Source organism: Buteo buteo, chromosome 1, assembly GCF_964188355.1.
Source record: "Buteo buteo chromosome 1, bButBut1.hap1.1, whole genome shotgun sequence".
Taxonomy (NCBI): Eukaryota; Metazoa; Chordata; class Aves; order Accipitriformes; family Accipitridae; genus Buteo; species Buteo buteo.
The window spans coordinates 9,807,405-10,095,762 of NC_134171.1; the positions used below are offsets into that span (position 1 = coordinate 9,807,405).

Here is a 288,358-nt window from a genome sequence, read left to right on the forward strand (position 1 = left end):
CAACTCTGAGAGCCAAGGTTAAGCTTCAAAGGGACATTAAAACATCAGAGTCTGGAGACTTCAGCATCTCTAAAGACCTTCAGTCTACTGAGAAGATTAAGGTCCAAGCACAGTAAAGAAAACTGCAGTTACCCTCTGTGATGAGGTACAAATGATTTATGAAAGGGATTATTCATGGTTAGTTGAGATAGCAGGGCAGGATGATCCAGTCTTGGGTTCCCAAGTCTTTTAATAAACTTTTCTGTAGGATGGAAATAACATACCTACAGCGGTGACATAGGCAGGACCTGCGTGATGGCACATTAACATGCTGGTACCATGGTTAGCAAGGAAAGATAAGGGACACTGCATTGTGCGGGGTTGAGGAATGAATTACTACACAATATCCTGTAGACCCCACTACAGCACAGTATTGCAATGCCTCTGCTGTGGGGACACCCAAATGAACGCTCACAACTGTCCCTTCAGCCTGAACGTCTTCGAAGGGAAGAGAAGTGCCCATGACCAGGGACAGGGGCTTGGCAGAAGCCGTGGGGGGCTAGTAGCCTGCTCCCTATACTGAGGCAGGGGAAAGGCACAGCTCCCCCCTCCAGTCCTTCAGGGCTGATGTGCTCTGCTGGGTGAGATTACAAATAAATCCCTTTGGTGTATGGTATTTACTTACGTCCTCTATTGTACCTCACTGTAGTGTCTGCGCAGGGTCAGCAACTGTGGTCCATGCCTGGTTCCTCAGGCAAACAAGCGTCCTCCCTGCTCTGTGGTTGGGAAACCAAGGCACAGGAAGGATTTTGGGGTCTGATGCAGTGCCCCTGGAAGTGGCTGCAAAAGCTCTGCCTGAATCCAAAATGCCAGAGCAGGGACACAACTCCCAGCTTCCCAAATACCAGCTCACTGCCTCAACCACCCAGGGCCCAGCTACAAAGGCTGGCTCAGCTGAGCAGCAGAGTCACATCCAGCAGTTGTCAAGGAAAACAAAGCAGAAGGATCATTGCTTCTCTAGCTGCAGGCTGGGTTTGGGAAAGCAGCGATTTTATGCGCCCAGCCCTGCTCGGTTCCCATGCATGGCATGCTGCTGGTACCCACAGCCCAGCTTGGTTGTTTGCAGGAATGATGCTTTCAGCCCGATGCCAGTATTGACGAGCGCTGTAGGAAATCGCAGCCAGCTCGCAAAGACAGGAGAACTGCTGTTGGCAAACTGCTACGCAGTTCCTTTAGCTGATTAAGAAGTGCACAGAACGGAGATGTTTGTGGTCATGGATTTTCCTTCCTCTCCTTTAGACACCAGGCTCCCAAACGGCAGCATGTTTTCCCTGCTTCCTTCTGTTGATCCTTTACCTCTCTTCCCCTGATCCTCACAATGGTCCAACGCCAGTGTGACTCCGGTGCAGGATTAACTCCAGGGTGAAATGGAAAGATGGGGAGTGCTGAGTGGCTTCGCCTGTGTGGCTGCATCCCTCCTACATGTCAGCCCACAGAGAAATCCCTCTTCTTGGTAATTGCTGAATTGATATATAAACTTGATGCCACCGCAGCCAGCACCTCCCCTGACCTCTGGTGCAGGGCAGCACCACTGAGCATTCATTTCTGCCTTAGTCCCAATACAGGTGGCCACACCGCTGTACCTGTAGGAAGCCCCTGATGTCACGTTAAAAATTCTAGCGACCATAAGCAGAGAGTTCACCACTCCTATTAGTTCACTCTTTCAACAGCTGATTTTCCACACAAGAATTAGCCACCGCTTTTTCACGTGGATTTGTTCAAGTTGGCTCAACTTTTGGCCATTGGTTCCCATTAGACAGCTGCCAGCGACGCAGAGGAGCCCTGCTTATCAGATTAGTGCACCCAGGGTAAGCATTTACAGGGTAGTTGATTGTGTGTGCAATTAGTCTTCTCTTTGATACATTCAAAAGATTGCAACCCCGAAGATTTCCAATCCCCTAGTCATTACTGTGGCTTTTCCCTCATAGCAGAACACACCAGAAACGTCGATTTTTAGCAGTACGCTAGCTCAACAACTTCCCCCATCCAGCTACATCTCCCTTTTTGCCAGGTGCTGAAGCCATTTTATAAACATCACAACTAAAAGCAACCCTGCAGAGGCTCACAGAGCCCTCAGTGCTGGACCTCAGCAGCACGCAGCACAGCAATGAAGATACAATTTGGCAAGAACCGATCTCCTCTGGCAGCTAATGCCGTGACAACATCTGAACCTTAGGAGTGCACTGGAAAGCTTCCAGGAGCCGCACACCAGGCAGAGGGTTTTATCACACCGCGCTGGTATTCTCAATAGCTTCTAAGCTGTTTGTACTCAGAGGAAGCTCTTCTGTAATTGCTTGATGTGGGGTTAATGATTTTTCTGTTTCAAATCAAACTGATATTATTTAATGATTGGTATTTATTTGCACTACGCAATTAGATCACATTATGAGAATTCTTTGTTGCCTGAATGGGATTTTGAGATTTTTGGGTTTTGTTTCTTTTTTTTTTCATTTCTTACTGCAGAAAGCAAGCAGAAAAAAGATTAAAAGTATAATCAGTAGCAAAAAAGACAACAGCCTCTCTCTGTCCCCCTCCACCTGCCAAGGACTAGTATTTCTGCTAACACTGAGTGGGAATATAGGAGTAGCACACCCAATGCACTTGAGTGGGTTTTTCTCCAAGCTGCTTGAAAATACCCTCAATGCAGTAGGTAAGACAACACCTCACCTTCCTCCAGGGATTTGATTTTAGCAAAACAATGGGAAAAATAATCCCCTCAGGCTGTGTCCCTTGGGCTGGCCGCTCCGGCTTCTCCCTTCAGCCTGGCCAGGTCCCAGGTCCCCAGCTCAAGGCTGCATCACCTGTGGGCTCATGCCTTTGGTGACCGAGGCTGGCTCTCCACTTGGGTATTTTTAGTAAGCACCATCAAGAGTCTCTTCCTAAGAAGCCCTTAAGCCTTCACGCTTTACACCAGGCTGATTTTGGTTTCTTTAATGCAGCAACTACTTCGCTCTTGTTCCACTGGAAGACAAAAGTTGCATGGAGGCACCATTTGGACACAAGATCGCATCCAAAACATCAGCTTTTCACAACGTAAGTTTTTGAGATGTACACTAGTCACAGAAAACCAGCCAAGTTTCAGATGCTGCCTATGGGAAAGAAATACAGAAGTATTCTCCCTGAGACTCAGTTTAGAGTTTAACTCCACTATTATTCCTTTAAAGAAAAAAAAGTAAGAGAAAAGGCAGAAAGCAGAATGTGAGGAGCAAACGTGACTGAGAAAACCTCCTTTCAAGAGTACAGCTGGGCAAGGTTTTCCTACTTTGTTCTCCAAGCAAGGCTGATGTCCTGTCCTGAAACAAACTCTCAAAACCCCCAGCAATTAGAGACTATAAAATTGGTCACTGCATGAATTTGTAGCAGTTTTATAGTCTGTCCCAACACACTTGGACCAAATTAGTTGAATTTTCTTATTTGAACGGAGCTTCTTTACATGGGGAGTATAGCAATTTCCTTCATTATTTTTTAAAATTAGGGAAGAGTTATTTCTCGACAAAGATGAGTTACAATCACTGGCTCAAACCTTTCATTTTTGTTCCCCACTAGGGAGACCATTTCCCCCCAGAGATCATCCATCCACATTACGCTTTCCACTAGCGACAAGGCGGCCTCCCACACAAAAGCAGACGGTTCAGAGACCAGCATTCAGGACTTTTGAACTACTTGGGGTTCACTTTTTTCTGTACCATCTCCCACTGTTTGAAAGTCAAGCGATCACAGGGTAGTTCCCTTTTAAATACATTTATGAACTTGCAGAAGTGATTATTTTTCTGTTTATATCTTCAATTATTAATTTCCAGCTTTCTACAGATAAGCCAGAGAAAGTGAAATTAATTTAAAAACACAAAACATGATAACCCCAAACCAACAGGCTTTACTGCCGCATAATAAACAGAAAAGCTACTAATGAGGCAACAATCACAAATGGCCTTGGCCAGAAAAAATAATTATCTATCAAGTGCTTCAAAATTTGATCTCACGAGGCTCCCCAAATGCAAAGGAAGATGGCATGGTACAAGTCCTTTGCTAATAAAGCCAGGACAGTCTCACTGCTCTTAACATTCCTGACATGCGACTTCTCACAACCAAGGATCTGGGTCTGGGACAGCCCAAGGTGAAGCCACCATCCCAGCCCCTGAAGGATGAGCGATGACTTTCTCCAAACTGTCCAAAAAGGCTGAGGCACTCGAGTGTCATTTTCAGACACATCTTTTAAGATGGATATTTTCAGTACGTTTTACAGGACATCAGAGAGATGTTACCAGCAAAAATGCTATTCAGGACTATTTCTTCTCAGTATCTTCCCCTGTACTGACAAGCGCACCAGTACCGCAGCCTAATTCCAGCTAAAAAACTGCAAGCTGGCCACTGCTGAAGTATTACCTAGAAAGCAGTCACCTCAAACACCCTCCCTGCTGCTGTTTTATGTCTTTTTTATTATTAACTCAGTGAATAAAAAAAGTCATGGCGGTAACAATAACGTTTTATTGCCCTGTGAAGAACTATGTAAAACTGCAAAAACACGCAAGTAAGACTTTCTGGAGTAAGACATTAGTTTAGTGCTTGCTTAAGTGGTATGAGTGCCTGGCACGGGGTTATTTGCAGAAAATAAAAATCTCTGTAATAGTCGAGGTAGTTACAGCTAAATGCTGGCTCTGCCATTCCCAGGCACAGCGGTCCCTCGCATCCCAGGCTGTGTCAGACATCTCACGCTCGTGAGATGGAGCAGATGGCAGCATGGACACGACCAAGAGCCCCCTTCACAATTGCCTCGTGCCCACGGGCACACGCAGCCACCTCTCTCTGCTGCTCAGGAGTGTCCGAAACAGGAGGCAGGAGGTCTGCAGACCCCCCTGTTGGCTGCATCGCTTTGGATGCAGAAGAATTTTCTCTTTTGCGGACAAGCTCAGTCAGAGCCCTAACAGGCTGGTGGTTGTTTGCAGAGAAAAACTGAGAAGACAAATCAACTTCATGCCTTTGAGTGAAACATGAGGGAAAAATCATACTTTACACTTCAGAGCCTTTCGTGTTTAGCGAAAACAAGAAATGAAATGAGTTCATGAAAGACTAATTGCCCAGCTTGTTTTATGCATGAGCCCCAGCATTCCTAGCACAAGCAGTTACAGCTTGTTTTCAAAGAGACCAATTATTTCATTAAAACACCATCTTCACACTTCCAGATTTGCTATAACAAGTCTTCTCCTCTTCATCCTTCTGGCCTAATATTTTGCCATTTTTTGGTTTAAGAGAAAAGAAAAAAGAGAGCCAAATGAAAAAATCAGTGTCTTTGCAATATCTATAATTTACTAACAGCTGTTAAAACCTAGGGTTTAGGATCCATCCTTTCTCCTCCACAAAGTAAAGGAATGCTGCAGGACATTAAACACCTTGGTGCAAAACCCATGGCAGCTCAGGCAGCCAGGAAGGACCTGTGTGGCAGGATGCTCTTGCAGGTATAAGGACACCAAATGAGGGTTTGAAACGAGCCTGCGCCCAGGAACTTGAAGGGCAAGATCAGGAAGCAATAGGGATGAAAGCTCCTTCGATTGTCTAATATTGCCTCTAATATTTCACTATCTGTAAGATACTCAAGGAAGCTACATAAGACATCTAGTTTATACACAGCAGAAATGGAAAGCTGGGTGATGGGGTGGGGTAAAGGGTGAAAGAGGGGAGGGAAAATAGCTAAAGAACCCTCAAAAGTAGTCAAAAGGATGCCCACAGAGATTTCTTCTAGACAAGCAACATAGATAAAGCATAAGTCAGTAAAACATTATCACCAGAAAATAGAGTTCACAGTAAGCATCTGACTCTGCAGCATAAATCTTCATTACAAATAAAGATGTTTGAGCAATCGCAATCCCTCTGACGAAGCAGAAAGCAGAAGCCTCCGTGCCTGCCTGTGCAGGAACAGAGTGCTGCAGTCTTGGCTCTCAGTGGAGAGATACTATCGGGGGTTGCCACAGAAACCAGAGGATGCAGACCCAGCAGCTTTGACTTTGCATAAACTGACAGCGAGTTCAGCTGGAGACAAGACACTGAGAAGGCTGGTGGTTTCCTCCAGCTCCCAGGCAGGATTGTGACAGGGCTGTAGCCGAAGCTTTTTTACAGTCAAGTCTCTGGCTTCCACAGCCCACCTTTTGTGTCCCGTCCCCCCCGGACCCGTGTACAGGCACAACCACACGTGCATGCACTCCATTTTCCTCCTCCTTCCTCCCAAGTTAGGCAACATGCACAGTCATTTTCCTCGCCCATCGCTTCCATCCAGGTTCTTCCTCACTGAGCTGCTGTGTGACAGCTTTTAAGTATTTTTGAGTTTTCTGGACAGGGGTATTCTCTGGAAGCAGAGGTGTTTTTTTATTGAAGTTCCTTTCATTGCAGAAGGAGCCCTGATAGCCCACCTCCCTTTACAAACCTGGAGAGAGCAGGAAATGCTGTATGATTTGTACAGATCTAGAAAGGATCATTTCAGAGTTTACTGTAATTTTTTTTTCTTTTTTTTTTTTTTTTCCCCTGAAAACAGCTTTGATTCAGAGGGAACCTGTCATACAGGACAGTCCAACACCAGGTGAATTACTGCCACCTTTGGCAATGTTGTTCTCACCTTATTATCCTGTATTGCTCCTGTTGTTGTATTCCCCACCAGGAAAACTGCTGCAGAACGTGTTGTGATTTGGAGAAAAGAGAATCCCCCTTTTTCCCCTCAAAACACTGAAGTGATGTAAATTTCATTTTAAAAGTCCCTTTAGGATAAATTTCTACTGTTCACACCTTAAGGCAGCATTACTTGCCCATAAATATTATGTGTGTTAATTCAACTGCAATCCTAAACTTGTGTGCAGGCTTCCCGTAAAATTTTCCTGTTGTTGCACCACTGAAGCCAAGATCCTCATGCACAGAGCTGTAACATTATTTTTCTTCTGTGAAATGGCATCCCAAAGCCACGCATTAAGTCCTCTGGGAAATAAAATTAATTCTCATAAAGCCTACAAGAGTTATATCTCATACAAGGAGCAGAACAAATTAGCACTAGGTATTTATGCTTCATAAGAATAACTGTGCAGGTAGATCCAAGGAGCACTATTTTCATTGCAGATTTATATCCCCCACAGAAAAGATTAGTCAGATGTGACACAGGCAGATCAAATATGCCTAATGTGTGAAGTGGCCACCAACAAGGTATTTCGGGAAGGTAGATTTTCAGCCAGTGGCAAGAGATAGCACAAGGCAATGTTAAGTTACAGGCTAGTACTCCAGCTTTGATTTACCACCCCTTCTCTGCACAGGCAACTTCCATTTTCAAATTTAAACTCCTTTCTTTCATGTTACTTGCAAAGTGAGAAAGACTTAAGGCCAGTTTGTTTGACAGGATGGCAGCTGTCACTCCATGTAAAGAGACCCCGAAATGAAAGAGCAATCCAGCACATGGAAGTAGAAAGTCCTGACAGTTTAATTATCTGAAGAGATTACAAGATGAAAGTCTTCCTTGAGGCAAATGTATATTAGTATTGATATAGTCATTGTGCTTTTCAGTAAGAGAAATAGGAGTCTGTATTTACATAAGAAACTATAGTGTCTGAGATCTTTAAATATCATATTTATGGAAATGATTCTGAATTACAGCATTTACAAAATAAAAACAAGCTTGAATAAATATTCAATCCATTAAATAAGATTCTTTTTTTTTCTCCACAGAAGCAACTTTTTGTGCATATCTATTTCACAATTGAAGTTTGCTGTATTTTTTATCCTATAAAAGAAGCATTAAATTTGTTGGTTTTTTTCTAAAAATAAAACTGCAATAATCATTGCAATGTGAAGCCTGAGATTTAAGCCTGAATAAGTATCATTGCTTGCACCACATTACCCACCACCCACCAATCGCCCAACCCCATGCCTTTCCAAACTCTGGTGAATGCTGACACTCCAACTCAATGATTCCATGGGAAGGATTTCAGGGAAATAATAATAATAAAAATATAAATAAGGTGAGGATAACACATCATAGCTGACATTGTCTACAAACAGCATCATAAGGCTTGTGCATTACACATAAACTAAGTGAAGCTGTTTCATCTGATTCAAAACGACAGTAGTGGCAAACTGTTATACCCTTATATGGCTCATTAACACTGAATATTAAACCACTTAACAAATGGAATGTCCCTCCAAAAATAAATTAAAACAAAACAAAACAACACTGGCCGGTTTTGCTTTATCATTTTGAATGATGACCTTTCTTGAGCATGATACCGCAAACAACTTCCTTGTCCTTTTTTGTATTTATCACTTTGAAACACAGTGTGTAACACTGCGAGTCAGGAAAGGGGATACAGCAAAGAGCTCTTGATCTCGTTTCCTCTGTAACCACAGCACACAGTGTCTTGCTTTTCATGTGGCTAACTCAAAGCACGTCCAAATGCCTTTGAAACCTCAGTGCTCAGGGAGCTCTTACTGCAAATAGTTTGTGCAAGATCATAGCATGAATCCATGTGAGTCTTATGTCTTTCCTCTCCAAGTGGAGATAAAAATTAATCCCTGGTGTTTCAAATAAATACAAACATCTTCTGAGTTGTTAGCATGAGTGAAGTAACAGTATGCAATATTTTACACAGTTACTCTGCCAAATGTGGACAACAAGTACCTTTCTCTGGTTGACCATTCTGTAGGAACTTTTGAATACATCATTACATATTTGCCTTTTAAAAACCATCTAAAAAAAAACCTTAGCATGGGAGAAATAATTTGTCACATTTACTGAATTTTGCTGCTAAACTCTTTCAAAAATATGTATTTTAATACTAATTCATTCATTTGGTAACCATTTCCTCTGAAGTTTGTTAAGTGTTAAATGCTGATATAGAAACCAAAGCTCTGTGTCAGACTTTTTTTAACAGGATTTAGCATAAATAATGTAGATTATAAATACTTCCAAAACTTCAAAATATTGAACTGGAAGTTGTAAAACTTAATCTTCAGAAGACAACTTGGAGTTATTGCTCTGCCCGGTAAATGAAAGGCAACAGAAGTATACTGCTTCAGGACCTTCAGTGCTTCCTATGTGATTTGAAATAGTTTTGCTTTAATTAATCCTAGCATAGGTAGCAAAAATCTAGTAATGGGAAAGTTAAACTGCAGCAGGAGGGAGAGCGCTGACATCCACAGCCATGCTGGTATTCTAGTGAGCACAGAAGTGTCCGAGCTTTGGGATTGATTTGCTGGGATGGACTAGTTAACCGGCTACTCTGTTCCTAGCATGTAAGATAAGCAGCAATGCTTGTTCAATTCTGAGCCCTATTTCCTTCCACACAGTGCATTTGTTCTGCATATGGCATCGTAACATTAATGTTATAAATTTATGGAAGACTGTACTGTAGCCTTAGAGCTACAGACGCTTCATACTTCCCTTTAGCAGCTTAGTAAAATGCAATAAAAACTGTCTGTACAAAATTTATAATAATGGATGTCAAAGCCTACATGCCCTCGTGAGGTCCCTCTTTCAAGTTAATTCTTGGCTTAGGTCAAATATATCAGTCCATGTAAGACTCCAGAAGACATACCACTAGTTTAATATGTCAGATACCAGCTTTGTCACTATAGAAAGGAGTGACATGGAACATATAACAGTGAGTGCAAACACGGACAGGCTTCATCTGACCATAACGAGGTAATGGAGCAGAGTGGGAGGAACAGCGGGAACAGAAGATCTGAAAAACAAGAGGGAGATTTCACTTTAGTTCCTTTGAAGAACTGGGTGGAACAAAATTGGTTTCAAGAGATGGGAGAGAAGATTGTACGTGCTGGGCTCCTGTGTATTGGCAACACCACCTTCCACAGCATAGCAAGTGAAAGTCCTCTGCAGGGAATTCATAGCCCAATGACCAATTAATCTGACTGTGCTCAGCCTCTCTGATGCGGGTGCCCAAGTACTGACATCTGCAGGTCACAGGGGAAGGCAGCTCCACCAGAGACAAAAAGCAGCATCTCCCTCCACTGGTTCTGAAGAAAGACTAGGGGAATATTTGTGAATAATACCAACATTCCTAATCCTGCAAGTCCACTATAAAGTTAACAACAACTGCTACTCTACCCTCTTTCTTTCTAACTTGTACAGCAGCAAGTGAAGTGGGACTGCAGATTTCTGGCTTTGAGGCACATGATTGCTTTTTTCTCCCTCGCTCCCTCTTCCTCCCCCACAAACTTGCAAAGCAGGAGCCCTACACACCTCAGTCCTCCTGCAAAGGTTTAGAAAGAAAGCAAAGGGACACACTGTCCCTGCAGCTGAGGTGTGCATCACCTCTCACAGTGCAGGCAGCTGCGGCTCATTAAAGCCTAGAGCAGTAGTCCAGAGAGACTGTGGATTTGGGGTGTTTGTTCCAGGACCTCAATAGGGAGTTCTGCTTTTTAGCTGACAAATGCTTATTTCTGTATAAAAGTCAAAACCCTCCCCCCCACTTTCTAAACATAAGCTGAGCAGTTGGTAGCCAAGATACACAAAAACACTTGTGACTTGAAAACCCTGGCCCAGTGCACACATTTTGCTGTGCAGCTGAGTTTGTGGTATGCATAAATTTGCTGTTCTCTTTGGCAGATAGTTTCTCACATGTTTGACTGAGTCATTACCTTGCCACAGCTCCGACAGTGGTGTTTCCTGCGAATGACTGTGAAAGGAGCCTTGCACGCAGTGCAGTAGCTGCAGACTTCATCTGGAACCCAGTCAGGAGGATCTGTCAGAAACACAGCAATGAAAGGGAACATAAATCAGAAGGGAATAAAAACAAACACGCGATTACCGGATCCTCAAGGGAGTAGGGAGAATAAAATACAACAGCAGCTGCTTTCATCTGAGTTTCTCAAGGTGCTTTGCGAACAGGCAGCTAGGTGAGCTCAGGGTGCCTGGGAGAGCTCAATGCCCCCCTTCTCTGCCAGGCACCCACCTCTAGGCAGAGCACAGCAGGCACTGAAACAGCGCACAGCAGCTTTGGACTCGAAATATATCCTATTCAAATGAAAATGGCAGGGAAAAGGAGATAAGCAAAATAAAGTATGACGACAAGAGACTTAAAACAGAGCTGGATCACAGGTGTGTTTGTCAATGCAACCAGCCACCAAAACAAGCTCGGAGCTGAGATCATTCCCAGCCTCTTCAGCCCTCCCTACAGAAAAGCTGACTGCTTTTCTGCAATTAGGCAAGCAACTCTACAGATAATAAACTCGAAGCTTGACTACTGTCTGCTAAACTACTAGGACTCACTGGAAGTCACCAGTAACTACAGCAAAACCACAAAATCAAGTGTACAAGACAGCAGAGAAAGAATTGGACCATTGTCCTGAACAGCATGTTTCCATTGTTTATTACTCCTGTGAGCTCTCTAACCTCTCATAAAAGCCAAGTAGGGAAATGATTTGGGTTTGGCAAAGCAGAAGGTATTAGGCTCACTTCTGTTGAGCTGCTTCTGCTAGCAACAGGCTGACATGACCTCAGAGAGTCTAAAATTACAATTGTAGAAATGATGCAGCCAATTGCTTAATTAAGTTGTTAAACATCTAATGAAGAGCAAAGCAAGTTCTATCCAGAGTCCATGGACACAGCGAACAGGAACCGCTGGAGGTATTTACCCAAGTTCCCTGTATGCAGCTTCTCTCGAGTATTATTTACAGCATGCAACCCATGCAATTGCTGATTTATAAACCTGACAAGCAAGATCCTTGCCTCAAGGAGCATATTATCAAACAACAAAATATATGGTGCAGTTAATACAGAGGTCAAGAGGGCTACAGCTAGAAGCAGAAAGAAGGTAATTAAATGAGAAATGCACTGTATTGTTCAAACATAACCATGACCAGTTTTCATGTGTTTGTCACATTGCAACATTTGTCAAATTAAAAGTAAAAACGAAATAGCATTCAATGCGGAAAATGTTCAAAAAGCAGATTAATAAAAAGAGAACTTTGAATCTTGACTCAGCTTCTATGCACTCCTCTAAACTATTTTGGAAGTTAAATTAGTTCTAAGGAAGCAATCTTTCACTTAGTGAACAAACCAGTCTGATAAAGGTCACAGCTATAGGGACAGCAACCAAAACCAACATCTGTGTGCAGAGAAATGACTGACGTGGTGAAAAAAAGGAGACTGCACAGAGGATCCTTCACCTCATCCCTGGGAACAGTTCACCAGAAAATGTTCTGTGGGGACACAAGGCTACAAATTCCTACTTCAGAGGCACGCAGTCCTTTAGCAGCAGGAAGATGCAGGACTGCCAGCTTAAGTCGAAGCATTAATACCAATGAAACCAAGAGATTTTCCTTTGCAGTTCTTCTCCTTCTCTGCAACCTCCCTAGCTCCTACATGCAACTTGCCCAGTGAAACTTACTCCTAGTATCAGTTTATGATGTTGATTTTGAAAACTTTGTATCACTTTCACAGGGATCTCTGATCTGAAACCATGGCAAGCCTGATAACCTTGGAGCATCTCCATGTTCTCGATCCAGGAGGTCCCTTGGGCTATCACATATATTCCAAACAAAATAACCGAGCCAATAATGATGTTCCTGTTTAAAACTTGCCATTAGACTACATAGCCTTGATTATGTTTTCAGGGATTTAACTGCCCTATTGATTCTTACTAATTTTAAAGATGGCAAAATTTAGGAAGTTATTTAAGCACTGTGCCACCAGGTCTCCCTTCTCAAATGAACACAGAGCTGGTGGAAGCAGGTTTGGTAAGATGCCTACTTTGCTATCAATGCTTTATCAGCTGCATAATAATGTGGGTTACCATGTTCAGCTAGTTACTAATTTTAATATTCACAGAAAAGCCAAAAACCACAGGCTGTTTTTGTACAAACTGCAGCATGCCAATACAAACTGCAACTTCCACAGTAGCTAGGACCATAATCACTCATTCCCTTAGATCATGATTAGTCCAGACACATTACAGGCTAATGCAACCCCACCACAAAGACTCTGGAGCTCATCAACAGAAAGCAGCTTTCTTATCAGGTGTTTAACATTTGGGTTTTTTTTTTTTTTTTTTCCTGTTGTCCTTGAAGTGCAATGTTGAAAAACTTATTTTTTAATTGACCTTCTTTGGATTTTTCTCTGGTGCTAAATAAAAAAAATTGCAAAAAAAATCCTCCATGAGAAACAGCATGTTTATTTTGATAAATAAAAACCTTATAAACTCATAATAATCATATAATCCATAGTTCATGGTTACAGAATTACTTGACTGCCAAATTCATCTGCAAACTTAGTTTTTATAATTGCATGAAAAAAAAAAAATCACGTCTTAGCAGTACTCAATGTATAGAACAGTATAACCCCCTACAGACTGTTCTCTCACATTAGAGGGACTCCCTCTACCTCCACATTGGTGTCACGTCAGCTGATTCAGTGAATTAACGCATCAGCAGAATGAGCTAAAGGGCACATTTTCCCCCAGACAGTGACTCAACAACAGTAAGGCCCTTTGACAGGGCTACGTGGCCAGCCCCGTGCCCCATTGCTTCAGGGTTTTAGTGCCCTCCTAACATCCCAATTGCTTGCACCAAGGTCTGCTGCACTGCAGCACACCCCCAAATAGTAACAGTTATGTAACAGCTTTTAACATTCAAAATGCTGTACAAACATTAATTGCTTTAATCCTCGTCACCCAGCTAAAGTCAGTAAGCATGTGGGGAGAAATCAGGAGAGAAACGTCTTGCCCAAAATCATACAGTGGTGCAGCCTTGAAGTAACATTTGAAGTAAGAAACTTTGGGTCTTTAGCCCTGTGCCTTTGCTTCCAGTTGTGACTGAACAAGTCCTGACGCTGAATACAAACACAGAGGCTTCATTTTGAGAGTATGCACTTAGAAATTAATGCAATCCTGGGTTGGAGCCGAAGCACTCACCCTGGCAGGAAAGATGAAGCCCTGAACGACTCGGTGTCCCCGAGCCCATGCAAGCCCCAGTGGCAACAGGATGACACCCCTAGGTCCCCCTCGGAAGCCTCAACCTTGGGAGCAGCCCTTCTGACTGACTTACATTAATGACTGAGTCATCAGGCTTTTTATAGAACAGGTTTTTGAAATATTCTCTGAAGAGCAGTCTCATGAGAGGATAAAGCTTCAATACGAGGAACAGAGTGAGTTACACAAATTGAACCCCTAGCAGGAGCCTGAAGACACGCTGGAAGCAGGGCAGCAGCACTGCACCCGTAGGCTTTTTATGTTACAGTCCTTCTCTGGGCTACGCTGCTCCATTAGCTCTGCATGCAGCAGCAAGTGGAAACATCCAGTCTCTAAAGCGCTATCTGCCTGTGCTTCGGGGATTTGTACAAGGAATGGAGGGAAAACCTTGTTCGTGGGCTAATTGGCCCGCTGCTTTATCATGCAACGAGAGTTAAGAGAAGTCTGTTGGGAAATGGATGAAGACCACAGCACAAACATCAAAGAGGAGGAGGAAGGGAGGGAAGGGATTAACAAGACAAAGACTACAGAAATTAATTTTAGAAGAAAACATTAAAAGCATGTACAGAAAAAAAGGCAGAGAAAGGAAGAGAAACAAGTATTTAAATGAATTAGAAACTAGTTTAGAGAAAGGAAAAGGCACAAGATAAAATTAAATAGCGTGAAGACTGAAAAAGACATTTAAAAAGGAGAAACAGTATTCCCAGCTCTTAACTATTCAAAAATCTTGCATTATGATCTCTCATAAATCATGAAATTTTATGGTCTTTTTATTCATTTTATGCTGTAGCTTTTAGAATTCACCTTTACATGTCTATGCAACCTCATTAGCTGGAAACATTTTCTGCTCAAAAAAAGTTAAAAATCTCACATAAATCCAAGATGCTTGAACTTTAAGAAAACCATAATCATGATTAAAAAAACATAGCTACTGTAATTAGTTTTGCTTAATTAAATATGTGCAATAGACCTACTGCAGCCTCATCTAATCTTAGAAAACCAAGGAGAACATCTCTGCATCCCAGAGCACAAGAGGAAGAGAGCCTTGACACTGATCCATCAACAGTGTTGACTGAAACAACATTAGACCAGAACACTTAAGTTCATTCAGTGGTGCTAAGATACAAGAGACTGGGGCAGGTCAGGAAGCAATTCCAAAAGTTGCTGGAGCTTGCAGAAGGCCTCATCTAACAAATTATACTCCGTTAAAAAAAAAAAGAAAAAAAATAAGAGAGAGAGAGAGAGAAAACATGCGCAACACTACGCCCTGCTGTAGAGTAGCTACTAAACCCTAAGCTTGTGGTGGTGTTTGCATTATGGCCAGACAATCCAGAGAAAAGACCCTTTCTGCATCTTTTATCAAATATTCCTAGTGCAGAAATCAAACTGAAAGTTCCTCCTGCATTGATGTGTATTAGATTTTTAGAGCACATCATGCATAACCCTGATGATATTTTATCAAACTAACCTTAAGAGGGCTGTTCCTACAGCAGCCTGTGGAACTTACACCACTGCAGCCGTCAAAGTGCATTACCCTTGCAGCTGCAAAAAAGGTCAGATGGGCTTACTGTAGCTTTTCTGATGAAAGCAAGAATCATAAATTCTCACAGTTTTAAGTATAGAAAGTAAAGAACTAGGATGACATGACTTTACCCCTCACTTCAACTGCCACAGTAAGATGAATCTTTTTGTCCCTTATCACATATAATTTTCCGCATGTCATTCTGGGCAATCTCTGACTTTCATATAAGATTTCTAGCAGGCAATTGTACTAAAGTAATCTTTACCCTTGCTCAGTAGATTCAGTGTTGATTACAGCTGGCTTGAAATTTTTCAATAAAAATAAATTTTCTGCTTCAACAATATTATTTGATGAAAATTTTGGGGATGAGGGAGAAAACAGAGGTACAGACTTCTTAGCTTCAAGTACAGCTCTTGTCAAACAGCTTGCTTACGATGGATTTTCTGTGCAAATCTAGAAAGCTTTCACCAAAGCATGGAGCTTTGCAGACTTGGGCTCAAGCCTCCACTCTGCCTGATTCAACATGACCTTGAACAACAACATTCTGTGTCCATTCTGTACAGGTACATGATCAGCAACTCATTCTTTGGGCAAAATAATTATTTACATAAAATGGAACAACTCTGATAGAAAACACTGACTTCTGCTGGGATATGGTTCAAATCTTTACTTTAGATCAGACGGATCAGAGACTTGGATCTTGCACTCCATTACTGGGAGTCTTTCTCTGTAAGAGCTATCAATCATAAACTAGAAGCAAGTTGATAATGTAGATCTGCATATTACATAGCAGAAGAACACTCAATACGTGTATGTTTAGGACAAAAAATTTCAAACCTAATCAAAATCCCAGTTATGTCATTGTGGAGCTGAATAAGCCTCTGCTTTACAGTACTTATGGGATGTTCTCTACTCCTGCAGTAAAATCTCAACAAGTTCCACACGGTGCTAACAGAGAGGGATAGTCTTTGAAAAAGTGAAAGTCTCTGAACAAGTTCTTAAAACCTAAGTCAGATCAAATTATTGCGATACAACCTAAAAACTGTATAAAATCCTCTAATTTTACATGCATGATTAAATATGTTCAGTTGATTATAAAACATTGCCTCAATACGGAAAACTTGATGCTAGATTCTTCTCTTGCACAGTGTAAGCGGAGCTGCTGAATAAGGAAAAAGTAAAAAGTTACATGGACAGAGTATGTTTGGCCACTGAACTGTGCAACAATTTAAATTCTTTCATTTAGAAAGCATTGCTGGTCATCATTATAAATAATAGAGTAGCCATAGGCATGTAGAGGACAAAAAAATTGAAGCATTCAGCTAGAGCTCATTCTAGGCTCACAGTTATTAGATTCTGCACATACAGTAGCATGGGTGGGTCTTCTTGACCTTGTGACTTCTTACTGCAACAAGAACGAGAGCTTGAGCCTTGGGACCATAAATCACTGAATTGTGCTTGTGCTGCTGGTTGGAGAGCAGGGAGGACTTGTGATTAGACAAAAGTGGGTGGGCTGGAATATTACAAGAGGAAAAGGGATCAAGGAGAAATAGCGTGCTGTTGTACAGCAAACAGATGCTAACACCATTTGGCACAAACAGATATTTGTACTGGCAGCCACAGCAAATCCATTGTGGCTGGAGTTATAACTAGGTGGTAGCAAGCAAGGTAGTTCTGTACGGATGCTAGAGGGATAAGGAGTGAAAATGAATGTATGATTGCAGAGAGAGCTGAGATGCTAAAGCAAGTATTTTCGTGGAGCACCAGCAGCTTTGTAATGCTGTTTTTCCTTGAGAAAATCTTCTGATTTCTAGATGTCTCATGCTTCTGCCTAGACAAGATGTGTAACTCACTTTCTTAGCCAGCCTGTAACTTCACGACATGGACAATTAAAAATATTCACCTTCCCTCAATCGCAACAGACAAATCTTCCAGAGTAATGAACTACCCCAAAATACACATATGGTCAAAACTCAGATTTGCCAAAGTTCACTACTAAAATCATCAAGCTCACAAGGATAAAAATAATGCTCCCAAATATGGTGAGCAGCGACTTATGCTTGATCACATTTACAGTTTGATAAAAAAATGAATACACAAAAATCCTTATCAAGACAAAAAAAAAGTTGTTACTCTGTGTGTGTGTATATCTATATCTGTGTATACATATATGGGAACCTGCTGACAAATACAAAGCAAGTTTTGTGTTGGGGCTAGAAACACAATCCCAGACACATAAATGGCAGAAAGACAAACTTCTACTTCCCTGATGCTTGTTTTTTTTAAAGCTGTAATATATTAAGAATGATGCAGGTCTGTCCCAGCAGGGATACATTTATACTAGGTTAACTAAGAGTAATTTTCTTATATTTTCAAATGTGGAGGTTTCCTTTAATTTGCATGTGACCCACGCTACCCACTCTCAGTCCCATGCAAACATCTTGGTCAGCTTATTATCCAAGTTGGAGCTCAGGAACTTTCCAATAACCATGCTGGCTCGTAGCTCACCAGGACACAGGGAGAAAGACAGTGCCACAAAAGGTCCTGAGACACAGGCCCCTTCTGCTGTTACTGCAATTCAGACCAAACACCACTGGTAGCAAAGAGCCCAACCTGCTTTTTTCTGAGCAGCTGCCACTACAATTTGCTTCGAGTTTATACACAGAATTTTGTCCCCCATGGGCCATCTTCTCATCATACAACCAGGACATGAAATTTTATTGTATTCAAAACTTATTCATGGAATATTGTATAAATTAATCTTGTATTCTTAGAAAATATAAATGTATTTGCTTTACATTCTCTCCCTATAACAATATAGTGCTTTTTATAGTCTGTGAAGTATAAATACATATGCTTCCTCAAAAGAAAGTCCTAGAAGCATTAGGACAGCAAAGATGAACATATATTCCATAGGCTCATCTGTACTTTTGAAAATGCTTTTGTTTTGGAATGCCAATTAATCTGTAGTTTATTGCATTTCAACCTTCAGAAGGTCACAGGATTTAACTCTTACGCCCTTGCCAATGTCAGTTGGCTCATAATAAACATTCATATTTGTTTTATGATCCAGACCAGCTAGTGGGTTTTATATACAGTAAGAATGAGAAATCTGACAAAAACAAGTGATTCATCTTTATAACCTGAGTAGAGGCCGGAACCTTCAGTAGAATCTTAAACCTATTCATTTATTTGTTCAGGTTGCTGGGCTTGCTTTCTCTTTTTTTTTTTTTTTTTTTTTAATTATCATTGATTGGATGCAATCTTAAACATTCAGTACTTTCTGTAAGAGGGATTTATTTGATAATTGGAAAAAGCTTTCCTGGCAGGTAGCTCGCTGGACTTTCTCAATCTAATACATGCTCATGTTCTGCCACGATAGCAGAAGGGAGGAGCTACTGATGTGCTCATTTGCTTTAAATTGTTTTCATTTTCAGCTGAAATCATTAAGAGTGACCTGAAGCATAGAAACAATGTACAAATAAGTAACTAATTTTGGTGCAATGCTGTCAACAGATTGGTGCAACACTCTCAGACTTTGCGTTGAATCCATTTACAGTGGTAACTGCAGTATACTCCTGTTGGTGGCCTGTGGTCCAGATTTGGCCTGGAGGACAAACCCATCAGGCTTGCTGCAAGAAATAGGGCACAAAGTTCATGTAGCAAAGGTTGTCTTAACCACCAGACATCTTCCACCTGCACCCAAACATCACCCAAAGTCAGGGGCTGTTGCTTCCACAGTGGCCAGCAAAAACGAGGTGGGTGGGGAGGTGTTATAGGAGGGAAAAGGCACATGGCTGCTGAGGTTAAAATACTGCTGTAAGTTTATGCCTCATGCTAGATGCCTTAGGGATAGCAAAACCATGTATCCCATTAGCTATCACTGCATACCTCAGTAGAAAAAAAAAGTCTGTAGAGCATTGCCAGCAATGATAACTTGTCACCTGAAGGGACAGGAGCCTGGAAGGTACTGGAAGTGAGGAGACAGAATGGGTGTTTCTACAGTTCCCACAAATTCAACAAATTGACCCACTTCAGATGTCCCTTTTTGTAGGGCTGTTGTGGTTTGTTCTGGTTTGGAAGGTGAAGCTCATCTCCATGCTCCCCAGCACCCTCTGTCTCTTTGTGATACAGAAAATTCCTGCCCATCAGTAAATTTGAAGACTAAGTAACAGCAGACTACACTAGTTAGTTTACACAGTCAGAGGAGCTGTATTGATTTGTACAAGTAGGTAGTTTCAGCATAAGCACTTAGACACAAGCCACGTTAAGACTCCCACAGAAAGTCTGCAAGGAGATTGATTCAGACATGCCCAAGCCTTCCCAGTCAAAAGCAGAGTACCTGCAGGAGCACTGGCTAACTGGCTCTGTTTAGAGGATGTGTTAGCATGGGAAAACATTGCACTAAGGCAGCCAAGCTCATTCTGGCATCCAAATCCACTTATTCAAAAGGGACTAGGTTATCCCACAAGGCTCTGCTTTCCATCACAGAGGCATATGTGAAACACCTGCTATTTAGGAACAAAGGTGCAGGCAGGGGGCTGTTTTTGCTGTAGTTATCTGCATATGCTATTAATAATACAGGCTGGGTTTTATCATTTGCTTAGAGCAGGGACATAACTGATTCACGCTACCTGGGTACTGCAAGGGCCCTCGTAACTCCAAAGATTACCCTTTACCGTACTCCTGTGTGGCCATAACATCACCTAAGCACCCAGACTGTTGTCCTCTATTTCAATAAGTAACATCCCAAGCCACAGGCTGCACTTCTCCAAACATAAAACCTTCCCTGTGTCAACAGAAGATGCCATGAAAAGCTGAAGAACCTTAAAAGCTGAGTAACATGCCAGGGAAGTGAAGTGACTTAGCCGTGGCAAAACGTACATCCACTGTGAGAAGGTTATTCAGCATCCTGCAGTTCAGAACAACTTGCTTTTGAGTTCTGCAAGTCAAATTCACTGACAGCATCAGGCATCGATTCAAAACAAAAGAATATGAACTGAAATGGTAGAGAATGAATAATCTCTTGCGTTCTTTTCCAATACAGCCTATACATGGTAAGGATTTTGCTTAAAGATTTGTTCTTTACTGCACCTTCTGTGACATTCTGAATTATGGCACAATAGAAAAATCAATTAAAATGACTGCTGAATAGTTCTTTATCTGCCACCCAATCATCTTTCTCCAAAAGAGGCATTTCTACAGTGCATTATACATGAATTAGCCCTGCTGTTCTATAATAGAGATCCTTTAGCCTGCAGCTTCAGAAAAAGGGTAAGCAAGCAAACCATAGGTTTTATATAGGCACAAAATAACGTATAAATATGTACCATTACTCTAAACCCTAATCTTTAATATGCCTTCCCCTCCCCCCCCATGATTTCTGATCTTTATTAAAAATGACATTTCGTTTCTGTTGGTCACCCCTCTCTGCATACAAGCAGAGATGTACACTGTTTATCACTCAGTTCTTAGTCATTCTGCATTCAAAAACCTCTCACTGGAAGAACAGTAGTGCATATGGACAAATAGACAACAATAGATCAAAGTTTTAAAGCACAGGGAAATTACTGCACACTTGAATTTCTGGGAAGCTCAGATACAGTTTCACAGTTGACAGCTGTCTTGTATTTCTCACTTGACCACAGAGATACCACTACTCCAATAATTGGGCTCCTGGTGCGCTGACACCACCACTTAGCCCTGAAAATCAAAGCTGATTGCTTTCTTGTTTGCTCCGTCTCATACATCTACTTTCTCTTTTCTTACTCTCTGACTGCAAGTACTCTGTTATTTTTTAATCCGTTTTTTATACAATGTTTACCATACTAGGGCTATAGTCCATAACTGATTCCTAAGCACTCCCACAGCATGTCAGATTAAAAAGAAAACCAAAAACTTCTGAGCTCTTGGAATGCTTGAATCCTGACCAAAACTTTGAGACTTATATATGCACTTCTCTTCACTTTTACCATGTATTCAGTGAGATTCGAGTAACCTCAGCAGACTTGCCTAAAACTAACTTTTTCTTTGAGTAATATGGTGAAGAATATGAAAATAATAACCAAAATATTTTGATCAAAGACAAAAGTGAAGAAAATCTGAAAGGTACTTCTGCCACGGGAAAAAGTAGCACCTCCACATATAGCAAACGATATAAAAGATCTCTTTAGATTTGGCTGAGAAGACCTTACTTAGGGCTTTGCATCTTACACAGTGCTCTGAAACTTGTCAGATGTTATGTCATACACTATATTAAAGCCTTTACTATACAGAACCTTTCTCCACTGATACAAAGGAATTCATACTGCATATGACAAATTGTAGGTCAGAGTTTCATGAGGCTGTTAGAAAAAAATCTGAAAGAAATATGCTCAGTTTATCATCTGACTTTGTCTCTAAACCATACTATAACCACTTTACAGTCACCTTCCAGAGCCAAATCTTAGAGTTTTCTTTTCATTTTAATGAGATTTTTTTTTTATACAACAGTATTGTCTCATTTTAATTCTCAGAAAAAAGAAAGTACCTTCAAAATCCCCATCTCTGGCTTTTGCTGCAAGTTCTGAGGATGATATAGTCTCTTGACATAAAGCACAGTCTTCCAATGCTGCACTCCTTAAACCCTGATTAACTGTAAAACAAACCAAAGAGTACTCAAATTAATATTTTTCCAATTTGCACTTAAAATATTCATGTTAGGACTTCTGGGATTAGATTACAGTAGCATCTGTATATACCTTCTTAGACTTCTTGCTTTTTCTTTACCCTGACACAAACAGTGATTTAAAAGTCTCCTCTATTCTTCTTTGGAATGACAACAGAAATGAAAGATGCTGTTATTACAGGACATACAGTCCTCTTACTTCTAGCAGTTTAGTTGTATCCTGTATTTTATTTCCCAGTTCTTAACTTGGATCCTTTACAAAGAAGTAGATTATGAGAACAACCAGAGATTCCCTAAGTGAATCACAGACATCAAATCACATATATCAAAGAGAAACTTCATCCCTGAAGTCCCCGACTTTTATGTGCTCATTTTGTGTATGCTTGCTTTTGTCAACACTTCTTTTTTTTTTTAATTTAATAGTTCATCCATTAGAAATTATTCCAGCCAAGTACTGGTGACTAACATATATTTCCTAGTGATAATTCTTTACAGCTCCAATTTCTTTATATTACTCTTATTTCAGTGTTCAGGAGCTCTTTGATCCTCCCTACCAATTCTGTCTAACCCCCCCTTTTTTTTTGCCTATGAAAAAAACAGTCTCTTTTCACATCGTGACATCCCACCACCATAAAAATGTGGAAGTTTCAACCACAAGTAGAGGACTGTAATGCATGTTGTGCATTATCCCACTGTAGAGTTCAGCTGGATTGGAGGTTTTTCTGATAACTTTAACCAACTTTTAACTTTGTGTTTCATATAAAAATCCTCCATGCTTTTAAATTAAACTGGGAGAAAGGGAAAGCAAAAGTTTTCAATCATGAGGAAAGGGAGAAAAAAAAAGAGCACTCTGATCACCTTCAGATGCTGATAGTTCTAATCATAACAAAGGACAAAAGCAATTGCAGTCTTGCTGGGATGACATGGTTATTTTTAGCCAAGTTAGCAGACTTGCCTCTTTGAAAAAGAAATAATCAAAATGGTCACAGAGAAAAAAAAGTTCTTGCGTTTGCTTATGATCTAGTTCTGGTTCTGTTATCCTAATTATCTAGAATTCAAAACTGGTTATTCTTCTATTTTGAAGCCAAATTCAGCGTTCTGCAATTTCTTCAAGACAGGCCAGATTTCAGCATCTTACTGAGCACTCTCATTTTATAGTCTGCTCTTTTTACACAGCTATTTAAACTTCAGAATCAAAGATACACATCTTGGTAAATCAAAATGTGTCCAGCATGAAACAATACCAAGGAGGGGGGGGCGGGGTGGGTGGAATCTATGAAGTCCAAACCCTGCATACTTTATGTTATGACTATATGGGCTACAAACACTGTTCTGTTATACATAGGAATACAGAAACTAGCAGACGTACTCTCAAGGCTCTAACTGTTTTAACATTTGTCTCAAGATGTACTGCTGTGTACCTATACCTCCAGTGACTTCGATCTGTTTGCAGTCTGTTTCCATGACTTTTTTAAACTTAGATCAAATCACTGGACAGTGAGTCCTGTCAAGAAGTTGACAAAATCTTAAGGAAATTCTTGTCAAATAGTTAATGGATCTCCATGGGGCTACCAGCAGAAATTCACTATAGAAAACAAACATTTAGATCTCTTTACCTTTCTTTTGCTTTTCTTTGTCTTCTGTTTCGGGTTTGGTTGCCATAACTTCAAACAAGGTCTTTAAGATACTCCTCAGATCACTAGCATAGTTTGTCTGCAGCTGGTCAGCAACACCTAGGAGTTTGAGAAAATGGGTAAACTGTTACTAGACTATTACACCACCCTTAAAAAAAGTATTTAAATTTGCCTGTTGCTACCAGTCATGGCCTTGTATTTATTTTTGAGGGGATCACTTGTTCATGTCAGGAATAAAAATTGAACATTTAATTAAACCAATTTTCCATAATGGTCAAGTTACATTCTGCCCTTTATGCTACCTGCAGTTTGATACACATCATCCTTGTCCTTTGGCAGGAAACACTCAGAGATCCTTTTGCATAAAAATACAACAAAGGCTACTCTCATACCTGAGATACAGACAAAAAGGCGATGAATAAGATCATTACTGCCATGAAATCTGGATCTGATCTTTTCTCGTGTGGCAATTTTAGCAGCCTGCAAAGCGAGCTGGATTTCTTCCTGATCAATGTCATCAGATGAACAAGAACTTGTCATTAAACTGCTGTCGGAGAAAAAAAAAAATAATGTAAATCTTCACTCAATTGCTCAAGATGTTCAGCAAATCCTAAAGGACTTATGATTCAGGCAAGACTCTATAGCAAACTGGAACTAATTGCTGTAAATTCTTGTTGAAGTTAATCAACATGCAACCAATCACCATCACATTTGATTTTCACTCTGTGGCATAGCTGCAAAAAAAACTTTTAAGCAGAAAATCATTTGTCTGTATTTTATTACATCTTTCTAACTATTACAAAGTGCTGTGCCATTTTTTCACATTAACTTTGTCTGAGAATTCAGTCCTGAGACCATATTACTTTGTCTGAGAATTCAGTCCTGAGACCATAACTCCACCAAAAATCCAAAAGGGGAATATCAACCTAAAAATGAGAAGGTCAGTTCTGAAGTCAACTTAGAAATTTAGTAATGTGGAAGTTAATTTGAAAAAAAGAATTTCTGAATTATTTTACCTCAAAATAGTGAGAACAGAATCTAAATATAACCTTACATAAAAAAAAAGGAAAGAAGAGTGATAAAATATAATTTACACAGTAGAGAGGTAGATTAGTTCCCTTATATGCCTAACTGTAGAAATTGCTGAAATGTCAAACTACTGTAAAAAAAAGGCTCATCAACTCCAGAGACATAAAAATGTGTCACCAAATATCTACTAGACATTTAAATTTTCTTTTAAAAAACAAATGCACAGTTGCCAGCCATTTCCACACCCTCGCCCCCTGCTCCCCATTTATGGACAAGAAGCTTGAAACAACCTGAGACTGCAGGGAAGCTTTGGTGGGAATCCAGCTTCTTCAAATATCAGGAATTACCTAAATATTTGTAAATCAAGATGTATTTTTAAAAAAGAAAGTACTTGGAAAAAAAGTAGCACTTCACCAATAGAAAAACCCTTAACTGGGAGTAGAGCGCAGGATGTAATCACATTGAAGTCCTAAGGATTCACTCTGTTGACCGAAGGAGACATGCCTTCTTACTCTACTACATTCAGAGACAGAGGAACACTAAATCATTTTCCCCACATATTGGAAAGAAATTAATCTCACCAATGACTACAAAAAACTAAAATATTTTATCTATAATCATAGTTCGGCTGTCCAGAACTCCAGCACGCTCTACTATGCAGACAACTACTATGTTAAAAAAGTTACTGACTGCATAAATAGCATGCATAATGAAGGAAGTAATTTCTAACACATTCTGAGTTCAATCTGCTTTTGTTAGGTGCTGAAACATTTACCACCTTACAGATCCCATCCCTGTGACAGTATGCATAAACAGTTACTGAAGGATAAGACACACAGGCAATGTTTATATTTATAGCAAAATTTTATGGGATATAGTTTTGAAATTCTACCTGTAGGCTATACAGGTAATCCTTTAAAATGTAAAAATGAATTTATTAGGCTATATCTTAAAAGCCCTAGTAAAAACAGAACTGAAAATAAATAAAATACTGGAGATTAGTTATTGATAGAAATATCAATGGGAAATGTGTAGCATGAGTACCTTAACTGGCTTCTCATTCTTTCAAAGCCAGAGCAAAAAACAGGCCTGGAGGTGACTAATTTTGTTCATGTTATCCATTGCTATTAACAAAAGCAAATTCTTGTAAAAAGATGTTAGTTCTATGTTTACAGTTCCCTCAGCACCACGACTGACTAGGTTTATTAAAGACACCAAGAATTGAGCAAGAATTCTCTCTCTCGATTTTTCCTTTGCTTTTCCATATGGGATATTATATATTTATATATAAAAATAATAATAAGCCTGTCACTGTGGAACGGTCTGTGTTCAAGACAATGAAAAGGTCATATAAGAACGTGGCTTAAAAAGGAGCAAGCTGAAAGGTAGTAAGAGCCAGGAAGCGATCCCCGATTCGCAATGGTATGCAGTTAGACAATTGCCTATTTGCACAAATGCTCACAGAGAGAGAGAGGAGTTTGCCTGCCTCGTAACAAAGCCAAATAAGGTCTACTTTTTTTCCTCATTTTTAAAAGAATTGATCTTACAGTGATATACACATTTACACTACAAATTGCTCTCCAAGGCAAGCATGGACCTCATGACAGAGACAAATGAAGTCTGCGTGTGTAATTATACAACCCCAATGCAATGGTCTCTTTGAGACTCCCAAGAAGCAAAAACCTTAGCGCAGGGGAAAGCAGGGTGGCTGATTCAAGGATGACTCTTCCCTCCAAATCACAGCTGAAAGAAATATTTCAAAGTAAGGTGTTAAGTGGGCAGAGAGCTATGAAGAGTGCTTTTCAAGAATATAAACTACTTAGTGCTTTCCTATTTTCCAGAAAGGAAGAAAGGCTCATTCCACAATTCTGACCAAGCTCTGCAATTTTAAGAGGAATGCAGTTTTACCTACTTCCTAATTCCTCCAAGCAATGTGGTTTGACCTAGTTCTGTTTCCGGCTATTCTATGTTAGATTTTGTGGTGTGTCATTAAGACTGGTCATGTCACACCACAAGACTGGCTGGAACTTTTTTGTCCTAAAAATCCCTAGCATGGAGGACATACAAATTGCTTCAGCACTGTGGGATGGAAGGTCAGTATGTATGCACACTCAACATTTATAACATACTTTCACATGCACAGTCACAAGTACAACATCCATACACAAGAGGTTCAGAAAAGAGGGCATTTTGTATTCAGGATTGCTTGTGCCACTGCAAAGAGAAAAGTGAATGCTCTAGAATAATTTAGAACTGGACCTAAGAATCACTACAGAGTTAGAAAAAATTACTCTGCATTTACCAACAGGACCAAGTCAGATTTAGACAAAGATGACTCTCAAAGAATGACTAATGACCATCTGTTCTTTATTTTAAAATATATCTTACTGTTAAAGAATGTAGTCATAAAATTATTATTGTAGAGGCAGTCAGAAATACTGTAAGAAGAGAAACATTGCAATTGTTTCAGATAAACAGCAAAAAAGATAGTTTTTCTTATAACAGGGTATCCCAAAAAGCAGTGATTGCATCTATGCAAATATTAAAGATTCTCGTGATTTTTTAAATTGAAACTATAGAAAATAAACCTGAATTTTGTTCTACGGAGTTCAGCTTACCTTTTGTCCAAATTATTCTTTCAAACAAGTTTTGTTAGTTCTGTAAGGGATACCCTTCCTTCTGGGCTTATCTAACATGCATAATTTGGCTCAAAATTCTCAGCTGATACCAGATGTGTAGGAAGCATTTCACTGATGCCAGACTACACTCAGATCTGGAATGTTTCACTGCCAATGATGCTGCAGAATCAAGTATCACCACAGAATACAAATAGCCATACCAAGTAGCTAGAGACAAATCCTCATTTTCTCAACTTCTTGGTGGAAGGGAAACCTGCATTACCCAAGGAATTAGGTTAAAAAGAGATAAGACCAAAATAAGCATAGAACTCCCCTTGTGAAATGTTTTTCATATAAACAATGCTTATCATGTATTTATCTTTCAGACTGTAGAAACATTGCAAAGTTAACACATCTGAAGGTGAATATCAAAAAATAAGATGTTATGCCAAAGGTCAATCCCAAACAGTAAATCTTTTAGATTATAAAGGAACTGATACCCTTTGGCAGATACAATGAATTAGCTTTTTACCTAACTTGGCTAGCGTTTATCTGGTAATTTTAAAATTACTCTCCATTTGTCATGTTAGAAGAGTAGCAAGACTCTTTCAACACTTTAAAGATGTATCTCTAGAACAGCTGCCTGGTCTCAAGGCTTGACTGTGCTATTTAGTCAAATATGTACAAGCAAACAAAAGCCAATAACGTAACTGTACATGATATCATCTTTCACCCGTGAAACCAATCTGCTTTACAGCTTTTAAGTGCCAAAGGATACTTGTGAGCCATGTTAAGTAGTAGTATCCACACATAATGGAAAACAGGACCGTGGAATAAGAATGTTACGACTGACATTTTCAGAAGTGGCCAGTGATTCTAGGTAACCATCTGTGATACCATAGGCTTTGTGCTGTATTTGTTGGTCATTGACACTCATCCAAAACCGGTAAAAGCAGCAAAGTCTAAAACCAAATAACCAAAGTCGATTAATTCAAAGTTGGTCCAAATTTAAATATTTTACATTTGTGCTCAAAAAATAGTTAATAGCAGTAGGAATCTGTGACCACTCATAGATGTTTCCTTCCAAATTTGTCTAGAAGTGTTTGGTTCATTAAACCTGAAATCTGCTCTGAACTGAATGCAGAATGTGTGAGATTCTCTGAAAGAATTTCTCATTACTCACAGACAAACCCTCAGAGTATCTTAAGTATGCATTAAGTATACAGCAGTGGCAGATAAAAAGAATTTAAAATCTCATTGTATCAAATATAATGAATACAAGGAAATCAACTGAATTATCACATTTTCAAAATAATCATAAAAAACTTTTTAAGAAGTGGTTTGGTTTTGTTTCTTTGTCTTTAGAAATCTTGGAGCAAAAGCAATAGGTGGCTACTACTCACAAAGGAGAAAACCCAACATACCTATTCTACTATACATGATGCAATTATGCCACCAAATTTAAAAGGAAAGTAAGACCACCCTTTAAGTCTCCGATACCAGGCAAGGTCTTTGACTGCAACTAATTTTCAGGTATAGATTTCAGAGGACTGCCTTTAAACCAAGAGGGCTCATGTTCCAGCATGACAAACTCATCCCAACTAAGTCTAAGAGCAAAACACTTAGAAGCTCTATGAACAATATTACAAATGTTTACTAGAGAAGTGTTAACACATAATTCAGTGACTATCCCTACCCCATTTATGTTATACAAATACCTGTGACATCAGTGATTCCTATTCACTTGCTCTGGAAATCTCCAGCAAACTACAGAAGCATAGGTAGGATGCAACTATTTGCAGCAAAACAGATAATACCTTCCTGCTGTAGAGTGTGAATTCAAAGCTTGTGAATCCACTTCATAGTGAATTCAAAATCCATGCATTAAATGGTACTATTCTGACGCAGAGGTTTACCCGTTTTGCAAAACCAGAGGGATGCATTTTTAGACAAAGTTGCTTTTTAGGAAAACTTCATACGTGCTGTACAGTAGCAGGTGAGACCCCTTCTACAGTAGGGAAATGTGAAAACTTCGCAAAAGGTTTTCTGTGATGTCACACACTCCTATTTACATAGAAGGACATTGCAATTATAAACCATGCTGAAAGTTTTTACAAAGGGACAGTAGTCCAATTCTTAAATATCAGAGTTCATTAAAAAATTCATGACAGACTGCCCACAAATTATAAAACAGTGCAGTTCCTTAGACTTAAGTGACATGAATTCATTTGCACTAGTTGGCCTTAACGAATCTCTCATGTCCATTACTTAAAAAGTCACACATTTTGAATAACTAAGATAAAGATATATAAGTGTATAGCTATATCATATACATGGATCTCCCTATATATAGATATGTATGTATGTTTTGAATATTCTAGTTCTTAAATCATTTCTCAAAAAACCATTATCATGAGCTCCCTAGCGTTCATTTTTGTTCATACAGAATTTAGCACAATGACCACTTTATGGTCTATTGTTATGGTTTAACCCCAGTCAGCAACTAAGCACCACGCAGCCGCTTACTCACTCCCCCCCCACCCAGTGGGATGGGGGAGAAAATCGGGAAAAAAAGTAAAACTCGTGGGTTGAGATAAGAACAGTTTAATAGAACAGAAAAGAAGAAACTAGTAATGATAACGATAACACTAATAAAATGACAACAGCAATAACAAAAGGATTGGAATGTACAATGTCCCCAGGCAGCGGTTCCCCGGCCCCACTTCCCAGTTCCTATACTAAATGGGACGTCCCATGGTATGGAATACCCCGTTGGCCACTTTGGGTCAGGTGCCCTGCCTGTGTCCTGTGCCAACTTCTTGCGCCCCTCCAGCTTTCTCGCTGGCTGGGCATGAGAAGCTGAAAAATCCTTGACTTTAGACTAAACACCACTTAGCAACAACTGAAAACATCGGTGTTATCAACATTCTTCTCACACTGAACCCAAAACATAGCACTATACCAGCTACTGGGAAGACAATTAACTCTATCCCAGCTGAAACCAGGACATCCATGACAATACCAATAACATACATTTTTTTTTTCCAATCTATGATATTTAAGTTTTTCTCTCCCATTTGATTTTTTTTCACACTTTAAGTAAATTTAAAAAAAGAAAAACAACACGCCAAAACTTCTGCAGGCAAATCTATGTTATTGTCTGCACAGTTTCTAAAACTACTTCAGTAACTGGTACATTCACCCCACTGATATTCATGTAGGCTGTAACTGTAAATCCCAACACTAACCTGTCAACCTGTCTTTCCCAAGCTACTATTCTTACTTTTATTACTCTTACTTTTATACTTCATAAGGCCATAGTCAACTCTGGGTTCCAATTTGCAAAAAAAGAACCAACTACTCCAAAGGCTATGCAAAGGATCAGACACAGTAGCTGGGGAAAGACAAAGGTTGCATGCGTGAGGAATGACACGGGGAAAATGATAGGGGTTTGGGTAAGAAAAGTGTAACTCCATGTCACTAAGAAAAAAAAAATTACTACTTCCCATCCTGTTTTCTGCAGTACCTCTGGTGTTTCTTTTTGGATACTCTCACAAGAAACACAATAAACAGCAGGTTAAAACCCTATGGTTTCTAACATGTACTAGTTTTGATATGGTTGGGAGGAAAACTATGAGATTATTAGCTTTTCACAATTATTTTAAGTGAAGGGGGTGGCTACACACTCAATCTTAGAGTCATTTAAACCAAATCCATAACATGTCTTATTATTCGGGTAATAGCATATATTTATTTAGTCAAGGACTATATTTTAAGGAATGACCCCAGCAGCTACATTTAAAGCAGACTAAAATAAAGCTTTAATTCAGAACTTTATTTCCTGACTTTTTAACCCTAATATTTTATTAAGTGAAGAGAGTTTTAAAATGCAATCCCTTAGGTATTTTCTCTCTATTTTAAGAAAAAAGGCTAAAGAGAGAAAAAAAACCCCAACACAATAGCCAACCAACCCTTAAAGTGTTCCCAAGGCTTCAGAACTTTGTCTTGAGAAACAAATAATACAACTGCATGCAAATCCCTCTACCAGGAACAATCTAGCTATGTACCATAGGAAGTGGACTTGACTAGACCACAGTATTATCACATGCATTAGCAGTGCCCAGCTCCATACATGGTACGACATGTGCTAGAAGCCCCATCTGCTGTCAACCTTTTGAATTCCTCAGTAGGGGGAATTATTTTTCATACACTGCAAGATTTGCAGAAGCCTCTCAGCTTCTTTTGCTCCAGTAGAGGTGGGCAATCTGAGGTTGGCTGATTAAAATAAGGAATTTGGCTAATAGGATTAGTTATGTGTCCTAAGTGGTATCTTCAATCAGAAAAAAATCCTGAGCATTTAAGACTACTGAATTTGAAATCAACAGCTTCTGCTCCACACCCTGGCAGCTTCTGTAGCTGCCCACTCCGTTGGAAGAACACCTTCTTGAATCCTTCCTCAGCAATTCAAACCGCAAACTGCAGAACATTCTCGTTGTACTTACCATGTTGGACTTTTGAGAAAACACAGCTGTTAAAGCAGCATCTTGCCAAACAGATCCACCGTAAGAAACTCTAGGTAGACAACCAGCTTATTCAAACCCATTACTGCTCTGGCCTGGGTTTTCAGAAGAATGCAAAAATACTGTATTTCAAGTGGGAATTAAAATAAACAACATTGCCAGTCCAGGATTTATCAGCTTTAACCGTGCTCTCTCCCAAATAGCTTTTTTGGTCATTATAGATAAAGCTTCTGTAAGAGTGCATATGAACAAATAACTTAAGAGCACCACTAATCAACAGGGCTGCTTTCTAAGCATCAAATTTAACGCCAGATACTTGCAAGGTACTACTTTTACTGTTTTTCTTAAAATTTAAACCAAAAAGGGATAAAACCTGCAAGACAAAGATATTGTAAAATTAAAAAAAAAATAGAACTGAAAATATAAGAAGTTAGAATATTGGTTAGGTTCACCTAAGATTTTCTCAATTCCACTATGATGATGTTTTTTCTAACACCTCCTTATAATCAAACATGCATTTAAAGCTCTCAAATGTTCACTCATGCTGCAAAAGGACAAATAATATGAGATTAGAGCACAGAATTATTTAAACTTCAAAAATAATCCTGAAGTGGAAAAACTGAAAGTGAAAAACAGAAATAGTATAGCATTTATGAAGAAATGGTATGTAGTATCAGCTCTGGTACCTGATACAGTGATAGAAATACATCAGTCCCAGCTTTCATGCCTTATCCAAAACTTGACACAGGACAGAGAGAACCTGGATACCTGATGCTGGATACAAATACTTCCAAGGGCAAGGAGAGTCATTTCACATAGCTCTTCAGCAATGTCCTCTGCGATACACAAGCAACTATTATGTATGGCATAGTAAAAACTGAATTAATTTAGCATTCAATTCCAGCAGATACTCTCGAGTTCAATTCCTGTGCGTGGCATAAAGCGATGGAGAAGCAGCACTGAAAAACGTTTTCCAGCAAGAGGAACTCTAAGGGAGAGGGAAACTTATTAGCACAATGTTTTCATATCACCTCCATCAGTTCCCTCAAAAAAGAATACAGAACAACCAGCTAAGGCATTAAAGCATCCTAGGGTCTAGGAGAATCCCGCAGGAATTTGGTATCCAGCCGTGGGAGTCAAAGCTGAGAAAAGCTAATTAAAGTATTAGGTGGAGCCTTAAAATTTTAATTAGAAAAGAAAGCTTTCTCTTCATTTTTCACCTTCAATGCAGCTCTAAGTATAAGGAAATCCTCTCTTTTTTCCACCAATATAATTATGATTTCACAATGTATCTTAGTTTTAGGCATTGCCAAAATCTCTGCAAAAAACCTGAGGTTACTATAGTGATTTTAGTTAATTACACATAATCTCAAAACTCCCAAATATGCTATTCCAAGGGTCTTTCTGGGGGAAAAAAAGAAATCTGTAAAATAAAATCTCATTTCTGAAAGCTAGTAATTTTTGTTCTATTAGTAACACAGGGAACACCAAGCGACATTCAACAACAGATTTTTACACATCATTAAAATGAACATAATTATAAATGTGCCCAAATTACTAAAAATGAAAATTACAAGTGAGCTATGTAGAAACAAGAACACAAACCCATTATTATCACTTTTGTCAGTCTCCAGCCAGATGATATGCCACCTGGAATACAGTCCCCAAATGGCAAATTTTGGGGCGTATAACAATTTTGGTTGAACAGACTTAATGCCTCTGCTACTGATGCTAGTCAGCTTAAATTATTGCTGTATTTCACTTCATTTACACAGAAAGGAACATATTTTATATTTATTTTACTTCAACCATATTGGCTATTTTAACATCGCTAAAATATGAAGTTTATAATTTTAACAGGGAAAGACCAAAAAACTTTGAAAAACTGAATTTTCACCTTCCCACTGTAACAAGCACTCGTTAACAAGTAGTTCACACAAGCTGCCTGGGTTATTCCTTGAGAAAATAAAATCTGCATCAGTTACTTGTTACTGAAGACAAAAATACGCATATAATATACCCAAAAATACCTTGTGGAATTTCCTGAAAGGGAACACTACAGCTTAGAAAATGCTGCACCATTTGGAGGTTCGATTTTTTTTGTCTTGCAGGGTGAAGAACAAGATAGGCATGAAACACGTCAAGAAGAATCCTGGCGGTGAAAAACTAGAGACATCTGCTTCAGTCACATATGTCTCACTGACTAAAATCATAAGCAAAAGCTGACAGACCTCATCAACGCTGACTTTTTTGTTTTGCTGGTGCTGCTCAGCTGGTTGTTGGGGCAAGGGATTTCGCAGCAAAGCAAAAAGATTGTACAGAGGAGCTTGTTTATGACTGTATTAATATGCGTATTAATTTTCCTCACACTACTTGAGTGACAGAGCTGTACAAAACAGCACCGATTCACAGTGCCTAAAATGTACACAGGCAGTTTGCAGTTCAAAATAATTAGGTAGGAATAGCATCTATACTGGAAGTCATTCTGATTTGCTCAAGGTATAAACCCCTTTCTCTTCCCACAGCTCTTCTACTTGAGCTCTATTTCCATGATTCCAGTACAGTACATGTGAAGCCATTACCACTAGCCTTCTTCTGGTTATGAGCACTCTTTCCATAAAGAAGAGCTCTCCAGAAAAAGAGGAAAGAAAATCTACAGTAATGCATTGATCAAAACAAAAATGACAGCACCAAACATTAATGTAGAATTAATCCGTTATTTTGCATTGTTTAAACACATATAACCTGACCAGGTTAACAATGGTAAAACTGCAAGAGAGGAGATCTGGAGATACAGCTGATCAGGTACACCGTGACACATCAGTTAAAAAACATTAACATATTTGTTGTCCCCCACACTATCATCTGCAAGATCCCCAGAGTAGCTGTGATCTCTTTATTATAACTTGTGGGGACGTATTTTGTGCTGTAGCTTTGATAGAATAGCTCTGGACCATAAGATGAAAGAACTGAATTCTCCTAGTATAATTCACAGTCCTGGTGAATGAGCAAGTTATTTTTCCTTCTTGCATCCTCTTCAAGGCACTGAGTTCTACTGATGAAAAAGCACAATATAAAACCTGCTTTTGTAAGAAACTGCTCACCGGCAAGAACGTCTCTTGGTCTGTGAGATAGGCAAGAAAATGGCTCACAGGCCACTCTAAGAGTGCTGATCAACAGCTTTTACTCAGGCTGGCAGCCTGTCACAAGTGGGTGTTGGGGTTTAACCTGAAACCAGGACACTGGGGTACCCCAGAGATTGACTGGGCTTCACACTGTTCAACACATATTGGGTTTGCATGGCAAGGTTTTGGTAGTGGGAGGCCTACAGGGGTGGCTTCTGTGAGAAGCCGCTGGAAGCTTCCCCTGTGTCCGACAGAGCCAACGCCAGCCGGCTCCAAGACGGACCCGCCGCTGGCCAAGGCCGAGCCCGTCAGCGATGGTGGTAATGACTCTGGGAGAACAGATTTAAGAAGGGGAAAAAGTTGCTGCACAACAGAAATGGCAGCCAGAGAGAGGAGTGAGGACATGTGAGAGGAACAGCCCTGCAGACCCCCAGGTCAGTGCAGAAGGAGGGGAGGAGATGCTCCAGGCGCCGGAGCAGAGATTCCCCTGCAGCCCGTGGTGAAGACCGTGGTGAGGCAGGCTGTCCCCCTGCAGCCCAGGGAGGTCCACGGGGGAGCAGATCTCCACCTGCAGCCTGGGGAGGACCCCACGCCGGAGCAGGGGGATGTGTCCGCAGGAGGCTGGACCCGGTGGGAAGCCCGCGCTGGAGCAGGCTCCTGGCAGGACCTGTGGCCCCATGGAGAGAAGAACCCACGATGGAGCAGGTTTTCTGGCAGGAATTGTGAGTCCACGGGGGACCCACGCTGGAGCAGTGTGCTCCTGAAGGGCTGTCTCCCATGGGAGGGACCCACGCTGGAGCAGTTCATGAAGAACTGCAGCCCGCGGGAAGAACCCATGTTGGAGAAGTTCGTGGAGAACTGTCTCCCGTGGGAGGGACCCCACGGTGGAGCAGGGGAAGAGTGAGGAGTCCTGCCCCTGAGGAGGAAGGAGCAGCAGAGATGTGTGATGAACTGACCACAACCTCCATTCCCTGTTCCCCTGTGTCACTGGAGGGGAGGAGGTAGAGAAAATCTGGAGTGGGGTTAAGCCTGGGAAGAAGGGAGGGCCATAGGGAAGGTGTTTTTAAGATTTGGGTTTATTTCTCGCTACCCTACTCTGATATGATTGGTAATAAAATTAAACTAATTTTTCCAAGTTCAGTCTGTTTTGCCCACAACGGTAACTGGTTGATTGATCTCTCCTTGTCCTTATCTCAACCCACAAGCCTTTTGTTATATTTTCTCTCCCCTGTCCAGCTAAGGAGGGGAGTGATAGAGCAGCTTTGGTGGGCACCTGGCCTCCAGCCAGGGTCAGCCCACCACAAACATCTTCCTAAATGATCTGGACAATGGGATTGAGAGCACCATCCCCAAGTTTGCTGATGACACCACACTGGGTGGTGAGGTGGATGCATCAGAAGGGAAAGCCACCTTACAGACAGACTAGGACGGGCTGGAAGAGTGAGCTAGCAAGAGCAGTATGGAGTTTAACAGAGACAAGGGCAAGGTCCTGCAGCTGGGACGACACAACCAAAGAGCCCGGTACAGGCTGGGATCCGTGTGGCTGGGGAGCAGCCTTGCTGAAAGGGACCCAAGGGTCCTGGCGGACAACAAGCTGAACAGGAGTCAGCAGTGCACCGCGGCAGCCATGAAGGCAAGTCGGATCCTGGGCTGCATCTGCAGGGACATTACTAGCACAGATAAGAGATGTGATCATGCCAATCTACCAAGCGCTTGTCAGGCCACACCTGGAGGACTCCTGTGTCCTGTTCTGGTCTCCACAATTCAAGACAGACGCAGACAGACTGGAGAGTGTCCAAAGGAGGGTCATGAAGGTGATGGAGAACCTGTCCTACAAGGAGAGACTGAAGGAGTTAGGTCTTTTCTCCCTGGAGAAGAGAAGGCTTGGGGGGACCTCATCACAGTATTCTAGTACATAAAGAGTAGTTACAAAGAGGATGGAGGCTCTCTCTTCACAAGGAGCCACATGGAGAGCACAAGTTGCACCAGAAGAGGTTTCACCTTGATGTAAGAAATAAATATTTTACACTAAGAACAATCAGTGTCTGTAACCTCCCCAGGGACATGGTAGAGCCCCCATTGCTGGAGATTTTCAAGGTGTGGCTGGATAGGATGCTAGAAAATCTCATGTAGGCTTTCTTTCTCACAGCAGGTTGGACCAGATGGTCTTTGGAGGTTCCATCCAACCTGGGCTATTCTATGAACTGACTAGCAAGGTAGCTTGAAACAGTCTCCTGCAAAACACTCTCTATTTCTGAAGCAGGTAATCAAAATTTCATGTCATTTATATACTAAGATAACCTTCCTTGCCTTGTTTCACACATGTGTTTATACTAACAGGGATAAACTCAAAATATGCAATAAAGTAAGCGATATCCTTCAACTATATCCAGCAAGCCAATGACCTTGGGTTCAGCCCACATGTACGCAAGTACAGATATTCTAACAGAAATAGCCAGATAAATATCCCACTCTAACTGCTGGCAGAGTCAAGCTGTTTTAACATAGACTCGAGTCACCATACATTGTAGATAACTCCTTTTAGAGACTGTAAGTACCAGGCTAAAACTTTACCACCAATTTTTATAAATGCCTAAAACTGTAGAATAATATACCACAAAACATCAATAGTTAAGCTATAATGACATATCTAAAAAAAAAAAAGCGACTGCTGACCAGGGAAGGCATGTATTGTATCATTAAGGTTAGTTTTAAAAGTTATTATTATTTATATTTAAAATTGTCATTTATTGGCTCATCATACCCTTGAAATGAAGAAGTAGGCTTTACTGTGTACTCTAGGCAGGCAGATGCTTGAATACAGATTCATCAGTATTTCTTCCTCCCTTGCACTCTTACACCAAAAACTCCCACGAGGCTTGAAATCAACTAATTGTTACTAACTTGGTTCTTCTGTTGTCTCACTTGTTTTTCTGTTCTCTCACTTGTTTTTTTTCTCATCGTTCTCAAAACAACAATTTTCTTGCCATTTCCTAGCTCCAGTCTTACAAAGAACTTAGGTTCATTCTTGGCTTTAAGCATATCGAGTCATCACATTCTGTTAGCACGCGAATAGCCTTCACTTACTTTTCCACTCAAATTAATGGCTATATCAGGACCTTGCCCAGTAATTCAAACATATGTTAAAAGCTGACGAATTCCTGCAGTTTATTCTGAAGAACTACAGACTTTACTACTTCTAACACTGAAATGAGTAAGATTCCAGCAGTGTATTTTATTAGTTGCCTATTTACAATTCAGTAAGTTATGGTTATATTAAAAATTGTTCTAAAAGTTACATTTATGAAAAGAAACCATTAAAAAGGAAAAACTGGATGGATTGTTTTGTGGAGCTAATAGAAACAATTGACTAATTGCCACTTCCCTGCTGTAGCTACAAACCTCTCATTTTCACTCAAGTCAGCAGTATTATTCCAGTCACATTCATGTAACAAAAAACTCCTGCATAAAACCATAGTTTCTCTGAAACCTTCTGAAATACATGGAATACATTTATTCTTTGCTGAGAAAGCTGATAACTGATATGGGCATCTCAAGTCTGGATACTACTTAATGAACATTTTGCAAAAAAGTATCTTCTGAACTGGGCTGAACATTCAACTTCTTGACCATCAGACCTCTGAGACTAGAAAGAGGGGCCTTCTAAACAGATCAGGCACCAATGAAATAATCAACCTTTCCTTAGCAAAACCATTTAAGAAAGCCCTCTGTACCTTTTTTTTCCCCCAATTTGTGCACTAGAAACCTCGAGCAAGGTTTTAAAATGTTTTTCAAATTACTGTGTGAGCACAGTCAGTAATCAAAGTATGCAACTATAGTTCTCATTTAAGACTGAATACTTTGGCCCAGATGCATTTCAATAAATCACATGCTTAACCGAGGTTTCCACTTTTCTCCATTGACTAAACAGGGAAGCTTCAGCCACAAACCTCCTAATTTAGGTATATCTGTTTGATGCCTAAAATTAGGTGGGATGAATATAGCTCAAAAAATTACACAACACTGGTTGATGATGGAAAAAGTTTAAGGCAGCAAATCACAGGCTGATTTGAAGCAGCCTCCTTTAACAGGTCCCAAATGGTTCCTACAATCATAACAGCTTTTTTCCTCCCAATTAAAAAAAAAAAAAAAAAAAGGCAAACAATGACCCACGGGTTGAATGGTGCTCTGGGGTCCAAGGAGCTGGTGTTTTTTCCCCTGGTTCTCCGTTTGGAAAACAATAAATGTATACATATACAGAATTCCATATCTATGATACTTCATTGCTTCAAATCCATTCAGTCTATGCTATTTAATGCACCAGTAGTTCATTCAACACTCTCTGCCACTCTGGTTAAGCTGGTTTTGCTACCAGAGCCAAACTGTTTGAAGGTGCTTGGGTATTTCCAAAATGTGCTGCAATCTGACAACACAACTGTCAGCCTCAGTATTGATTATTTAACAGCACAAAAGAATTGTTTATGATTCATAGGAGGTTGAAAGGCCAAACAAATGTGTTTCAAGAATTCCATGTTTAGCTAATTATTTTTCAGAGAAAATTGCAAATATTATGTTTTAATTTCTAAGTGAAAACAGCAAGAAATTAAGTACATTAAAATGGCATATTTCAGAGGAAGAAAGAAACAATGAAAAAACCAACTTAGTTGTTATGTTGGATATGCACATGACATCAGGGAGAACTTAGTTATTTCAGAAAAGAACATTTGTAGAGATTGTCTTTGCAAGGAACATGCTTGTTATAGTAAACAAATGATACAACTCTACAGAAGTTGTTTAATAGCCAAATAAAATTCTTTAGGTAATACAAGATAAAAGAACAGGGGAGCCCCTTAAAAATAACATTCTAAAATACAATACAAACAGATGTACTGAATATTACATTTCTATGCACACAGATCTAGGAACATACTACTGTGAAGAAGTCAGACTTATGAGGTTTTTTTTTTCCTTCTTTTATTAAATTAAGTTGTTAAAAGGAGTTTACACTTTTTTTAAACTATTTCAGAAAGGGAAATTCATATCAGTATAGTCAAGTGGGCACTTACCTATTTTTTTTATTGGACCATAAACTACAATAGCTAGGTAATATCAATCAGATACAGAAAAACAGGCAACTTAGATTTCTTGCATGACACCTAGGGATGATACAATGCTATAGTTCAGTGGACAAGTGCACGAATGCACATGTACAAGTACTGCCTTATAAATCAAACTTCAAGCAAAACAAAATTTGAAAAAAGGGAAAAGAGATCTAATTTACCTAAGCATCAATACAGGAACAACTACAATACTAACACAGTACAGTAAGGCCTTGGAAAGAGGTGATGCACCTAACAGACTTACACTTACTGCTCCAGTTATTCCTGAAAAATAACCGAGGTTACTTCTATTGTCCATTCAGACAGCCCTATGTGAAACAGTCTTTGATGTATACAGCATTTAGAAGAGGGCAACTGTTGCATGCAGGTAAATTGGGCTTTTTTTGAAGAACACTCAAAAGGAAATGTATTTCAAAATTAAAACCATGAAAAACGGTTTTAGTTGCATCTTTCTGCCCTTACTTTAAAAATACGAAACTCTAAAAAAATTGAGCCTGAAGATGGGCACAGCCTAAAAAAAAGAAAAAAAATATATGCACTATTTCCTCTATCACTATTAGAAAAGACATTTTACTCCCTCTTTCTGTTCCCCAAACTAGACAAAATTTGGAATTCCTAACGTTCAAATGAAATGTTGAGTAGAAGTAAACAGATGAAAAAGGGAGGACAAGAAGCAGCAGCAGATCTACCTCAACTGAAATAGTGGTATTTCAATCCGCCTGTACCAGAGTAAAAATGTTATTGCATACAAGGTATGCAATACATCACATATACGTATGTTATGCAAACACTGAAAAAAGCAAAAGAACTCCTATTTCTGCTTTAGTTACGTTTTTCTGCCCTGAACTTTATTGCTCAATTATTCCCATTAAGTGCTCTGAACAAAACTAACTAAAGTTAAAACTCTCATGCATTTTCAGGAGAAGAGAATATAAATTCGTATTCTTGCCAACTTTGGCCAACAACACTGTGGAAGTTAAATTATTGTTAACTGGAACACTCCCCTCATTTTACTATGCAAAACAAAATGGAAAAAATATGTTTTCTAGACAGCCAAGACCTAGCTAACACAAACATTTGTTACTTTTCAAGCTAAAACCTGAAGTCTTTCTTAAGAAATGCTATATGGACAAATAAAAGCGAGATCATGGACATATATAATTAATTGCTGGATGCATTAAAACTTTTCTATAAATAGTTGCCTGTCAATTGCCACAGCACTGAAGAAAACTGCTAGAAAAAAAGCACCTGCTGTTCAAAAGGAAGAATACTCAGAAGTGTTGCTGTCACTTGATTGTTAATTCAATGAAAAATTTTAACCAAGCATAACCCAATACCATTTGTCAAATCTGACTGCGAAGTGATGTTATTACCTCAGAGCGTATATGCTGGAGAGACTACATGTAGTGACAGAAACACTCTCATAGTCACTGCTGGAGATGGAGCTGAGGGGGGAATCACGTAAGCCATCCTGAGAACTGAAAAAACATATGGAAACAAAATGAACTGCTGAAGCAAACAAAGGTAAAAAACAGAGCACTGCGATAACTCATGGCTTATCATGGATTATACAGAAATAAGAATAAACCAGAAGTTTTATTTTTGCTCTTCAGAAAATGATACAAACCTATTCTGTCTTCTTCCCAAAAAGGACAGACAATTTGGCAAAGTCAGTAGGCACACATCTTATAAAAATCTTCAATTTAATTCATGCCATACAGTTACAACATTCAAGAAAGAACTGAGGATCTTACATTTCCATAGGGTATAGAGGGAATAGCGTGCCCATGCTGCTAAGTGTGGTTTGATCTTATAACAAAGATATAACAAAACCTAAAGTTCATAAAGCGTGTTTCAGGCCAAGGCACCCTAAACAATAAGCTTCAAGAACTGAAATATCATGACAAGTTTGATCTAGGTTTCCTTCCAATGGGAAGGAAAAAGTCTGTGAGAAAGCAGAAAGCTGACTCTTCAGTGAGGAAGATGAAGATAATACATTTACCCTGAATGTGCTCAGTCCCTATAACTGCCATATATGTACCTCAAATTTTGTCCTTTAAACCAACAGATGAGCAGGAAGGAGCAGTCCCATGGCAAACCACTGACACTTCATTAGAGGAAGTCCACTAGCTACTAAGTAAAAGGATATGAATAATTTAAATGAATGGTACATTATTTGTCTCTGGCATCCCTGGGCTAATGAAAAGCCTTTAAATAAACACATCATTTTAGATCTTGCATCATATTATTAACATAAACTAGGGTTAGAAGAGTAAAAATAGTTTCATAAGCACTACAGAACTATCCTGGAAAGATCAATTTTTTGTTTCAGTAACAATTTACGTCTCAGCTATTAGAAATTCTACAAGCTGAAAAAAATTAAATTATACTATATAACAAAATATGTGGTCTTGAGCAGAGGTATCACGGCTGTATTGGCTCTAGGCAGTGCAGAAGAATCATTCAAGCCTGCTGAACTCAAATGTTCAGTCAACAGAAACCTCTGGACAAAGCAGAGAGAAACCTAAGAAATATCTTTAGTTAAAAGAAATGTAATTATGTGGGTCAGGATTATTTTACCTTACTTCTCCACAAGTACTAGCAGATTTTTTTATGCTCTTTTGATTTGTAGGCGTATGTGGGGTACATATTCAAAGCAGCTACGTTCCAAATTCTTTTCTGCTACTAAATTTACTATTGTAGGTATTTTTGCAGCTAGAAGTCTGGAAGAATGCTTAAGGGGAATTCTTCAAAGCAGTGTATGGAAGGTATGTGCTCTAATCCCACTAAGAAATAATAGGATTTGTTTGCATACCTCCCACTAATCACTTGGAAAATGTACCCCTTCATGTTCTTAATTTCTGATTGCCAATTTGAAAATAAATCCCAAGCATACTATGCTTTAGTTGAAAGGAGAGCCGTCACAACTGGAAAATAATTTTAGACTTGAACAAAAATCTATTTAACTTCCATTCGTTTTATATAATTTCCCTTGCTAATTCTGTTCATTATGAAGAGATATATGCATTTAAACAAAGGCTTACTCTTTTATAGCTCATCACCTTTACCCATCCAATCTTACAATATGGTCATGCTACTAAAATGTACTTTTACTATCTGTTTTATGGCAGCTAAATGATATTAAAAAACCATTAGCATATGATTTCACAGCATGACTGAGCAGGAGAAGCTGTCTTGCAAAGATGAAATGTATTGTTCAGAATAAAGTATTCTTTGAACAGCAGAACCAGGAAACAAGAGCAACTAGCAAACTCAGCACCTTCTTTTATTCTCTCTCACCTCCCTGCCATTTTCAGATTTTTCCAGTGTAACAATGCTGTCAGTTGATTTGGGTAGTAAGACTTCTTCTGAAAGATGTCAGGTTTGCTGTCCTTCAGTGCTTTCTGTGAAGCTCTGCCTGATATATTTGAAATCCAGTCAAAATATCTCAGTCACCAATAGTACATGAAACAAAATTATGAAAATATTTTAAGAATTTAAAATCAATTTTCTGAGGTTCTTGGTTTTCTAGATATTTTGTTTGTTTTGTTTTAAAGAATTTGAGGTTTTCAGCTCTTATGCACAATCCAAAGGGCTAACGCTTTTCCTAAGAAATTAAAGTTCGTATACTTTTTGGGGGAGTTAAACACTAGACAAACATAAACCAACCAAACCACCACCCGAAGTACCATCTCTCTATTAAAAGCAGATCTTATTTATTGTCAACATTGTCCCAAGTCACGAAATCACTTTCTATCCCGAGCTGACTTTGTGGAGCAGACAGTCCAAGCCAGAAGACAAACTGATAAAGGTGGCACAAAGCGTTGGACCTTGATCTTTAAGAAAACGCAATGAGTAACCTCTGAACGTAACGGTACACAACCAGCTTACATTATCAACAACCTCAATGCTATCTTTATTTTCACCTTCACAGATGTTCTCTGACCAGTTTCTAAGCCTCACCTCATACCTCTTCTCCATACTTCTTTTCCCCTCATTTGAATCCTGACTCACCTCTAAATAGTTGCTATCAGCATAACTTCTCACCAGCTCCACTTTCTCATCTCTTTTTAAGCCTTGGCTTTATGCTGTTTGCCATTCTAAACTGTTTCACAAACTCCATCTTTTACTTGGTGCACAAACCTGGCCATGCTGAGCCATCCACTGATTTCAGGATTAGATATCCATCTGGTCAGTCATCATTTGGCAACATAAACTGCTTGGACACACTTGACACAAACCATGCTCACAGAGGTTAGTTTGTTGTAATAAAGGATGTGTAGTGTAGGCAATTACAACATGTAACATTTTTCTTACTCCTGTGTACCAATACAGATTGAATTTTTGTACCAGAAATAATATCTATTATTTACAGTGTTCATTTCTGGTTCATATTCAGGCCATAACTCTTCAGATAAGAAATTCTGTGTTTATTTAGTTCCAAGAAATGGGAATCCAATAATGATAACTCTGGTTTATACCTTCTCAGTGTTATACTAAATAGCGTTTTTTAAAAAAAGAAACAAAAAAAGACTCCTGACATACTCAGTGCATTCCTTCCGAGTACACATAGACTCAGGATACCTCTTTGTAGAATTTCCTTCTCATTAGCGTCTGCCTGAAGATTCACTCAGTTTTTCTAAGATGCTGGTAGATCCTAAGGTGAATTGACCTGCTTTTCCCAACTAACGATTCTTGTTATCAGCTGACAGTACCTCAGCACACATGTTCATTAGCACAATTATAGGAAGAGAAGGTATGTGCATATAGACACATTCTGTAGCTGATAGCAGCTAACCTTTTCTTCCCACACCAGCCCACAGGTAATTTGAACTTCACCACATCTAATGCTCATTTGAAACTAATACCGTGTTGAATTGGCATTCAAAGAACTGTTTAAACTGTAAGGTGGCAAAAGTTTGTTTCATTTGTGAGGTCTTAAACGCCCACAGTGCTATTTTAAAAATTACATTCTAGCACGGGATAAAACCACCATCCACACTCATCAAAACGGAATTCTTCAGCACTTCTGATAAAAATATAGAATAAAGATTTGAAGCAACAGAGCAAAGTGACATGGGGTGATGTGGCTGCCTCTTTTCATAGCCTTTTCTTTTCATACTAGCAGCCTGAACTAACCGACCACTTATTTAAAGCTATTGGCTATTTTCTGTAACTATTCTAAGTGAAAAACAAACTGAAAGCCACCTTTATCCTGGTTTGTGTGCTCTTTTCTACTGGAATGTATTTCCAGCTTCTTACATTTAATTAAACCTCTGGTTGTTTCAGGGGATGGTTTCCTCATGAATGTTATTACTCAAGTTACAATTACATCCCATGTTACATCAGTTAATTGGTACAGATCTACTCTTCTCCATCTATCTCGCTACATGAGAGCTAACTCTAAAGCCTCATGTGTCAGCTACACCAATCTACTCAAATAAGTGGCTTTTGAAACTGTTTTACCTACTATACTCATTTCAGGAATCTGTATGTTGAGAGTTAATACAGTTCACTGTTGCTGTATTTGATATATGTACCTAGTAAAAAGGAAGCTGGTATAAAACACTGATATCTTTTATTTGCATGCTAAGGCTTCATAACAGCAGTCATGTTATCGGATACCACACAAAATCAGTGTTCAACAGACAAGGTCAAACACTGCACTTTTGAGACTTGTATTGTTAAAAAGAAGGGGAGGAGGACTTGAAAAAAATTCATTTATACTGAATCTGAATTTGGCCAGTTGCACAAAGGAAAGAAACAGAATACGAGAAGGAGAACAGAGGAATTTCTATCAACAGCCAGCTAAAGGATTGCTTAAGGGAAGTTTCACAGTTGAAAGGCTGATATTTTGTTCCTAATCAACTATTTCATTCCTGCTGATGAGAAGTTTTCTTACTCCTAAATAGCTGGTTAAAAGACTAATCAATACAAGACACTCAGCAGACATGTTTTTGTTTATGTGAACATGCCCAGCTGTCCACTAATTTTTATGGAAAAGGAAACTTTGCCATGTAAAGACACAATTTTCTCAAGTTTTACTGTGATGGGAATATTATAGGGAAAGCATGACTTTAAGACATTTAATCAAGTTAATTTGCATTGCAATATCAATTAAGCTAGTTTTGATAAAGGAGCACTTATAGAATCAAACGCTATAAACTAAAAGACAAACTATAAAGGTAATGTGGGCTTGGTTTTGTTTTTTAAAATGTTAAGTGCTAGCCATCCCAAAAATACAAATGCTTTTTTCCCATGCATTTATAAAGGTGGAATGACTTATCTTAAAGTTGCAGTACTGAACATGTGCACACATCACATGTTGCTAAGGAGTGAACAAAAGAAAATACAGGCAGAAAAATCTGAATTAACAACCAAGTGTATAAAACAGGTGTTCATCTTTTTATAAACTCATTCTAATATGCTGAGGAAATAAAATTTTAAATCTATTATATATTACAATAGTCTGTATCGCAAGTATATTACAATATATACAATTTTAGACTACAGAATTGCATCACTAATAAATGGGACAACTTGAATACCAAGCTGGGGAAGAATAAATTATTCATCTTATTCTAGAATTGCAATACAGATCAGCAAACAGCAAAACATGCTTTCCAAGGATGCCTCATTCCTCCTCCTTACACTGCAAAAGCATATGGCAAAATATTCTATTTTTTAAGCCCCCACAAATAAATGCAAACAGTGCCAGCATCTAACAGCCGATGGACACAGCTAGAAGCTAGAGCTTGCAGAAAGCGTGAAGATTAAGAAGTTCTCCCCGCTACCAATTTCAGCTCCTTTTGCCAGTTCTCAGGTACAGTGTAGAAGGCTTCATCAAGAGTACACTCACCAAATAGATCAAGGAAAGTGGCAAAAAAAGTATAATTTAAGCTAGACATAATGGACCTGCAGTGGAAAGACGAGAAACTATGATAAAGAACCCTTTTTTTATATCAGAACTGGTTTAAGGTCAGTATGTAGAGAAATAAACACACAACACAACCAGGTATTTAAGACTAAAACATGAAAACACTAGCATTACATGACAATATGAAACAAGCTGCCAAACTTCATAAAACACATAGAAGAATTAGCAGTTTTACAAAGACTCTTCAACTCTGGAAAGAACAGAAAGCCAAGTATTTCCAAAACACCAAGGAAAAGCTGATCATCACTCTTTGTAATTTTCTTCCCCCTTGGAAAAAGCCAGCAGAATACTATGACAGAATAAACATTTTGAAAATCTGTATAGCTTGCTTCCAGTTGAAAAAGAAGGAAATACTAGATACAGATCTAAAGCTTTGTTTTGGTGTTACGTCCTTTTTTACCCCAACACACCAAACGCTGCTTTGTCAGTTTCATCATCCTCTGTACAACTCTTAATTTCCCCCCTCTAACAGTTTGTTTTGCTACATCACAGCCTTTACTTATCACATTGTCCCTTCAGCACATCAGATACTGACTACATCTTTGCTAGCACTTCTCTCATATTTGCATCTTGTTAATGCTGCTGCCCAAGACTCTCAGTGCCCTTGGTGTTTTATATCTTTGAGATACTTAAAAGCAAATAATGGAGAAAGACATAACACCAGCTATGACTTAAAAACCAAAGTAGTAACATTTGGGTACTGACATGTTTTTAAGTAGAAGAGTATTTAATCTGTATTCTGAACTCTACTGAATATTGAGGCTAGATGGAGAAGCCTGAAATACCAGGTATTTCAGGTTTAAAGATTAATTACAGTAAACTTGATTGGATCATTGAAATTATACCTATAATGTCATATTGCATAGTATAAGAATTGATTTACTAAAAGAAGCAGTTTATATCATAATGTACACATTTGACAGCCACTTGATTCAGACAAGGGAAATAAAATCTTCTTTCCCTGGTTGGTGACTTACAGTAACTAGAAAGTAAATACATTTATCAATTTGATGAATGAGCATATCCTGCAGCTATTTCATGTATATTAGATTGCTTATTGTTCTAGCTAATGGGTCCATCATTCTGAAAATAATCTACTGTCTCCAACATTTCCCCTATGGTTAAGTTGGCATTCACAAGCATGTAATAGGGAGCAGTCACAGAAGCTTAATATGATCTTCCCATTTAAAAATACCATTGAAAAGAAGTGATTCGTCACCACCCAGGCAGCATGAGTAAGAAAAGGTCCACAAAGTTCTGTTTTGTAACTGAATTATCTCTTCTAGTGATAACGTGACTCGTGATTCAGAGGCAAGAACCGAATCTATATATATGAGGAAACTAAGGATCTATACAGATAAGTTTTTAATCCAATCCTCAGTAGATCCCCAGCATCTGTGTGTCTCAGAATATACTGAAGGAGTTAATATTAGAATGTTTCCAAATAAAGGAGCAACAATCTAGTAACAAAATACCTCCATCTTATTTCTCCACTTCTGCAAAGATGGAGTATTTGCCAATTAATAACAGACATACTGTAGTCTCAATAACAAATAGAGAGAATTAGATGTAATCAACAAAGTAACTGTGGAAGAAGCTATGATGAAAACAGACAAAACCCACTAACTGGATCAAGAATTTTAGAACTCAAGAATGAATCAGATGAATTATTAATCTCTCATTTAAAACTTTCATGATGCCTGGAGTTTGAAGGTGGCAATCTTTAAAAATAAAAAGGACTCCAAGGGGATTCAAACAACTCTAGTTCTGTGAGCCTGATGTTCATACCAAGCTACTTAACAGAATATATCAAAAGCTAAAATAGGTAGACAATAATAAGAGGGTCTGCCTGGCAAGGAGTAACATGGCTTCTACAGGGGAAACCTCTTGGGAGCTCTCTGAAGGGGTCAAGAAGCTTGGAAAGAATGGTGACTTGGCTGGCAGCCTCTGGATTTCCAAATAGCTTCCGTCAAAGTACCTCACTAAGGCTTTTAAGAGAACTAAGGAGCTATAGCATAAAAGGAAGGGGCACAAAATGGATAAATAATTCTTAACCGTAAATAGGGAGGAGCTGTTAAATAACTACTTCTCAGAAGAGCAGGAAGTCACTGCTTAAGTTCTTTAGGACCCTGGGGGTTTTGTTTTCACACACGATCTGCAAAAGTGAGGAGAGCAGTGAGATCTGAAGGTTGCTACCAGTGCAAAATTATTCAGGGTAATAGTAACAAGAGCTGATTGAAGAATTGCACAGGATCTTAATGTCTGAATAACAGGTAATAAAACGGCAAGATGAGATTCAATTGGTAAACACAGACAGAACACTTCTAGCATCAGATATAAAATAACAGCCTCTGAGCTCACAAAGCAGGATCCTGGGGCTTTGGCAGACAACTTCAAAAAAAACCATCAGCTCGCCACTGTGCAAAAAATATGAAGGCATATATTGGGAGCCATTGGAAAATTAACCGAAAATAATTATGCCACTGTGTAAATCCATGGTTTGCTCGTATCTTGAGTAAGTGTAATTCTGATTCACTTACAGTTAAGAGGAAATAGTGTAACTGAAAAAGATTTAGAGCAAGACAAAAGGAATGATCAAAGCTATGGACAACTTCTGATCAAGTAGGCTGTGAATTTACAACTGAAAAAGTAACCACATAGGCAAAGAGCGACTGAGGTCTACAAAATCACCACCGATGCAGAGAGGCCAGGCAGGAACTAGGAGCCATTCAAAGCTGTTAAGAGCCAGGTCCAGAGCAAACAAAAGGACACAGAGGAACATGGGCCTACAGAACTCTCTGTAAAAGGACAATTCTCATACAAAGTTTTTACAGAATATTAACAGAGACTGGACAAGTATGTGGAGAAGACGTTATTACATCCACAAACCGTGGGAGGCTGAAAAAGAAGCTTACATATATTTATTATACTTTGTAGACTTGTTCTCACAAATTTCACTTAATATCCTACCCAAGGTAAAAATTAGTAGACAAATTATCTGAGTTTTGTAAATTATGTATGATTTATCAGGACACTAATTAAACACACAGTAATTACTTTTAAGGAATATTCCACTTGAAGCGTTGCAAAAGCATGAAATGTCAAAGGGATTTGTGAATTACTTCTTAAAATGAAGTCCATTCAGAAACCCTGTTATAAAGCCTTGAACATGATCATACTTACAAGCTTAAGATTGCAAATACTCAGAATGACGAAGATAAAAGTACCTTCTCAAAAGTCAAGTTTTGTGCACGCCAAGTTGTGTTTAACCTGTAAGAGGAATTAACTCCAGGGCAAAGAACTCTTGATTCTATTTCCACTACCAGTAAAATATTTCATAATTCAATTATTATGTTATTAAACAACTGTTTATATCTGTAGCCTTTATATTGTGGTAATGCTTCATGGTTCAAGCTGCCCACACTGTGTTATCCTGAATTCCATACACATATAACAAAAAGATGCTGCATCACACACACGACCTCCGCAGTACTGACACAGTAAGGCACAAAGGAAGAAAGCTGTCACAGGAATACAGAAAACAATAACCTGTATTTAATTTCTTCCCTCTGCTTTATTATATTAATACTTCAGGGAAACTGAGGACATCCCTTACTACAAAACAGGTTATCCCCTAAACAGTAAAACAAAATGAAGTCTGGTTTCCTACTGATGTGTGTAGGATCCCTAATGTCTAATCAAAATTGAGCTGAAGCATGGCATTTTCTTTAACATAACTATTATTATGGTCTCTCCCTGTTATCTAGTTCCTTATTATAATTAAATATGTAGAACCTTAATCCATGACCTCTATTTTTCTATCAGCTTTCGTTGAAATGGTCTAATAGGTTTAAAAGCTGCTTCTGCACTCTATTAGGCTCATTCAGCACACAGACATTCACAAATACACTCGAGGCCACAGGCAACACGATCAGATCAAGCCCATTCTCTCAAATGAAGCTAAGGTAAAATGTGTTTAGGTGCCAATTTAATCCCATGCACTTATGTAGAAGTTAACTTTTTAGTATCTGCCAGACACACTTTTCCTGTAAAACAGCAGAGAACAACAGAGGTAATGACGCAGGTAATGTCATAGCAGCAATGCACTCTTTGTTACATTAAACTGGTTAAGATTAGTGTACTTGATTTCAATGACAGAGATATACAATTAAAATTCAGGTGTTCTCCAGGTGTTTTCCAAAAAAGCTGAAGTCCAATAAAAAGCTACTTGCATTAAAAAATGTAGATGGAAAAATTCCTTAATCCTGAAACACACTATTTTCTTTAAAATCAACATTAATTATACACCACTCACTAAAGTACAAGGATATAGGAAATTATTTGCACACAAATTACTAACAAAACATCAAGTTGCTCTTACCTTGAACTAGATCTTGACTTTACATCTTCCTTTGCTGTTCTTTCACTACTAGCATCTTCACCGTTGTCCAATTTTTTCTCACTTAGTTTTCTCTTCTCCCACTTCTGCTGATTTGAGATGCTTTCTCCTTCTCCTTGTGAGTCATTTTCTGCCCCTACCTGTGAACCTGAGGAATGTGCCAGGCACTTAGAGGAGATTGGCAGTTTTTGCTCTTCTCTGCCAAAGTCTCTTTCTGCTAACAAAGCAGAAGTTTCAGGGTTTAATGTTTCCTGTGCAGGGACTGAATTGTCCAAGTTATCTACATGGTCCATTTCCTTAGACTTTACTAATGTGTATGAAGCATTTACAACACCTCCTGCAGAATGTTTAGTCTTTAAACCTTCAACACTGTCCTCCCTGCTGTCTTCACAGCTGCCACAACACACACAGGAATTAATCAGACAGTTTGTGGCAGCTATACTGAGTTTATGGGATTCATCCTCCTCCTCATTTGCTAATGGATTAGCAGATCCAGGAACACAACTAATAGCTGCTTCCGGAGTTGTTACTGGGGATTCTGAGCTAGAGGGAGATTTAGGATTGAATATTACAGTAGCAGATATTTTCATTCCCCCTGTCCTGTGAGCTATCACTTCTGCTGTTTCTGCATCATCAGCATACGCATCCCAACCATTGAGGTATAACTGTGAGTCCAGACCTTCTAGACAGCTGCGTGAATTCTGAACTGAAATGCCAGACATCTGTTTGCTATCTTCAATATTGTTATTATTGCTTAAGTCAGTTTCAGCATCTTTTAAAAGCAAAGTTTCCTCTGTCTGATGGCCATTCTCGTACAGCAAAGCATCTCTATATTGCAGGTTCTGTTTTGAATCGTGGCAGGGGTTATTCACCCAAGCAAAAGTGTCACTTACTGAATCCAACCCAGCAAGAGCTTCTCCTGCTCCATCTAGGTCATCCATAAAAAACACTCTGTCCTCTTCATCAGTTAAATTGTCAAGATGGTGTCTTGTTGGTGAAGCTTCTGTGCTAGAAATATTTCTTAGGCTAGGTCTGTGAGCTGGAGACTGACAGATGCTTGGAGGGGAAAGCAGAGAAGACATTTCATCTCCAACTCTGTGTACCATCCTATTCAGCTGTTCCAGCTCCTGCTCATCATACTGCATAGAACAAGCCAGCTCAGCCTCTGTGTTTTCAGCTTTTGCTGAAAGCTCCTTAGCAGGCAAAGTCGCAGTTATGCCCGGTGTAATGACAGAGGGTACTTCAGGATCTGCTCTGACAGGAAAATCCACATCTTGAGAGATGCAGAGGTTACGTTCCAGCGTGTGCAGTTCATCCTCAGTTAATGTCTGAAGTAGATCCCTGAAAATGAATACACACATCACCTTACACTTGCAATCATAGGAGGCACTAATGTTACAGATTTCAAAGAAAACTTTTACTGTTAGTACAAAAATCTAGAACTTGGGGGCACAGAGTACTTTCAGCTGTGTAACTCAAGGTGCATTTGGTATTTATATTCAGAACACATGTGATTGCTTATACTTGAATTTGAGACTACTCATGCAAATGCAGGGTACCAAATTATTTACATCCTTGCAATTAAGCCCCAACATAAATCAAAACACATGCAAAAAATGGATCTTTCCCCCTCTCTATCTATTTATAGTGAAAGTGATATCCACAATTAGATATATTTTGTTATTTTAATTTTTTAATTCACAGATTTGACTTTGATTAGCAAACCAATTTGCCATACTTTGTATTAGATTCTGAAAATTATTCTGCAAAAAAGACAGAAGTTCCACACCATTATATTATCAGATAAAAGGAATTCATTAAAAATAGTAAAAGCGCTTATGCACCACTGATGTCTTAGAAGCCTGTTCACTGAAACAGGGACTGGAAGTTGGCGCTCTCCTGCCTCAGACACGTAACTCAGTCATTAGGGAGTTAAGCTTCCGCATGATGTTAAGAATCAGGCAGGCCTAAAAGCAAACATTTAGGTATTTACTAAACTATGTCTTCTAGAGACATGCAGCATCTCCAATGTTATCAAGTGTCCTCAGTATTGCAGTTCAGGACTACAAGCACCTAAAACCAAAGCGTTATCTGAGGCCATTATGTTTAAGTACTTTGTAACTTTAAAACAAATCCATAGACACAGCAGCATTTGATTTTAGGCCTGAATTTAATTTACACTATACTTCTCAATTAGAAACCACATATGAAAATATCCTCTGTCGAGAACCACTGTCAACATTTTCAAAGGCCAGCAAGTATATTTCAGCATAATTGAAAGGATGAGAAAAGCAAGACCTTCTGCTTAAACAGAGGCTAGGAGTCCATTATTCCTCATGTGTTTAGAAATAATTGGCTAGTACACAGCCAGCATAGTAGTAATAATAATAATATGCACATATTAAAAGAATTCCCTTAAAAGAGTAACTTCAGTCTAACCAAGAGGACAAAAAAAAAACTCCAAAGAAACATTCAACATCTCACACCTTGATTTCCAGTCAATGGTTTGCATTCTTAACTTGTTAACTCAAAACCCAAATATTTTTCCAAGTACTATCACCAAAAGATCAAATTGCTCAAAATTAGATTATACAGGATTCTCTGCCAACATTAGGAACGTGGCATGTTTTAAAATGCCTATATAAATATTGAGAATAAAATTAATGTCAACCAGTATACAGAAAGAAATGTTAAATGTCACTACTGAAAAGTTTAAAACTAAACATCAGACATCATTATTAAACTGTAAGGTTTAAGTTGTAGCTACTTCCATGGTTCATTTCCTTTCTGCTGAAGCATCTGTAACTCGTCATTAGATCCAAGCAAGTGCTGTGCTCATATGGAAAAAAGAACTTCTCCCTCTGCTTTCATTATTCAGAAGCTGCAGGTAGAGAGCTTCTACAATCCACCCTAACAGCAGTAGTGCGCTTCCTTCTCACAGAGTCTTTAGAAAACACTGAATTTAAAAAAGGCACATGTTCAGGTTTGACCTGCTTTTACTCTTTTTGGCATAGTATCACAGGAAGGCAATCTAGCCCTGAAAATATGAGGAACATTTTTCTTCCAGTAGCTACAGCCACTGGCAAAAAAACCAAGGCAAGTTCTTAAGATGTACTCTGCTTGTTACAAGCAGTAGTAGAAATCTACTCTGCCTATTGCAAAACCAATAAACATATTTTACTCTACTGCCAATATCCAGGGTGCAGACATTACTTCTTCAAAGATCTGAGGCCAAATGTCCATTTAAAAACAAATTTGGCTAAATAGAGGACAGGGCCACAAAACCCCAAGCACACTGATCTCACACATTCTCCAAGCCTCCTTCATTAACTTTGCTCGTACTCTGACTAGAATTTTAAATTGTCTGTTTTCAGAGAACAGCATTGTTGTTACTGCTAGCCTGTGCTTCAGTTCATGCTCTGAACAGAGCATAAATAGCTGTCCTTATGGAGCTGCCACCGTAAGAGCATGATGCAAGTACAGGAATACAATTTGCATTCTCCTGCTTCTGCAGTGCTCGGCTGAGTTCAGCACACCAAAGTGCCCAGATCTGCCCTGATACATCAACACTGAGAAACCAACACTGATACGTAACAAATATCACTGGTACTCTTCTACTGCAAAAGTTTTAAATCAACTCAAAGTTTTAAAACACAGCCACCTTGGAAAAACACTAACCAGTTTTCCCCCAATCACTGTGCACACTTAAAAGCATATGAGTTTCACCCCCCCCACACATTCTTTAACACACTGACAACAGATATACAGCATTTGATTTCTAGTCAATGATACAGAAACGTTTCAGTGTACTCAAAATAGTATGATCCTCTGATTCTGCACCACTTGATCTGCAATCTGCTTGATTCTGCACCACCAAAATCCATTGGGACCCTGCCGTCAATTGTAATGGTCCAGAAACAAGCACCAGGCAAGCAGAGGGCTCTGAAAAAGGGCAAAATTATGGAGTACTGCAAAATCCCCAGTTTGCTCACCTCTGAAAATCTCTGTATAGCAGCCTCAAATGTATATCTAGTATAGGTAATATTTTATCACTTGAATGTTCAGTGTCACAGGCATCTAAATTAAATATCTATGCATATACTAGATGATATGCTTTGTATACTTTACTAGGCAGATTACAGTAGTTTGGCAGAAATGGTTCAAATGTCTTAGTTTAGAAGGAACAGGGATAAACAGTACTATGTAATTACGCATTGGTAGATGTATAAAATACCAATGCTGACATTTTACATCTAAAATAAAAATCAACACAAGCACCTGGCTTAGGTATTAATTAAAACATTCAAAGTCATCATTTGCTGCTCAACCTTACCAAAACAAGAACCCTTACTGCTTTTGCTCAGAGAGCTTCCACAATCTGTATTGTTTTCAAAGTTGCCAGCCACCAACAGGATACCAAAAATTTTCCTAGCCAATAGATATTTTCCTCTGCTAGTTCCAATTTAATTATGTGGGTGCACATACAGTACTTATCATTGCCTTTGACAGTAGGGATGTTTTAGGGTAATATAGCTTAAAAATTACCTGTAATCCTACCAAATAATCAGCTGTATATTTGGTGTTACTCCATGAGTTAAAATACTCAGTTGGCTTAAAAGTTATAGAACTTTACAGAGAAATTCACTGGGATGTGATCATATTCTGCAGTAAGATGTTGTTCTATATTCTTACAACAGGCACATAATTGCAATACAAGATGCAACTATTTCAAGAGAAGACTACTTCAATCTATTTTCATGCCCTAACTATTGGTGACAGAGACTGGAGAAAGACTCCTGGAAAAAATGCTCCCTTCTTGATGAGGAGCAGAAATATCAATACAAAATATCTCATTCCATCTTCCCTTATAGGTTTTTGTGAACATTCTCACTGAGTAGGAATTGCAGCCTGATAAATTAAAAAAAATATCTGTGATTAAAAAAAAATCTAGACAGCTTAGGTACTTTTTAAGAAGTAATTTAAATTACCCTACATGAACTGCACATTTATTTGTATCTCATTGTTATTTTCATTCAACATATTTTTCATTCAAGTATATTACTAAAGGATCTTTTTGAGCCCAGTTCTTTCAAGTATTCAAGTACCTCGATATTCCTCCAATTCAGAGACTGCCAGAGATAAAATTTCACATTACATCTTGCATAAATTTTTGCTGATAGGTGCTGTCTCAGTAAGAACACTTTGCAAATTTTGTCTGCTAGACAACTGAAATCACATTTCTTAATGCTCAGTTGAGTTGACAGAATAAACGTTAAGTCTTAAAGTGTATCAGAACTTTTTCCAAAAATGAATCTGAAAGTCTTTTTATTTTTTTGAAATTTGTATTGAAAATTATAGTTACTGAACAAACAAGCATGTTACTAATGTATTTTCAACCCAAGCATTAAGTTCAGTGTAACTGAAAATAAAATGGACTAAACAATAAACTGACTTCATTGATTTTCATTTTCCATGTTGTGAAATGTAAGGAGTAAGCAGGAAGAACAGATTATGAGAAGTATATTAGCTTTTAAATATTCTTTGGCTTTAACCAGCCAGTGGAATGCTGGTGAAAATTTCTGTGATAGCCATATATTGGAAATAAGGTATTTTAATGAAAACTTTGTAGAGTTTTGAGCTTCAGTACCATGAAAGTTTATTGCCTCCCTCTAACTTAAGCTTTGCTCCTCAATTTATGTTTTTCTTTAGACAGTTTTATAAAACCATAATCGCTCAAAAAACCCAATCACCAAACATGTTAATTTGTCAATTTTGAGATTTCAATATAAATATCATTAATGTACCTAAATATAAAACTGTATCACTTCTAGAAAGAAATAGTAGGAAGTCCTGAAGGGACACAAAAGGATGTGGTCTGGATATTCATGAAAGCTAACTTCAGAAATAGGCTCCTCTCTGAATCATCCCTGACAGAGCTTGCATTCTCCCTCAGGAGGTGCCTCACCTCTAACGGGTGAGAGGAGATTAATCTGGATAAACTTATCTACGTGAAAACTATTCTTACATCAAACTGTCATCATGACATACAGGGAATGTATAAACAGGTGAAAATTGGACACAGGAAAGAAAAACTTCTGCCAAATTATCTCTATAGAGATTTCTAGGAAAAAAAATTTGCAGTTGGTATATAAATTTGATTTCTACAAAAATAATAGGACTTATGGATTTAGAAAACAGGGGTTTTTTTTAACACCCAGATAAAATACCTTAAAGGTGAATATAAAAACCCTGAATATAAAGAGCCTTTAAAGATACAGCTTGATTTCTCCAAAGTAACAGATCGGTCTTCTAAAGACCTCAATTAAGAAAAAAATATTTTAATGCTCTTTATACTTGAGCTGAAGCCCACATCTCCAATGGTTACCAAGACGGAAGCACTGTGAAAAGAGGCACACAGAAAATGATTCATCCTGTAAAAACAGATCCGCAATACGAAAAATTGATAGTCATTTCTATTAGATTAAGAAAGATCTGAGTATTGCATCATAACATAATGAGAAAATGTAATAAGCCTACTTAAACAGAAACACTGATGCTAATTAGAAACAGGACCTCCTAAAAATAAACTGCAACTTCAGTATTTCAGGCATCATCCAACCATAAGGAAAATTTGAAATATAATAAAATGATATTCAGAAAAAAAAGAAACTATCACAGAGTTGAAAAGTTCAGAAAGCTCCCATGAAATGAAAAACTACATTTAGTTATTTCATGGGTATATCAGGCAGATGAGAGAAAAAAGCAGTTTATGGTTAACATAGCAAACAGATAACTTTCTAGGCATTTATGAGTTCTTTTTTAGGCCTCTGATTTTCACTTCAGAAGAGAAGCAGTTACAACCATCATTTATTACTTGCCTTATTTTTCTTAGCAAAGTGTGAAAAGGTCTGAAGAGTTCAGACATATCTTCTGGTTTATGGTCCAAGTTTAATGGTCCCTCGGAGTACACAACAAGGCCACTGTAATTCAAACACATGCACGAACACACACAAAAATGAAAATTTCATTACACAGAGCAACTACTGAATACGGAGTCAGAAAAACACCTGTACATAAACATTAGAACTACACTCAAGTTACATATTGTCTTATTTTTGTCTTATTCACCCACAGTTAGAATTAAATGCTATTTAAAGCAACAGGAAAAAGATCCCCTCCCCTCTGTCCACTTCCCCTTAAACATGGGAGGAAAAGCAATGGAAACATAAGGGGAAGAACATTTATATCATTGCTGCAGCTGACCCATTCAAAAAAAAACAAAACCCAAGAAACTGATTATCAAGTAAGTTGGGGAAGTCCACTGACTTGAAAGAGATTGTAAAAGGCTTTTTCTTTCCAGTCTAAATAATTTCTATGTAAGACAATTAACTCTTCAGCTCCTATTTTTCTACCTCTAAGATAAATACAACCTGGTATTAACATGTGGTAAAAAATAAAACACATTTGCTAAATCACATAAACCACATTTTAGTAATGCCATGCTTCTAAATCAACTCAGCACTTGTAGAAATTTCCCTGGAAAGAGGTTAGTTCATGATCCTGAAAGCCTCCATGTACTTTGCTGTAGATAACTCAATAACTCTTCCTGATCGAATCACTACTGCCCAAACCTGTTTGTGTATCCGCAATTAAACAAAAATCACTTTCTTCACTGTATCTGCTGCATCATACCGCACTGAGTCCAAGAGAGTGGATTCCACCCACACCAGGCACCACTCTGCTTAAAACTGTTTAATCCTCTACTCACTGCAAAAACAACTTATGCTTCTCAAAGGCAAATGGATCGCATGTTCTCACACTCGAGACTACGCAGGTTTTATTTTTCCCAGGCCCTTTTCCCCTTCCTGCCCTTACAGTCAGTGCTCATCAAAGCTGATGTTGCAAGTTATATGAATGCCACCAAAGTATTAAAACCAGGACCACTTACACTCTATTTACCATCTGGGAATTACTGCTCTTTTTCTTCTGTTAATAAACCCAGAGTCTAGCTTATGCCCTGGTACCAGGATAGTACCATGGTCTCCCATCAGGCTTGAATATGGCCATCAGAAAGTTCAGAATTTCAAGGTAACAGAGGACTGAAGAAATTCAACTACTAAACTTGATCAACATTGCTTTGGGGACTAGGGTTTTGAGGGCAGGAGCAGGGAAAGGGGACGAGAGAGAGAGAGAGAGAAGTTGCTTCTTTTGCAAGTCACCCATTTTTTTGGTGGCTTAAGACAAACTATCCTGTTACCAAGGATACATACTTTTATTTTTCTAAGCTTTCTGAGCTTCAACAAGCAGGCTGCCACAAAGCAAAGTAGTTATTGCTGATTCATGTCCTATGCTCTGCCTAAACAAATGTTACTACTTTTGAGTGGAGGCTTGAGGCTGCTCTCACTGAACTTCTAACTGATGTATAATCACCATTCCTCTGGCTTTCAGGTATAGTTTGCTTTCCATAGAGCTTAACTCTCAGAAGACATTTTCAAAAATAGAAGTGGGCTAGCGCACTACAAAAAGAACAATTATGAAATGGCCTCTGTACAGGTTTGACCTTTGAAAGTTCTGAATCAAACCCTGAATATAGTTATAACATGGAAAGAAGTAAAAATTGGAAAAAAGTGTGTCTTAATATTTCCTACTAGGTTCAAAGTTCACTGACGCCTGTTAACATACTAGGCAACATACACTACCGAACACATATCGTAAACTGATGTCTGAGAAGAAACCTTACACAAAAATTAAGTATTCCTTAAAGCTTTGCTATTAGAGGACCAATGGGATCCAGCACTTTTCCTTGCCCCAGACCCGTCCTTCTCATTAAGACACAGAGCAACAGCATGACAACTTTGCATTGCATCTGTCTTGCATTTAAAAGCGTCTCCTTTCACAGTACAAATAAAAGGCTTGCATTTCTTCCAGACAACACTATTATCTTGATGGTGTAGTTTTTCTGTGGAACTTCACATGGCAGGGATTTATTTAAAAATCACTGGATACTTAGGAGCAGTTTAACTTTTTTCTCTTCCTCCCCATCCTTCTTTGTAATTTGGGAATGACATGGTGTATTGTCCAGAGCGCCCTTGGTTTTCCAGTTAGTCATGATGTATTCTTCTTCATTGTGTGTTCCAGCAGCTTCAAACTGAGTTCTCACATTCACGTTGTCTTTTGATAATCAGATTACTACTGTTATTACTTTTAGAATGACAGTTACAGACAATATCCTATTTAAGAGGAACAATAGGCCACAAGGATTTCCTGAGGAGAAGCGTATTACACTCAGGATTTGAGGTTTCTTATTTCCTTCAATTATACTACTTATATTAGCTAACTATAAAACATTCACAATGGTAAAATATTAAAAATATGCTGGCTTTACTCCAGAGAAACTGCTGTCTGTTAAATTATAAAAGACTCATTAAGAAAAATGCATCTGATTTGTTCAATATTGCAAAAACTGCATGAAGCAAAACCACTGTTTTAATTTAGCTGTCTTGAGTGGTCAATACAGGGCACAAACCTACACATAAGTTATATGCGTTAATACTTTCCTTGAAAAGATTTAAGCCTAACTCAGTGGTCACAATGCAGTTTGCCATGACAATTCCTTTTGAACCTAGAGTCATTAAGAAAAATACATAATTCCTATTGAAAATTTTTGGTTTTCAAGACTTGTATCCATAGGTCATATAATTTTTGAGTGACACAAAATACATGTTTTCAAAAAATATTTCTGACAATGTGACATTCCATAGACCGATGTTCTTCATTTTTTAATTTCTTTCTGGAGGATGACTGATCAATTGTTCCAGGTTCCTGTCTTCTACATTTAGAGTTCTACCTTCTCTTTTCTTTTTTTCTCTTGATATTCTACATTAAAGTGGTAATGATTTAAAAAAAAAAACAAAAACAAACCAAACCAACAAACAAAACCCTCCACATAATCCTCTTTTTGATTCTTTTTTAGAAGAAAGTACAAGCAAACTCAGGTGAAATAAAATAAGCCAAAATACTAAACAAGGTGTTTGAAATATTCAATAAATCTTTAAATGAGGCAGAGTGGAGAGTAGTTAAAAAAATTACTTACCATACAATGGCTAATCTTGGAATTGTAAACATTAAAGCTGGTTCATAGTCATCTATCATATCTTGAGTGAGGTATCCAAGCCTTAAGGCTCTAAGCAGAAGAATAAAATTAGTAAGAGATCAAACTCTCAAAGAATATATTTCAATAGGAAAAAAATTGAAAAAATTGTTATAAGCCAATCCAAATTGATAGTATGTAACTCATGAACTATTTTTGTAGAATCTAAACCACTATGTGTGGAACTGACCGTAGTCTCTGCTTTAAAAAAGTATTAATATAAGAACAAAAATCTTTAAACACTTAAAGCTTTTACAGCCATCCAAAATCAAAATAATTTTTATGCCATTTTCCTTTTTACTATTTCATGCCAAGCTTCAGCTTGTTACTGAAAACCACCAGCGCTTAGAGTTTTTGAAGTAAATGTTTTTAAAGTAATAGGGGAAAGTTTTTGGTTTCATTTTCAAATAGAACTTGCTATAATCATCTCGGTCAATCCCCCTAAACTAACAAAACAAACTAAAACAACCCAACAGTTCTATACAGCAACTATTACTGAAGTTTAAGGATTTAATATTTGGCGGACACTTCATTGTCCTCCAATAACTTTTCAAATATCTTAAGCCCCTTTCAGACTAAAATCCAATTTGTTTAGGCTTTTCACTTGGCTATGTTTCCCAGGTTTCTTCACAATTTCTTAATTTCCTCATAAGTTTCATAACGTCCTCAAACTTCTTCGATTTGTCCATATCAGTGTGTAAGACAACACTCAAAACTGCACACTAGTCCCGCTGAGATCTGACTGGTCCCCAAAAGGATGGAAACAACAACTTTCTCTTATTCCTTATCAGTACTTGTCTTGCCAATACCACTATTGGTGGACAGCAAAATGACCACAAAGCAAGCACTGCTTTGTACTAATGGTAGATGGACTCATCAGTGCATGGCCCACTCTCACTCCCTGTTCCGTCCTATAGCCCACTGCCAGATTATCCAAAGCTGCAAATGAGAAACCATCTTTTTCCTCTTACTGGGCAAATATGCAGTAGCTCTCTGACTGATGGAAGGTTATTCCTCCTACTTGTGACCATTTTGAGTTGTAATCTTGTCTTTTAAAATGCCTGAAACACTTCTGATCTTGGTGTCATCTACAGATTGTGGCAGTGTGCTCTGTAGTCCTTCATTCCTTAATGAAAGTATCAATCATACCAGATCCAGGGTCCTACCTCACAAGTTCTCCTAATATGACAATAAACCCAACACTTACTCCAAGTGCATTTTACAGTCAAGTGGTCTCTAATAATTCCACCCAGGCTATGGTTCACTAGTCTCCTTTTGAGAGCAGTGTTGTACTGCTCAAAACCTCACTAAAGCTAGGTATTTCACATGCTGTTCCCCTCTACTGCCCACCTGCTAGGCTAGTTACTCTGTCACAGGGGAAAAAAAAAAAGTTGTCCAATACAGCACATTCCAAACAAACTCACATTCTTCCTATCACCTTATACTCCTAAAAGAACTTGCTAGACTGTTTGGTTTTGGTTTTTTTAACATCATCTCTTCATACATATAGAGTCAAGCTTCAATCCTCTAAGATTTTAAAGAGCCTTTACAAGTTCTTTATGATAATCACTAGAAGTTCACAGATGATTTGAATCATCTCCCCATGTATTCTTGCATGAAATATCATTAAGTCTTGATGCCTTAAACATATTTAGCTTATTTAAAAGCTTAGTCTTCATTTATACATCTATAACTATGCATACCAACAAAATTGTTATTGTTGGGCTTCTTAAATTTGGGTTGGTTTTTTTTGTCTACAAAACAAAAAAGCATAGGCTTGGACCTGGCAAGCATGCTTAATGCTTTTTAACTTTGTACTTGTATACTTACTGGAAAAGCAAAATACCTGGTGTTTATGATGCTTCTTAAAGACTACAGTTAAAGTATTTCTACAAAAGCTCATAAAGAAAGTAAATACAGAAAGTAAAATCTAGTACTTAACTAAAATGCTTACCTCTCCACAGTTTCACAGAAAAGTACGATTACCTCTTGCTGTACATAATATTCTTTTGGAGACTTCACAGGTACCATGGCTGACACATAACTATGAATATTATAAAATAGAGCATGTAAAATAGTAGTATGTTAACAAATCAGATTATAAATCAAAACAAACTTAGGATGAATCATCTTAGAAACCTAACCTTTCCTGTACCATTTTGTATTTATTTTGACAGCACTCACTATGAAAATTGTACAGGGTAAGAATCTGTAAGAAATGCAGCCGATTTACTTATTGCAGATTGAGGCAGTGGAACTCAGCAGTAACTTAGAAATATAATTACATACATTTAGCAATCAGAATTCCATACTGTCTAGCACAGAGAGCTAGGTCCTAGAAGGATTTTCATGGCCACATCTTGAAGATAGAATAGTTTACTCTGCATTTGCTTAAGAAAAACACCTGACTAAAAAGCATATTTTGTCTAGAAAGGTTTTGCCTGAAATAATATTAGTGACATTCAGTTACCCAGCAAGAGACAATTTAGGAGGCTTAGAAGTTGGCCTCATTTCTGTGTGAAAGGACATGCAAAAGCACTAATTCACAAGGTAAGAAACATTGGTAAAAGTTCTCTGTCACCATATTACTTAATCAGTCATTTGTAGATGATACGTAACACAGGAAGGGAAAAAGTTGTTTACAAAACAATGGCAAAGTAAAATTCTGTATGTAGAGAATTGGTATGGATAGGCCAGAAACTGCACAGGCACTGTCAAAAACCAGTTACTGATTGTCATCGGCATCTGCACTCAAAGCAACACTTAAAAGCATGGTTTTAGCCAACTTTTTCAATTAAAATGTTTTTCAATGTAACAGTATAATGATGAGGTTTTGAATCAGAAAAAATTGATTACCTGAATAAAATAATACAAGAGAATATGAATACTGATGAAGGGCAAACAGAATGGGAGACAAGACAGTCTATGGATTATTCCCAAGAAAAATTTAAAATGCTATCCAAGTCTGAGAAACCTGTTCTGCTTAGGGTAGGAATGGCTGTATTATATTAGATCCATAGATATGTCCAGTATCCTGTCTTTAACTATGCCCAGCACCACAAACATCTAACAGATGCAGGAAGCTGGCTTAAATTCTGAAGCACAATGCAAGACTTGGTCAATGTGACCTTTGATGCAATACGCAGTTACTTTTCTCACCCCAAAAGCAGTTAGTTTTATTTTTGCTATAAACCCCCAAGTCATTTTTCAATCACAAGTTTTTAAATCAGTGAGTTCCTGCGGTTAATTATGGGTTGTGTAAAAGCTCTTCCTTCATCAGATTTCAATATGCCTTCTTAAATTCACTGGGTGCATCTTGTTTGTATCTCTAAGCACAAGAGAAAAAACCCCTCATAATCTCTAGACTATTTGTTATCATACTTTTTTTAAAAAAAGTCTCTTGTTTGTCACCTTTCCTCCAATAAAGAAAACATTAAGGGAAGAGATTTATGGCTTCTTTTTGCATCTTGGAAAACCTCCCTCAAATGCCATATGCCAGTATGCAAATGGAAGATTATAGTGTAGTTGAATAGAGCAAATGTTGATTGCTAAAAAGCTATTTAATTTTCATTATTGCTACACTGGAAGGAAAAACCTAACAATACAACAAATTACTGAAGGATTCAAATACCACAATAAAAAAATTACATATTTTTTCCATAAAAAGAAAACAGAACAAAACAGCCAACTTCCAAAAACCAACAAGCCACACAACAGCTGTAGGAGCCAAGCCAACGCTCACAACACATGTACTTCAGATCTTTTACCTTAATTCAAATTCAGCAAAAAGGACGTCAAAATGCTTGAGTGAATCTTTCATTTTTTCTGTGTAGAGGTTCAAATCCCTTAAGGCCTGGTCACGAATGATATTTCTAACTTCCTCTAGGCTTCGGGTCAGATCCTTGGCTAATGGCCTCATAGCCATACTCTCTATTTCACGATTCATAATAATTGAACCAGCAGCCAAACACTATGAAATACAGTAAGAGAGAAAATATTAATATTTTAATAGTTACTTTTATGTTTAAAATAAAAAGCACGAGATGCGATATTTAATACTTTGAACAAGGGCAGCAGTACTTAGCCCCAATTTGTTGCAAATTATTAAACAAGTGAAAGATTTAAGACTGATATGCCGAAGTCATAAGCCTTTCCATAAAAGCTTAGGGAGTAGCTCAAGTCAGGGAGACATGAGAACAGGGGGAGGTTCAAGTGCAAGAACCACAGAGCTGACAGAGAACTTAAAAAAGCTCTTCTCCCACGAGTTAGGCAGCAAGTATTGGTAGGATATATACTCTATCTGCGCAACAATTGCTTGCATAAGAGGGATGTGAATCCAGCTAAAGTACGATCAATGGACTGTTTTGAGTCAGGCTAGACTGCTTGGTTTTGTAAAATAAATGTATTCCTTACAAAAAGAATAGAAATTCTGCAACTGTGATGCCTTTTGCTGCAAAACTGGTCACACTGGCTATCAGACGAGGGATTCAGCTAGATCAGTACCCTGCCTCCCACAGAAACTGTAAATATATTTTATACAAAAGAACATAAAAAACAGATCACAGTGATTACTCCCTTTCAGTTTCTTGAAAGCTACTATTTAAGAGACTCCTTGGCCCAAGAGTTATACATGGACTCCTTCTGATCAGCGCACAAAGATACTAAAAGCAGATTTTTACTGTAACACTTTAACAAAACATTTTAACATCTTGCTGTTAAAAACAAGCTATTTAATAATTTCTGCTGCTGGCTATATTCCTTTATGGATACACATGAAAGACAACAAGTACTGATATAAATCATACTTGCTGTATTAATGGAAATATTTTTATTAACTGAAAATATACAAAGTTCTAGTCTCAAAGTTGTTGGTCCCCCCCCTTTTTTTAATCTCTAATTGCAGGTCTGTGTCCCTCCCTTCTTCCCTGCACTCCCCTGGATGGGAGGCATTTCTGCAGCTCCGTATGGGGGATATGCAACCCCAGCCCTTGCTCAGCAGCCTGATGCATTGATTCATGTTTTAAGGGCACTCGGAGAAGACCATGTCCTTACCCCTTATCAACGAAAGCAGTATTTGAAACTATGGATAAGGCAAGTCTTACCTGTTGACAGGTACTGTTTGATAACTCGGAGCGATTGCACTGACAAGGACACATAAGCGTATATTCGTAACAGCTCATACAGTCTTCCTTACTACATGAATTTACAGGAGGACAGTGTCTACAGTAGTATGAGTTAGCATTACTTCATTACTGCACATTATTTTCTCTGAAACCAATAGGTCTCTCCAGCCTGTTGGTTTGATTTGAAGACGGTGAAAGTTTGATTTTGAAAGTTTGATTTGGAAAGAGTAAAAGCATTGGCTTATGTAACACAAACAGTGACTAAAGGGAGACTTTTTTTTTTTCTCCTAGGAGATACTGGTTCTCTCAGTGATTCCCTCAAGCATCTTTAACAATGCAACGAGAAGTTACTACATTGGCAGGCATTTCTACTGTTTGTTCATTGCTGTGATCCTGGTTTCTTAGTCCCTTAGAGTAAGAAAAGATAATGGGATTCACAGGGATTCATTACGATGGCTGCAGAAGGAACTACCCCATCTTCTCCTACCAACTTCCAAGGAAGCACTATTGAGCCAACGTGTCAGACTCACAGCGTTTTAATACAGAGTATGGTGTCACCTGGATGACAGCAGTGAAGGTCACATGATAATGTGAAGAAAAACTGCTTCTGTTTTTGCTGAGGACAGGATTATAAGGTATTGTCATATCAAATTCATTTTGTAAATTCTACCTGGGACTTCCCTGACTCAGAGGTGCCTACAATTAACAACTGTCAAAGAAAGTTTCAGAAACAGAACATACGGAGACATATTTTCACAAGGGCATGTAGTGATAGGACATGGGGTAATGGCTTTAAACTGAAAGAGGGTAGGTTTAGATTAGATGAAAGGAAAAAGTTTTTCCACTATGAGGGTGGTGAGCCACTGGCACAGGTTGCCCAGAGAAGCTGTGGATGCCCCCTCCCTGGCAGTGTTCAAGGCCAGGTTGGATGGGGCTTTGAGCGACCTGGTCTAGTGGAAGGTGTCCCTGCCCATGGCAGGGGGGTGGAACTAGATGATCTTTAAGGTCCCTTCCAACCCAAACCATTCTACGGTTCTATGATGATTCTATGATATTGGACTGAACAGTATAGGAACTATTGATGCATAGCGTGCACTGTATAAAGAAAGGAGAAACTGGTAGAAAGAAGAACGTATAATAACAAGAGCCAAAGGATTGCTTCAAATACAGGAGAGGCAAAGCTGAAAACAACAACACAATGTGCCGTTGTGGAGTGGGATGTCTAGAGTACGTCCCTCTCAACAAATCCAGTGCTTAGAGTCACCCTCAGGCCAGCAGACCTAAAGAAACTAAGTTTATCATTGAAGATGCCACAATGGCTTTTTTTTTTAAGCCAACAGGCATCAGGACTAATGAATAAGTATCTTACATATCACATGCTTTTTTCTGACACTTCAGGATTCCCTTAGTTAAAATAATTAAAGCTTATTCACTACAAAAATCCCTTGTTCCTACAGGTTGCTGTAGAAGCAGGTCTTTGAGAGAAACCAGGTAAGAGAAGAGAAGTGGACTTCAGTGTTTCGCACAGAAATCATTATATTTTTAGCATATACATGAAACAACTTACATGCAACAAATGTCAGCTCAAAGTTATGTATGTTTAATATGAGTTATAGCATAATAATAGCCATTAAAATAAAGTGACAGCATGCACTTATATTTGTTGGAGATAAACTTTTATCCTGATAAAATTCCCATATATATACATATATATCTTTATTTGTTTCTAAGGTTTTTCAAAGCATGAGATGCGAGATGGCCCATCAGGATGAAAAAAAAAAGAATAAATCAAGAATGTTAATCAGATGCTAACTCACAAAAGAACAGTTTTTAAAGGATGGTCATAATAACAACAGACAATTAGCAAAATAAACGGCTATGCTGTTAGCCCAATGAACACCAGAACCATAGTTAAAGAATCCCCTTCCACTGAGCATCCAGAGCAATTTCTCACAGATGTTTACTTTACTCTGTAATTATATGTACTATTTTCAGAGAAGTCTCAAGAGGTATTTTAAACTTCTGGCTTTATGCCACAAAAAACTGTCCATTAACCCCAAGTAACAGAAATACGAGAGACTTACTTCTGCTCCAAACCAAAGCTGTCCTGCAAGGTTGTCATGGCGTATTTCCTCTGGAAACTTAACACAAAAGTCTCGGTTGGCCCGTTCATGTGGAATGCATTCATCCATGATTTGATTTATGATGTTTAAAACGTTATCCTGAAGCAAAATATAGGATAGGATATATACTATTCCCACAGAAATCCCACAAAAATTTTTCTAACTTTTAACAGAATTTATTAGTGAGGCACCAACTAATTAAATAAGATAGAAAATGCAGTATTTAACTCTTACAGTCATCCCACACACAGATAACAAAGAGGAGAATATTGCATAGAAAGAAGAGTGGCAAACTTCACTTCTAGTTTTCAAAGAGACTGTTTCTCAGATCCACTGCACTTAACTTTGACTACCTTAGTGGGACTTCTCATGAGGAGCCATGATTTAAAGAGCTTGTTACCTCCTGCTATCTGTAAAATATCAGTAAATAAACTAGAAGTACAAGTAAATTGGATTTCTCTCATTTCCTCTTACCAGCCCCAATGATATGCTCTTCATTCTTCCCCAGAAGAATGCCTGACACGAGTACCCTGGAGACATTAGAAATTGAGTTATATAGGGACCATTGGGGTTGAATAGACTTAAACTCATCCTGGGAATCTAAAGCAAGTAGTTTTCCCTATTTGAGTGCCCAGTGGGCAACGGCCGGCACACCTGCCTGCCACCTCACCCCTCGGCCATCCAGGAGGGTAAGGGGACACTGCACAAGTTAGAGAGTCTTAACTGCTCTGACCTACGTTTGCACCAGGACAAAGATCAATGACCTATAACCAGCTTCTTGATACACAGTAAATAATCTGTATTCATTAATTGGAAAAGATAATTTCCACATACGTCTGCTGGGAACTGCATGGAATTTGATTAACATAATAAAGGTAGATTCAGAGCATGAAAAAGGCTAAGTGCTTTCACTAAAGATGTTTTGTCTGTCTCATGCTTTTTCCACTACTTAAAGAATTCATGTTCTATTTAAAATATTTTTCAAACAAATAAAAACAAATCTGTCTGTATAGAACTGTTTAACAGACAGAATTGCTTTAAGTCTACACTTCTCAATTTTAATTTCCTCTGCATTTAAAAAATAATAGGAAAGAGGAATTTTGAAGAAACCTGCCCCTTTAGTATGTTCCCCACTGAGAAAGACAAAACCTACTTAAGGTACAAAAAAAATTACACATTTTCTGTCATTTCAGTGCAGACTGCTGTAACTGCTGTTGCCACAAAATAGTCTTAACATTAATGCCATAATCACAATTGGTTTTATCCAAAATAAATAAACCACTGGCAATATTTATTACACATTGGTATAAGGTACTTTGTGTTAACAATTAAAACATTTCTTCATAAATGTATTTTTGCAAGTCTGTCATGAGGTAACACATTTCATTTCAATAAATTGTTAAACAAACAACACCCTGTACATTTAAAACGCATTGGCACACATAATATTCAACCATCTTCTCTAGAAACAAATCTGAAAACCAAACGCTCTGTCGCTCCTCCGTGGCATCACAACACAGACCGTGGCCAGCAGGTATGAGAAGAGCCAAGAAAACAAAGCTAGATTCACCAACATATAAAATACTTAATTTTACAGACACACCCCTCACTCTGCTGGGTATAACATACTGCCAGGATTAGTGGGGCACTTGGATCCCTAGGAATCCAAAGGGATGCCCATCGTAGAAATTGAGGGAAAACCCAACCTCACAACATTCCCTAGTGTAACTGCAAGGGGAACTTAAGTTCAAATCCTGGAAGAAGACAGAACAAAGATGCCCGTAGCCTGTTTTGGCACTGCCACTCTGAACCACTGGCTGAAGAACAAGCTAGACTGCCATCACCTCCCCTCTCCAGGATAAAATGGGAGATAGACAAGGAATCATGGGCAAATTAGTATGACACTTTAGAGTGAGAAAAAGCAGACTAATAGCAAATTTCCTGTTTTCCTTCCTTCCATTTCTTAATTCCTGGTATTGAGTATACTCCTCTCATCATTATTGAGCTAGATCTGACTGGGGAACCGGAATATTTTGAAAGTACATCCCAAGGAAATCAACTTCTAAACCACTTAGTTCCTACCCAAAGTTACAGATCAAAGAATGAAACTGAAGATTAAAGCATTTAAATTGTAGAAGAGCACAAGTCACACATGATGTTTTTTAAATCAGTAATTACTCATCTATTTTGAGACCAGGTGTTTTGCCTGTAGCTCCCACTTTATCACCAAAGCAATAGAGGTTGGCACATTAGGATGAAAAAGCCAGATTCCTGTTTTCAGGGAATTAATAAAAGTTTGGAAAGATCTTTTAGCACCAGAGAGATACAGCGCTAAAAAGTAATCCTACCAGTTAAATATTACAAAAGCTGCAGGAAATACAAAGAGATATTAAGGCAGGGAACTCTGAGAAGAATTATATTTGAATCTGACTGTATCAGATTTTAAATAATCCAATTCCATTTTATTTTAAGACATGATATTCCAATTTCTTTTACTTGCCACCAAACTTGAATATGGGGAAATGCAATTTTCAGTCTCTTCCTTTTTTTTTTTTCTAAAAAGCTACACAGAATAGGATGAAACACATATTGAAGAGCTTCCCTCCCTAATTATTTTTTTACTTTAATACATTATTTTTCAAATACAATCTTATTTTACAGCATCTACAAAACAGATCCAATTCCCCTTTTATAATCACCTACATACATACTCAAAATTCCCAATATACTGAAGAAAGTTTTATGAAAATAGAGTAAAGCGATAGGACTCATACCTGGCCAAGCAAGTGATCTGTATTTTTGTTCTGTTTTTCTAATCATCATACCTGTAAAAAAGTACTAAGATTCTGTCTAAATCATCTCAGGAGATAATTATTAAAAGTATCATGAAATTTTGTACCTTAATGCACCTAAATCAAATATTGCAACCGAAGGCAATAGGACATAAAGATAAACTTTTTACAAAGCAAGTACAATAGTAATTTTTCAGTATATCATTTGTTTACCACCTAAATGACATTTACTATTCTTCCTCATTTCCTCAATATTCCTATAATCTCTAGATGCTTCTACTCCCGAGCACCCAAGATCTACCAACACATCTCCACGTATGCTGAACTTCCTGAGGCAGTTAAAAAAAAAAGTTATTTGTTACTTGTGCAGTACTAGTAAGTTAAACCATAAGTAATCAGAATTTTAATATAAACTTCTCAACAGAGATAAATCACAATAGCTCAATCTCTGGACTAGTTTTTGAAGAGCTACCTGGCTTCACATAGGAAGCTGGTCATTCTGTCAAAAAGCTAAGTGAAAAAAAAAAAAAAAAAAACCAATTAAAAAGATGAGCATCTTTTCCTGCATACTCTAGTAGCGATACTGCAAAAATAAGGAAAGAATAGTTGATGGAACTTTGCCATTTAGCGTACAAATACTGAAAGATTTCTACAGGGTAAATTGTTTTTGCTGTTTCAAGATGTGCAATTTCCCAAATTCTCTGATTTTCTACAGGGTTTATTTTATCCTACTACAGAAAAAATTCCAATTCTCCATCACTTTCCTTCCCTTTTCCATTCCTTCTTCTTATGACACCCTGAGCAGAGTAACCTAAATAGGAAATCTGGAATACTTGCTCCAATAATGATTTCAAATCTCAGCTGCTTTGAAGCTGGAAGGATGCCAGCCAATTTAGACAGACTATCCAATGCATTGTAAGCAAATTAGTCTTTTCTTTAAAAGAGCTTCAAGAAACATTCAATTTAGTTAATTACAGTATTCTGCTTTGTAAGCTAAGAACGAATGGGTTCAGATACATGGTAGCATTGAGGTTTTGCTCCAATTTAAGCAACAAAAATCAATTAGTTGGAATTGAAATAGTAAATCTTTCGGTTGATCCATCTTTCTCCATAAAAGCCTCTGGACTTTAATGTATCCTTTGGTGGCTTTATCTGTTATCTTTTGGTTCATTTGCATACCAGGATGAGCACAGTTTTGTTTCAGCTGCTCTGTTTAGGCTCTCCAGCAGCACAACAGGCAGCCACTGCAAAGATGCTGCTTTGGGATTTACTCCAAGTTCCTCATTTCCTGGAAAACAGAGCTCAGTGTTTCACGTAACAAAGAGCACTTATATTTTATTTTGATAGGAAAGATAATGAGTGGTAGTGAGACAATGTATGTAGTTAGCCACAGTAGAGGACAAACAGTTGGTTTATTTTTGGCCCAGCAGTAATTGGCCATATACTCAATAATCAGAGCATAAAAAAAGCTAACAGCAACTGCTGCATTAGCTTTCAGAATAGGTACAAAAAGAAAAGCCAGTAACTTCATCTTACTTATGCTCTAAAACATATATTTAGATCAACAAAAGGTAGACTTATCTACCCTTTCGTACATATCCTTGATAAAATCTATGCTGCTCTTCCAAGCTATTAAATTTAACATGACCTTCCTGAGGTCTTTTGCAAGATTTCTTCAGAGAAAGTAACTTCGCATACTGTTCAGTACCTCTTTAATACCTATTTTTTGAATTATCAGTAACATCTAGCCAAAGTAACAGTCTGTGATAATACCACCATGAGCTTAATAGACATTATTTCAGCCTCTCTGTTTAAATATATCCTTCACATTTTTCATTTCTTTTTCTGTCTTGATGTTAAGTTGCAGACCACCTTCGCATCACATTTATGACAAACAGAAGCAACTGATGAACACAAATTAAGGCCCAACATAAAGGAAGATTTTGTTGTAATTAAAGCAATCAGCTAATAGTCAGGTTTTTATGGGTTACTTTCATTAACAGAAGAAACGAATAATAAGATGACATAATCTTTGAGGTAACAGGATTTCAAAGGACACCCAAAAGTCCTGACTTCAGAACCCAGCCAGATCTCTACAGATGGCTGTTTCACCCATCAGATATCCAAAGTCTCTCCCTAAACAGCAACAAGTTCCACTGCTTTCACTCCAGCCTACCTTGCACAGATCCCAAAGGCTGTGCTTTTCAGTGTCTCTTTTTCACCTGATCAGCTATTTGACTACTTCCCACTGCCAACTTCTAGATGCTCCACTTTCTAAAAGCAACTTAGGATTTTTCTATGTTTGAACTTTGGGCAGTAGCTTCTAGTTTAACCTATCCCACTGTAGAGCAGTACCAAAATTCATCATGAATTAAAGGCAACTTGGATCTCTAGCAATTTAAATGCTCTACCGCCCCAGCCCAGCAACGATTGTTGCAGTTTGTGTTGAACTGCAATGTCAAAGCTTCTCTTCCTGAACTGTCTTGCTAGTGTACCCCCACGGAGGCATTAAACATTCCAAACATCACAGGTTTATTAATGGAAATTCTGATCTTACCTCCTGCATGTATTCAAAATTTATTATGCATACACTAAATAACTACATCTCCCCGAGTGGAGCGATTATTACATATGAAGTGGTGAATACTGGCACACCAATTTTCAAACAAAAGAGGTCACAGATACTTGAACACAGCTTCCAATAAAAATGGTTCTTTAACAAAGATGTAGTATTTATTTATTGGCTAAAATGACTTTTTTCACTAAGCCAGTGTGCACTCTTTTGACAAATTAAATTTAAATTTAACTTACATCTGTTCTGAGCATCTGTCTCTAACACAAAGACCTAATCAAGGAATTCATTTCCCTCTTCTTACTACCCACCCAAATACAGCTCTCAGTAAATAAAAGAGAATCCCCATTTACAGAAGGGCTGTTTATAACTAAGACCAACTTGAGAGACTACATTAAGTACAGCATCATTACAGGGCATCATCCTCTCTGCAGAAAAGAACATTTTCAGACCTCAAAAATCTAAGTACTCCTGATGCTACCATAAGAAAACAAAACAAAACATATGTTTTACTCCTCCACACCAAAAAGCCAGTAACTAATACTGGACATGACTGTCTCTACTGAAATGAAGCATACCCAAACTTGTACTGACAGACTGTTCTCAGTACAGAGCTTTTCAGCCAAGCCTCCCTTTATCAGTAAGAGATAACTTAAGAACTTTGACCACAGTGAATCAAAATATACTAGATAAATATCATGGATACAGACATGGTCTTCTAGCAGTGTATACATACTTAAGCCTTTTCTATAAAGGCTCTAAAAATGTTTGTCTTGTGTTAAAAGACATTTGAAAATAATCCAGTAAGTAACCTGATATACTAACATCCCCTTTTACAGAGTTTCATAGCAACAGAAGAATAAGAGACATTCACTTTGAACATGGGTATCTGCTGCAATAAACATAAAATGGGCTTTCTCCTCCACCAGTACCAGGCAACTGCCTTCCTACCATGGTACAGTGATCCCAAAACTGCCCTAAAATGTAATTCAGGATTTCCCAAGCACAAAAAATTTTAGCCTGGCACAGAGCTGGCACCACCTTCTTCGTATCACTCCCAAGCTGCTCCACAGCTGAGGCCATGAGCAGAACGGAGGCAACTGTAACGAAGACTTACTGCCACCTTTGCTTTGCTTTCCCCTACTGCAGAGTGAAAGCATCCTGCATCCCCAACACATTCAGTGCTGAGCTGGCGTGAAGCCAGTTTTCCTCCCAACGGTTCTTCGCTGCAAATTAATTCCCTGACCTGCAGTGCACAGCATTTTCAATCCACTCTGCCCACAGTCTTAGATAACAGGCAGTTTCTCCAAATGACCTATTTGATCCATATAAGCAAGTGGAAACACAAGAAAAAGCTTGTTAACACGGGAAACTACAATTTAAAACTACAGTAGTACGCACTATTACAATCCTTTTTTCAAAGAAAAAATATCTTACAGTATTAATCACTCCCTACATAAGATCAAATATGAATCCAAAACGCAGAAAGGAAATAAAATTCTTGTTAGTTGATAGAGTTGTACTGATGGTCCAACTTATGGTCAAGCATTTTATATTTTCTAGCCATCATTCTAATAATTCCATAGTGAAAAATAATGCAAGTGACTAAAAGTTTCCCAACAACGATGAATAAAAGCTGTTAAACAGACAAGATTTTAAAATACACAATTATTTTATTTACTAATTAGAACATTTATTGCTGCACATTTGTCTTCTACCTAGCTATATCATTCCACTGATCACGTAACATTTCTTTAAAATCTGCACTCGTAGCCTGAGTCCAGCAGAAGAAAAATCAACTCTTCTGATACTTAGAGGCTATTTAGCATATTTAGCACAATTGTACTCAAGTTTATGTTCTACATGCACAGTGCTTTGAAGTACAATAAAAACGTATGAAAGGGTTGACAAGCCCACATGCTTTCAAAAGAAATGTTAAAAGCTTTCATACAGTTGCATACCCAAAGAGCAAACAGGTACCTGACAGTACCTGTTTGAAGTCAGGCAGCACAGAAAAGATGACATCTGTTGGAGCAACACAACTCACACAAGTAATCACTGCTAGGAGTAACGAAATTACAAGTGTTGTAATCAATTATAAAACTACTGAACTGGAGATGAAACTGTATAGGAAAAAAATTACATGCTCTATTATCACAGATAAATAATACTGCAGAAATGTGCATTGTCTGGAATTTAATCTCGACATCATCACTTAAAAAATGCTTTTCAGTTTCACTTTCTTTTCTAAATTGGCACTGTCCCCACTTAAATTAAATTGGAAGAGATAGTATAAAAGAGACAATAATTTTCTTTGAACAAGGCTTGGCTCGCTCTCCCATCAGCCAACTCCTCAGTCCTTCTGGCACAAATTTCTGGCTTTCCTACATCTGCATCCAGACTCTTAAATATAAACCTCTTAAATATAAACCTTATGAGAATTTCTCTAGAGCCCACCAGCGCTGATATATTTTAGAAAAAGCCTCACAAACAGGTATAATTCAGAAAACTAGCATGATTCGCTTCTCCCTACAGATCAATGAGTAATGCCCAAGCGTTCCGATATAACTGAATGGGCTGGAGAGGATCTGCTTTTAGTTCCTACTTCTTTCCTCCACTGTTAAAAAATATTTTTGTCTACTACAGTATCTAAACTTCAGGAACATGAAGGCTTCTTTCAGTCAACTTCTTCCCTCAACCTCAGTAATTAGCCTGCTGTCTCCTTCATTGACCATCACTAACATAACTAATATAATTTCTAGAGGGTTGTAAATTAAGCAGGCTAGAGAGACTTGGCCATTACTTCAGCTAAAAGTACTCCTGGCTCAATCCCCACTGTTTAACCTTTATATCAATTAACAAAATAACATCAGGAATAGATTCTTGCAAACTTCTAACCAATCATTAGGTTTCAGAATCCAGACGGGAGTTTCTTACAGCTTTAGCCTAACTTGTGTCCTTTAATGAGATCTATTTCTGTCTAATTCTACATGAAAATGTTCTTCGATGGACAGATGCAATCAAACATGAAAACGCCACACCTCTGAACTGCCTCATTGTTCACAGTGATTATGGTACATACTCCCAGTTTGCTCCTGTCAAGAATGTTAATGAATACAATTAGTATTTCTTAGATAACTCACTGCCAATCCACTATGACACCAGCATTGTCCTATGAGTTATTTAACAGCTCTTTACAGATACCTTCTTCGTCAAGGGATGCTCATTAATGCTGACTTTCTTTTTAAAAATTGCTTTCACATCAGCATGGATACAATTCAGATAAAGCACAGAACAAAAGGGTGCATTTTTTTTCCTAGCAATTCCTTATTCTCATACCACTTAAACTTATCAGGTAATAGGAGACACCTTCAGATAAGTTTCTTTTCTACCTGAAATAGAAAGCCACTTTTTGTCAAAGACAGGCAAACATTGTAAGGCCATTTTGCAGTGTAAGTGTTAGGCAGCAAGGCCAGCTTGAGAAGTCAGCCCCTTATCTCACCTACTTTGCAGCTTTTGTTCCCATCTCCAGGCTGTCTCACCAGCACTCTCTGCTTACTTTTACAGAGGGCATATATGGATAGTTTCAGTGCACTGATCCACAGTAAGCCAGGTCATTTCGCTGTTAAAAGTTCACAGAATGACTCTGCAAATATGTGCACTGGTACAGCTGAAGATGTGGTTTCCTAGAGGTCTAAAGCTGACCACAGCTTATTTAAACTGGCTATGGATAAGGATCTACACACCCACCGTTCTGTCTCTACTTGTGTCTGCAGACACTCCTCCAGTTGCATGTCAACACTTTCGTGCCATTGTGCATCCACACACACAGTGGATCAACATGACTATTTGGCTGAGAGTGTGACCCCACCAAAGCCTCCTCTAGAACCAGGGTTCCAGGTGATCCCAGCCCCTCCATGGCTGTTCACTCACTGCTGGAACATATGACAGGTTCCTGGAGCACACTGACTGGTGCAGGAAGAAAGGAAGGACAGAGAAGGCTACCTCTTCTGATGGCAGCACAGTCTCTAATCAGTTTAAGCTAATGGGAAGATGTGCTTTGAGGTGGTGCCATGCTGAAGTGCAGGGATAGGAACAAAAAAAGTGTAAATTTGAAATAGAAAACCTTTACATTGGCACTGCCAATGAACCATGGAATTATGCCTAAGTATATGTGTGATAACACAGAAATACATGTTTGTGCAGATTTTTTTATAAAATCAAAGTTTATTTATCCTGTTTGCCCATACTCAACCACATATCCAAGCAATAAAGCTAAGAGATTTACTGAAACTAAAATGTTTATAACATTTCTACCAAGTGCCCAAGGGCTTGCTTGAATCAAAGACTGGACATACCACATGCACAGCTGCTAAAGTTATCATAGGACTCCGACCAAACCCACTCAAATTTACATTAATATTTTTTTCTGAAATCACTCTGTGCATTTCTATTAATACAGTTATAAAACGTAGCAGTGTTAAGCCATGGCACTGGTAGATTTAAAAGCCTTTACCTGCTAGGAAAGAAAGAACACACTTTGCATTAAAAAACAATGGCAAATCTGATTTCACAGAATACAGAGTTATCAAGACAGTTACATTAAAGTTCTGCAGCTGTAGACAAAAGACAAAGAAAGGCCAATGTGGTAGTATACCACCAATAAAAAGTTATATCCAACAATAGTTCAACTCAAAACTGCAGAGCCCAAATCTCTGGAGACCTCTATTCTAACACAGAGAGTTCAGGCCTAGGATCCTTTCTACTACCTGTATATTTTAAATGAGTGATTTAAGGATGTCCTAAAAATTTACATAAAGATAACACTGCTTACCTTGTTGAGGAATGCCCTCAAAATTTTCTTTTCTCAATTATAAATTGAGGTACTTTTAGACTGTTATTTGCATTGCAGAATAAGCCAGACAACCACAAACATGTTAATTAGACATACAGAGAGAACTTTTCACATTCCAGCTACAGGGTTAAATTATTTTCCAGTCAAATTTGCAAAATCCCTATGGAGGGCAATAGTACAAACAATAAATAGGGCTGACACTGAGGCCAGAGGTTTGTAGGAATGTGTGAAAATGGAAAATATTTCTTAATCCCAGTTATCACACAAGTCAAAAGTAGACATGACTGCAAGTCGGCTAGAATTCACCCTTGTTTGAGACTACATCAGACCTAACCAAAAAAAAAAGGCAAAAAAAGAAAAAATGTGAAAAATGAAAAAAAACACCCCTTCTTACAGTATCAGAACAATTCTAAAGCAAAAATTACAAGAGCTTACGTCAATAAAACGGTTTATCTCAGTGCCTCAGTTGCTCAGATCAATTCAACAAGCTTTCCAGCCTGAAGATGATCACTTATGCTTCTACATGAACTACTACGCTGTTTTATTATGAGTAGTATAAGTGGAACAACAACAAATTTAGCAGTAGTTGCAGCTACCCTGGGGCAACTGAGAAAGCGAAGTATACAAATATCTGTTGCTTGATATGTGCTTAAGTAATCTTCATGCACAGAAACCTTGAGAACTGAAAATGTATTTTCAGGGCAAAACCAAGAATTTATATTGTGTACATCATATGGTAGTATAAAGAGGACTACATTTTTTAAATTAAATTCTAGGCTTTTTTCTGAACTATGGAACAAGGAGCAGTATCAGCATATAAAAGAAGTTAGCTTTATTTGCTCTGCAGTGGGAAGAACCACGTACTTGCGGTAATACTGCTGTTGTTCATCTCAACGCTACTTTTAAGAGTGTTGAAAAAATAGCACTACTCTGTAAAAACTGGAAATCCAGCAGGAAAGAGTAGATGGTATGAGCAAAAAGGTAAGCAATCTTAAACAACACAGTATACTTTTTGCATAATTCATTTCACACAAGTATTTATTTCCCAAAGCTTTTAAAATAGAAAGTTTTTGTGTGTGCAAGTAGTGCAAAGGCATGTAGTAGCAAAGCCTACCATATGATGCCTGCTCTCCAACATCAAACTTTTCCTTATCACAAGCTGGTTTCCTATCAACCATTTCAAACTTTTCTGAAGCAATACTAACTTGCTAATACATGTAACTCTTCCAAAAATTAGTAACTTTTTAAATTTCTGTCTAAAAGTCTGTATTTTTTAATAAGTTGGAGTTATGAGTGAACTATATAAGCTGCTCCTTCTCTCTGCCTAATTATAAAGTTACAATGACTGAACAAGCTACCCTAATGGGTAACAGTTTATTTTCTTCCCATCACCTTGAACTCCAGCCATTCAATTAGTAGTTTATTGTTAAATTATACACTAACAGTAACAATAGGGCAGTCTGAAATTCATCTATTCTCCCAAACTCCAAAATATTTTGTAATCCCTCCTTTGAATCTGTAGAAGTCCTTGTTGCACCCAATTCATAATATACATAGATGTAGATATATATGTAGATAAACATCTAAAGGCTTCCTTTTGTTTAATGAAAACTTACTTATGACAGCCTCACACATGAAAAACAAGGTTGCACAATATTCCACAAAATATTCTTCATAATAATCCATTATTCCTATTTGAAATGTATATATACACAGTGTTACAGTATTGGTGTTATATATCTTGAAAATAGATGAAATAGTTAACAATTTATGAATTATTTCATATAGAAAAAGCCAGCCTTTATTTTAACTTTTAAGTACGTTAAGGTCACAAGAGAAATTAAATTCCACTGCTAAGAACTGTATTTAAAGAAACAATGTGCCTTCTTGTCTGTCTTATCATGCTTCCCCAGCATTAAAGGAATATTAAATGAAAGAAAAGGGTTTTTTTCTTATATCATTAAGCAAAAAAGCTTCTAACAGAGGAAACCAGACTTAATCCCCAAGTACAGAAATATCACCAAATAAATAATTTGCATGTATTGTTCATCTTGCTAACATGGTGCTACCACATGCATATGGAGGAAAGAAGGCAAACTGCAGCATATTTAAGTCATGAGACTACATAAACAATTGAGTGGCTGATACTAGAATTTATTCTTCTTTGCAACAGTAAAAAAAAAATAAAAAGGAGAAATATAGCAGAGCTGACAGCAATCCTCTGATGGCACTGATGAAGAATGTGGAAGAACTATAAAGCCCCTGATAGTCAGACATGTCACATTACATTAATTCCTACAGAACTGGATCTGGTATAGTCTCATACCTCGCAAATGCTGAGAAAAGTCAGTTTTAAAATGACCTGGCTCCACTGTCCTCATTTAGCCTTCAAATGCTCTGGGAATTACACCAGCATGTCTCAGGTCCACTATGTCAATATTCAATCAAGATGCCAATATGTCAATTTTTCTTAATATAAAAAGTATGATCTAGGGCAGATAATTATGCACTAAGAAATGAAACATCATCTTATCTTTTTAAATAGAATGTTAGAAAACTTCATAAGCTCAGAAATTGAGAACCTTCTATTCTATAGGCAGGTTCTCTTTCACAAAGAAGGAAATACCACATTTTTTTAATTTGAACAAAACTTGTGACATCTGGACCAAAAAAAATACTATTCTAATTGAAATACAGATAAAATATTAATATTCCTCTCCTGTTATCACCTCATGTTTTAAATGGATGACTACCTCATCTTCCACCAAAGAGTGTTTTTCCATAGGAGTTTGCACGCAATGAATGTGGTCATTGTGAGCAGACGGTGCAGTATAACCTCACATCACAGTCCCTTCAATAACAGCCTATGGCTTCCCCAGCACACACTATTTAATATAATATAATCACACCCCTTTTTTCACTGATAAAAAATTAATTTTATTTTGTACACAAAGATAAGTTCGCTTTTCATTATTTAGCAACTTGTCAATCTAGCTTCACCCTTGTGCACTACTGATTGCCACCTGTGTTGTCATTCCATGCTACTCCAACTTTTATTTATTTTTTTATATATATATACACATATATATATTTTTAAAAAATCAAAGTCACACTTTGAAGATCCTTTCCATTTCCCACTACAGAGAACTCCATGCATGCTCTATGACAGAGTTCACTGCAGCTCAGTCATGATTCTCCTCCACTTGGGAAATTTTACTAGGCATTTTGCAAACCCTGCAACAACTTCAGCATTGTGTGTAGTGGTGGTGTTGGTGTGGTTGTGGGGTTTTGTTTGTTTGTTTTTTAATTAAAGAAAAAAGCAAGGTAGAAATCTGCCCATGTATATGGTGCAAGCTGAGATAAAAGGCAACTGGACTGGTTTCCCTGTATCAGGCTGAAATTGGTAACCACCTCCTAAAGTGACCCATTATCAAATATCATTACTTCTTCAGCAAGACACTAAAGGGTATAAGATGAAGAGCTTCCCCCACTTTTAGACTTGTCTTATCCATTCATCTCCAGCTTCAGAAAGCAAATAATGTTTTCAAGCTTTTAAAATATGCCAAAAGCATATTTCAAAGATGAAGATTATTTTTTCTTTTTTAATTAAAATTTTGATTTTGATTCAACAAGGCCGTGCAAGGTCCTGCACATGGGTCAGGGAAATCCCCAGCATCAGTACAGGCTGGGTGATGAATGGATTGAGAGCAGCCCTGAGGAGAAGGACTTGGGTGTATTGGTGGATGAAAAACTGAATACGAGTTGGCAATGTGCACTCACAGCCCAGAAAGCTAATCGCATCCTGGGCTGCATCAAAAGAAGCATGGCCAGCAGGTTGAGGGAGGTAATTCTTCCCTTCTACTCCATTCTCATGAGACCCCACCTGGAGTACTGCGTTCAGCTCTGGAGCCCCCAAAGTAAGAAAGACCTGGAGCTGCTCGAGCGGATCCAGGAGGGCCATGAAGATGATCGGGGGCTGGAGCACCTCTCCTATGAGGAAAGGCTGAGAGAGTTGGGGTTGTTCAGCCTGGAGAAGAGAAGGTTCCAGGGAGACCTTCCAGTACCTAAAGGGGGTCTACAGGAAAGATGGGGAAGGACTCTCTTTAACAGGGAGTGTAGTGGTAAGACGAGGAGTAATGGCTTTAAACTGAAAGAGGGTAGATTTAGGTTAGATATAAGGAAGGTAATCTTTACTGGCAGGGTGGTGAGCCACTGGCACAGGTTGCGGATGCCCCCTCCCTGGAAGTGTTCAAGGCTTGGAGCAACCTGGTCTAGTGGAAGGTGTCCCTGCCCATGGCGGGGGGGGGGGGGTTGGAACTAGATGATCTTTAAGGTCCCTTCCAACCCAAACCATTCTAGGATTCTATGATTTTAGCATGCCACTCTGTGACAAAGGAGATTCCCCAGATGGGCTCCCGGCAGCATTTTACCCTTTACTCGTCGTTTCTCACAGCCCATTTTTACCCTCTTTCCACACTCTACAGTAAGCTCTTTCAGCCTGTAGGTTCAAACCACTCTAACACGTATGCCTTTACAATAAGGGCAAAGCTTTGTTTTCATTGACACTTGAATCTCAATGCATTTCATAGTGATGCTTTCAGCTGTTAAATTGAGCTAGAAGAAATATGGAGATAAATCTGGTTGAAACACAGCATTTTTTATAACATTCAGCACGTATTTTATATTGCTAGCAAAACTGAGACAGACAAGTGATAACACCACAACACTGAAATATACTTCAGCTTTGTCTAAGGGCTCCGATTCCTCAGCAACATTAACTTATACTGTCATAGATAATGAGGTTCAGATTCTCACCCACTATACAGAGGAGTGACCTATGCATGAAGGAGCCCACTAAAGGCTACATTTTAAAGCCTAACGTTACAGCAAACTGAACTGCTGATAGCCGTCTTGAAAAAGCTCGACTGCCAATTGCAGTAATTTAAGTGGTGCTTCCCAAGCAGGCAAGTAGCAGGAAAAGAGTGAAGAGTCAGTATAACATGCTACCAGTCAACACAGCATCAATCACTCCTACAAGTGAGCCAGAAATAGTCGTGTTTCACAAATATTATAAATTACTCATTTTACTATTCTGTAGTACAGTGCAAGGGGTAACACAGCTGGGCAAGTCTACGGTTTGCTTCAGGTCAGTGCCCTGACGGGGCGAATTCTTCCTGGTGTACTTTAGCAGATCAAATTACACATTGCTGAGACACAATCTGCAGTTCAAGGAATAATTCTGATAAAACCATGCTGAGGAACTGACTCATACACTTTTCTGAGACCTCGCTACTGTACACAGAGAAATAATTCTCAGCATACTGAAAGAGCAAGCAAGTACTATGATCCTGAAAACATTTTCACAATGTAAAGTAATTATACATAGGCTCAGCGTTTACCTATCAAGTACTAACAAAATCTCTGGGTTAGAAACAAATGTTTTGGGGTTTTTTTTTACCTTCTACTCTTAAACAACACCAGTGAAGTTCTGTAATAGGTAACAATAAACCTTATTCCATTTAAATAGGTGAGAAATTGTTTTAAACCAGTTTATCAGCTCAAGTAACAACATACTAATCAATATGAAAATAGCAAATATCAAGGTAAATTAACTAAAGAATGTTTGCAAATGCACAAGTGATTAACTGAGAAGTGTACACAAAGTACCATTACTTCTTATGAAATTCAATACCATGTGATGTTGGGAGCAGCATAGAAAAGGACACCTTACTATATACCACTAATATAAAAATACTTCAATGAATTATTTGTGTTGCAGGGGAAAAAGAAAAAACTCAAATGAACCAGCACTGCATATTACTCAAGATTCACTGATGCAAACATGTTTTTCTTAAGGAAAAAAAAAAAGTACTTTCCTTCTACTACTGTCAATCAATTTCAACAAACCAAAGAATGACATCCTACCTACCCCATTTAAGAAAAACCTACATAGCATTTCATCATGCATCTCTGCATGCTTAACTTATTGTTAATTTTAACAGAAACCAGTAGTGAAGTGTTTTATTCTGTTGGATAGGTATTACCCACACAATAAATGTAATGTACTGCATGAATAGATATGTTATGTTCTCATAATATTCTACCACTGACATGGAAACACCAAGCAAAATGAGGGATGTCATTTTTATAATAGGCTACCATAACTGGAAAAAACTGTTATATCACATTAATGTGAAAATGAAAAGTGAAGCTTTGAAAACCATTACGTTGATTTTTACTCATAGATATATGCTACTCAGCATTATGCTATACAGTTAACTCACAGGATTTGAAATTCAAGTTTCAAGATCTTCAGAAGTTTTGAAAAGTTAATTTATTGTAAAAAGTGTGATTTTTATCATCAAATACTACTAAGGCAAAACAGTATAAGACAACATTCAGAGTTGCAGTTCTTTACTAAGGAAGCGTCAACAGTCTTGAAGACTGAAGTTCTCTGCACATCCATGGGAACACCAAAATGCACCATATCCTCAACTTGCCTCGACTAATACTGCCAGTGTTGTTAAGATAGAAAAATTTAAGTATGTCCACTATAAAGCATTACATCCTTTAGTTAGAGTCCTTACGTTTTGTCTGAATCTGTTCACACACTATAGTAAACTGGAGCTCTTTAACAATAGTACCAAAAGTTGAAAACATAGACAAAAATATAAAACTTAACTCTTCAGATATGGTTAAGATCCAACAGAATATAACCTCTCTCTAAAAAGAATCACAGTTTGTAAGACTTTTTGGTCTTTCAGAAGAATCACACTAATTTAAAGACATTTCTCTAGTCAATAAAACAAAATAAAATTTCAAAACTTCATCTGTTAATCAAGTGGACAGTAACAGTAAATCATCTGAAAATAAATAGCCCAGGAACAATGAATTAATTTCAAAACCAGATAAAAAAGCAGAAGGACAAGGGATTTTAGAAATCTTTGTCCCTACAAAACACTAAAACCCAGTAGAAAGACTATGCCTCTCTAAACTTCATGGAGGTAAAAAATGGGAAGAATCTGGAAAAAGTAATACATGGAAAAACAAGGACAAAAAAAGGGAAAAAAATCATGCAAAGACTGTGAGTCTGGTTAACTATGTTCTGTGGTCACAAGTCCCTTTACAAAAGCACTGCTTGAAGAGTCAGAATGAGCACATATCTGAAAGAAAGGTCTCAGAATTGTGTGATTGTTGTTGCAGATATCACAGAGATATTGCACAATGTAGCTGCTATCCTACTTTCACATGCACAACCTTCCATTTAAACCATTTTGACTCCAGGGCTGGCTGTTGGATCTTCACCCTCCTCAAACTCCACCATACCTTAGGCTAAAACCTATTTTTCTGCTTACCATGCATTATTTGATTAGCAAATACCTACATTCTGAATCCCTACTAAAACACTGCTCCTTCCCTTGTTTGGCATTTACACGACAAATTCTTAGAAGGAAAAAACAAAACCATTGCTTTTACACAAAGTACTACAAAATAATATAAGTCCTAATTAACAAAGCCATTTTTGACATGACATTTGATGATTATCTGACCTATTCTGCAGAACTTTGAAAATTAGAAATTACAAAAATAGCTACATGAAAAAATAAAACCATCTCCATCTTTTCTTTCAGCTCTAGCAACAGATTGTTTCATTAACAGCAATCTGTTTGACAAATGAAAAGAAGAAATTACCAGGCATCAGAAGGTGTTAAGAGTCACAAGGTGGTGAGTCACTATATAACAAGCCAAGCTAACTGACCAAGGAGCTATCGGAGTCTGCATTTCTTGCACTCCTACAGGTGAAACATTCAGCGAAGCTACTTTTTTTAACAGAACAGCTCCTTGGGTCTACCTATACTACAAGAAACAGATTGGAAAGCCTGTGTACCTGCAGAGAAACAGGGAATAAATTGTCATCTCCAGGGATAAAACAACAAACAAGGAGATTATCTTGCACCATGATATAGTTCATCCACCCTTATTATCAGAAAACCTTGCTTAAAACAAAAAGTCTGGAATGAATTGCCTAGAAAAGTTTGTGGAATGTCCATTGTCCATTACGGGAGTTTTATAAGAACAAGTCAGATAAATATTTGTGAAGAGTGATTTAGGTACACCTAGGATCCATCACACAGAAGACTAAAGTCAGTGACCTTTCAAGATAACTCTCACCCCTATTTTTTCCCCCCCTCCAAGTGACTGAATTTTGACTGTTACTAAACTTAGTTTCCAGTTTGGTAAACCCTTAAACTCCACATTTTTCTTTAGGGACAGTACAGTACTAAACTGAAGATACTCCAAGTAGACAGAAGTATTAACATTGTTTCTGACATAACAATACATTTACTCTTTCTCTGTAAGCACTCTTCAAAAAAACTGCACTGTTAAAATTTCATTTTCTTGCAAGCAAGCACATAGTACCTGACTTCTTTTCAACAGACTCAGTGAACTTACTGTGAACATTTGCTACAATGATCAGGGCACTGCTCTTCAAACTCATCTTAACTTGATTAGTGATGAAATCTTTCCACATAATGAAGTTCAGTAGATTTTATTAGTAGTAACAGTAAGAAATTCTAGCAAGGGATGAATCAAAACACATCCTTTCCACTTAACTGCCATTTTTTACTTGGTGGAGATGTAAATGAATCTTTATTACTATGGTCTTTCCACTTACAATTCTCCTGAGTTGAGAGCAAGAGCTTACTTTTCATACAGAAATCCTCCTACCACCTCTGGCATGGTGTATTCTGGACTTGAACCTACTTTTCTTGGGTGTGACTGGGAGAAGAAAGATCAAAGCATTCATGCAAGTACAAAGTGCACCACAGAAGTAGTTTCTACCTCTAAAAATTTGAATTTTCTTACTGAAAAACTTGGTGTAGAATGGCATACAGCATGACAGGGAAAGTTTTATTTTCTCAATTGTTTTTCAATATCTGAACTGTTTTTCTTCATAAATCAAATCACAAAACCATCTAAGTTAGAGACCTAAACTTAGCTGAACTGGTCTTTGCAGTCTCTGGTTCTTTTCCCTTCAAGTCTCACTCAAAGTACAGCCACAGTTTCAGCAAATACTCTCAGGAATCTTTTTTTAGGTGAACTATATTATACAACAGGAACTTTAAGACAGATACATACTTTTGAAATAATTTACAGATAAAAACCCTCTTCTGCTTGGTTCCTCAGTAGTTCCTCTCATCTTCAAGATGAAGCAGATAACATTCTTTCCAAAAAATCAGCACAGCTACCAGCTGTCTTCACATAGTTCATTTGCTAATGAAAAGCTATCAGATTCATGAGGTATGTAAGCTGAGCAGCTACAAAAGACAGGGCTACTTTATACTGCCTGAAATTTTGAAATATTTCTCATGTTCTAGTAAGTTCTGTATGCTTATTTTACACAAAGGAAAAAGTTTTTAATGTATGTTCTTATTTAAGGAAAACCATCAACACTCTTAAATGAGATGTAGTAGATTTAATTTTCGGATAGTGTTTTCAAAAATATACCCTTTAAACTAAGGAAAGGCATATATCTACCAAGGATTCATTATAAAGGGATTTGACAATAAAAACTAATACAATAAATAATAACGTAATACATTTAATGTACACAAAAATGTCAATGAAATCAGGAAGGTGACATTTTGATTACCTGACAAGAGCGAAACTGGTTGACTAGCAGCGTACATCTCTGTGGGTCTTTTCTTCCATCCAAACTGTCCAATTCAGCCGCTACTTGATTTAGTTCCTCATCAGCATAGTAGAACTGAGCAAGGAGCTGTGGGTCTGTTCTCTGTATTGAAGACGGAGACATACACAACATTACATTATTTTTGGAAATAAAAACTCACTTCAGCTAATTATATTTAATGCGATTTTTTTTACATATAAGCCAGATAAGTAGTGTGGCAGCATGGAAAAGAATGATCTTGAGATATTTAAGCACACTTACAATTTTTTTTCTACCTGGAAGAAAAAAATCTCTCACTTAAACTTGGGGCATTACTCAACTACTGTCATCTCCAAAACCATCCTGGCATTCTCACTACTTGTGGCATAATTAACTGGTGAAGCAAACAACTGAATCACAAGTTTTGTTTATTAAACAAAAGTACACTTCAGTTCTAGTCAAAACAAGACAAAGTTGCTTTCCAAGTTAAAACAACACACCCCCCACACCCTCCCAATTTATCAAGCAATGTGATAATACACCAAGCACCACGGTAACCCCTGCAACATGATGCACAGTGCTATCTGGTCAGAATCCTCACTTTGAGGATCACAAGAATCAAGTCACTTAAGGGAAAGGTACTGCATCTACCAGGTACATTACCAGGGCCAAATGGATGTAAAGACTTCAAAAGCAAATAATATGACTAAATGAGGCATTACAGGGAGAAAACTACGCCACAAGTCTTCCAAGTGGCAAAGAACAGAATTATCACAATGGATTTTTGGCCACATTAAAACAAAACAGCAATTATAATGGAAAGAATATAAGAATAAAGGAATGCATCATCAAAAATATTGAAAAATATTAATAATAAAAGTTTACCCCATAAAAGGGATTTTTTTTTTAAATATTAACAACTGAAAATTCTGATTCCTATGCAAGGTTTCATCAAAATATTGGAAAACTAACAGAGATCGGTATGTGTGGAGGGAGGAGATAAGAATTTTGACTCTTAAAAGACAGTGGAGATACAAGTGGGAGGAGGGAGGGAATAGCTTTTTGTAGGTGCCAGCAACTTGGTGAAAGATTCATAGGCTCAGATAAGCCCAACCTCATATTATTCTAAAGTAGTCATCAGTAAAACATACACAAGATTTGCGGGAGATGTATAGAAAACCTAAAATAGCTGTTAATCACAGTGTAAGAAACATTAAAACTATACTAACTGTAGACTGAGAATTAGAATTAGTTGTCACTAGATGAAAGAAAAAAAGCCTGATACTACAGAAAACAAAAAGCTGCAAAGTATCTGAAATTGATTCTTAATGCACTGAAGAATGAAACAACACAAAAATACTTTTAGAAGGACCAGGTTATGTATAGAACCAGTAAAAATAAAGACCAAGTTGCATGGAAGCAATTCACAGACTCAAACACGGAAAAAAAAAAAATTAACATAGGGAAGAACTTCCAGGTAAAGAAAACCATTGGCTAAAAAGAAAACATTGCTTTTTATAAACTAAAAAAATAGCAAAAGCATAGAAATTATCAAGAAGCAACACATTTTAAATGACAACTAATGAAGATGTACAAGTATGTCAGAGCAAACCGTACCAACAGAAAAAAAAGTGTAATACAGTGAAGAAATTAGTCAACAGCAAAACAGAAGATAAGATCACTTTAAAAGACAATATCACCAAATGCAACAAATGGCAAAGGACAAAAACACTGAGGGTATAATGAGGAAGTATATGTTGTGAACCATAACATTTTCTATCTGAAACACAAAACATTTCCACTATTGTAAACAAGTAAAATACCAAAGTTCTTAAGGGATGGGCATATGGATGCAGTAGAATCAGAGATGCTGCCATTAGCAAACCACAGGTTTAAAGCACTAATCGAGGTGATAAAGGTGTATTGAAGAGCTCAGGCTCGTGCTTCACATACACCCAGTCCTGCAGCACCAGTCCAGAAGACACTAACTGTCTGCAATCACAGAGAAAGATTAGTAGCAAACCTCGGCCAACAACAACACAGGTTCAGAAGTGGTAAGAGCACAATAAATGCTGTCAGGAGTACTTGGGGGGGGGAGGGAACCAACAAAAAACCCAGTTATTTTTGCTTCATACTTAAAAAAAATTTCAACAGAAGGTACCACAACATTAAAACCTGCACAGCTGTTTAGTCCCTGAAAAGGAACAACAGAGTATTAACACCTTTTGAAGAGAACAGTATACATCCTCCACACTTGACAGGATCAAGGAGTTAACAACTGCAAGTATTTTATTGCCATAAGACTTAAGGAAAAAGATTTAGTCTTATAAGTGATGCCAGATATGCCCTCAGTGTTACATGCTGAATTGGTTCTCAGTCAGCAATTTAATGAGACAACAATCCTCCCTGAAAATAGTGGCATCAACTCCTGTTCAGACATGCCTTATTTGTGCATGAATATAGTGACTTTAAGGCTACCTTTAACACTGCTGTGAGCTGTCACACTGCCCAGCAGCTTCCTACATCACTACTTCACACCCACCACCCCAATTCTGAGGCAAGTCAGAAATGAAACAACTTTTCAGGCAGTTGAAATGTAGTAATCAAAGCATTGGCAGTTTTTTTCTTCTTTAAGCAGCCACTTTCTACAAAAGACAGGGCCTTTCCAATCACGAGTTTCCTCCTCTTAATCTTTTAAATGTTGTCTTTTATTAAGCAGTTTCAGTACCCTAAGTGTAAGCTGTCAAAAATTTACAGTCTTGAGTAATGTCTTCACTATAGCCTTGATATAAAGGTGCCCAGGGAGAAGGATAAAGCTTGCAATATATGGTCAGGGAAACAAACAAAATTCAAAATGAATGATAATAAGAGGGAGGCCCTGTAATTGAACTACTAAATTTAATTTTGTTTAGTTCTAAACTCCTGTATTTATAAAGTAAAGCTTAGTAAAGCACTTCTTTCAGCATTTCCCCTACCCAATTATTTTTATTATTTCCAATTTTTACATTTTCCTTCAGCATTTATCTATATCCATTAAAACTTTCTAGACAAAGCTGTGAAACAAAGATGCGGGAGTTTACGTGTGTAATTGTGGCAAAGCATGACTGCTGATTTATAAGCATCTAAATTGCACTGCAGAAGCAAAACAAGGCAATTTATTAAGACTGGTCTCAAGCAAAACAAGCAAGGCCGAGATACTTAGCTCCCACGTGGCTGATCTTTTAAATTGGAGGGACAAAAGTTTTAATTGAGTTCTCTCTACTGTGTTATGTTTCATGTGGATTAGTAGCATGATCTTTGATTAATGGTGTCAATCATATGTGGTCCCTGGCATGCCAAAGCTGCATGAAACTTTAAATCTCTTAGCAGGGGGCCATTTAAAGGAAATAACCACGACTTTCTAAATTCAATTTGTTCCAACTGGTAGCAGAAAATCAGAGATAGCGCCATGCTCAGTGCCAATTTTTACTTTGAGTTTACACAAAATATGTTTCAAATAATTCCATCCAAATTACTTATTATTCTTCAGCAGAATTAGTAATTCCCACCCTCAGGTGCTCAAATTAATAGAAAGACTTTATTTGAAAGCACCTGACAGGGAACCTACCCCTTAAACTGGTAGTTTGTTTCAGGAATTAATCTCATTTACCATCAAATCAATGCATCCCATCTCTTGTTCTGATTTGCTAGACTTCAACTTCTAGATACTGATTATTTTGCCTTTTTCCAGTACAGCATCAAGTACTTGTGTTAATTGTATTTGCCTACTTCTGTATCCACAGACTGCAAGTAGCCCCTTTAATCATATCACAACTGTAGATTGCACACACGGGTTTAGGATTTTGGGGGGAATTTTTGTTTGGTTGATTTTTTTGGGTGGGTGTGGGACTGTGTGGAAGTTTTCTGTGTGTGGTGTTATTGTTGTTGTTTTAAATCTGTTATCCCAACACCCTCCTGAGTGTAAGGTATGCAGGTAGGAGTCTCATTCTATAAGTACACCCTGCATTCCTCCTGTCTAACATTTCTTTATATTCCACATCTAACATTCAAAAGGATTCAGCCCACCAAACAGTCCAGCTATATTGACAGCACATAATTTACCATACCACTGGAGTACATTCTCCACAGATTTGAAATCACCACTTCATATGTGGGTCATAACTTATTATCCCAATTTGTATGATATACTCCAGTCAGTAAAGACAGGAGTCAGCACACAATCAGTTACTTTTTTTTTTTTTAACATTTAGCCATGTCATGTAATACTGCATCATTAATCTTTTTTTATGAAAGATCACTCACTGAACACTGAATATTTATTTTAGTGATTTTTACTTTTTATTAGGTACCACTCTCATTAGGTCAGAGATCAAAACCAAAAGACGACTGTCTGCCATCCACAAGGATGGCAGTGTAAAACAGTGCATATCAAAAAGCTGTATTAACTATTGAACTGGTTACACTTGGGTTTTTGCCCATGAAGTCCTACCAATGAACAGTGACTAGAATTAACTTAGTTCAGTTTGTTGCATAATGAATTCTGATTTGATTTTTCAAACAGGATTTATATGGACTATAACAAAGTTAAAAGGAAAACATCTTAAATTAAAGACACCTGTTAGCTACAGGTTATTAGATAACTAACAGGTCTATAAGATTACCTATTACATGTTATCAGATGAAAAGACGCTATTCTCACATCTTGTAAACAAGCTGGTCTATCAAAACCAGAAGCTGTCACTAAAAAAAGCATCAACTAACTGGGAAAGGAAAACAGGCTTCTCAACACAGGACAGAAGTAAACAGCTAGCCTGAAAACTGATACTACAATGAGAAGCCATGGTGCTGACAGATCAATCTCAAACCATACAATAATTCTGGAATTTAAAAATTGTCTTAAAAATCAAATTGCCAGAAATAAGGGTTTTTCTTGGGGAGGATTTCCTCCTTTTGAAACAAAATTGCAAGTATCTTTTGCATGATTTTTAACAACAGCTTTCAAGTATCAATACTGCTTCTTTTCTGAATAACACAAAATACGCAACACCTTATAAACATAACTGACAGCAGCCCATAATTTGAACACTAAAGGTAATGTTTCCCCCAGGTTTCCATGGTCCTTTGTAGGGAAGTAAAGATATTGCTCAGGCCTTTTCTTCTACTGACATCACAACAGGAACGGAGCCCTCCCCACCACCGCAAAGAGACAGAAGATGTCATCATCCCAAATGAGCCAAAGAATAGACTGAAGCAAGGGAACCATGCAGATGAGCAAGATCCCAGCTAGTGATATAAGTATATTCTGATGCCTGTCAGTCATCCTCTGGAAAATAATCATTTTTTAATTGCTGATCTAAAGACTACAGAACAACAGCTAAACCCCAGCCCTGCTTAAAATAAAATCCATGGACCTGAGATAGAAGGCTCCAGGTCTCCCTTGCCTACTGGCACTTTTCCAGCACTAAGCATTTATGTCTCTCCCACACACTCAGAAACCCTGACTTGATCCCTATGGGAAGAAACTATACAGAAAAGCATTAATTATATGCATTTTGCTGATGGTAAATCCAGATTGCTTTTTGACAAGGGAACAATGTAAACCTACATCCATCAGGGTAACTTTTCAAGTAGTATTTGGTAATGGTAAAAGGTGCATTTTACACAAGTACTTGTATTTTATTACACATTGCAGCAACTGCATTCACAATCATGGGACGATATTGGGCGACAGTCCATGTGCAATATTTTCAGCTGCTGTAGGTGCCACAGGACACTACCCTTCCTTAGCCAGCATCAACTGCCTGCTCAACAATTTCTATTCTGCTCCAACTCTAACAGCGGAAGTGAAAAGTTTTCAAGAAAGGCCATGGCAATCACATCAGTGGAACTGTCTTTCATCTATGTAGCTTCCTTATTCCCCCTTTGATAAGGGAGAGGGTAGTATAAATGTCTCTATTACTGAGGGCCCAGTTGTTATCAGTCTCAATCTGTTGTCTACTATATTTTCAGGAAAAGGAAAGAAGCACATTGTCACATGCCCAGATAAAGAGGATCAACCTCAAACTTTCCATTCCCTGAAATAAATGCTGCCATTATCAGACAATGTCAAATACGAACAATTACTGCACAGCATAGAAGTCAGAAAAGGGACTTCACAAGTGAAAGCACATTCCCTTTGAGATGGGAATTTGGAAAGGCTATAGGTTAAGCACTTGATCCTACTCTGCAGTGTAGAGAAAACGCCGTTTAACATTTTGGAAAACAACTCATTGTATGAGTTGACAATATGTTCTGTGCACAGGGCAGAATTGGGTCCTAAGCATTTTAAATATAGCCAGTGATGAAGCAACGTAGTATTTTTAAAGCTTATAACTGATGTTGTATATAACTAGTTTTAAGCTAATTAAACTTAACTAAAACTTGAGTAACATTATCAGAAGGAAAAAGTGTTTTGTTCAGAAGTAATAGGATTTGGGCACAAAGTCCCAAGTTTATTCATTGCCAGTGTGAAAAATAATGGACTTACAGTGACAGAAACTTATCCAATTGAAAACTGACTACACCACTCACATTTGCACTAGTAGGCTTAACTGGCAGATGAAAAATTCCAAAGGTTTAAGGGATTTCTTCAGAAAAGGATACCAGCAGGATAACTTGTTACATCACCTCACATGTAAGCAAATGTCCTCACATCCTTCCTTTAAAGAGGTCCTCTGAATTTTTTGTTGATTTCCAAACACTAATAAATGACAATAAGAAACAACCATTTGATTACAGGCAGGTGAGCCAAAATTTCTGATAAATTCAAATGTCATAATTTTTAGTGGCAAAAATATTTCTTCATATTAAATGAAAGAGGAACTCTGCTACTCCCAAGTACACAGTTGTTTTGGGAGCCTTTTTGTTTGGTTTTGGTTTTTTTGTTTAGTTTTTTTTTTTTCCTTTTAATCTACTGAGTACCTGAAGTGCTATCCATTAATGAAAAAAAGGGTAAAAACTCCCTCAACATTCATATTTTGTAGAATGTAATGAATTCTTAAACTGGTGTTGCACATGCCTAAAAAGGACTCCAAGATGAATACAACGACTAGCAATTGGTCATGAAGATATGTAAAAAAACAAGCACTGTGAGAAATGCTACAGCCTGGTTAAAGCTTTGCCAGCTGCTCTGTGTTTATCTACAGAATATCATTACACAAGCAAGAAAGACAGGTGAACAGCTTGTTAACACAATAATATGCTAGCAGCACCTTAAAAAAAAATCAGTGAGATAATGATTTATTGGACAACAAAAATCAGGCAGAGGAGTTTTTGCAATACTAGCACACTCTCCCCAAACACATTTAAGTGTTTCGTCTTCCCTACAGAATGGTATAATACCAGCCCCCCCAAAAGGAAAATCTGACAGTGGTTACAGTGAACTAGAGTAGCAAATATTTGAGACTGTCATGCAGTTGGTTTTCACTCATGATGGATTAAGTCACCATACAGAGTTTCTATTTTTGAGTGTTCATAATACTAATCTAGAAAAGCATGTGCTCAAATCCATATTTTCTGGGGGAATTACATAAGCATATGCTGAACACATATTACTTAATCTTTCGGACATGTACTCTACTGAGTAGGAGTGCCCTGCAGCTGAACCGCAGCTTCAATTTCTAGGAAAGAAGATAGATTTCAGGAAGTGAAAGGGGTTTTGCTGTGGGGAAGTCAACATGCTAAGCAGGTGTGAGAAGTGATGGAGCTGCCACTTCTTCCACATGATGAGTGCATAACCCGCAATGCTACCTCCACACCCAGCCTATAGCAGGCTATATTTAATTAGCAAGAAATTAGTCTTCCCCAAATTGAGTCTGCTTTGCCCATGATGGTAACTGATAAGTGATCTCCCTATCTTTATCTTCAGCCCTGGACTTGTTCATCCTTTTTTCTCTCCCTGACCTGTTGAGAAGGGGAGTGAGAGAGCAGCTGGGTGGGCACCTGGCAGCCAGCCAAGGTCAACCCACCCCACTGAACTTGTAAAACACTTACTGAAAGCCTCCTCCTGCAGCTAGTATCTCTGAGTTTAACCTTAAGATAATCGCATTTCATTCTCAGCTGCTGCAAGAACATCAAGTTTAAAGAACAAATATTTACTTAGAAACAGCAAATTCAGCTTCTCAGGATATATATCAAAATGGACAAATCACTCGTTAAATGTTTTTATGCAGTTTGCCTCAGATTTGTCTAGATTTCTGTATTTAAATTCAAACATTACACTAAGTATCTATTCAAACAAAACAGATTCTGCAGTTTTTAGTGACTGTTACCTATCAAGAGGAAAATGGCCAATTTAGCTACCTGGACTTGTTGATCAATTACATTCAATTACAGATCTACAGCCCCCACCTTACACAGAGAAATGGTGTGGCATTTGGAAGTGGCACCCAACTATTTTTCCTCCAATAACGCAAGCCCTCCATCTTGCTACAACACGTCATCACAACTTCCTGCCTCAGAGAACTTTTTAACCCGCTATAGTAATGTTATAACATGTTTTATGGATGTGTCTAAATATTTATAACAATTCCTAAACATTGAGGCAAACAATGACCTCTTCTTGGACATGTCCTCAATGTTAATGTCTTTCTAATTATTCATTTGCTATGCCCTTTTTTCCTTTCAGAATCAAGACTTCTATGCTAAAAAAAAAAAAATAAAACAAAAACCAAAAAACCACACCACAAAAACCCAAACAAAAAAACAAACCAACACCTAAAGCAAAGCAACAACATAACAAAAAACAAACAAAAACCTCAAAAAAAAACCATTTTGTGCAGCTGAAGGGTTGCTTTGCAGTCTCTTTTCAGCTCCATCTTGTTTTAGCATGCACATATCCTAATAGGAATTTTTTTTTCCTCCCAGGACTGTAGTTCCAGTATTTTGCTCATGCTTAGTAGACCTGGTAGAATGCCAATTTTGCCTTGCTGTTCAGTACCGACCTGTTTTGAACAATCTGCCACATACAGCATTTTATTTCTGGATCATGAAATAAATGTCTTCATTAATCAGGGCATAGACAAAACTCTAACAAGAGGGAAACCTGACCCAGCAACGAGTTTGAGCCTGCTGACTGTAAAAGAGTTACTCCATAGTCTTTCTCAGGTAGTAACAGGCATAGCACATTCCTTAGGTTTCTTCATATTGAAAGTGCATCTTTATTTTTCTTTGCCTCAGCAAACTTGCTTATAATGAGACAAAGGTGTTCCATATCGTATTTTAATAAAAGCACAGTCATCTGTGTGAAGTTGCTCATACATAACCTCATTTGCCTTGTAGGAAGCTTTCTATAAGCTCAGGTTGAACACCTTGCCAGATGTTCAGGATTTAACTACCTTGGCAGCATATCACTAGCACAATCAATCATTGCAACAAAAAGATTTCATCAGAACTTTGTTCCGAAACGCATCTGTTCAAGCCCAGTGATGAAAGGAACTGCTCCTACGGCCCTCAGCACAGGAACTTTTCCCAGCTTCTGCCTTCTGACAATAACTTCAAATGAACGTCTGCGTAAGTAAATCTTTTGATCTTATTTCCACTATTTCAGCTAACTCATATAAACAAGTAGCTTTGAGTGCCATTATCAGTCAAACTGGGTTTCTTATTCTATCTTCCAGATATTAGCAAGCTTCAGTTGATGTTTGTCCTGTGCTCACTACAGTATTTATCTGTAGAGATTCATCCATGTCTAATAACAAATGCGCTCAAGACACAGTCCTTCGGTCAGAGCATTTAGCATATCTGTTTGCAGAGAGTCCCCACCTCCTTTTAGGTAGGGACCTACCTAAAGTTTTAGGGAACTTTTAGGAACTTCATTGCTTTTAAGGACTTGACACCAAGATTACTATCCTTTTTCCAAGCATGCTTGAACATGAATAGTGGCTTTCAAAATTACCAGAAGATGGGCAAGAACAGAGAGGAGAAAGGCACCAGACAAACCACCTGAAGGACCACAGAAGACTTTAAACCGTACTAAAAACTTTTGAAACAGTCCATCAACAAAACCAAAATATTTTCAAATACACAAGCAGCATATATTTCCTGGAAGACAGTAAACTAAGTGGATGACAGTGCATGGGAGAAGGCTCCCCTGCATCCCTGCTTGCACCCCCTGCTGAATTGAATCTTTTTGCTCAATTAGGCATTCCTGGGTCTCTTCAGACAATATCCTCAAGGTCTGCCCTTGGTCTCCTGGTCACGCAGAAAATCTCTCCTGGGAAACAAATGGGTTTGTATAGCTATTCCTGTTTTCTGTGCTAGCTCAGCACACAGTTTTAGTTTGACCATTTCTCCTCAGCACCACGTATGCTGGATAAGCTGTATCAGTCTTCAACTATTCTGTCCCCCACCCCCAGCCCAAACCAGTACATTTTAAATCAAGACACAGAATGCACAAAAACTAAGCAGAAATTAAACACAAACATGAATGCTCTTCTGTTATATATTCTCCTAAGATGGATAGTTCTATATTAATTGAGAGGCGGGGAAAAAAAACCCCAGACCGACAAAGAAAACAACCAAACCCTCTAGTCACTACATATTAGTGATTCATACAAGGATTTAAAAATCACATATCGTCTCCTCTGGCAAGATCAAGTTTCTCAGAACTGTTTGCTGCCTGTTTATGTAAATATAAAAAAACCAACACAATTATGGTACTACCTATTTCATGAAGAGACACTTTTCCCACATCCCAAAACCAGCTTGCAGAAAAGCCTACTGCCTATTACTCTATTGATCAGCAATATCACTTTCACATTATAAGTGTACATGTTCAGGTTCTCCCCAAATGCATTCTGCAAACTTCTGGTTGCTAAGTATTTTCTCTAGTATGCTAAATGACAAAACAGGCAAAGGCATTAATTGCAGAACTGCTGTTAAAAGCAAGGAAATGCATTACCAGTAATACTTACTGTAATACTTAAAATGGTTTGGCAAGAATACAGTTCAACCTAGTTTTCCTTTGTTGTATTTGATAATAGCATCAAAAACCAACACTACATTGGAGACACCAAAAAAAGAAAGGGACATCTGATCTTTGAAAAATGTAGCATGCTTAAGTAGTGCAAAAATGTTAACTCATACATGTACATTTCACTTCAATTTCAACAGGGACACTTACTGCAGGTTTTTATCAGCAAACAATAGTAACCTTTATCTTCCACCACAGCTGAACTTCACTGTCTACCACCACTGCTCTACATCCCAGTCAGACTCCAGAAATGAACACTAACTAGGGACCGTACCAAAATCAGAGGCAGACTCATGACTTCTCTCACATGTTATGGGGCAAAGAATTCCAGTGCTTCCAAAGCCTTACAGAAGAACACCTGCTGGAGCACCTGTAGCTCACATTTCAGTGGCATAACAGGTTAAGAAGTTCAATTGGTTTTACTATGAATAATGCATCTGACAGAAGGTTCAGCATAAGTGCAGTCTTGGATCAAAGCTATTCATTGCTTCGCCATTGAGAAACATTGAATATTTTTCTCTGAAGAAAATAATCAACATAAAATCAAAGTGTCAAAAACGTTCCCTGACATTTGTGAAATCAAAGTTCTTTATTCCGAGCAATTTCAAGACTAGTCTGAAAATCGATGGTAATAGCTGCATCCAGCCTGATTTACACAGCTGTCCAACCTACAGTCACATGATCACATTACTTGCCTAAAACATGGGAATTTGCTCCAAAACAGGCAAAAATAACAGTTGTCATCTCCCATCCCTGTTTCTTCCTGCTCAAGCCTTTCTGTTTTGTTTAACAAATGCAAAGTGGAGGTCGGAACTTGAAAGTACTTCCCCAATGCAGTCTTTGCTTGAACCAGACAAGTCTCCCTTCAGCCCAATCAATACTTTGTTGACCCATTCAAAGGTTCAAAGATGAGAGCTGAAGAAAGACCCCTCTAAATTTGCGACAAGCATGGCAATACAATTTCTTTCTGCAGGTGAGACACATCTGTTCAAACCTACTGAACTAAAAATCTCTTTTTTGCCCTTACTTCCTACCTTAGAGACAAGCTGCCTTGCATCCAAGTTGAGCTCCAGTACCTGTAGCCTTTTCAATTTTGCTCCCTCCAGCAGCGATTACTGTTGCACCAGACCTGAATCACAGCTCTGCTTTAATTTTCAAAATCCAGTACATATGACATGGGCAAGGCTGCAGACTGCAAACACCTGCAGAACTTCAGGGACTACCCATGATGATCTAAAAAGTCTCAAGGCATTATTAAACAAAAACCCCACTTTTAACATATATGACATCAGCAACTGCAGAGAAATACTTAAAGGAGACCTGTATTTTGCACTTTTGTGGCAATCTGCAAACACACTCAAAGCAATTAATTGAAAAATCTTACAGTAAAATGCTTTAGGTTATTCCTCCAAGCAGCTGGCTTATTTAGTCAAGTAAGAGTTTCCTCATGTACTGAATATTTTACGACTTCTAAAGATACATTGTTTTTATCAAAATATAGGTGAAATACAGCATTCCCTTTGTGTATTGACATACATGTCGATATAATGTAACTCAGATTTTTTTGTACCTTCTATTTGTTTTCCTTGATATAATTTTTATACTATTTGTAATTATCAATGATATACATAGAAAAATCATTACAAGTTAGGTTAAAACAGAATATATCCAATTAAAGGCTCTGTTCAGGAAGACACAATAACTTCAGAAGATGATGTTATCACATCCTAAAATTGTGCTGTGAACACAAACACTATTCAAAATCATGACTAACATCTATAACTTATAGTATGTGTTGAGAAACAATTCTTATTAGTTTACTTTTTTGTTTATTTGAGAGAAAAAGGAAGTTCAGAATTTATCAAGTGGAGATGACAGGCTGAAGAATATAGCCTGGAACTGATTAAGTTTGGGGATATGCATATATTTTGGAGGAGTATCAAAGATTATTTATATTCAGCAAAACACAATTATCTTTTTGAAATGGACAGAAAACATAGCAACGTAAATGAAGCTGGCATTATACTTCTGCTCTCCAAGCAGCTACTGCTTGATTGTTCATGTTACTACCGACAACACTCTAAGGACTCGTCAGGTCCCAATACAACCTAAGACAAAGGAAAGGGCATTAACTATAGGGTGGGTGTGTGTAATTACAATAAGACAGTAAAAGTGCCAACTGATTACAACATGACAACTCATTTTGAGGATATGCATTTATATATTTATTCCATATATAGCAAAATAATCTGTCAAAAACTATGGCAAAATTAATTTTCAGGAGGTACATGAATGCAGATCATTTCACAAAAACCAGTTTGAGACAGGCAGTTTCTGCGTTTAAATTACACAAACTTCACATGTGAAATATAGTAGTCATTGTTTAACACATCACTGAATGCTTAAGTACTGCAACAAGGAAGGCAATAAAAATCTGAAGTACAGGGTACAAAAAAGCACAAACAAAAGCACCCAAGCTAAGACAGAAGCTAAACCCAGTACTACTGCTGAGAACAGGACACATATAGAAAAGAAAGATAAAATTGAAAAGATACATTTAAGCCCAATGCAAACCTCACCTCTTTGAAAAGCATCTTCAAGTTCCACTATAAACCCAGCCCTTCTCCTCACTGGTAACTTCTGAGCATCAAGTCCCAAAGCTAACTTCTAAAGCTATGACAAATGCAGGCCCCCTAACAGGATAAATTCTAGAGTAAATGCGGCAACTTGAATTATGAAAATTACATTAACAGCTTGTGTGTGTGTGTGTATATATATATATATGTAATTGTCTTTGTAAAAGACAATTTCAAGAAAGCTATGCAAGTTACTTTAGTCCATAAAAAAAACCAACTACATTACCTGTGAAGTGAAACTTGCTAAATTACCAGAAGAGCCATTACAAACATCTTCATTTCCCATAAAATAATTTCATTAGACAAAACATGAAAAACCAGGAGACTGCTAGACTTCCTAATGATTACATATGTTTTTCACTACAAAGCTGTTAGCACTTGTGAAGAGCAGATGTGTACATAAAGAGTCTGTCCCATATAGCCCAAATTTCTACAATGGAGCCTAATGAGGCTGTGGTCTCCCACCCCTCCATTATCAGGGTAGCATTCATTCTTCTCATATAGTACATGTGTGGCCCCATGTTACTGCCTCAGCTGCACTCAGCTCAGTTTGTCAAGTGGCCCAACAAAGCCTTGTTACTCCCAACAGAGAACAAATGGGAGAGCTTTCCCTCATACAGTTAATTTCTCTTGGGACATATTGTTACATAAAAACTTGTTGTACAGTGCTTAGAGCAAGATACACTGCATGAAAAAATTTCAAAAAGAAAAATCAGAATTTAAAAAGAAAAATTCCTTTTTTCTTCATACTGCCCAAGCCGACACTGATTCAACATTCCTCCCCACGTATCATCCTCTGCAACAGATGGGAAAATTCTCCAGCAGAGCACCATTACACACTTCAGCAATGAATTGTAGAAGACAACATGGCTCTCATACATTTCATTTCACATGCTGAGGAATTTATTCTGACTTGCAATGTATGATGCTACAATAAAGCCTTGCCTTAGTGTACCTCACCACAAGCATCACTCAATACAGGAGACTGTAATTTGGAAGAGGACATTGCCCTTACCAAACCCACTCAATCATGTCTGCTTCCAAAAAACCATTGGAGCCAGAATATTGTTACCATAAAAACTTACTGCTTAACAGTAACACTATAGCAAAACAGTTGAAACAATACAAACCAAGCTGGAACACCCCAAAGTCTCTCTCAGGCTGCTAAAAGCCAGATGCAACTAGACTCCATGCAGCTGCAGCACATACGAATTTGTTTTGGCAGACTGGTCTTCCTCACTCACTGAACCATCTCTCTCTGCGTGCATGAAGCGCACCTGCCTGCACTGTACCAAGTCTTTCACTCTTCCATTTTCCAACTTTCTTCACCCTGCCAAAACAAAGCATATTGCTCCTCACCGAAGAACCAAGGCATTCATGCTGTAAAGGACTTGACAAAGTAAAATACGGAGGAATACTCCAGTGAGTATATTTAGCTGGAGGGAAGTTACTTAAAATCACTTCCTGAAAAATAGTACTTATGTGGAGACCAACAGTTCATGAAAAGCAACATGCCAGTTGAGGATGGGACCCAGAACATCAGATTTCTTTCAGAGGGAATAAGATAACCCAGACACTTATGGCACTTTACACCAGAATTAATTTTAAACATTTATTTTCTCTGTGTCTGTTTTTAAAACCAGGACAAAACCCAGAACTATACTCAAGGCTAATGTTCTGTATTCACAGTATTCTAGCCAAGTTTAGGATTGTATTGGGTTTGTGTGGCAGGTTTTGGTAGCAGGGGAGGGGCTGCAGGGGTGGCTCCTGTGAAAAGCTGCTGGAAACTTCCCAGGCTCCAAGTTGGACCCACCGCTGGCCAAGGCTGAACCCATCAGCAACGGTAGTAGCACCTCTGGGATAACATGCTCAAGAAGAGAAACATACAGCAGAGAGAGGAGTGGAATGTGAAAGAAACCCCTATGCAGACAGCAAGGTCAGTGAAGACCTGGGGAGGAGATGCTCCAGGCGCCGGAGCAGAGATTCCCCTGCAGCCCGTGGGGAAGACCATGGTGAGGCAGGCTGTCCACCTGCAGCCTGGGGAGGTCCACGGGGGAGCAGATCTCCACCTGCAGCCCAGGGAGGACCCCACGCCGGAGCAGGTAGGTGCCCGAAGGAGGCTGTGACTCTATGGGAAAGCCTTCTGTGCTGGTTTTGGCTGGCGTAAGTGTTAATTTTCTTCACAGTAGCTAGTATGGGGCTATGTTTTGGATTTGTGCTGAAAACAGTGTTGAATTGATAACAGAGATGTTTTCGTTACTGCTGAGCAGTGCTTACCCAGAGTCAAGGCCTTTTCTGCTTCTCACCCCACCCCACCAGCGAGCAGGCTGGGGGGGCACAAGGAGTTGGGAAGGGACACAGCTGGGACAGCTGACCCCAGCTGATCACAGGGATATTCCAGAACACAGGACATCACGCTCAGCATAGAAAGCTGGGGGAAGAAGGAGGAAAGGGGGACATTTGGAGTGATGACGTGTGTTTTCCCAAGTCACTGTTATGCGTGATGGAGCCCTGCTTTCCTGGAGATGGCTGAACACCTGCCTGCCATGGGCAGTGGTGAATGAATGCCTTGTTTTGCTTTGATTGTGTGCACGGCTTTTGCTTTACTTATTAAACTGTCTTTATCTCAGCCCATGAGTTTTCTCACTTTTACCCTTCTGATTCTCTCCCCCATCCCACTGTGAGGGGGGTGAGTGAACAGCTGCTTGAGGCTTAGTTGCTGGCTGGGGTTAAACCATGACACCCACGCTGGAGCAGCCTGTGCCTGAAGGACTGCACCCAGTGGAAGGGACCCGCACTGGAGCAGTTCGTGAAGAACTGCAGCCCGTGGGAAGGACCCACGTTGGAGAAGTTCATGGAGGACTGTCTCCTGTGGGAGGGACCCCACACTGGAGCAGGGGAAGAGTGAGGAGTCCTGCCCCTCAGGAGGAAGGAGCAGCAGAGACAACGTGTGATGAACTGACCGTAAACCCCATTCCCCATCCACCTGCGCCACTGGAGGGGAGGAGGTAGAGAGAAGCAGGAGTGGAGGTGAGCCAGGAAGGAGGCAGGGGTGAGAGGAAGGTGGTTTAAGATTTGGTTTTATTTCTCATTATCCTGTTTTGATTTGATTGGTAATAAATTAAATGGATTTTCTTTCTTCCCCAAGTCGAGTCTGTGTTTTGCCCGTGACCATAACTGGTAAGTGATCCCTCCCCATCCTTGTCTCAACCCACAAGCTTTTCATTATATTTTCTCCTCTTCATCCCACCAGGGAGGGTGGAGGAGCGAGTGAGCAGCCTCGTGGTGGTTTGTGGCTGGCTGGGCTTATACCATGACAAGGATATTCACCCCAAAACCTATTATCCCCAAGGCTGTTTTGTTGCTAGCATGTCTAACCTAGAGAGAAATGTTAGATTTATCTGAAGGAAAAGTTAAGGAATAAAACATGGTATGTATTCACTGTATCTGATTATGAGAAATGTTTTTGTGCATAAGGTATTTATATATTAAGGATAAACCCCTCCTTGCCAGACCACAGCTGGGAGCTGGGAATCCTACAGCAAACACACACACAAAGTTCAAATCTCTTATCATAATAGGATGCCCTTCAGTAAAGACATACAAGTCTGGTATCATGGTTAGACCTCAGCTGCAAGAGGTTGTCTAGGGCCCTGGCAGCATTTTAGCTGGATGCAACACAATAATTTGCTATTTTAAAAACCCCAAAGCAAACAAAAATCAGTAAAGTATAGTTCTCTTCATTTTCCATCACATGTCACTACATACAATTTTATCGAGCTTTGTACTATTCTCTGCAGTTACCTCAAAATTACTGGAAAGGCTCAAAACAAACAAGTGGAAGAAATATGAATTGATTCTCAAGGGAGAGACAACCCTAACCAGAGACAGCAGCTTGCACAATCCCACAAAATAAAATATAATCAAAAAGTTACATACTCAAAAAGTGGCCTTCCACTAAATACATGTCTTGTACAGGAACTGATAAGATGTTCACTGGGAGAGACACATCCTAAGTGAGCATCACTGACATACACAGAATAGTGAGCAGTGTACTGTTAAAATTTTAGTATCTACACTTTGGTTGTTTAAAGAACATGATGTGCCCCTTTCCCTTAAGCCAAAAGAAAGTCTGGATTCAGTGCCCTATAAAGCTCTTAGTTCTCAATCACAGATTATCACAAATTTACCATCCCAGTCACTAATATTCTTTTACATACTTTGAAGAGATATGAATATACATGCTTGGTAGTGAGAAATTAAATCTGTCTGGGTCTCCTGATTAAGCTGGTAGTTCATTGCTTCACATTCCCACCTGACTTACTGAGTCCATGCAAAGGTTTCTAGACCCTTATCCAGCCTAGCCAGAAACGCCACCTAGACTGGGTTAACACGCTCTGAGGATTTCTTCCCCATTCATAAAATCAGCACAGTTCCTAGCTGGGAAGAGTGTCAAAAGTAGCAGTTTTTTCAGACTATTTCTTAGGTTTGTCTGTCAGCTTGTGCCAAGAAAAATCTCACTTAGGCATAAACAGCCACAGCACCCCAGGAAGAGAGAGGAAAAAGCCTAACACCAAGCAGTCCAAAGGAAAAACAAAGTTTAGTACAGTTAAATCACACCACATTCCCCTGAAAACTGAGCATTAAGGATCTGGTCCAGTTTTCAAGTGTCATATCCAAAGACACTACACCTCTGCAAGAAGAATGCTACCCAGCCCCATGCAAGACCATGAATGCAAAGTAAAAAGACAAATTCTTGAAGGGCAAAGTACAGCCAGGAACAAACATATGCAGTCATTGCCTTCAAAACTTTTCAGTTCCGTGCAGCAGATGGCTTAGCTATGCCAAAATACTTCTAAAGTACAAGATGCGTTCACTCATGGAAGCTCTTCCTACTTGATTCCCCCAATTTGTCCTCTAGGACCAGGCTGCTGAGGCAGCCCTCTGCCGACATGTCATTTCTCCTCAGAAAAAAAATTAGACTGAAGTAAAAAAGCTGACATCATACCTGATGGCTCCAAACTACACATGGATTAGCAGCCTTGGCTTATACCCCAAAAAGCTTACACGGGAAAACAGGTAAGACGTAAAGAACCAAGGTTAATTTCAAGAAAAATTAGTAGTCACTTCCTAGGGAGATAGATGTGCTGCTTTTCTTGGCCAATGCCATAACCTTGCCCTAATAGCTTTGCACCAAATAAGATACTTATGAATTGTGATCAAATGAATCAAGATTAAAACACTGGCAGGACAGTGATACAGAGAGAAAATGGCATAACGAGAGAGAGAGAATGATCTCCCAGAAACTGCATCTACTACTAGGGTACAGTAAGAAATCTTTCAATTTTTTTTCCTATGGCTGATGGAAAAACCTCGGATTAAAAATCCATTCTGCCTGTAATACAGCTCCATTAAATATACTAAACGCATTCCAAAAAACCTAATCCTTACTTGTATGTTGGCAATACCTCATTCAAGACAATACCGATGTTCTTGAATCAAGCCAAAAAAAACCCCAAAACCAACAGGTCGTGATTATTACTATGGATTCATCAAGAAACTAGGAATTACAACATATGTTGCTTTGATTATCAGAAAGTCAGAAGAGAAAAGTGAAAAGGACACTTTCCGTCCAGGAGAGAAGAATAATCTACCCAGTGGACTTTAATTACTTGTACTAAGCGCAAGTAGTTTTAGTGGTAACACACTACAGGATGCATTCGTTTGAGTGTATGCATCGATGGATTTATTTTTCCTAATGCCTTGAGATCACCAAGTCTCCTAGACATGATGGCAAAAGTTATGGTGCAGCAAAGTTGGACGACTGAGAAGAAAGGAGAAATGCATGAGCTCTGTTTAACAGGGAAGAAAGTTTTCACACATGCTCAGGTTTATTCTTTTGGTGGTCCAAAATTTTTTTCCTTAAAACCAAAATCCTAGTACATTCTCATCAAAATGTACATGGCCATAAAAAGCAGAAATATTTTAACATATGTCTAATATGATAGCTGCAAAATAATTTTAGAGAACCAGATTACCCTCTAATCCTACACAGTTCACATCTGCACTAGCAAAAGTTCAAATACCAGTGTTAGGGCATCTAGACATTTCCAAGAATCTTGACATCTGGTTTCTATACTCACAAAGAGCTGTTATGGTTATTTTGGTTGAGTTTAAAAACAAGCTACGGAACCACTGCAGCACTCTGGAAAAAAAAAATATTTCAAGTTGGTTTATGTGTAAAAACATATTATAATGTAGAATTATACATAAGGTTCCCCAGTGACTGTTTGCTTTACACAGGAAAGGTTAAACTGCTTAGAGAAAGATGCTAGAAAACGAAGCACATCCCGTTTTTTATTGGCAGCCATTGCCATTCAAACATCATACTACCCTACTAAGGTAAAAATGAACTTGCTTGCATATACCCAGGTGAAATTCTACACTGTGTAATAAGAAACTACAAAGAAATTTCCAAAAATTGCTAATTAGATTCCACATCCAGCATTCCAGAGCACAGCAAAATACTTCTGTCTAAGAAATAGCTACATTCCTGTTCTTTCAGTGTTCTGCAGCATATGGATGAACAGCCAGGCTGAAGGCAGACTTAGACAGATTTAGAGATTTATATACAAGGAGGAAAAAAAAAAATCTTTGCTGGTTGCCATTGGAAAAGTTCACATAAAGCACCAAACTGACAGATTGAACTGGTTGCCGATAATGAACTGATAAAACAGAACGCCTCTTCTTAAGAAGCTGAAAGAAAACTTTAACTCTTTGCTTATCCTATTTATCTCACATACAAAAACCAATTGTTTTGCAACATCTACTTTTTCAGTGGCATCTTGAGAGAGTGACAAAGAGTCACTGGCAATAAAACCAATTCTCTCAACACATTTAATGTGGACACGCCAACAAATTCTTAATAGCAAAAAAGTAGGCATTCATGGGTGTTATATCACTCCCCATACTTCCTATCTTCCATCTTCTGATTATTAGCAAAAAACCTAGTTTCTTTCTAGCTTAGCAATGACCTAAGTAATTACAGTTTTCAAAAAACGGCTGTGTCCCTTTCTACAGTTTAATAACCAGCCTTAATACAATATTTATATTACCATAGTTCTAAACAGGCTATGGTCTAAACTGGTTATGCTGCAGTGCTCCCAAATCATCCTGAGAAACCATCTCTAGCCTCAAGACTTCAACTTCACAGCAAGCTTTGAAGAAAAAAACAGAAGGAAGAACCCCAATAAACAGAAGGCAAGAAACAGACTGGCTTGGTAGACCTGTATGAGGTATTAGCTCTGCACTGCTTTCCCTCCCTTGCCATTCTGTAATACTGGTTGAAGTCATTGTCCACTTGCTCAGCTGTTCAGCTTTGCTCTTACCTCCTTTTCAGAAATACATTTTTTTCTGTATGACATAAATATAAGGTGTAAGAGCATATTTTGAGACCTAATAAGAGGGTTTGTTTTCAGAAGATGGCTTCTACTTGTATGTGTAGTCTTCACGACAATTTGTTGCAGAGCAACAATTATTTGGATTTGACTTATGTCAAGGGGCTACAGTCATTCTTTGAACATTCAACAGCAAAGCAGAACAAGCCAAAAAAGATCACCTCTATTTTTATTCAAACCTCTCCAGAAAACAAACAAACCATGCAAAAAAACCCCCATAGCCAAGTAACACTGCATTCCTGTTGCATTTAGCACATGCTTGATGTCAGGTTCATAGGTTCAATGACAATAAGCAAGTTACAGAACACAAGACAGCATTAAGTTGCTCCCCATTTTCTTTTAATCAGAAAATGTCTAGCATTTTGCAAATTTAAGAAGTAGTGCTATCACTATAGCACTACCATAACAAACTTAAAGGTTATTCTTTAAATCCAAAGAAATTGGTATTTAGATATAACTGTGCCAGTAAACCATCCATACTTTTTCAGAGGCACTCTAACACAGCATCCAAGCATACCCACTAACCACGCAATTCAGCTCGCAAAGCAAGGGGAGAAAACATTCACTGCTAACAGGCTCTGTCTACACTATTGCTATCTACCCATGACATGTAGCATCAATTGCAACTAACAGCTGAGAATTATTACAGTAAGAACTCTGTTAACAAATACAGCATCTTCTTACAGGTTCACTCAAACCTGTAAGTTGACAGATTTTTTTTTTAAAGCATTGTAAATGATAACTCCAGTGTATTCCCATTCCAAATGCAATGGACAAGCCTTAATCCCATAACGGACAGTGACACAAGAACAGAACAAGTGCCCATCTAGCCCAGGGTCCCATTTTCAGCTGTGGATCACAGGTATCCAAAGACTACATGGATAGCTGGAATCTGGCAAGCATTACCTGTAGCTCAGCAACCTTCTGAACTAGAGTGATGTCCAGGACTTCACTTACTCCATTCGCCTAGTTGCTTCCTGAAAATACTGTAAACACTGGGCATCTGCAGCATCCTAGGGCAAGGTGCTCCACAGGTCAGTCATGTGCTGAGGAAAACCAGTGAATCTTTTGTCTGTTCTGACCCTGCTTCATACAAGGCCCCTTAGTTTTTGTACTCTGAGAAGAAACATGAATCTCTTCCCTGCTCACCACAGTATTCTCACATAAGCATCTATCATATCACTGGTTTCTGTGTTTTGTCTCAAATCTAGAGCTAGTAATGAGCTAAACAGATGAGCCTCATCAAGGTGTTTGCATCGAGTTTGCCTATTAACATACAGAAGGGACACGTCAAACTGAAGCAGAGACAACAAACACCAGAGAGGATGGAAGGTGTAGGAAGCAATGCTTGCTGAGGAAGACACATCTTCCAGTGACTAATGAGAGCCAAGAAGGCTCTCTGGCATGCTCAGGATATTAATGAGCATCCTTGAGCCTCAAGGTTTCCTCCAGAAGTTTGTCACAAGTATCCTGTAAACATGTACATACTGAAATACTTGGTGGGGGGTGAGGGGGAGACATGGCAGTGGTTGGCTCTCTCCAGCAAATAATGAAGAAAATTACGAAAAGTGAGAGTGTCTGTTTTAGCAACTAATCTTTACCCATGTCTTCTACTAAGAGAACACTGAAAGGATGCTGTTGCATTTTGTTCATCAGAGGCAGGTGTAAATAGAAATATCTTTAAATACACACTGACACTTAGGTTTTTACTTGCAGACTAAAAACTGGAAAAAAACCAAGAAATCAAGACAATGGACTGTAGCATACAAAGCTTAGAACCCATTAAGGTTTTTTTAGTGACATATAAGAAAAATTTCATGACCCAAAGGACCACCACATACATCAACTCTGAGCTAAGTCAAAGGCACACAGTGCACAAACCTTGTTTAAGCAGGGACAAGCCTAATGAGTGCCTCAGCAGAGCAATGATGCCCATTCAGCCTAACTTCACTGGAGCCTTCAGGGTAGTCACAGCTGGACTGTTACCCCAGAGAAAGACCTGGGGCAAGGCCTGCATGAACCAGCAGAAAACACCACCGTGAAACTAACACCCTGGTTATTTTACCCCTGGAGCTAAGTAGCACATACACACTTTATTAGCAATCATACGGAGTGTTTTGCAGTAGCATTTGTTACATGCTTCAAAGCACAAAATAAAAACCATGACTCAGGAAAATGAGGTAAGAAGTGGACTTTCACAGTTAATGTGTGCTAATTTAATGCACAATAATCTTGGTTCATGATCACATATTTGAATTGAAATGAACCTTCAAGACAACTAATATTCTAAGAAATTTGCATTTTTAGCACAGAAACCGATGGAACTGAGAATTGCCACCAAGCTGCAGAATTAGCAAATCCCATTTTCCTCACTGTAGGCAAAAACAGAAAAAAAACTTGGACTTGTTCTGAGGAATGTGACTATAAAGAAGGAATTAAGAAAAAGAAAATACTTTGAGCAAAAAGGGTAAGAAAAGTCTGCATGCACACTTGGAAAATAAGGTTTCAAGGCAGAAGATGAGCCCTAGACCTGGAAAATGAAGTTATAATCCAAACTGGGTTTTGCTAATTTTTTTTATTACATTGTTTTTTTGACATGTTATTTTCAGATTTATCTAGAGGTGTCACTATCCAGCCAAAGTGGAAGCATGGAACCAAACACACAATTCATCTTTACCACACGCTACATACAAGTTTCCTCAATTATTTACTCATAAAAGTAAAAAAAAAAAGGTATGCCAACTATATAGGTAATCTGGATAAACTCAAGTTTCAGAAGCAACTTTTTCCACTTTGTAAAGGAAAACCAATCCAGGCTACCTACGACCACACAGAACCTCCATCAGACTTCAGAGAAAGATTTTTGATGTTTGGCATGTCTTTCTCCTTTCTTGAATTCTTCACTAGAGTCAACTTTACAGATCTTCACAGATATAGAATTGTTGATGCAGCGTGAACACTAGAGAAAACACCACTAACACAACAAATAAGACATCCAAACAGAAAACTTCATATTCATATTGCTTTTCCCTATTTGTATAGAAGTGTTCATGTGCATCTAACGAAAAGCAAAACCTTTCAATCAAGGATATTTGATAAGCTTTCTTATTCTTTACCTCTTATAAATTGCTTATAAGGTTGCTTATGCATTACTGCATTTCACAGTTTTCAGCTTTACTACATGACCTCCCCTTTGCTGAAACCATGTCACCAAGAAACTTACTCTAATGATTTATTTAAATAAAACTGGTTTTCCACCAAGGCTTGCCCAGTTGGGGGGGGGGAGCATTTACTAGTAAATGTTTCCATATCAAGTTCTCTGCTTTTTACAAATCCATTATTAAATGGCCATGTTGGGGAGGTATGAGCAAAACCAAGTAACTCCAGCTACAGTTTTCAGCTGCTGATGTGATACAGATTGTAACCTGAAGCATTGCTAGGCTGGTGACATTTTGGTAAGGAACCATGATCTGAAGAAGCACTAAGCTGAAAACTGTATTGATTAAAGAAGACAAGGAAAAATAAAAAAAAGAAAATAGAAATAGAAACGAGGAGGCCCCCAAGGTAACAGCAGAACTTGCATCCTCTTAACTCTTGCAGCTGACATTTGTAGCCTCATTCAATTAGTGTGTTTTCTCTTACTGTGTTTCTTTCAGTTTTCTAATTTCTATTCAAGTGATTAAACACTGTAGCTCTTAAAAAGCCAATTTACAAACCTTTTCATTACTCAAACTGTGCAAAACAGTATTAAAAAATCAAAATAACATGTAAAAAGCAGAATGAGCCAACAAATGGATTAAATAAGGAATGGACCTCACTGATCTTAATTCTATTTTAACTTTCATGTGTTGTGAATTGTGAGAAAACTACCAGCTTTGGGCCTGGCAGTGCTGCTGACTGCTGTATGAGTATGTTACCAACATTAGCACCGAATCCCTCTGTGACCATGGAATAGTTCTAAACCTTTAACAATATGGTTATGGACTTTAATTTCAGCCTGCAACTGTATGATTAAGTTTAATAAAACTGTGGTCTACCCTGTGACTCACATGAGAAGTCATCATGAACATTTGTTGCACTAGACCCATAACATGCCCATCTTGCATGTGGAAAATTAAGGTAACATTTCACTCTCACAGCACTCCCTTAGTGCAAAGCATTCCAATACGGAAAAACATTGTGAGAATGAAGTCATAAGTGTTTATAAAGCACTTAGAGATTCTTGGATAAAAGATATTATAATTAAAAATTAAATTATTCTAAACTAGTGGGAGGCATTTTACATCCTTCCCTACCAGAGCTCATACCCCCACGCACAGCACCACTGCTACAACACTCCCCACTTTCATGGAGCCCGCAGGGACAGAATCCAAGTTAATTCCAAAGTTCAACCCTACCTGAAGTTGCAAATCTGAAACTATTGCAGCTGAGGAAATTCAGCTTTTTTTATTTAACTAAGGCCAAGACATACTAAATATGAAACTTTCAGCCTCACTTAGGCTAGGAATCAATACAGTAACCCTTCAGTGAGCTTAAAAAGTATTGCTACCATAACTTTTTACAATTTAAAAAAAAAATCAATACTTGCAGAAAAAAATATCATGACTAAGCAGTAAGAAAGGTTACTGAGACATTAAAATAAAAAAAAATTGTGAACACTTGTTCACAAGATTTTTATTACAATCTTGCTTTTTTATTACTTGTGAGCCAAGTTTAAAAAGCCCAACAAGCTTTGCTGAAACAATTTTTCATGTATACAGCAAATTATTTCATATAACAGAAGAGCTATATTTCACATTTTAAAGCCTACTACACCTGAAATTCTACAAACACATTGTAATGGTCTCCATAATGAAAGAAAAATGGCTATAAGAAGGCAGTGACATCAAGAATTTATTGTGCAGCTATCTATAGGTATATTAACTTTTGTCTTAAAAAGACTACAACTCTGTTTAAAATGAGACTCTTGGTATTATTGAATATGGGGAGGACAGCGATAACCATAAAAATAACAGTTACATACATCAGCTATTGCATAATTTGGTAGCATCAAAAGTTATCCCTAACTTGCCTTTATCATCAAAAGAGGTGTCTGAAAAATAGCAGCTTCAGCAATCAGTTTGGTGAAGATATTACAGGCAACTGTGGAAATGAATGGGAAAGTTAAGTTGATCTTCCACACTTTAACTAGAAGCTTGAAGCCAGAGCAACAAGTTGGCAAAATTATGATGCCTAGGAAGCGATGGCTACATATGCCACACCACATTTAGTTAATTGCATTGGATACCTGGTTATGAAGCATTCCTTCAACAGTGGCTGCATGGTTCAAGCAGTAAGTGTTCATAAAAGAACGTTTGACACAGGCAAGCTAGATGCTAAATATCAGAAAATCCACCCAAGACAGAAGATACTGATTTGTATCAGTCAGCTGGTAAGACTTGACCACATAAAACTGTGGCAATTCTAACCAGCCTTACACTGTAACTTCCCTCCCAGCTCCAACTGAACATCCACGACTTGCAGAGCAACTTCAGCTTTTACACAACAAGTTCTGGGCAGTCGGTCTCCCTCCTCACTTTTTTGGTTACCCAAAACAAGAGAACTGCCTGTCTTTATAATCTCTATTGACAAGAGAAACCTATTCTGACAAAAGCTAAAGCATCCCTTCCCAACAGCCTTCTAAATGTTGCATACAACCGGGAAAGTAAGTTGGCATGCTGAATACAGAACTACCAAAAAAAACAAACCCCAAAACCCAAACAAACCAAAACAATACATAAAGCTATTACAATTACGTAACATTACATTCAGAGTCTAAAAAAAGAAAAATCACTTCAGGTAAAAACCTGGTAGATCTTACAAATAATGTCTTCCTCCTTTTGCCATCTAAATAGGAAAGGCAAATAGCAAAGGTATAGCAATTGTTTTAAAATAGGTAAAAGCTCAAACATATTAACATTTCACAGAATCACATAACAGGTTGGGATGGAAGGGACCTTTAAAGGACATCTTGTCTACCTCCCAGTCCGTGGGCAGGGGCATCTTTCACTAGATCAGGTTGCTCAATAGATTTCCCTATTTAAAGTATTAAATTCTGTCCTAGCCTTGATAGGGCCTCTCATGTTTTTACAGAGCATGTTATTGCTGCCAGTGGTTGCATAAGAGAATTACTGAGATTTTCAGAAACACCACCAGAAGTAAAAAACATAACCCTAGGAACAAAATGGAAATTCAATTATCTGCAACTTTTCCCAGATACATTGTTTTTCACAAGCAATAACCTGGAATTATGTTTAATTTTAAGATGCTCTCTCTAAAGCAAAAAAATCGATTTTAAAAAATTATTATGAAATTGTACAATTTCAATTATCTGCAAACATACAACTCACTCTCTACAATGTCTGCAGATAAACAGACAAGTCATTTAAGGAGCCTGGTGCAACTGGAAAGTTTCTTCCCTCTTCAGCTAAAAAAAAAAATCAGTTAGGCTCCAAATACAGAGTTCTGCTGTGAGTCTAATGCAGGCCCTCTAGCAGCAAGATTATGTGATTATTTCTGGATGCCGCAGTCATGTGGTTGCACAGCAAAGCTTTTGTCAGAAACATGACACAATCCCATTGCACTCAAACTGCCGGCAGCAACTTGCAGTTTTGCATTTTCCTAAAGCACACCCACAGTGACAGTAAAGAAATACCAGCTTTTCAGTGCTATGGTCTCAACTAGTCAACTATATTCCTTGTTGCAGTAAATCTAAGGGCTCATTTCTGTCGTTTTTTACTGTGCGTCACTTCAGGTGCACATTCACTGGGTCCCACTAAATCACAGAGCATTAATATCCACCTCCCCCAAACCACCCCTGCTTAAGGAAGCCTGACTAAAGACTGCAGAATAAGGAATTTTAAAAGTTTTGGTTAGTATTTACTCTTACAATATCTTTCCCTCAGGTACAAACAGAATTTACAATAGCCAAACTACATAATACTATAGCAAAGTATGCACAGTACAAGATTATCTACCCCATAAGACATCTATTTGGATATTGTATATATTCAATGTTACCCCTTCAGTCAGACAGATAGTTTTTTTTCAAACATTATCATATAAGCTCTCACTGTACTTTTCAGAAAAACACTAGATTTGCTAAAATATTTCACTGTATTACATCTTAATAATCAAGTCCTTGTTTAGCTTTACCTACTTCTGCCTCTCAAACTACCTTAAACTCAGAATATTTAAACATTCAAGCCCTACATGTACTTAGAAACAAGGAACTAGTTAAAGCATGTACAGAATACTAACCACTAGGTATACAATTGACAACTTCTATAAAAACTGAGTACGAAATTAAGTATCTTAGATGCTAAAGAACAAAAGATATTTATAATAGAACAGGCTATGGAAATACACATACTTGGTTCTTAGCACGTGACTCATCACTTGTTTTCTGTTACCTATAAATACTACATATTCACTGCCACAAACATGGAGTACTAAAAAATACTTGATCTAATTACCGGATTTCAGGATAATTGGCATTTGGCCATAAAAATCAAATCTTGTAATTCACTACTCACATGGTGTATTTTTGCAGCACTTAGTTTTCTTTCTGAAAGCTTGTAGAAGAAATGCACAGAAAATAAACCTAATTCCCATCTAACAAAGTTTAGCAAAATGCTATTAAATACAAAACCTCCTGTTAAAAGTCATGGAAACCTACAGCCACCACAGTACTCCAGAACGCCTAGGAAAGGATTCTGTAATGAAGAAACTCCTATTCCCAGATCCAAATGAACTCATTTAACAACCTCAGGAGTGGGCTTTCCTGTGTCTATGAACACACCTTGCTCATTTGCTGGGAGACTTAAAGCAATCAATGCATAGTTCAAACACTAGTCACTGCAGCCCTCCTAGAAGAAAGCTCCTAAATTGTGGCTGTAAGCAACACCCACCAGCAGGGCTATTGGCTGGAAGCGGAGTCAGAAGTGATTTACAAACAGTAATTTTAACAGAGTATATACTCCAACCTTTGCTAATTCCTGTAATAAAAGTGCGAGTTATACTGGCAAGACATGTTCTTTGCCCTGTTTCTGTTAGCCTGACTGAAGGCTGTATACTGTAGCAGCACAACTATTCCCCTGAAATCCTCCCCAAACTCTTGAGTAGTTTTTTCTGATTTTTTTTTTTTTTTAACAGCAAGGTGTGCAATTTCATCCCATCACAGCCAATGTCCCCAGGACATCAAGGCTTTGCTGGTATACCTGGCTGAACTCTGCATATGTCTGCATGCAGAAGCTCAGAACAGCATACAGGGGGTGAGGCAGAGTTTAATGTACACTCAACTACAGCTGAATGCATGAGCAGCAATTTGCTTTTTTTCCTTGGGAACACACTAAATGAGCCAAGCTGTAATGAGCTCTGTTGTAATTGGTTAATGACTTTAAAGTTCTAAAAAAACAACTCGTAAAATAAAGAGCATCTGCATAATGAAAGCTTGAAAAATAATATTTTGCACTTTTGCTATCTACAGGTCTCAGTTGAAAGAAAAAGTGGAGCTATCAAATTCAGACAATAACAGCACACAATCATTAAGCATCCTGCTCATGGTCAAACAGCACAATTACTAGCTACAACAGGGAATGCTGAGAGCTCACAAGTTATCTGAAGCTTCTGGGAGTTCTGTTAAACATAGGTGGTTATAAGATAAAATGCAGCTCCAACTCTCAAACTGGACAGCCAAGACCAGTGCTTTCTTGCTATCTGCTTGTAGCTTCGTACAGCATCTATAAAACCATTCTATAATTAAATTAGAAACCATTACACAGTTAGAAATTCAGCCATATGGCACAAACACCACCTTTTAAAACCTTTAAAGTTACAAATATGCCACAAAAAGCATCTTATTAATTTGACCTGTTTACAGTAAACCACAAAAACTAATAAAAATATTTTAAAGACGAAGGCATCAAGTCTAGAGAAATACTGTTTTCCCAATAAGTTGAAGCAATAGTTCTGAGAGGAGAAGAAACAGGTAGGAGAGAAAGCAAAGACTGCTGCATTTCAAGAAAAGTGACCATGTGTATCGATGCATCATTAAACGTAGAGGTTCCCTTACCATTTTTAGGATGGTTTAGGATGGTTTTCTTAAGCCTAAAAAGTTTCAGATGCTTTGCAATTGATTCGCACATTATTTTAATTCTTACATCTTCTAAGATTTTTCTCCCACTATAATTATATGAGCAAACTAAAGCCTCTTTGTATCAGTTCCTGACTGTTGCTGTTAGTACCTTCTTAAGGTGTCAAACAGAGTTTAGGTATTTACTGTGCATTTCAAAGGCTTTCAACCTGTAAAACATCCAAAACCCAGTGACATGACATTTCTCAAAACTAGTTCTGAACACAAATATAAATCTGAAGATACAGTTTCTCAAGCAGGTCACTCACCATGCAGTCTCAACCAGAACCCTTCAAGAGAGGGAGAACTAATGCTGACTGATGGCATAAACACTATTTTGAAAGAGAAGGACCAAGAGCAGGTGGGACAATCTTCCTAATTCACAGTAAACATTTAAATTGCGTGCTATTAGGATGGCCAGTACAGTCCAAACCTGAGTAAGAGCATCACAAGACTCATTTGGGACTATGTTAAAGTATTACCTGTGACTGCAGCACCTAATAAGAACTTTTTCTTGGCTTCATGAGTTAACTGTCACTAGAAATTCCAGTTCATCGTTCATGTCCATAAAACGAAGTATTTTGAACATTGAATCTGATAGCGGCTATCTTGTCAGGGCTGGCTATTAACATCCTAACCAGCATCCTAAGATGCTCTCATGACACACACATTTAAAAAAAAATAATAATTACAGCACTAATAAACCTGCCAGACATTACAGATTGCAAAGTGACTTTTTTCATCAATATATAAAAGTTATTGACAGTAAATAGCAGAAACACTAGAAAAATGTTTATGGTATTGTTTAGCTATTATGGACTCATTTGATGAGCAAATTTGTTCACTATAACTCTCAGCCCTTCCTATGGCTAATCAGAGCCCTTGAAAGTGCCTTGTTTGCCAACCAGTAACGGTGTATAGAACTAAAGCAATAAAGAAAACGTACTTCAGATTTCCTTTTCGCACTTTCAATCATTTCTCTTGACTATTCTTCTGCCAGATTGAGCTATTTAATTCCTGGACTTCATGACTATAGAACGGCATTTACATCTTGTAAATAGGCAATTCTAACTTCACCACGTGTACATCTCTAATTATGCTGATATGTAGCAATATGGTACCAGAACTCCCTCAAGTAAAAACTGATGAAGCCACATCTGGTTCATTGTAAAGGGAACTTGAACAGAGCACTAAAATGCATCAAGTATCCTATTTATCTCAGGAGGTGTTAAGATACTGAGTGGTGAAGATGATCTGCATTCTGCAGTAAACATTTACCTGATGGTCTGGTAATTTTATTTGATGTTGAACCTGCTCACTAACTTTAACTTTTAATTTTTCCTGTGTTAAAGTAGAAGTCCTGATACAACTCTGTTTATAGTTTAATGCATCTGCTTACCCATGCAGAAAAACAGTTCCACAGTCAGACTGTATCAATTTGCTCTCAAGAGATAGTCTGTAATTAATAATATCCTCCACTGACAAAATAATACAGAATTCTTCCATTCTGTAACACTCACTCTGTAAATGCAGGTTATACAGACACAATATTCCAAAGACACAACTTTCCAAATCCTTAAACAGTCTCCCCAATAGTTTATCCACTCAGCTGAGCACAGGAACAGTCTGACAGTCAGAGTGGCAATAGCTTGCTACACAAGCCCTTTCTAAAAAGCAACAGCAGATACCACTAGCATCAGCAGTCCATTTTCACAGTTGCTCTAAAAAACCCCACAGCTTCACTTTGGTTTTTTCCAGAGAGGTCCTGAACTTAGTTTAATAGTCTGTCTTGCACCTTCAACACCACCAGCCTGATCAGGACTAGGGCTGGAGAGCATACAACAAGCTATCACACATACTGGTTTATCATGTGCATCCTAACCAGCTACACCAACCCCTTAAAGATGCTTAAGCATCCTTTACCTTGCAACACTCTTGGTAAGTCCCTCCCTTTGAGCAGCAGACTAGGTCCTCCTACTTCATAACACAAGTCTAGCCTCACATTCATCCTCCATCTGCAATGGCTTTTTGAGCCTATCCAGTATCAGCTGTCCAGTGAAAGAGTTACCGGTGGGTTGACCCCAGCCAGCAGCCAAACACCCAGCCAAACACCCTAGGGAATGGGGTGAAAAACAGAAGGAAGGCAAAAAGATTCATGGATCGAGATAACGACAGTTTAATAAGAAAAGCAAAAAGGAATTAATTCACTGCTCCCCATGAGCAGGCAGATGACCAGCTGCTTCCTGGGCCTCAGCATGGGTAACACTTGCTCGTGAAGACAGATGCAATAACCACAACCACCACACACACACACACACACTCCCCATCCCACCCCCCAAGCTCCTCCTTTCCCTGAGCTTTCACTGCTGACCACAGTGTCATAGGGCATGGAATAGCCCTTTGGTCAGCTGGGTTTAGTTATCCCAGCTGTGTCCACTCCCAACCTCTTGCCAACCCCCAGACTACTCACCTTTTTCTGCTGTGTTACCAGCCCTGTTTTAGCCACCAATGCAAAGCACACCACCATGCGGGCTGCTATGCAGAAAGTTAACTTCATAACTCCATCCCAGACAGACCCAGTACAGAGTTACTACAAGATGTCTCTGAGGTTCCAAGTATCAGTCTAAGACTTGTTTCTTCAGTCCCAGGATCCTGACTACAAAATTACTTTCCATCACCATCCTGAAAAATAGGCGGGGGGGGATGAGGACCTTTAGAAGGGTCTCCCCATCTTTAAACAGGCATTTTCAGAAATTTTAACATGTTAGTTGTATGTAACTTCCTTTGCTAAAAGTCAGTGACCGTTTCTTGAAATCACTTCACATCCTGCCTACCACAGACCAGAGGACCATGAATGGGAGAGGCAGGCTTGAGAGAAAAAGCAGGCTCACAGGCATTACGTTACTTGTAATGTGTGCATTTTGTTTTGTTGGGAGTTGTTGTTCCATTAGTTAAAAAAAAAACAAAAAACCCCAAAAAAACTATAAAGCAAATTCATTACAAGATACTTGGGCATGACTAGGCAGAAAGCAAAAGAGGAATGCAAGACACTCCTTCGTAAAGTTTTCAGTATTCATTCCTTCCAGTCCTACCACTTTTGTGCCAGTCAGTTCAGACAACTTTAGGGTTATATTTTTGGTTTTATACTATTGTCCCCTTGCTTTCTAAAGTTGTGAAGCTGGAGACACTTCTTTTTTCTTTTTTTTTTAATGTTAATGCTCCCTCTGGAGAGCAAGGGTAGCCCAGGTGTGTATTAATCTGGTTGCCAATTTAGGTGCTCATTGGTGCTGCACTCAAAATGCTGAAAAAAGTTCATACAGGCATTTCTTGGCTGGAGGAACTATATATTTGAGAGAGTCTGATGTACACATTCAGTCTTATTTGGTTAAGCACAGGTTGTTCTCAAAACATTTTGTTACTCAGATTCAATTACCCCACATGCACTTACTGTCTCGAAGGACTTGTTCAGTGGAAGATATTTTAAACTTGTATTCAATACTAAAGCTTATTAATGCTTCCTTCACAATAGGAGGAACACAGAGACTCAACCATCTGTAACATTCAGATTCAGAGTTCTGCATATACTTTTAGAGTCACCTTATTGTGACTATTTTCGTAAGTTAATACAAAAAATTAAAAGCAAAACTTGGAAGACTTTATGTACCATCTGAGATCAAAATTAATGAACATTTTACTATGAATCTGGGACAGATTCAAATTTAAAGTGAACCACACTATTGCCAACATTCAAGTTAAACCACAACAATTACACTAACAATTTTGCAATCAGTTGGGGCATAGTTAATTTCCAGGGTTTTTAATTGAAGTAGATTTGGAAGGGATTCTTTAATCAAAACTATGAATTATGTGCTAAACAAACTAACCAATTTTAGGCAGGTTTCATTATAACAGACATTAAAGATGAAGTACAAGAGGGGGCTTTTACTTTTTTTTAAATGCATCTCTGTACCTTTTGTTTTCTTCCACAGAACTGTGAAACCCTAAGGATGACAAACTATAAGATGACGGGACATCTTTCTAAATAAACTTTGTCAGGATGCTTTTTCATTGTTAAATTCTGCTTAGCTAATGACAACCTATTCTCCACAATTTCTTCCTTGAGCCATTACCATAGTAAAACTTGGTGACATTTAGAACCAAGGAAAACCATCTAACACATGGACAGCTAGTATCTTTGACAGCCTAATTTTCATCAAGGACAGGAGAAATGATGTCTTGCTAACACCACATATATCACAAATGAGATCAGCCTGTGCTTTTCATTATTCTACATGGATTACATTTGGAAAGGAAAACGTACTGCTGCATTAATACATCTCATTGTGCATCAACATCATTTGTAATTGTAAAAGTTTGAAGGCAGAAAGAAGTACATAAGGGAAAGGGATTTCTTAGGGGAAAATCAGAAAATAAGTGGAGGATGACTCGAACTGATGAACTCAGATTTGTAACTTTTTTCTTATGTATAAATTAAAAGAGACAATTCAAATATAATTCATGTGTTTCAAAATTTGGAGGAGATGAAGACACACATTTTAGTCCGTAACAACAGGTCCCCATCCTAGCACTGTCTACTTATAAACTCCGAACTTATAAACTCTACTTATAAACTATCTATAAAGGTTATAGGTTGTATAGAAAAGACAAATCTTCGCATAACCCAGAGCATAGCCCCAGACCTGAGTTTGTATATTGAAAGCTTGTATACTGAAAAGCTCTGTAAATTCCATAAAGTACTATGGAGAAAACAAAGAAACATATTAAAAAGTGAAACAGGGTAGACTTGTTGAATGTTCTGTTATACCACCATAAGAGGCTGAGTCCCCGCATTCTGTTTCATCCAGCTCTGGGTTAGGAGCAGTGCCAAACTCCCCTTCACACACCCTGAGTATTCTGTGACTCACAAAAGCACATCACATGCATTTAAAACCAACCAAACAAAAAGATTATAAATTTCATGTCTCCCTCCTCAGCTCCATGTATAGATCCATGTGCATATCTACAAGGACACAGGCATATCTACAAGGAACATGTTAACTGAATTAATTTATTCTATGTTATCATAGAAATTAGAAAATAATAGTTATGAGATAGGAAACAGGATTTTCTTCCACCTCATGCAACAGCAATGTACCAGATTTCAATTACAAAAGTATCTGCATCTCACTTCTAAGCCATCAAGTATTCAGTATTTGAGAATACTGACCTAAGTCTTAAATATAATGCAACAAACATAAACAAAATAAACCATGGTCATGTAGAAAGATGCTAATTCACTGCAAATATGTGATTAACATCTTGTTTGCAGGCTACTAAATGTTGTGGCCTCTGTGTAAGTTGTTGCTGAACTTCTGGATCATCCCTTAGTAAACACACTAAGCTTAACCTTGCAATTCAATGTGCTTGCTACAAGGCAAGGAAAAATATTGTGCTGCTTTACAAATCAGTTCTTCATGGGCAATGGTAGCAATAAAAGCCCACTAACAAAACTGCTGTAAGAATAAATGCATTTTAAAAAGCTCAAACAACTTTAAATCCCCCTCTAACAGACCACAGACAACACAAATTCATACTACTCAGTTTAATTCAACTTGAGGATCATCATTCATGCCCATTCACACACAAAGAGCTAAATAAAGGATGGTTAGGATCAATTCTATCTTCTTTTCCTGCGGCCTGCAGTGGACACTAAAGAACACACAGCACATTTACACAAAATCCCTATATCTCCTATCATGGAAAAAAAAAGAAAACGTATGAGGAAGGGAGAACTATAGAAAATAAGATGTATTCAGGTAGCATACTAAGAGAAGAAAAACAAAACCAAGCTGTAACTTCTAATGAAAGTATTTTCTGTTCTCTTGGAGCCTCTGCACTTACATTAGCTTAAATGGTCTGGTCCTTTCAACCCACAGTTTGACAAGAGCCTTGCTTTAGTGGCTGACATGCAGCTACAAACCACTCCCAGAATAAAACAAACACATCAGGATGGTAAATGCCATTAAAGAAAGATACAAGGATGACAGAGATGGAACAGGAAAAATATTTCTAAACACTTAGTACCAAAATTGCCTCAGTGAAATTTTCCACTCTTTAAGCCACTGTTTTGAATTTCTCCTTATACATCTTATCCCTTCTCTCACACAGCAGTTTCTCTAGATAAGCAGAATACAAAAGGTTAAGAAAAAATTGAAAGTCAAGCACACCTGTGTTCAACTTACTGTCTTGACAAGGTTTTTCATATAAAACAAAAAAAACCCAACCCAAACATTTGGTCCTATTTGGAATTTCTTTTAGCCCAGTAATAACCAGAGTTCTTACTACTTGTTAGAAATTATCCTTATGCCAGTATGGTATAGAACAGCAGACTTGAGCCATTTTTAAACAAATATACTCTAGGCTTGCATTTCCAAAGCTATAATTACATGAAATACTGACAGCTTTTATGACTGACATGGCAGTCAGACTCAATTTATATTCCAAATTTCTCCTAGTAGTTATGGACTGCAAATCATTTTACTTTTTCAATTATATACATGAATCTGGAATTATGTGAACTAGGCACAGTGAATCTGTGACAATCACTTGCACGTTCAAAATGTGAATATTCAGAGTCATATCTTAAAGATACATTGCAAAGTAGAGCAACATGCTCCTCTCAGAGTGATATATTCTCCCGTTTCATAATCTTACATAATTACCAGAGTTTATTAGAATTTGTATTTTTTTTCTAAGTATATTTTTAAATTAGCAAAGGCTGACACTGATTTTTGTGTGTGTGTGTGTTCTCAATGAACAGCATGTCAAATATGCCATTTGAGATTTTAAATTTTTAGCCTTACAGTTTAAATTATTAGCCTTCAAAACCCTGCATGTGGATTTATAAGTGCTGTCTGAAGAATTCACTTGAGCAGCTTTAAAATACTCAGGAGATAGCACAACATCTGTCCATGACAAGCTGCTGAAAACCAGGCAGCAAGCCAAGCACTCCCCAAAGTTCCAGCCCAGCAAAATCAGACAATCTTGAACAGCTGTAAACAGTAAAGTAAGAACTGCTTTTAACATTAAATCAAATAAATATAAAAGCTTGCAATAAACATATAGCAGTTGCTCCTTGAAGTTTACCAAAGAAATGAGAGGCACAACTTATCTAGCCCATACCAACATATTACAGCTTATTACTATTTTACCGATGAAGATATTTGTGTCTTTTAAAATTACATTAGATTTAAAATATGGGGAGGGCTTCATTGCTTTGCAAAACTAAATTGATCCTCCTCTGACAAGTTCACAATGCAAATTCATAGGAGAAAAACTAGGTAGAGCAAACCTGTAGAAGAAAAAATGACAATACAAGTTAGACTTTAGGATGCTTTTGTCCATTAGGTTCATATCCTGAGCCTTCCCAGAGATTTCAACTGTCTTTTGGAGGTTTCTTTCACTCTTAGAAAGAGTAAATATTATATTACAACAATGAAAACTACAGAATAGAGTAAAAACTACAGAATAGACAGAGTGAAAAAGGCTTATAAGGTCAGAGATAAGCAGAGGTGCAGGGACATGAAAAAAAGAGGTATAGGAAATTCTGAAAGTGGAATTCTAAAAGGTAAACTCTAGAAGATGTTTAACTCCTTGTGAAAGCAGAAGGAAAAAAAATGAACAAACAACAAAAATAGCCTGGTTTTATTACTTAAAAGAAAACCAGAGTGTTTCAAGAAGAGAATGAAAGTATAACCTCTTTCAGTATTAAGAAGAAAACTCAAAAGGCTTTTTCTAGCAATAACAAGTAAAATGTTTTTGAACATGTTGCATTGAAAATTAAAATCTCAAAACATGAATTCTTGAGCTACAAAATAAACCTTGAGCAAAATTTTACCTAAACACATACAGTCCCATGTTTTCAGTACCTCAATACAGTGTTCATCTATTTGACTTTTCTTGTGTATATAATAGATTTAACTACATTTTTCTTTTTCTGCCAGAACACTGCCAAATCATACAAGACCTAAGCTGGGGGTGGGGGGTGGGGGTGGGGGGGGTGGGGGGGGTGGAAATCACACAATGTTCAATTGCATTCTCTTTTAATATGTGATATTATATGTTAGGCTGCATGACATTCAAGGGATGACACATGGGAAAGATTCAGAGTAAGCCTTTGGGCTTACTTGGAGGGGTGCCACAGTGCAATTGACTCTTCCCTGCACTGTAGCCCTGCACATTGGATGCATTGGTGGCATCACAGAATATTCGAGAGGAACAGATATCACAGCCCAGCCAAATGGCAGTGCAACACAGAAGCCATCTGTGTGAATCTGATATTCAAAGCATGTGACACAAAGTCTGCAAAGTATACAAAGCTGACTCTGTGGAAGAAGCTCAGTGCCATGAGATCTGGGAACAGCTGATGATGGATGGCACCAAAGGAAACCCCTGCAAGGCTGGGCTGTTGACAAGTGCAGCTGAACAGGTCTGGCAACATTAATTACAAGAACCATGTAATAAGGTACTTCTCACATACACATCCTGACTTCCTATTTATTTCCTGGTGCTTTCAAAGCACTGACAGAGCCCTATACCATTCCTGCAGGAGGCTGCTACTGGTCTTGCACCATGCTGCAGTAACAGGGTAAGTGAGGTGTTCGAACTGGAGCTTCCAAAATACAAATGCCTAGTGACAGGCAACATGCTCAGGAGAAACCTGCACACCGTAATTACCTTCTCTGTCAGTCTAAAACAAGTCAAGCATAATCTTTCAAAAATTGTACAAACCCACCAACTTTATTTGTTCTTTTTTGTTACTGTTACCTTTTATTTTTTAAGATTGGGTGGTATTTAAGAGGCTGCTCCATTGTTGTTCTAAATATCCTTCCTTGGTTTTATTTTGGTCATGAAAGGGACAGTTATTGAAAACTTCACGCATACTCTTGTCTTGGTATTTGACTAAATGGTATAAATAAAATTTAACTACTTCTCATTTAAAATATAGAAGGAAGGGCTTATCCAAGCTGACTGACAGCTTGGAGGAAAGCAGAACTGCTAGTTAATCAGAGGGAAACAGGAGTGGTGGGAAGGAAGTAAAATGGTGATTTCACATTAAAAATAAGGATCATCTAATTTAACTTGTAGTTGCCACGCATTGAAGAACTGGAGAATACTCTTCTGAATGTCACTCACCTTCAAAACAAGTTATTTTAGTTGGAGTGCCATGGGAAACAATACAGCCTTGAAGTGCCACAGTAAAAATAAAAACAGCATCCATAGCTTCCCCCCTAATATAACGGATATTGACAAACTAATTTTTTTCCATTAATCTTCACAGGTTTGCACTGAATCTATTTTGTATCATCTATTGAGAAGAAGCAGGCCTACACCAATGCTGAGAAACATCATTTAAGTCACAACAGGCAGTGTTCAATCCTGTTCAGAGAAAACACAAGTCATCATCATTTTAAAGACTTAATGAAAAGAAACCAGAATTCATACCACAAGCTTCTTTGGCAAATTAAGATATAAAGGGCACGTTTTCCCCTAATGGCAGCTACATGCAATGTGATACTTCAATTGTATCTATGATGTACAAGTTAGTTTCCTTTCTTTTACATCTAACTAAAATTACATTAAATATATTTTTATAACTTGCCTTAGAGGATTAAAATTATTTAAATAACATCTCAAAGCAACATGAAATAACTGAAATATTAAACTCCACAAAACCAGTAATTATCACAAACAACAATTCATCCCAGATTACAAAAGGGGACTCATTTCCTAACAAACCATTGTGCTCCTGGTTTTAGAAATTATGCATTAGTTTACAGGGACTGCTGTCAGGAGTGGCTGAGGGAGCAAACAGAAACCAGCAAAAAATATTTGGAAGACAAATTTCTGAAAAACATACAGGCGTGCCACACAATAATTAGGGATAAGGATACCTTTCTATGTTTAGACATTATGATCAAAATGCTGATGGGAACTTATGACTTGTGTATTTATCCATTACAAGACCTAAATTCTTGTCTTTAAGTAAAACATGATGAACAACTACCACCATCTCCCAGCCTCCAAAACTTGGTACAAATCAATATATATTGGTAATACTGCAAAGCAGTTTGTTTTTTTTAAATGGCCTTAAATAAAATTACTTGGACAATGTGTGTGGCTTCTAGGAACTACCATAACAGTAATATCTTAACACCAGTATTACTAGTATGATACAAGATCCTACAGAATCTTACTGTTTCAAAGAAAAAAAAAAAAACAACAAGACACAAAACTTCCTAAATATTTGTAGCTAGACTAGGGGAGATGAGAAGGGCTAAGATGAACCTCCTAGTCAGTCAGACACCCGACTTTGACAAGGGGTTTGTGTTTATTTGTTTAAGGAAAAGGAAATACACAAAACACACAATGTCTCATCTTTTACTCAAAAGATCAGCCAGCAACTGCAGCATCCCCTTTGCCCTGGACATCGCTCAGGTGATGCTTCATAGGTCAGGTTATGAAAACATGGAATAAATTCCCTCTCCCAGCTAACAGTACTTGTTCTCATCTCAGTGCTTGTGCTCACCTCTCACCTCTCCAGGATGTCCTTTTCTCTCCCAACCTACCATCCACCTCAGGGCTGTTGCACATTGCTCTGAAATTCCCGATTTGGAGAGTGAAAGAGCTTTAGGATTTTCACTCATAAACAGGGGAATAAGATATGCCTAGCATGCTAATTAATCCCACAAGCAGGTTAGCTACAGCCAGGTTTCAAGTTTTTTATGATTATATAGCAGGAGAAAAAAAATAACCAGGAGTCCCCATCAGGGAGCAGCAGGGAGGAAAGCAAACAACACAAGCTGGGTATTACTGTCCAACTGCAGAGAGCTGACCTTTCAATATTAAACAAAACCTCCTACATACACTGGAGTTAGGTGGGGTATGTGGCTCAGGCAGGAAAACAAAGAAAATGAAGGAAATAGCTTATGTGTCTGTTACAATAGGGAAGAGGGAGGCAGTGGAAAACAGTGCCAAATAAGTATACATGATCACAGTAACCAATTAGGGTATTACTTTTAGTGACCATATGAATCTAAATGCAAAGGGAAAAAAATTATTTGGTACAGTCAATGAAAGTACTGAATTAAGAGAAAAATATGACAGCAGTCTGCTCAAACTGTTTTATATCCGTGGATGTACAGGAAGGCTGTATGCTACTGATGCTATGCCAAAAGAATTTGCAAAAAAAAAGAGACACAGATTAGAGGCGAAGTCTACTCAGAGTCTGAAATGATACAGCAGAGAGAATCAAGGGAAATATAAGGATGGTGGGACTATGCAAAGAAAGATCAAGAAACATGATAAGCAAAAGCTAATGCAGAAAAACACTGCAAGGTACTGGACACGTGCTGAACTTGAACCAAAATGCTCAAGAAACTTTTTTCAATACAGTGAGTTTGTTCAATCATGCTCTTCCCAGGACAGAAAAATCTACAAGCAACAGACAACTAGAGTAAGGACATCCTCTTCCTTTCTAGGTCATCTGCAGCATTCACATTCAGCATGGTATCACCTTGTTGCAGCTACACAACACTTCTAGACTTAACTCCTAAATCTGAGCTGTAGATCTTTCTGAAAGTAGCACAGCTGCCTACATCACTTCTTCATTAATTGCTCACATCTGCAGAATAACTACCAGCAGACAGCAGGGGTGGATCTTGCATCAACCTCCCTGGGCCAGCCCAAGCCCTGGATGGGAAAGGGCCAGCTGCCTCCCCTGCCACCTCTCCCAGCAGCTCAGAGCTTGGGGCAGGCATGTCAGCACCATGTTCTCCTGCAGAACAGGCTCTCCCCAGCAATTCGCCTACAATCAAGTATCAAGCAATTTAACTGCATCTTTTCAGTGAACTGAGCTGTTAAACAAATATAAGAGTAAAAAGAAAAAAAAGCTGTAAGACAAGAGGTTGGTTTTTTTAATACAGTGAAATTTTCTCCTTATAGCTGGGTGTAGTGTGCCAAGTTTATTTTTAAAATGCCTTCGGGGCTAAACCTCAGAAAATAGAGCTTTGCAGATGAGAATACCACTAGTTCCTTTAAAGGTGCATACAAGAAGCTGTATAGTATCGGGAGCCACAAACGAAGAATCGCAGAAGATAAAACTATTTTATATTGGTAGAGAAATGGGACTGTTCAAAAAGACTAACACTACCTTACACTACAGAGTACCTACCACACCATCTGCTAGTGTTAAGGGAATTTCAGGAATTTTTCCATTATAATACTGATGTTTTCAATTTATCACAACTCCCCAGAGCAAGCTTGCAAATCAGTATTTCTCAGACAGCATCTCTCATGGTAAGCAATCTTCCCCACCCCCCAAAAATAAAAGGTTTAAACAGAAGGAGTTCAGTTATGTTAAAGCAAATGTGGAAGAAAAAAATAACCTTTTCTCACAAAGAAAAATAATTCTTGAAATGTAAAACAATTCTAAGCAGTTCTAGCAGTAGTAATTCTGAACTCAGAGATGAAGTCTGGCACATTAATATCCACCTGTGGTGTGCTGGTTTTGGCTGGGATAGTTAATTTTCTTGACAGTAGCTAGTATGGGCTACATTTTGGATTTGTGCTGAAAACAGCGTTGATAATACAGGGATGTTTTCGTTACTGCTAAGCAGTGCTTACACACAGTCAAGGCCTTTTCTGCTTCTCACACCAGCCAGGACAGCTGACCCCAACTGACCAAAAGGATATTCCAGACCATATGACATCATGCTCAGCATATAAAGCTGGGGGAAGAAGGAAGGGGGGACCTTTGGAGTAATGGTGTTTGTCTTCCCAAGTCACCATTAGACATGATGAAGCCCTGCTTTCCTGGAGATGGCTGAACACCATCTGACATGTGACAGGCTGAACACCTGCCGATGGGATGTCGTGAATGAATTCCTTGTTTTGCTTTGCTTGCATGCATGACTTTTCCTTGACCTATTAAACTGTCTTTATCTCAACTCATGAGTTTTCTCACTTTTACCTCTCTGATTCTCTTCCCCATCGCACTGGGGAGGAGTGAGCGAGTGGCTGCGTGGGGCTTAGTTGCCAGCTTGGGTTAAACCATGACATCCGGGAAAGCCAAGAGATGAGCAAATTGCTCCACAAACTTCTCTAGCTTATTGCCAGCTATGATGATTTTACAACAACTGATTGTAACTATATGCTTTTAAAAAGCACAGAACAGAAGTTACTGTGAAGCTGAGCTTTATGTTACAGTAATATTTACAGTACTTTGCAACTTGCATAGTCACATTGCACCTGCAAGGGAAAACCTGCCTGGCATTTGGACTTCACCAAAACCAGCACATTTCAAGGTTCACTTTTAGGGTAGTGTTTCTGTTAAACATTCCAGTTTCCTTACAGATATATTTCTATGAAATTCAAACCCTTTAAACAGTAACTAGCACAAGTTATTTTGTCTCAATACAAAAATCAACATATATCGGAACGAGAATGAACTCCTGAATACTCTAGAGAACTACCTTTAATTGATAAAGGAATAAAGTGGAAGCCTCACCATATTGAGTGAAGGTTTTCAGAAGAGGTGACTTGGGAAACCTCTATTTTTGGATGGCCAGCTTTTGACATCTTTAAAAGCACTTTGTTTCAAATCAAGATGAACACTTATATCTAGAGAATAAGATCTTTAAGAGGAAGTCAGACATGTAATATATTAATACACCTGAATTTTCACAATCCTTTGTAATCTCCTTGCATATTCACTGGACCAAGTGTTTCCTTTCCAAACCCTCTCACAGCTACTTTTAAACAAAAACATAAAAGCAAGCATTCAGAAATCTTCTCATTTCCCGATAAAAGTGACCACTGCCAGTTTTCAGAAAGACAAGGAGAAGGGAGAGAAAAGACTTTCAAGCTGTTCAGTATTATTTTCTTAGAATGATTCTAAATACTATTTTATTAAATACTTGCAATGGAACCATAATTCTATCTTTATTCCTAAGGTCATAGTAATGTCAGGGACTTTAAAAAGTACTTCAAGTCTGCCAACTTTTACCAGCCTGCTTCCTAAAATAAGGGTCAATTTTTTGTACTTGCCTCTTATTCAATATGCAAAATACTACACACATTAAAAAGTAACCATAAAAATAGTCTCAGATGTAATGAAAAAGATCATATGGTGCAACATTATTGTAAAGAGATTGCCGTAACTAATTTCAATGTGTATGTTCCACAAAAAACTTTATGTTGTTCATAAAATTCATCATGAGATATGAACAAGAAATTCCAAGGCAAAGAGCTTTTCTTATTGAAGAGCTTTTTCTTATCAAGCAACACACAGGATTTTAGCCAGAGAAAGTTCTTCCATCAGTCAGCCCACAGAGGAGGAGGTTAGATTGCTAGTCAATTTAGAGGAGTAACTACTGAGTAAGACTCGGTTAAGAGAAGCAGGTTACAGTCTCAGCTCAGCTTTTAGCAAGTCCTTTATCCTCCATTTCAATTTTCCACTAGAGATTGGGTTTATCTTCAACTGTAGATACGAAAGCTCTTGAGAGGAGACATACTGCATAGGTTTTAATCAATAAGATGCAATTTAAAACTTAATTCCTCCAAAGTACATTAAGAAAGCACAAGAAAGGGGATTCAGTTCTTCAAATCTAATTGCACACATTTGTACTCTAAACTCAAGTCTCAATACACAGAATAGAATTTTATAAAAAGATTGCTGACTTCTCTCCTACCTAACAAACAGAGCCTGCTAAATCAGACCACTAACTAAGGGAAGAGAAGAATAAAGAACTAATTCATCCTTACTTGAGGCATGCACAAAAACAATTAAGCCAGCAAGCTAGCATCAATCCTGAAAAAGACCATTCAACTTCAGATATTTTGTATACCTGCTGATTTCTACTGTAGACTCATCTTTAAAAATGAGGGAGTTTACATATTCATTTTTCTTGAAAAAGAGAAATTTTCCTTTAAAAAAAAATTAAGATTATGAGCAGTTTATATCAATAACAATTTTTTTATCCTCTGCATCCTTAACACAATTGCAGTACACTGCCTCAGTGGTCACATGGAAGCCCAAACCAGAAAAAGGCACAGAGGAAGGCATAACTGGCACTGAACCACACCTGACTTTCCCAAGACCTAAAATGCAAAGAAAATTGCAAGATAATACCTTGCATGATGTTCTCCTAAGCATTAGAGTTTAAATGCTCCTAAGAATAACGGTGGAACATCAGAAAAATACTCAAACAAGCCACGGGAAATACAAAGTATGTGATTTCTGATCAATTAGATCAAAGTTTAAATACTTTTACAGCTATAAATGCAATCTATTTCTATTTTAGAAGTTGTTCCTGGGAGTTCTTATTAACAATTACATTAACTGCAGATGAATGAAAGACAGGAAAAATACAGGTATAAATGTTACACCACAGCATGTGGATTCCCTTTCAGGCCATGTAACTCCTGCACTACCCTCCTACATCTGCTTGAGACTGGACAAGAGTTTCTTCATGAACTTGCTGAATGCATCCAACAGACAGCTTCAGGATTCTGAAAATGTTATTTTTATTCAATCTGCAGTGTTGTACTTTTTTTTGCAGCATTGAAGTATTAGCTTACTTATTTTTTTTCACGGGTGGTTTGCTGCAGTTTGTTGTTGTTGTTGTTTTGTTGGGTTGTTTGGGGTTTTTTTGGGGGGGTGTTTGGGGTTGTTTGTTGGTTTTTTTTGTCACAGCTATGTTGTTTCTTAATATTAAAAAAACAAAGTATATGAAGAGCTAAAGTAAGAATGAGAGAAAAAATCCCTTCTGATGATGCAGTATATTGATGATAGCCAAATGTGCAGTATACTAGGGACTATGTCAGAGTTTCAGTGGAGGCAACTCCACAATTAAAACATTTGTCTTCTGTGTCTCAGTCTTACAGAGCATGTTTTTCCCCAAACAGCTCCAGCTGATGAAGTTTTATGTTTTTTATGCTATACAAAAAACTAAGGAAAAGGTGGTCACTGTAACAGTCATGATAAATCCAGTACAGAATCTGACATAACAAATAAACTCATAGACCATCATTTTGTACTTAAACCATTCCAAAATTATAATAATCATGAAAGTACAAATTGCTTACAACAGTCAAAGCTGGAATAAATACATGAGAACCTCATTCCTCTTGCTGCAAAGCTGCTTACTGAAGTTACTTGTAATGTGCATCATTCAGACTTCCAACCTGGTGCTTCTTCCAAGCATTACATTCACTGTTTCTAAATGTAGTCTGCTTGTCTGAAATTTTTAACCAAGATACAAAAATCAATGTTATATAAAGTACTCTTTCCTGATACTGATGATGCATAATATGAGTCACCACTTCAAAGCCTCCAACACACCACACAAGCCACATTCTTTTAAGTCACGAATAAACCCTAAAGTGGTTTCTCCTGTCTTACTTCTAACAAACCATCTTCAGTTCCCAACAGCGAATTGTAACTTTGTCACTCAGGAGAAAATAAGCTCTACAAGCAGAAGTGAAAGCTTCTAAACAATACATACATCTCCTTCAACTCAAAATGCAAGTATTTCCCAGATCTGTTATTTTTTAAGCTTTAAAAAAAAAAGGCTAGAAAAAAACAAGTCACCAGTGAAATGTTAATATTGTATCTTTGTTAATTTCTTTTTCAGGATTTTTACAGTGAATTTGTGGTGTGGTTCCACAATCTGTAAAAGAAGGGAAGTGGGGGGAAGAGAGGGTCAGAACATCTGAAAGTTTAGGCACGCAAACAAGTTACTGCCTGTCGTCTGGCTTCTGGTGACTGCTGTGCATGCTCTTCACCAGCGGCAAATACCAGGCAATCAGAGGTAAGGATTCGCTTAATACAAGACAGTTAAGCTAACTAAAATAACTTCACTGTCACCAGAATTACTAGGCATCTAATGATCTGCAACAACCTGTTGGTATTACTTGGCCCTGAGAAATCTGAAGAGGAGAAACCCTCTTGAGCAGAAAAAAAAAAAAGGTTATTTTTTCTCAGGAAAGAATCATTCCTTCTTGGCTGGTGACAACTTCATCAATGGGAAACTCTTTCCCATTGAGTTTCAAACACACACCCTATCTGCTTGAGCTGTACACATACCCGCACATGATGGGTATTAGGGTCTAGCAAGACAGCTCTTGTAGCACTTGTTGTGTGGGCTGAAGATGTGGGCCATGAAGAGCCCAGCACTAAGAGGTCACTGTTGCAATAATCCAGTTAGGTGCCCACCCAGATTCAAAGGATTTCTTGACTTGTAAACAATGACAAGAACTCCTCCCTTTAAATAAAAAATGGTTTCCTGGAAGTCATACTGCCCACCTTTCAAAAAAATCACCACTGAACAGTTAATATACTGAGGCTTTTAATTTTCTCATTAACTTACCTGTTTAAGCTTCCCCAAAAATACAGACTCTGAAAACATACACTGGGAAGAGTACAAGTACTGTAGCATGATGATGTCTGATGGTAGTGTAACTGCTCTAGTTCAGAAGAAATCAAAAGATCAACAATTACATTACGTGTACAGCTGTAAATTAAATAGTTTATTAGCTAACAGCAAGTAAGGCTTGGAAAATCTCCCAAGTAGATAGTCCACCTCAAGAATAGGTCACAATTTCAAAGTACTACTTTGTTATTACAAAACTGTAACAATGTAGTCAATATATGGGTATAGATAAACCTGCACACCTACTTAGACATACATTTAAGTATATAAACAAGTACATCCAAGGAAGTCACAAGCTAAAGGCAACATTTGGGATGGTATTTCGAAACAACCAGAAAGTGAAAGGATTCCCAGACCAACTAAAACAGCTCTGCCAGTGGAAAAGCAGACAGATGCCATGGATCTTCCCAAACCCACAGAACTGAGTGATACAGCACAAACCAGAGATGATGCTTCACTAGATGAAGTAAATATCAACACAAAACAATGGAATTTCCTTTCCTAGGGAACTGTTTCTGTCATCTTTTGCCAGGAGAGGGACCAATGTGCAGAGAGCGCATCTATCTCTACATGTAAGGACCAAAAACAGAAGCAGCACTAGTGAGGTGCTTACAACTGTCTGAATTTATTCTCCCCCAGGGATCATTTTAGAAGAAAAATTATATAGTAACAGTACAAACATTAAATCAAAAAGATGTTCTAACATATTTTCATCTTTTTCCTTCTTTAAGAGGAATACTTCCAATTAGAGCAAGGTCACTATTCCTCTTTTGATGTCCAGTATCACAATCTATAAAGGTGTTGCCTTTTATCACTGAAGCAAAAGCTAAAAATGTTATCTATGTATATTAGATCATCTCTGATAAATACTGACGGTGCTATATGCTGTAGAAATAGCTCTATTCTTGTTTCTACTTAGTCTATTTTGAAAACTTAGCAATTCCATTTCTCAGCTGTGTTCACATGATTTCTGGTAAGGCCATCCTGAAAGCCATATGAAATTCTAGGCTATCAAAAAAATTGTCTCTTCAATGAAGTACTGGTTATGATGAAATACAATGTTGTTAACTGGTGTTAATAATTTCATTTGTAATTTACAAGTATAAAATTCAAGAGTGGCTTTTTGGTCAAATAGTATAATTTTTCACATCCAAGCTTCTATTGCAATTGAGCCAAAAACAGTGAAAAAAACAGCAAGAGCTGGTATGTGTCAGAACTGAGCTCTGACAACAATATTGGCACCTTGTGAATAAAGCATGCCATCAGTTATGCAAAAGTAACCCTACCAAAAATAACAAGTTATAAATATACATAAAATTGCTGTGAATGGTAGTAATGGAAGTACTCAAGTACTTATCTTCAGCATGTTGACTGCACCAAATTTTACAAGGAGATCCCCATATTTCTAGCCATAAAAAGGGGGGGGGGGTTGTTGTTGTTTAGTTTTGGGGGGTTTATTGTGGGGTTTTTGGTTTGTATGTTTGTTTGTTTAACTAAGACTTAAGCAGACATTATAATCTTTTATTGTAACCAGAGCACAGGTGGAAAGCTAGCCAAAATTACTAACATGCCTCTTTGCATTCTAAAGTGAATTTACAATTTCAAAATTAGTAACAGGTTAAGGAACATTCCTGCTCACTATTTTCTTACTTGGTTTCTTCCACAACCCCCACCCCCTTGTTTTCGCTCTGCAACTTCAGTTCCATCATAGTTTAACTGCAACACCACTAGAGAGACATGAGGTGCAGGGAAGATAAAAATACAAGGAAGTTAAATAGTCGTGATTAACATGAGACCCTGATACTGCCTTTGGAACAGAAATTCTGAATATGTCTGAAGATATACTAATATCTGAACAAATAAAATAAAATTAAAAAAAACACCAAAACCCCAGAATTTGTTTACTCGCCAACACTTTTCCACATAGCAGAAGGACCAACTCATTCCTCCATTGTGAACAACCACGTGAGCATTAGCCAATATAACATCCTAAATTTGAACTTGCTGATACAAGAGTTCAGCTTCCTTCCACTAGGAAGCAGTGTTAAATCAACGAACACATGGTTGGGATGAAGTGACCTAGCTCTAGATTACATTCAGTGAAATGGGCAGTACTCATTTCAGTACAGCAATCCAGCAAAAGTAATGTCACTTGCCATCTAAAAAGATGAGTGTCATACAAAGCACTGAACTCAAGTTCCTTGGTATACAAGAAGAAATCTGAGAGCTTGCTAACAGACCTGTATTAATATTTGCTAAAGAATGGGATGCAAGCTCTAGAAGGGGCAGACCTCACTCTATAGTCCATCAGCATGTAGAATTTGGTACTTCAGATGAAACTGAGAAAGTCATATGTAGATTTAAACAAACTACATACAGCTAGCATATTATGGATTCAAAATTCCAAATTACAGAATTTACCATTATCACACTTTTTAAAAAGTTACATCATATCAGAAAACCTACTCCAGGTTTACTTTAGGTAAAACAAAAAGGACAATACAATCAACTCGTATGAAAATTACCTACTGGTTTTATTATCTTAGCTCCTGGATGGATTACTTTCTAGAATAAGTGAGTAGCTTAGCATCAGCACTAACTTAATCCTGAATTATTACTGCTCCTAAAACTAGAATAAACCATGACAAAAACTGACCATGCAGAACAATTCAGTACCACCTTGGTAAAATAAGCAAAAAGTTCAGTACATGTTAAAATGATACTGCATTAGCCTCAAGGAATATCTGCAAGTAGAATTAAAATTTACATACGCACTACAACTAACCTTCTTCACGTTCAGTCCTTTATCTCTCTCAAAAAAAGATGATTTCCCCACACAACTATTCTCCCTTGTCTTCCCTATTAATCCCGTATTTATTCACAGTGATAAGATGGCAAGGAGAAAACAAACAACATATGACTGATTGCAGCATACCACTCAATAGCTGTCTCAATCCTGCTTTGTCTTTAAATATTAAGTGCTCTATTTTGCCTTTTGATAAAGTATGAAAAACAGGGGGTTTATTAACACGTTAATAAATAACAACTTCTCTGAAAGCTATCACATTTTTTAAATCAACAGACTATAATACTGCATGTGTCACATTATAACCTAAGACTAAAAGACAGTAGTAACACAGGAGTACAATGGCACACCACACATACCACATTTTTCCGCTCTCTACTATTGGTATCAGGAGCTGACAGGATCACATTCTCTAAAGTTTCTGTTTCAAACTTGTATCCATGGAGGGAAGAGACCACAAAGTTCAGCAGCTCTCAACTTCTCAAACCATGCAGATCAACACTGTTTTGGTATGACTTGGCTAAACATCCTCTCCAGCAGAGATGGCAGCATGAGGAACATGGCTGTGACTGCGACTTTACTAATATAGCTGCAGCCAGGAAGGCAGTCCAAGTGCACAATGTGGTGCTCAAGGTTCATTACAAACTATTGCTTACCTTTTTTTTTCCCCCATAGGTCTATAGTTTGCACGTATTTCTGTTTATCAGTTTCCCTTTTTCTTTTAAAAATTTAAGAAAACAATGCAAAAAGAGCAAACTGTTTTCAGATTAAGCAGTTTATAAGCACAGATATTCTGCCATTTCTAATCCTGTTTAACACAAGAAATCTGGTCAGCTGGACTCAGGGCTTGAAGTCAAGGTATCCACATGCTTTTCCTAGCGCTGTTACCCACTGAACAAGCTTCAGCAATTACCTTCACAGCTCTGAATGAAACTGTCTTTCCCTTCCTCCCCCCCCAGCAATGATTAACATGTTGTAAACAGCTAAACTCAAAAGATTGACAATATTTGGCTAAGCACATCAGCAAATTCTTCCATAAAACATATCCCATCCAAGCTTTCTCGCTCTAGAATGGACCTCTGGTAAGAGTTACAGAGACAAAGTGTGCTACAGAGTCAGAGCACACCAGCAATCAGAGGTTTCAACTAGCTGGTAAGACGTGATACCTCCTCCAACAATAGAGCAGACCGAAGTCACATCTCAAGCACCCCTGTCAGCACACACAGAGTTTCTCAAAGGCAGCGTCCCTCCCTGGAAAGCATGGCCTTCACAAGCAGGAACCCTGCAGAGGAACCCACAGCCCAATTGCAACCAAGGAAAAAGGCTCAGGGGAGAAGTCACACACCTTGGGCTCATGGTGCTTCGCAGAACATAGCTACCACTTGGAACCACACAGTCACAGCCACAAAGAGCTTCCCATATCAAATGACAGCCATGGCTGTAGATTGCTGGCTTGGGGAAAAGATTTTCCACTGCATGACTTCTTGGCATGAAGAACAACTTGTACAAATGTAAGAAAAAAAGATCAGAAATCACATTTTAGTATAAGTGACCAACATAAGGAAGTATTGCATCTTTCTGCACACTCCCTTCGCATTGAACAAAGCTGGAAGTGAGTAGAACAGTGTAGAAACCCTAAGCATAAATGAAAAAAAGGTACAAAATGTTTGTCTCAAAAATAGCACAAAATGAAATACAAGAAATATCTGATAACCAAGCAGTCATTTTCCTGAGTTTGGCCTTGAGAGAACATGTCTAATGGATCACCTAAACAAGGAGAGTCAAGACAAGGAAGACAAGTTAGCCAAAGGCATTACATCAGTACACAAATTAAAGCACATCAAACTCTTGTAAGGACATTCCCTCCAGGAAGATCAACCTGAAAAATCAAATGAAGGCCATCTTCTCTGCAAATGGGCACAACGCAGTTTAAGTTAAAGGCATTAATTTCTCATCTTTAGTTAATTATATCAACTCTCCCGAATGCAACTGGATAGGCAATCCCTACTGATTGCCATACTGAATGGCATAAAAGAGAATAGCGATTACTAACATCTCAAAAAAAAACCCCAATAATTGGCAAAACTGTAGAAGATGTAAAAAATACAAGATTTGAGAGAATAGAAGCTTCAGTACTTTTTTCTTCCAGGAAGAACAGCATTAAAAGCCTCTGTAAGAGACAACATGGCATCCTCCTCAAACACCTGTAAGCAACACACTGCCTACTGGCTCTTTCTCCACATTATTCAAGTGCTAGAACTTTCCTTCCTCCTAGAAGCCCCCACTCCACACCCTTTGCAGCAGTGCAAAAATGCACATGAACAACTGATACAAGACAAGTCTTCAGTGCACCATAAGGTGCATACTTCTAACAAAAACAGATTTAAAAACAGCTTAACCATGGCATCTTGGAGTATTCAGAGATTTAAGTTTCATAAAAAACTTACCTGGACTTATCTATTTCTCTTTGGGCAGCAGAATTATGACGATATATTTTTCTTTAACCAGTACAGAAGGCTTACCATCTTCTAGACTACTTGATTCAGTATTAACACATCAAAACTACAGCTCGCCTACGGATAACATTGTTTCCTTGGCGCTCTCACCTTAATAAGCCAACTTGCATTGGTTTCAAAATCAGTTTGTCCCTGAGAGTTCTACACCATCTTGAAGTAAGGTAATTTCAGTGAGATGTCATGCCCTTCCCTTCATACATTTGAAACATACCACACATTTTTAAGAAGTTAAATTCTAATACAGCGGACAGAAAACAATCAAATGAAGGCCGCACTGAGGTGCCTATTATCTTGATGTTTGAAGTACAGTGCTGAATAAACTAAAATGCTAAAAACTTCAAATAATAGATTCCATTAAGTTGCAGGTAGCACTACAGTTATTTTTTTTTATGCTTGGGTGTACTTCAGAAATCACACAGAACTTTAACATAATCTCAGCTGGTGCATTATCCATATGCTTTAATAAACAAGAATAAAGTTTACCAAAGTTAATTCAGTGATGGCATTTTTAAGGATAAAAACTAGAAATAAAGTATTTATTACTTACCTAGTCTATCTGTAAAGAAAAAAAATACCAAATCTCATGCTATTCCTTGCTCCATGATACGATCTCCACATACAAAACTCAGAATGGCAGTATTCTTTCAGGCTACCTTTGCAAACTCTTGTTATATGTTACCTTTCGACATGCACGTAACAGGTCTATTTCTGTTCTGCTGATTCCAATTCTCTTGCAGAGCAAGTCTGTCAAATTTGTGAAACACTGAAAGCATAGAACATGCAGTAGCAAAAAAATTTGGAAGGTTCAAAACCTTTGCAAGAAAGCATTTAACATAGCATCAGGACTTATTTCAGAACTAAAAATTATTTAAAGGCTTTAAGCTACTGCTGAACAAAGAAAAAGATTCTCTTCACAAAGTGAAAATGGTAAGTAATAGTTATTGAATGACTATCTTCCTGCAAGGCTTGGGTTTAATTGTTCAGTCGCATTATGTGCTGGTTTGCAGTGTGTCACTGATGACAACAGAAAGTTAGAACTAACATTGTCCATAAAGAATACAGGTTCTCTATAGTTATTTCAAGTAATCTTTTATAATAGTATTCCTTTGAAGAACCATTCGCCAATTCAGTTTTGTAAACTGATTCACCCCAAGCACAGACAACCCTCCATGAGAGGGCTCTGCAGAGCCAGTGCACCTCACCATGTGAATGGTGCTTCTGCTGCTCACAGAGCTTGATGAAGTTTAATTTCCTGACTTAGTTTCAGGATACAATTCCCTAGTGTCAAATGAGACACAAACTCCACACTGGAGCTTTCTTTGCAACTACGAACAGACTTTAAATAGTTACCAACTATATTCTGCCACAGCCAGCAAGACAAAAGCTCTAACTCCTCACAGTAGTCACACCAATGTATTTTTTTTTAATCATTGCTACACTATAAATACAAGAGACTATGCATAAGCACCATTAAAAGAGCAAGATAATATTAAAATGATTAACACAAAAGTAACTGTATTAGTTATAATGACAATTTTCCAATTTAGTCCATTTTAAAAGCTTCATCTAAAACAGAATTTACAAAAACACACCTTTGAGCCACAACCAAGCGTGAGAGCAGCCATGTTTATATTTGAACATTGATTTTTTTTTTTAAATAACCAAGACAACTATTTCAGTCACTTTAAATCTTATGCTTTCCAGTTTTGAAACACTGCCCAGTTTCTGTTCTTTCATAAACGGCCTAAAAGGCATATTTAAGATGTAACGAAAAAAACAGACCCTGTTACAGATCAGTATCCCCTTATATCACATAAGGCTTATCACACAGAAAAGGGCAAGACAGGCAAGAAAAGGTAAGTTCAAATTTTCATACTGAATTCCTATCTACAGCTTCAGACACTGTATTAAACAGTGTTATTTCAAATAGTAGGATTCAAACTTAATTTTCTTGTCAGTGAATTATCACACTTAACATTTACAAAAAATTTCATCCCTCCTGAAAAACTAAATATGGTTATCCAAAGTCAAATTATACACTGTAGATAACCAAAACCATTTGCCTATTTCTAGACAGAAAGACACGCTAATACACTGAAACAGATGTCATGCAAGACATTACAAATTCTTTAGTGAAGTTATGTTAGAGTCCATTTTTAGTGTAATATTTGAAATTATTCATGGAAGTTTAAGATCCAAAATAGCCCATAGCTTATTTTGTAAAGCACTTTGTGCTCTGGTCCCTTGTATCTTTTTACCATTTAGTCAATGATTTAACCACACTAGTCTCATCACAGAGTTACCAACTAGAAAACTAAAAAACAAATTGCATCAAAAAATCTCTGGCATTTTCCTTTAATTAAAAAAATTGTCAATGTTCTAAAAAAATAATATAATAGGAGACATAACTAGTCAAAATAATCCTCAAACCAGCCATATTAACCATAGGTTTCTTAGCAGCCAAATTACCACAATAAATCCCTCATGAAGCTCTATTTTGTTCATGTATTCCTCAAATTACCAAATGCAAAAAAAACCCCAAAACAACCAAAACCAAAAAACACCTTCAGGATTTAAGAAGGAAATAGTTCAGAACACTGGAAAAAAAACAATAAATACCTCATAGCCACTTGCCTCCACTTCCCAGGTAGCCATAGTAAATTGCTTTATTTCCCTACTCCCTCACTCCTCCCCACATTTTGATTGGGATAATCCCTCCTTCAAAAGCATACAATAACTCAGTAAATATACATAAATTTGAACTTTCACATTTCTCATTCTTTTGCCAGTATCATTTCTAAATCTATCATTTTCTCATCATCTTTCCTATGTAAAGTAAAAATCAAATTTCCAGATTAAAATCAAAGTTAAGGAAGAAAATGCACATTTTAAGTAAAATAGTAACTTGGACATTTCCCAAATAAAGATCTGTTAAGTCTTAAAAACATCTGAAACTATTCTAGAGGTTTGTCAATCACACATGAAGCAGTTCTGCTAAGCACAGGCTCAAACAGGAGCTCCATCAGGTGCTTTGAAATAAAAATTCCCACAAGCTGTTTCATGTGGCACACACAGCTCCTGTATACTGTGCCAAAAATACAGCCCATTACTAAATTGCAACTAATTATCACCTTTTCAATGTGCTCCACAAAGCACATAAAGATAATCTGACCTTAAATCCAGAAGAGAATGGAACAATGAGTGAGAATATTGTAATAATTTTCTTTGCTATTGGAAGTAAAAAAGACATGCCTTTAAATAAATTGCATGTGGGCTTGACCCCCCCAAATGCGTGCATTAAAATTGAACCAATTCGAAGAATAATGGATTTGATAATGCTGTGAAAGTTTTCAGTCATTCAAATTTAATAATATTAAGGGGGTTTTTTTGTGCAACACCAACCATCAACAGGTAGAAGCTTTAATTACTAATTAAGCAAGGGCAGAGAATACAAAAAAGAACAAATTGACCAAGCATAAAGAAAAACATACCTCAACAGAACTGGGGTTTTTTTCCCTACTGAAACCTATTCTATAAAATATTTTCATATAAAATTTACTCAAAGGTAGGATTCCTCCCCCATTCACTAGTATGTATTTTGGAAAGGCAGATCTTACTTATGTTATGTTACTCAACAGAGACTTTTAGAACATGATAAGCAGAAAAGTCTCATCTGGTTTGGGTTTTCAGTAAACTATCTTCCCAAAAGTGCTTGATCATCATCCCTATACACAAGTTAGTGATTTTGTATGACTCGCCTGCAAGTAGTGAAATCTGTTATATGACCCAACACCAGTGTTCAAGAATGCCTGGTTTCTAGGCCCATGTGCAAATTCAGTAACATTTTAAAACCTGCCACAGCACTAGCTTTAGCTCTTTGCTAGAGAAAACAAAAGAGCATAAGAGATGTTGAAGAATGCACTCTACCTTTAAAAAGAAGCTACAAATTCTTTGAATTCCTAAATCCATTCCTTCAAGCTATGTGGCAACTCTAACAGTTAATTGTTACACAGAAAAGCTCTTGATGTCATTCTTTCTTATAGCATTTCCAGCTAGGTTTCAGAACAACTGCCCACCTGTAGGTGCCAAAAGCAACAAAACCCCGTTCAGACATTAGCACAAAACAGTCTGTATTTCAACAGTAGCTACTAACCATATAAACAAGACAAGACAAGTTGTTCTTCCACCAAAGAAAAAAATCATTGGCAGTCAGTGGACAAGATGAAGTATTAGCAGCTTTTGCTTATTACCTGTACTTCACTTGATACGCCTACCTCACTGTGACCAAGTCACTTTCTATGTGGCAAGATTGGTGCATCCATCATCTATCATCATATTTGCTACAGGTTACAGAGTGTCCATGTGCTTGAAAATTCCAGGCATACTGTGGTCCCTCAAACATCAGAATACAAGGTGTAATTTTAGTCATTTCTGATCTTGCACAGCTATCTGTAGTGGTAGCAGTTTTGGGGGTTTTGGGGCCCAGTCAGGCCTATAATGAAGCTTTGTAGAGCTTGGTTGGAAGACTGAGGAGCTATCAACAAACTTCAACAGCAAGAGAGAAAAAATATTGCAATTGAAGGACGGGGGGGGGGGGCAGATGTTGACATTTTGGTTTCTTTAATTTCACTTCAAAAAACATCTTGGAGGATGAGAAAAAATGCATTCTACATAGACTGACCTTGTCAACAGCTGGCCTTTAACACTGCACACTTTGATCCTAACCAGCGATAAAAATACATGCTGCTTATTTAAACAGGAAAAAAACCCAAGAAAAGACACAATTTATCTTTACAAGTACTCTTTATCTCCATCTGCTGCTCAGCTAAACATTTCAGAGAAAGAATTCCAGGAGGAATTAGTAGAAATCAGTTTCATCATAAGTTTAAATATTTATGAATCTTAGTTTACCTAATTCTTTTGTGAACTGTTTAAGCAACACAGTATGCAGATTATCATTTGCTAGGTTATGCTGCTTATTCAATTATCACTCAGACACTTCTATGCCTGGGAATGAATAGTATTAAAACAAATAACAAGAGATATGCCAAACCTGGTAAAGCCTGAAAGGCAAAAGGGAAGAAAAAAATCTGTATCTACTTCCCTGCAGTCTTTGCTACCTGTACTAATAACCACACAAAAACAACCTCAAACAGAGATTCACTTATCAAAAGTCGCTGGAAACATTTCAAATAAAAAAAAACAAAAACAAAAAAACACACCAAAAAAACCACACAACAAAACCAATGAAAAAACAACCCCCCAAACACGTTTGACTGATTTTCAGTGAGGTTACTGTTTTAGAACTCTTTGTTGTTTATAGTGCCTAGTAAGAAGACTTCTGCTAAGCCACTAAGCAACACTCAAGTTTCTACCTGCTGTATTACATTTGTATTAAAACACATTCCTAAAGCCTGCTAAAATCTCCACTTAAGCTGCTAAATCTTAAGATTGGAAAAAGTATTTTAAGATAACATTTTCAGCTGTTTCCAAAAGTGACCTGGTTCCTTTGCACTAAAGGGTTATATAATTTTGGATGTATATTGTTCCTTTCATTAATTCTGATAAGCAAAAATTCACGTTAAAATTGACATGTTGCAACTAGAAAGCATTTTTGCTATTTATATGGTAAGAAATAGAACATGTAAGTTATTTAATTAAACTGTTCTTAGACATTCAAATGTTCTAGCTTTACAAGTTAGGGAATCTTTGTAGAGAAATTTGTTCAGACAACTGGTGATGAGCAACAGTGCTTTTCAGCTAGCAACTACATACTACAGGTAATGAGGAAACAATCAGAATATTTGATTAAAAGTGTTGTTACTTGCTGAACTATTTCAGAAGTATTTACTGTCCAGTTGTCAACACACAGAGTAACCTCCACTTAAGATGTGCAATCAGTTTATGTACTAAGTGATTTCATAAATTAATTACTATACTGGAAGCTAATTACCTAAGGAGATTTACATGGTCAATTATTAGAAAACACCTTTGAGAATAACTGAAGGTGTTCAATCTCACTGCCACAGTTTGAAGAATCTGTTCCTGCACATTGCAGCAACACTAGCTGATGCTATGAAATTGCTAAATTGCAAGATAATTCAATTGGCTGCACCAAATCCCCTATGACCTGTGTGAGGGAAGTCACATAAGGGACAGAAAGGCTACTGAAAGCTCAGTCACAGGGCAGGTAGGTCACACAAATTTAGTTTTTATTATTTTTCTTTTTTTTAAATGAAGAAAGAAAACACTAGTTAGACATGCTTATGCCCAAATACAGGAGAAGATAAGTTATTACCACCATGACTACATTTCCAAACACTGTTACTCATCTTTTCCTAGTCACATAGGAAAAGGTTTAGGCACGACCACCCCACCCCACCCCCCCCCCGAAAAAAAAAAACCACCTATGTTGAAAGTCTTAGCCTAGGTAATACCTTCCAAAAGCTGGGTATGAAGTTTTACCTCCAGTGAAGTGAATGACAGAATTCCCTTTGGCTTGGAAGAGGACCAGGATATCACTCTGAAGAAATACATATTTTTCAACTGTTTAGCACAATTTAGTGCTAATCTAAACTAGGGCAAATCTAGTCTTGTTGGAATACAAGAATAGGTTATGATTCCTAAAGAAATTGAATTTATTAAGAAGGGCTGGTCTGACCATTTTAAAGCAGTTCAGGAGAAAATTAACTCATGAACAACGTAGATAAAAGACATCCCTAAAGCAAAAAACAGAACTACATTTTACTCTAAATTTCTTGAAGGGAAAAGCATAAGTGAATAAACACCTATAGGTATTCAAATTTGGGATTAGTACTCTACAATCAGATTATTTCAGATCTAAGAAGCAAACTTCTGCATTTTTCATATGACAAATTGAGGGCTCTGTCTTACCATACTGTTAATTCAAGCTGTAACCCAAGCTTTGTGACACATTCTTGTAAGATTTTTTGCTTGAGTTCACCAATTCTTTAGAAAAAGCTGCTAGAAATATCAGTTAAAACTCAAACCTTGCTGATGTTCAGAAGAGCAAGACAGTGGGGATACAACAGGGGCTAAAACAGCCACTTTGCATAATTTCAGTTATTCCCCATGGTGGTTACTTTACTTCAAGGTATACAAGTTAAATACATGAATGCAAAGTGCTGTAAAGTACTGAAATCAATACAACTTCAGGTCACTTTGTTTTTAGGAAAAGGCCTAAATTGTGCAGTCTTGAGCTGGCCATGTCTAAATGTGCCTTTTATGGGACATTCATCTACACAGACAATGGTCAACAGAGTATATGTAATATATTGGTAGACCCTTGCTAGCTTTAGCCAAATCAACACAGACAATGGAAATTAAGATACTGAGGGTTACAAACACCAGAAGCCGCCCAGCAAAATCCTGGTAACTACTTTAACCCACTTTCAGCATTCATGCTATAATGTAAACCATACTAAAATAATCCCTTTCTTCTGCTGAGAGCTGTGAGAAATGACAACCAAGAGCACGCTGAATGGGGCCTGACCAACCCTAATGATCTTTCTCAAAGAAGTTAATTTTGGCTAGTTCCTGGTATTAAGAAGAATCTGTCACAAACCTTTTTAATTTAGTGATGGAGCAGCTAGTCCTGGAAACCATTTCCAGGACTATGAACACCAAGGAGTAGTCAGCATGGATTCACCAAGGGGAAGTCATGCTTGACCAACCTGTTAAAACTCCTACAATAAAGTGACTGGCCTTCCCGACAAGGGGAAAGTAATGGATATTGTCTACCTGGACTTCAGTAAGGCCTTTGACACTATCTCCCATAAGATCCTCATAAACAAACTGCTTCTGTACAGCCTGGATGAGCAGACAGTGAGGTGGACTAAAAACTGGCTAAGTGGCCAGGCCCAGAGGGTGATGATCAGTGGCACAGTCTAGTTGGAGGCCAGTAACTAGTGGTGTACCCCAGGAGTCAATACTGGGACCAGTCCTGTTTAAAATCTTCATTAATGATCTGGATGATGGGGCAGAGTGTACCCTCAGCAAGTTTGCTGATGACACAAAACTGAGGAGTGGCTGATATGCCAGAAGGTCATGCTGCCATCCAGTGGGATCTCAACGGGCTGGAGGTGGGCTGAAAGGAACCTCATGAAGTTCAATAAGAAGTGCAAAGTCCTGCACCAGGGGAAGGAACAATCCCATGCATGAATATATGCTGGGGCCACCCAGCCAGAAAGCAGCTTGGCAGAAAGGACCTGGGAGTCCTAGTGGACAAGTTGAACATAAGTCAGCAACGTGTCCTTGTGGCAAAGAAGGCTAATGGTAGCCTGGACTGCATTAGACAAAACACTGCCAGCAGGTCTGCACTGGTGAGGCCATGCCTGGAGTGCTGCATCCAGTTCTGGGCTCCCCAGTACAAGAGAGAGTTGTACAGACTGGAGAATGTTCAGAGAATGGCCATGAAGATGAAGGGACTGCAGCATCTCTCCTATGAGGAAAGGCTGAGCGAGCTGCGACTGTTCAGTCTGGAGAAGACAAGGCTCGGGGTAGGGGGGGATCTTATCAATGTTTACAAATACCTGATGAGAGGGTGCAAAGATGACAGAAACAGGCTCTTCCCAGTGGTGCCCAGTGACAGGCCCAGAGGCAGTGGGCACAGATTGATACACAGGAGGTTCTCTCTGAACATAGGGAAACACTTTTTTACTGTGAGGGTGACCGAGCACTGGCACAGGTTGCCAAGAGAGGTTGTGGAGTCTCCATCCTTGGAGATATACAAACACCGTCTGGACACGGACCTGGGCAACTGGCTCTGGATGGCTCTGTTTGAGCAGGGGGATTGGACCAGATGACCTCCAGAGGTTCCTTTCAACCTCAGTCATTCTGTGATTCTGTAGTTCAGGTGAGAAACAGTGTATAGAGACAGAAAACAAAAATAATGATCCTTTCTCCAACCTTCTCAGGAGACACGATAAAATTACCAACAAAATTATACCTACTAAGACCTGCAAAATTAAATGCCAAAATATATTGTATTATGTTTAAAATACAGTATTCCAATCCTGGAAAGTTATTTTCTTCCAACCATCCAACTAAACCAACAAGTTACCTTAAAATAGATGCAATATCTTCCAGTCCTCAAACAAAAAATAAGCCATAAGAAGTGTGAACTTTGAGACAGTAATTGGATTTCGCCTCGAGGCAGTTGCTACCACTAGCAGCATTCTGGCACCAACAAAAATTCCATTTACAAAAGCTATATGAAAGCACTCAAACATAAACCAAGTTGTGGCAAATCTTACTAAAAAAGCTCTTCTAACATGTCTTTTCTTTCCACTCTTGGAAGGCATAATACCTTTAAAACAAAGATTCAGGGTAGGTGATGCTGTTATGAGATAAAATGATCAAGTCAGAAGAGAAAAACAGACTACGGATAACATGATGAGTGTTGTGAATGTGCTCTAGTGTCTTTCAGGCTTATTTAATTTTTTTCTTAAAGAACGTGACTTTAGAAAAAGTCAGAAACTGAAGGAATTCTATGTAACATATACAAACTCTTAACTGATTGCTATGATGCATTTCTATTCTCCAACATCTCTAAAATTTCAAATAAAATCATTATTTTATGTGCAAACCCCAAAAGTACTTCTCATGGAGAAGATAATACTACTTTAAATGCTAAGAACAGATTCCTCAGTTCACTTCAGGAATTCCAAGAGGAGTATTCACAGAAGCTAGACCTGCAGGAACATGACTTGCCCTGCTTAGGACTCAGCAAGAGAACAGGAGAGATGGGCTCTTCTAGGTGGCAAGTCACACTAAAAACTAACTACAGATGCTACAGACTCTCTCCTGCAGAAGTGCCTTTCACTTCCTTGATGTGGGAAGCAGACTAGCTTCACTAGGCTAAAGTTAGCCTTTGAATAGCTTTGCAATCCCTCTTCCCTTAGGAAGAGGGGGCAATATTCCTTCCTTCCTACCTGCAACTCTTGTAAAGCCTACATAATTGCAAATACTCTCAGACTGTTTGCAAATGGAAAAGACAGAAAAAGTCAATATAGTTTTGTTCTAAAGCTTTATAGTTTTAGAAAATAAGGCTGTTCAAGGTGTGCTCTATGGCAGCAGCACACAGACATTAAACACAAGCCTGGCAGAGACAGCAGCAACCCTGTCCTAGGATCTCCTTGCATGCAAACATCTCTAAACTTAAAGAGGCTGAATTCTTGTATTCCTTCTTCATCACCTTATGGGTACCTTCTGAAAACCTCTACTGCAATAACTCATAAGAATAAATAGCTCCACTCTGGACTTCAGCTAGTTTCATTACAGAAAGCAAGCCATAACTTTCTTTTCAGGGAGAACTTTCTCTTTAGAAACTTTTCTAAAAAATAGCCTAAAGTCTATGAAAAGGCCCTTCAGGATGCTGTAAATAGATATTTTAGAAGCCAAAGCAAACCACAAACTAAATCAGCAAATGCAGCTATATTCAAAGCATCCACAGTCAAAGCTTCCTAGTACAAAAGTTATTTTCCCAGAAGAATTTTTCCCACCAAAACTGACAATTCCTCATGTTCATCATAAAAAAAAAAAAAAAAAACACCCCCCCAAACCAAAAAACAAACCCACACATACACCTGGCAAGAAGAGTTAGAATGAAACAGAATCAACACTTTTGCAAGGTGGATAGTCCGATAATCAAGTATCACTCACTGAATAGGAAAAATTATCTGTCAAAACCTGTCCTTCTTCAACAAAGGATCTGAAAAAGACAATTGGCCTTCTTGTTTTCTGACATTTTTGAAAAGAAAAAGAAAAATATTATTTTTACTGCCTCATTCAATAGCTTTGGTTACTTCAGGTGTATTTTGAGTATCTCTCAGATCTTCATTTGTCTTCTGCAATCTCATTCAATATGGAAGAAGGCAAAGGTTTTAATTGTGCTTTTTAAGAAGTTCATAAATCCATAGGTTTGGAGTTCATTTCTCTGATATTACAATGTAAGAGTACTAAGAAGTTACCTCTAAGGAGAAACTTAAAGTCCTGGAAAAGGTGTGTTTCTGGTACTGAAATAAACACACATCTATCAAATAAAATGTTAAAAACTAGGTATTACTCATATCAGTAGTTACCAATAAAATTTCCCTTAGAATACCTAAAAAATGAGCCAAAGACCACCTCATGGAAGAGTAGAAAACACAAGGAAGACCAAGAACAGAAGTCAAAAAAACCTGTTTTACTGAGAGGACAAAGCAAGAAAGATTCAGAGAAGCTTAGAAAGATACAGGGGGAGGCACATATAAAGCATAAATTTGTAAGCTTGGAAAGAACACTAAGATAATAAACTACTGATATTATTTTCTTCCAGTAAGGACAGAAGTCAGTTCAACTCCCTTCTACAAGACTGTTCTAGTGAAGACAGAAGAATGTCTTCACCTCACTAAACTCTTCACACTGACCCATATGACATTCTTATTAACAAACTAAAGGAACACAGTCTAGATAAAGTTGCCCTGAGATAAAGACTGTTTAACTTCTTGTGTAACTTTAAAGTATACACTATTTGCTGTTAAGATCTGAGCACGGGCAGTTCTATAGAACTTTAAAAAAAGAAAAATGAAGTGTGGATACAGTCCACTTATACGTGAATTGCACTAAGGCCTGAAAAATGCTTTGGAAAGCAGGAAAAGAATTTACATTTGAGTAAACTGACTCAATTTCACTGATTAACTTTAATGACTTGCTGTTGCCAAAAGAGTAATCCCATTTCTCTGAATCTTCCTCCCCCATTTCTGCATACCTGGCTGGCTACTATTCAGTTCTTGCAGAAGGCTACAGCTCATCTAGCCTTTCATTCTCAAACTGATTCAACTAGCAAATCTGGAGGGGAAAAAAAAAAAAAAACAACAAAAACCCAAAAAGCTTTCCAAGGGGCAGGAAGGAGTATAGAAAAGAGGTCAGTTCAGGTCTCCTTACACGTCCCTGAACTGTTTTCTTCTAGTCTGAGTCAGCTCAGGAAGGGCTCCAACAAGTGCGAAAGCTGGGGAAGCAGTGGGACCAAGGCAGAGGGTAAGAAATGGTCACAGCACGCTGTAAAATTGGGTCAACTGCATCACCACATCAAGTTCACGATCTCAACAGACACGATCCAAAAAACAATAGGATGATACTCTACAAAATCGCAAAGTGGAAAGTACTCGTGAAGATGTGGTAGGTTGACCCTGGCTGGGCACCAGGTGCCCACCAAAGCCACTCTATCACGCCCCCTCCTCAGCTGGACAGGGAAGAGAAAATATAAGAAAAGGCTCGTGGGTCAAGATAAGGACAGTTTTAATGAAGTGAAAGCAAAGGTTGCGCACCAAAGCAAAGGAAAACAAATGATGTTATTCTCTACTTCCCATCACCAGGCAATGTCCGGCCACTTCCCGGGAAGCAGGGCTTCAGTACATGTAGTGGTTGCTCCAGAAGACAAAAATGCATCCCCTTCCATCTCCCTTCACTTAGCTCTTATAGCTGAGCTGACATCATAGGGTGTGGAATAGCTGTTTGGTTAGTTTAGGTCAGCTGTCCTGGCTATATCCCCTCCCAAGATCTTGCCCAGCCCCAGCCTGCTGTTGTGGGGGGTGAAAATATTGGAGACACAGCCTTGATGTTGTGCCAGCACTGCTCAGCAGCAGCCAAAACACTGGTGTGTTATCAACACCTTTCTAGCCACCAATGGAGAGCACAGCACTAGGAGGGCTGCTATGGGGAGAATTAACTCCATCTCAGCCAGACCCAATATAGAAGACGAGGTTCTAATTAATGAGGAATGCAAAGAAGGATCAGCTAATTACAACATATCAACCGAATGTGACTCAATGTCCTAACACCAATAAAAACAAGATCACATGTAAGCTACCACAGATGTGCATTCTAGTCCATACCACACTCTTGCTATCTTAGTTGAAGCCCTGCCTATCAAGCTTTATAGAAGATCTACATCTCAAACTAGAAAAGGAGCAGAAAAGAAACAAGAATCGGAGGTTTCAAAAAACATAGCCTATAAAAGTATATTAAAAAAAAGCAAAAAACAAAACTCATTTAGGGCAGTGAGGTGGAAAAAAAAAACCCAAAGCACACAAAACAAAAAGACACAACCACCGTTCCAGTATGGAAGAAGTTAGGAAATAATTTCTTTTTCATATCTCTTTGGGATTAAGAGAGGAAGAAACTACATTAATTTGCAGGAAAAAAAGTAGTTGGCATTGAGAGCTAGAAGGGAACTAATTATGAAGGAAGAACAATAGATTGTCCAGAGATGGTGAAAACCATTTTTGCCAAATTTGAAGAACAGACCAGCAATAAGCCCTTATACCAAAGAATGGCAACAGCATCCTGGACTGCACTAGATAAAGAATTGCCAGTGGGTCGAGGAAGGTGATCCTTCCTTTCTAGTCAGCACTGGTGAGACCTCTAGATCTCACCAGAGACCTCTGGGTCCAGTTCTGGACTTCCCAGTACAACACAGGCATGAACATACTGGAGAGAGTCTGGCAAAGGGCCACAAAGATTCATGCCTTGAACATTTGTCATACTAGGACAGAGCTGTGACCATTCAGCCTGGAGAAGAAAAGCCTCAGAGTGCAACTTACCAATCTGTATAAATATCTGATGGGAGGGTGGAAAGAAGACTGAGACAGACTTATCTTGGTGATATCCAGCAAGAGCAAAAGAGGTAGCAGATACAAACCGAAATACAGGAAATTCCACCTGAACATCAGGAAACACTTTTTCACTGTAAGGGTGATTGAGCACTGGCCCAGGTTGCCCAGCAAGGTTGTGGGGTCTCCATCCTTGGACGCATTCAAAGAAACCTGACTAGACATGGTCCTGGGAAAGTGGGATGGACTAGACAGTCTCCATAGGTCCCTTACAACGTCATCCTTTCTACAATCTATGATTTTTTTGCACAGCTCCAAATTCATCTATGAAAGCTACAATAGCATCACCCAAAGCCAGGCAATTCTACACAGACACAGCAGAGAAAATTCCTATATGCTTCATTAGTTGTCATTAGTTATCATTACAATATTCTGAATGAATCATTTAAAGATATTGAAGAAGCACAAAGAAGGCTTGACATGATGCTGGTATATATATACACAGTGTCATTGATTTAATAAGTCATTATAGAAAAAAATGTAAATTACTGTTTTATGTTAAGAACTGCATTCACCTATGAAAACAAATCACAAGACGTTCATGGCTCAGTTGTGCAGTCTTGAGTGCCTTACAACACATTATTCTGCATCCTAGTGTGGCTCATAAATTAAGGAAGGTCAGGCTGTTCAACAGCAGATTAGAAGAAACACAGATGTCTGCAAAAAGCCCACAGCATTGTAAATACACTTGGCCACATGCTTCCTCAACCTGACCCCAACCAATGTCCCAGCATGACACCAGCGATTAGTCTGTTGCTGAATGTGGAGCTCTCAAATGACTCATAGGTTAGCAAATCTTGGAAACTTGTGATCTCATGATCACTGGCAGTTCAAAAGGGGCGTACTTCTTAAGCTTTTTTCCTTACTTTATTAAATAGCATTATCATTTGCCTATCATACAGAACTAATTCTCACGCAATTCCCATTGGACATGCTATTCCTTTACTTTTCAGCCTGAACTGCAGTGAAGCTACAGCAACTGTTAAAGAGTTTTCTTTCCAGGAGAGGTACAGTAAGATAATAGACACAGAAGGTCTACAATGTGCTAATTAATTATTATCTCTAAGGACCTACCATTGTACTTTGATGGCCCTGTAAAGCAGTATAAAGCACCTAGATACTTCATATTCTTTTTTGGATATTCATACCCACTAATCTATCACCAGAAATGTACAAAGCTCATTTAAATATTACTATGAGGCTGCAGAGGGTGCTCCAACACTGATTATAGACAGTGTCTGCTTAAATACCCACATTTCTCAGCAAATCACTCATTCATTTTTCAGAAGTAATCAGAATTTGGAAAAAATTCTGAAGGCAAGTTAAGATTAGACTTCCCTTAACACCTTGTTTTATCCAGAGAGAAAGGTGATATGAATAAAAAAAAAGTCTTTTTCCCCCACCAACAGAAGGTGTTCTGAGTAGGGCTAACATCTAGGAAGGGAGCACTTATCCATGAGGTTGCCTTTTTCCTACACCTAAGATATGAATTATCTAATTGCTCCACATGGATCTAATGGGTTATAGAGTGGGGAAGCAGACACATAGATATGGAAACACATACTGTAATATCATCAACCATATTGCTCCTAAGTTGCTTAAGCAAATCGCCTCCCTAGAAGAAACTTCTGCTGCTTTAAGAGTAGCTCCTCAAAAACAGCAAAGCTTTTAGCTCTTTTTGTGACCACTCAACACCACTATAAAGCACACTCAGTGCAGAATGCAGTGGCTTGTGCAGATAGTGCTCTACTCTTGGGGCGGGGGGGGGGGGGGGGGGCGGGCAGGCAGGAATCCAGAAAATAAAAGAACACCTGTACTTGCGTATCCCAGGTCTTACTTTTGTATTTAGCACCGCAGAAGTTTCATTTGCTAGCTTTCGAGTAAGCAAAGTGCAGATAAAAAAAACTTCTTTTGGCTAAGATTAAATTTAAGAAGAATTTGTACTTCTGTCCTTTCTTCGTTTTTTTAGTCTCATTCCAGTAAGAACACAGTGAAAAATGTTACATTAGCTGACAATACTGCCATTAAAATATATTAATTCCGAGCCAGCTGATGAAAATTAAAGAGAGGAAAGGCTTTTAAAGGCTTTGAAATTAATTTTCTTTAAAATGTTGAAATAGTGTACTTAGCTGATCCTTCACTTTACTGGCTCCAAGCCCCAAATTAGCAAGTTCTAGGTTTGACAATTCATATATTGAACTTGAAAGAGAACAGATATGCCAAACACACAATAGAGCATTAACCAAATACTTTAGTACCTTCACAATTCTCTTTTGAAAGAACAGCTAGCTCAAAGCATCAAGTAGTTCAAGAATGTGAAAACCCTGCCCTTTCATAGCTCACTGCCTTGCCTCACTACTTCTGCAATGTTCTGCTTCCAGCAAATGCTATCTGTGCCTTTGTCACTGCAAGATTACTTGCATTAAGGTGCAGACCTTGTGTAAAATGTTTATGTCACCTAAAAATAACTTTGGGTGCGTCTGTTTTACAGTAAAGAACTTAATCAGAAGTCCAACTCTTAGTCCCATGTGACTTCACCTGGGTTTCAGACTGCTCTCTGCATTACAAGAATTAACATCTTTCACACAAAAGAAAGAGCAATACAATAGGTGTAATTTAGATTAGGGTTTCATTTTACCAGTATTTATATTATGAATACAATATAAGACACAAGCACTAAAGACACTGAAGATGCCACCCCATAGTTGGTAAAAGGTAGTATTAAGACCACGCTGCTACCAAAAGAGGAATTTGTGCTGCCCCTCTCCCTGATTAAGCTGACAACTGAGACTGCAAAATTATATAAACAAAGCAAGTAAGTTTCCACCTGTATTAGAAAGCTGATCCAATGCAAAACACAGTCACACAATTTCCAATACTAACAGCAGGGAGTTAAGACAGGAGTACATGGCCATAAGCTGAAGCACCAGCAGTGCACTAGCATCATTTCTGCACCTTCTGCACTGTCTTGGTTGACTTAAAATTCACCAAGGGAGTGCACAAAGATTCTTGATAGGAGTCATGTATTGTGAACATGGGAGAAAAGTGAATACATCTCCCTTTACTCTGAAGGGATCACTACTGCACTAATACATTTGACCATACCTTACAGAACTTTACAGAAAATGTAGGTCATTGTAATAGAAAAGCTGCATAATAAGCAGTAAAAGGAGGGAGTCATAAACAGTATATGGTAACAGAGTTAAGTAACCAGAGCTGTGATATGGAGTAACTATCAAACAGAAAGTTTGCAGCGAACAGGTTCAAAGGTTAAGTTTAGTCATTACTGATAAAACTTTTATCCAACACTGTAAAACCTATATACATCACAGACGCCGGCATTTAAGAGACACTTCTAATTCCTATTTTATCATGCGGCATTTATCACCTCATCAACTTTGTTTTACACAAACCAAACAAAGCATCTGTAAGCAAAATACCTCACCGCAATGAAATGGATTTTCTATACTTTGCACTTAGGACTCATGGACAGCTACTGACTTGGAAGACATGCCCCACCGTCCAAATTACAGAAGCATTTCAGTAGAAGGAAACAGTTTTCCCCTCAGCAGCTTTGCATGTCAACATACACCAGTGATTTTACCACAAGGGGGAGATGAGACAGACAGACAGAACTAACTGGAGGCACGATTAGTGAGGCATTGGTTTAAACATGACTAACAGTTGAAAATCACCATTACCGATCTCCCATACGTTCTCATTTGTAAGCAAGAGTGGGACAGTGAATCTTAACATATGGCAACAGTAAGTTGCACTCCAATCTTTGAATAGCAAAGTACACACAATCTGGTCCGCTGCTTCAGCTGCAAAATGTTATTGCAGGGTAACCTAAAAGGAAAAATAAACTCATATAAAGTAGTGGACAGGGAGAAGTGGCAAATGAGGAATAAAATGGTTAAGAAACCCCCAAATTAAGCTTTTCTGGCTAGTTCGGCTATCGGCTTACGTTTAAGGGCACTGAATAACCTCATCTCACCTTCATGCCTCAGTCCCCCATTTGAAAGCTAGGAAGAACGACTATTTGTATTTGAAAGATGCACAGATGATACACAAGTTTTGGACCACGCACAACACGCAGGCACACACAGATATATATAGACAGAAAGAGAGAGAAATAACTATAAAGAGAGCTGGAACCAACCTCACAGCATTTCATTGCTTGACCTGACTGATAACAAATTACTCTGGGCTTAAGCAAAAATTGTGCTTAGCTTTCTTACATTAAAACTAATGTTACCAGGAGAAAGGTTGTCACCTATTAACTCTTCAGCAGCACTCATGAAGTATTATTTATGACAGTCTTACACAGTTTATCTTTTTTCAAAAAGCATGAATTACTAATACACATTTTTTTCTAAACTAATCAAAAAGCTTATTAAGCACCAATCAAGTCAGCTGAATTTAAACAATGCACTACCCCTTTGTTTCATGCAGGAAACAAAAGCAGCTAGGCACCTTCAATTCACCTACATTTTTTTTGTTAACATCAGAATAGTAGACTGTATATATGTGTGTATATATATGTATATATAGATTGATATACGCATATTACATCAAGAAACTAACAGACCATTTCTAATGTAGAGTAAAAAATTATTTTAATTTTTTTACACTGAAAAGCATGTCATGGGTTTTAAAAGATGCATTCGTTTTTGAAAAAGTTGCATTCTAGTCCCATATCTAAAAATACTTTAAAATTCAGAGGTATGAGTTATTTTAACATTAACATACTGGTTTCTTTTTATCAACTCTACACAGCGCTGTCTACTATGAAAATGCCAAATAGTAACTCTCAAAGTTCAATAGGAAAAAAAAGACATCAACTGAAAATAGATAAAACCTAAGGCTAAAGGCTTTCTTAAAGAAACTAATTGTCAAAGGAAATACTCTGATTGAGAAAATATACCTTTAAAAATAAGTGGACAAAAAAATTGAAGTGTCAAGGGAATACATGCTCTGAAATAAAGGTAAAAGCCCAATAACAAGCCTTGCTTCCTTGCCTCTTCTAGTGAGAGAAGTGGAGAAAAAAGCCTACTGCCTTTCTACTTCAGTATCTGCCTTCCTCCTGTCACCACTATTATCAGGTATAGCATTTGTCAAGTATCCTGACTGAAATCAAGAGGGCAAAGAAATTTGTAGCAAGTCTGCAATTATGTACAAAACTACCCCAAAAAATTCTAGGGGGAAGACTTTCTCTTTGTTAGGGAAACAGATGCCATTGCAAACAGCAAACAAAACTTTCAGACACAGAGAGGTATGATATAGCCTAAGCAAAAAAATTTTTAAAACCCCAACAACAACAACAAGAAAACAATCAAAAAAACCCACCCCCAAAATTAAAAAAAAAGTCATACTAAAAACTAAGGACATTTCCTCTGGATATAATTTATCTTCCTCAAACATACTCAATGAATTGCTTAGACGAAACAATTAACAAAAAAATTGTCAAAATACAGTAAAACTACAATGTCCTTCCATAAAATACCTCCAAAACACCCCCATGATATCTGAAACCAGATTCTTCAACATGAACACAACAGTTCTGAAGAAAATGCTCAATAATCACTTCAATATAAAGAAAATATTAGCCAAATTAACAATTATACCAGTGAACACCTGTCAGTAAACCATATGCACTTTTTAACATAAGGCACATCAAATAACCTGTCCTCTTCTAATTATTTGCTGCTGATCATGACGTAATATTCTTATGCTAAATTTGATACAAAAATTCTAAGATAGCTATGAGGTACACAGGAAGATCATTTCTTAAAGAACCCACTGCTACCTATAGTCTTCAAAACAGACCTCCAGATCTGGCCGAACTCCCTACGAGAAGCATACATATCAAACAGAAACAGACTTACAGAAAAATCAATGCAAAACTTTCTAATACCTCTTTACAACCACCCAATGGAGCCTGTGTGTACACTTGCAAGAACACAATACATTTCACCCATGGCACCACATCCTTACAGGATCTACACTCACGTAACCATGCAGCCACCGTGTTCAAGGATGAACATGCACCATACATCACCAAGGGACACAGAAAAACCTAGTTGCCATTTCCACTTCATCTCTTGCATCTCAGTGAGGACCTGCAAGATTCCTTAAAATACAAAGCAAAATAAATCATGGGTTCAAGATGAGATTTGTTTGACAGCCCTTTACATTTTTTCCTACTCCTTACATCATATTAACTCTTCCTTATTCTACAAGAGCTTCCATCCATCTTGCACCATGAAATGACATCATTTCAATTGCATTAAGATATTTTTGTAAGGCTGTCTACTAGATCAGGTATACTGGTCCAGCTTTATAAAAAAATACTTTAAAAAAAACATTAAATAATATGTTCAGCAGTGCAGGCACTCCATATATGAGAATCTTGAAAATAAAGTAAAAGCAGACAGTGCTTTGAGAGGATTTGGAAGGTTTTATAGGAAGCATGCTGATATGTTCTTATCTGTGTGGTAAAAGCACACAAACTCCAGCAGCTGGACTAACACAGCAAAGTGACATTTCAGCCAGGAGACTGGTGCTTACAGAAGGAGAACTAGAGGAAGAGGCACTGATATGAGAGCCCATACCATTCCCAAAACAAGATTCCTAGATGACAAGCATCCAAAAGCCACTTACAGACAAACATGCAAGACCCTTTTCATGCTAAGCTCCTTTCATGGCAGGAAACAATAACCTGCATAAACTGGGGTTTTGAACATCTGATGAAGTTCAGAATGTCAGGAAACATCTCCTACATTAAAAGGTTTACAAAGGAAGGTGAAAATTAGAAGAATGCAAAGCAGAAATGCAGAACACCCTGAGCATCCGGTTAGTTTAGCTTCAACCACCTATAATTCTCAGAGATCAAAGTGCCAGTCAATGGCAGGAATTAACACATTCTAGCATAAACATCACTCCAATTTAAATTAACCTGTGTCCCACTTGAAAATAAAGAGCAGGCATTTTGAAAGAGTAGCACAGTAATCCTCCCTTTTTCCTCCCTCAAACTATTTTTCTTACATTTCTATACCAAGGATTTTCTTCCACCCTATCTTCTTCACCTGTCTCCCCTTCAGTATCCTTTTCCCCATTTGCTTTCCTTTCATTCATTCACCCAGCATGGTATACATGGAACTGACATGATGCTCACCATTACATTATTCATTCTGAACGGCTATCAAGTACAAATAAAGGCCTGCAAGAGCAAAGAAAAACAAGCTTATGGCCCACAAAGACAGAATAAAGTAGAGGCAGTGCCTACATGACACTCTCAGAGGTCAACTGTCCTTGCTGTAGATTGTTACACACTTCCACAGCCTCACTGCAGAATTCTGTTTCCTTTCATAACTCAGTTCCTGTTGATCAGCTTTTCAGGGCATCTTATTCCTAAACAGGATCAAAAGCGATAATACTACAGGGAGGAGAGAGTGGTGAATGTAGAGGAATCCAAAGATCAAGAAGAATTGCCAGGCTAGAGGCCTGAGGAAGTAATGCAAAAAAGTCTCTAACTACTGGGGAGACAAGAAGGAAAATCCTACAGCCTGCAGGGTAGAACAGAAATACACAGACAGGAGGTAGTAAGTCCGACCCACATCATCAAAATAAGAGCCAGACCTTCCAGTTATAGCAGCAAGGTATACTGTGACAGGAAGGCCGTATCATAGAATGGTTTGGGTTGGAAGGGACCTTAAATATCATCTAGCCCAACCCCCCCTGCTATGGGCAGGGACACCTTCCACTAGACCAGGTTGCTCAAAGCCCCATCCAACCTGGCCTTGAACACTGCCAGGGAGGCGGCATCCACAGCCTCTCTGGGCAACCTCTGCCAGTGCCTCACCACCCTCCCAGTAAAGATTACCTTCCTTATATCTAATCTAAATCTACCCTCTTTCAGTTTATAGCCATTACCCCTTGTTCTATCACTACAGTCCCTGATAAACCATCCCCCTCCAGCTTTCCTGTAGGCCCCCTTTAGGTACCAGAAGGCTGCTATAAGGTCTCCCCGGAGCCTTCTCTTCTCCAGGCTGAACAACCCCAACTCTCTCAGCCTGTCTTGACAGGAGAGGTGCTCCAGCCCCCTGATCATCTTCGTGGCCCTCCTCTGGACTCGCTCCAACAGGTCCATGTCCTTTAAGTTGTCCAAATGTTCCACCTCCCCAAAAAACTGACCCTTTCCTATATCCTAAATCTAGACCTCTATAAAAAGCATTACAACTTTTGTCACTCACCTATTTTCAAACAGCTGGCAGCTGATGCTGCCTCAAAGGAAAACCATATTCTATTACACTGAGCTATCCATCAGACATAGGCTAAGTGCTTTGCTTTAGCTGACTTAGGGATAGCTTGAGTTTACAGGATTCAACAACTTTAGCTAGCATGGAATGCAGCAGATCACTTCCTGAATGCAAGCAGGGGGCATATGGCCATTATACCAAAAACACCCAGCTTTTAATTTTAGATATAATAAAGAGTTGGAATATTTTGTACTTCCAAGATAAAAACAAATACTTGGCTAAGATAAGACAGATTTCTATTTAGCTGCATCCTCTAGTGAAATGACCAAGCTGGAGAAACTTGCTCTTTCACATGCACTATGAAGGTTGGTCAGTCTTCAATCATGAGGCAAACAAACATCCTCGGCCTTCAATTAATTTATTCTTAACATCATTATTTAAAAACAGTTTTATGGAATTAATTTAAATGAATGTTGCTAGCACAACTGCCAAGAAAGTAGATAATCATAACTATTAAAGCAGTTAAATGAAGCATGTCAAAAGTATTTGCATTGTTTATTTTTCAGTTAGTTCAGTAAGAAAATATTCTTCTGTGGTCCAATGCAGAGGGTATTTTTGGTGGTTTTTTTTTTTTGTTCTGTCATTCTCCTAAAATAACCTAGGAAGAATGCATTGTGATCTTTAAAAAGTAACTTTTCCTAAATTCTGCTAAGTACCACCATGTGGGGGTAGGAGATCAACAGAATCTAAATATCCAAATCTAGTTTCCAAGAGAAAGAGCAGAAGATAGTCTGCAGGACAAGGGGCAGCACATTAGATCACACCAATGGCTGCTTGCAAAAGTTTTTAAAGAAAATGCTTACCTCACTACAATGAAACTCAGCTTTAAGCACTGAGAAGCCAGTAGTCATTACTGACCAGAAGTATAAATGAATCGAGAAATGATTAGACATTTTAAGGCAAAATGTACATGAGCTACTGAACTATAAGGGTACAATCTGCATCTCAGCAAACTCCCATGCTGCAGACTACCATAAGTTTAAAAAAAAGCCCAAGGGAAATATCAGGTTTTATTCGTCTCATCTTTTTTCCCTAGGCATCTGTTACAGGAGACAGAGATAACCACCAGACATCACACCAGGCTAGATGGACCTTTCATCTGATACACTATGACTCTGTTCACAGTAATCCACATCAAAAATAATTTCGCAAGGCGTATGTATTTCTCTCGCATCAGTAATTAAGAACAGCCAAGCAATTCTCTTAATAGACAACTGCAATAGTTACCTACTTCCCTTTTGCAGCTACAGGTAAAATAAAGGCTAAGAAACAATATGACTGCAGGTAATTGTCTTCAGTCAGCTGCAGAGCTAGAATAAAACAGCAAAGAATTATTAGTTTCCACACTTGTGTTCAAACCACTAGATGGTGCTTCTAAAATGAAGCAATTCAGTATGCAAAACTCTAAAACCAAATAATGTATGATAATGCATAAGTTGCCTTCCTCAGGGTTGTTATCAATAACACTAATTAATGTGGTTCAATAGCTGCAGCCTCTGATCAGACAGGAGCAACAAGAATAATTAAGCAGATAATTGAGATCGAAGAGCTGATCATGAAAACAGTGAAGACCTACAAAACCCCAGTAACTGCTGTTTCCCCAAGTAAGAAAAACTCCTCATTCTTCTGTCTTTGAAAGTCATTAGAAGTTAATATAAATATTACATTAAATAACAAGTTTTGTTCACAAACTGCTGTGCCCAAAGGCTTTGATTACTATATGGCACCAGTAAAAAGAAGCTTTATGCTACAAATAGCATTCACCTCTTCTTTCACTCTTCATTCAAGTAGGTTCCTCCAAGACATTTTTGCCAAGACTGAACTCACTCTATTTCTCTTCTGTGAAGAATAAACACTTGACTTGTAAAATCTGGAAATCGTAGCTAAAATAAGATGCTAACTGCTTTCTACCTATCACGCTGTAAAATCGTCCTTTGTTTTTCATTCGCTCCCCCCAAACTAGTCTGAACAGTTGTTTGGCTACTCTAGTAGCTTTCTTCTTTTTCATTTTTTACCATTTCCATCCATCAAAACACCACTTAAAATAACTCTCCCTATTCGTGCATCTCATTCTACCGAACCAACTTTAAAAATGCTCTTTGCAGTATGTTAAGCACATAGTTGACTATATAATTTATTATCTTCCATTCTTCTAAAGTTCAAGCTTCTATTAATCTTTAAAGACCCCCTTCCTCTTTTTCTACTTACAAGTAATTTTTTCCTACAAAAATTCCTACAAACATGTTTCTTCTCTTCCTTAAAAAAAAATATTTGGTTTTAACTATTTCCTATTTTATTGCCCATCTTTTACTTCTTTGAATCAGCTCTGCCACTAAGCAACCCTGACAACACTGCTGAGAAAGATTACCTTATGTGCAGCTTTTAATGTTCAACACTCACCTAGCACTTTTTTTTTTTTGACTTTTTTTTTTTAAACACTTTTCCTTCCGCAAAGTAATGCGGAAGCTCCTAGGGGTCATTTGAATAATTTTTTTCTGCCATTGGTTCTCACTTCTCTACTTTAGGGGATTGCTCTTGATCCCCTAGGAATGCTTGCTCTTCCTCTTACTTGCATGAGATCTTCCAAGATACCCATTTACTATCTCATGTTTTAGGCCTTTTTTTAAATTAGCATACCTATCCTTTGTTCAAAGTCCTTCAACAGCTATTATTACCAACAATTATGACTAGCTATGGCTTACTTTAGTAAAACGTAGCTTAGTAAGAAGATCCTTAAGAAAGTTAGAGAAAGACACTATGCACAAACACAGAAACAAGCCTTCTCCAAGTACCTGCCATTCCACTTATCCCTAAATGTTACTTCCAATCAGAGAGCACCACTGCAGAAACATGTTAACAGGCAGCAAGAACCTCTTGTCTTGAAGATGCATCTGCTAACCCAGCTGCAGAAAGTAATGATCAGATTTTAAAAAGAAACCAATAAAAAGCATTTCAAAACAAATATCCAGGAAGATAGCAACTACAATTGTAAGCATCTCCAAACACTCCAGAGGGAGAAGATGCATGACCACTGAAGCATGTGAAAGAGGTCTGCTGAGTATCTACTTGTCAGTAAGTGCTCACTCCTAGCTACAAGTTGGGGCCATTTCCGTAAATCCATCTTTGCATCTTCACAGGAGTTACACAGCCTTTTATTTAAAACAGACACTAACAGCTCAGCTGTACCTTGGTCAATCTTAGAGGAGAGGGGTGTTAAAAAAAAATCATACAAAATCTCCAGGCTTACGCAAGCCTTGTGAGCATCATTTAGCTGGGACAAAGCATTCACAAAGCAGTATCTTTACTACCAATGACCATGAATTTTGTGTGGATTATAGAAACATAAGAAATTCTTCAACATCTACCACAAGAAGTTTGCATTCTTTTACTATGTATAAGAAACTAGGAGCAAAAAATTAGGTTAGTGAATGCACAACTGAAAGAAATATCAAAAAAAAGAAGGTAAGGTCTCATGAAAAAACATATTCCTTGGCTTTTGTTCTCCAGGTAAAAATTTATTCAGATTCATAGATGTAAACATAAAATAAGCAATATTTTTTAAAAATAAAAATATGAAAAATAAATATACACTGAAGATATTTCACTCTGTTATGCTAAACAGATTAAAAACATCTTGAAGTTGTGGTTAGAGGCAGACTTTTTTCTCCCCTGTCAAACACTAAACAGTTCTTTCAAAATATCAATAAACTTGAGTTCAATTCAAAAGAGCTACTCCAGTGAGCTAGTTACCCAATGCTTTTTTCAAGCTTGTCTCTAGATTTAAGCAGCAGCATTCAGGAAATTATTCTGAATACTTTGGATATCAAATGCATTTCAAAACTCTGGACAACCAGTCCAGTTCCCTATTTCTGCTGGATGTTCAGATCTGCCTGGGAGCAGGTTCTGACCTGACACCTGTGGAATGCTCCAGCAGCAGAAGGTACAAGATAAGAAATTCCCTGAAGTGACAAGAAATATTTCTATTTCATCTGTGCATACAGACAAATATTTTGATTTAGAAGGGATGATCCTTTGTCTCAGAAAGTTGGCAGTGCCTGGGAAACCTGCAGTGTCCTGAAGAGGTCAAAGAGAGTAACTCTTTTTCCACCAGTGTGCTGCAATTCAAGAAGACTATTGCTTCAAATCACTCCTCTCCATTTCCTCCTGGTTCAAAAGCAAACACCAACCCCCCTTCAAAAACTTAAGGCATTGAGTCTGTGGTCCCCCGAAGGAAAACACATCTTACAGACAACATTTAAAAAAATTAAACAACTGATGTGGCACAGGCAACTGGAAACAAAATCTCATCTCTGCTCCCTCTCTAATACACCAGTTAAAAGTCTGCCTCCTACCAACTACACAGATCATGTCACTGCTATTTATTTCATTCTCTGGTTACCTCTACCATCGGCATTTGATCCAGGTTATTAAAGTCTGGTATATCAGCATACCTGAAGAATAGGGCTGGACAGGAAGAGCACTGACTGCACAAGGATCTAGGAAAGTCGTGCTGTTCTCGTGACATGCTCATGACATTAATCAAAACTTTCCACTTCCTACACCCACATTTTCTCTCCCATCCTTGCTACGTTCAGACAGAGATGCAGCAGTTACCAAGTAAATATCTGTCTAGATGCAGGTCCCTGCATCTTACAGTAACTTGCTGATTATCCTGATAGCTTTGTAATTCCATCTTGTTAAGCAGTATCTGTTCTACTCCATTTCCTCTTCTCCCCCATTTACAAAGATTAAGCTGAATTAATTTACATATTTTGGGGTTGGGTTTTTTTAGGAAGAATTATAAAATAGTTCCCCTGGGATTAAGCTAAACGATATATTCAGGTTTCTGAACAGGCTGTACTGTGAATTTGCTGCACTCCTTTGTCACCCCCACCCCACCCCGCGCTCCCCCCCCACCTTCAAAGTATCTCTGAGTGGCAATCAAAGCCATAGGTCAAATGCCCAGTACCATCAAAATCTGCTGCCATGCAGAAGTCCTATTATGTTAATAGTAGGATCTGGAATACTTCAAAAGTGTGCCCCATTATTGGTAGTAGCAAAATTTAACTGATAAAACATACCTGGCATCCACAGTACCTAAACAGAGGATTATAACTAAGCAACCTAAGTCACTAGTGGTGATGGCCCCCACCAGAATGAATAATAAAAAAAGTCATCTTCAAAATACATTATATTCAAAATAAGACTGTGGAACCCACCAACCTTAAGGGAAGGAATCCTAAAGATTGCTTGACGAAATAGGAAAGCAAGTAGTATAACCAGGAAAGTTATAGTCTCTGAATGTGAGCTCCTCCATCTTACTTTCTACCAAAGGAGTGCTATTCAAACTTCTGCATATTTAATTATATTGTCCGTACTAATTCTTCTGTGTATTTAATTATATTATCCATACTAATTCAATAGGCACATCAGAAAAAATGCTTGTTTCTGAAGGAACACATGCTATTACAATTTGCCAGTAGCCCATTCTGAACACAAGTACAAAAATGATGTAGCAAGTACTGAAACTAACCAAAACTATTCACAAAGAAAGTATAAATATACAACAAAAAGGACATGGTGCTGGCTTTAAACTAACAGCAAGGGGTGTTACTGATTTATGAGGCACAGTGTCATGCAACAGGCTTGGAAAGCTGCTTTACCACAGAGAAGCCCCACAGAAATATAAGCATACACTGTTTGACACAGACCTTGGATGCTGAACATAAAGCATACAACAAAGGAACAGTATATTAATAAGTAAGTTTTATATAAAAAGATGAAGTCTCCATTAAAAAGAAAACTAATGTGAAATCTAATTAGTTTTGATTAAAAATAGTGACAAAAGCTATAGTTGCAATGATTTCTTCTTCATTTAAGATTACCAATATTTCTTTTTATTCATTAACTGTTTCTCTTAGTTGTTGCTTGGTATTAAACAAAACAAGTAACAAAGTTTATTGAAAGCCACCTGTAATTCGTTACTGTATTTTCAGTTACTTAATTTCTAAATTATATTCCTTTCAGTTATTAGCAGCAATATCACACAAGCATGTGTTCTTCAACAGTACTCACCAGGGTTATGACTACATAAAAAAAAGCCAGCGCAATCTAAACTTTTATTTTGCAGTATTACCTCAACTGTTTTTTTAAAAAAAAAACAGCATACTGGCTGTAATTTGGGCAAAAGGACTATGTGCGTGGAAGGTTTACAAAAATGAGGCTTAACACTATTACTTAAATTAAAACATAAGAAAAAGTGGGTGGTAGTGACAGACAGGGACAAAAATTAAATCAAATACTTCATAAAGTGGATAACTATACTGACTGCTATAATGCCTGGACAAAAAAGGATGCTGTAGATGTTCAAAACCAGTAATGCCCTTCATATACGATCTGAACATCACAAGCGAGACAAGATCACTCTCCAGACAGTTGTTATTTAACACGTGCCAGAAGATAATTTCATTACAAAGCAAGCTATGATTCTTGGATTCCTTCCAAGCACTTCAAAGCGAGAAGGGCAGAAAATATACACCTACAGAGCACCATTCAACAAATTTTTTTAACTTAAAAAGTTCCCAGGTGCACGCGGATAGCATTAATAGCAGAACAGGAGCACCTGAACCGCCTCTTCCCCCCCCACTCCCCCGCCCCGGGTTCAGGCTACACGCAAACCACAGAGGACAGCGGCCAAGAGTTCAGCCGAGAAGGACTAACCCTGACAGAGGTTCGGCACAGCCGCCTCCGCGCTGCGCTGCCCACCGCGGGGCGCGCCGGCGGCTCCGCACCCCCCCCCCCACGCCCCCCGCTGCCGCCGTCTCCCCGGGATGGGCCACCGGAGCTGGGGAGAGGCCCCCTGCACCCCCCCCCCCTCCCGGCCGTGCTCTCGTCAGGTCCAACCAGCACCACGGCACACGCTCTGCTTTGTCATCTCTCCCCCCGCAGCGGGCGAGCCGCTCGGCGCACGCCGCTACGAGCTGTTCGCCCGCTCCGGTGCCTCGCACACCCTAGCCCCTCTCGCCTTCCCCCCCCCCCCCCGCGGAACCGCCACAGACCGTGTCCGGCGGCACCCGTCCGACAGCAAGCGAACCGAGCCCCGCTCCGCGCCCACCTCACGCCACCACCGCGGCGGCGGCTCCCGGCTGAGGCACCAGCGCGAAACGACCCGCGCCCGGCTCCGCGCATCGCCGCCCCCCACCGCGCCTCAACTTCCCGGCCGCGGGGTGAGGGTGACCCCGGGGAGGGAAGCGAGCTGAGGTGCCGCCGGGCGGCCAACCGGCGCCCCCGAGCCCCCCCGTCTCCTCACAACTTACCTTGGGTTTGTAGAGCCACTTTCTGAACCTGTTCATCATCACCGCGGCCGCTGCTACCCCGCCGCCGCCGCCGCCGCCTGCCGCTGCCACAGGGGCTGCCGGCTCCCCGCACCGCGCCGCTCGGGGGACCGGGGCGAGCCCTGCCCCTCGCCGGGAGGCTCCGCCGGGTCGCCGCCGCCGGCGCAGCCTCCTCCTCCTCCTCCTCCGCTGCTGCCGCCGCCGCCGCCGCCGCTCCTCCTCCTCAGGGCAGAGGCCGCCAGCCGCTGCGGAGCGCGGGCGCCGCGCGCGCTCCCCTCAGCGCAGACACCGGCCGCCGGCACGGAGGGCTGCGCGCCGCGCTGACAGCCCCCAAAACATTGCGCGGCCGGCAGCAGCGCGCACCGCCGGCGCATGCGCAGAGGCGGGCCCCCCCCCAACGCTCTCCCTCCCCGCTGGCTCCCGCCACCAATCGGATGGCGGAGGGGGACGGCCCCCCGGCGGCCTGACCCCGCCCACTCGGCCGTTCATTTGCGTAACACGCGGAGGGGGGCGGGAACACTACGTGCCCCAGCATGCCGCGCCCCGCAGCCGGAGGCACGGTGCAAAGCGCCGTGGCCCGGTGGATGCCGGGACTTGTAGTCTTCTCCGCGGGCTGCGCTGAGCGTGTCCGCTTCGGGATGGCAAGGCTCTGCTCGTGACAGCCAGCCCTACCCGAGTGCGCGAAGATCGGCTGGTTGATTTCCAGCTTCCCGCGAGCGCAAAAATCGAGGAGGAGCGGAACGAGTTGCTTGGCAACGGCGGCAAACAATCGCCACCATCTTTTTTCCCGGCCCGGTAGTTCTTTGCCCCCCATCGGGCCGTTCCGCAGCACGAAGGCGGGCGCGCGGGAGAACTACAGCTCCCAGCAGCCCCTGCGTCCCTCAGCAACGGGGCCGGACCGGGCCGTGTCGAGCCGCCGGCGGCCGCAGCGGGGTCTCTGCGGCTGGAGGGTCCGCGCCGCCGCTCCCGCCGCGCTGAGAGAGGGGCTCCCAGCTCCGGCGGGGACGCAGGCGGCCGCCCGGGCTGGCGGGGGCAGCCAGGTACGAGAGCGGGCAGCTCCGGGCTTGAGGGGCCGCCCGTAGGGGCAGGGGCCGCTGCGCGCTCGCGCATTTACCTCAGGAGGCGGCGGCGGCCGCGGCCGCCCTGGGGCCCCGGGTGTTGCACCCCTGCGGCCTCCTCAGGGGCGTCGGTTGGCAGCAAGGTAGCTGTAGCCGTATATGACACCTCCGAAAATAAAAATGGGTAAAATGCTCGTGGTGTGAAAGCGGCAGGTGCCCTCGGCAGGCTTGTAACTACTTCACTCGTTTATTATGTGCTTATAAAAACAAGATAAAAGATCAACGGGGCCTATTTTATACTGTAGACAGGATTGTTGGGCTTTGCTCCCAGAGTTTTCATTAACTGTTGTGATTTCGGGCAAGTAGCCAGCCTTGGTGTCCTCCAGCTTACCTATCTCATAAATATAGTACAACTTATTTGCAGAAGGCTTTGTACAATAAATATTTAATTGGAAAGTTCCACAAGATATTAGATAAAAAAATACTGTGTCGTGTCAAGTAAAATACATGTAGTAGGTAGGCAAAACATCGAAATATATGCAAATTAAAAATAAACATAAGATCCAGGCTATAGTTGCTCAGGGTGAATGTTTTCCATCTGATGCTTTGCTGCCTTAAGGGAGGAATCTGCTGAAAAGAGGACCTCTGCCCAGAACTGCTCTCTGCTACGCTCAGGTGACAGTCAGTGATGCAGAAAAGTCCAGAGTAAATGCGAATGGCAGGATGTAACCATTGGGATGATTGTACCCTGTATTCAGTGGCTCTTTTTCTAGCACACAGCAGAGAGAAACACCTATTTCATTTTGAGCATTAGCTACTTGATCTGACTGAATTTTGCACAGGCTTGGTTCAACCCTCTTTTTAAGGACAGCTTTCATCAGAGGAAAGGCAATCACAGTCCTTCTAGGCTGGGAACATAGGAGCAAAGGTAAAACCTGAAGGAATGTTTCAGATCATTGAAACCAGTCCCTACAATTGTGGCCAGTCTTATCCTATGTAATTGCTTTCAAAGTATCTCCAAGCTCCATTGTAAAATAAGGCTAAGTCAGGTTCTTACCTCCTTTAACTGAAATTCTGCATCTGATAATGGAAGAAAATTTCTACCATTTTGTACGTAGTATAAATTTATATCATTTTTACACACAGCAATTAGAATATTCTCCTAAATGGCTCCGTGGAAATCAGGGTGCATGTCATAACACAAAGCAATTTATTCCTGATGTGTATGTTTTAAAACATTTATCATAATAATAGCAGTTTGTTTAAATACAATCACACATGAAGTTCTTTCTGTTAAGAACCCCTGTATGTCCAAAGTTCTCAAGGTGTTAGTATATGTCTTGGTTTTCATATTCCAGTTTTTTGGTTTTAATGATTGTCATTTGGAGCAGAGGGGTGAGTATCAGCATGTACAGAGCAAGAGAGCTCAAACTTATTTCTGCTATGCCAGAAGAAAAAATATTTGTCACTGGTAGAGGTATTGGAGCCTGAATTATGATTCAGACTGAATGAGTACAGAGGTATTTCTCTCTCTCCTATCCAAAATCTCTTGTGAGTGTCAGAACCTTGGCAGGTGCAGAGAAACAGATCATGATTCTCAGAGGAGTGGAGAAATGGTGATTCCCTCTGTGACAGAAGCACAGTAGCACCTCTGTTTTTCACTTGCCATCCCTTGTCATGATCCAGCCCTGTTTTGCTGGACTTTTTTTTTTTAATTGGACATTTTGTCTTGATCATACCAGGTAACTAAATGCCTATATTGAACATAATCACAGACAAACTCTTTTTTTCAGCGCTTTGAGATTAGTAATTAAAAGTGCTGGTTAGGCAATTATTATTGAGGATGATAGTGCTGAAAGGCAGAGTACAAAAAGGCTGTATCTGGAAATGTTATACTGTTTTAAAACAAAAAATGAATTATCTTTACCACAGTGGGAATGAATCATCTTGATCAAGCATTCTTTTCTAATGTCAAAATTCAATGATATATAAAATACAAGAATGATTTTCAAAAATATATTTTTATTTTCACCATGGAAAATTACTTCTGTGCTCATTTTTTCCCATTGCTAAACCAGATTAATGACTTTCAGCCCTGATTATTACTATCATTGGTCTTTCATACGCAGCAACATTTGCATGCATATAAACAAATGCATTACAGTTCTTGTCACATGAACATTAAAATTGAGCTAGCCAGTTCTGCAAACTCTCACACATACGAGTAAGACATCATTTGAGATAGATGTAATCCAGTCATTTCACAAACAAAGCATCAAACGTAAGAAGTACCCAACTGCTGTGCCTTCACAAACCTTGACTGTGGCCTAGACTACTGATGTGTTGTGATCACTGCCCAGCTTGCTGACCAACACTGTCTCATTGGTTCCTTATAATTCCCCTCTGTTCCTATTCTTTTATTGTTTTGGAAAAATAGGCTGTTAATAGCAACATGTGATAAGATTTAAGACTAAAATTTTGCTTTCAGTTGCACCTCACTGGGAAGAGCAATGTATTAAATAGGACCTGCATAGCACACATGCAAAAATTCACATCATGCTTTTCTCTAGTATCAACTTTAATTATATTTTGTCAAATAACCTGATACCAAAACCATTTTAGGTATCATCCTAAGGATCTTTTGAGACACTTGCAGAATAAGAAATATGTAATTATGTCTTCTATTTTATTGATGTTTGTACTGTATTCTCATTTCTCCTGTTAGCTGTTCTGAGTAACTGTGATTTTGAAACCTTGACCTAAATGTTCTCTATTACATTACTGCAGTATACCTTCTCTGTGAGCCTATCAACATATATTATGCTACAACTGAAGGAGGCATGAAAAATTAATGATTTACTATATTTATAGGATTCTCCATGGTGAAGATGGTCAGCCATGGAAAACATATTGCAATAATAGTCCAACAGCTTAACAAATTTAACCCTGAAAATCAGAGCATGGAGGATTTCTTGAATGAATCAGCTAAGATGTTGCAGGTATATTAAGTTTCAGTTCATCTTACACAGCTTACTTTGTTTTACTATGTGATTTTAAATATAAAGATATCTGTTTTCTAGCATGTTGTTGGAACTTTCACAGATTTTTCTTACAGTGACGTATTTCATTCATGAGTAAAGTCCAAATTTCTTATGGTTACCACCAGAAAACAAGGAAGTAAAGATCAGAGGGGTTGAAAAACTGCTTGGGTAGCAACAAAAAATGGGAAAGCAACAACCTTCTAAAATGGATCTGACAGTGGTAGAGAAAGCTTCTCTCCCACTTCTGACTAAGCTGTTTTGTAGTTTCCTACCTCCTTTCCTCCTTCCAAATAGAAGTTTCTGTCAGTACCACCCATTTGTATATACGAATACAGTTCAGAAGCTGACTCACAGGATCAGGTGTTCTTGCTTTGAGGACATAGGTGACCATCAGAACAGTGGGAGAGAAGGCAAATGACGGTAAATCAACTACGTGATTTTAATCTAATACTGCAAGTAACCCGACCAAGATTTGCCTATATGTAGCTATACTGGCTGAAGCAGTTCCCATCCTTTCCTGACCATAGCCTGTCACCTCTTCCCATCTCTTTGTCCTCAGTGCCACCCTGACTTGTGCTGATGCAGCTACTGCATTGAATCAGCTTTAGAAAATCATTAAGGGAAGACAGTAATATTGTTTAGACTGCTATTGTCTATGCGTGCCATGTATTATCAAACTACGTTGTTGGAGCCCTGATTCCACACTGCCATGTAGCTCCAGTGTTCATTTCCAGTTCTGACAATAAGGTCTAAAACAGTGGTATTCCAATTAGATGGTCTTTTACATGGATTTTGCATAAACACAAATGACTACAAGAATATAAAACTTTGGAGGTGTGATATGAAAATCAGAGGCTAAGGCAGTGGATCCATGAACATTTCCTGGGTGCTTGCTTTCTTAAACAGTTTCCACTCAGGCCCCTCGTTTCTGCCACTGCCTTCCTGCCTTGTAGTACCAGCATAACTCTTTGTGCATTCATATGCTGAATTACATCAGGGAAGTGATCCAGTTTCAAAGTAATCCTTTTTCACTGGATAGAGAGCAGGTAAACTCAGCTACCACTGCTGCCAGAATATTCAGATCATTGTTCTTCTCAGACCAGGAAAGGTGATACAAACACAAAAGAAGCAGTAACTCCATTAGAGAAACATGAATCTTAAGTTTTGCAATAAACACTTTCAAAAGGGGAAGAACAGGGAGGATAGCTGATGCCAAAGGTAAGGCAGAAATCTTCCTCTGGGATAGTTTCAGCTCACTTACTACATAATATTTTAGCTATGAATTTATCTAAGAAAGTAAAAAGTAAGATCTATGTTTATATAAAATTCAACGTTGTTTCAGTACCAAATGGGTGATTATAATTCATCATGGAATATTCACTTCACTTCTTTCTTTTCTGTTTCATAATAGGCATAAGGTACTAAAAAATATTGTTGCATTTTTGTACACATGATTCCCAGGCTTGGCCACTTACCAATTAATTAGCCGATATTAACTGACCCATGAAGAAACTTCCTCCAGTTTGTACCCTGATTAATGGTATCACTTTAAATCACAGACTAGATTCAAGCCTGTATGTCTCATGCTAGCAGCATGACAACTAGCAAACCTAGTGTTGCGTACTACTGACCAGACAAAAATGAGGAGGGTCAGATTCCAGGAGCACACATCTAAATAGTTGCAAGAGACAAGTCTCTTTACATTTATTTACTTACTTAGATATGCAGTATATCAGACTTGACTTTTCTACAAGTTACTATCTTCTATGCTATTAGACTTTTCAAATTGGTTAGTTAGTTTTCCATTCCCTAAAAGTACAATCAGATTCCAGTCATTATCAACACTATATGTTTCATTCATATTATGTATCTTTATTGTATTTGGATGTTTTATAGTCTTTATGTCCTTCTAATTTGATATCTGAGGTATCTTGGTTAGTTCTTTGATAACCTCTTGATGACCTACATAAAATATGCTTGTTAGCCTATTGTCCAGCTGTTTGTGGTTGTTCCTGGTGAAACCAACAATTTTGGGCTAGACTGTTTCTCTCAAAATAAAAAGACAGCACACACAGGTCATTCCAGAATATGTTCAAGGGAGTTCAGCACCCCAGTAGTGTCTCTGCCAGGCTGCAGGAGACACTACAGATGCCAGTATTGTCAAGTGCCAGATACTGGAGATAAGTACCTCTGGCAGCCACACATTCTCACCTGAACTGCAAGGAGCAGATAGCAACAGACATTTTGCAGACCAAAACTTCTGTCAGAATGAAGTAGGTTTCAAAGAGTAATATGATTGTTTGTAGGAACTGACTGAAAGTAAATAAAAAGACTTGTTTGGAAATCTAATAAATGAAATGAGAAGATGGGCATCCTTGGCTGATCAGAAACGTGGGATGACATCAGTAAAGAATAAGAGATAATAGGTAGAATAGAACTGAGTTATGAAGCATCTTGATAGCAAAGACAAGCAGCTTTTGTTTATGTGCTAGAATCAACTGTGAGATGCTAGGTGGAGTAAGTGGGTGAAAACAATGGACTAGCAGAATGGTCTTAAGGATAGCATTCCAGAGAGTTGATTTGCTAGAGAAAGATTGGATTAGTTAAACCCAGGAAAGAGATGTTTATTACAATTAAATAGAAAATTTTGAGACATTACCTTAGATTTTTAGCTGTGAAGTGATACGAAAATACTGCTTGAAACCTACTGTCCAAAAGAGTGAAGAAGATGTGCACATAAACTGGTTATGATATCCTGGAGAGTAGTCTACATGAAAAATGACCTCTGAATTTATGGGTCTGACTGACAGGCAGGGTGGCAATAGTACCAATAATTGAGGAAAGAAACAGCATGAGAACACTGAAGTTTTGTTTTAGCATTGTTGAAATTAAGCTGACAACAAAAACAAGGAAATGTCACAGAGAGAGGCCAGCATTTTAGACTGTAGCTTACAGTTCTTATTTGTGTACATGATAAATGTGGATATGTTATGAAAGGAAGTTAGATTTAGCCCTAAGAGAGTGAGTCTGGAAGGCACAATCTGTCTTGATCCAAATATCCCTGTCAACCGCCTACCAGGGGCATAAGACCATTCTTGTGGGAATCCTTGCAAATTAAAGCAGTAAAAATGGCTGGCAAAGTGAGGCACAGGAAAAGAAGTGAAAGTGGACAAGCAAATATATGTTACAATTAAGGACATTACAATATAAATATATAAAAAAAGAAAGAGGCATAAAATCCAGGGGGTCGAAGCTGTAGGATGAAAATATGCTTGCTTTGCAAATGATAGCAAGAATTAGCTTGTAGATTTCCATATTGGATCTTTTACTAAGTATAGAATCAGTCTTTGTTGAATATTCTGCTGGAAATCCAACACAACATTTCCATTGGTTTCCCTGTGCTGCTGCAAAGGTGACACAATCCAGAGGTTTGTGTAGTAACTCTTCAGGAAGATTTTCTTCTTAAATTTCTAGGTGCTCTAATTTTACTTACATGTAAATTTAGATAAATAATTAAAACAAACCCCCAAATACATCATTGTGTGAAATAATAATAGTATATTTTGCTCTTTCATGAAGACTGTGTAGAAAATTTTATGGTTTGGCAGTTCAGGATGGTTTGGAAATGGCTGTACTGTAGAGGTTTTGAACAATCTGCTAGCCAAACATTGGGTAGATGGAAGAGAAAGATAAACTGGGTTCATTTCTAAGCTCCATCACCTTTCTGTCCCTGTCCTTTCTCTTAATTACCCTCAAACTTACTTGCCCAGGTCTCTTCATTTAACCTGTCCCAGTTCCATCTCTTCAAGTTGTTGATTCCAATGTGCTATTGTCACTCTCCAGCAAGTCCTGTTCACCTCTTTGGTTTTGTTTTGTTCACCTCAAAGTTCTTGCACTTTCAGTTCCAATGTCTACTGTACCTAAATTGAATCAGAAATATCTCTCTCTTCAGACTGAAGCCCACAAGAGGCAGACGTCAGAGAAGATAGGCGAGACAGGCTTTCTTCTATCAGTTTGAGTTCCCAGACTGACCCAGTATGGCTTGTCCCAGTTTCATCTTGTACTGTAGTGAAAGCTCTGCTTGCCCTGGGCTGGGCGTGGTAAGGGCACACAGAATCTTGAGGGGAGCTTACTGTTACAGTATAAATTTGCACAAAACATATGCATTGATATTTTTCACTTCGCAAAATGCATATGGATTTTCATAAGAAAACCAAAAGGCCAAATTTGTAAGGCACTGCTTGGCGCCTGTGTGCCACTTTGAAAATACATCCCTAGCTATTTCCCTGCATTTGATTTGCAATTACTTACTATTTCCAAATAGCTAATTAAAAAACTGAAAATTTGACAACTTTCTATCAAATGCCAGTTCCTTGTATCAGACCATGTGAGCTGCTCTCATCTTGTTCCTCTTGAATAGCGTAGGATGATATCCATTAACTTCAACAGAAGCAGAAGCAACCTCTTGATTATTATTATTTTTATTTCTGAATGCATCTTTATGATTTTATTTAAATATCAGTGTTCCCATCTGAACATATTCTTTCATTGTAGGAAATCTTGTCTCAAGCTTTGAGATAGAAATCTGTTTGGAAAACATTTGGGTGTACAGCCTGCTTCCAAGTATATTCCAGAGTGACTGCCCAAAGTCAGAAGCATTACTCTGTACATATATTGGTGTAAATGAGATAAGTAGTTGGCCATCTTTATTTACAGAGAAATGATGGCATTAGATACTGCTATCAAGAGTTATGTTTTTCTAGCTGTGTGTGGGATTTAGCTTTACACACTCCATTTACAGTAACAGCGGCCACACATCTAATCCCTGCGTACTGCTTTGAAAAAGCGCCCATCTTTCCCTGCATTTTTGTAAGTGAGGTAGATCAAGCAGATAACATATCCAATAACCATTGGGATACTTTTTTTTTTTTCACTTACTGTACTCTGCAGCCACTCAATATTTCAAACTACAAATAGGGAATCAGAAAATTAGTACCAAAGGAACAGAAAGTGAATTTAAAAGACCAGAGGTAAGCCATTACTTTGACAGTAGTGCAGGTCTGTCTGAACCACTCTATGTATAAAGATAGAATCATCTTTTGGTGTGATGGAAATGTATAAATAAATTGCTGGAGTGCCAGGTATTTAGTAATGTTTAAAACCAAGGTATCAAGAGAGAACATAATCTCTACAAGGCCGCTCAGGAAGCAAGAGAGAAAGACACGTTCCAGTCTCAGTTCCCATCTTCCAACTCCTAGTTCACACTTCCACATAAAAGTGAAGTTAGGGAAACTCACTGATCCAGCCTCCTGTTTTTAGAGAAATGCAAATGATGTATGGTATGTATTTTAAACTTTTGAGTAGTGTGAGATAAATAACATGGTTTCCTCTAATTAGAATGTTATGATCAAAATTAGTCTAGAGGTGATTCTGTGTTAAACTCCATACATTTTATTTCTGCAACATGTGAATTTTACATCATAAAAAGAATTTCTGTTTGTTCTTCTCAGTGAATGATCAGACTTGATATTCTTCCAGGAAGAAAACTACGCTTTGACTTGTAATTCAGTTATTTACAATCTTCATGTTTATTGTATTGTAAGTTATGATGTTTATAACATAATATTGGACTTGTTTTTCACTGCAAATGTTTTCAGTAAGAACATAGGTTCATTAGTAATATGATGGGTGATTCCTAGTTGCAACAAACAAGCCTTCACCTTCATTTCATAAAGAATCATATTATGTCCCTCAAAGCTCCTAAAATCAAATAAGTGCAAATAAATGCTTTTGCTTTGACATTGTGACCTTGTTACCATTAAAACAGAAGTCAATTTGAATTATCCTGAATAACACTTTAACTTAAAATAATTCTTTAAGTCTATCTCGGTTCTTTAAATTATTAGTATTCACATTCAAATTTACATCTCTATTTCTATTGTTCTTCATTTGAATGCCCAGACTACTTCTTGTTTATCTTTCTAAATGCTTTTTAATACTCTTTTCATCAGACTGATGCCCTCCAGATGATATCATCGTTCTTGTGTACTAAACCCCTTTCTTTTTATTAAGTATTCTTCAATTAAACCTATCAAAAATGATCCATATCCAGAGTGATCCTTCATCCAGTGTATATTGTACATAAGGGTATCGTTTCATCAGGCCATTTACAGAAATGGACTGCATCTGTTCATTTTGAAAAAAGATTAAGTTTTGTACCTAACCAAAGCATCCCAGGCATTTTTTTCTTCCTTGTGACTGTTAGAATCAAGCTTTTGCTATGATAACAAGAGACAGATTTTAACACAGAAGTTACCATGCAATGTTTGTGCCTTTCTCTATGCAAATAACTCACTTTATTTTTAGTGGAATATTTTCAGACCCATCATACTGACCTTTATACATCCCATCTACTGAAAAGCTTACTTCTGTAAAATCAGAACTGCCACCCCAAATTTACTGTTTTACTCCTTTATCCCTCCCATGTTGATAGCAAGATGAACATGTTTATGAGCTTTCCATTTCACAAGAACATGGAGTAATTTGGCATAACTCTTCATAATTCTCATTTGTGTTGGTTCAGCTGTGTGTCTCACACGTGCCCACTCAACTGTGAGTAAAATCCCTAAATGTCAAAAGTCATAGATTTAGTTTTAAATATGAAAATAATGTAATGCAAGATTATTTTGATACATGTGGTGAAAAAAATCCTACTACATTATACAAGTCTAATTTGTATTATTAGTTACCGACGTAAATGCAGATTAGGATCTTTTTAAGAAAGGATGGAAACTGATTTTTCTGCGATGTTCTGCTCATGTGATTTAGTATTAAGTACAAGGGAAAACAACGTTAACTGTACCTCTTCAAGACGGTCAGCATTATCACATGAAGATTAAAATACTAGCTTGTGACTGCAACATAGACTGTAAATAGTAGAGGCAGGACATTCTCCTACTTACATCCTCAGATCTCAAGTTTTTGCCCTCCATTGAAATTACTGGCAGCATTTTCAGTGACTTCAGAGGGAAAAGAGGACTGGGTTCTGGTGACTGATTCAAAACCCAGTGAAGTCAATAGGAATATTTTCTTTCATTTCCACAGCAATTTGATCAGACCTTTGGAGAGGACTAGCACTGATATCTGAAGCACTATAAATTAATCAGAGTGCATCTGCAAAAGGTGCATATTCTGCCTAGAAGTAGACAAGTTCAGTACATACTATTACTCAGTTCTCTCAGGAGGTGAAAGCTATTTTATCTTTTCATCAAATATTATCTTCTTTCTAAAATGTTTGTTTCACCTTAAACTAAATCCTTATCCTGAGAAGTCTCAAGCAGAGCATGGCTGATGTTCTCTTCCTTCCTTTCCAGAAGCAAGAGCTTTTCTTTTTCTCCTTACCCATCCTTTTCTGATCTCTCTGGACCTTAAACAGGTCCCATTGTAACCATCCTTATTACCATACACCCACGGTGCCAAAGCTTGCTCTTTGCAGATAGTTCTCCATTTAATTCATGCTATTTCTTCTACTAACACATGTTGAAAGTTGTTTGTGTACAAAATCCTATGCTTAAGCTTTCTTACACAGTCTCTAATCTCCTTGAAGAAACTTGACTGGTTCCCAGCTACAGCTAAGTGTCAGGGAGCAAGGAAAATATGTCCATGGAAGCAGGCTAAGGGCATTGGGGATTTCTCAAAAGGGGGAGATAACGCCAATCAGCAGATATTCAGACAAGAGTCACATTGGTTTTTTCACGGGATCATTCAGGATAATTTCAGACAAGATCATTCTTTTACAACTTAAACACTTGGGAATCAGAAAAAGCCAAAATTCAATGCCGTAGAGAGAACACTTTCAGACAGTTGTATGGGAATGACATTGTGAACACATATAACTGTATTTTACTTATATCCAGAGCATCAATTGGTCAACACAGTAATATATAGGCTTTCAAATATTAGGAATATAGGACCATCCAGTATTCATCTACCATAAACTTCCTATGCTTTACACAGCAAAACAACAAATAATAAGCTGTAACATTAGAGATAGAGAGGTTGTTTCCTGAGCATAGAATAGGCATATTGTTCAAGACCTATTTTTCTTCTGATAAATTTAAATATTTGGTGTAGCAGAAGATGATAGCTGCATTTGTTACTTTCACCTGTAAATTATCTGGTCTTCCTCATGCTGAAGGACACACACAATAGACTTGCAAACATAGCTAACTGCTAGTTGTTTCAGAGAAATACACAAGGTAAAGTATACTTGAAAAGGTAAGAAGATGGCCTGATGGACAGAACAAAGGCTCACAAATTATCATTTATTAATTCTTGTTGCCACCAATGATACCAGTGACACCAGTGTGTCGTGTGGGGCAAATCTCCTAGCTGCCCCATACCATAGTTCCTGCATTTGCAAAATAATACTAGCCAAAAGGAATTTCATTAAATGCAATTAATGTTAATGAAGTGTTTGAGAACCTCATACAAAAGGTGCTATAAATGTACAATCTGTCATCATATTGTACTGTTTCAGGATCATTTGACCCACTTCTGAAATACATCCCACTGACACAAAATGCAACATAATTAGTGCTAGAAATTACATACACCCAACATATTACTTTCCCAAAGTGATTATGATTTCAGATATACAGATAAACTGTAACTATCCTTGATGAAATTTGTTGAGGACAAAATTCACTTTCTGTGCAGACTGTATCTTAACTGTTTTAAAGATTGGCTCACTTTTTGATTCACTAGATTATCAGCAGGGCTCAACCAACAACTGGCTCACCTTTGAGATTTCTTATCCAAGTATTCATCTTGCCTAGTCTTGTTTAGTTTATTATGAGTTCTGATGAGATCACTTCCTTAGATGACACAGCTGCAGGCTGCTTAACTATTCTCAATTTTTATATATAGAAATGGAACATTTAGTACCATTTGTAGTCGAAAGCAGATTCAACTGATAATATGTCATGACAAGACTTTTTGGCCTGTGGTCCACCGAATTACCAATTGGTACTGATGTTCTGGGGCACAGTTGTCCTCAGGCTGCACCTGCTGTCACCTTGTTGCTTAGCTCAAGGCCATGTAGTGGTTATGTACCTTCTTGCTCAGGGAGTATGCAAGAGTAAGTGCTTCTTTCTGTGTTTGTCCTAACAAGTAACTTCTGACTGACTTGTTAACTCAGAACAGTAAAACAGAGTAAATGTAAATACACAATTGCATTTTTATGCTGTAGCCTCTACTGTATAGGAGATACGATTTCGGCACTGGTGTCATCTTGTTGTTATCTGTCTACTTTTAGTCATCTTTCTGAAGTACATTTGAAAAGCACTGGTTTGTTGTAGCACTTTATACATGTACGATATATCAAAGTACTCAGAAGGTGAATGCAAAGATTCTAATCAAATAAAGAACTTGGAAACAATTTATATTCTAGCTTTCTAGCAGAGACAGTTGTGAGAGTTTTTGTTGGGCTTCTTTCCAATCTGCTTGTCCAGTTTTACTATAGACTTTCTGTTTATTGTCAGAGTTACTGTTGTCTGCAGATAGATCTGTTTATGAAGAACAGCATTTGTTCAAGGGAACCAGTTGTTTTAGATTCAAAATGTCACAATCATACTTCTACTGGAACTATGTCATCCTGTCTCACTTTGCCATTCAGGTATTTAGGTTTCCTTTTGCCTTTTGTGGTGAATTCTCAGATATCTCATATCAAATATGGGATATATACTTGAGTATTTAGTGGAGGGTTAGATTTCTGGATTTTCTGTGTCAGTTTTATGAAAGAACTTCATAAATCTTCATCCAAAAAAGGTATGTTTGGAATGGACTGTGTGCCTCGCAAGAATTCTCAGTGCTTAGCAAGATGGAGTCCATGCTTCCCATGAAATTAATTTTTTTGCATATTTTCACATGTGTTCAGTCTCTTTCCTCTGCCCTTCCATTTGTGTCCATCCTCCATCTATGCCATTCTGTATCTCCTGTTTTCCCCTACCTTACTTTTCACTCCTTTCCTTCTTCGCCACCTCACTCTAGTTGGCTGCACTTTCCCAAATGCATCCCCCTTTATCTTTCTGCCATCTCAACTGCAACCTGTTGGTTCTTCTTTCTCTAGAGCCCTGATTAAGAATGTAGGTGATACCCTGCTTATTCGCACTCAGTCTGTAGTGCTGCGCAGCAGACTTTGTGAAGCTCCCATGTCTCCATGTAATGATTAGTTTGGTTACACTCTGTTTTCTCTTACCCAACATATCTGGATCACAGAATATATTCAGAGTCATATCTGATTACTTTAGATATAGAAATAAAGCTTTTATATCATTTTAACTATTATTAGCCTTTAATTAGTAATATTGTCTATTACAGTTCTGCTAGAGAGGTAGTCAGATGTATTAGTGTAATCCCAATGGCAGTAAAGAAATTACAAGCAGATATGTAGGTGTAATTTTGCCTGCACATGTGTCTGTACATATGCATACATAAATATATATGGATATGGAGACAATTATATGGAGGCATTATTTTTTCCTAGTGATGATGCACAGATTGGAAGTAATGAAACCTGTCTTTTGAGCAGGAGTAGTGAAAAAGTATTATGCTTACTCTGAATGACAACCTGAGAAAACACACCTGGAATGCTTCTGCATCATTTTTTAAATTTAAAAATTAGAACTGTAATTTTAAAGTTTTATCTTTTATTTGCTCAGTCTCAAAGCCTTATATAGCATCATACATCAGAAAACTCACATAGTTCCTTCCAGCAGCCTCTGATAATACCTTTAAACTAGAAATGAATCACATTAGGGAAATAAAGCAATCAAGATGCTAGCAGATAGCCTAGTAGGCAAGGTGAACCTCTCATCTGATATATTATTGCAGTTCAATTGTTCCCACATCTCAGAGCTGTGGGAGAGATCATATATCAAATGTGGACTACATGTTTTCAGAAGGTGCACTTAGCTTTTTTCTTGGCTTCTTGGCTAACCTCCTTAAGCCAAAGAATCGTTATTGTTTGTCATTTTGTCATAGTGTGGCTGTCCTTTTTCAATTCATGTAATAACAAATTGTTCTGGGTCTCAGACTTTCTTGCTATGTTTAAAGGTGGTTCATACTAGAAGTTTATCTCATGTAGTAACAGATATTCCACAGGTTATTTATTATGAGTGAAACTCTCTGTAAAGTCAGGAGCATTCAAACTTTTTGAAGGGATTATGAGGTAGGATCCAAATGGCATGCAGTGAGCATCTGACCCTCCTTTTTCTGTTCTCTTGTGGTATTGCATGAACATTACAAGTGACTGAGAGCACAGCTGTATAAGAAACAAACAGTCTGCATGAACAAGAATCCTGGCACTGACAGGTTTAGTTTAAATTAGTCATATTCTCCAATATTAGGTTACAGTAGCAGTTAGGAGTCTTCTCCATAATCCCTGTCCAGTTTCTCCCCTCAATTTAGTCTCCCAATGTAGCACAGGCTTCACCTACAAAGAAGAGGTTTCCTGCTGGAAAAGCAAACTCTTACTGAAACTTTCGACTAAGTTAATCATTGCTCATAGCTCAGAGACTTAAAATTTTCTTTGCATTAACTGTTGACATTAACACATCAAGGCCTTTAACTAAATCCATATGTCAGCAGATAGACTGAAAGTTTAACATTGGGGAAGGTCACATTTTACTTTGTTAGGACTGCCCATATTTGATAGTATTAGAAGTGTGTCAGCCCTGCCAAAGGCGCTGCTGTTCATTATTCATGTTTTCCAATTACTTCAAAATGATTGCACTTCTTTTTGTACACAACTAACATTTTCTTTCCAGGATACATTAATCATTATTAATTCTGTATCTTTATAGACTCTTAATGTGACAGAAGAAAAATTTGTGTTGGATACACTAGCTGGATGCATAGAATATAAATCCTTATTTGATGTGGTAGTCAATGCCTTTTTTGTTCGGGATGGGAGATACTGCCTGATTTCTGAGCGTAATCTCTATATAGGTAAGTTTTCTTTAAAACACCAAATGTGTTTACCACAAAACTTGAAAGAAATATTATTTTACTAGTGTAGGTCTTAATATTATATTACATTTGAAGCATTGTCATTGTGCCCAATGCAGTACGAAGTACAGGACCTTTTCCAATGCCCTTATGATGTAAAGCCTAAATCCTGAAATTGTTATTTAGTCTGCACTCTCACAGGTATTAACTAGAATTTTACCTAAGAAAATTATGCAGAATATGCCTGCAGATTAGGTAACTTGCAGATGGAATACAGATGGATCGATCGGTGGCTGGAAGAAGTATCTTGGAAGTTTAACGATCACTTAAAAAATATTCTTCATTGATTTCCCTTTATTGTCTTCTATGCAACCTAGTATCTCTGCCATTCAGATATGAAATTGTATAACAAAGCTCTGTTTGCTGAGGAACACAGCATGTCTCACAGTATGAAGATACAACTGTCTCTAGCCATACATGGGTTTCTTTGTTACTGACCATCACAATGACATAAATAGACTTCTGTCTGTCTCCATGAGTGAGGTCAATTATTTCCCTTTTATTAGTTACTTGGTTAGAATCAGTTACAATACAACTATATCTGATAGTATGAGCTAGTTAATCAGAGTAGTTACTACTCCAAAAGCTATTTCAGGCATTGAGAAGTACATTAACAAGTAACTTAAAAATATTTTTATACTATGCATTTAATATGCCTATACTGAGGTTGATTTATTAATTCCTTAAATAAGTTGGAATCACAAATTGCACTGGCATTGGTTCTCTAAGTCAGATATGTTCTGAAGCTTTGTGGATACTTTAAAAATTCTGCGCGATTTGATTCAAAGTGGTTAAAAAAAAAGTATCTAATATAAGTATATCTACATTTTCTGTTTTAAAAGCTACTAAATTTCTATGGCAATTTTGGTTGCTTCTGTCATAATCTGGAAAGGTATAGAAATCTAAATCAAATAACAAATGAAAGGGAACCTAAATTGTCAAGGATTAAATTAATGGTATATTGAGTTTATTCTAAATGGTAATGCTTCATTGTCTCCATTTCTCCAAAGCCATGTTTGTCAGTGTCTGGGGCACATAAATTATACCTTTAAGCTGAGTGTTGCTATAATTGGATTGTCAGGACTGGTCCACTCAAAAGCCGCCATTAATCATAGGCAGAGGGCAGGCTCCAGAAAATTTTCCTGTATCAACAGGTTGAGAGTCTAAGGTCATTGGCTTACATTTTTTTAAGCTGCTTGTGATTCCCTTTGCCAAGCTGCATTGACACTTAAATGATCAAAGCTGCTTATAAAGGCTGTTGCTATGTGTGAGCAGATTTGAATTTAATAAAGCTTGTAGGAGATAAATGTATATTCCCTAAGACTGCTTAAATATGTTGCTATGCTAAAGCACAATTTTGAAGCCTAACAATACACTGAGTTGGCTGCAGCATGTTGGTCAGAATTTACTGATTTTATCATTACTGTTTGGTGGCAGCTAAAATACTGCAGTGCAAGTGAAGCCTGATTGATCAAAGTGAATATGGTCAATGAAAGCTGATACAGGAGCTCATGAACTTTACAGGTCTGCAAAATCTCACAGCACTGACTATGCCTCTTCCTGTATCAAACTGCATACTTGCCAGAGGGGAGTGCAAGAATCAGGGTTGGATTTCCCAGAGAATTTCACAATTTAAAAACTTGGTTTTATTCTAATTCAGATTAAAAACAAAGATTACAACACTTTCTGCAAAATAGTCACTTGCAAAAAAAAAAAGGGGGGAAATAAATACTGGAATTATGATATTTTATGTTTAAAATTTTTGTTATGTATAATAAACTATGATTTTGGAACAGTAGAATAAGAGCTATCCTCTCTGAAAACATTAAAAACAGGATATGTTGAAAATTCACTATCAAAACTTCCTTTTATGTCTCCTGTTCACATTAAATTTTCTCAGAATAAGCTTGCTTACACTAAAAGTGAGCTGTTTCCAACAACATAATGCTGTCAGAAACTTTTCAGTCATGTCTCTCAGGAGCCACGTGACTCCTATTCCCCCTGCGTTGTTGCCAGACTAACACAGAATTTCACAGATGGAATATGCAGATATTTGTTGTATTAGCTGGTACTACTACCCAAAGAAACAAGCCAGCCTTTTTCTCATTACCGGCCATGTATTCTCACCCCTATGTCATATCTTCTCTTGAGTTAGAACTTGTGTTTAGCTGTCATCCAGTGAACTGATTAAGAAAGCACTTCAGGTTAAAATTCACAGTCTGTTTCAACTTGGCTGTGTGGGTGACTGTACTTGCCCAAGAGAAGAAACACCATGAAGTAAAAGGAGGGGATGAGAACAAGCAGTTAGGGGTTGACAGAGCTGCTTATTTTAGTGGTGATATTGGCATAATGAAATGACTGTGAAATCATGGCAAGATCTTACCTTTGGCATTATAGGATTCCAAACGCTGCTGTGGTAAATCTCCCAGTTCTGCAAACAGATATTTGCAGGCATCGAAAGGACCTCTATGAATGACTTCAGATAACTACAATTGTTTTACATTTTTTGTGTAAGTGCCTAGATCCTCAGCTGTTAGAATTCCATAAAATTGTGCAGATTTGCACTAGCTTGGATCTGACTCATGAAAGAGATAACTAATTTATATGAACCATAGCATAGAGTCATGATGCTAATAATGAACACAGGGTTAACATTATATTATAACTTCATATTACAAGCATTATATTACCTAGTTGGATAAACAATATTGAAGACTATTTAAAATTAAGTAACAGTCTAAATCCCAAAGTATGCTGAGTATGGGGTGTAGGTTTATTAGAATTTCCCTCCTGCATTTTAATTCTATGTATCTTTTGATAGTTATTTGTTATCTGGCTACTTTTCAACTAGAAGAGCTCGGTCTTCAGCACTTCAGCAGAATTGTGAAATCTCTGGACACTGCAAAAATGCAAAAGGTAATGAAAGTACAAAACATTTTAAAAAATAATTAATGATCTCTTCATGGTGTTTGATTAATCAGATGACTTTTCTCAACTTTCAGGATAATTTAAATTGAGAAATTAGCATTATTTTCTGTTTAAATACAGAACCTTCAGTTTCTATACTTACATAGTGACTGTTTCATATTCAGTCAAAGATCAATTTACATTGTATATTATATAATCTGAGAAGGTAGAATAATCACATGATTTACAGTTGTCCCTCTAACTTGCATACTCACTCTTGGGTCTGCTTGCATTCTGTCTTTGACTTTAGGCAGGAGAAGAAGTTCTTCCTATATGCAATGAATCTATGGAAGCTTGCAGTTCCTGCTGATTAGTGCTCTTTTTTCCCTGAACAAGCCACTACCACTTTGATTATCAAGCCTATTGTCCCTCCATCACTTTTTCTCCTTCCCAAAAACCAATTGCTCATTTGGAGCTATGCATGTGCCAAGTACACCATTACAACATATGTGCAATTGACCAAACCAATGCCGCCAAATAGAAAGCATGACAACAAAGTTCTGCCTGCCTTTTTGCTGTCTGGAGTCACAAATTTGGGGTTTGCTCTGCTACTTGTTTGGTAATTTTGATGAAATTTGTGGAAATATATATATACCTTCTGCTTCTCTTTCAAAATGGTTCAAAGTGCTGATTATCTTAAAAGCTATGTTGTAAAGAGGGGCACAGGGATAAACCGAGTGGCAATGCTGTCTCATAAGCCCTGTTTTCTTAGGAAAAATGGCTAAAAATGAAATTACTGGTGACACAGTGTATGTAAACTTCGATCATCCAGATGTTTCAAAGCATAGTCCAAGCACGGTGTTCGAATAATAAATATGGAATTCAAGAGACAGGCAAATTTTAGTAATTAATACTCAAAGGGCTAAGGTTTATCCTTATACTGATTACTTTGAATGTTCATGTGGATGCCAGTGTCTCTTTAATGAGTAGAGTTGCTTTATAATATGTAGGGAGAGAGTAGGTTAGATGGTCTGCACAATGTTTTTAGAAACACTCTATTCACTTTGTTTTGATGGGTTTACTATGGAATGGTTTTTTTAATTCCATTCAGAGACAAAAATTATACATTTCATTAACTATTAGAAAGAACAGAGAAGTGGCTGGAAGAATTATCATAATCTGGTAGACAGACAAATCACTCTGTCTAAAATGCTCTCCCAGCCCCTTCTTTGGTAAACATCTTAGACACAAGCCACTGGATTGGATGCATCTTGAGCTCATTCAGCTAGCAACACAATTTTCCTACTTCCTGACAGTTATCTCTTGTTGATTCCATTCACCTAGCTTTAGATGGCTTAAGCGTCAGTGCCCTGATGTTCTAGTTCAGATAATTTCTCCTTCCGTGTCTGGAATAACTCTCTTCTGATAGGGAAGTGCTGCATTATGCAATGGTATGCAGCTGCTACTTTTTTTCCTGTAGATGTAACTTTGCTTAAGTACCATATCAGATCCTCATCAGCATAGTACCTAGCTTTTCTTCGCTTGCATTAGAAGAGGTTCTTTGTCTCCAAAGTGATGCTAGATTGTATTAATGCACCTGCAGCAAAGGATTTAGAAGCAGCATTTTGTCCCCCCAGCAACAGAGACAAAAACAGCAGAAGGCAGATCTGCAGCCTTAGCAACACAAGTTGTCAGAAATTTGGGATTCTTCTTCAGGATGCTGACCTGTAGATTTTGCCCTGATGACTATTGTGTCTGAGTTGAGTTGAGATGCAGAAAAATTATTCACATATATTTACTTAAAATAGATTAATTAAAAAATAAACTTTTCTGCACAACACAGGCTGAATGGAATTTTCTTAATCATGCAGATAAACCTTACTCAAATGAGTAGTCTTCAGTTGAATGAGATCAACTCGTGTGAGTAGACCTTTCTCTTAAAGGAGTGCATGACAGAATCCATTCAAATCAAAGTCACAGTGTTTCGCTATGATTGATGCAGGTTCAAATATTTTCATTTAGGCAGAATATCCAGGCAGAATAATAATGCTACCTTACTAACACATGTTCATCTGCTTGAACAGAAAATCATAAGCTCTCATTCTATAATGTTAAGAATACATGCAAAAGTTCTTTATGGTTGTATAATTACAGAACCATAGGATAATACCCAATTTTGTAACTATAGTGTGATTGTTCTCCTAAGAACATGCATTGCTAGCTCAAGCCTATTTTTTTGTTCTATTATTCATATATGTTATTCTTTTATATTTGTTGTAAAATTTAAGGGTTTGTATGTTAGAGAAAATACACTGTTGAAATAAAAAGTTGAAGTAAACAGCTTTATAATTTCCTAATTGCCTTGTAAAAAATTCAAAATAACTAGTGTTTTCTTTCTAGTATTCAAGAACCTGTTTTGTTCTGTTTCATGTTCTGATTGCTTCTAACAGCAGTAAAGTCATTTATAAAGAATTTCTGAGATCTGCAAAGGAAAATCACTACATAAGAACTGGGTATTGTAATTTCTGTTATGATGAGGTAGGAACAGTAGAACAAGATCAGTAAGAAGTAGGACAAAATCAGCTTCATGGTGGACATTGGGGTAAAAAAAGTCCAAGCTGGGTCATACAACGGCAGAAGGACCTGAGACCAAGCTAGGACACTTTTCTCTACACCTTTACCTCAGGATCCTCAAAGTAGAGTTGCCCATTACAATTTCTTCATAGGAAAGCTTTCTTAGCTTCTTGCCTTCCTCTTCATTTCTCTGTTGCAGTTGAAAGGTACAGTCCTACAGGTGGTTCAGCTGGCATAGCTGAAGAACTAAACTACAATAAGAGGGAAAGAATCAGCAGGTGAGGAGAGGAGTGGACAGGAACCTCCTTGATTGCTTTTGCTACTACAGCAAATAGCTGTGGGTGTGTATAGCTAAAATAATAGCATTCTCAGGTAGTGGCTGATCTGTATGGAGAAACAGAACCTGCTGTTTCTTGCAGTTACTTCCTTAACTCGAGTCAAGAGCTTATGCTGTGAATATAAGGATTTCAGCTCTGCGAATGACTGCATGGATGTAAAGATAAAACCAGATGAGGAAACTTCCCAGTTTTTATTTGTTATTTGGAAATCTATGAAATCCCACTGTGTAAAAATACGTTAAGAATATTAGCAGGGAGTGTTCAAATTCTCAAAAGCAAGGTATTCAGCCCAGTTGTAAAACTGCATTACAAAACAGTCTTTAATTACACACACTTGTCTTACTACAGCCAGAGTACATTAAAATAGTAAAAATGGGTACAATTCATTTCTGGTGTAATTCCACCACTTCTAGAAGGGAAATTAATCTTGGTTATCATGCTCTGTGAGTAGTGAAACTCTTGAAACATACAGGACAGAGATGTATGCAGAATAATGCTGTTACCAAAATGACTGTCCAGTGACTTCTCTAAGGAGAAAGATGCTGGTAGCATCCAAACAGAAGTCTGTGAAAACATCAAACCGCATTTTGCTGCTGTAAAGGCAACGACTGCTGATATTGGGGTTGTCACCTGTGTCACATGTGGCCAAAGACAAAACAGAAATATAAGGGATTTTTCCTAGCAATTCAGTTCACAAAACACAAAAGTGTCTATTGTTAAGAAATGAAATGTGCTATGGCTTCATGGGTCTTATTCTGCCAACATTTGCCATCCATGATATGGATTATCAAAACCAAGACTGTTGACTTTGGCTCTAGCAGACTCTGGTCAGAAATGATGTCTGGTAATGCTGCATTGCCATTTGCAATCCCTGCATTGCCTGCATAACTGTTCCAGGGCTGCATTCAAAGCCTTCTCTAGTATGATGCATATTGGGGCATATCCTTATCGTAGCATTTCTCTGGGGACTGTGACTAAAACAGTACTAAAATATATATCACAGTATTGATATCTGTTTACACAGTTAACTGTTCTCTGTACCTTATAGGAGGACATCATAGCATTTATCAATTGTAATTACCCATTTGTCTTAATACAGTGTGAAGTGTTAATAACCAGTACATAACTGGTGTTGCAGCAGGAGGCCTCAACAGGTAATAGCTAGCTGTTAAATACAACAGCTAGAAATCACTGTGTGCCTTTATTATAGTTTCATCTGCCTTGAAGAGGTAGTTGAGTTGCAAGTGCTTTGTAAAAGATAGTTACAGCAAATATTTAGAACACCTAGATGGAGATCAGTCAGGGAGAGCTGAAACAGCAGTTCAGAGGCTTAGTTTCACATGGCAATGCAGTAGAAAACTGACTGAAGCCTCTGAAGATGGACTAGGCTATAAAAGAGGAATACTGAGGACACAGAGGGGGTGGAGTTGAGATTAATGAAAGCTAGTGAAAGAAAACTGGAGGATTTACAAATCACCACCTGCAGTATTTCTACATCAGCTTCTTCTGTGAGCTCTCTGAATACCTAGAAATTTGAAACTATCTTCACCCCTCTGTGTCTGCCTCATTTTAAGTATATCAGCTCGTGTTCAATCCATCCCTGTATGCACACTTGCTTACATGGGTTTAAAACCACATTTTTTATAAACTTTGTGTATAGTCAGGACCTTCTCTAAAGTAAGAGTACTTTGGCAGGGGACACGTTCACTGGATCTATAATCATATATACAGTTGGGATACCTGGATGTAAAATTTTGTTAAAATAACTGGTAGAAGTAGTGTATATATAATGCATCAATTCTGTTGGAGAGTATGAACTCTGTCTAGACTTCTAGCAATTTATTTATACATTGCTTAAGTACAAATTACTATGTTAGGTGAAAAATGTAATCCAACATGCATGGACTACAGAAAAAGATCCTCCATAAGGAGAACAAATGAGTTTCTAGACCAATGGAATGAAATGCATCCCTTACCATATACTTAGCAAACTCCACTGAATCTAGAAGCACCAAAAAACCAACTTCTTCACAATTCAACACTTAGTTTATAGTCATGTTTTTAGGGATGAAATATCTTCTTTTGGATGGTGTGTTGATATGCCAGCATCTGCAATTTTGGAGAAGAGCAGTAGTTTCTAGACAAGAATGGGAATCAAAGGGAGTAATATTCATTTAGTCCGTCAATTGTTGCTCAGTCTTTTGACTCTGCCAAAAGCACAATAGATGAAAATAAGACTAAATTTACAGGTTAATTCTATGGAAATGGTCACATCAAGACTACAGATTTCAAGTAGCAGGTTTTCTACATCTGTTGAACATCTGCAGCAAACACCTTGAGTCAAATCTGAATTGTTTATAGCTGAATTATTCACAAAGCTCTGACCCATCTTGGACCTGGCACCACATGTGAATTAAGCTCCTTGGTAGTCCTCCAGAACTAAAAACTCAATACAAAGACTTATATGGCTCTGTGGAAACCAACCCAAGATAGGGCTGATGCCAAGTCTGAACTAATAAGCTCTGCAGTCTCCATTTGAAGCTTCTCAAATAACTGCACACTGCTTTCCAGTGTGTCTCATGATGTCAGTATTATTTACTGTGCTCTTTTCTATTACTGGGATTATTTCAGCATGATACTTGCTTGTACTTTCATTTCCAAGAATTTTAGTGAAAAAGTTCAGGTTCGAGTTTGGAATTTATATTGCTGTAAATGATACAGGCTGAATCTGAGTGCCATTTTTGAAGAGTCTGTTTCAAAAGGCCATTTGAACAGTTCAAGTTTTAAAGAAAGGCTCTTGACCTTCTGGTGAACTCCAGTGGGAAACCAAAGTTCTAATGTTAGTTGCTATTTCTTCAGCACATAGAGCCCTACAATGTGTAAGTGTGCCAAATTTCAGTCTTCTAGTTTGATGGGAATATGCCAATTAATTATATTTCAATAAAAGAAGAAGCCATATTGTATAGCAGTTACTATAGTTCTCAGCAGCTCTCTGTGCCCAGTTCCTAGGAAGCTGAAAGGAACTTAAGTAATTCAGGTGCAGTGCCAGGCCTGACAAGTTTCTGGGCACCATGGATCATCTAGCTATAGATAATCAGGAGTTGATTGTGGGTATATTAGACTCTGTAACTCTATTGTATAATTATACTAAAATCAGTGTATTGCAGTAGTAATTAATTTTGAATAAAACGTTTTGTTTCACAATGTCTGAAGCAAATAAAAATGCATCAAGACATTGCCATGTTGGAGCCCCTAGATTTTTTTTTATGCCACTGAAAATTTTTTATTATCCATTAGTGTTTCACCAAATAGGGCTGAAAGACATGGGTCTGTCCTAACAGAATGAAGAAGAACCTACAAATACCTAGCACCCAGGATTATAATTACAGGGTAAAATACAGGCAAGTTCTTCAGCAGTGTTTGTAGTAAAAGCAACTATCTTTTTGTAGTCGTATATACACTATGCCTTCAGTATTCATATTTAAAAGAAACCACTTATTATTAGTTTCTTAGATTCTTCTTCAATGCCTTGTATTTGAACACATGGATAAAAGATGAATGGAGTCAGTTCTACGATTCACTGTATGTAAAAGAGAACTGGATTGATCCACTGCTAAGGTAAGCAGTACTTAAGTAGCCTGCAGCCACCTCAAAGTTTAAAAGCTGGAGAAAGCTTCCCCTGAAAGTTCAATTTGCTGTTAAACTGTTTCTGCTATTGAAGTCACTGGGAACCCTTCTTGTCTTCGTGAGACTATAGTAATCCCTTTTACTTACCCAGAGGCAAGGTTCTCTCATAGAAAAGTCCTTTCACAGCTGTTGTACATTTGCCTCTCAGTGCCCCTGAATAAATCAAACATCATACTCTGAAAAAAAAAAAAATCCACGTTTCAAATTATCTTAAAGAGTTAGACTCATGCCTCATAAGTCACTTCAACATCTGTATGACATTAAGCATTTGAAAATAGATGTTTGACTTCCCTGAGTTTGGCTTTATGCACAGACTTGTTTATGCCGATGGTCATAAAATCCCTTCTGAGCAAATCAGATAAGCATGTAAACAAGTCTTTTTAAATTATTATTTATTTACACAATTGCAACATCATTTAACAGTTTAAATGCTCTGAGGTGCCAGGTGTGTCCACACATTGGTTAGGTGGTGATACAGTAGCATGAGTACTTTTGCCAAACTGGAACATTTTCATGTGGAGAACAGTAGCTCTGCAGCCTATTGTGTCACTTTTTCACTCTCATTTTTACCCAGGACAGATAAATAAGAGCTAGCATTGGTACAGCAATGTGGCTGCAATCACACATCCTCCTCACTGCAGTATAGATTAACCCAGATAATGGCAAACACTGTTAAGACAAAAATGTGCTACAAACAATGTCAGCTGGAAAAGAGTTTGCATCTAGTTCTAACTGTCATGTTAAAGTCAATAGAATTAATCCTTTCATACTATGTAGATTATGCCAAATTAGCAAATGTATAGTATAGATTTGGCTTGCAATACTCCAAATTCCACTGAGTTCTACAGGAACTGCAGGGATATATTTGAAGTCAGAATTTGACTCAATATATTCCATTGTAGTGATTCTAATTATAACGTATACTTACAAGAGTATAAAGGTACCGATAGAGATGTATAGAGATATACACACATATCCACACAGTTTTTATATGTATATATGTATGCAGGCAGATGCTTAATCTATTGCTTGTTTCATTAACACTAAGCTTATTGGAGCTGTCCTTCACAGTCAGTTACATTCAATGTAACAAACCCATGTTTTGTCTAGAAGTTGTAAAAATAAGTTGTACAAAAATATTAAAGACCATATTTGGTTACTGGGTTTCAAAATTCCTTCAGGGGGCTGAGAATGCATTGATCAGTTTAATCAGTTCAGTAGTTTAAATTCTTTCAAACATGTCTTCGTATTCCTCTTGCTAATGTCAATGAGGTTAATATAAAGAGTTCTATTTATTTTAATGGACCTGCATTATTTGCAGAAGTTACTTGCAAGCCTCATCCCATAATGACAGTACTAGCTAAGGTCACAGTCACATAAACAAGTTACTGTAAATTTGCATTGTCAGCTGCTCTTTCATTTCTGGGAAAGCTCCATTGCATGTGTAATACTTATGGATAGAACACATATAGAGGAGGAATAACTGACATGAAGCTGTCACCATAATTAGCTCTGTGATAACCTGTTTGTGTCTTACCTTGAATTCTGCGCCTTCCTGTCATTCCTTTGAAGAAGTCCGAACCTTCATACAAGCCAAAATCCAAACACAGAGAAATCAAAATCATCTTGACTGCCCTACAGGGTTCACTGAGGGTTCATTTGCTAATTCACCGAACTCCTTACATCTTCCTATTTTTTCATTAGAACTGCCTGTACTTTGAGATTGATTTATGTATGCTCTGTCAGTTGGTAAATGTAGTAATACTCAGACCACTGTTTGTTCACAGTCTCTTCATCTAAGTGTATTAAGTGTGTACTTACCTTATGACAGCTACTTTTTTGATTCACAGTCTGGTCCTGCTGCAAAACAAACTGGCGAGATAGTTGCTTATTCAGTAAAAACTGTGGCTATTTCACCACTGGTAGTCTGAATGGACTAGCATCTATCAAGAGGTGAAGTAACACTGTCCAACTAAATCATGAGTACAAATTCATAGGTCAATTTTATTGAAATTGAATGGCTGAAAGCATTACAGAATTTGCACCAATGCCAACCTCATATACTGCATGTAAGTTTGCATGAAAGAAAAAAATGAAATAAAATTGAAAAATCTGTTTTTATTTGAAGATGGCAGCCAAAAGTACAGCAACTGATTGAACAGCTCACAGATAAATTAAGTAATCATACTACCACTGTCAAGACTTCGACGGTCACTCAGCCAAAGGAATTTAATTTGACTGTACCCAGACCACGTGCCATTCCTATACCTCTGCCAATACCAGTACTGGAAAAAAGGCCACCTGTGAGTTTTTTTATGCTTTGAGAGATACTAAGTTTTATGTATGCTTGTGTACAAAATCATAGTAGGGGAGTTAATAGTCTCTTTAAAAATAATTATAGAAAAACTACAACCTTTGACAGATCAACAAGGATTTTTGTAATATTCTGTGTTATTGAAGGTCAGATGTCTAAAAAACACCCAAAGTAATTCTTTTCATTTCAGTGAATGTTGTGTAAGCAAATTGTATGCCAAACGAAGGAAAGGGAAAAGGTTGGTTCCTGTAGTTGTTTTGTGACTTTTGGAGCTAGAAATATAGAATGGGTACAAATTGATGACAGCATTGATACAAGTGTTTCTGGTAGTCCTTGGAGTTGTAAGATGTTTGCTTTGGATAATGCACTGCAGCAGGTAAGAAAAGAACACTCAAATGAAATTTTTTTATGAACTTAGATTTTTGTAGATAAACTCATTAAAATAGATGGCAAAGCAATTTCACTGGAGATGAGATGGACTCTAGGTTTGCAGCTCCTCCTTGAGAGTGGAATTTTATTCCTTTCTAATGTTGAATGTCTAAAATTAAGGTTTTTCAGTTTAAATTTATTGCTCACATATAAATGAGAATAGATTTATCTCTGAAATGCTAAGCTTTTATTTTACTCATTGTCTAACATTGTGATTCAGTTACACTGGTACAAATCAGAGATACACAACTGGTTTTAAGTTAGCTCACTGGGGTAAGGCAAACAGGATTTGGGATCAAGCTGCTATGACTAACTTAATAAAGACTCCAAAATCATGTATATTTAAATTCAGTGGGAAGTGAGCTTGGAAGTCATAGTTTTGGGCATTATCTGCCACCTTGTATTAGCACTTCAGGTTTTAAATAATACATGTGTTGAATGCTCTTAGAAACCATTTACATCTCAGGATGGCAGAGCAATTTAATGGTAGTGTGTTATACAGTTAATGGGATTTTACATTGAAACAGCTTAATACCATGCTCTAAAAAACTGCGTTTAATAACTACTTAATCAGTATAGGAATGAGTCATATTGCTGTCATTTTAGTACCTTTATGCTGTGCAGCCCCTCTTAGAATAGATTTGCTTTAATGTAGATGCATTTACTGAAGTTCATTTGTGTTGTTAGGATTATACTAAATTTGGTTTACATTCTGGCCAAGTCTGCAAATTTAAAAGCTTGTGTGAATCTAAAACCATTAGCGTAGTAGTGACATATGTTGTACTCATTTCTGTACCTATCTCAGCAAATAAAGCTTCACTTTAATTTGCCATATTGTTGCCAGTATCACCATTTTAGATCCTGAAATGAACAGAGACTGAAAAGACAGCCCAGATGGCAAGAAAGAGTTAGCAAAGTGAGAGCAGGCCATAGTTTTGGCTACTGTATGGTGGACAGTTGTATGCAATTGAGAGGAATGCACGGAAATAAAGCTCTTCCAGATTACATCCCATAATCTGATGCAGACATTTTCTCACAAAGTTGTTCGTTTTATGAGATATCCAATTTTTCTCATGGTTCTCATGCATCTGTCAAAGAACTTGTCATGTGGTATATTAGCAGGGACTATTGCAGTCACAATAACTATAGGTGTAGTTAGTGCTCGACTTTGAAACTGCTGTATGAATTCATATGGAGGTGTCTGGATTTCAAGCAATGACTATTGATAAGTTTGCATCCCTATGGGGAAATTAGTTCATTCTGATTAACAGGATTATTATTTTAGGTATTTCTGCTAGGTTGCATTATTTTCTCTAGTAGAGATAAAATGCAAAGTAAGATGAGATATATCACATACATTGAGTTCAGGAGCTGGGATAGTACTGCTGTCCTGTACACTGAACACATGCTTCTTTTTCACAGGAGAGGACTGGAGATGGGGGTTATTGCAGAAGGCAGGGTAGTTAGTTGTCTTAGTGTTCTGTATTGAGAGGGGACTCTCCATGGACCTTGGAAAGTTTCACTGGAGTAACATAGGCCTAGAAAGTTAGGATAATCATTCATCATCATAAACATTCATCAGAAATGGGGGACAGTAAGTGAAAAACACTTCAATTCTGAAATTTAATAATGAAACATTTCACTCTAAATATTTGGCCTAAAGATTATAAATTCTTCTCTCCACTGTCCTTTATACACAAGCACATGGATGCACACACAAGCATGCACATATGCATATACACATTCATAAATACAATTCTACAAAGAAAAATGAGTGCTTTAGCTTGAAGTTTGCAAAGGAAACAAATGGAAACAGGTGCTTAAACCTGATTAACATGCAAAATGATTTGGACACATTTAACTTCCTTGGATATCCTGGCCTTGAGTTACAAATAAAATCCATTCTTTTAATATCACCACTGTACTAGAATAATAAAGCAATTATTTTATTTTTAGATTTTCTGTAAACCAATAATGTAGTTTAAAAAAAAATAAAAAGGCTGCACTGAGATGTTATTGTAACACCATTCAGCCAGATTTAGTGAATATTTTAGATATTTTCCTTATTATTTCAGCTGTGCTTCATGAGTGGAGTTGCTGATTGTTTAAAATAATTAAATGGGTGAATTCATTTGGCCAGTATGGAGGATTTTGTTTGCAAATATATAGACCCAACAGTATATTTATCTTTATGATCTTGTTATGTATAAAAATAGAAGCTCTTAATACAATAGCATTGCATTAGCTTGCCCTTGTCCATCTTACAACAGTAACTTTAAAAAAATAGAAGAGTGATGACTACTGAAGTTCAAAGTGATTATTTATTTTGTTCTTTCTTAAACTTCTTGTGGTACCTACTCCCTAAATAAATAAACTTCTGGTAAAAGGATATCCAGAAAGTATAGGTGAGCCTGACCACTGGATGGAGAGGAAAAGCAAGGTTGATGTCTCTTACTCCCAGCCCCCTTTTTTTCACATTAGGATTAAGTAGGTACAGTTTGGTCTTTTGATCTCTGGAGTTTACAATTTATTTATAGTGACTTATTCATCCTATTCCAGCAACTGGGTAATTGCTCTATTGTCTATCTGTCTGTCTGATTGGTACTCAACACCATGATATCTGAGGGCTAAATTACAAGGCTAAGATCATTTTTGAAACAGAGCTGATTGAAAAGTCTCCTCCTTAAATTACTTGGAATAAGCATAGCAGTTTCTGAGGAGAGATTTTCAGCTTACACTGGCAGATGAGTACAGTTTTGCAGGTAAAGCACATGACTAGGAAGAAGAGTGAAATAAACTGATTCTCACTGCCTGTGCAACCCTTTGCAAATCCTCTGGGCTTTAATTTCTCCATCCCTAAAAGCATAATAAAAATTCTTAGATACTGCTGGGAAATAGTTTCAGTTCTACTTCACTTAAAAAGCTCACAAAAATACTTGAGCAGTCTCACCAGTGCATTTAATTGCTGGCTTCTTCTGTTTGTGCATTTGTTTTGCCTGTAGATAATGATGTCAAATAGCAAAGGCAGTGGAAAGTACATCAGATCCATGAGTTTTTCAAAGCATAGTTCTTTATATAGTCCAATAAAGTAGATGGGATCCCCATGTTCCCCAACCTGACCTCCAGTACAATACAGATTATAGATTCTTCCCCTTAATTCTTGAATTAATTCTGTAACTTCTAATTGAACTAGAACATTTTTAGCAAGATAAATATTTAAGCAGGTGTCCAGTAAACTGGCAGACTATCTCACCCACATAGGAAGGAGACATCGAGTCTTTTTTCAGAGTTTGCTTCTGGGCAGGATTTATTGCTCAAGCAAATATTGAAATCCACCAGAGGTTTCAGCCTAACTCAAAACCATACTGTCCCTAGTCTCCTGTTGATCCATAATGACAGCCAGATGATAAGTCTTTCCTGGTCATTTTATCTGTAGCACTTTCTGACATGTTAATGCTTTCCCAAATCTTTGACTTATGCTAGGAGGGCCATCTCAGTCCTCTGCTTCCAAACATTTAAACTATACCTCCAGTGGTATTCCCTTACAAGGACATTAGGGCAGCCATAGTAAACCAGAGCAAAGGCCCATTTTGCTCAGTGTATCTTCTCCACCAGTGGCCAAACACAGAGGTCTAGGAAGACTACAGGGACAGGACAAGTGTAGCTGCTGCTTTCTCCAACTGCCTTCTCAGCCTCCCACCATTTCAGCTCAAAGACTTCCTCAGCTACAAAGAAGTTCCTGGGTATTTAATAAACTTCAAAGGGTTTCTCTTCCCTAAACTTCTTTGGAGTCTCTGTAACTTGTTGCTTCTACCACACACTGTGCCAGAGAGATCCACAGCTTAACTTTATTCAGCTGCCCTATCTGGCTGTCAGTGCTGTGAAGCTGAAGTTTATGAGATGCCAGACAGAACTTTTCCCCTTCTGGCAACATTTTTTTCCCCTTGATAGGGCCTATAGTATTTATTATTTCTTTAGCCTTTCTTGTACTAGTTTCAGATTTTTCCTTCTTTCTGGTCTTTTGACTAGGGATTATAGTACATTGGACAGGACTGAAAAGTCTGGGTAGTCCCAGCTAATTGGAATCTGTCCATGTCTTCTACACTGGCACTAATAGAAAAGAATCAATATTTTAAAAATAACTGCAGCTGTTCTACGGTAAAAGTAAATATGTTTTTTTCCTGCAATAATGTGTCGCTTGGAATGTTTTATACCTGATATTGTAGAGACTATTGCCTTTTAATATAGGTTCCCCCAAGCACCTACAAACCTCCAAAGGAAAAAAAGCAACTAGAGGAAATCAAAACAAAAAATCGCCGAAAAGCAGAAGTAAGTGTATTATGTTCTTGTTCTAGTCTTTCCTTTCTTCTAAACTGTTTCTTCTGTAATGTTCCATTTTCACAAGTCTTAGAACTTTATCTGAAACGTATTTGCTTTTGCACCTAATAGTTCCTAGCTCTTTCTCTAGAGTCATGAAGTTTGTATCCTCTGTTCTGTTCTATCACCCTTTTTCCATCTGCCTTATTTTATTATTGATTGTCTGAGACAAGGTCCACCTTTTATTCACTATATAAGTACTATGTGCAAAATTATGCAAGTAGCCATGTAAGGTAGCAAGAACATTATTACTTTCTTCTCTTCACAAGCTAGAAATAGTTTGATGGCTCTTTTACTCCCACAGGATGTGGATATTTAAGGTATTCACTTAATAATTAAGGCTTCAAAATATGTTCAGTATTTTGGGGGTTTTTTTCTATAGTAACTGATAAATAACCACATGTCATCACCCACTGTTTTAAAATATCAGCAGATTCTGACTTCTTTTTTGTGCTGGCTCCATACTCTTTTCCTTCAGCAGGCTGAGAGAGTGGGAAGTCATGATTTGTAAAGAAGCAGAGTACATGGTCTGTGTGTTAAGAGAGCAGGAGAAGGGAGGGCCTGGAAAAACAAAGAAACAGATCTAGTTATTTGATCCAAACTTTGATATGAATCCTGTCCAATGAGTTAGCTCCTATCATAGTTAAAGCAGATTGTTGTCATCTTCTCCTTGGAAGGGAATTAATTAAATGTCAGTTTCTACTTTCTTCCTCCCCACACTGCAATCACCATATCCAATCGAGTAACAGTATAAGCTTGATAAAAGGCATGCTATTTGACTCCTTTTTATCTGCACTCTCACACCCCCATTCTGAGAATGCCTTACTCTAGCTTTCACTAGCCAGTACAAATCCATTTATCACTGTTCTGGGTTCTCCTCATGTCCTTGTGAAAGGGGCATTGGATTCTGTTCCTAAACTATAGTAAATGCTTTAATATGTGGTAGATTCTAGGGGGATAAACTTTACATTCCTTTTGCTGGCCCATCACATTACCTATGCTTGATATTTCATTATAAAACAGTACAACATTATTTTTTATCCTTTTATTATTTCCATATTGTGGAGAAAGCACATGCCTATTTGTCTGTGTGCTTATTTGTACGTACAAACTTCCTAGAAAAAAATGGGGAGGAAAAGCAAGATATCACAGTGCCTGTATTGTCAAAAATCTATGACAACTATAAAATCACTTAAAAACCAGCCACATTCTTCACTGGAGAAAATGCATGAATACAAGGAACAAAGGAAAACCACCACAGAAATTATAGCTGCAATAATGGCAGTTTTTGTCGCTTCTGGAATGTTATAAAAGGCATCCAAAGCATTCACAAAGGTCAGTTCCGTAGACTGTTTGCTAAACAAGCTGAAATGTTGGGTCCTAAAAGAAATATGCATTAAAATGCCACTTGTTTCATAGCATTTTTGCAGAAGCTGTAACTGTCGTTAGACGTACCAAGTCTGACCATCTGTAAGAAGGAGTGAGAACACTGGAAGCCATACTCTAGACAGTTATGGAAGTGCTGATGTTATGGACAGCTGCTGTACAGAAAGCCATTAAAAAATCGAGTCTGTGTTTCACAGCTTTGATTAGAGATTTGGTTTACAACCAAAAGAAATATCCGAAAACTAGAAATGTGGCTGCCTGTACTTCCCCCTTTAAAATGACAGGTGGAATTACTGTTGGGTGTGTGCCCATTGGAGCAACCCTTGAGGCTCAGATCCCCTGACAGTAATCTTCTAATTTAACTCAAAAACAACGCCATTGGTTGTTAGCTATGTAGAAACAGTTACTACCTATGGTACTGATGTGCCATAGATAATTATGAGGCTTTTAAGTTGAATTCTGGACGAGCAACATGTTTCATATGGGCAGACCTATGAAAGGCCTGTTGCCCTATGCAAAGGATACCACCAGGCAGAACTATGTAGAAAATCAAGACTTGCCTGCTTCAGGTCTTTAACCAGGAATGAAAATTCATATAAATACTAAGTCAAGCTTTAATTCATTGGAAAAAAAATAATACAGTGGTCAGGGCTGCAAGGCTTTTCAAGACAGAAAGCTCTTATTTAGAGAATTTGAATGTACCATACTTTTTAACCTAACTGCTTGAATTTTAGGATCTGCTCCTGAAGGCAAATGCTAACCAGTTCAGGTGTGCAATGATGAAGTCTGAAAAGGAAGAGGTATGCTACAAAATACTTTATTACCTAAAAATCCCCCAGTATGAAGATGAAAAATGACTGGCGTATTTAAAGATATCTCAAAGTATTGGAAAATTTTTTTTTGGGGGGGTTAGGAATTACATGCTATCATTTATAGCTGTACTGTCATTTCACATCCATATACTAACATTTGCCTCGTTGGATGCGTAATGCACAACCCCCCTTTCCTGTACTTCTGGTGCTGCTTTATTATTCTCCTGGTTTTGAGACAAGCAGCTTTCCTTTTGATACTACTTCAACAAGTCTCCAAACCCACATATTTTTTTTCCATTAACTTTTATGCCACAGAGCAGCCAAGCTGAGGGAATAACGGTCTCATTCATACAGAATTCTTGCTTTGGTTGATTCCCAGTTCACAACTATGTCACCTAACTATGTATGTAATACATTCATTTCAGCATCACATCTGCATATTCTATTCACTGTGTTCATTCCCATGGTACCAGACACTTTCACATCAGTATCTATAGCTAACACCATAAAATTAAATTAATAACCATCAGTAGAATTCTACCAGTATTTAATAATTTCACAAAGTGTGCTTTGACACCCTATTTTGTCTTCCCAATATCTATTTCAGTTAAGAGCTGAATACATTCATGTATATAGGTAATATTTCATAGTCAAACAAAACTTCACTGTTTACTTTTTTAGCATGATTTAATCAATATTTGGACCAACTTTTGTATGGTCATTTGGTATGGTTGGGCATATGTAGCATGTTTTTGGGGATATAACAGTTCCAAAATACGTCCCCTGTGATCGTACTTGTTACTCTAGATGAACATTCAAGAGTGATTTTTGGTAAATATCTAGTATTTTTTGCTGAGTACTTGAAAATCTGTCTCTGAAATGAAATAATGTATTTTTTGTTTGAACTGCAGAACACACATGACAGTATGAAGAGTAAACCAGCATTCCAGGCTCAAAAGATCCAAAGCAAGGTGAGTAATCTTTAAGGTACTGTTGTCAGATGTACTTGAAAACTTTGGAATGAAAAACACACGTGTAAATTCTGGGGTGATGCAAACTCTACTGGAATCCATGTTTTTACACTAAGTTCTGTGGCCAGGAGCATGGGATGGATTGGGTCTATGGCTCATAAATTTTGGCCTATGCACCATTAACAATCCACAAAGAAATGCTCAGGGAGCAAGAGTGTGGCTACTCCAGGAGGGAAGAGAAACAAGGAGCCAAAGGTAATGAAAGCACAGTCAGTGTCCTCACCAATCAGGCCACAGTATCTGAACATGACAAAACTGGTGGTAGTGACAGGTTCTCCTGACAGCAACTCATCTTTAGGCAAAGCAAGGTAAAAAGTCAGGTCTGGGGTCCACCCAGGGAGTCCAGTCAGGAGACAAGGCTACAGCAGCAACCCAGGTCCATCACAACCAGGAGCAGAATTACCTCTAGCATAATGGGAAAGGACTGAAGCCCATATCTGAGCTTAAGTGGGGCTCCCCAACCAGTGAGCAGTATGAGTGGAGGTCCTAGGTGAGGCTGATCAGGGCAATTAAGACCTGTTTGTTCCCTGAGGGCCCTGACAGGTAAGTTGTGTGTAGTTGCACAATGTAACCATATTGCCTTAACAGTGTTTTCAATTACAAAGGGAGAAGTTTTGATGTAAAATGGTAAGGACTGAGAATAGTCCACAGGAAAAAAAAGAATTGTAAACCCTGGTTTAAGAACTCAGCATAGGGACAGAAGAATCTTGTGTCTGTAAATCACTGTTTCAAAATGAGATCCTAAAGAATGCTGAGCAATCATTCCACCTAATGACGGTCTGGTACACAATATACAATCAGTTTGGATGTTTGTCTTGTTTTCTTTAGACACATACTGAGGTCATAAAATCCACTATACTGATTGCTTCTCTGCTAGGATTTCCAAGGTTCAGAGAATTGTAAACATGGAAAACAGGCTGTTCAGCCTTAATGGTATAACACATGAAAACTCACATTGCTATTTCTGTAATAACTGTACTACAGATAATCTTCAGTCTTACATAGTTCAATCTGTCACCTTTCATTTGTTTCACGTTCATATGCAGAATAATTTAATGTGGAAGCTGTGCTTGTATTGTGACCTCAAGTATCTTGTGAGTGGATCTGCCTACTCTTTAAAACTATGTTTAGGTACAGCTCATATACACTTTGGAAAGACTGTTTCCCTGCTTGGGGAACTGGGCATGTGGCAACTATTTCTAAAGCATATCTGGCATTTATCACATACTGAAGTTATCTTTAATACAGTATCACCTACTCAGTCTGCTTGCTTACAATCCAGCAGCATTTAAATTACAAGAAGGTAGTAAGATCCCAGTTCCTTCTGCACTCAAAATCAGGGAAAAAAAACCAAAACAGGAAGTATTTACATGGTTAACCCAAACAAGCATGACCTGTAATTATGTGGGCTTAGTTCAAGACTAGGTATATTCCATTTCCTTCTCTGATAATGTAAAATATTGAAACCTTAGTGTGGACTAATAAGAGTCAAACCATCTGCCTAACTGCATAAAAAAAATATGTATCTGGCACCTTATGGCATCCATCAGGGCCACTTCTAACACCTGCTATTACCTCCTCCAGGAGCACAATCAGTTTTATCTTGTCTAAACACGTTTGCCTTAAAGGTTGGTTAGGTGATATTCAAGATGCTGGTATAACTTTCAAGCTGAGATAGCCATATTGTTATTGACTTTTAAAATACTTTCTAGTCCTGTTGCCTTCCTGCCTGTGCAACTCTGTGAGTAGACAAATCCTAAGAGGAAATTTTATCCAAGATCTATGAATAAGATTATAATCCATCCTCAAATAAATGAAATTATATAATGTTTTAACCAACTAGTATTTTTCTTTCCTCTTTTTAGAACACCCACAGTACATTAAATAAATTTTTTTCATTTCAAACACATTCATAATGTGCAGCAGCAATTATTTCTCATTGCTGTTACAAAATATCTATTAATCCTTTTCACTGGAAGAATGAGACAGTACAAATGCATCATCACTGTGTCAGTCTGCCTCTTGCTCATATCAGGCCTTGCTCTTTACATATTTATTGGTTTTGGTGAGCTACTGTGTGTTCATTAGGTGGCAATAGTGAATACAATTTTTTTCCACAAGAACTACAGTGTTCTGCAATTTTCCCAATTATTTCCATTTTGTCATCTTGAAAAAAGGGAAGATATCTCATAACAGGAAGAGAATGAGTAAAAGTCAAAACTTCCTTGATACTACATGATATAGAAGAATCTATTCAGTTATTTTACTTATACCTGTCTGCATATATCTTGGGAGTCCTAGTTATTTTGACTATATGGGCTGTTATATTTCTGTTTCATTGTCATACAGTCATATTTCTGTTTAATAAACTGGGAAACTGAAGTTAAAGGTATCTCCATAATCATTCTTAGTTCAGTTCTCTAGCAAAATTATAGTTACTGTCCTGGTTTTGGCTGGAATAAAGTTAATTTTCTTTTCTTAGTAGCTGGTATAGTGCTGTGTTTTGGATTTAGGATGAGAACAATGTTGATAACACACTGATGTCTTAGTTGTTGCTAAGCAGTTGTTAGTGTACTAAGTCAAAGACTTTTCAGCTTTTCATACTGCCCTGCCAGCAGAGGCTGGGAGTGCACAAGAAACTAGAAGGGGATACAGCCAGCACAGCTGACCCGAAGGAGCCAAAGGGGTATTCCATACCATATTACATCATGCCCAGTATATAAACTGGGGGGAGTTGGCCAGGGGGCACCACAGCTCAGGGATTGGCTGGGCATCAGTCAGCAGGTGGTAAGCAACTGTATTGTGCATTACTTGTTTTGTTTATTCTCTTATTATTAGTAGTGATAGTATTTTCTCTCCCTTTTCTGTTCTATTAAACTGTCTTTATCTCAACCCATGAGTTTCACTTTTTTTTTCCTAATTCTGTCCCCTATCCCACTGCTGGGGGGGGGGGGGGGGGGGGGTGAGCGAGCAGCTGCATGGTGGTTAGCTGCCAGCTGGGGTTAAACCACGACAGTTAGTAAATACAGAATATGAAATCTGTATACACAGGTAATTGCCAAAAATATGAAAATTTCTACATGTGTCAGAGAAAATGCCTACTCTAAGCAGACATTTTGTACACAGTATAGTGTAAAAAATACAGGCTGTGGAGGGAATGTTCATATAATACAGAAGACTGTGAGAAGAGTTGTGAAATAGACCAAAAAGAAGGAAGGACATCATTAGGTATTAAGAAGAGTAAGTACAGTGAGACAAACAAAAGAAATAAAATACATAGTTTGGGGGTTTTTTTCCTAAATTCTTCAAGTTGTCATCATTTTGTCAAGAAACAGACAGGTAATTAATTTTTGTCCATTAAAATGTGCCATCTGTGTTGAAAACAGAGTAATTCTACTTAGTGAATTTCTAGGTGATAGCATGTGTTTGTTATCCTCAACCTACCTAATTAATATCAATTATAAAACATCCTTTTTCCAGTTAGCTTGTGTATTTCAGGAGACTGCAGTACCTATTTGTGCATACAATATTTGCAGTATATAGCTTGAGTGATTCTGTGCTTCTGTTTCTTAGCCACTCATTAAGCTGTTAATTTGGAATTTAAATACGTTTGGATTCTGAACACAGAACTTGTCTGGATTTATGTCAAATGTGTCATGACTAAGCTTTGTTTTCTGCAGGAATGATCCCAGTTCTTGTTCCACCAGCACTGTTTTGCCTTGGTTCAGATCAGGTCTCTTACATGTGTCTGCAAAGGTGATACATTTTTTCTGAATAGCCTACTTGTGCAGGGAACTTTTTTAGCTGTAAGAGAGGTTGTTCCCTTACCCCCTCAGTATTTAGAGGTTGTCTGGGAGTTAGTCCTAAGGCAAAACTGTGAAGAACTGCAAAGCAGCCACAGGATCTACTCCAAGTTACACCATGAGGCCTGAAAGTCACTGAGAACTGTACTTCACTTCTACTGTCTAGAAAATGGATATGGCAATTGGTGATGCTAGTTGTCTTAGAAACATTTTGAAGTTATAATGGTGATTATTTGTAAAACAATTCTGAGACCTTCCTATGAAAGGTAGTGCTTATGTTTGACTTTAATGGTTTTGGCTACCTTACCTTTCACCTACCTTACCTGCTTATCTTTCAGAGAAGCAGTTTTATTTTCTTTGTCCAAAGCAGATGGAATCCCTGCACACTATCTATACAAGCACTAAAAAAAAATGAAAGAAAGTGAACACATTCTGTGGGATTTGACATGGTCCAAGAGTGATTACAAATTTATAATCCACTTGGGGGACTTTGCTGATTTCTTAAGCAGCTTGAGTGGTTTATGAACAGCATGCAATTTCATTGTGAATGTCAGATTAGTGCTAGATGAATGCTTTAAGCAAAATTTATGCTGTCTTAGGTCGATTTATTTAACCCATTGAAATGTTTTTATATTCTGTTTTATGGTTTACATTACTAACTATAGTATATACATTCCCTTTCCTGACAGATTGACAATATACCTATTAAATTAAATGCTGCAGCTATTTTAAGAGAGGGTGCCCTCTATCAGCGGAAAATGGAACAGGAGCTCAAGAGGTATAATCACGCTTCTTTCTCAAATTACTTTTCACATCCCTGGATATAGAATAATTAACCACATTAAAAATAATTAAGTAAATTACAGGTAAACTAAAATAATGGATCTGTTGTAAGGCATTAGGAAGCTATTCTATACACATGGCTGACAAAGAGAAAAGCAGACTGAAATGAAAAGTCTACATTAAAGTCATTGTTTTACAGTAGATGCTATATACAGTGTGACTGTGTTCTGATTTAGCACTCTGGCTAGCATCCACTTGCAAAGTCCAATAAGGATCACTTGCTATATTTATTCCGATTCTCCAGAATAAATAATGAACGAAATACACATCTAATTCTGTGTCCATTATAAAAGATGCATATATATTAAGCCAAATAATTTCATATATCCCCATTTTCTTCAATGGTTTTCATAAGGAATTCAGCAGCATAGGTTTTCATCAGACATTAACTAGGGAGACGGTGACTCCTGAATGGTCACTGCAGGTTGTATTCTATAACTAGAATTACAGAACATTTTCACTAATAATTTTAACAAAGATAAAACCTATATCATGTCATCTTGATTTAGTGTTATTTCTAATCCACCTGACTTAGCAGGGAAAGCACTAAATATTGTTAGCATTTTAAGTCCCAGAATGACTGCCTAAGGTTGTATTTGGTCTTTGGACCTAGGAAATTTTTGTATATGGATCAAGATTTTAGCAGTAAGATATTATGCATCACTCAGGTTCTGTTATCAGCTATGTATGTATATTGAGGTTCTTTTGTATTACTTATGATACTGTTCACTCTGGCAAAATTTTGTTCCACTCAGCAAAGGAATAGATTTTCCCTGTAACTTAACACTATTTTATATTAATGAGTTTTAATATTCAGCTGCATTTAACACACAACAGATACATATATGTATGCATTGGGGAGACTCAATTCACTGCATTTGTGTGTCTCTGCCCTAGTTCTTGGCTCATTCACTCCTCTACTGCAGGACTTTGATAGGCCTGCCCCAGGGCTTTGCTATGCTTTTCTCTCTCAGTGAGCACAAAAAATAAGAATGTGGCTTTGCTTAACAGATGAATACTTCTTTGCCTCATTACAGCAATATTATTTAATTGACAAAATACAAAACAGAAATAGAATTGAGCAGAAAAGTTTTTAGTTGTCTGCATTAAAGTGGCCAAGAAGATTGCCAAAGAGAAAAGTTGTTAGTTCTTCCTACCTCTAAGCAAAGTAATCCTCTGGGAAAATGTACATACCTTCAGCCTGATTCTCCCTGCTCCTTATGAGAATCCATATGTAGCTAAAGTTTGCCCTCTCTTGGGGCTTTGTTTTACTGAAAACTTTCAGGTCCATGCCCTCATGCACTTTCTTCTAGCTTGGCTTTCCGAGGCTTTCCACATAGTAGGAACACCTCTTAGATTGGAAGTAAAATATATCTGTCAAACGACTTTGTGATGACCACCTTTTTTCTCTGCAGAGATCAAACACCTTATATCACAACAGACTACTAGCAATGTTTTATGAACCAAGGCAAGGCTGCAGAGCCAGATCCCTAGCATAGTATATTCCTTCTTCTCTCCTGCAGAATTGAAAATTTGCTACAAGGGGCTGGAGACCCATCTGAATTCTTGGAATGGCAAAAGCAGATGCGTGGAAAAGATCTGGAAGAACAGCTGGCTGAAATAGAGTGTAGGAGGCTTCAAGGGAAACTGAGTCATGAAGAGGCAGTTCTAGCCCATCAGAATGTAATTCAAGAAAATAAGAAGAAAGCTGATCTAATGAGACAAGAGGTAATACATACAGTGTTGCTCAAATTTTGCTTACATTCAATCAGTGCAAAACATACCACAGATGATACCTACTATAAGAAGGTGTAAAAGTTCTATACAGTGTTTTTACTCACTGGACTCTGCAAAAAATGGAAAAATAGTGCTATAACTTCCAGATACAGCAATGTTTATACATTAAAGTACTTTTTACAAGTGTTTGATTTGATTGATAACACTTACAAACTGAATAAAACAGAAGGTTAAAGCATTCTCCCTTATATTCACATCATTGTTCATATTCTTTTTGAACAAATACTGAGATACTAAGCACCATTTGCAATGAAATCATCAATATATGAGTAATCTCATTATCTTGTTAAAATGAGAGCCAACAATATGAAAGAATTTTTTTTCTTAAACTGATATAATTCAATTTCCTTCATATTACCTGACATGCCTAGATCTCTCTTAGGGGAAATTCAGGCAGAGAACCCTCTTTGGATCTATATATATATATATATATGGAAAACTGAACATTTATGCCAAGAAGTATTTTCACACAGTTTCCGATCTGGCAAATCGCAGTTTCCCAAAAACTTTGCTAGATCTTTTTGGTTGTTTTTTTTCCCAAGCTCACATTACATTTTTTCCAGTGCTTTTCCTATAACTAAACAAGTGATCAAGAAATAACTAATACTATAGATTTTAAATTTTTCACAGTCACTGTCACAGGCTTTTCTTTTCTATTAGCCCAGTTTGCTGCTATGCTCTGTAGGCCAGCCAGTACTTTTCTCTTGGGCATCTCCCATAGATGCCTCTGCAGTGTCTCAGCAACTTAAGATAGGACCACAAATGTACAAGATTTTCATAAAGGCCACCCTGCAAAAGGGAAACTTGCTTTAAGAGTTCCTTTTTTGTCCTATAAAATCTTTCAATCATTTTTGGCATTGAGTCTTCATGTCTGTTTAGACAGGCTGTACCAAGAACTTAAAAGTGAACCCTACTATATGTACAACTGAGCATAGCGTGATCACTCACACTCATTCCAAAATTATTGTAATTATTATATTCACCTCAATTTCAGAGCATATGTGTTTTATTTGTTAACAGAAATGTCACAAAATGTATAGATTCAGGGATGTGCAAATCAGACTTGCGCTAACCTGACCAATTCCAGGCAGCTCCCTTCACTTGCCAACAGATGCCAGCAGGGCACTTCATCCATATGGAGATCTCCAGAAGTACTAAGCACTAATTCCCCATTCACCAACAGCTCTCATGCTGACCCTCATCCTTCTTTTAAACTCTAGTCTTCCATCTAAAACAGAAAGTACAGTAAGGAATCTAGTCTGGGAAAATCCAATTTCCTGCTTCCTGTTCATTTCCTCTGACAAAGAAAGGAACATGATAGCCAAAAGTGGACTTTCGTATGTTACAGAGATATGACTTAGGCCCAAGAAGATCCTGCAGGCACACAACCAGCTGTTTATTAGATTAGCACTCTTCTTGTTATCTCACAACTGGATCCAGAGATGGCTTTTTTTGTCTGCTTTTAGAAATATGTGGGAGGGAATCCTGGAAAATAGTAATGCAAATGTTATGGAGGGCTGTTGTGGGTAAATAAAACATAGAGGGGGAGCTTAAATCTGGGTGTCTCTGTTATCCCCAGCCAATGTCCTTTGCTACTTTTGTGGATGATGTAATACTCTGAATCCAATTTTCCTTGCCCTATTTCAATGATTTGAGGCACTCAGATCATCAGTTATCAGAGGTTTTATTCACCTGTTTCTTTGGGATTTAGAAAGCAGAGCTGATGAACCAGTATGCAGAGAAACGTCTACAGGAACAGAAAGAAATGAGAGAGATGGTGGAGCAGGTCGTGGAAGGACACAAGAATGCAAAGCAAGCAAAAATAAAGCTCCAGAAATACAAACAGCAGATAGGTATTTATATATTGCAAGAAAAATGAGAGATTATGCCAAGTGTCACCGAATTACTTCATCTTTCTTTTAGTGGGCCAATTACAATTTTTACAGAAAGGAAAGGCAAGTTGAGAGAAAGATTCAGGCTGTGCATTTCCATGAATGCATGAAAATGAATTCCAGGAATAAGCTGGTAATGGGGATCAGAAATTCTAAGCTACTGGTCATGGGAATTACTGTTTATTTAAAAGGGAGAAATACAGCACTAATGTTCTGCAACTAGTTTCTCTTCCATCTAGAAGTAGCATATGTGAATGACTCTACTTTTTGTCTAATCAAGTTATGAAGCTCAGATTCTTGTGATTCATATCATTAAGAGAGGATTTGCCTAGCAACCACTGTGAAAGAATCACTGCTCAAGGTTATTGTCTTCTCTAGAAGACAGTCCAGAGAAGAAGACTGTAGCTAAGGAAAGACAAGCCATTCCCAAGACAGACCAGTCATTAGGATGAAGGGAAATAATGTTACTAATCCGCCATTATTCTTAAAGAAAATTCTTCAGTTAATGCATTAGCTAATGAAGGCCAGGCAGAAGGCTGTTCTGACTGGCATGGCTGTACATATTCCAATGCAACTCCATGTTAACATCTACTGTATGAACAGGCTGCGTCTAGTTGTGCATATTTTGGTGAGCAGACTTTTCTCTGCTTGTGTATCTCCGTACTTGTATCAATAAGGGTTGAGGTGGTCAGAAGGTGTTATCCACTCCGAAATGGGCTAGCAAAGCCTACCAGCCTTTGCAATTCAGTGATTTCTAGGACATATACAGCTTGAAAAACTATGAATATTTGCTATTGTATAATATCCTTTTATTAAATAATGAAACAATATGCACTAATTAGAACAGAAATTACAAAGCGGTAATTCAAAGTGTCTATGTACGTATACAGTATGTTTATGAGCAGAATAGAATGATAGAAAGTGGAGGTGGGAAGTACTCACTTGTTTCTCTAATCATTCCTCCCACCAATGCCAGACTGTTCCCTCAAGTACCTTTAGATCAGTATTATTATCATTATTCACAAATGCATATGAATTTTCCTCCAGATGGACTGCTTGTTAAAATATGCAACCAGCTAACAGAGATTAGTTCTTATCTTTCAGTTCAGGAAGTTTGTGAAGAAAATCGAGAACTTCTTCGGCAAGCTTTAGAAGAAGAGGAGGAGAAGCTTAGGAAAAGATATGAACTAATTCAACAAATACGAGCTATTGAGTCTTTACCAAGCATCAGACACAAGTTTGTGGATTTAACAGAGGTAAGCTCAAAAGGAAAAACTACTGTTTTTACATAAAGATATACTGTATATGTTTCACACATTCAGAGGAACTGTGTACTGCATGCAGATATATCACAGTCTGGATGCACAGCATTAAGTACAAAGTGACACATGACACAAAGTTGAGATCTGAACTGGAACTTTCACAAAGTTTATAAAACTAAAATTTTACCAGGAAGAATATTCTGATGGTAAGTGAAATCTTAGTCCCCTTGAACTTCCTTTGAATTTTGCCAATAGGATCTGGTTTTCCTGACATCTTTCAAAAAGAAACTGGCAAGTGATTACAACATGTTCTATCCATCTTCACAAATTCACAGATTCGTCAGTCCTGGGTAAGGACTGAATGAACACAAAGTTTGGACTGAAGTACAGTTGTTCATATAGCAGTGGTGATTGCCATGGTAATTAGCAAAATTAATTTCCTTTGCTTTCAAAATTGTCAACATTCAGGTATATGAGAAAGATTGTCAAGAGAACCCAAAACCTGGTGAGCTGTTATGCAAGTACTGTGCAAATGACTTGTGTGGGTGTGTGGTTAAGTCTACAGTAAATGTATCCCAAACTTCTTGGACTTACTGTTGATGCACAACAACTGATATGCCTGAAATTAGGCTTTGCAATGCCCTCTTTTGCAGAATTTCCAGACTTAGGCAGCATCCAGAAATCTGTTATCTTACCACTAAATCAGAAGTAGATTAGCTGAAAATACTCTTCCATTTTTCTTATCCAAACTGAAAGAAGAGTAACATAGAATAATGTAAAATGACACTAGCAATTTTAAATAGAATCCTTTTGGTTTTTTTCTTTCCTTTATTTCATGAGTATTCAAAAGAAGATCACAAATTAAAAATATCCATGGCTAGTCTGCAGAAAGCATACAGAAGGAACAGGTCTTCCTTCCATGGGGCTGTTGGAACAGCCAATATGATGCTTTGGTTTTATCTCCTGTTCCTCTGAATAGAACTGAGCCATTCTTTGATTCCAAAGCTACCTACTATCTTTGCAGCCACCAGATAAATCCCCCATCTCATTTATCAGATTTTAGAACACATTTAATGTTAAAGTGTGAAATAAGTGAACTAGAATAAAATCAGCTCCCCAGATGTCCCACCCTCCTTTACTCTCTTTGTTTGCCTTTATGGCTGCTGCCATCACTTCTCCACTTCTTTTCCAGCCAAAGAAGACAATTCTCTTTTTTCAACCCCCAACTCACTCCACCCATTTGTGGAGAAATATTACTGAACCACAATGGAAAAAGCAGGGGAAAAAGTGAAGAGTACAGAGAATTATTGTACACCACAGATACTGTAAACTGCCTGCATGGAAATGCCAAAAGGTACTCCAATCTATAGGTCTTTTACTGCTGCAGATAGAGTTGCACATTGTGTCACCCCTAAACAGAGCCCTTAGCATGGTCTCACTGCACATTTGTTACCCAGATGATTCAGTCGCAAGATGTAGGCTGCAAAGACACAACAGTATGATGTAGTTGGACATGGAAGTGTCATTACTTTTGCAATCACAACAACGGTAAAGTGGTGCAGGCTCTCATTCAGGAAAATGAAGGTGACTGGAATGTCAGTACTTTCTTATTTTTTAACCTAGTTCATTTCATTGCCACTTACAGTGGCTGTCGCCTCCTCACATAGAGCGTTTGTTTCTAAGTACAGAATATGGGTTTAAATACATTTTCCCATCTAGCTCATCTCAAAAAAGAAAAAAAAAAAAAACAGAAAAAACCAGCAGGTTTCAAGTCATATATGAAAAATTCATTGAAAATTCAAGTTTATCCTGTGTGTAAGGTTACTAAAGTGTAAGGTTGCTGAAAATGGAGTGGCCATACAGGTCATACTGCAAGTACAAAAGAATGGACCTGAATGATATGAATGGACTGATGGATAATGAATTGGCTGGGTGGCCGCATCCGGAGTTTACAGTCAATGACTCAATGTCCAAGTGGAAACCAGTAATGAGTGGTGTCCCTCAAGGGTCTGTACTGGGACCAATACTATATAATATCTTCCCTAAAGACATAGATAGTGGGATTAAGTGCACCCTCAACAAGTTTGCTGATGACACCAAGTTGGGTGGTGCAGTTGATACACTTGAGGAAAGGGACCTTGACAGGCTTGAGGAGTGTGCCCACATGAACCTCACAACGTTCAGCAAGGCCAAGTGCAAGGTCCTGCACCTGGGTTGGGGCAATCCCCAGTATCAATACAGAATGGGGGATGAATTGATTGAGAGTAGGCCTGCGGAGAAGGACTTGGGGACATTGGTAGATAAAAAATTTGGTATGAGTTGGCAATGCGCACTTGCAGCCCTGAAAGCCAATCATATCTTGGGCTGCATAAAAAGAAGCGTGACCAGCAGATCGAGGGAGGTGATACTCCACCTTTACGTTGCTCTTGTGAGACGCCACCTGCAGTACTGCATTCAGCTCTGGGGCCCCCAGCACAAGAAAGTCATGGACCTGTTGGAGCAGGTCCACAGGAGGGCCACAAAAATGATCAGAGGGCTGGAGCACCTCTCCTATGAGGAAAGGCTGAGAGAGTTGGGGTTGTTCAGCCTGGAGAAAAGAAGGCTCTGGGGAGATGTTATTGTGGCCTTTCAATATATAAAGAGGGATCGTAAGAAAGACAGAGAGAGACTTTTTACCAGGCCTGTAGTGACAGGACAAAGGGCAATGGTTTGAAACTGAAAGAGGGTAGATTTAGATTGGACATAAGGAAGACATTTTTTACGAGGGTGACGAGCCACTGGAGCAGGTTGCCCAGAGAGGTTGTGGATGCCCCCTCCCTGGAAGTGTTCAAGGTCAGGTTGGATGGGGCTTTGAGCAACCTGGTCTAGTGAAAGTTGTCCCTGCCCATGGCAGGAACTAGATGACCTTTAAAGGTTCCTTCCAACCCAAACCATTCTATGATTCTATATCTCAACTTCACAGTTCCCTTATACTCAGTGTAACAATAGCACTCTGAGTGAATTAGCACACTTTGGGTGATAGCTTGCCCTGTTTCTTCCTTTTGACAAAAGGCTTTTTCAGGCTTAGTGAAATTAAGTATGTGTCCATAAAATTCTCATTCATTCTCATAATTTTAAAGTACCAGTTCTTTCCCTGATGGCACTTAAGGTGCTTGAACACCAGCATTATCTAGTGCATGAGTGCAGCACTTTTCATATTTTAGGAACCACTTCACTGTCTTCACTGAGTATTTTTGAAATGCAGACACTCAAAATACTCAGCCTCTACCATTCTATGCTTCTAGGAAATTCTCTTTCCTCGACCTTTTTGGTGTCTGCTTGCCATGCTCATACACTACTGCTGGTATATATGCCCTGTTGCAAAACATTTTCCTTTCACTTCCTGTGAATACATCTTGATGGCCATTGATTAGTTTAAATTAGAGGCAAGGTATTATAGCACTTGCTATTTGCAAATTCACTCTAAATTGAAATCTGAGAAGGAGATAAATGATCATTTACTGTTTCAGTAACCATGGTAGTACACATTTTTCAGAGATGCAAAAACAAAGACTGCTTAATATTGATCTGATTGCTGATGCTACTTCTGCTGATGCTACTTCTTCTGATGCTACTGGTGACCATTGTTTAGGTCATGTTTGGTACACATGAGGAGCATGGAAGCAAAAACCACTGAGCCAAAATTGAAGAGACAGACTTTAGGTGAAAAAACAGTGATGATCTCTTTTTACTGGCTCAACTTCTGGAGCTTTAGAAAGAGAAGCTATGAGGACCAAAACTGCAGGAGAGACTCTTGGAAATCTTGGAGGATTCCCCAGGGATGGCAACCCAAGACACGCTCTCCTTCACTGACAAGCTTGTATCATTGGATTCTTCAGACTAACTAGTAATAATCCTTCCTAAGCACCAATGGTGTAGCAGCAGAGAGACAAGCCTGGTTATTTGTCGTACTGTACTTTGTGGTTTTATTGCCCCTGCCCCCCGCGCCCTATGGTTTTCTTCATCTCTCATGGCTTCCCCTCTGTTTCACGGACACACTGCTCTGAACAGCCAGAGAATGATCACTGGAGCATGAGTACCATGCTAGATTGCTTAGATGGCATCCCAGACCAGAGAAGAGGGACTGGAATTGACTTGGTCAATTCGTGCAGCCAAAATGACAATCTAAGCATCTATGACAGAGCATCCTTCTCTTTTCCTGTTTTTTTTTCCTTCCCCTTCATGTTCTGTTTTGTGAAAAGCTGAAAAGCAGAAAGGTGACTACTATTCTGTCAACAACCTGCTCAGTATTCAATACAAGGGCTTTTTTTCCTGTTAAAAAGGATTGCTTGAAAAAATGAAGGCTTTTTAACTGAATAATTTCTCTCCATTAAAAGGATTATAATGAGTTTTACTTCCATATGTTTATCTTTACCACTTAATTTCAGTCTAAGAAATACAATTTGGAGGAGTAGTTGTTGTTTTGGATTCCACACACACACCCTTCATCCTTTCCAAACTTTGTCATTAATTTTCTGTCACTAGTTCTATGCAACTAAGTAGACCAAGGTCTTTGTGATTAATCCTAACCAGTGTTTCACTCTTAATGTAATACAACTGTATAGTAAGAGTCAGGTTAGCATCTTGACTTCTGCACCCATATATTCTGTTATAACATGCCATGGTACAAGATAGGCACCAAAGATGAGTACCAAAACTGTTAAAATAGACAAAAGAATATTAGTTGGGCTGAAATGTATTAAATTTTGCAAAGAAGGCTACACAGAAGCTTGGTATTTGTGGGGGTTTATGCAGGTTTTCGATATATGCAGATATATATATGTGTAGACATAGAGAAAGTGAGAGTATATGTAAGACCAAGGGCCAAAAACTTCAAGTGTTGACAAATCTGTATAGAAATTATCTGTCTTCGTATGCAAACTAAGGTGCAGAAGTCTCTCATTACATCTCAGAATCAGGCTCATTATCACTCTCATTGCAAAGTGGATATTAAAAGCCTTCATTAAACATTCAGGTTTTAATATTTTAACTTTGGGCATTAAGATCTGAATTTCCTACATATAAAGCATTGTTTAGTCCTAGTCTTTTCAGATAAAAATAGTGGATACCATCATAGATCAAATCCATACTTTGGAAATAGATAAATACAAGAAATGTGTATTTTTTAGTGTAAAGTCTGTTCTGGTGTTACAAACTAAAAAAAAAAAAAATGCAGTTTTACACATTTTAAAACTTCAAAAGTCTAATTAAAACTGGAAGATAAGTCAACAAGAATTTTTTTTGACAGCAAATATGTTGTATTTATGATTCATCTACTGTATATCTCAATGCTTTTTCATGAATTGTTTTATGAGCCTTGACACATACAATAGATAAGCTCTACACCTTAAAAACAGCTTGTAAATAACAGGCTAGGGTATCCCTGTATTTCTTGAAGTCAAATTATATTCACCATGATTTGGAACACAATCACAACATTCTGGTTTTACTCATTTTCTGTCCCCTTGGTATTTACAGTGTTATGTAAACCTGTATTTCATGTTCTCTAGACTGGTGGCCATGGTTTAATTTGTGAAATGTCAATAGTGGAACTACGTGAACGCCTCGCTCTACTCAGAGAGGCACAGAAGGCAGCAGAGGAAGAGAAGAGAGACCAGATAATTCATGAAAAACAAGCTAAGGAACAACTTCTTCTAGACAAACTGGACCAGATTTCTCTGTTCAGAGCAGAACTTGGACGAGCAGCTGCTTTAAAGTCAGTATAAAACAGCATGTGACATTTAAGACATTGCAACTTTGTTAATATTTTGCTAGCCCCTTGAGGAGAAAAACAAGCTGAGAGCAAAATACTGCCCTTTTATAAATCAGTATGACTTTTGTGGATCATTATGCTGGGGCCAGGATTTCTTTTATTCTTGAAAATAATTTGCATCAGATTTAACAAATCTTTTTCATCATTTATGGTTGAAGACAGTCCATAGGCTAGTGTTGACAGTATTGCCCTAGGATTCAGAGCCATTATTATATACTGAGAAAGAAGTTCTGCCTTTCTTCTGTTCCTTTTCAGCTAATCAGAACTAATTTGATGTTATTAGAATCATTCTAGCTTGCCACTTAAAGTGATTTCTCATTTTCATCTAAACCAATACATTAGGGCTATAGTTTCCTTCCTTGAACATTTGTTATGTGAAAAGGCAGGCCTTATTCTAGAGGTTAATATTTTAGGAAGGAGATTTTCTGATAACAATAGTAAGTTATAAATTAAATATACTATAGCAGTAGATCAAAGAGAAAATTCTTTGCTTACAGGCTCTCTGATCAAATTCTGTATTCATTATTCATATTTATTATTAATTATCATATTCATTATTCATTGTCATAAAGGATCCATAACGATCATAGATGCTTCACATATGCAGAAGACAGGTTCTTTCCACAGTTTAAAATCTAAGTTAAAGCTATTTACAAATGAAACTGAGCAGGAAGAAAGCCTGTATAAAAGTGTAAAATATGGCATACCTCTTGATCTTACGCCAATTTGACTGCATCTTGACTATTTGCCATTGTTTTCTCGCAAGTTGTCTTTCACCTCTTCCCCGTTGTGGGTTTGAGAGGTTAGTCCTTGTCTTGCCATATTTATTTTGCAAATAGATGTTCAGGCTGACATTCTGAAGACATATTCTATCAGGCTAAAAACAGGTCTTTAAACATGTCTTAGATGCATGTTTATTGCTGAGATACCAAAGGTGGCTTCTTAGAGTTCAATTCATGTTACTGATTTATCATCCAGTTCTAAATCTCAGTTACAGAAGGCAGCAGTTTTCACTAGTCCCAGCTCTAATTTGCTTTTGTTGCTGATAGTTAATCTCCACAGACTGAGGTTTTACTATGTTAGTACTTAAGAAGATAGTTTAATTAATTTAATGAATCAGTAACTGCAGCTGCAGTGGATTGACTTCATAGATCGGTGACCCTGTCTTCTATGGCATATATTGAGAAAAGATTTTAAGACTAAAGAACCTGAAATGGCGTTGTAGCTGGAAAGATATTCTCATCGCTAAACATTCAGTGTTGTGAAAGCCTGTGGGAGCAACTCAAGCCACCACTTCCCACTAGAGATGCAAACTAGGCATTAAGAATTTGTGTACTACATAAAACCTGTTTCACTAGTAACTATTTAATCATTTGTTATGCTAGATGTGCAGTCTGTGAATTTTGTATACTGATGGGTTCCTTGAAAATAGACTCTTTGGCTTAATTCAGTTCTAAAACTGCTCTGATCCTGAAATAAGCTACGCTTGAATGAGAAGCTAACTTTGATTCACTTTTTGTCCTGACATTTGAAATGTTTTTTAGAACAGACCAGCATGCCAAAGACAGTAGAATCCAAATTAAATGAAACACTTAATTTGCAAGCTTCTAGTCAGACTCATGATAAGCAATACAGTAATTTTAATGGAACCCTGTTTGCTCTTCAAATAAAGAAAATATAGTTTCATTATAGATGTGATAAGACATTCCTTTCATGGCTCCTAGGCAATCTATGTATGTAACTTGGAAGCACCTACTGTAAAGAGGCATCATCAAAGTATACCAGAAATGTTGAGTATATTGCATGCATTTTCATCTAGAATCCAAATCTATGGTATTATTTCTGTTAATACAGGAATACAGCATGCTGGCCTATTTACAAATGCTAGACACTTTGCTACTGCAAACTATAGGCTTTGTGTGTTAAACCCGATTTACAGATCTTGAATCCTGAAATATCTATCAAGCCAGTGTGAGTGATTAATTGCTTGGGTTGTATTATTGATACGCTGCACAGGAGATGCAAAAGGCAAATTTTTATGTTTACAGAATTATAATATGTTTATAATTATAAATGAATTATAATATGTTTACAGAATTATAATTATAGGGATAGAATAGCAAATCTTACCAATAGTCCTCATAAGATAGCCTTATGCACCAATATAAAATTACATATCTTAAATTGCATTATGTTGAAGGCTGCTGCTAATCAGCTAAAGTATAGAGGCTAAGCTTTGCTAAACAAATGTGCTTTAGTTAGTGTCAGCTGGCGTTTAATTGGGTCCCTACCAAGCAGGTTCCTTTCAATATCATTTACAAACAGACATACATCAACACAAAATAAGCACATTGAGCAAGCATATAATGAGCTATATTAAACAAAATAGGAAACGGAACATGAAAAGTTACAGAGACATCAGCCTTTAATAGACTGCAAGCCGTGACATCCATCACAGCAGTGGCTTTGTGAGTGCTTGCAGCACACTTAAGAATCAATTCCGTATATATGCAGGATGTCCCTTTAATTGCTAGAATTTCACACAGTTTGAAAATCAGCACTGGTGTATGAAGTGGACAAACATCTGAGTTGTTGGCTTTCAAACATGAGCACCAAGAGATTTATAAGTGTTTGAATACATGCTAATGTACTAAAGTTATGTGCCTGTATACTTCAGGTACAATTCCCTTTCATTCCAGTGAGGCTACATCTATTACTGCAAGTAATTTATTGCAGTAAGAACCAAGCAACAGATCAAACCAGTTGGTGCTGAGGCTCCCTCCATCCACATTATCTGTGGTTTGCGGGGGTTTTACTTTGAGTTGGACTTAGTGTGGTCTTGGGACTGCACGCTCTCACCATTCATTTAATTTAAAGCTGTCCAGAGGCAAGTTCTCACAAAACTTCACATACTCAATTCCTGGCTCCTCTGTAAGCCCGTCTCGTGAACACCACGCTATCCTTTTGTTTGTCTCACAGAGATGACATAGTACCATAAGGTACATGGAAGCCAGCCTTATTTCTGTTTCTGCTCATGTTCCTGCCTTGTTTCTTTTCCTGCTCATTTTCAAGTGACGTGACAACGCCTGCTGCCCAAGCCTCCTCCCCTCTCCAAGTCAGGGCAAAGTCTGGATGGAGGTAGCAGCTGCAGTTCCAGGGTGACACTCTGAACTGACACTTGCATATTGAAGAAGATGCACAGACTCCCACCAACACAAAAGTTTACCACATCCCCATCTCACGCAGTGGTAATTGTGTAGCATGCTGGGGGCTCAGCACTGGATTACAAACGATGATGTGTTTGCCAAGGTGGCAAAGCACTCCTTTCTCTCCCTGCCACTGCCAGTGCTCAAACCCCTCCTTGACGAGGGGCACTGACCACACACCAGTGGTAACACCTCTCTCTTGGCCTGAACTGGGGAGGGGTGGAAATAGCATGAGGGCAGCCATGGCAGGAGGACAAGGGGGAAGGCTGGTTATGAGGAGGAAGAGAAGAACAAGCAGAAGGGAGGGTTATGGATGAATGACTGTGACAGTCCTTTCTAAGTAGAACAAGCTCCCTAAAGCAGGTGTTCCCTGGAGTGTCCATGTCTGACTTAGGGGGTCAAAGGCCTCCTGGGTGAGGAGGTGAGAATGGAGCCCCATCCTCCAAAACCTGTAAGACACCCTGGCAGCACAACCCTGTGATGTAGCACACAACTGAGGGAAGGGGCGGACAGCACACGGAGGTGGAAAAATACAACAGGGGACCACGTGCCATGCTATCCCTATGTGTGGCTGTTGCTTCAGGTCTTCAAAAACATAGCCTAGAATAATGAAAAAAGGTGAATAATTAGCAATATAAGGGACTTTGGTTTTGTACTTCATAATATTTGTGATTTCATTAATTTCGTAAATTTCATAAATACTTAAGAGTTCTGTATGTGTTTGCAATAAGGAAGTAAGATTTAGTTTCTCAGTCCCCCTGCTGGTAATGAGTTCTTCACTAGCACTGAAACAGAAGGAGGAAATATATCAGCAATGATGGATCAGAAATATAAATATGTGAAGGGAGGCTGTAAAGAAGACAGAACCAGGCTCATCTCTGTGGTGACCAATGAGAGGACAAGAGGTACAAGAGAAAACACAGGAGGTTCCCTCTGAACATCAGGAAACACTTTTTTACTGTGAGGGTGACTGAGCACTGGCACAGGTTGCCCAGAAAGACTGTGGAGTCTCCATCCTTGGAGATATTCAAAAGCTGTCTGGACACGGTCCTGGGCAATCGGCTCTAGGTGGCTCTGTTTGAGCAGGGGGATTGGACCAGATGACCTCCAGAGGTTCCTTTCAACCTCAGCCATTCTGTGATTCTGTGAATGAACTTTGATTATACAGCTTCGTAATCTTTATTTTAAATGAAGAAAACACTGTTATGAATAACAATCACTTCCCCACCTAAAATTAGGTGCTTAGTAAGTTAATTGTTTTGGGAGTCAGATTTTGAGTGCTAAAATCCCTCACATTAGTACAAAGTAGTAATCAATCTAATAGTGCAGTGTTCTTACATGTCAAAATAATGACTCCCTTAACAGTGAACTGTTAACAGTTAAGATACATTCATTTTCTTCACTGCAATAATTAAGAATTACATAGTGCAGGACAGAAAAAAGGCAAGGTACTGTGAAATACAGACAGTCCTAGTCACTGAGACTGAGAGTATGAGGAAATTAAAAAAAAAAATGTTTATTGCACTATAAGGCAATCCTACTTCTGCTTTTAAAAATATATTTGTGTTTATTGCACAAGACTCCATTTTGTAAGGTGAGCTTATAAATACAGTCCTAGCTGCTTAAATTGATATTTTGGTGCATAGAATGGTCAAGTAGCCACTTTACTCTATGTCCTACAAGTATTGAGTCAGTTAAGAGCTGTCATACATCCATCGCCTTATACTTTTGATGTACAGCTGGAGTTTGAAAATGTAAATGAAGAGCAAAATGTAGTTTTCAAGAGGAATGCTCTGTGCAAATCTTCCAATTCCCCATTTTTTAAACACAGCTGAGAAGACCTTATCCAACTGTTCCAAGTGTTTTAATTTCCTGCAGGAAAACCTTTAATGCTGAATTGCTGCTTCTTCAGTTACAGGCCGGATGACCTACTGGACCTACAGTCCATTTGGCCAGATGCTTAAATTGCAGGGCAGATAGATAGTTAAATAATTACAAGGGATATGTAAGTAAGAAGACGCTGGACTGCCAAACTCCATGACAAGTTTGTAAAATGTGAAGTAAAAAAAAAAACTTACTTATTTTTAAAATTCATTATATTTACTAAGGAAATAATTGAGACAACAAATATGGGGTGTCAACTGCAGTTTAAGATGCCTGGTATATTATTTTAAATAGAAAGACACATTTTACCCATAACTGATAGAATTGTTTTGTACTTCATCATAGTGAGCCAAAATCTTTCTGCTGTTGACTGTACACATAGCTTACATGGCAAGTGAATAGAGAAGAAAATCAGTGGTAGATAAAGAAATTTTCACTGTTTGCTTTTATATCCATATTCTGTTGAATCTGTCATTAATCCCTTGTTTTTCCTCCTCTGAGTAGTTTATACATACACCCCACAGTACTACAAACTTCCACAAGCACATTCAGAAATCTCATCTCATTCCTTAACACTAAAAGGTACTTTCTGACAAGGTCACTAAGTAAAAACTAGAGTTTGTTAAACCATTTCAAATACATACAGACTTAAAAAATATTACAAATTTTTTCAAAGTCTTTGGTAGGGAAATATTTTTTTAATTATGGCAGACTCACAAAGGGACAGAAGACTTTTGTCTGAGAACAAAAGAAAAGAAAATTAACAAATTCTCCTTTGGACCAAAGATTTGCCATTACATTTTAGGAACTAGTACAATTCTTAAAGATTGGTTTTCATTCAGGGTGCTTATTCAATACCAGTAGCTGGTAAATAAATGTAAAAGTAAAATCAAAATGGTTTCTGCATATTTTTTTCATAAATTATCAAATAATTTTCTATTGAATCTGGAAAGGATTTTTCTAACTATATATTACCCCATTCTGCTGTCTGTTACTTTACTTCCTTAGGAAATACATGATATGGGGTGACAGAGATCATATGAACTTTTTCTATCTTGAGTCCTGAAAGTTCTCAACTGATCATCACAGAAAAACAGAATTTTAAAATTTCTTTTTTCATTCCTTCCCCTCTTTGAGTTTCTGTTATGATGTGGTGTGACATCTGAAAATCTATGGGACTGGCAGCTTTTTGGAATAGTGTAGATGACTGGCACATGACTTCATGTAGAAGAGGACTGAATAGTACTCTGAGGATAGGCAACTATTTTCAATGTTAATTCAGAAGCAGCTGCTGCTGCTTCATGATGTTAAACCTCTTGCTGTATTTCCTGTAGTTGTATTTACAAGAATTGGGATTTGCATGTAAAGAAAGGTTTTGTTGCTTATTCCCGCTGACAATATTTAATCATCAAGTATTTACATAAAACCTTATTGTTATATTCTCCTATATCCCTTGGAATGCAATGCCTTGTTACAACGCAAATAGAAATAATCCATGCTCTCAGTTAGATTCAGTGATAGTACATAATTTTTACATTTACAGAATAGTGTTAAAAATTAATCTCAGTGTAGCAGAGTATATCACAGTATTAAGGAGTATAAGGAAGTGTTATCCTAACCAGATAGGATGACACAAACAGCAGAAAGGTTCAGGAAGTGTCTCAAGAAAGCAACTGGAAATGAGAAGCCAAGCTAAACTGTGCCCCTTATTTAGAATGCAGAGTCACATTTCAGAATGTTAACACAGGTCAAATCTCCCCTTCATCCAGTTCCTGAGGATTTTGGGAACTCTAGGAATGGCTGCTCTGAAGAATACCTGCTGTTATGGAGAGTTTCCTATTAGCAAAGAAGAAGCTAGCAAGGCAGACAAAAGCCATCTCTCCCAAATGAAAGAAGTGTTTGGATCCCTGGAGTCTTGATACAGACACTTTTTAAGGCAAATTGGTAGTTTTAGCATCAGAAGGAACTTCTTCCTTCTTCCCCTTCCTCCAGCTCTTTGAGAAGAGTGTGCCTTATACCGCAAACACTGTGGTATAAGACCCGAGAGATAAGGGAAGAGTTCTGTCATAAAACATTTCCAAAGGGCACCCTGTCTGTGAAATTAGTCCTGCCACTGACAAAATAATAGTTACAGTATTGGCTGAACAATGCCCCAGTGCACTCTGCTCTTGGTCATTTGGAGTCTTAATCTTGTTTCCAATAAAAGCAATTGTAATGTTGTACCACAGCAATATAAAAGGACCTTTTATAAATTATCCTTGCCAGCTGAAAGAAGGCATCAGATCTAACCTGGTTATACATTATACAGTTATGTATATTCTTTGGTAGGTCTGACACTTCAGCTTTGAATTTGGCCAGAGAATCACAGCTGCTCAAGACATAATATTAATACTACAGCTTAATCATACTGAGCCAAATTCAAGGGCAATGTTGAAGAAAAGAAGAAGTTGGATGTTAAGTGAGTCACTATGTAATGTGGTGTAACCTTCCTGAAGGTGAAGTAAATTGTGCCAGTTGGGTGAAAGTAAGCAATAACAGATAAAATGTGAACTCCAGAGGACAGAAAAACAGCTACAATATAAGGAAAAAAAAGGAAGACTATCCAATAACCTCTCTCTTATGCCTTATTTTTATGCTGTACATGGTGCTATCAATTTATGCTCACCTAGACCAACTAACCTTAATTAATACATCACCATCCCATAGATTCTGAATCTGGGCATTGAGATTACACAGAAAAGAATATCTTTCATTTGCCAAGGAATACAGCAATCAGGATGAATACTAATGATGATATAAGGAAAACTCTATAGTTCTCACAAGCAAAGAGCTGCAGTATTATCACAAGTTTTGCACATGCTTTTTCTAAAGAATGTCACGTCAGGCTTGAAATATTTCCGATATTGTCATCATGGCATCCTGTGGGAAGAAATTATTCTATACTGTTTAGTAATGCTGTTCTCTAAACAACAAGAAGCAAGTTGTAAATACCACATTCAAGCTATATGATTTAAACCTGTTTTGAGTCTAGCTGGTTCCCAGAAACAAAGGCAAATTCATTATTTTCAAGGTAATATATGCTCAGAAGGATTTATTCTGTGGGTTGACATTATTTTGCCTTCTCATTGCTTCTTTTTGATTTTGCAGGCAAGAAGAAAAGAAAAGAAAGTCCCAGTCTGGTGAAAGGCCTATGAAAGATGAACGCATTTTAAGCCTGCAGAAAAAGATTGTAGAAAAAACAATGGAGCGTAAAAAGCAAGCAGGACTCTTAAAGATTACCCCCCAGAAAACCAGCATCACATCAAGGAAGGTCTGGAAGTTACATAAGGAGAAAAGCTCTGCAATAGACCTGCTGTTCACAGGCCTTTGTTCAACTGCCAGCACTGGCAAGGGGGCAGAGGCAGATGGTGACATACATGACTGGCAATAACAACACCCTGCTTCCTGCATAGGCAACGGTTTCTGCAAACCATGGCCTTGACCTCACCTTCTTGTCACACATTCTGCTGCCACAGAGCAGGACTCATCCGTACAATGCCTAGCTTCCCACTCTTATTACCACACACTCTCATCCCATCAAAACAGCATCTTACCCTGTCTCTTAACTCTGGTCTTTCTCAGCTTCCTATCACACACATCCCATTACACCACACTGGGATGCTCACCCCCTCTCTCACCCAAGGCATGTTACAGTTTATCATTCCCATGGTTTTTACCTTGCCTTTCCTCAGCCTGGTCCCACAACATTGCATGGAAGCACCAATAGGCTTGTAGGCTTTATGCCAGTTCACACTGGTTGTGTTTCCTTGGCAAGTGTCTAAAGACAAGCAGTGAGGAACTGCTGCTCCTGCCGCCTCTCCATTGCCTCATGCATACCTAACATTTAGAATTGGTTCATGTATATATATATATATATATAGTATTCAGTAATAGTACATGTAGCACAGAATATGGAACACTGCAGTGAACAGTCATGATGGGATCACTTTTTAAAAGCTGTACTAGCCCAATGTAAAATTAGAACTAAATCTCCCAATCCATTAAAATAATAATAATACTTTACCTGTTTTGTGAGAAAGTTAGATGAAGCTGAATTCAATGAAGAGGAAAACTTTATTTTTCAAGTGTGTATAGTTTAAAAACCAAAATAGTGCAATCTTTCGGACTATCAATGTTTGCTGCCTTCAGAATCCCCTTTCAGGCAAGCAAAACATATAGGTGCTTATACAGACAAATAGGTCTACCCCTTTTAGCAAAGAAAACATTGAAGATCTATTTGAAGAAAGCATTAAATTGGGATGCCTTTCTGAACTGAAGTTTTGAACACATGCTTAAACACTTTGCTGAATGGAGTCCAGAGTAAAGTAGAAGTAATAAATGCAGACTTCAAAGGAAAGCAGCCAAATAATTACAAACATGAGACATTTTTAAAATAAACAAAGAGAAATAATAAATTCACACCTGGAACTTTTGACTACCTGATGTGGGTGTGTATGAGTGCTCTGATGTCACATGAATGAGCAAAAAAGCCAGGGTTTGAAAGTTGTTTTGAAGTTAGATTTTATCTTTTTCTTGAGTTTAGCTTTAAACAGTAAGTTTCTTAAGATGTCACAGTGGTTTTGTTTATGTTCTGCTCAAATGTTAAGAAGACATCTGTTAAAAAAACCAAACAAACAAAAAAACGATAGAAAAAATACAAGGTTACTCTAAATTATTCAGCTGGTTTGGTGTATTTTCCATCAGTGCTGTTCAGCTCTGTGTGACCCTATCCAAATGTTACTACAGGCAAGTGGCTCAATTCTGGTCAGATATGTTCAGCAGCATCTTTATTGTAGTTGAACTGCATATTGCTGAAAATGGTATTAGGGTGACTATAGAAAAAAATTCCTCCCTTAGTTATAATGCAACAGTTATCTGGCATTCAGTTAGTACTGCTACCTTTTAGGTTCCTCAATAAGTAGAAAAAAAGTAACACTAACACCTTGTCTTAAAGTTCCAGATTGTGGCTGCAGTTACATTTGTGGTGGCCCTTTGGGCCCAATGGGTTTGTGCTGATATAAGTCAAGGTAACATGTATTTATAAATCACTATTACATTCTTGATAAAACAGAATTTATATTGCAATTTAGAAAACTAACCATAAGAAAAACTACCATTAATGAAAAAAATTTCTATCATTTTATGCAAAGAATCAGATGAAAAAGTAGCATTTTTCTGTTTGTTCTGAGCTTTTGGGGGAATGCTCCCTTGTGAACACAGCTTTTGAATGAGCAAACCACTAGAGTCTGATAGGATTTGTGCAACTGTTCATTTATGGCTCTTGGCATAATAAAGAACTTAATAAACTCTTGGCAAAGAAAGAACATAAGGTAGCAGCCCTGGAACAAACCATCCAGATGTAGTTTTATCTTGACTTAACATTTTGAGGAGTGTTGCAGCCATGTTTAATTCCTCTTAAACTGGGCAACCCACTCGAATTACCTTTCTACTTATCATGCCCAGTTTGATGTTGACAACTTTCCCAATCACGTTAGCAAATAAACTGTGTTGCCAGCCAGCCAGATTATCAAATAGAAGTTCAGTGTATCCTCTAAGAGAACCACTGTATTATCTGCAGTCTGATAATCTGTGTGTCTTTTCTGCAGGATTCTTTGCAATGGAACCATTGGAAAGAACTGGAAGAGAGTCGGGAAAGACAGTTCAAGATCCTTCAACGTGGCTTCATGGCCAGAGAAACAGCTCAGAAAATGGCTGCCTATGAGGCAGCAAGAAGTGGAGCCACAGTCTGCATATTGCGCTCTGAAGTAAAATAAAATACATTTGGAACAAATTCAGGCCTGCTGGAAATCTCCCAGTGTACCTATTTCCTACAAGGTTGAATTTTAATCTTTATTTCACCTTTACAGTGTGGTTAGAAACATCTGGGTCATACAGGCACAACAGAATAAAAATGGGTTAATTTTTTTGTCATAGAATTTTGTTTTTACACTATAATGATACTTTTTTGTTGTTGTTAGAATCAAAAGCTTTAAGAAACCCAAACCTTACCATCGAAGTTCCTACAGCAGAATGGCAAATATCTGTGTAAGAATGTTGAGATCTGTATGTCTGTTATCGTTGTATACTATGTCATGGTTTTCTATGATCATCTTCCAAGAGAGTAAAAATGAGGGCAAAACCCAAGCAACATTTGTTTACATATGCATCTTTTCAGAAGGCATGGTCAGACCAAGCTCCTAACATGTCTTCTAACATGACAGTAACTGTGTGAAACTCTTGCATCACTAGTTTCAACACCGGTTTTAGAGGATGAGGGAAAAACTGTTTAGAAAGTTTAGATGATGTGATAGCCTTCAGGAGCCAGAGTCTAGATTCAGTGACCCAGACAGACCATCCGTCTACTCACAGATGTGAATCTCTTCAGTCTTTAAACAGTGGAAGCAGAACAATTTCTATACTGTGTAAAACAGCCTTTAAACCACAAGACTTATTCTAGGCACAAAGCCAAGGAGGATATAAATCTGAATTAAAATCTGCAGAGCAGTAAGACTTTGTAATGTATTTCTACTTTAACTTGATGCCAGTTACTAAGTGTTTAATTATGGCTATTGCAAATATTTAAATTGAAGGAGACTGTCGCTGACACTAGAGTCAGGCAGCTGCTTTTAATCCTCTCACAACATTACATTTCTCACTCTTTACTAAGAAAGTCTAATGGAATTCTTTTGTTGCCATCTAGCTGTGAAGATCACTTCCACAATCAGCAAGCTGATAAAATGTGCTGTATTTTTTATTCAAAGTAAATGCTACAGTAATCCACAAAATCAACATAGGGCTCACGCTCCATAGAAAGAGTTAAGGAACATAGGAGAGTGAAAAGAAGAAATCATAGCAGGAGAACTACAGAGAAGAGGGAACTATGACGCTACGTGTAGTAGGGGATTGTAATGGCTTAAAACGACAAACCCTTGGTGGCAGGGAGCTTATCATCTTCCTTTGCAGTTGTTCAGCATTCTGTTGCATTGTATTCCAGAACAACAAAACCAAGTGGTGACTCTAACACCTTATCGTTTTCCAGAAGCTAGCAATTAACAGGGCTGACAGTCATGGTCCGTGATATTGCACAGCGGAATAGTTCCTTTTAAACTTTTTGATGTGTCTTGCATTTTGAGAATTAAAAAAAGAAATTAAATCATCATTAAGCAAATAGATAGGCAGGTGTATTTAGGTAGGTAATATGGAAATTTCAAAAACCCATCATACTGCATGCTTCTTCCCCTGTGATGTTGGGCCCAGTTTTCTAAATTCTTACTGAATTGCAATCAAGCTGATTCATAACTATTTCCTTCTCCATATTTTCCCTGCTCTCAAATGAAAGGACTGAGGAATAGAGGAATCTCAATAGTCCAGCTGTGGAATTTTTTCCTTCAGAAGTCACAAATAGCCCTATTGCTACTTTAGGATCTGATGCATAAAGTCATCTTCAGAATCAATGTTTTGAGGAATGTAGAAGAATGTGAGTCTTTTAGGAAATATATCAATATATTCCTATATTGATAATTTTATATCACTATAGCCTATTGATTTTTCAGTGATGACAGATCTTGCAACAGAATACACAGAATAACATTAAAAATACCACATTCCTCCTGACAAACACAGATAAGTTGATGTTGGAGGCAGTAGATCCTACCCAGAACCGCTCTGCCCCTGGCCTCTAGAGCACCTTGTCTAGTATTCCTTTTCCAGATGTGGCACACAGAAACCTCAAGTGATCCAACACAGAGCCAGCAAAGGTCTGGACGGACTCATTAGTGTTATATTAGAAAAGCAGCTGTAATGCCATTGGAGTCAGGTGAGCTCTGAAGCAATACAGATGCGTTCACACTGCTGCCTCAGCTCATGTCTGTGGCCCAGACCATCCACAACCTGCTTAATCCACACACAGATCACCGAGAGTCAGCAAAGCCTCTACTACACTCATCACCCTTCACGGAAACACAGGTGGATGAATAATTCATGATTCATTCATTTACACATCTGTTACAGTATTTGCAGCCAAGAAGAGGAGGGTAAGTGAAGAAGGGTGACTCTTAAATGATCTAACAAAACAGACTTACAAATCAGAGGTTTCACCTGTCTGATCTTAGTGACAGACTCATTAAGAAACCCTTTTAGTGCCAAAAGCTGCACATTCCAGAGGTCTCTTACTTGTGTAAATGGCCAGACCACAAAAGCCTTCACATGCAACTACAGTGCAACGAGGCCCAGATCACCTAAGGAAGACCAAGGGGTTTCAGCCCTGCCATGAGCATCGGGCACAGGGTGCTCACCCCTCCTGTAAGACGGTCGCTGCTCGGTGGCACTCGGCTCCTTCTTCCAAATCAGGTAACGAGGCAAAGCCCATGCTTAGTGACTGCCTGGCCAGGTAATCTGACCTGCCCTAGAGAGCACAGGTATTTTATTATTCAAATGAAACCAAAGACACAGTTATGTTGGCATGGCAAGCACAAAAAAATAGCTAGTACAAATCGTGAGCACCCTTCACCCAGGAGAGGAGAAGGCAAGAGAAGTCACCAGGAAACGCTACGAGTTTATCAGCAACCAGGCAAGCGGCTGGGCACTGGGCAGCAAGATCCAGGAAAGGCCAGATGATCCTTGCATTAAGGCAAAGCAGCTGGGGAAACCCCTTTTTGACGGTGAGGCGAGGGCATTGAAAATCCTCTGCGAGTGTCTGTAACGAGTTACACTGAGGATCTGGGCTACTTATGCCACACAGCCCCCACGCTCACCCCGCCTGCCCCCGGCACCACAGCGTTGCTGCTTCGGCCGCCCCTGTCGGGGTGCGCCGGGGCCGAACTAACCCCGGGGCCGAGGAAGCGTTTCCAAGGGGCAGCCGCCACCCCTGAGGGACGGGGCACCCCGCCGGGAAAGGCCGGCAGGCCCCGGGCAGCCCCGCACAGGCCGCAGGCCCGCTCCGCCCACAGCGGCCCGCGAAACTACAACTCCCAGCACGCCCCGCGGCCGGATAAGAGGCGGGCCCGCTCGCTTCACCGCTTCCTAATTGACGTGCGGGACAGCCACTCCACGAGCTGCAGTATCGCGGTCCCCCCAATGGCGGGAGAGCGGAGGCGGGCGTTGCCCTACGCCGCTGCCGGGCCGGGTGTTGAGGGTGAGCGCTGCAGGCCGGGGGCCTCCGTCGTGGGGGTGGGAGCGGCGACCGGGAGCCGCACCGGCGCCCCCGGGCCCGCCCTGTCGTTCTGAGGCGCCCGGGGCGGCAGGCGACAGGTGAGGGGAGGGAGGGGAAGGGGATAGAAGAGGAGGGGGAGAGGGCAGGAGGGCGGGCAGCCGCGCCCGGCCGCCGTGGGGGAGGGGCGGGCCGGCACTGGGGGGGAGACGGGGCTTCTCCCGCCGGTGCGGGGACCTGGGCCCTGCGCGGCCGGGCCGGCCGCCCCCCCGCTTCTCCAGGGCGGGGACGGTGACCCGAGCCCCTTCCCCCGGGCGCGGAGCGGCGGCACGGCCCTGCCCGCCGCTGTGGCGGCCCTGAGGGGCTCCCCCTCAGCCGCCCCCGGCCTGCCCTCGCTCCGCTTGGGGAGGCCGTGTCCCGCTTCCCCCCCCCCCTTCCCCGGCTGTGGGGTATTTTTATTTTTTCATCTCCGCCGCTCCGGGGGGATCCGGGGCCTGCGAGCGCCGCTGCCCGGCCCCTCCTGCCCCCCCCCCTCCCGGCGGGGGCGGTGGCAGCTGGGAGGTCCGGGGGGGAGAGCCAGGCCTGCGGCCTTTTTTCTGCCCCCCCCGTTCCCTGGGAAGGGAGACGAGCCCGTCCTCGCAGACAGGCTGCTCGGGCGCTTGTGCTGCCCGCTGGGTCGTGAAGCTGCGTTTGCTGCGAGGGCCGTGGCGAGGGTGTCCTGACGTGGCTGAGGGAGACAAGTGCTGGAGAAGAGGCGATGGCGTTCCTCCTCTCACACGGAGGGGCAGGAGTGGCTCGGCGCATGCAGTGGATGTAGCCCTGCGTGAGGCTGTTAGCCTGTCCTCCCGTTTTGTGTGACAGCAGGAGCGGAGGGAACGCTTCTCTCCTACCTCAGCGTCCCCCTACACCTCCATTACAGGTCGTGAAGAGACTCAACTTCTTTCTCCTTTCTTCTGTATCTGATTTTGGGACTACTGAAAGTAAGCTGTAGCCTCTCTCAGAGAAACTGCTGCACGTAAGAGCAATGAGGAGCTTTTCGTCTGGCTAGTCTTTATCTTTTTTTGTCCTTTCTGAAATAGGGCATCTGACCAATGAAAAGTTTTGGTATGTTTTGTTCTGTGGGCGTTTTGTTAGCTGCTTTGTTTTGTTTTGGATTTGGTTTTTTTTGTTGTTGTTTTGGTTTGGGGGGGTTTTGTTGTTGTTAGGCTGCTCATAAACATATGTCTTATTTGTCTATATGTGTAGCAGACTGCTTAGAGCAGGCAGGCTGGTATATCTCTACGGTAGGCTGTTTATCTCATTTTTACTCTTTTTATAGTGCCTCTCACCAAGGTTTTGTAGTATGGAACTGCTTGACCTAATTGGATAAAACAGACTCAGCTTCTGGATTTTTTTCTAAAGTTGGTGTAGTGCATCTGAAAAAATGAGAATGTCTTTAAAGGTACTGGAAATACACACGATACGAAAGTTTTGGAAGAGTAAAATGGCAGATTGCTGCTCCCTGTGATAAAAAAAAAACTTAAGACTAGCCCTTTGTGACTGCTATGTACATCTTCTGACCGCAGAAATTTTTTTTATACAGGCTGCGTTTTTGATACTGTGTTTCCTGTTTTTAGGAGTGCAAAGAGAGGTCTTAAGGGTAGAAATGAGAAGCAAAGTCTTAAAGGCATAGCATAGCATGTTTTGACAAATACCGTGTATACTTGTGCAAGGCACAGGTGACAAAACACCCCAAACATTTAGACTGATGTTATTGCTTTCTTCAAGTAGTTACTTTAGTGTATTTGTAATGTTTAGCATGATTATGAAGTATTAGTGAGACATGGTAAAAACACTTACTTCTTGCCTAAGCTCATTCGTCTCAATTCATGCTAAGCATATGGGAGACCTAGACTTTGTTTTCAGAATGGTGTAAGAAAAGTTTTCATTTTGTGTTGCCCAGAGAAGTCATTTTTTTGAATTGTAATTCAGACATGTTAAATTAGGTCAACTTGAACTCAGTGAAAGTGTTAACTATAGAGGAAAAAATTTAACAGGAGACCTAAATGATGAGTATGGGAATCAATATTCTTTTACTCCCACTGTAAACATTATTAATTTAAATGGCTTTACTTTTATTTTTCTCAAGTATCCACCTGTACAGAGAAAGGTTGGTGGATATAGTCCTTAAAATGCCAGTGAGTTAGCTAGAATAAACCTTGAACTTTGTTGTTATGAGGACAACACTACTTAAGCCTTTGAGAGCGCTACATAACAGGAACAATGATTGCATGTGCAGAGAGAGCTCTGCATATGAGAGGAAGGGGGAGTGGCTTTTGCTGGTACTGTATCGTCCTGTAGTGGTGCAGTAAAAAGTCTGTAAAAGTTAAAAGTATTTATTGGCTTCCTAAGTTGATCTCCTAAGTTTTCACATTTAAAAAGTCCTTTTTACTGTTTTTTAAGAACTTAATTCTAGAATTTTGAATTGATGTCTGAATGCATCTTGCTACAAGTGTAATAGATGAGCTGACTAACAGCTTCAGCTGGAGTTACTTGATGCTTATGGGTTGGGAAGTGGGGGTTGATGCAGTAACTTTATTTGTATTATCCAGTCTTGGTGCTGGGCTTTGTAGTGACAGCTGGAGGAGGAACATGTAGACCTTACAATTTAATTTGGGCTATCTAGTCCTGTATAACAAATCATACTATTAAATGGAGTGGTCATGAGGTTTTGAAAATCTTTAAGGAATTCTTATTGGTGAGTATGTCTCTAAATGTGCAAAACATGGAACTGTTTTGTTTACCTGTGTTCTTGTGCACTACTAACTTGATCTGTGGTGTATTCAAGAAAGTAGGCTAGGCTTTATTTTTGCTACCCATTCTTACAGTTCAGGTAATTAATTTTCAGTGAAGTTTCTTGAGTAAGCCAATAACATGTGGGAATCTATAGCCCCCCAGAAGAGGTCTGTTCTTACAAGCCAAAAATGCTGCTGGATCATGAGACTCCTTCCATAGCCCTAATAAATTCCAGCAGTCTGATTTTCTTTATAAACATGACTCTCCTGATTTGGGTTGTGTTGATACTGATGAACCTGCCTGTGATGATTTATTTTAAACTGGTTTTACAGTAATGAGCTTCCCGATGGGTATCCATTCTCAACTTTCTTCTTCAGAAGAAGCTTCAAAAGAGGTTAAGATTTAAGCCATTAGTACCTAGAACTTGTGCCTTATGTGTACTCTTTGCATTAAGTATAATATGTCTACTGCCAATGTTGTAAGATTCTGAAAATTAAACCATCTAAATAGCAATGGTGCGCTCTGTCACTTCGTTTGAGAAGTGGCTCTGTCTTGTGTTGCCTTTGAGGTCTGATATTAGATCCTCTGAGACGTGTTGTAGTAATCCTATAAATAATCTGTTCCTTGGTATCTTAGTAAAGAAGTGTGTGAATATTTAATGTGGGTAAGGTGTCTTAGCATGACAGGTGTTCTATTGTGTATTACTTTGATTTTCTTTTCACCATAATTTTCAAATGTAAGGTTGGTTGGTTGTTTTTTGTTTGGGGTTTTTTGTTTTTTCTTTTTCTTCTGTGATAGGTCGTCTTTGGCGCTTAAGCCACTTGTGGCCGAAGAGCATCTGTGCAAGGTTTTATGTTTGGAGTCATCCCGGGTGCTTGCTCCCCCCGTATTTTTAACCCTTTCTAAAGACACTTTGTCAAGGTACTATTGCACTGTGGTGTATTCATTGTTAAATCCGAAAAGCAGTGGGTCTTGTGAAACCTTCTAGGTGTCTTACATCTGAAACTGTGCTGTCTAGTGGATACATCAGGCTTGGGTTTTGCTGTCTTTCAGCAGTGCAGATTGCTCTAAAAGGTTCTATTTAAAAACAACTATCAATTTGTAATTTAAAATAAGCTTATATAAAGTTTATTTCTTATAATCCTCAGATGTCTGTACCAACTAACATTTCCCAGATTTTTAATGTCCAAGTATTTTTTCCAGTTCGATATCTGAGGGGAATCAAGGCAAATGTCTCTTGGCTTTCTTGATGAAATAAACTTTTAAAGAATCTAATGGCATAACTTCTTAATATACCTCATATGTTGCTCACGTCTTGTTCATCCTCCTGCTGTGTGTGGAAAACTGCTTTGCCTTAGTTATTTTCCATTTCAGTTGTAGCTGTTAGATGAAGATGGTAGCTTGTCTTTGAGCAACTAGGTGGAAAGAGCAGATGTGCTAGGTTTAGGGATGATTATCTCCCTTGCCCTCATCCCTTGTGCTGTGTGTCCTCCTTGCTTCACCTCCCTCTTCCCCTTGTTTCCTAAAATCTCCAAACCCATGAATAATAATCATGTGGAAAGAGAAACTCCTATAGCACCTAGAAAATGTGCTCACAGAACAGTCTCTCCAGTTTGTTTCGTATGACTGCGGAATTAGGCATGGTCTTGTTCTAAAAGTTCTTGTTCCCTATTCAAAAAAAACCAGTGGAATGAGTAAAATAGAATCTTCCCAAGAATGTTGATAGGGTTGGCAGAAGAGCTTGCTTTCTTAACAAGTGAAATGAAATCTAGACTTTAAGAAACAGTGGAGTGAAGTGTGCAAAGAGAACTCACGTTACCTGGACACGGAATGTTACGAAAATGGTTGTGTGGGAGAGTCCTGCACTGAGGAAGCAGGAGACTGAAAGTCAGTTCCCAGCTTTCTCTGGTAGGGAGCAAACTCTGAGCCTTAGTCTTCTGTGTCCCGGGTGAGAACATAAGGCTGTTGCTCACATTTGCAAGAAAAACTCTTGAAAAACTATACACATGTAAGCTTAGAAATTTAAAAAAAAAAAATCTTAAAATTATCAAAATTTATTAGGTTCATATTGGGAGAGGGAGTTATGCATAACAGCTCTGAAAATTTCATCTACTGTGACCAGAATCTGCCTGTGGGCTCACTGATTAAGTCTGGCATATATTAAGTAGTCCAAAAAAAAAAAAAGTTGACTTTCATTTTAGCTCTTGCAATCCAGTGTCAGTTTTAAAATGAAAAAAAGGGAGAAAATTGAGTGGCGTTTTGCATTGCTTAAAACCGTGCATAAATATATCTTTGGGCTTAGTAGAAGTACTAAATTTAGTGTAAGCATTTTAATTGAGCATGTTTTGTTTTAATAATGTCACAATGCAGTATTAATGGGTGTCTTAAGAAAATAAGTGATTGAAGAAATGCAGAGAAAAATTTTATGAGGAAAAAAATCAGTCAGGCTTCCTTTAACTCAAGGTTAAGATTGACTACTACTGCCATTCCATCCCACTGAATGGTCTCCATGTTGCTTAATGTGAGAACAGGTTAGTAGTGTGTGTGCTGGTCTTTGCAGCGTAGATCAAGGTCAGTATTGGAAAGACGATTCTACAGTTCTTGTTCAAGGTAACTGTTTTTTTCCTGGTCCCTCCACTATGTTCCCCCTCAGCTCCTCTTTGTGTGTTGGACACATGATAATTGTACCATGAGCAAACTTTAAGATGTGAACTTCAGTACCATGTCAGCTACTCATAAGTGGCTTTATGCTTTTCACCTCTTTCAGCTTAACAGTTCCCTGTCTGGTGGGAAGGGGCATATATGCGCGTACTGTTACCCCAGAGTAGCTACTGTAAACTCGTATTCTCTTGCAGATCTGTGAGTGAGAAATTGCTCTGCTCCACTTGCTTTGGATTCCTCTCAAGCTGTTCAGTTCCCACCTGTTGGAATCTGGAGGAGGATTAGAAAACTGCTTATCTAGAATTTTTTGTTCTCTGAAGATGGCTGCTTATGACACAATTCCCTGTGGTTCCTGCCCACGCACAAACACTTCCTTGAGAGTCCATCCGTTGCTTTCAGTTCAACTGAATTGGGATTCATTAGTATTTTTCTAGTCCGCTAACTAGCAAGCTTATTTTGGTGTTTAGCTTAGGAGATGGGCAAGAATGACTGAGGCTTCAGGCCCAGCTGTAGGTGTCCGAGGCTCAGTGACCAAACTCTGGGACTTCTCCTCTAGCTTTGGACAGAAACTGGTGACTCAGGAATGGGAATCTTGGAGAGGTGGTGTATTTGAGAGAACAAGCATTACACAGAGGTAATCTTCTCTCTTCTTTTCTTACAGGGTTGGAAGAACATTGTTCTCAGACCCTGAGAAATCTGGACTTTTTTAACAGTGTGCTACCTAAAGGAATATAAGGAGTTGATACTTGCAGCTTCCTTGCAATTAATTTTTTGATATTTGTACCTCTCTCTGTGGTTTCAGATCAAGAATCGCCATGAGCACAGTAAGTATTTTACTACTTGATGCAAACCTGATTCTTAAAACCTGTTGTTTATGGTACCAGTACAAATGTTGTTAAGAGTTTGTGGTAAACATGCTGGAACATGGTAAACATGCTGGAACATAAGCATATAAAAACCTCATGTAACTTCATGTTCTGTGATACTTAAGATTTTTAATCTGTCTTGGTGCTAGCAGTAGTTCAGAAATGCTTACAGTGTGAGCAGAAACCTGATATAATTGTGAACTAGTCTTCTCATTTGCAAACCCTCATGATATGTTTTTGCTTTGTGCCCCAGCTGGTAAGAGGTCTGGGGTGATGTCTTTTCCCTGATGCGATGCGTTTCCCATAGGGGTGACCTATACCACCATTTGATGCATATGACAACCTTTCCGGGAAGGGTTTTGTGTATCCCCGTGTGCTTTCGTCGGTGCTGCAAAGATGAGGGCCGCATTAATATTCCTCTTAAAGAAGGTGCTAAGGCTTTGTTCTCCTTTAGACTCAACGAAAGCGCCGTGGAGGAGCAGTTAATTCTAGGCAAGCTCGGAAACGAAACAGGCTGATGGCTTCAACCACAGAAATGGCTTCAGAAGCAGAGCCAATAGAACTTGAAGAAAGTGGTAAGCTTTCTTTTCAACTTGGTAAGAACACAAATTGCTTCTGGAGGGTTGGGGTTCCACTTAAGGTGTGGGTTTTTTTCCTGTTTCTAGGCCCTTTACTGGGGAGGAAGGGAAAGCTGCTCTTTTAAAAAGCATCTAGTATGGCACCTGTAAACAACAAGCCTACTGAGAGCTGTTGTAGTTTGTTACTGAGATGCGATACATTCAGCACTGGTGATAGATGAGTTGTGTGGGAAGGGTACTCAAGCGTAGGTCAAACATCTGAGTGTCTAGTCCGATGAACTGCGAGTCACTGCAGCTGCCACTGGAGATAGTGGCAAACTAAGTTTGGGAACTCCCAAGTTTTAAGAAGGTAACGAGAAGTTTGTTAGTTGTGCCTCGTCCCTCAAGGGAGAGGCAGTACTTGGTCAGTCCTTTTCTGGAAGAAGTATCAGGAATTCAAAAGCCTCCTTGACCTCCTAAAGAGATATTTAAATTGCCACCTGGAATCCTAGGAAAGATTAAAAGCAATTGTTGGCCTCCAGGCAATTATATGGCTTTTCCAGTATTTGCTGTGCATTTGACTATGAAAGGTTGGAAGAGACATGAGACAGGAACATTTACAGCAAGGTACTGTAAAATTATTATATCCTATACGATTTGTGTTTTATTCTGTGTGATAAACATTCTGCAATGTTAGATGAATAATCTGTTGCTGTGTACCTCCTGCAAGCTGTTGTCATACAACAGAACTGTGTGAGGAGCTCAGCCGCTGTTCCTCTTGCATTGCAACTTGCAGAAGGCAGCGTGGTAATGCCCTGTGTGGACTCCTGAGGGCAAAGCTTGAGTGAAATGTTGGGTATGTTGCTGCAGAGGAGAGGGACAGGGCAAGGTTGACTCATACCTCAGCCTCTTCCACAGTGGCAGGCAATTTTACTCCTCTTCCATCTCTCATCTTGTCTCTAATGTTCTGTTTTTAAGCTGGTGAGGAAGTAGTAGATCTCACCTGTGAATCTTCTGATCCTGTAGTCGTTGATCTAACTCACAATGATTCTGTTGTGGTAAGTAGTGAATAGCGCACTTATCTAAATCTTGTGGTCACATTAGGTATGTGTTGTGCTCCCTGATAGAATCCGACTTCAAGGATAAGTTTTAAGTTCAAAGTTGACTTGGCATGCCATGAAAGCCATGCGTTACAGGTCAACAGAGAAGCTGCTCTGGAGCTGGAGCTTAGCAAAGCCCTTCTTGGGCACCGCGATACCGCCCTGTTTTCCCAAACTCTTGTGAATGTGCATGGGTACTTTTCTTGAAGAATTGCTGGTTAAATGTGTATACAAAAAATGTAGCTGGTTTAAGCAGTCTAGCGGTGATCCTATGCCTTTTCATTGCACAGACATGGTGATAAATGCCTTTCAAGTATGACATTCTGTAAGGATGTAGACCCCTCGTTCACTAAGTGTTAGTCTAAGGATCAGAGGGAGTCTGCTATACTCGTCATGGCGCAGTCATGAATGTGGATGAAGGATCCTACGGATAAGTACTAAGCTTGAGGAATCTGGAAAACCGAATGCTAAGGCATGGAAGAATACTGTTGAAATGCATATTTGACCTCTATTTGAAGATGTGTACATTAAAAGGCAGCGGATGTCATGAATGCAGAAGTAAAACTTAATCCTTCCGAGGTTTGGGTTTGGGTCGTAGTTTACCAAGGCCTTAGATCTTCAAAAAGTCATCGTCTGGGCTTGTCTTCTGGCATCTCAATAAGTAGCCTGGCTTAAAGGGTTAAAAGACAGCTTTGATTTGCCACTATAGACAGAGTTCCTGTTCAACCCCAAATGGGCCCATGAATGCATCAACGTCTATGCGTATCACTTCCCGATAGTGGCAGAGCAATCTAAAATAGCTAGCTGCTCCAGAACTTGGGGAGAATACATACTAGTGATGGCTACTGTAACATAAGGAGATGCAGTTTCAAGCTGAAGCTATGATAGCTGTATCAAAGATATAGGCGAATGACTTCAATAAAAAGCGAAGGAGGTAACAGTTAGCCTGTGATTTCACAAATACAAAGTGTTTAGCTACAGTGTCAGTTGAAGGTACTCCTGTCGGAGAGATGCCAAGCACAACTGTAGCTGACCATGGTACAAACTAGTTCTGGTTTCGGCTGGGATAGAGTTAATTGTCTTCCTAGTAGCTGGTACAGTGCTATGTTTTGGGTTCGCTGTGAGAAGAATGTTGATAACACACTGATGTTTTCGGTTGTTGCCCAGCAGTGTTTAGACTAAGTCAGGGATTTTTCAGCTTCTGATGCCCAGCCAGCAAGAAGGCTGGAGGGGCACAAGAAGTTGGGAGGGGACACAGCCAGGGCAGCTGACCCCAACTGGCCAAAGGGCTATTCCATACCGTGTGACGTCAAGCCCAGTATATAAACTGGGGGGAGCGGGGCTGGGAGGGATCACTGCTCGGGAACTAACTGGTCATTGGTTGGTGGGTGGTGAGCAATTGCACTGTGCATCACCTGTATATTCTAATCCTTTTAGTATTGCTGTTGTCATTTTATTAGCGTTATGATTACTAGTTTCTTTCTGTTCTATTAAAATGTTCTTATCTGTCGAGTTTTACTTTTTTTTTTCCCCGTTCCCTCCCCCATCCCACTGGGTTGAGGGGGAGTTGAGTGGGAGGCTGTGTGGTGCTTAGTTGCTGGCTGGGGTTAAGCCACAAGTTTATTACTCCAAGAAGTCTCTAAAAAAATCTGCTTTTTTTACTGCTATTTTTAAAGCTGGAATAGTATTCGATCCAGTCCACAGTGTAGTTTATAACCTCAGTTCTGGGATGCCACTGCTGACATGCAAACCTGAAACAAGCAGCAGTGGCATCTCCTGGGGGTATCTCCTGCTGGGATTGTTCCTGAGCCCTTTGCAAAGGAACGGCCTCAAACTTGGCAACGTCGTCCGCATTGCCCCAGCTCTAGTTCCAGCAAAGACAATAGTGGGTTTGGGTTTGGGATTTTTTTTCTCCAGCAGCTGTTAATCTAAGGTGAAGTGCTTATGGCTGTCACACCTGAATTGGCCTGTTTGGGGGAGGGAGAGGGAAAGAATGTCCTCCAGCCTAAATCGGATTAGGGTCCTGAAACTGAGGAGCAGGGAGGAGGGTGTTCAGGTGCTTCGTAAGCTGCCTCCATTTCTATCCCTTTGCAGCAGTGTGAGCAGAACCAGAAGCAACCCCTTCCTTATTTTCAGAGCAGCAGCTAATTTACTACTGCTTCTAACATTCTTCCTCAAAATAAGCGAGTGATATCCTACCCTTCTCAGCTTGTTGCGTTGTAATTGCTTAGCTTGTCTGGTGTTTGTATGTAATGCTAGAGGTGCACGCCAAAGTCTAATTGTATTTTCTTTTCTCTCCCTTCCCACATATGTTGATGCAAGATTGTTGAAGGTAAGTTGACGTTTTACGCTTGATAATGGAATTGGCCTAAACTTAAATTTTATTTTTGTCTTTTCCAAAGAACCTGGGCAGCATGGATTGAAACTGCATTTACCAAAAGACAAAGCACAGTGCTAAAGTATCTGGCTGGCCAGTGTCTCAGAGAACGGATCCAATCTGTGTTTGATGGTCACTATCGGAGCTTGTAGAAAGTATCTGAAATAGAATAGATCAAAGCCGCTTAAAATACGTTTTTTTAATTTTCCAAATACAGAATTTTTGTAGGCCCAAAGTTGATGATAATTTTAATTAGCACTGGCATACCTGCTTTTAATAAAGAAAATGTTGGAAGATTTTTTTCTGTTAGCCTTTATTGCATTGAAGGAACTAAATAAGAATGTTATTTGTGTTCATAGTATTCGCTTTCATTCTCTAGTCTAACATGCCTGAAATTCAGTACTGAGAAGCATTAACAAGTGTGGAGGTTTTTTTTCTACTTTAGGTCTTAATAGTTATAGGTATAAAGAAGTTAATTGTTTACAGCTTTCAGACCTTGTTCTGATTATAATATCTGAGATGTATTAGTATGTTGTTAGCTGCTTACTTTAGAATGTAATCTATTCTGTGCTCTGAATGAAGCAAAAGCAATTAAATACTTGCAATAACAGTTGTAGCTGAACACTTATGCAGGAAGGAACTTTAATTTTGTGGCTATTTATGCAATTTTAATTCATTAGTGCTTGATTATTGTTACATGTACACTGGAGTTCCAGAGATAATTATTGCACGTGGTTCCTAATTGTTAAAAACCAAACAGTAGTTCTTTAACCTTTGGATGTTAGAGACCAGGAATAAGAAATTTTTTATGTCCTTTTATCTTGAGCAATTAAGTCCATTTTCAAGTTTCCTTAACTCAGGAGGAAGATGATGAAAATGTCTAAGGAGACATTGCTTAAAATATTTTTATAATTTCCCGGTACTGTTCTTAAAAAGATTCATTTTATAGGAAGTGTTTTTGAGTGGGGAGGTTTGGTTAAGCACAGACAAAAAGAGTGGAATAGTTTAGCATCATACCTGGCTAGAGCAGTGAGGAACCACAGCAGCTCCATAATCTACATTTTTAGTTTTAAGCATCTCTTCCATCACTTCTGAAGCTTTCTGAACAAAGCACTCTGTTTTACCAGGCCTTTTTTTGTGTATGTGCTACCTTGCTGTGCTACTTAGAAACTGCAGTCCCCTCTCTCTCTGGTATCACACAGCAATTGTTGCAAGTCCTCAACATAATAGCATAGCATTCTTTGTTAGTACAAATCAGAAGAGCTGACTTCCCTTTATAGGGGAGATCTATTCACAGGTAGTATAACCATATGAAACTTAGGACACCGAGAATCTTTAAGATCATGTTTTAGCTGTTTGTAGGGTGAAAAGAGCAAATGTTTTGTGTCGATACATAGCAGAATATACACAATGTTTGGAAGTGTTCAGCCTTAAACTAGTTTCCTAAGTACTAAGATTGCTTTTAACCCAGCTGACTATTGTCCCTTTAAATTATGAGCCATTATATTCTACTTAGAATCATGCATTTCAAGGATGGTTCCAGGGATAGAGATATAAAAATATCTAACTTAGTAAAATTAAATTACAGAGAATCAACGACAAAGGAGAAATCTCAGACTAAGAAGCCAGCGACAGTCGGACAGCTGTGTACTGAGTAGCGATGATGAAGATGAAACAAGAGATAATGATGTGTATGTGACAGATAAAGTATCTCGAGAATTGGGACCACTGGAAGATGAAACTGCAAGTTCTAAGTATGTATGCCCTATGACCTGCCAAACACCAAATTTTGCTTTTCGTATACATATAGGACCAAGTTATATTGTTATAGCCTGGCTTATCTTTGCAGTCTTAACTTCTTCTAGTTAATTCCCTCTTTCAGTGAGTACAACATCACATTTCACATGATGACCAAATGATACTGTTTGCACTTTAGGATAAAATACCAGCCTAAGCCAGATGTACAACTTTGCTGCAACCTTAAAGATATGGGGGGGGAGGTGTTTATGGTAAGGAGGGAGGATTAGTCACAGGCCATAGCTCATAATGTGTTGCATTTACTTTGCATGCAAAGCTGTAGTAGTGATGTTAGATATGGAAATGTTTTCACTGGTGTCGATGAGGCTTCGTATCAACGAGACTGGCAGGCAGCAGCCTGGCAAATTCCTGTAAAAACTATTATTCATTCACTGCTTTTCTATACACTGTACCAGTTAACTGCCTTTTTCTGTCAGAGCGGTAACTGTTCTTCCAAGGTATACTTGCAAGGAGATTGTGGAGGTAATACAGTTGTGGTCAGGTTTTGTTCTGTCCCACATATGTCATGGAGCTCTGATATGCTTGCATGTGAGATGGCGATCTCACTGTTCAGGTCAGGTGCCTGCACAGTGAAGACCCCATTCTGCAGAGAAACAGTAAACTCCTGCTATAGGAGCACTCCATTATGTTAAGGAAGATGCAATGTATTAGACTAATTAAATGAAATCAGGTGTCCATGTGACTAAGGAAGACAAAGAACATTAGAATTGTGGTATAAACATTTTTTTAAAGTGTTTGGGGGCAAAAATACAGGTTTTAATTAAACTGGTGTGCTTTGAGCCTTTTAGATTACTGGAGGGCAATGTAGGAGAGAACTTGAGTATGGAAATTTCAGGTATCAGGTCTTAAATGTGCCACCTAAAGGGCTAATGCTATTCTAAAACATAGTGCATTTTGCCGATGGATTTTTAGATTTTTTTAAAAATTCTGGTTGTTAAGTATGTATGTGAATAAATCCTACTGATTAGTTAATATAAAAAAGTAATATTTTGTTCCTTCAATCTCAAGCTTCTCTGTTAAAGCATGTGCCTTCCTGCTCTGTTTAGGTAAGGCTGAAACAACTCAGTCCTGCAGTATTTAACGTTCACAGAAAGGTACTGATGCTGGAGATTGCCACAGAGCTGTGTACAGTGTTGCTCTGTAGTGTTAGACTACTCTTGCTTATATGAAGGTTATCATCAAGTGTGATTAATTACTGAGTTGGTATTATAGCTGCTGCATAAAGAGTTTGAGTAGTAAAAATGGGAGAATTAATGGAGTTAAATTATGTATGTGAATCTAGGGATAGACGTTAGTAGTGCTCACTGCTTGAATTTATGATTATGGATACAGGATATCTCACACTTTCTGTTTAATCAATTACAAACTGTTGCTTAGCATGGGTGGTGACATAATAAAGCCAAGTCTTTATGGTAAGGACTTATGAAAGCAGCTACTGTGATCATTTAATATAGAGATTAATTTGTAACTAAAAGTGGCAGGAAGCTCTTTTTCTTGCTGATAGAGAATATTATTTGGCACTTATGGTATGATATGTTCCTTATGCAGAATAGCTATGTCTGTTGCTAAGTGTGCGTGCAATACAGCTGTCCTGGAGTCTGAAGACAGGAGAAGTACATCTGTAACTGCAGCTTGGTAACCCACTGAGTTCGTCAGAAATAGAAAGTTTAGAAATTTATATTTCTTCATGTTAGTCGGTTTCTGACTTACACTTTATAAGGAAGGAGTTCCTGGTGTGAATATGTTACTGGGCTGGGATGTTGCCCTAAATTAGAATAGGGGATGTTTTAATTTCTGAGAACCTCTTTCACTTCTAGAATGAATAGTTTCCGAAGGACAGCTAGATGCTTTTGTTACAAAATTCTTGTTTATGTACTGTGGAAGATGAAGACTGCCATACATATACTGCACAGCACTAGAGAGTGCTGTTATGTCTAATAACAGAGCAGGGTGACTGGCTGCATCCTCCCCTAATGAAAACCAAGATGCTGTTTCCTTTAGGTAAGGCAGACCCAAACTGCTTAATAAATGCAACAGCTTGAGAGAGGTAAAGGTACGCAGGGATCTTCAGATGAAATGCATCACGGCTGGTCTGTGCAGTCGGATGATTACATGACATTTTATGTATTGGTAACCCTCAGTGTACGGTGAAATTAATGGATGCATGTTCTTTCTGTTTTTTTCTCTCTACCGCAAGGCCGTCTGGTACCGTTAGCTGTCCGATATGCATGGATGGCTACTCAGAGGTAAGGATCCACGTGTTGTCCTTGTTTCTTTTTTGTCGAAGGGGGAACGGGGCAGAGGGTGAGCTGTGAAACTGTTGGGTTATGTGGGAGGCTACAGACAGCTGGCTTGAAGTACAGACCTTGGTTTGCCGGTGAAACTAGCTTGTAACCCAAAGTCATTTCTTAGTGGTGTACGTAGAGGGCGAAACACTTTCCAAGATGGCACTGGAGGATCTTTGGGTTCCTTATTACTCAAGTAGTCATGTACCGTTTCCAGATACTGCAAGTCCTATTAGCCTGGTGCCAGCAGACCAGCAAAGCTGAATTCTTTACCCCAAACACCTGTTGTGGCTTCTTTTCTTCCAGATTGTGCAAAGCGGACGACTGATTGTGTCAACTAAATGCGGCCATGTCTTCTGCAGCCAGTGCCTCCGTGATTCCCTTAGGAACGCCAACTCTTGCCCAACCTGCAGGAAGAAACTCACTCACAGACAGTATCATCCCATTTATATATGAGTACTTCTCTTTCTCAGGACAGACTCAACAGGATTTTGGGGGAAAAGGTCATGTTTTCAGTGCTCTGAAGACTTAAAGAGCAGCAGGTTGTCCACACATCCAAATAAAACTGATTCTTTTTGGGTTTTGGAGAATAACTTGTACCTATATAGACAGCTTTTTTTATGGTCCAAGCTGCTTCTTGTTATGTCCCTGGTTATAATGTTAAATTTGTGACTGTCTCTAAAGTAGACCAGCAGCCTATAGCAGCAAGGAAGCAGCTAATCCATTTCCTTCTACTTTTTTTAATGCTTAACTAAGAGGGGTCTGAATGTTTTGTTATTTCTTACTCTTTAAATTATTCCCACTGTCGCACACAGCTATGGAATAGTTACCTTTCAAAATACAGATGACCAATTTGCCATTTCATTACGCTTTTGTTTTTATCCTGTGAGAAGCTCATGACTACATTGCTTTCTGCCATGCCATCTTTGCCCAAGTGGAATAAGTTGTAATGATGGATCGTTTTATCATAAATCCGTATTAAATTGACAGCCAAGGTCATGCAATAAAATAACCTGCTGTTAACCAGCAATCAGGTGTTTTAAGCAGAAGGCTTGAACATGTAGATGTCTTTATGAACTCCATGAGATCTAAAGTGTGTAGACAAATTGCAACATGTACAATGTGAAATTGCTTCTTTGAATGTTTTAACTGCCAAGAATTCCTGTATTTGAATCACAACATTGAATTTATTTTCTGAGGTGATGAGATGGTCTCTGGGGTTTACTACTGTTCTATAGTGTGCTCTCCTGATGACTAAGGAGAATGTAGTCTTCTCCAAGGCTTGCTAGTGATGAATAAGCAGCAAACTGTATGCTGTCCTCTTGTCAGCTGAATACCAAACTACTTACAGATCTTCTTACTGTATCAAGCGTACCCAGCGTAATGCTTCAAGCTCAGTGCATTCACTTGGCTGTTCTCTTCAGTTGTTGACACATGACTGGTTTTAGCCTGGTGCATTGGATTAAAAATTAAATAATTGTGTTGCCACAGATTTAGGAAGTGGAGGCTTTAAAAGATGTGTTTGGTAGCAATCTTGACGTGGTAGCTTTTTGAGAGAGAAGTTTAATCTCTCTTTGCCCTGAGGGTTGTCCAGCTTTCTTTAAAAGTGTTTTTAGAAAAGTAGACAACTCAGATAAATGTCCAGGATGAGAGAATTCCTCTATTTAAGGAAGGCAGGAATACACAGGTTTATGCACTGTTATCCAGTCACTTTTTTTTTTTTCCCCAGAAGTGAGTTATAAATGTCTGCTTTAAACCTGTTATAGCTAAAATCTGCAAGCTGATGTGGAATCCCCGATGAGCTGATACAAACAGGATTACAGTAATTAAGTGTAGATGAGATGATTAAAACCAGTACTTTATGATCCACATCTGCAGTAGCTACATCTATGGAAAAGTCCAAAATGAAACTCGGACAACTTCTGGCAGTTGGTTGATTATGAAACCCATTAGAGGCACCATTCCGTGCTCCAGTGCAGCACAACTGTAGGATGTGTTTAGTTAACATTGATACCTGATGTGTCTTTGCTAACCTGTCCTAGGGGTCTGTAGGAAGCCTTTAATTAAAGCAGCTCTTCTAATTAGCTGTCTCAAGTTCTGTATTGAAGATTGCAACCCAAAAGTAAAGGTGTTTTTTATTAGGATATTTAGGGATGTTTCTGGATGTAGTACTACAGAGTTTTGTTCCATAAAGGCTGGCTTAAGAAATGCAGTACCTTCCCCACCCTGGTTTGTAATAGCTTTGGTTCAGCGCTTTTATCAGGAATATGCAGTTTCTGCATCGTGGCAGTCTGGTAACTGCTAAAGTTACACGTGTTTAGTTACTGTGTGCTCCCATTGGTAATATAAACTACAGGCAAGGATGACAGCAGTCTTAGGGTAGTGTGGTGAGAACAACGGCTGGCATTGGTGTCCCAAGAAGCAGATAATTGATGAAATAATTCTAAAGATTGTCTAAAGCATTAATTGCATGAAGAGAAGCAGCCCAACATTAAAACTGTCAAGATACTTAAGGGCCACAGAAACAACTTTCTGCCTGTAGCTTAACAGAGAAGAAAAGAAAAAAAACCCCGACAAAACAAAAGTCTGGCCAGTTTTCCTTGGGTGGCTACTGTGCAAGAGTGACAGTAAGAAGCGGATTTAGGGGATTACCTCTGGGCATAAGGGCGAGTCACGTATTCGTGCATCTTTCACAGTGTACTAGCCATAGCCTAAAATGACTTTGCACAACTCCCTCCATGTAAATATCACTCTATAGTTTGTGTCTCAATAAATAGATCTAACTGAAATTTAGATATCACAAACTATATAATATTTAACAAAGAAGTTTTTAGCTTTTGTGTACCCTGTGAAGTGCCACAAATTTTGTGCATCTCAGAATGAATTTTAGGTCTCCGTACATGGAAAAATACTAAATTGCATTACATGCTCTTTTTGGGGGAAGAAAAAAAAATGAAACCCCAATATATTTGAGTTCCAGTGATGTTTTACATTGGCAAGAAGTGATAGATAATATAAAGATTTTTTCATTATGTAAATGTATGTCTTGTTGTATATAGTTCAATTTTTCCTGTATTTAATTGTATTCATGTCTGTCTGTCCCATCTATGTTGGACTCTGCTGGTAGGCAAACAGTTCTTTTAACAGGTGGAAATAAAACTATCGATTTGATCAATCAGAAGCGCTCGTTCTTTTCATTGCGCCGTATTAATTGATCTGGAGTGGGGGGCGGGAAATCCCAAATGCCCAAACCTTTTAGTTCTTTTGGCCATTGTGCGTTGTATGGGGAAAAGGAGAGCGGTGCTGCCTGGGACAGGAGGGGTGAGGGGGTGACGGTGCCGTCCTGCTTGGGACTGGGCAAGTGGGGGGAGCCCGGGGGCCAGCGACAGAGAGGGCTCGCTTTAGAGGATGGCGGGGTGTTGGGGTACATCCCTGCTGTTAATTTGTTGACGAAGCTCGTGTTGCCTGCTGCACGCGTGTGTCGTGTAGGAAGCACCGTGCTGGGGAGAGGGTGAGGAGGAATGCTGAGGCATTGTGCCTATGACCGGGCACGTAGTGCTTTGAAAAACATCATAAAGCAAGCTTATTTTATCTTTTCTCCAAATAGGTGCTGTTGCCGTAAAGTTCCTTTCTTTTCCCTCTTGCCTTTCTTGCTCATTTTTAATGAAGTTTCTCCACATTAAGGAGAAGGGAAAGAAAGTTTCTATTCAGGCAGGCCACTTAGGTATGTATGTATAAGCAACTTAAGCAGCATGTTCACCAGGATTGTTTCCCTATGCAAATAAACTACATCAGAGGTCTACTGGAAATCTTATTTATTCAGTCAGTCTTAGAACAAGTGTTTTATGGGGGCTCTGAACAGCTGCTGTGTGAGTAGATGTATTCTTTGGAATTATGTTGCTGCTAATAACACTCGTTATTAAGTGTGTATGTTTTCTGCTGATCATAGTTTGCGGCAGACTGATGCCTTTCTGCATCTTCTGGTTGCGTTGTTCTTCCCTACCCTCTCTGCCCTAGTTCTGGCTATGCTGGGAAACAGCTTTACTTTCTGGAAGGAAGGGGGCTACCTACTGTTTTGCAGTGGTTCAAAATGAGTGTGCAAAGAGAACTCACATTATCTGGACACGGAATGTTACAGAAGTGGTTGCCTAGGTGAGTCCTGTGCTGAGGAAGCAGGAGACTGAAAGTCAGTTCCCAGCGTTCTGTGGTAGGGAGCGAACTCTGAGCCTTAGTCTTCTACGTCCCAGGTGACAACATAAGGCAATTTGCTCACATTTGTGAGAAAACCGCTTGAGTAACTACACAGGTAAATGAATTCATCAAACCTGATAAGGATCATATTGGGGGAGGGGGTTCTGTGTTGAGCCTGGTACATAATAAGTAGTCTAAGTTAAAAAAAGGGGATGTTGACTTAAATTTTAGTATAACTTCACTTGGAAGGGACCTACAATGATCATGTAGTCCAACTGCCTGACCACTTCAGGGCTGACTGAAAGTTAAAGCATGTTGTGAAGGGCATTGTCCAAATGCCTCTTAAACACTGACCAGCTTGGGGCATCGGCCACCTCTCCAGGAAGCCTGTTCCAGGGTTTGACCGCCCTCTCGGTGAAGAAATGCTGCCTGATGTCCAGTCTCGACCTGCCCTTGTGCAGTTTTGAGCCGTTCCCAGGCGTCCTGTCCCTGGATCCCAGGGAGAAGAGCTCAGCACCTCCCTCTCCACGTCCCCTCCTCAGGAAGCTGCAGAGAGCAAGGAGGTCGCCCCTCAGCCTCCTTTTCTCCAAACTAGACAAACTCGGTGTCCTCGGCCGCTCCTCACAGCACATTCCTTCCAGCCCTTTCACCAGCTTTGTTGCTCTTTTCGGGACGCATTCGAGGACCTTCACATCCTTCTTAAATTGTGGAGCCCACAGCAGCACGCGGTACTCGAGGTGAGGCCGCACCAACGCTGCGTACAGCGGGACAACCGCCCTTCTGAGCGGCTGGTTATATATACGGTGTTTGATGCACCCCAGGATGGGGTTTGCCCTCTCGGCTGCCGGGGCACGCTGCTGTCGGCCGGCACCCCCAGATCCCTTTCTGCAGGGCTGCTCTCCAGCCACTCCTCTCCCCATTTATACTTGTGCCCCTTGGCGTTACTCCATCCTAGGTGCACAATCCAGCATTCCTGCTGGACTTGTTAAATTTCATCCCATTAACCATAGCCCAGTGCTCCAATCTAGGTAGATCCCTCTGCAAGGCCTCTTGTCCCTCAAGAGGGTCAACAGCACCTCCCAGTTTGGTGTCATCAGCAAACTTGCTAATGGTGCGTTCAACTCCCGCACCCAGATCGTTGATCAATACATTTACCAGAACCGGCCCTAGGACTGAGCCCCGAGGAACACCGCTGGTGACCGGTCACCAGCCAGATGTAGCCCCACTCACTACAACCCTTTGTGCTCTGCCCTTCAGCCAGTTCTTCACCCAGCGCACCACGAACCTGCTCATCCCACAGCTGGACAACTTGTCCAGAAGGATGCTGTGAGGGACGGTATCAAAAGCCTTACTAAAATCCAGGAAACTACATCCGCTGCCTTCCCTTCCCTTCATCCACGAGGCGGGTGACCTTATCATAGAAGAATATCAAATTGGTTAAATAGGAATTTCCCTTTGTGAACCCGCGTTGACTGTGCCTGGTGATTGCATTGTTCTTTAAATGCCTTTCAATCATATTCAGTATCATCTTCTCCATCATTTTTCCAGGAACTGAGGTTAGACTAACAGGTCTGTAGTTCCCTGGGGCTTCCCTCGTGCCCTTTTTGAGTTTGGAATAACAACACCGGATAGCTTCCAGTCAGCAGGGACCCCCCCAGACTCCCAAGACCTTTGGCAGATGATCGAGGGGTCCTGCCGTAACATCCGCTAGCTCCTTCAGTACTCTGGGATGAATCCCATCAGGCCCCAGGGACTCGTGAACATTCAGGTGATACAGCTGGTCCCTGACAGTGTCGGTGTCCACAAATAGAAAGTCCCTGCTCCTGCACTCGTGGTCCTCCGACTCAGAGGACTGGGCAGCTGAACGTCTATCAGTATTATTGAAGACTGAGACAAAGAAAAAGTATCCAATGCCTCCGCTTTGTCTTCATCTCTATTAGTCAGGTGACCATCTTCAACAAGCATTGGTCCGATGTTTTCTTTAGCCCTCCTTTAGCCTTTGCAATCCAGTGAGACTTTTAAAATGAAAAAATGGGAGAAAATTGTCGAATGGTGTATTGCGTTGCTTAGAACTGTGCGTAAATATATCTCTGGGCTTGAAGATTTGTGACTGAAGAAATACAGAGAGAAAGTTTACGAGGAAAAATATCAGTCAGGCTTCCTTTAACTCAAGGTTATGATTGCCAGTGCCATTCCATCCCACTGCATGGTCTCAGTGGTTCTTAATCTGAGAACAGGTTAATAGCCTGCTAATTAGTTTTGAGCTTTCTACTGACATAGGCTAAAAAAAGGGGGAGGGGGGAGCCAGGGGAGAGATTTTATTTTGTGCTTTTAGATGACGTGTTTCTGTGGTCATTGGTGCTCTTGTCAGGTCTTGCCTGAAGTCCCTACAACTCTTGTTTAGAGAAGACTAATTGCCTGGAAAGCCCCAACTCCAGAAATCTGCCATTTGGCATTGTTTCCTTTTGTCTTTGAGGCCATAACAAGATGCCTACACCTTGACAGTGGCCCCTTACCATCCCTTTTCTGGGACAACGATGTTCATGGTCTACACAGAGTAGACAAGGGCCTCTACCATCTGCAGGAATTTGCGCCTTTTCAGCTGATGTAATTATCCAGAACTGTGACAAGAGCAGCGAGCTAAGTCTTCTAGATTGTTCGGAACCACGGAGGACTCAAGTAGTCAAGCGGCTTTGTCGCAAAAAGCAGTGGATGGTCCTGCGAATGCCTGTCCTCCCACGTGTCCGCCGAGGTTTGCCTTGTCACAGCTCAGGGAGCATCTTTGGCCGTGCCGTCCCTCTGAAGGGCTGTGTGCTGGTCTTTGCAGTGTAGGGCAAGGTCAGTATCGGGAGCAAGCGCATTTCTGCCTTGCCGCCTCCTTTTGTTTCACCGCGGTGGGGTAGGCCTTCTAGTAAGACTTATCTTTGGATTACATGACTTCACTAGTTTTAAGGCTTGCCAGGGCTTCTGTGCTGTCAGACTTGTTAAAAACATTTGGGGGCAGGGAATTCTAGATGGTTTCAGACCCCTGGATGAACGAGCAGCTGTGTGCCAAGAGGTGATTTTTTTTTTAAGGTGAATTTGGAACAAAGATTTCTGTAGGATCTGTCGTTGGACATTGAGTTGTCTGTTAAGGACTTTTTGGTCTTTTGTGCAGTAAAATGCAAGTTGTCTTGCAGGCTTGTTTCCTAGACTATATAACCACTTTACTACTTCTATTACAGAAAATACTTTCCCTGCTAATTTGTAATGCTTTCTCTTTCAAAATTAGTTATCTGCCTTGTATGGGGGCCTCCTACCACCTCTGCCCAGCTCCTCAGTGTATGTTGCACACACGATAATTTTACCATGACCAAGCTTTAAGAGTTCAGTACCACACAAACACTGCCTCAAGAGTCCATCCATTGCTTTCAGTCCAACTGAATTGGGATTCCTTACTATTTTTCTAGTCCGCTAATAAATGAGCTTATTCTGGTGTTTACCTTAGGAGATGGGCAAGAATGACTGAGGCTTCAGGCCCAGCTGTAGGTGTCCGAGGCTCAGTGACCAAACTCTGGGACTTCTCCTCTAGCTTTGGACAGAAACTGGTGACTCAGGAATGGGAATCTTGGAGAGGGGGTGTATTTGAGAGAACAAGCATTACACAGAGGTAATCTTCTCTCTTCTTTTCTTACAGGGTTGGAAGAACATCGTTCTCAGACCCTGAGAAATCTGGACTTTTTTAACAGTGTGCTACCTAAAGGAATATAAGGAGTTGATACTTGCAGCTTCCTTGCAATTGATTTTTTGATATTTGTACCTCTCTCTCTGTGGTTTCAGATCAAGAAACGACATGAGCGCAGTAAGTATTTTACTACTTGATGCAAACCTGATTCTTAAAACCTGTTGTTTATGGTACCAGTACAAATGTTGTTAAGAGTTTGTGGTAAACATGCTGGAACATAAGCATATAAAAACCTCATGTAACTTCATGTTCTGTGATACTTAAGATTTTTAATCTGTCTTGGTGCTAGCAGTAGTTCAGAAATGCTTACAGTGTGAGCAGAAACCTGATATAATTGTGAACTAGTCTTCTCATTTGCAAACCCTCACGATATGTTTTTGCTTTGTGCCCCAGCTGGTAAGAGGTCTGGGGTGATGTCTTTTCCCTGATGCGATGCGTTCGCGTTGGGGTGACCCATACCACCATTTGATGCATATGACAGCCCTTCGGGGAGGGTTTTGTGTATCCCCGTGTGCTTTTGTCAGTGCTGCAAAGATGAGGGCCGCATTAATATTCCTCTTAAAGAAGGTGCTAAGGCTTTGTTCTCCCTTAGACTCAACGAAAGCGCCGTGGAAGAGCAGTTAATTCTAGGCAAGCTCGGAAACGAAACAGGTTGATGGCTTCAACCACAGGAATGACTTCAGAAGCAGAGCCAGCAGAACCTGCAGAAAGTGGTAAGCTTTCTTTTCAACTTGGTAAGAACACAAATTGCTTCTGGAGGGTTGGGGTTCCACTTAAGGTGTGGGGTTTTTTCCTGTTTCTAGGCCCTTTACTGGGGAGGAAGGGAAAGCTGCTCTTTTAAAAAGCATCTAGTGTGGCACCTGTAAACAACAAGCCTACTGAGAGCTGTTGTAGTTTGTTACTGAGATGCGATACATTCAGCACTGGTGATAGATGAGTTGTGTGGGAAGGGTACTCAAGCGTAGGTCAAACATCTGAGTGTCTAGTCCAATGAACTGCGAGTCACTGCAGCTGCCACTGGAGATAGTGGCAAACTAAGTTTGGGAACTCCCAAGTTTTAAGAAGGTAATGAGAAGTTTGTTAGTTGTGCCTCATCCCTCAAGGGAAAGGCAGTACTTGGTCAGTCCTTTTCTGGAAGAAGTATCAGGAATTCAAAAGCCTCCTTGACCTCCTAAAGAGATATTTAAATTGCCACCTGGAATCCTAGGAAAGATTAAAAGCAATTGTTGGCCTCCAGGCAATTATATGGCTTTTCCAGTATTTGCTGTGCATGTGACTATGAAAGGTTGGAAGAGACATGAGACAGGAACATTTACAGCAAGGTACTGTAAAATTATTATATCCTATACGATTTGTGTTTTACTCTGTGAGATAAACATTCTGCAATGTTAGATGAATAATCTGTTGCTGTGTACCTCCTGCAAGCTGTTGTCATACAACAGAACTGTGTGAGGAGCTCAGCCGCTGTTCCTCTTGCATTGCAACTTGCAGAAGGCAGCGTGGTAATGCCCTGTGTGGACTCCTGAGGGCAAAGCTTGAGTGAAATGTTGGATATGTTGCTGCAGAGGAGAGGGACAGGGCAAGGTTGACTCATACCTCAGCCTCTTCCACAGTGGCAGGCAATTTTACTCCTCTTCCATCTCTCATCTTGTCTCTAATGTTCTGTTTTTAAGCTGGTGAGGAAGTAGCAGATCTCACCTGTGAATCTTCTGATCCTGTAGTCGTTGATCTAACTCACAATGATTCTGTTGTGGTAAGTAGTGAATAGCGCACTTATCTAAATCTTGTGGTCACATTAGGTATGTGTTGTGCTCCCTGATAGAATCCGACTTCAAGGATAAGTTTTAAGTTCAAAGTTGACTTGGCATGCCATGAAAGCCATGCGTTACAGGTCAACAGAGAAGCTGCTCTGGAGCTGGAGCTTAGCAAAGCCCTTCTTGGGCACCGCGATACCGCCCTGTTTTCCCAAACTCTTGTGAATGTGCATGGGTACTTTTCTTGAAGAATTGCTAGTTAAATGTGTATACAAAAAATGTAGCCGGTTTAAGCAGTCTAGCGGTGATCCTATGCCTTTTCATTGCACAGACATGGTGATAAATGCCTTTCAAGTATGACATTCTGTAAGGATGTAGACCCCTCGTTCACTAAGTGTTAGTCTAAGGATCAGAGGGAGTCTGCTATACTCGTCATGGCGCAGTCATGAATGTGGATGAAGAATCCTACGGATAAGTACTAAGCTTGAGGAATCTGGAAAACCGAATGCTAAGGCATGGAAGAATACTGTTGAAATGCATATTTGACCTCTATTTGAAGATGTGTACATTAAAAGGCAGCGGATGTCATGAATGCAGAAGTAAAACTTAATCCTTCCGAGGTTTGGGTTTGGGTCGTAGTTTACCAAGGCCTTAGATCTTCAAAAAGTCATCGTCTGGGCTTGTCTTCTGGCATCTCAATAAGTAGCCTGGCTTAAAGGGTTAAAAGACGGCTTTGATTTGCCACTATAGACAGAGTTCCTGTTCAACCCCAAATGGGCCCATGCATGCATCAACGTCTATGCGTATCACTTCCCGATAGTGGCAGAGCAATCTAAAATAGCTAGCTGCTCCAGAACTTGGGGAGAATACATGTGTATGGCTACTGTGATGGCTACTGTAACATAAGGAGATGCAGTTTCAAGCTGAAGCTATGATAGCTATATCAAAGATATAGGCGAATGACTTAAAAAGCGAAGGAGGTAACAGTCTTTGACTTCACAAATATGAAGTGTTTAGCTACAGTGTCAGTTGAAGGTACTCCTGTCGGAGAGATGCCAAGCACAACTGTAGCTGAACATGGTACAAACTAGTTCTGGTTTCAGCTGGGATAGAGTTAATTGTCTTCCTAGTAGCTGGTACAGTGCTATGTTTTGGGTTCACTGTGAGAAGAATGTTGATAACACACTGATGTTTTCGGTTGTTGCCCAGCAGTGTTTAGACTAAGTCAGGGATTTTTCAGCTTCTGATGCCCAGCCAGCAAGAAGGCTGGAGGGGCACAAGAAGTTGGGAGGGGACACAGCCAGGGCAGCTGACCCCAACTGGCCAAAGGGCTATTCCATACCGTGTGACGTCAAGCCCAGTATATAAACTGGGGGGAGCGGGGCTGGGAGGGATCACTGCTCGGGAACTAACTGGTCATCGGTTGGTGGGTGGTGAGCAATTGCACTGTGCATCACCTGTATATTCTAATCCTTTTAGTATTGCTGTTGTCATTTTATTAGCGTTATCATTACTAGTTTCTTTCTGTTCTATTAAAATGTTCTTATCTGTCGAGTTTTACTTTTTTTTTTTTTTTTTCCCCCCATTCTCTCCCCCATCCCACTGGGTTGAGGGGGAGTGAGTGGGAGGCTGTGTGGTGCTTAGTTGCTGGCTGGGGTTAAGCCACAAGTTTATTACTCCAAGAAGTCTTTAAAAAAATCTGCTTTTTTTACTGCTATTTTTAAAGCTGGAATAGTATTCGATCCAGTCCACAGTGTAGTTTATAACCTCAGTTCTGGGATGCCACTGCTGACGTGCAAACCTGAAACAAGCAGCAGTGGCATCTCCTGGGGGTATCTCCTGCTGGGATTGTTCCTGAGCCCTTTGCAAAGGAACGGCCTCAAACTTGGCAACGTCGTCCGCATTGCCCCAGCTCTAGTTCCAGCAAAGACAATAGTGGGTTTGGGTTTGGGATTTTTTTTCTCCGGCAGCTGTTAATCTAAGATGAAGTGCTTATGGCTGTCACACCTGAATTGGCCTGTTTGGGGGAGGGAGAGGGAAAGAATGTCCTCCAGCCTAAATCGGATTAGGGTCCTGAAACTGAGGAGCAGGGAGGAGGGTGTTCAGATGCTTCGTAAGCTGCCTCCATTTCTATCCCTTTGCAGCAGTGTGAGCAGAACCAGAAGCAACCCCTTCCTTATTTTCAGAGCAGCAGCTAATTTACTACTGCTTCTAACATTCTTCCTCAAAATAAGAGGGTGATATCCTACCCTTCTCAGCTTGTTGCGTTGTAATTGCTTAGCTTGCCTGGTGTTTGTATGTAATGCTAGAGGTGCACGCCAAAGTCTAATTGTATTTTCTTTTCTCTCCCTTCCCACATATGTTGATGCAAGATTGTTGAAGGTAAGTTGACGTTTTACGCTTGATAATGGAATTGGCCTAAACTTAAATTTTATTTTTGTCTTTTCCAAAGAACCTGGGCAGCATGGATTGAAACTGCATTTACCAAAAGACAAAGCACAGTGCTAAAGTATCTGGCTGGCCAGTGTCTCAGAGAACGGATCCAATCTGTGTTTGATGGTCACTATCGGAGCTTGTAGAAAGTATCTGAAATAGAATAGATCAAAGCTGCTTAAAATACGTTTTTTTTAATTTTCCAAATACAGAATTTTTGTAGGCCCAAAGTTGATGATAATTTTAATTAGCACTGGCATACCTGCTTTGAATAAAGAAAATGTTGAAAGGCTTTTTTAGCCTCTATTGCAGTGAAGTAACTAAAGGGAATGTTACAGACTGTTTATAATCATGCTTTTCAAGGATTGTTCCAGGGCTATATGTTTTATAATATAGCTAACTCACCAATTTTAACTTACAGAGAATCAACAAGAAAGGAGAGATCGCAGACTAAGAGGCCAGCCAAGGTTCCATATCTGTATACTGATTAGCGATGATGAAGATGAACCAAGAGACAATGATGCGTATGTGAAAGATAGAGTGTCTTTCTAAAATGTATTTTTTGATATACAGTAGAAACCGTTTTCTTCCAAGCTTCTGGGTTCTCTTTGCTTACTATGCAAAAACTTCAGACCTAAAATATAATTGCATTTCTAGAAGAGAACCCCCAAAAACCCCAAACAAACTTTTGTTTTGTTGTTTGTGAAATCCCTATCTAATGTACCTTACAGTATGGCTTGAGATACACTGAAATGCTTGCAATACATAAAAGACACAGCCAAACAGTCTGACAATATGCTTCATATGCTTCATATAATCACACATTTTATAAGGAAGGAGTTCCTGGTATGAATATGTTACTGGGCTGGGATGTTGCCCTAAATTAGAATAGGGGATGTTTTAATTTCTGAGAACCTCTTTCACTTCTAGAATGAATAGTTTCCGAAGGACAGCTAGATGCTTTTGTTACAAAACTCTTGTTTATGTCCTGTGGAAGGTGAAGACTGCCATACATATACTGCACAGCGCTAGAGAGTGCTGTTATGTCTAATAACAGAGCAGGGTGACTGGCTGCATCCTCCCCTAATGAAAACCAAGATGCTGTTTCCTTTAGGTAAGGCAGACCCAAACTGCTTAATAAATGCAACAGCTTGAGAGAGGTAAAGGTACGCAGGGATCTTCAGATGAAATGCATCACGGCTGGTCTGTGCAGTCGGATGATTACATGACGTTTTATGTATTGGTAACCCTCAGTGTACGGTGAAATTAATGGATGCATGTTCTTTCTGTTTTTTTCTCTCTACCGCAAGGCCGTCTGGTACCGTTAGCTGTCCGATATGCATGGATGGCTACTCAGAGGTAAGGATCCACGTGTTGTCCTTGTTTCTTTTTTGTCGAAGGGGGAACGGGGCAGAGGGTGAGCTGTGAAACTGTTGGGTTATGTGAGAGGCTACAGACAGCTGGCTTGAAGTACAGACCTTGGTTTGCCGGTGAAACTAGCTTGTAACCCAAAGTCATTTCTTAGTGGTGTACGTAGAGGGCGAAACACTTTCCAAGATGGCACTGGAGGATCTTTGGGTTCCTTATTACTCAAGTAGTCATGTACCGTTTCCAGATACTGCAAGTCCTATTAGCCTGGTGCCAGCAGACCAGTAAAGCTGAATTCTTTACCCCAAACACCTGTTGTGGCTTCTTTTCTTCCAGATTGTGCAAAGCGGACGACTGATCGTGTCAACTAAATGCGGCCATGTCTTCTGCAGCCAGTGCCTCCGTGATTCCCTTAGGAACGCCAACTCTTGCCCAACCTGCAGGAAGAAACTCACTCACAGACAGTATCATCCCATTTATATATGAGTACTTCTCTTTCTCAGGACAGACTCAACAGGATTTTGGGGGAAAAGGTCATGTTTTCAGTGCTCTGAAGACTTAAAGAGCAGCAGGTTGTCCACACATCCAAATAAAACTGATTCTTTTTGGGTTTTGGAGAATAACTTGTACCTATATAGACAGCTTTTTTTATGGTCCAAGCTGCTTCTTGTTATGTCCCTGGTTATAATGTTAAATTTGTGACTGTCTCTAAAGTAGACCAGCAGCCTATAGCAGCAAGGAAGCAGCTAATCCATTTCCTTCTACTTTTTTTAATGCTTAACTAAGAGGGGTCTGAATGTTTTGTTATTTCTTACTCTTTAAATTATTCCCACTGTCGCACACAGCTATGGAATAGTTACCTTTCAAAATACAGATGACCAATTTGCCATTTCATTACACTTTTGTTTTTATCCTGTGAGAAGCTCATGACTACATTGCTTTCTGCCATACCATCTTTGCCCAAGTGGAATAAGTTGTAACGATGGATCATTTTATCATAAATCCGTATTAAATTGACAGCCAAGGTCATGCAATAAAATAACCTGCTGTTAACCAGCAATCAGGTTTTTTAAGCAGAAGGCTGTGCAGACACATAGACTGTTTTGATGGGTGAGTCCTTGCTGCTTCATTTAAACCCTTGGTCTGCTTCTGCTGAAATACCAGATCCATCAGAACTACCCTCTGCTCTGCAGTCAGATTTGATGCTTTGGTGGGACAAAGCGGGCAGCAATTGCAGAAAGCTGTTCTCACCTGGGGTCTTACTCTGGATCACATTTTTTGAGAGGAGAAGGGATAAATATGAAATATGAGCCAGATACCGAAGTTTGTAAAGCTGAAGTCCAGGACTGGGGAAGCACAGTCCTGGGCTAGGAAGCCAGGTAAGAAGCATGTTCCACAGGTTAGGTGGAACATGTAATCTGGGGGATGCCCGCAGTGTCGCAGTGTCTGGACTGAAGGGAGAGATGAGTGGGGAGGATGGTCCTGAGCGCTGGAGTGGAGACCGATGCTATGGAGTGGGGACCAGCAGTCGAGCATCATGAGCCAGAAATTGGAACTACAGAGGAAAGTGCAGAGATGTGGCTGCAGCCCAGTGGTGTGTGAATAGCCAGGCAGCAAAGGGGAATCGCTAAGGGGAATTTCCAAGGATAAGTGTTGGTGCATGTCAGACGGATCAGCCTAGGAGGGCTATAGCTGCTGCAAGGAGCCATTGCGTTCTGGTTGCGGAGCTTAAACCTTGATTTGCCTGGGTTGGGTCTCACAGGGTGGTGACACAGCTCTGGGGCGATGCTTACAGGTGATGCAAAGCAATCTACGAAGCTTTTGTTAACTGTAGAAACATATGTCCTTGCATTGTGTCTGATCTACACTTGGTGGCAGCGAGTACTAATTTCATATGTTCTGTTTAAATCTATTTTATTCTCTAGTTCAGGAGCATGCGAGAAGCCTCTGGGCTTGTGAGGATGTTTTAACCTCCAAATATTTTATGTCTTTTTATCTCTCTTTTGCCTGATGATGTGAAACCCAACTTGGCTGTTTGCATGGTGCTCTGTTTCATCTGAAGACCAAATTAATAATATTTCCTACAGCTGACTTAGGGCCTGCTAACAGTGAGATACTTTAGAGCCGCTTCATACTCTTTCTGACATCCTAAGTCCTCCTACAATTTCTCTTTGAGGGTTCTGGGAAGGTAAGAGGGACAGGAATATCTGGTCTGGGCCTTCCCAGAGGAGATTGCCATCCGTCCCAAGGAGAGTCTTCGGTGCTGTGTCCAGATGCAGTCCAAGAGTTTTTACCCTGACATGTCACTTCAGAGAGGGGTCCCACCCGTGCTGGTGGTGGAGGATGAATACAGGGGTGATGTGGTGTATTATTCCGGTTCTGGTAGGAATGAGATGGAGGTCTCTAAGACCATTTCAAAAAGGTATTGAAGAGTTGCAACATGTTCCATTCAGTAAAGCCCTTGATTACACCAGCAACGTAAACCTGAAAGCCTTACTTCCCACTAGTAACTCTGCTACCCACGTACTGTAGGTTCATACTTGATGTATTTTTATTTTCCATATTAGATGTTACCTTAAGGTTCTGGCACAGCAGTTAAAAGCAGATACATTATGAATGAAAATGTGAATGGGGAACTGCTTATTTCTAAACCTGTTTCCTTTCTCAAATTGCATGAACAAGACATTAGCATTAAAAACTTTACACAGAAAAATCACAGGTTATGATATTGATTTAATATAGGGGTAACAGAGGTCGAGGGATTAATGGTCTCAGAGCTCTATCTACACAAACAATTGCAGACATCCATTTTAAACACATTTCAATTATTTATATGGAAACTTGTTTTCCAGGTAGTGCACAAAATGCATTTAAGTCTAGCAAGGGATTCTCCTTGCTGCCTGGGGAAGGTGAAGGTCCTCTGCTTCCTCTAGCAGTAGTTTAGCCCTCTTTTCCTTTAGCAAGCATTCTTCCCTTCCATATCTACTCCCATACCCTCTGCCCTTCCCAGTCCCTGGTGGCACACGCAGTGGCAGAGCAGAAGCAACCCCTGGCTCATCGCCCTCCGCTCCTGCGGAGCGTCTGAAGGTGCCGGGTCAAATATGCTCCCTGCTGCAAAGATCTCAACTGAGACAAGGTCCTTGCTGTGCTCCATGAGTTCACACTACTCCCGATGGCAGAGACATATAGCATAGATGCCCCATGGCTCTGTGGGATGGGGTAGATGGGGCGGCATTCCTTTTTTATGCAAACTCCTGTGTAGCTATTTTTGCATATCTTGGTTTGCAGCATCATGACAAGTGGGCACTTTATAATTAGCGTGATTAAAAGTGCACGCATTGCAGCGGAAGGGACCGTGTAAATTAGGTGTTAAAACACTGCTGCAAGGAGGTTGTGTGTTACAGCTTCTTTCTTTTGCCACAAATTCCTCCATAAATCTCACTCCAGTTCTTGCTCTGTGGAGGAAGGGTATGAAGCTGTGGCTATTTCAGCGACCAATGTTCCAACACCATTTCCCCGAATCATTTATTAACAGCCTCAAAGATCGTAGCTTATTTCTAACTAATTCAGCAATCAAAATTTTTGACATGGATCATGCATATATTTGTGCCTTCCTCCTTGCCAGAGTGCAGACAAATGAATTTTAAAAATAGCCTGGGGTGAAGGTTTAAGTCATTCATTTTACAAGGCTCTTTAAAAGCTTCTTTTCTAACCTGCCAAATTATAGGATGGTTATAATTTGTTTAAGTCTCTTAACATTTAAGAAAATGTCTGCTGCATATTGAAGCATTAGTACCCCTTAGCTGAGCAAATTGAGCATGGGGCTGCGGGAGCAGCCAGGACTCCGCTGGGGAAGAGAGCTGTCTGCTCAACGCGAGGCCTCATGAATTGCAAAGAGCTAATTAGAAGAAACGCTTGCAAAAGACTGATTTTCTGACACTTCTGGCTAAAACATATTTGAAGTGCTTTTGTCATACCAAGGGCTCTCTGTCAGTGGAGATAGTTTATTAGGTTTGCCATCTAGTGTTCCTTTTATTTTCGCCTTCTCCTACCTCTTGTATTTAACGGCAGAGAGCATTGCACGGAAAGCAGTGCTGCTCGGCCGTGTGACTAGTCACCATCGCTCAGAAAGGAAGGAGATTTCCAGCTGGAGGTGCTTGGACCCTGAACCCAATTTTTTATTTGACCAGCAAAAATCAGCCAGTTCCATAAACTTCTACAGCCGTCTGCAGGAGCTGCAAATTGTCCCCCAGAGCCGCTGTCTGAGGGGAGCAGCGAGGAGCGATTCAAGCGGCGCTGGAAGCTGGTGACTTGAGAAATGCCACCTGGTTCCCAGGCATGAAGTCAGGCAGAGCCTTGGTTTCGGAGCCTGCTCCCCTGTGAAAGCGGGGCTGTTGTTTGCCATGTGTTTGGGGACGCCGAGGGAAAAGGCTGGCACCCGGTTTCCTGGATCTGCTGCGAACCCACCGCTCCCTCTGGCAGCAGTGGGGTTTCACAGGGCCAGAGCAGGGCAATACCTATTCATCTGAAGAGCAGAATGAAATAATTGTGTCAGGTGCACAGCAGCTCCTTGGAAATGGAAGGGAAGTAGGATGGGTTTGATATGAAAGAAATGGAAAGTAAAGCTGTGTGTATTCTTGTTATACTTCAGCACTGCTACCTAGTGTGTAGGATTTTATTGGTTTTATTATTGTTTCATATCTGTTAGGATGCCTAGAAAAAGCTTATTTTGACACTCTTTTGAAAACAAATATTTGTGCTTTTATATATCTATACTATCTTATATGCTGATTTTACAGCTGAACTTGCAATGCTTGGATACTCTGGACAGGAGTGAGACTATCAACTCTAACCTCCTCAGTCATCCCTCTGGGCTTCCCCATCTGAATTGGCAAATATCCACAAGCCTGCACCCTTAATACCTGAGAGATCCCTGGGGCAAGGTGTTGGGTTTATAGGCTGGGAAATACCTGCGGTCCTGGGCTCATGTCCCGCACTCCCCAGTCCACACCGTACCGATGCCCAGAGCCATGGTTAGCCAGACCAGGACGCAGTGCAGTTCACTAGGATAGAAAACTCTCTGTGCCTCTTTTAGCTTAGATCCAACACTTAGGAAGAGTTTGGGGCTGTCGCTACGGCAAGCCTGGTGTTTGACAGCGCAGCTTTGGCTTGTTTCTGGACAGACAGGGTTCCCAGGGCTGGAGCTCACCTCCCCAAACTGAGTTACGTTGCTCCTACCTCCTGCGCTGCAGCTGCATCCCCCTGGACCCCACGGGAGAGACCATCCAGCGCTGACCTGCCCCTGGGAAATGTCTCCTTGGATGCACTGACCCCATGGACAGGAGAAGGTGACAGCGCAAGGGGCACGTGGTTTCGTGCCAATTCTTTGTTCAGGGTTATGTGCCATGTCTCCCTGTTTTCTGGTTGTGGGAATAATCAAAACATATAAATAGGATAAAATCAGGGTGGGGGAATATGTTGTTGGCTGATGCCACACTGTTTTGGTGTGGACGCACATCCTGACAGAGGTCTGGGATTAGTGTTTCTAACCAAAATCCTTGTTGATGCAACCCAGCATCCTGTTGGCTTTCTTCTTATACTGTAACAAAATATTGTTGGAATGCTCAGTTGAAGATTTTGTTCATTAAACAACAGTAACAAAACTTGATTAGAAATGAATGTCTTTCCAACTAGCCTATTTTTGCTTTATGCCTTCAGTAATTTGAAGAAATTAGTGGTGAATAGCAAATTTTGTCAGTGTTGTGAATAATTATACCTGCAATTATTGAACACTTGTTATTAAAGCAGATGATGAAGCTGGCAATTCCTGTTTAAGCTGCGTACTGATAATATTAAGGAAGCTAAGAGAAAAACAATAGAGATGATTAAGGATCTTGGTGGGACATATGGAAGAAAGCTGACTTTTCTTCAGCCTAACGAGGGAACTGTTAGAGAGGATTTAACACAAGTATTTAGTATATTGAAGTATATTGCAATAACAGGCCTAGTATGAGAAGGAAGGGATCGTTCAAGGTTAATGGCAAACATTAAAACGTGTAGTTGTGGTTCTCCATTTTCTTCAGCACTCAGCTGTGAGCCAGGCATCACACCAATATCTTACCTTATGTCTTACAGATGAGATAAGAGGAGAAATGCCTGGCCAACACACCGGTGGACGGATGAACAGCAAAATGGTACAACTCACAGAAGGGCAGTTTGAATTTAGCACTAAACGTAGCAGTGGTGTCTGCTGGGACCCTGCCGGGAGGTTCCCAGCCCCTGGAAGTATCCGATGGTGGAAAGGGAGAAGTGCAGCCTGGTGCAAGCCCTGAAGGGACACTCAGGGTTGGCGACCTTGCAGTGTAGTGGTGGTGGCTCGTCCTCTTAATGCTGCCCCTCTTGGTTGCAAACCCTGCTGACCTAGGAGGAGAAGACCCTTCTGCCTCTTGTTGAAGAGAAAATTCTCAAAATACTTGTGAAGAAGTAAATAAGGCTCCTCTCAGGGTTTTCTGGGAAGCCTAGAAATGAAGAGCTACCCAGAGGCATCATAATTCAAAAGAAAAATATTTTTCTTCAAGAACTGTTTCCTCAGAAAGCATTTTTATTTATAATTGTGATAGTCCAGTGCAGGACACCGATACCACAACACGCAGCTCCTGCTGACTTCCCCACACCACAGCACATGGGGCTTTGTCAGCGACTGTGCTGGGCCCAGAGAGGAATTCCTCCCCTCCTAGCTCAGATTTATTTCAATTCATGCTGATTTTAATTCATATTTATTTTGTTGTCATACTAATTTCTCTACCAAATAGCTGAGCACCCTTCAAGGCGGTGGCTGGTGAGCAGCAGTGTTTCCCCCCGAGGCTGCTCCCTTGCCGTGGCGTGTCGGGGTCTTGACCACCCGTGAGCTGTAGTTGTGGCTTCGCCAGATGCACTGTCAGTGTGGACCAGTCCAGGAGCAAAGGCCAGACAAGCCATTTTCCTCATCCTCTGGCTGGAGGAAAGACAAGGGTCTGCCAACACCATAAAATATTGCTGCTGCTACTTGGAGGGGCAAAGACCGGACTCTATTCAGGACATAAGACCACCTCAAAAGCTATTTTTCCCAAGAACCCTGCCGAGGGCTAGCATACTTGGTTCATATAGATCCAACTGGTATTGCAAAAGGGTCAAAATGTAGGAAGGCAGCTTCATGACTGTTGTCAGTGGACAAGACAACAGGGATTTCTTGAAGCTGGCTGTTGCGCATAGCTGCCAGGATCCTATGGATTTGCTTGTGACAGAAGGTGGTTGCTGGTGCTGTGGTGCATGCCACTGCATCGCTCGCCCGTGGGCCAGCGAGGATTTGAGGACTACTGCGCTATAAATTCACATCATATTTTGTTCCTGGAGGTAAGATGCCGGATGTGTTTAAACAATGATTGGCTCTGCTTACTCTAGGGTCCATGTGGAGGAAGAAACTATGCCTCAGTTTAGAGATCAGAGATGAGCAAAGTGAAAACTCAATTTTTCCAAATGACCTCAGCTCCAGTGGAGAGATTAACGAGAAGCATTGGGATGTCTCCATTACACAGACCTCCACCTAACAGTTCCAGTTAGACTGAAATATTTTCTTTCTACTGCTGTAGAGCAGATGAAAATCTACTAGAGGAAAATAATGGATATTAACTTTCAAAAGGATGGTGATTTGGACTGAAATAAAATCCCTATGGTTGACAATATGTGTTGGAGTTATAAGATCAAGTAGCGAATTACTTACAAAATTGCTACGGGGAGGTCTTTGAAGCGGTGAATCGGAGTAAAGCATGCCGTAATATATTTAGCAACTGATAATGCAAATTGCAGAAGAAGAGAGGAGGAGAGGAAAATAAATTAACTCTCTAAAATGTTGTTGAGTATTTATGGGGACGTACTAGGTATCCTGACACTTCTTATGAGAACCTGATTGTTAATCCCAGGGTGCTGGAGAAATGCCAGTTCGGGTAATTGTGCTCTGCCAGCCCAAGTCATGGCTGCAGCCAGGTGCTGCTGGCTTGCATCTGCTCTGAGCCCCTCCATTGCATGGAGAAGCCCTTCCACCTCTCCCGTGCCTTCCTTAGGATTTGCAAAGTTATCCAAAGTTATCCTGATCTTTCAAGACCCCTAAGGATTAAGGATAAAACGTCCGTATTCTTGTACGAAATGTGTCGGTGCTTTCCCCCCGGTTCCTCGCCAGCAGCACCGGTCTGTCCCCATGCGTGGCTGGAAGCTGGTGTTGGCCGCAGAGGAGACATCGGGTTCCTTCGCTGGCCTGACTTGGCCAAGAAAGTGATAGGCCCATTCCTGAGGGGGGCATTTCTATGAGTCCTGCGGGTTTTGGAACTGAGGGGAGTCCAGATCGTTAAAAAGTTCGTTTGCCACTCTCCCTGAAGGGCATGGGCTGATGAGGTGGAGAGGGAGAAGTCACCGCTTCAGCAGGGGAAAGCCCACAAGAGCAGCTCCTGTGACAGCGTCCCTTGGCTGTGAGTGAGGGGTTTGGTCCCCTTCTCCGGCTGGGTTCCCCATTTTCCCCCAGCTGAGCTGCTCTGCCACGTGCATCTGCAGCTTCCCACCCAAAAATGCTCAGTGCTTTGCTGGAGGAGATGCACTCTTTGGTGGAAAAGTGGGTGATTCTCCCCCTCTACTCTGCTCTGGTGAGATCCCACCTGGAGTACCGTGTCCAGCTCTGGGGCCCCCAACATAAGAACGACATGGACCTGTTGGAGCGAGTCCAGAAGAGGGTCACAAAGATGATCAGGGGCTGGAGCACCTCTCCTGTGAAGACAGGCTGAGAGTTGGAGTTGTTCAGCCTGGAGAAGAGAAGGCTCCGGGGAGACCTTATAGCAGCCTTCCGGTACCTAGAGGGGGCCTACAGGAAAGATGGGGAGGGACTTTTTACAAAGGCATGTAGTGATAAGACAGGGGGTCACAGTTTTAAACTGAAAGAGGGTAGATTTAGATTAGATGTAAGGAAGAAGTTCTTCACTGTGAGGGTGGTGAGGCACTGGAACAGGTTGCGCAGAGAAGCTGTGGATGCCCCCTCCCTGGCAGTGTTCAAGGCCAGGTTGGATGGGGCTTTGAGCGACCTGGTCTAGTGGAAGGTGTCCCTGCCCATGGCAGGGTGTTGGAACTACATGATCTTTTTAAAGGTCCCTTCCAACCCAAACCATTCTGTGATTCTGTGATTCTCTTAAGACTGGAGGAGGTGGCAGGGACACCTCGCATGGTGCAGGCAGCTCTTACCCAGGCTGGAGAAAAGGGTGCGTAGTCATGGGCATCGAAACCTGCTGGATGAACACCCATGCCTGCACGGGCTAGTTAGAGATGAGGAAGCTGAAAGTGCAGTATGGTGTCAGTGGGGCAGAGAGCAGTGGAGGATGGGTTTCAGAGGAAAGGTCACTGTTATTTCCATGAGCTCTACTCCTTGCAAGTGATGGATACCTGGATCAGCAGCAGTTCGGGGAGTCTGTGATTAGAGTCAGCTGCTTGTCAGCATTACACATCCTGATAGATAGCTTTGAATATGGCTTTTTCGTTACTTTTACATTGAAATTCCATTGGGTTTACATCTATGAAACAGACTGACGTATCTGTTCAAGTCTAGATAGGGTTAATGGAAAAGTAACGTAGCTCCCAAAAGCCATAACCACTGAGCCATGTATTTGCCTTAGCTGAGACCTGACATAGGCTGCAACATATTCTCACTCCTTCTGCAGGCAGCCTGGCTCTCTGACGGACACCATCTTCTTCCTGCATGGATTTAAAATCTCTTCATCTGAATCCTTTATATTCTCTTAGGACTTGGTCACTGTAACACATCTTCAGAGTCACCATGCCATACTTCACACTAACTTGGCGAATATGAGCTGTGTAAGCATGCTCTTCCACTGCAGCTTCAAAAAAATTAGGGAAGAAATAATTTCCTGTTAATCTGAAATAGTTTCTCACATTTTTTCAGTGAACAAGACAAACAATTTTAACAACCTTAAATTCTTTTCTAAAGGTCTATGTAAAAATAAAATTTCGAAATATTGACATTAACCATTTCAGCGTGGGTGGGAGTTTTTGCATCACTGAAACAGTTCAGTGTAACAACTAGTGTGAACTTGTGAAGTATCTTGGTTAGCTTTCTTTTTTCTTTTTTTAAAAAGGAAACTGCTGAGAAATTATTTACCCAACTCAGCTTAAGAACAGAGCAACTATTTAACGAGTAGGTGTATACCAGGCCAGAGCGCCTGCAGGATGCTCAGCTGCGCCTGTGCCCGGTGAGCTGACTTTGCCGATCCCCATCTCCTGCGCAGGCTCTGGCGATCGGCCCTTTAGCTCCGACAGCCCCCTCAGTTCCTCTCTAGCGCTGGAGCTGTGGGTCAGGCACATGAGTGGGTCTAACGGCGTCTGCTAAGGCCGGCAGCAGCCCTGCGGCATCCCCTCCCGCCTGCACCGCGCTCGCAGCCAGAGCCCTGTGTGAAAAGTGAATATTGACCCTCGTTCAAATGTCGCCCTGGTGCCTTGAATCACTCACTTTTATTTTCAACCCCAGCATGATATAATTGCCACTTCTCATGCACATACATACAGGTCGTTAAGTAGGCCGACCACTCCAAAACGCTTGCTCAGCCTCCTTCCATCAAGGCTAACACAATTTCTGTGCCTAACATCCCCCTCTTCAGAAGCACCGATGTCAAGCACGCCTCGGTGGTACCGGCCACTGCAATTTAATTAGCACCTAATTTTGTGCTGCAAAGACTTCCTAGACTAACTGATGTAAAAACAGAAAGCTGCGATGTAAGAACATGCTCTGCATAATACAATTAATAACTGGGGTACATTTAAAGCAACAGACCCAGTGGGTGCCTCACACCCTGTGAACGCGCATGTCGCCTGATCCCAGTCTAGACACACGGGTCTTCATGATGTCAGTCTATAGGAGAAACATCAGGCTAGAGAGATGTTATTGGTTTGGTCCCTCACCTTCCTCCTTCTACCTCAGGGCTCCCAAAGGGACACTCTGTGACAATTTTTAATTGCATTTCATGATTCACACCGCAAGACCGGCAGCACAGCGCTCACCGCTGCTCCACCAGCGAAGTGAGGCTCTGTGCTCCCAGGACAGCTGGGCGCAGGCGGTGGCTCCCTCCACAAGTCACCTGGGGCATCTGTCTGCACACACAGCACTGGACCGGGTAAGGGAATTGAATGGCCCAGAGGGTTGATGGGTTGAGAACTGGAGTCTGGGTTCAGATCCAGTTTCACCTAGAAGCCTCAAAAAGAGCCTCCGGGTTTGGCTGGTGATTTACGCTAGAGGCACCCAAATCTCCTGGCTCTCTGAGCAAATGCCAAAATCATAGAATCATGGAATCATTTAGGTTGGGAAAGACCTCTAAGATAGTTGAGTCCAACCATTAACCTAGCACTTCCAAGTCCACCACTAAACCACATCCCTAAGCACCAAATCTACACATCTTTTAAATACCTCCAGGCATGGTGACTCAACCACTTCCCTGGGCAGCCTGGTCCAATGCTTGACAACCCTTTTGGTGAAAAAAATTTTCCTGATGTCCAATCTAAACCTCCCCTGGTGCAACTTGAGACTGTTTCCTCCCATCCTATCACTTGTTAATTGGGAAAAGAGACCAGCACCCACCTCACTACAACCTCCTTTCAGGCAGTTGTAGAGAGCTATAAGGTCTCCCCTCAGCCTCCTTTTCTCCAGGCTAAACAGCCCCAGTTCCCTCAGCCGCTCCTCATCAGACTTGTGCTCCAGGCCCTTCACCAGCTTCGTTGCCCTTCTCTGGACACGCTCCAGCACCTCCATGTCTTTCCTGTAGTGAGGGGCCCAAAACTGAACACGGTATTTGACGTGTGGCCTCCCTCGTGCTTCCCAGTGATGCAGATGCACAGCCCACTCCTGGGTGGGCAGCTGGGTGCTGAAGGGGGGACAGGCAACAGCAATGGCCCCCCCAGAGACAGGGCAGGGCATCGTCTCACCCCCAGAGGTGCTGAAGGGGCACAGCCCGCAGCGTTACGTGACGTAGCCCAAGCTGGGGAGAGTGACTGCTTCCAGGCAGGGGACTGCAGCCCTTCCTTGCAGCAGCCTCTTTCCCTTTGCCCTCGTCTGCTTTTGCACCTTGTCGCAAGCCCTGAACGCACTTCGAAAAATTATAAATCAGTAACAGCAAGCATGTTGCAGAAGTTCAGTACGTTGGAGGCAGATTAAAAGGCCGTAACTTTCACGAACAGACGTAAGCGTCAAGAGAGATTTATTTCGAAACAGCTTTGGTACTCCCTGGTGCTTCCTGCGCCAGTTAGAACGAATGCATAATAAGTCCATAATCTGCCAGTGACTATATACACAAAACGCTGCTAAACTGATGCTTGTAGCTTAATTCAGATGCATATTGTGCCCTGTGGATGGACCACAGTGCTGCCTGGGACTCAGCACAGTAAATAAATATACACATATTCTTACGTAGCCAGAAAGCAGAGGTGCTATAAGCCTAGCATTTGCACAGCGCAGAGGTCGGTGTGGTTTTGATTTTGCATGTGGCTTTCATTGTTTTCCACGGAAAATAAACTTGCACTATTTCCCTACCACAGCCCACCCCAATATCTCTGGGTACAAATAACAAATACGTGACCTAATGCAGCGCTGTGCCGCTGGATGTAGACACAGAGGTTTCGCAGCACCCCATGCTGATGCTCAGGCACCATGCCGCAGCTGCCAGCCGCTCTTACGTGGTTGCCATCCTGCTGCAGGGAGAGCCGCGATGGGGCCAGCCTTGAGCTGGGAGGGGCAGCCAAGCCCTGCTGCACCGTCGCCACTCTTGTGCCAGGCTACGCAGTGCTAAAAAGAGGTAATCATGAGTTGCTGAATTTGCCCCAGGGTCTTTCCCTTGCAATATAGGTCACGGTCTGCATCTTGCCTGCAAAGCAGGAGAGTTCCCCTGGGTCTTCTTGCTGCAAAGCAAATCCTGCCTTGGGAACGGTGGTGCTCCCGGGGGTTCGTGCCTGAGAAGGAGGGGAACAAACCACCCAGCTCACAGAGGCACGAATACATTTGTTGCCTATTGCATTTTAACATCAAATCAAAATGCTCCTGTGGTGGATGGCTTACTTATTCCTTTTGCTGCCCAAACAACCACAGACACCAGCCCGGACTCCACAAGTCTCCATTGCATCAGAGGCCGTGGTTGAGAAGACCTCCAGCTTAGTGAGTGCTCAGTTGCATGACCACAACCGTGATACGCTCCTGGTGAGGACTGGAAGGAGGAGGGGAGATGACTGGAGTTCTCTTCATCTCCATCCATCTTCCTCCTTCCCAGTTTTCCAAACTTCAGGAGTTTCTTGGTTAGGCTGGGGCTGACCTTGTCTTGTTCTGACCTCCAGTGCATTTCAATGGGCTGACAGAGATTCAAACATCTGTGCTGTATTGCTGCTTACCATCCTCTAGCCTTTAATTTTATCTTGAACTCTGTGGGACTGGGAAAAGTTATCCTACAAACTGTTCGTGTTCAAGGACCAGGGCTGGTTTTATCAATTTTCCTGTAAAATGTCTAGCATTGATTGCTCAGAGGCAGACAGCAGCCTGGATGAGGTGTTCATCTGACCTAGCTGGACATCAAAGACTACCCTGCAAGAATAGATGTTAATGTTTTAAAGAAAAGCCCATTACATCTAAGTGCATACTGTGTATGCTTATGGTTTCCCCATGGAATTAGCAGAAAGAAAACCGAAAAGGAGACAAGCATCTTCTGGGGTCAGCTTTCTGTTTGTTCTCTTAGGACACTGACTGAAATGTATCTATTAAACCAAGCATCCACTGCTTGCAAAACCACAGGGTGTTATGAAATTTTGAGCTGAAGGAGGTCAGCAGAAAGACTCCAGTGAGGGTAAATCAAGCTTAAAATAAATGTGGTTCTTGGTTTGTAGCAAAACCCTGGAGAAGAAATTCCAGAAAGATGTTTTAAAGTTTAGAAAATGTTCCCCAAGATTTCAGGAGATCCCAGAGGCAGCGAGGGGCCAAATGCTGCATGCACAGCAAGCCCTTCCTCTAAGGAGCCCATGGAAAGGAACATAAACTTTTTGATTTATAAAGTGAGAAACCTTGAAATCAGAGTCTTCCTCAGGCAACTCAAGACTTAATATTAGGCACAAACAACATTTGTAACCATCACCTTAGAGAACAAAGTTAAATGAGGATCAAATGATTAATTTTGTTGTTTACAATGTAGGTACAATGCTCATTCCCACATGCAAGGACTTGAACCGCATTAGAAAACACTCACCAAGTCATAAAATAAATGCCTTAATTTGTCTTTTTTTTAACCGGTCTTTAAAAAATGATCACAAATAGATCTTTTCTTGCTGTCTTTTTCCTACCTCCTTTCAAACAATGGCCCATCCAAGGGCATCTCTTGGCTACAGCTGCTGCTACCTGCAAGAGAATATATAACAGGCTTCACCTCCAGGCATCACCTTGGAAACGGCAGACCGGCTTTATGCAGTGTCCAGAGGAGAGCAGGATGCTTTGCAAGGAAATGAAAAAGGCATTGACCTTCTCCAAAGTGCTCTCAATCTGTTGTTTAGGGTAAGTAACGGTACCCAGGTGGATGCATATTGACATGGGCTGATGCTTGTGGCTCTCAGCCTTGACCCCACAGCCCTGGGCACGGTGGGGTCAGTAGGGTGAGCGCAGTTGGGCGCACAGTTCTCGGTTCCTGGGCCTGGAACGTTGTTTCCAAGATTTGTGTTAATACTGGCAGTGGAGGTCTGTCAAGAACGTCCCTCAATGTCTCTTTTGTTATCGCAAGGAGGAGCCTTTGCACTGCATCAAAACCTTCTGCACCGTGAAGGGAGCCCGTGGCTGTTGCAGCAATGTAACTCCAATTATAAGGAATTGCATCATGCTAAAATAAATCACATCCTCCATTGGCTGATGTCATTGTGGAAAGGAATGGCCTCATAGCCTGCAAATCTAAGGCTGTTAATGGACAAAATGGTAATGCATGCATGCAGCTTCTCATGGAAAGGGTTTATTCATTGAAGACAAAGCAGAAAAGCAGTAGCAATCCCTGGAGAAAAAAATAGGTGAGTGACAGAGACACTTTCAAAGCCGTAGAATGAAATCAGGCTGTTGTTTCTATCTTCCTTTAATCACACCTTATCCAAGCAGCCCAGTATTGTCATCCACCCTCGCTCTGTGCACAGGGAGTAGCTCTGCTGACTGCCACAGGGTCAGCTGCAATGTCTCTGTGATATTTTGGCCACCCCAGAGATCCTTTCCAACACAGCACCATAAACAAAGCAAAGTGAAGACCTGGGAAGGCACCTGTGGCATAGGTCAATCTTGTAGCATTTGTTCTGCTGCAAACCAAGGGGATCCTGCTTGTTTTATCTAATTACCTAGGAATTTTGCAAGAGCCGTCCTGTGCAAAAGGGATGGCAGAGCTGGGGGTGATGCCACCATGCTCTGGGAGTGTTGCAGCCTGCGGTGACGTGACAGCTACATGTGCCCCTGACTGCATTGTGATTCTCATGAACTGAGCTGTACTTTGTAATGTTTTCACAACAAAACACAGTATTGGGAATGCTGGTGAGAGGGAAGCCGGAAAAACGGCAGAAGGTCAGCAGAGATTGTGTGACTGGGGGTCAGAGAGAGTGAGCACTAATTGTCTTCAGCTTGTCAGCTATCTGTGATATTTGTACATACCTTTACTTCTAGAGGTTATACGGGGGTGCTGTAAGAATAAGGATCACTTCAGCTTGCAGGCAGAAGAGTGCTTTTGCTAAAGGTGAAACATATTGAGAACACTCCTGACACTGAAAAAACATTTTCTTCCATGCTTGGTCTTGACGAGACAGAAAAGCCACCTGGGTGAAAGGTGGAGATGTTGCACCCGGAGTGGAAATCGAGCTTTTCCCGGCTTATTGCTTTCACTGCAGGTGAATGACTTGCTGTCCACCTCCCATCATGCAGCCTTCAGCACTCAGCACTGCCAGCTGCGGAAGGAGGGAGGCAATGCCTCCCAGTGCCAGAAGCCACACGTGGCATCAGTAAGAACTGGCAAAACCCGATGCACAACTTCCCATCACGGATGGAGGCAAACAGGACTCCAGGACTGAGGACACAATCTCATGGAGATAAAGCCAGGAGAAGCTGACACCAGCTGATGTAGTGGGGCTGTGTGCGTGTTGGTGGTCCTTCTGTATCTCTGTGAGCCTCAGAGGAAAGAGGTGGCCGCACAGAGCAATTTGGCAGCCATGTAGGATGGCTACAAACCATAAAGCAGGCAGGTTCATTTACTACCTTGACTCTTGCAGGATGCCTCGGGTTGAGAAAATCAAGTGATCCACAGAGAGTGAAGCAAATGAAAAAATATAAACATCTCTCTCTGGTGCTGGCTGAGGGCCTGGGAAAAGAAGCTCACCTGCATCTCAAGGTGATGGAGGCACCGACAGGGCCTCCGGCTTTGGGAAGTGATTGAGTGTGACAATGGGAATGAAGTAAAAACCATTAATTAGCGTCGTTATTGGGAAAAGCAGAACTTTTATATGAATGAGGTAAGTTCATGGGGAAAAATAACCTTTTTATTTACAGATGTTTAAGTTTTTCAGCTGAAGGCCTGAGCTTGAAGACATGTGCAGCCATGCGCAGCCTCCCCGGTGCTGTAGCAAAGCCAGGACTAACTTCCCCGACAGTGGTTACAACTGGGGGGAAAAAAGAGAAAATGGGTGCTTGGTGTTGCCGTGGTTACTCTGAGGCTGGACTTGCTGAGAAAGAACAGGAGGTTACAGTAATTTGGATGTACCCTAAGCACTAATTTTCAAGAAAAAGCTTCAATTAATTTTTTTTTTTTTTTTGAGAAAAAGGTTTCATTCCTTGTGCAGAGGAGACATGGATGAGCTCACATGTCTTGCAGTGGGGCATTCTGAGATTACCACTACACTTAACTGTAGTGCACAGACCCGCAAAGGTGCTCTGCCAATGGGCTGATTTTGCATGTGGGCCTAATAAAGTGAAAGAAGGGGTGGCTCAAAAACTCGACATTTTTCCTTGTCCCCTTTCGTTCTTCTGTTTTCCATAAGCTGGGTCTTCTATGCCATCTTCTCCTGGTTTCTGCTTCCCTACCCTGCCCTTTTCCCCTCTTGGCTGCCAAAAAGCTTGCTGGCTTCTCTTCAGGAGACCTTCACCGCAACTGGAGTCCCAGAAACATCTCCAAAAATCCGCATCTTCCTTTCTTCCCTCCAGTCGCTCCCTCCCCTCCTGCAACAGTCACTCATGGGACACTCACCTGCTCTCCCTAGCCCACCTCCCGGCTCTTTTGGGACTTGCAGCCCTGTGAGATCATTGGTTTCTTGGCTTTTTTGGGGGGTACATCTTCCACAGCTGTGGCGTTTCCTTCATTTGCTCCTCACCACGTCCAAGCCCATTTTGTGCTCCTGGCCCAATGACTGCTGGGGACCTGGCAGCTCTTCGCTCCGAATGCTGCTTCCCTTCTCTGCTTAGCCAGGTAGAAACAGCTTCTTCTCTCCTTCTTTCTTCCGACACAGGACACAGCAGCTTTGATATCACCACCTTCTCCCTCTCCTTCTCTCGGATTAGGCTTTTCGTATAAGGCAGCAAGCAAATCCAAGCCCAATCCTGCCTTGGCCCATAGCGAAACCCAGATAAGTTTGGGTTTCTCCACCAAAGCACAAAGGCCCTTTTGGTGTCCTCAACAGGCGGCTATTTGACACCGCATCCTAAATGTCACAGGCGGATTACAATGTGCCCTAAGGGATGTCCTCCTCATCTGTCCTCCACTTTCCCTCTTCTTTCTGTTCTTACCAATAATTACAGCTGGGGTTAGACAAAGCCTTCATTGTACCAGACCTCCAAGGATAACAGGAGGAAATGCTGTAAAAACTCACCCAAGTTAACTAGGCAAAACAGATGAGAATTCTTCTTGCATTTTAACAGCAACAGCGGGAGCTTTTGCCAATTTTATGCAGAACTTAAAAAAATGGTCAGTGATATTCTCTGGAAAACAGGGCCACATTTTCAAACCTGGGAGGTGAAGAAGATTTTACTTTAACAGCTAAGAACGTGCTCAGCGTGAACTCAGATCTATTTCCCTGAGTTATAGGCAGACCAGTGTCTTACGGGGTGGAAAGTTCTCCATCTCCTTTGGCTTAACGTGATGGTGTTCAGACTCCAGCATCTCACTGTAGGTGAGAAAACTGGGACTGTGGCCTTTTGTAAGGCTTTAACAGTGAAAGCACTAAGGAAATACTGTATGTAACTGTTAGAACCAGAACAGTCACTAAATTGCTATGAGATAGTGATTTAGTATTTTATTGCCATTTAAAAAATTTTTTTTAAACTGCTTTAATAAATGCTTGAGGGATGATGCTTTAACCAACTATCACAAATACTGTGACAAGACAGTGGATATATAACTCCCTACTGCAAATCTGAATTTCCTGAACATTAAGCCATCCTAACACAGGATGACAAAACAAAGAGCACAGCTTTTCATGTGCTGCCAACATTAGATACCAGTTCTTAGATTCTTTTATAGTGATTTGACCTGTGCCAATATAATTCCACTGACTTTTTACATGATGTTACTGTTGTGTTTTGTAGGAGAAAATTATGGTTTAGTTCAACTACAGCAGCTTTTTTTACAGATCAACGTACCTTATAGATCAGATTTGTATGGTCCTTGCAATCTTCAGCAATTTATTCTGGAAACAGTAAGATACCATGCCGGAGAGGCTCAGAAGGAAGATTTGCGTAGTGGTTTTTACTTCCATTTTATACAAGGAAAACTGAGCCCCAGGAAGTTAAATAAATTGTCAGAATCACACAGGGCATTGGGCAGAAAAAGAAACTCAACCCAGGCCCTGCACGTCCTAAGCTAGAGCACGAGCAGCAAGTAACATCCAAGGGGTAACCAAGGTTAGATGGATTTGTAAAGGGTATCCTCAGTAGAAAGTCTTCTTCCAAGAAGCACATTTCTGGCAGCCCTTCCCCTACCAGCTTTCTAAGCTTTCAAGCTGCCAAAAATGAATTGCTCTCTTTGACAAAGCTTTTGAATTCATTCAGGCTGAATCTGCTGCCCTTTCTGGTTTTGAGTTATTAACCATTATTTTTATCTACGATGCATCCGGCTAGCACATACTCTTAAATAAAGACATTTTCCACTTTTTTTCTCTTGCACTTTGAAGCAAATAAAATTGCTTGAAATGTAGAGAGGTGACCCTCCTTTGAGAAGTGCAGGATTTTCAAGTAAATCTTTAGTGTAGAGTACTTCTCACAGCAGCAAGTATTTTACTAAAGCACGTGGTGTAGTGGTTTTATATACCGTTTATCTGTACTCCTGTAATGAAATATCTTTTCTTCATTCCAGGCTGTTTCTAATTTAGTCACCAAAAAATAAAAGAATTTGGAGAATACATCCATCTCTTATCTGGCACAACAGCAATGTCATATTTTTAATTTTGAATAAGATGACTAAAAGTGCTTCATTATCCAAAGACAGGGAGCTGTTATATGGCCTGTAGAAGCTGAAATGTGATAGAAATACATATAAGTAAAGTTAACATAACCAAACCCAACTACAGCCTGCTTCCCTTGACTTCAGTCGGCATGAATTGCCTACAATAATGTAGACATTTTAAAAGGGGGAAGAGAAAATTTCTCATTTCTCAGTCAGCCTTGACTCAGGTACCAATTAGCCAGGATGGAGATAATTTACCCTTGAAAAAAACAATTTCTGACTATTTAAAGTTTAAAGTTGCAGCACTGTCTTGCTGTTGTTCAAAACCATTTCGGCACCATCCTGGAGGCAACTGGGAGAAGTGGGAGGAAGACTTGCACAGACAAAGAAAGAAAGAAAGAAAGATGCTGCTTTTGTGCCCAAGCTTGCCAGTATTTTCCAGGGGGATACAAACAGGCAGAAATTAATGGAGTGATCCACAGTGCCTTGGAAGCTGCACTTACATGCTCTCTCTTGATGTTCTCTGTAACCGGTAGGGTTCCATGTGGTAAAACGTTTGCAATGTCCAGTCTTTCCTTGTTCCACACCTTTCCTAAACAAACGGCACATGATTGGTGGCATGATACCCTTTCTGAAGGTGGATGCTTTAAAACAAACTGTGGTGTACAACCGTGCCCTGATTTCTCTCTGGAGTTAAAGATAAAGGTATGCTCAAATATGTATGCTAAATGTGACCATGGGGGTTAAGTTCCTTTTTATTCATATACATGAACAAGTTGGTGCACGTGTCATTTTTACTACTTCAAAGTAAATAAACAGATACATAGATAGATAGATGAACTCAGACGAGCAAAAGCCCTGAAACCCAGCAACTGTAGCCTTCTGCTAATGGTTTGTGCCCAGAAACAGCGTACATTAACAAGCCCATCTCTGCTGAAGCTTTTGATATTGCTGTTGCACTTGACAACTCTGATACTGAAGTGGCTCAGAAAATGTCTCTGCCGGCCTTGCTAATGCACAAACTGCCTCCTTGCACTTACAGAAATGCCTCTTGCCAGCACATACCGTGCAAACACGTCAGTGTTTATTAAATCTGAGGCTGAGATGTGGAGCGGCCTCAGTCTCCTCTGATACCAAGGCAGACAATGTTCTGCTCCCTGCAGGATCAGTTCTTAGCTGGTAAATAATGCTATATTCTCATTCTTCGTCAAGTAAATTCCCTTTCTCTGGCAATCACACACTCTTGGAGTGATGCCAGCCATATCCAAATGTGACTTGCCCTTTGGGTAACTTCCTTGAATATTTTCTCTCATAGGGATGAGAGAAGCTCAGAATTATGACACCCTATATTCATATAAATACCATGAAATGGTTGTTTACAGTGAACTTCTTATCAATCCGGCAAAAAGCCCTACTGTGCAAATGATGTGAATCGGTTAGAATAACAGGTAGCTCTTAAAGGACCTGCAGCCAAGACTCAGATATATTTATACTTCCTGCTATGAGGTTTCTGGTGCTCAGCATCTTTTTTGATCACATCATTATATTAACTGCTCAAGTTTTCTGAGGATTAAAAGACCTGGTTTGGACTTTAGGAGACAGGATGGAAATGATTCGACAATCCAGGGGCAAGGCCAGTCAGTTCCAATAATCTCACCAAGCAAACTAAATATTTAAGTTGAAGTACAGATGCTTATTGTGGCATGGAATTCAGTCTGGACTGGAATTTCACAGCTGGTTTTGGTGTCTTTGATCTTGGACCAAACACTAGCCCCCACTGCCCCAGGCTTGGAGGCGTCTCAGCCAGGCCACCTCTGAATCTTGATCTTCACTGAAATGTGCTGCTCTATGAGCAGTGGAAATGAAGTTTCCCATGGGGTTGGACCCTGCATCTCTACATTCCTTCCCTTCCCCTCCTGGATCTCTCATTTCCTCTCTGCCTGGCCAGGCAAGCAGCAGCATCTTTTATGCCGTGCTTGCAGTTACACATGGGCTGACTGGCTAGCAGGTTCTTGCCTCTTGTTACAGATAAGAGACTGAAAGTGTTTTTCCCTTTGTGGGGCTACCCTGGGGATGTAAAAGTTAATGTCCACCTAAAACTTGTAGGATGGCATATCTGGGGGATCTCTGCCTGTGTCAAATGGGACTGAAAGTGATTGGTGGATTAAAAAAATTCTTAAGCAGGTCACTGAGACAAGGTGGTAGCATATGGTTTGGTTTCCTTTGCACACTACTGCTAGAAACAGCTAATAGAAATTAGTTTTTCTAGTTTACTTCTTTTTTAGTGCTTAAACTGATATGTTCTTCGGCAGCCAAAAACCTTACTCCAAACATGGGATGTGTCTACTGCACTGGTGTCAGATGGTTCAGATTAACCTTGTGTCAGAAGCCAAAGGAGCAAAACTTAGTTTTGGTGCCTTGTCCTCCACTGTGTCGTGTAGCTAAAGCATCATGGTTTGGTGGTAGGTGTCTGCACCACAGCCTAAGGTGCAAAGATGACAGGCTCATGGGGGTTTGAATCCACTCCTGTAAAGGAGCTAGAGGCTCTTGACGGACCTCTTCTCTCTCAGATTCTGCTCAGGGTGGGGACAGAAACAGGGACTGGCACACTGCAGAAGACCTGGGGAGGAGAGAGGCAGAGATCAAGAACCTGAAACACACAGGATTATCAGCTTCATCAGTGTTCCTGCTAGTCTGTTTGAGCAAGGCACCATAAAAACCAGTGCCATAAAAACCAGTGCCCTGCCATGGCTTCAAAACTTCCTCAAAGTGAGTGCCCCGTGTTTGCTCCCCTTAGCCTTCCCACATGCAGAACATGACTCCTGGCCCTTCTGCCCCACCATGAGATCTACGTGCCCTGCTCCTTGCCAAGCCGAATTACAATTACTGCCAGCACTGAATCATTATTGCTTGGATTTGATCCACGTATTGCTTTTCCAGCTCACTCTCCACCCACCCCTAATAAAGGACGGGCAGTGCCCTCACTTTGCTGTCATCCCTACCCTCCTCCTGGGCAGTCATTCCCAGGGGAGCACCCACACGCTCCTCATTCAGTAGGCAGGGAAGCTGTCAAAACGTGCGATGAAGAAGGAACATGTTCCAGATGCATGAAATGACACTGGGCTTCCTGAAGACGGCAACGCTCCAGGCGTGGCTAGTCCAGCCCGCCTGGCCTTGGCACCACTAACACTGCCATTTCCCTCTGCCAGGCAAGGCTGTATCCAGCAAAGTCTGGGCTGCGGGAGAGTTACTAACATTTTAACAGGGACGGTAATTTGCCTCCACAGTTGAACTTTTTCCATAACCACCTGTACTCCATTACTCAGTATTTTTAAGGTTGGGACCAGAGATCTATTGGAAAACACGTTGCCATCCAGCAACTGATTTGGGAGCATCCCAATACTAAGTGAAATTTTAAGAATGTTGTTGATGGTGGTCAGGTAAATTGGGCTTTTCTAGGCTTAAAGTTCTCCACTTCTTTCTGTTCAACCAGGAAGGACAAAAGATGCTGTCTGTGACTGCTGCTAATTCCCCAGTGTCATGCTGGTGGAGAGATGTTCCCACCCAGGACTCCCTCTCTCCTGCCATCAAAGAAGGGTGGCATGAGCCCATAAAATGCCTCACTGTTACTCTGGGTCCAACTGCTCTACAAATGGCAATTAAAATTCATCAACCTGATTGCTCAGAGACAAGCAGAGGGAAACTGGAAATTTTTATCCCTTTTCTCTGCTGGGTTTCTCAGACATAGGGTGGAAACCTGGGTGATCCATGAGCTCTGTGGAGCATCCTCATGTTATGAAGAGATCTGCTACTACAACCACAACTCAGTGATAGGGAAAAATAAATTATTTGCGATATTTTGAGGAAGCAGCTGACAGAAGAGCGATGAGATATTCTTTTTTTCCCCCGTGGTGATAAATTTTAAAACCAAAGAAGCAGAAAGATAAACAGTAAGAAAGATTCACAAGCTGCA

The 288,358-nt window shown here is 39.3% G+C and overlaps 4 protein-coding genes across 12 annotated transcripts; 3 read left to right on the top strand and 1 right to left on the bottom strand.

Annotated features, from left to right (window-relative positions):
* Positions 1-7,486: 7,486 nt before the first annotated feature.
* On the bottom strand, positions 7,487-171,614 carry ZFYVE28 (zinc finger FYVE-type containing 28). Of its 3 annotated transcripts, XM_075019370.1 has the most exons (14): positions 171,251-171,614; positions 88,833-88,973; positions 68,920-69,057; positions 65,480-65,682; positions 63,667-63,756; positions 61,656-61,745; positions 58,441-58,542; positions 51,545-52,903; positions 41,600-41,704; positions 24,207-24,361; positions 23,797-23,913; positions 22,043-22,147; positions 10,663-10,766; positions 7,487-9,746 (listed from the first exon to the last, which is right to left on the bottom strand). In XM_075019370.1, exons 1-14 carry the CDS (start codon positions 171,287-171,289, stop codon positions 9,615-9,617), a joined length of 2,880 nt encoding a protein of 959 aa, XP_074875471.1. In that variant the 5' UTR covers positions 171,290-171,614; the 3' UTR covers positions 7,487-9,614. The 3 variants fall into 3 exon arrangements, with proteins under 3 accessions (XP_074875471.1, XP_074875556.1, XP_074875642.1); XM_075019455.1 differs by lacking the exon at positions 41,600-41,704; XM_075019541.1 differs by lacking the exons at positions 7,487-9,746; positions 10,663-10,766; positions 22,043-22,147; ... (1 more) ...; positions 24,207-24,361; positions 41,600-41,704 and having other exon boundaries at positions 51,567-51,710; positions 52,456-52,903.
* Positions 171,615-172,163: 549 nt separating this feature from the next.
* On the top strand, positions 172,164-234,158 carry CFAP99 (cilia and flagella associated protein 99). Its single transcript, XM_075040672.1, has 16 exons — positions 172,164-172,308; positions 175,198-175,325; positions 187,232-187,376; positions 190,258-190,352; positions 196,761-196,873; positions 199,071-199,245; positions 203,934-204,014; positions 206,183-206,248; positions 207,172-207,231; positions 211,784-211,872; positions 213,461-213,665; positions 215,446-215,587; positions 216,731-216,882; positions 222,438-222,643; positions 230,938-231,100; positions 233,436-234,158. The coding sequence occupies exons 2-16, from the start codon at positions 175,206-175,208 to the stop codon at positions 233,601-233,603; spliced, it is 1,980 nt and encodes a 659-aa protein (XP_074896773.1). The 5' UTR covers positions 172,164-172,308; positions 175,198-175,205; the 3' UTR covers positions 233,604-234,158.
* A 2,747-nt stretch (positions 234,159-236,905) lies between these two features.
* LOC142026516 (E3 ubiquitin-protein ligase RNF4-like) lies at positions 236,906-254,597 on the top strand. 7 transcript variants are annotated; one of them, XM_075019822.1, is made up of 9 exons: positions 236,982-237,078; positions 237,897-237,992; positions 243,075-243,237; positions 243,734-243,854; positions 244,815-244,894; positions 247,259-247,268; positions 248,902-249,067; positions 251,329-251,377; positions 251,723-254,597. In XM_075019822.1, the coding sequence occupies exons 3-9, from the start codon at positions 243,229-243,231 to the stop codon at positions 251,870-251,872; spliced, it is 585 nt and encodes a 194-aa protein (XP_074875923.1). In that variant the 5' UTR covers positions 236,982-237,078; positions 237,897-237,992; positions 243,075-243,228; the 3' UTR covers positions 251,873-254,597. The 7 variants fall into 7 exon arrangements, with proteins under 7 accessions (XP_074875842.1, XP_074876254.1, XP_074875764.1 ...); XM_075019990.1 differs by having other exon boundaries at positions 237,897-237,957; XM_075019741.1 differs by lacking the exons at positions 236,982-237,078; positions 237,897-237,992 and adding an exon at positions 236,906-236,962.
* Positions 254,598-259,402: 4,805 nt separating this feature from the next.
* On the top strand, positions 259,403-265,778 carry LOC142026836 (E3 ubiquitin-protein ligase RNF4-like). Its single transcript, XM_075020278.1, has 7 exons — positions 259,403-259,448; positions 259,924-260,044; positions 261,005-261,084; positions 263,458-263,467; positions 263,940-264,042; positions 264,829-264,877; positions 265,223-265,778. The coding sequence occupies exons 1-7, from the start codon at positions 259,440-259,442 to the stop codon at positions 265,370-265,372; spliced, it is 522 nt and encodes a 173-aa protein (XP_074876379.1). The 5' UTR covers positions 259,403-259,439; the 3' UTR covers positions 265,373-265,778.
* Positions 265,779-288,358: the final 22,580 nt, after the last annotated feature.

What these genes read in the sequence shown, in the direction of transcription:
- ZFYVE28 (XM_075019370.1), bottom strand. Translation starts at nt 171,289, where the DNA reads ATGATGAACAGGTTCAGAAAGTGGCTCTACAAACCCAAG. An exon ending in ACCAGTTTCGCTCTTGTCAG is followed by an intron (nt 69,058 to 88,832) that starts GTAATCAAAATG and finishes ATTTTGCTTCAG; the next exon opens with GATAACGTTTTAAACATCAT. An exon ending in TTCTGTGAAACTGTGGAGAG is followed by an intron (nt 61,746 to 63,666) that starts GTAAGCATTTTA and finishes TCTTCTGCTTAG; the next exon opens with AGCCTTAAGGCTTGGATACC.
- CFAP99 (XM_075040672.1), top strand. Translation starts at nt 175,206, where the DNA reads ATGGTGAAGATGGTCAGCCATGGAAAACATATTGCAATAATAGTCCAA. An exon ending in CTGATCTAATGAGACAAGAG is followed by an intron (nt 213,666 to 215,445) that starts GTAATACATACA and finishes TTTGGGATTTAG; the next exon opens with AAAGCAGAGCTGATGAACCA. An exon ending in AGTTTGTGGATTTAACAGAG is followed by an intron (nt 216,883 to 222,437) that starts GTAAGCTCAAAA and finishes CATGTTCTCTAG; the next exon opens with ACTGGTGGCCATGGTTTAAT.
- LOC142026516 (XM_075019741.1), top strand. An exon ending in AATAGAACTTGAAGAAAGTG is followed by an intron (nt 243,855 to 244,814) that starts GTAAGCTTTCTT and finishes TCTGTTTTTAAG; the next exon opens with CTGGTGAGGAAGTAGTAGAT. An exon ending in GCATGGATGGCTACTCAGAG is followed by an intron (nt 251,378 to 251,722) that starts GTAAGGATCCAC and finishes CTTTTCTTCCAG; the next exon opens with ATTGTGCAAAGCGGACGACT.
- LOC142026836 (XM_075020278.1), top strand. An exon ending in AGCAGAACCTGCAGAAAGTG is followed by an intron (nt 260,045 to 261,004) that starts GTAAGCTTTCTT and finishes TCTGTTTTTAAG; the next exon opens with CTGGTGAGGAAGTAGCAGAT. An exon ending in GCATGGATGGCTACTCAGAG is followed by an intron (nt 264,878 to 265,222) that starts GTAAGGATCCAC and finishes CTTTTCTTCCAG; the next exon opens with ATTGTGCAAAGCGGACGACT.